General features: G+C 40.0%; 2 protein-coding genes across 11 annotated transcripts; one reads left to right on the top strand and one right to left on the bottom strand.

Moving 5' to 3' along the window:
- Positions 1 to 103511: 103511 nt before the first annotated feature.
- On the bottom strand, positions 103512 to 225143 carry PCGF5 (polycomb group ring finger 5). 10 transcript variants are annotated; one of them, XM_055093126.2, is made up of 11 exons: positions 181553 to 181738; positions 166929 to 181520; positions 164794 to 165088; positions 147147 to 147243; positions 139189 to 139244; positions 139025 to 139081; positions 136349 to 136497; positions 126345 to 126443; positions 123262 to 123351; positions 116055 to 116114; positions 103512 to 109502 (listed from the first exon to the last, which is right to left on the bottom strand). In XM_055093126.2, the coding sequence occupies exons 3-11, from the start codon at positions 164903 to 164905 to the stop codon at positions 109455 to 109457; spliced, it is 768 nt and encodes a 255-aa protein (XP_054949101.1). In that variant the 5' UTR covers positions 164906 to 165088; positions 166929 to 181520; positions 181553 to 181738; the 3' UTR covers positions 103512 to 109454. The 10 variants fall into 10 exon arrangements, with proteins under 10 accessions (XP_054949101.1, XP_003825403.1, XP_034786969.1 ...); XM_003825355.4 differs by having other exon boundaries at positions 139025 to 139084; positions 181553 to 181658; XM_034931078.3 differs by lacking the exons at positions 166929 to 181520; positions 181553 to 181738 and adding an exon at positions 224967 to 225143 and having other exon boundaries at positions 139025 to 139084.
- LOC100983028 (collagen alpha-1(III) chain-like) lies at positions 201721 to 240483 on the top strand. Its single transcript, XM_055092270.2, has 4 exons — positions 201721 to 201819; positions 224386 to 225039; positions 234523 to 239774; positions 239952 to 240483. The coding sequence occupies exons 1-3, from the start codon at positions 201721 to 201723 to the stop codon at positions 234619 to 234621; spliced, it is 852 nt and encodes a 283-aa protein (XP_054948245.1). The 3' UTR covers positions 234622 to 239774; positions 239952 to 240483.
- The last annotated feature ends 47875 nt before the right edge of the window (positions 240484 to 288358 follow it).

Genomic DNA, 288358 nt, shown 5'->3' with positions numbered 1-288358 from the left:
ATACCTTCCCAGGTGGGCTGCCACTGCCCTTGGTAGCAAGTAAAATAGTAGACTTGAAGGGACTGCTCTATTTCGGTATATTTTGCAGAGTACAAAACAACGTAAGAGCTCAGTTTAATAGTTCTATGCACTTATTTAATGAGAGTTAATCTACTAATACATACGAGTTTAAATCGGGGAAATTTCATTTCTAAATGACAGGGGAAAGTAGACTATCTCTTACAATTTGAGAATTCACACCTTTTTTCTTTGACCTCAGTTCCTGACATATACATAGTAGTAAAATAAAAATGACCCACACTCCCACAGCATGGAGATGACTATCATATGCACACATCACATGCATGACCTTGGGAGGGCTGTGGGGAGGTGGTCTCCAGGCCAAGGCTGCAAGTTTGCCCACGCACTGTGTGTTCTGGCACTTGGCTGGAGTGGAGCACCGCTGCGTGTTCTACACTTCACAGCCCACAGCTTTAAAGCAGGAGCAAAAAGAAGCAAATGGAAGTACACTGGAACTAGGAAGAATAGCCTCCACCTCTGACAGCATCCCCCAGTACCTGCATTGATAAAGCTTAACAGTGTGTTTGCTGCAAAGGAAAAATGCTTAAAGGGTCCAGTTGTGTTATCCCAGAGCAGGTAATGAGGAGTGTATTTGGAGGTGAGGGGCAATAAATTGATAACTGGTCTACCACCCAAGCAGAAGGGAGGAAGGAAGGCTGCCCAGACACTGACTTTGGATGACTTGAGGAAGGCCAGTTTCACACAAAAGCAGGCTTCCTTTCTCTGGTTTCCCAGGGCAGAGGCTCTGAGTCCCTGAGAACTCTTAGCCCCTCATTATCTAGCCTTGGAAGCCTAATTTGTCTGGAATATCTCTCTCACAATTCCCATTTGCTCAGTCACTTACCAAACTTCCAAAGAACTTCCCACAAGGTGGAAAGAAAACAAAAAGTGACTCTCCAATGCTTGTGATCTGTGGGGCCCTAGGAACCTGAGCCCTGGCAAGACTCTCTTTTCCTCCTTTGGTTAGAGCAGGTACCTTCCCAGGCACACTGGAGATCCTCAGAGCCACTTGCTGGTCCTTTGCCTCCTAGGCCTCTCCCATATCAAATTCTCCAGAGCTGCTCTTCTCCACCTTCCCTATATCTGCAGTTTCCTAAGCTTTACTCCAAGGCCCCTCTCTTGGTAGATGACCTGGCCATCTATTTTATCAAGATTTCAGGCCAAATGGTTTCACCTTCTTAGACTTCTCTTTCCTTTGTCTCAAATGTTCTTCTTCTTCTTCTTTTTTTCATCCTTGAAGAAGAAATACTCCTCCCTGTGGTGCCCACCACAGCCCTGCCGAGTGGACAGTGGGCAGGATCTTGCCTTTGAGCCACAGATGATTACAATATGACTCAAAGCTAGACCATTTTTTTGGCCAAGACTGGACAATCTAGTTCTCCCATTGAAAAATTAAATAACTCAAAGATGATAAGTAACTCCTGTCTACAGGCTTGACCCCAAAACTGCTGTGGAGTCAGGATTGTGACTGACCATCTGGGCCACATGCTAGGGAAGCAGAGAGTAGAAGGAGGATGAAGCAGGGAAGCAGAGACCAGAAAGAGGCAGTCTGTGGCCCCAGAGTGAACAAGATGGTGGAAATGGCTTCCAAAGCACTGTCCAGGTCCTGTGAGGCTGCATCTCCAAACTTGGCTTCTGGAAAATTACTTAAATTATGTCAGTATCTTCCAATTTTCACTTGTGCTAGTTCGAATCAGTGTCTTTTTTAGGCTAACTTTCTGTTTTGTCTCTTTCTTGGCCAAGGTTCTCGACCTTGACATTATAAACATTTTGGGCAAGATAATTTGTTGTTGGGAGAGGTGTGTCCTATGATTGCAGGTTGCTTTAGCAGAATCACAGGTCTCTGCCCACTAGATGCCAGCCTCTCCCCACAACCCTACCCCACTTATGACAACCAAAAATATCTCCAGGATTCCCAAGCCTCCATCCAGGAGGATGTCAAGAATTGGGGGGCTGCCCTGCTCTGTGCAGTTTGGGGCCTTGGAGATGCAGTGGGCAGGGAAGTTAGGTGTAGGGCTTTGGCCTGGTGAACAAGTAGGGCACAGTAGGGGCTACTCAGAGTGTGGACTGAGTTTTTCTGGTATTTTGTGTGTATGCTGCCTTTCTTTTCTAACCAATAGCTGGTTTTGCCTGTGACACCATGCTCAGTGCTCTCTCTATCCCAGCTGCCCACTTGAAGCATCGCAAGGTTTGAAGTTGGCATTTTAAAACAAGGCAGAATTCAGAAGAGAGCATAGGTGCAGCTACTTCAGGAAGCTATGGGGCTGAAGTTTTGGGGCACTGTTCCAAGAAGGGCCTGAATGCAGATAAGAGTCTGAGATGAGATCAGTTCAGGTGGAGCTGGTTATTGAGATCCATTGAGATCTGGGAAGGGGAGCCTGGATCTGACTGCCCTAGTAGGACTCGGAGCCAACCAGTGAGATGATGAAAGTGTTTCATGAAGATCACTTTAGTAGGGTGAGGGAAGACCCAACACAAAAATCAGAGCCTCTCCATAGCTGGAATGTGAGATAATGAGGGTTAGAATGATGACGGTGACAAGAGAAATTGGCAGAACATGATGACAAATTTGATAGTGAGAATAAAGGAGACGATTAAATAATAGGTTACAAAAGAAAAGAAGCTGTGTGGGGCTGTCTCTAATCTATTGAGGTGAATACCTTGAAGGGCAACCTGATAGGCTCTGCCGCTGTTAAGAGCCCAAGTCTGCCTGGGAAGAAAGATGGGTCTAATCTAGTGTGCCTTTTCTTCTGTTCTTTAACTTGAATGTGATGCAGTATGAATGCTGAGGCATGTGGCTCAGGCAATTCACAGAGGTTTCGCCCGAGAAGCCAGCTGGCTGCCAACACACAGTACAGAGTGACATTCATTTGTGGTGAATTGGACACAGCGATGGGTCTGGCTTTAACCCTGTTGGCAAGATGAGTTTTTCTCTCTCCCCCATTTCCTTTCTCAGGACCATGGCACACACCCAACTGCACTCTGGGGTCAGGCGTGCACTAAGTGAGGATAACAGAAAGGGGTCTTTTTGTCATGCCAGACCAAAAGAGCTGTAAACTGTCTGTAGCTCTATCACAGGGGGCTGGTGGGGGGTGGTGGGGGAAGAAAAGAAAAGCAGATGGAGTGGCATGATTGACAACAACTTCAAGCTAAGGAGGGGAAGAGATAAGATCAGAGACTGGGAACAGAGCAGTTTAATAGGCTGAGAGGTGGTAGGGAACAAGGAGCATTTGATAAATGAGAGCGACTCCCCAGGGCACTGGGAGAGCAGGGACGGTGTGGGTGGCCCTGGAAATTGCAGACAAAGGCCAGGCAGGGGTGGACCTCTAGGGAGGGTAGACACTGTTGGGATCAGAGCAGGAAGTTACTGTTCTGAACATTCTTCTGTATGTGAGACTTATCAGCTCCGCTTTCATTTGCACCATGAGAAACTGCTTTTCAGGAGAGACCTGTAGTAACCAAAGCCACAGAAATAAAAATGTAAGCGTAATGCCAATGTATTCATTTTGTAATGAGAAAGAGCTGTCAACAGAGCAGAGTGCTCATGTCAGCAGATCTGTCAATTATCTCCCTGCAGGCAAGCCACAAGGGATGCCAAATTATGGCCAGAAGGTTGTAGATAAGCTCAGAACCAGAACAAGGGTAGCAGCTACATAATTCACGGCAGGGATGCAACCTGCACAGAGATCAACTATCTTCTGGACAGTATTTAAGTGACCCCAGCAACTTTTACAACTTTAAATTTTCCCTTTTTATTGTCTAGGCCACTGAAAACTACCTGCATCTAAATTTACTGGGGAATTTAAATATTCAGATTCCAAGGTATCATTCCAAACTTTTCAGAATCAAAATCTCAAGGGAGGAGCCCTAGAATCTACATTTTTCATAAACTCTACAGAATTTATGAAAGCTAACTGTAGTTTTAGGCTAACCATTCACTTTCTTTTCAGTCTTTTCTCAAGTGGAGTACATTTGATTCATGAGCTTTGTCCAGTTGAACTAACTCTATGAGGTCTGGGGAGATAATAGCGCATTCCTTCTTCTCTTTGGTTCTAATCCATTAAATGATAAATACTAAAAGGTAAATGAGAATCTAAGTGTCAGTTGTTTGTTTGTTTGTCCGTTTAGTGTTTTGGTTGAGATGGGGTCTTACTATGTTGCCCAGGCTGGTCTTGAACTCCTGGGCTCAAGGTCTTCTCCTGCCTCAGCCTTATCAAAGTACTGGGATTACAGGTGTGAGCCATTGTGCCTGGCCTAAGTGTCAGTTTTATTTAGTAGTCACTGGTCATGCTTAGATTGACAAATGGGCTGAGGCCTCTCGGCTCTCTGTTAGGAGTTAGATCTTGGGGCTTTTGCAGGCCTGAAGCTGGAGAATGGTAGAGAGGCCCTGCCAGGGGGATTTTTTTGCACAGAGAGTGGAGATAGGGCCAGTTACCTATGCATAGGTCCAGAGGAGGTGAGAGATAAAATGCCAAAGCTATGGTGGAATGTGGAAACACTGCCTTGTAGACAGGTGTGACCTTGCGACTTCCTCTTCCTTCTTTGCTGTCCCCAAGAGGGGCCAGTGCTGATAGAGTTCCCCTATAGAATCCCATGGAAATTCTACTTCCTGGAGCTACTCTAAATTGGATTCCACTTGACTTCTCCATTAATTTTAGACCTTACGTAGTTTGGATATTTGTCCCTGCCACAATCTCATGTTGAGCTGTAATCCCCAGTGCTGGAACTGGGGCCTAGTAGGAGATGTTTGGATCATGGGTTGTGGATCCCTCATGGTTTGGTGCTGTCTTCATGATAGCAAGTGAGTTCTCATGCGATATGGTCATTTAAAGGTTTTGGCACCTCTCCCCCTCCTCTCACTTGCCCCTGCTTTCACCATGTGAATTTCCTGCTTGTGCTTTGCCTTCTGCCGTGATAAAAAGCTCTCTGAGGCTTCACCAGAAGTTGAGCAAATGCCAGCACCATGCTTCCTGTAAAGCCTGCAGAACCATATGTCAATTAAACCTCTTTCTTTTTTTAATTGCCCAGTCTCAGGTTTTTCTTTAGCAATGCAAGAACAGCCTAATACAAGACCTCACTTCTCCAGCCCAGCTTTTGGCTTAGCTCTTTCCTCCAGCTCAGTTTCTCCCATTGTCTCGAGTGAGGACTCCTGTTTCTCTTCTGCCATCAAGGAAGTATACTCAGGCTCTGACCCTTCAGCCACCCCTCTAGGAAGACCACTAGTAATGGTTGGTGGGGGGTAGGGGGTTGGGGGGCAGTGGGGAGCTGGGCACAGGCTGGACCTTGTTCTCAGTCACCTCTTCTTGGCCTCCTTCTGAAGCTACTTTCCCGATGATGGAGAGTTGGAGAACGATTCTTCAGTCAAGGGAAGAGGGCGACTTGTACTTGCTCCCTAGACTCTTCAAAAAGCTCTGTCAGTGGTTTTGCCACAACATTCAAAGTGAGCCTCAGGAAGACAGGGCCTAAATCAGCCTGAAAGGGTCAGGATTGTTCTCCACAGATGCTCTTCATGATGGAGTAGGAGCAGAGCTGCCCAGTGTGCTTGTGCAGCTTGTGGGGCAGCCCAGTGTAGGAACTCACTGGTCAGTGGGGAGAAGGATGCAGTGTGCCTGAAATAGAAGGGCATGTTTAGGAAACTGCAAAGACTTAGATAGAGCAAAAGCCAGGAAACAAGTGGTGTGAGTCAAAGCCAAAATGTGGACAGGGGTTGCATTCTGATGGACATTCTGTTATCCCAAGCTAGAAAGTTTGGGTTTCATCCTGTGGTCAGTGGTCTCCAAAGTGGTTCTGTCCAACCCTCACTGGGGATGTGCAAGGTGAACTACTGGGGTGTGGAAAGAAAACCTAAATGCAATTACATTCATTTGAATGAAATCAATTTTACTGGGGTATCTTGTGTTATCTGTTTCATCTAAAAAAAGTAGAAATAAAAGAAACATTCCTAAACTAAAATGTATAGATTGGCCATGGCCCTCTCACTTAGTCCATCTGTCCAATATGTCACATATAGACCAAGAAGTATCATGAGTGAAGAGTGATGGTTGGAGCTCTGTAACCCAGAGCTCTCATTAGTTCCTTTGGTCTTTGTTTGCTTTCAGCATATAGCACATATTAAAATTTATATTGCCTGGTTAAATGGACTTACTGATTATATTCTGTCTAAACTAACTTTAAAAAATGGGTACATGGCTTAATATAATGTTGCAAAGAAATTACAGATTACTAAAAAGCTTTTTTTTTTTTTTTTGCAAAATGGGCTGAGATACAAATAGCTCACAGCAAATAGCTTTTAACTATGTGAAAAGATATTCAGTCTGGCTCACAGCAATAAATGCAAATTAAAACCACACAAAGATACCACTTCCCACCTATCAGATTGGCAACAATCCAGCAGTTTGACTCAGTACTCTGTTGGTAAGGTTGTGGGGGAAGCCAGCACTCATACATTGCCGGGGGAAATGAAAAAAGGTACTGTCTCTGTGGAGAGGATTTTATATTATCTAGTACAAGCAGATAAACCTGAAATATTTTGTCAAACCAGATAGAAGGGAAACTATCAAAGGCTACTGGGGCCATGTCAAAAGGGTGGAGGAGTCATCTTGAATAAGCTCCACTGATCAGAGATAGGACAAATCAAACATTAACAAGAATCATAAGTGCAATGGATTGAAATACATGAAATATGTTTAAATCCATGAGTTCATAGTGATACAAAAAAATCTTTGGTTACATTTGGAGAATGATAGGGGAAAATCACTATTTTGAAAACTGGTAAATGAAAGGGAAAAATAAGCAGTTATCCCCCTTTTCTTATAAAATTCCTATTCCTTGCGAAAAAATACTTGCAATTAAGAAGTATGTTTATAGAATATTTAGTCTACTAAGTGAAGAAGCATGATAGAATTATAATGTAACCATGAAGAGAAGGTTGTCTTTTTACATGTATTCTAGCTAAGAAATGAAGAAAAAAATGATAGAATTAAACACAGATTACAGAAATAAACATCATAATGAATCAGTGAATTTATGCAATGATCATCCAAGGCTACTAGTATCACCAACTGTGCATACTGGTAGAGTTACACACCACCCATGAAGTAATTTGATTAAAAAGAAAGAACTTGAATTTGATCAAATGTCTATATATGATTACCAATTCATGGGAAACATAGGTGACAGAGGAATCTGTTAAATGACACCTAACCCCTGAGCAAAATGCAAGTGGTGAAAAACTCAATAGGATAGTTGTTTCCTTAACACATAAATTGCAGAGAAAGAGAGAGCTAGAGGAGCCTACAAATTAAAAGATACTTAAGAAACAGATGACCAACCACAATATATGCACATTATTTGGATGCTGATTGTCTTAGTCCATTTTCTGCTGCTATAATAGAATATCACAGACTGGGTAATTTATAAAGAACAGAAGTTTATTTGGCTCATGGTTCTGGAGGCTGGGAAGTCCAAGAGCATGGCACTAGCATCTGGCCACAGTCATCTCATGGCAGAAGGTGGAAAGGCAAACAAGCATGCAAGACAGAGACAGTAAGTGAGCTGAACTCCATTCTTTTATCAGGAGCCACTCCCACGATAAGCAGCACATTTCCTCAGTAAAGGCATTAATCCATTTATGAGAGTGGAGCCTTCATGACAATTTACCTCTTAAAAGTCTCATCTCTTAATACTATCACAGTGGCAATTAAATTTTAACATGAGTTTTGAAAGGTACCATATCAGTGATTCAAATAAACACAAAAACCAAAAAGTTGGAATTAATCAAAAAAGTTTGAGGACTGATTGCATATTCATGGTATTAAGAAGTTATTGTTATGTTTTTGGGTGGGATAATGAAGCAGTAGTTTGTTTTATGGGTATACACACTGAAAGAATTATAGATGAAATAATATAATACCTGGGATTCACTTCAGGATAATCCAAGGTGAGAGAGGGCACTGTGAGAAGTAGGTGGGAGTACAGATAAGACAAAATTGGCTGTGAACTGACAATTATTGAAAATGAGTAAGGGGCACATCAGGTTGATTTTGTGATCTCTACTTCTGTGTGCAAATGAATTTTCCTATAATTAAAATGGATTTCTGCAAACAAAACACAGATTGAAGATAGTAAAATAACACAAATACCAAGAACAAGAAAATGACAGAGCTGACATATGTACTCTTATATAAGCTATTTGTCAGCCATCTAACAAGGTAAAGACTATAGCTTAATTAGAGGTGACACAAAGCTAGGGGAAATCATCTAAATTAACAAGAGCATTTGAAATATTTTTAAGGATGAACCCTGCAATTGTGTCTTAAAACATCAGCTAATAATAATACGAAAACTTACTGATTAAAAGCATATTGAAAACTAAAACTCTAAAACTATTCAAGCACTTCTATCCCTGGCCATGATGGAGGGCCAGGGATTGGACTTATTCTCCTGAGTGAAATGACCAAAAAACAGGCAAAATATATAAATCGGTGACTTTCAAACACTGAACAACAGGCAATGCAAGACAGTCATCCCTAGAAAAAGAGAAACAAATAAGGCGAGCCCTATAATTATCCCAACTTACGGCTTAGAGACAGTTTTTGGGCCACTGAACAGAAAGGACATCCCAAATAGAGCCTGCAGACACCCTGCATTCAGGAGACGTAGTTGAGATTCCAGAAAGACCAGTGTGGCTAGATTTCACAGGGCAAAGTCCTGAAGAAGAGCTTTACAGAATCAGACCTCTGAAAATCTGTAGAGGAGTCCTTCCACCTTTGACTGAGAATTTATCAGGACATGTGTGTGAGGAAACTACCAGAAGCCACCAGAAAGAAGAGAAAACAATTCTTGGACCTCCCATAGGGCTTGAAATAGTTTTCTTTCCCCCACACTGGGATAGAGAAATCTCTGAATACACAGAGCATCAGGTAGAGCACTCAGAAGGGTATTGTCTCAGTAGTGGAACCAAAATAGCTGTAGACCATGGTTTCTCATTCTTGGCACCATTGACATTTTGGGTCAATAATTATTTGTTGTGGGGTGCTGTCCTGTGCATTATAGGATGTGTAGCAGTATCTTTAGCCTCCACCCACTAGATGCCAGTAGCACTCCCCTTACCTCCCACCAGTTGTAACAACTGAAAGTGTCTCCATACACTGCAAAATATTGCCTCTGGTTGAGATTAATTACTGAGACTAAAGCCTGCTCTAGTTCTACCAAACAGACCTTAAAAGCAAGGCACAAAAGGATTAAACTGTTTCTAAGAAACTCAACAGCATCCCAGAAAAAAGTTTAGAAAAGAACACAAAACAATCTAGCATGCCAAAATATAAAATTCACCATACTTGGCATCCAATAAAAAAATTCCGTACATGCAAGAAACAGAAAAGACAATCTACAATGAGGAGGAAAATCAATTAATTAGAAACAGACTCAGAAATAACACAGATGATTAGATTAAGAGAGAAGGATGTTAAAATATACACGATTAATACATTCTATTTGTTCAAGTAAATAGTAATATGAGCAGTTTTAAGAGACACATAGATGATATGAAAATGATGCACAGTGAACTTCTAAAGATGAAAAATACAATATCTAACATGACAAGTACACTAGATGGGATTAATAGCAGATTAGGCGCTTCAGAAGAAAAAAATAGTGAACTTGAAATTTTAGAATGAAAACCATACCATTAAAACATTGAAGAGTATCGGCCAGGCACAATGGCTCATGCTTGTAATCCCAGCACCTTGGGAGGCCAAGGTGGGTGGATCATGAGGTTAGGAGATCGAGACCATCCTGGGAAACATGGTGAAACCCTGTCTCTACTAAAAATACAAAAATTAGCTGAGCATGGTGGCGCGTGCCTGTAATACCAGCTACTTGGGGGGCTGAGGCAGGAAAATCGCTTGAACTAGGGAGTCTGAGGTTGCAGTGAGCCAAGATCATGCCACTGACTCCAGCCTGGTGACAGAACGAGACTCCATCTCAAACAAACAAACAAACAAAAACATTAAAGAGTATCAGAGAGTTTTGGAACAGCTTCAACTGACTTACCATATACATGATTAGAGTTTTGAAGAAGAAGAAAGGCTGAGGGTAAACATTTTTGAAGAAATAATGACTGAAAATTTTCCAAATTTGATGAAAACTAAATATCTAGAGATCCAAGAATCTCAATGAACCATAAGAAAATGAAAGATGAAAAATACCACACCAAGGGACACTCTAATCCAGTCAATTAAAACAAGTGATAAAGAGAAAAGTCTTAAAACAAAGAGCAAGAGTAAAAACACACATTAAATAAAGAAGAACAAAAGCAAGAATGACAGCAGATTTCTTGTTGGAAATAAAGCAAGTAAAAAAAGGCAATGGAATAACATCTTTAAAGTACTGAAAGAAGAAAACTCTGTCAACTTAGAATTCTATACTCAGCAAAAAGATTTTAAAAGTGAAAGCAAAATAAAGACTTTTTACAGGCATAGAAAAAACCTGAAAAAAATTACCATCAGTAGACCAGTGCTACAAGAAATCTTAAAAGAATTCTTTCAAGGTAGAAGGAAAATAAAACCAGATGGAAATCTAGATCTACCCAAAGGAACAAAGAGCACCTAAAATGGTAATTATGTGGGTAGTGCAAAAGGCGTTTTTCTTATTTTAAAATCTCTTTTAAAAAATCAAGATATTATTTTATGAGCCAAAAGCTTCTTTTTCCAAAATCACTTTAAGATAACATTATTTTATTTCACAATTAGCTCATTCTTTAAACATTTCTGTTTTTATGTTTTATTATGTATCACTATTTCATTCTGGTTATCCATGCACATTATTTATCAACAGAAAAAACACAGGAGTTGCACGTTCATCTTTTTTTATGACAAGGATAAATAATCAGATAAATAATCAAAGTCTTGGAGATGACTGTTGTGGCCTATAAAGACAATAGGAGTGTCTTGAATAGTGACATAATATTATTTTATTATTTACTTTGGCTCTTAGAAAAAAATCACTGGGGTTAACAGTATAGACAATTACTTGAAATCGTCTATATATTGGGGAACTTGAAATGAGATTAAACTGTTGTGCTAAATGTGAGCTCTCAAAATCTGAGGTCATTCAAGAACCTTAAGCTGGCTATACAATATTAGATTTTGGTGACAAAGTAAAGTAAAAAGACATGTGTCTTATCCTGGATAATTGTTTCTGATTGTCCACAACAAAGATAAGCCTTTGAACTATTGAGGATTTTTAACCACCTTAGAAATGAACTAGTGCTCACGTTATGGATTTGGAAACTGAAGCCCACTGAGATGAAGTTACTTGCCTAAAATCACACTGTAATTTAATTGGATTGCAGTTGGCAATCATTCACCTTATGTAGTAGTCTGTGAGGATACTGACACACATGAATTTCTTTTTTTTATTATTATACTTTAAGTTTTAGGGTACATGTGCACAACGTGCAGGTTTGTTACATATGTATACATCTGCCATGTTGGTGTGCTGCACCCATTAACTCATCATTTACATTAGGTATATCTCCTGATGCGATCCCTCCCCCCTCCCCCCACCCCACAACAGGCCCCAGTGTGTGATGTTCCCCTTCCTGTGTCCAAGTGTTCTTATTGTTCAATTCCCACCTATGAGTGAGAACATGCAGTGTTTGATTTTTTTGTCCTTACCATAGTTTGCTGAGAATGATGGTTTCCAGCTCCATTCATGTCCCTACAAAGGACATGAACTCATCATTTTTTATGGCTGCATAGTATTCCATGGTGTATATGTGCCACATTTTCTTAATCCAATCTATCATTGTTGGACATTTGGGTTGGTTCCAAGTCTTTGCTATTGTGAATAGTGCCACAATAAACATACATGTGCACATGTATTTATAGCAGCATGATTTATAATCCTTTGGGTATATACCCAGTAATGGGATGGCTGGGTCAAATGGTATTTCTAGTTCTAGATCCCTGAGGAATTGCCACTCTGTCTTCCACAATGGTTGAACTAGTTTACAGTCTCACAAACAGTGTAAAACTGTTCCTTTTTCTCCACATCCTCTCCAGCACCTGTTGTTTCCTGACTTTTTAATGATTGCCATTCTAACTGGTGTGAGATGATATCTCATTGTGGTTTTGATTTGCGTTTCTCCGATGGCCAGTGATGGTGAGCATTTTTTCATGTGTTTTTTGGCTGCATAAATGTCTTCTTTTGAGAAGTGTCTGTTCATGTCCTTCGCCCACTTTTTGATGGGGTTGTTTGTTTTTTTCTTGTAAATTTGTTTGAATTCATTGTAGATTCTGGATATTAGCCCTTTGTCAGATGAGTAGGTTGCGAAAATTTTCTCCCATTTTGTAGGTTGCCTGTTCACTCTGATGGTAGTTTCTTTTGCTGTGCAGAAGCTCTTTAGTTTAATTAGATCCCATTTGTCAATTTTGTCTTTTGTTGCCATTGCTTTTGGTGTTTTAGACATAAAGTCCTTGCCCATGCCTATGTCCTGAATGGTACTGCCTAGGTTTTCTTCTAGGGTTTTTATGGTTTTAGGTCTAACGTTTAAGTCTTTAATCCATCTTGAATTGATTTTTGTATAAGGTGTAAGGAAGGGATCCAGTTTCAACTTTCTACATATGGCTAGCCAGTTTTCCCAGCACCATTTATTAAATAGGGAATCCTTTCCGCATTGCTTGTTTTTCTCAGGTTTGTCAAAGATCAGATAGTTGTAGATATGTGGCATTATTTCTGAGGGCTCTGTTCTGTTCCATTGATCTATATCTCTGTTTTGGCACCAGTACCATGCTGTTTTGGTTACTGTAGCCTTGTAGTATAGTTTGAAGTCAGGTAGCGTGATGCCTCCAGCTTTGTTCTTTTGGCTTAGGATTGACTTGGCGATGCGGGCTCTTTTTTGTTTCCATATGAACTTTAAAGTAGTTTTTTCCAATTCTGTGAAGAAAGTCATTGGTAGCTTGATGGGGATGGCATTAAATCTATAAATTACCTTGGGCAGTATGGCCATTTTCATGATATTGATTCTTCCTACCCATGAGCATAGAATGTTCTTCCATTTGTCTGTATCCTCTTTTATTTCATTGAGCAATAGTTTGTAGTTCTCTTTGAAGAGTTCCTTCACATCCCTTGTAAGTTGGATTCCTAGGTATTTTATTCTCTTTGAAGCAATTGTGAATGGGAGTTCACTCATGATTTGGCTCTCTGTTTGTCTGTTATTGGTGTATAAGAATGCTTGTGATTTTTGCACATTGATTTTGTATCCTGAGACTTTGCTGAAGTTGCTTATCAGCTTAAGAGGATTTTGGGCTGAGATGATGGGGTTTTCTAGATATAAAATCATGTCATCTGCCAACAGGGACAATTTGCCTTCCTCTTTTCCTAATTGAATACCCTTTATTTCCTTCTCCTGCCTGATTGCCCTGGCCAGAACTTCCAACACTATGTTGAATAGGAGTGGTGAGAGAGGGCATCCCTGTCTTGTGCCAGTTGTCAAAGGGAATACTTCCAGTTTTTGCCCATTCAGTATGATACTGGCTGTGGGTTTGTCATAAATAGCTCTATTATTTTGAGACACATCCCATCAATACCTAATTTATTTAGAGTTTTTAGCATGAAGGGCTGTTGAATTTTGTTAAAGGCCTTTCGAAAAATCAACGAATCGAGGAGCTGGTTTTTTGAAAAGATCAACAAAATTGATAGACCACTAGCAAGACTAATAAAGAAGAAAAGAGAGAAGAATCAAATAGATGCAATAAAAAATGATAAAGGGGATATCACCACTGATCCCACAGAAATACAAACTACCATCAGAGAATACTACAAACACCTCTACACAAATAAACTAGAAAATCTAGAAGAAATGGATAAATTCCTGGACACATACACCCTCCCAAGACTAAACCAGGAAGAAGCTGAATCTCTGAATAGACCAATAACAGGCTCTGAAATTAAGGCAATAATTAGTAGCTTACCAACCAAAAAGAGTTCTGGGCCAGACGGATTCACAGCCGATTTCTACCAAAGGTACAAGGAGGAGCTGGTACCATTCCTTCTGAAACTATTCCAATCAATAGAAAAAGAAGGAATCCTCTCTAACTCATTTTATGAGGCAAGTGTCATCCTGATACCAAAGCCCGGCAGAGACACAACAAAAAAAGAGAATTTTAGACCAATATCCCTGATGAACGTCAATGCAAGAATCCTCAATAAAATACTGGCAAACCGAATCCAGCAGCACATCAAAAAGCTTATCCACCATGATCAAATGGGCTTCATCCCTGGGATGCAAGGCTGGTTCAACATACGCAAATCAATACACGTAATCCAGCATATAACCAGAACCAACGACAAAAAACACATGATTATCTCAATAGATGCACATGAATTTCTAGTAGCCAAATGACTCTTGGTTGTGATATCCTCAGGGTACCTTGTCTGCTGTGCAAAATATTGGTCACTAGGTGGCAATCCAGATGACAGCACCACCAGATCCTATGATTTCTCCAGTTTTGAATATCCATTTAAAGCAAGCTAATACTATTCACTCTTTGTTTACATAAAATAAAGGAATTGCCTAAAAATTTACCTGGCTGTGACAGAATTAAATAAACATGATATTCAAGGATTGATAACAAACAGAAAAAATACTTGTAAACACATTTAGGAAGGAATGTTGGTTTGTTTTCTACAGTGGCATCCTTTTTGCAAAAATTAAACAGTTTAAAATTCAGATTACTCATAGACGTCACATAGAATCATCCAATTTCCCCATTTAGCACAGTTATAGGTGTTTACCTTGAACTGGCCTACTTACCACAGGAAGAGTTTTCCAGGTCCATTCTACCTTACAAACGTCTCATAAATCTGTCACCTCCTCACCATCTCTACTGCTGATTCCCAGTCCAACTCTTACTATTGCTCTCCTGGATTCATACACATCCTCCTAATTTGGCTTCCTGCTTTCATTCTTAACCCACTTCAAACTCATTTCCCACACTGTTGTCTAAGTAGTCTTTTGAAAATATGAATCTGGTCAAGTTAGTCCCCTGCTGAAAATGCTTAATAGGGATTTCTGGGTTATTCACCACCAAGAAAATTCAAAAAGTGACTCTCATAAGTTACTAACACTATCAGTTTATCAACTAATATTATTTGGAATGATGCTAAGAGGCAGAAGCATGGGGCTACTTACTTCATAGACAGGAGCATTTGACCCTGGGACAAGAGTGTTGGGGGGGAATGGGGGTGTGAGGATGGGTGGGTGACTGTGGGGAGAGAGAGAGAGGGAGACATCACCCCTATTATACAAGAACTACTTTCAGGCTACCAGACTCATGTACATTCTCCCTTCTCCCCACATAGAGCTGCAGTTTCTGATACTGTGAGATGGCTGGGAGCACTTATACTTGGCATGTGAAGTTGGTAGTTGCAAGGGACTGAATCTGAAAGAAGTGTTTCTGGAAGGGAAAGAAATATAGAGGGTTTCAAAGAATTCTGGATTATAGTCCACTTCTCATGGAAAGATAATCAGGCAAAAAGATCAAAAAACATCTCCCAAGGACTGCAAATTTATACCAAGTAAAAGGCATAAAAATTCAGAAAGTTATCTAGGACATAGCCTTCTAGGTTCTGAACAAAGAGGAGGATTTTGATGGTAACCATGTGAATGGTAAGGGAAACAAGGAGAAACTATAAGTTTCCCTGTTTGTGCACAAATGCTAGGACTCAACAGAACTTTCTTTTTTTTGACATGAGTAAATTTAAAACAAACACAACACACAAATGTTTCCTAGCTTGAAAGATGGTAACATAACACTCCAGAGGCTGAAAAGAACTAACTTTTGATAAAGACCTACTTCAAGGAACTAGTTAATTTTATAAATAATCTATTTTGTATTCTTAAAATGTGAAGAATGTGGACCTCCTTCCTTCTTTTTGAATAATTAGGGTAATAAATGAAACTGAAAAGGGAAAATGTTTTCATTTACTCTGATCTCCAGACCCTTGTAATAACACTACAGTTTGGCAGTCTGTGCAGACCAGATGCTGATAGACACTCAGTCTCTTCAGCTATATTCAGAAAATGACAGAAGAACACACAGCTGAGTGTAACAATGACATTCATATTTGAACAAAGTTTTCTGTGTGAATCTTTTCCTAACTAGAATTGGCAATTAGAAATCATATAAAAATCACATAAGTACTAGTAACAGAAGAATGGAAGGAAAGAAAGAAAATAATAACTATCATCATTTAGCATATAAGACAAAGGAAAATACCAGAAATGATTGTTGAAAGCTTCTAAATGGCAAGAAGTGGAATAAAATGTGAATCACAAATCCCACTGTAATTTTATTAATAATGCACAGTCACAGATTAATTCGTAGTTCTTTGGCTTTTTTTTTTTTTGTAACTTTACTTCCTGGGAAGGAACAAGAAAGAAATCCTCATGACACTCGTGCTTTAGCCAAAAGTAAGAATCCCAGAACTAAATTCTGTTCTTTATCCTGCCATTAACCTATATAACCTTTTGAGTCCAGATTTTTTATTATTTCACTAGGACAGGGGTAGGGTAGGGGCTGGATTTGCCTAGAGTGGTGACATGTTAGTGCTAACATCTAAAAAGATGTTAATGTCTGGTTCTTGTGAGTATTCATGACTTAGGCTTAGTGGTGAAGTTAATCTCATAGACCAGCAGGATGTCCTTTGGTACTCACAATTCTGAAAATTTCCTGTCTATAGACTTGTTTAAATTCAACACTGAATGCTTCCTTTGGCCGGTCTAACTTTACTGTTACAATACTACCATATACATTGCCATGTCCCCAGTACAGTAGTTGGATTGCCAACTTCCCAACATTCAGTCACATGGCTGAGTGTTGGAGGACTGGGTGTCCTATAGAGTGATATTAACACATAAATATAAATAGATGACAGTCTATTTAAAGCACAGGTAGATTACCAAGAAAATATCCAAACATATAAACTAAATCTGTCTATCTAATCTGTTGTTACCAATGACCTGAATAGGTTTATAGTGGGTCTAGAAAGTTTCAACAACAAACTATTGGATCCCACTTAAGTTTTCAACACCCATAATTCATGACGTGTAAACAGCATGCTGCCTTATTAGTAGTCACTAGATGAGAAGCTTTGTCTTCAAATAGGATATGGTGTTTTGATTCTCATAAGGAGGACTAAATTTCAGTAGCAGCTTGTTTCTAAAAGTACCCTGTACTTGAGTTGTGTAAATCTGTCTCTGTTATATTACAGGGAGCAAAGGGGGTGGGGGTGGGGTGACTCAGGCATACAGGAATAGGAAAGAACAGTGACTTCTTAGAAATGAAAACTTGAAATAAAATCCTTTGAGTCAACAGGGAAGATGTTACAATTGTGTGCATTTACACATATGCAAATCTATATTTAGAGATATGATTCACAGCCAGGAAGAATAGAGACTTTAAATTCATACCTTACAAGATGCCTTCTTTTCCAGTTCTTCATGTATCAATATGAGAAAATAGGTGTTTTTGTTCCTTGTGACATTATAAATTATGCCAACATTATCCTTCACAGTCTCTAGTAAGTTACAGAATCTCAAGATTTTGGTCCAAAGTACATTCATAAAGTAACTCTGGATTTACAAATTCATCACATCTTGAATGCAACAATGATGTTTTACACATTGACATCTTACAATGTAGAAGTTCCTGTCTACATTGGAAGTCTGCAATTGATTTTGTTTTCCTAAGATGACTCATCCATATCCCAAAGGTGTTAATTTCACCAGATCCTTTGTGAATGGTTCTCATTCTGAGTCTGTTTGGAATCTGTAGGGAATGAATTCAACCTAAGGAAAGCCAAAGAGGCCATACCCAGGACACTGGACTTGTTTAGGTCATAACTAAAAAGTGGAGCATATGTAGGGTCAATGAAGGAGTTCAGAACTCACTGCAGAGCTGACTAAGGCAAAAGACTGGATTGAACTTAGCCTGGACTTAAAAAAGCCCTGGATTCTGCTTTAGGCATATTGTTACCCATGCCTTCTCAGGTTCTTTTGGCCAAGAACCAATCAACCAGTGACTGGCTTACACACCCATGAAATCTCTATATCAGTGTATATCTCAGGATAGCCCTATGGTTACCACCACATTATTATTATTATTATTATTATTATTTCATTGTTATGAGTTCTTTTTTTAAACTATGCTTTAAGTTCTAGGGTACAACCTGCAGGTTTTTTACATATGTATACATGTGCCATGTTGGTGTGCTGCACCCATTAACTCGTCATTTACATTAGATATATCTCCTGATGCTATCCCTCCCCCTCCCCCCACCCCACAACAGGCCCTGGTGTGTGATGTTCCCCTTCCTGTGTCCAAGTGTTCCCATTGTTCAGTTCCCACCTGTGAGTGAGAACATGCGGTGTTTGGTTTTTTGTCTTTGCGATAGTTTGCTGAGAATGATGGCTTCCAGCTTCATCCATGCCCCTACAAAGGACATGAACTCATCATTTTTTATGGCTGCATAGTATTCCATGCTGTGTATGTGCCACATGTTCTTAATCCAGTCTATCATTGTTGGAAATTTGGGTTGGTTCCAAGTCTTTGCTATTGTGAATAGTGCCACAATAAACATCTGTGTGCATGTGTCTTTATAGCAGCATGATTTATAATCCTTTGGGTATATACCCAGTAATGGGATGGCTGGGTCAAATGGTATTTCTAGTTCTAGATCCTTGAGGAATCGCCACACTGTCTTCCACAATGGTTGAACTAGTTTACAGTCCCACCAACAGTGTAAAAGTGTTCCTATTTCTCCACATCCTCTCCAGCACCTGTTGTTCCCTGACTTTTTAATGATCGCCATTCTAACTGGGTGTGAGATGGTATCTCATTGTGGTTTTGATTTGCATTTCTCTGATGGCCAGTGATGGTGAGCACTTTATCATGTGTCTGTTGGCTGCATAAACATCTTCTTTTGAGAAGTGTCTGTTCATATCCTTCACCCACTTGTTGATGGGATTGTTTGTTTTTTTCTTGTAAATGTGTTTGCGTTCTTTGTAGATTCTGGATATGAGCCCTTTGTCAGATGAGTAGATTGCAAAAATTTTCTCCCATTCTGTAGGTTGCCTGTTCACTCTGATGGTAGTTTCTTTTGCTGGGCAGAAGCTCTTTAGTTTAATTAGATCCCATTTGTCAATTTTGGCTTTTGTTGCCATTGCTTTTTGTGTTTTAGACATGAAGTCCTTGCCCATGCCTATGTCCTGAATGGTATTGCCTAGGTTTTCTTCTAGGGTTTTTATGGTTTTAGGCCTCACATTTAAGTCTTTAATCCATCTTGAATTAATTTTTGTATAAGGTGTAAGGAAGGGATCCAGTTTCAGCTTTCTACATATGGCTAGCCAGTTTTCCCAGCACCATTTATTAAATAGGGAATCCTTTCCACATTGCTTGTTTTTCTCAGGTTTGTCAAAGATCAGATGGTTGTAGATGTGTGGTATTATTTCTGAGGGCTCTGTTCTGTTCCATTTGTCTGTATCTCTGTTTTGGTACCAGTACCATGCTGTTTTGGTTACTGTAGCCTTGTAGTGTAATTTGAAGTCAGGTAGCGTGATGCCTCCAGCTTTGTTCTTTTGGCTTAGGATTGACTTAGCAATGTGGGCTCTTTTTTGTTTCCATATGAACTTTAAAGTAGTTTTTTTCCAATTCTGTGAAGAAAGTCATTGTTAGCTTGATGGGGATGGCATCGAATCTATAAATTACCTTGGGCAGTATGGCCATTTTCACAATATTGATTCTTCCTATCCATGAGCATGGAATGTTCTTCCATTTGTTTGTATCCTCTTTTATTTCCTTGAGCAGTGGTTTGTAGTTCTCCTTGAAGAGGTCCTTCACATCCCTTGTAAGTTGGATTCCTAGGTATTTTATTCTCTTTGAAGCAATTGTGAATGGGAGTTCACTCATGATTTGGCTCTCTGTTTGTCTGTTATTGGTGTATAAGAATGCTTGTGATTTTTGCACATTGATTTTGTGTCCTGAGACTTTGCTGAAGTTTCTTATCAGCTTAAGGAGATTTTGGGCTGAGATGATGGGGTTTTCTAAATATACAATCATGTCATCTGCAAACAGGGACAATATGACTTCCTCTTTTCCTAATCGAATACCCTTTATTTCCTTCTCCTGCCTGATTGCCCTGGCCAGAACTTTCAACACTATGTTGAATAGGAGTGGTGAGAGAGGGCACCCCTGTCTTGTGCCAGTTTTCAAAGGGAATTCTTCCAGTTTTGGTCCATTCAGTATGATATTGGCTGTGGGTTTTTCATAAATAGCTCTTGTTATTTTGAGATACATCCCATCAATACCTAATTTATTGAGAGTTTTTAGCATGAAGGGCTATTGATTATTGTCAAAGGCCTTTTCTGCATCTATTGAGATAATCATGTGGTTTTTGTCTTTGGTTCTGTTTATATGATAGATTACGTTTATTGATTTGCATATGTTGAACCAGGCTTGCATCCCAGGGATGAAGCCCACTTGATCATGGTGGATAAGCTTTTTGATGTGCTGCTCAATTTGGTTTGCCAGTATTTTATTGAGGATTTTTGCATCAATGTTCATCAAGGATATTGGTCTAAAATTCTCTTTTTTTTTGGTTATGTCTCTGCTAGGCTTTGGTATCAGGATGATGCTGGCCACACAAAATGAGTTAGGGAGGATTCCCTCTTTTTCTATTGATTGGAACAGTTTCAGAAGGAATGGTACCAGCTCCTCCTTGTACCTCTGGTAGAAATCGGCTGTGAATCTGTGTGGTCCTGGAGTTTTTTTGGTTGGTAGGCTATTCATTGTTGCCTCAATTTCAGAGCCTGTTATTGGTCTATTCAGAGATTCAACTTCTTCCTGGTTTAGTCTTGGGAGGGTGTATGTGTCCAGGAATTTATCCATTTCTTCTAGATATTCTAGTTTATTTGCATAGAGGTTTTTATAGTATTCTCTGATGGTAGTTTGTATTTCTGTAGGATCAGTGGTGATATCCCCTTTACCATTTTTTTATTGCATCTATTTGATCCTTCTCTCTCTTCTTCTTTATTAGTCTTGCTAGCAGTCTATCAATTTTGTTGATCTTTTTAAAAAAAACAGCTCCTGGATTCACTGATTTTTTTTGAAGTGTTTTTTGTGTCTCCATCTCCTTCAGTTCTGCTCTGATCTTAGTTATTTCTTGCTTTCTGCTAGCTTTTGACTAAAATCCTTGAAAAAAGATTAGATGAATGGCTAACTAGAATAACCAGTGTAGAAGTCCTTAAATGATCTGATGGAGCCGAAAACTATGGCATGAGAACTACGTGATGAATGCACAAGCTTCAGTAGCCGATTCAATCAACTGGAAGAAAGGGTATCAGTGATTGAAGATCAAATTAAAGAAATGAAGCGAGAAGGGAAGTTTAGAGAAAAAAGAGTAAAAAGAAACGAAGAAAGCCTCCAAGAAATATGGGACTATGTGAAAATACAAAATCTATATCTGATTGGTGTACCTGAAAGTGACGGGGAGAATGGAACCAAGTTGGAAAACACTCTGCAGGATATTTTCCAGGAGAACTTCCCCAACCTAGCAAGGCAGGGCAACATTCAAATTCAGGAAATACAGAGAACACCACAAAGATACTCCTTGAGAAGAGCAATCCCAAGACACATAATTGTCAGGTTCACCAAGGTTGAAATGAAGCAAAAAATGTTAAGGGCAGCCAGAGAGAAAGGTCAGGTTACCCCCAGAGGGAAGCCCATCAGACTAACAGCATATCTCTCTGCAGAAACTCTACAAGCCAGAAGAGTGTGGGGGCCAATATTCAACATTCTTAAAGAAAAGAATTTTCAACCCAGAATTTCATATCCAGCCAAACTAAGCTTCCTAAGAGAAGGAGAAATAAAATCCTTTACAGAGGAGCAAATGCTGAGAGATTTTGTCACCACCAGGCTTGCCTTACTAGAGCTCCTGAAGGAAGCACTAAACATGGAAAGGAAAAACCGGCACCAGCCACTGCAAAAACATACCAAATTGTAAAGACCATTGACACTATGAAGGAACTGCATCAACTAAGGAGCAAAACAACCAGCTAACATCATAATGATAGGATCAAATTCACACATAACAATATTACCTTAAATGTAAATGGATTAAATGCCCCAATTAAAAGACACAGACTGGCAAATTGGATAAAGAGTCAAGACCCATCAGTGTGCTGTATTCAGGAGACCCATCTCATGTGCAGAGACACACATAGGCTCAAAATAACGGGATGGAGGAAGATCTACCAAGCAAATGGAAAAGAAAAAAAGGCAGGAGTTACAATCCTAGTCTCTGATAAAACAGACTTTAAACCAACAAAGATCAAAAGAGACAAAGGTGGCCATTACACAATGGTAAAGGGATCAATTCAACAAGAAGAGCTAACTATCCTAAATATATATGCACCCAATATAGGAGCACCCAGATTCATAAAGCAAGTCCTTAGAGACCTCCAAAGAGACTTAGACTCCCACACAATATTAATGGGAGACTTTAACACCCCACTGTCAACATTAGACAGATCAGTGAGACAGAAAGTTAAGAAGGATACCCAGGACTTGAACTCAGCTCTGCATCAAGCAGACCTAATAGACATCTACAGAACTCTCCACCCCAAATCAACAGAATATACATTCTTCTCAGCACCACATCACACTTATTCCAAAATTGACCACATAGTTGGAAGTAAAGCACTCCTCAGGAAATGTAAAAGAACAGAAATTATAACAAACTGTCTCTCAGACCACAGTGCAATCAAACTAGAACTCAGGATTAAGAAACTCATTCAAAACAGCTCAATTACATAGAAACTGAACAACCTGCTCCTGAATGACTACTGGGTAAATAACAAAATGAAGGCAGAAATAAAGATGTTCTTTGAAACCGATGAGAACAAAGACACAACATACCAGAATCTCTGGGACACATTTAAAGCAGTGTGTAGAGGGAAATTTATAGCACTAAATGCCCACAAGAGAAAGCAGGAAAGATCTAAAATGGACACCCTAACATCACAATTAAAAGAACCAGAGAAGCAAGAGTAAACACATTCAAAATGTTACCACCCCATTATATCAGTTACAAATACGCATCATCATGGAAATTGTGGGGTTACTTTGCAAAGGAAAAAAATCAAATAAATTAAAGACAAAAAACAAAAGGTAGGAATATGAGCAGTTAATGGAGTCTTAAATAATGGAATTTCGAGGGATTAGAGCACGACTTCTTATTCCTTATGATCAGGAACACACTGAGAAAGGACATCTGTAGTCAACCTTCTAAGTTTGTAGGAGATATTAACTTGTTTGAGGGAATGAAATGTCAACCAGTGAAGATAATCACAAGCCTCACAAGAAAATTAGCAGCAGAATGTCAGCAAGGGTGAATGTGAAGTGGAGTGTGAAGAAATATAATGATTCAAATTTTGATTATGAGCATGAACGTTAAACTATCAGATATGCTCATAGAAGTCCTAAAGTCACCCTGACCTAGTAAATAGCTTTACCATTTACTAATGAAGGCTGGCTGGTCATCTTTGGGAAGATCTCTGGAAGCAAACTGAAAAGAATATGATCTTGCCTGGTTTCAAAACCCCGATTCATCTGTATCTAGAAAAAAGGAAACATAAATGATCATTATGACAAGAAAAATCAATAGAACTAAAGCAGGTCCAAAGAAAGGCAATTGGAAAAATCCAGCAGATGGGGAAATATCTGGACAGTTTGAAAATTGTACTCTGATTTGGATATCTCAACACTAAAAAGAGATATTATCTTTGTCTATGAATCTGTTAGATAAACATTAAATATGGATAATGATTTGTTTCCAAATTCCTGGAATACCAGATACCACTTGAAATGCTACTAGTAACAACAATGACAATGATGATGATGATGATGAAAATGACAACAATGATGACAGCACATAATTTTGTGCTTGATAAAGAATTCATACTTAGTGAATGCCTGTTGAATGACATGGGTCTTTTTTTTCATATTGCCTAATATCTCAGAAGCTAAGCTTCCAGGACCTCCCTCAGGGAAAAAGGAAGACTTTTCTGGACCTGTTTAGACTCACTTTGTCATTGAATCAAGTCTCCCAGTGCAGTAGGCAGCCATGTACTGCAGCCCAAGACATCCCAGTCCTCTCGTGTATTTAATGGTGTAGGATGGAGTTTGTTCATTTGGGAAATGGGAGATTCACAGTTTGGTTATTGCAATTCAGGGTTCCCAGGAAGCAGATCCTGTGATTGAGATTGACATTCAGGAGATTTTGTAGGACCTTTTGATGTCAATGCCTATGGAAGGAAGGGAAAGTAAACAGGATTGGACCAAGGGAGAAGCTGAGCTGTAATGCAGTCTCAACAGATGACTTAGCCAACTATACAGGGAGTTATGGAGACAGAGTAAAAGTACAGAGGTGTCTCAGGAGAAACTTTATTCACCATGTTAATCAGTCATTAGATGTGAGGCCCCTTGTGAAGGAGATGTGATCTTGGTAAGGTAATTTCCTTCAGCAGAGGCAATCCCCACAAAGGGCTAAAGGTGGAGTGCCAGTAGCAGTCCCAATATCTGGGGGGTAATTGGCCCTTTGTTCTCCAAGACAGACCTTGGCAGCATATCCCACTGTCCCCCATACTGGCCTCCCTCTTGACCTCCAGTTCCCATTTCTGATTTACATGGCTGAGCAGCAAGAGGCTACTACTAAGGCTCTGTTTAGTGAAAGACAATGGTTTAGTTGCCAAGTACAAGACCAGCCCTTGGGGAAATCAAGGAGCTGACAGATCTGCCATCAGTGGTCCTGGCTTCCCTTCCCAGACTCCTTTCTCCCTTTGCAATACTTTTTCCTTTTCCTGCTCCTCCCTTCCTTGCCTGGTGCACTTCTTCTCACCTCCCCCTACCTCTACCATACACACCTTTCCAGTGGAAATAATTGGATAATTTCATTCACCCAAACTTGTCAATGACAGGACTAGATTTGCATTTCAATTTAAAACAGAGTCTTAGGCTAAAAGAGTGAAACCCTTTGCAATTTCAGGCTGTCTTGGGTGAGGAGAACACTTTCCTGAATCTTAAGAATGAAGTGGTAGAGGGAGCCATCATTCCCTTGGAAAGTTAAGTGTGGTCCTGCAGACAGCTTATAAAAATTGGTGTGGCTTTTTCTGCATCTATTGAGATAATCATGTGGTTTTGGTCTTTGGCTCTGTTTATATGCTGGATTACATTTATTGATTTGCATATATTGAACCAGCCTTGCATCTCAGGGATGAAGCCCACTTGATCATGGTGGATAAGCTTTTTGATGTGCTGCTGGATTCGGTTTGCCAGTATTTTATTGAGGATTTTTGCATCAATGTTCATCAAGGATATTGGTCTAAAATTCTCTTTTTTGGTTGTGTCTCTGCCCGGCTTTGGTATCAGAATGATGCTGGCCTCATAAAATGAGTTAGGGAGGATTCCCTCTTTTTCTATTGACTGGAATAGTTTCAGAAGGAATGGTACCAGTTCCTCCTTGTACCTCTGGTAGAATTTGGCTGTGAATCCATCTGGTCCTGGACTCTTTTTGGTTGGTAAACTATTGATTATTGCCACAATTTCAGCTCCTGTTATTGGTCTATTCAGAGATTCAACTTCTTCCTGGTTTAGTCTTGGCAGAGTGTATGTGTCGAGGAATGTATCCATTTCTTCTAGATTTTCTAGTTTATTTGCGTAGAGGTGTTTGTAGTATTCTCTGATGGTAGTTTGTATTTCTGTGGGATCGGTGGTGATATCCCCTTTATCCAAAATTCAACAACCCTTCATGCTAAAAACTCTCAATAAATTAGGTATTGATGGGACGTATTTCAAAATAATAAGAGCTATCTATGACAAACCCACAGCCAATATCATACTGAATGGGCAAAAACTGGAAGCATTCGCTTTGAAAACTGGCACAAGACAGGGATGCCCTCTCTCACCGCTCCTATTCAACATAGTGCTGGAAGTTCTGGCCAGGGCAATCGGGCAGGAGAAGGAAATAAAGGGTATTCAATTAGGAAAAGAGGAAGTCAAATTGTCCCTGTTTGCAGATGACATGATTGTTTATCTAGAAAACCCCATAGTCTCAGCCCAAAATCTCCTTAAGCTGATAAGCAACTTCAGCAAAGTCTCAGGATACAAAATCAATGTACAAAAATCACAAGCATTCCTATACACCAACAACAGACAAACAGAGAGCCAAATCATGAGTGAACTCCCATTCACAATTGCTTCAAAGAGAATAAAATACCTAGGAATCCAACTTACAAGGGATGTGAAGGACCTCTTCAAGGAGAACTACAAACCACTGCTCAAGGAAATAAAAGAGGATACAAACAAATGGAAGAACATTCCATGCTCATGGGTAGGAAGAATCAATATCGTGAAAATGGCCATACTGCCCAAGGTAATTTACAGATTCAATGCCATCCCCATCAAGCTAACAATGACTTCCTTCACAGAATTGGAAAAAACTACTTTAAAGTTCATATGGAAACAAAAAAGAGCCCGCATCGCCAAGTCAATCCTAAGCCAAAAGAACAAAGCTGGAGGCATCACACTACCTGACTTCAAACTATACTACAAGGCTACAGTAACCAAAACAGCATGGTACTGGTACCAAAACAGAGATATAGATCAATGGAACAGAACAGAGCCCTCAGAAATAACGCCACTTACCTACAACTATCTGATCTTTGACAAACCTGAGAAAAACAAGCAATGGGGAAAGGATTCCCTATTTAATAAATGGTGCTGGGAAAACTGGCTAGCCATAGGTAGAAAGCTGAAACTGGATCCCTTCCTTACACCTTATACAAAAATCAATTCAAGATGGATTAAAGATTTAAACCTTAGACCTAAAACCATAAAAACCCTAGAAGAAAACCTAGGCATTACCATTCAGGACATAGGCGTGGGCAAGGACTTCATGTCCAAAACACCAAAAGCAATGGCAACAAAAGCCAAAATTGACAAATGGGATCTAATTAAACTAAAGAGCTTCTGCACAGCAAAAGAAACTACCATCAGAGTGAACAGGCAACCTACAACATGGGAGAAAATTTTCGCAACCTACTCATCTGACAAAGGGCTAATATCCAGAATCTACAATGAACTCAAACAAATTTACAAGAAAAAAACAAACAACCCCATCAAAAAGTGGGCGAAGGACATGAACAGACACTTCTCAAAAGAAGACATTTGTGCAGCCAAAAAACACATGAAAAAATGCTCATCATCACTGGCCATCAGAGAAATGCAAATCAAAACCACAATGAGATATCATCTCACACCAGTTAGAATGGCAATCATTAAAAAGTCAGGAAACAACAGGTGCTGGAGAGGATGTGGAGAAATAGGAACACTTTTACACTGTTGGTGGGACTGTAAACTAGTTCAACCATTGTGGAAGTCAGTGTGGCGATTCCTCAGGGATCTTGAACTAGAAATACCATTTGACCCAGCCATCCCATTACTGGGTATATACCCAAATGACTACAAATCATGCTGCTATAAAGACACATGCACACGTATGTTTATTGCGGCATTATTCGCAATAGCAAAGACTTGGAACCAACCCAAATGTCCAACAATGATAGACTGGATTAAGAAAATGTGGCACATATACACCATGGAATACTATGCAGCCATAAAAAATGATGAGTTCATGTCCTTTGTAGGGACATGGATGAAACTGGAAACCATCATTCTCAGTAAACTATCACAAGAACAAAAAACCAAACACCGCATATTCTCACTCATAGTTGGGAATTGAACAATGAGATCACATGGACACAGAAAGGGGAATATCACACTCTGGGGACTGTGGTGGGGAGGGGGGAGTGGGGAGGGATAGCATTGGGAGATATACCTAATGCTAGATGACGAGTTAGTGGGTGCAGCACACCAGCATAGCACATGTATACATATGTAACTAACCTGCACAATGTGCACATGTACCCTAAAACTTAAAGTATAAAAAAAAAAATTAATTGCTATAAAAAAAAAAAGAAACAGCACACTGGGAAAGGCAAAGTATTTTGGAGCAATTAATAAACATGCAGATAATTAATTTGTATTAAAATGGGCTAATTTATCAATCTTAAAAAAAAAAACATTGGTGTGGATGGGGCCAGCAAGAGAAAGGAGAAAAATAATCTTTTTATGGAGGTTCTTGCCTGCCAGGCATGATTGACAACTGCTGACAAAAGCAAGAGCTGGATCCCTCAGAGCGGTTACTGCTGCTGTCTAGCAACTCAGGCTAAAGAATCAAAGCAGAGATTTTTCTATCCTGAACTAAGAATCTGTCCCTGGTCAACTGCAACCAACTGGTTAGAATAAATCCAAGTAGAGAGATGGAGAATCCAGACCTCTGTTAAAATGAGGATGGTGAACTAAAGATGGCATAGAACTAAAGAGAGTTTACTAGTCTTCTTTCCCATCAATGATCCCAGCTGTTCTACCTGCCAGTATTCCACTTTTTACTGGTAAGAACCTTTGATACCCTAAAAGAGGACTTTAAAAAGGAAGAATCTTAGAAGATTTTATTGATACATTGCAACCCTCTGTTGTTTCAGGCTGGGCAACTTTCTCAAAGATCTTATGTACTCAAACATGTCATAAAATTTGTGCCTTTACAGCTCCAACTAATCCTATCTTATTTGGGAAAACTCATCTGTCCCTTTAATAGTTCTTAACTTATACCATCACCAACAAATTTGGTATTGTATTTTGAAATGTTACCTACGTTTTACGTATCAGTGGGTTCTTTCCTAGAAGAAGCATGTGTAAAACAAGTGAGTTACTGAAGGAGTAGATTTGAAAAAATATTTCCAGCTGGATTCACTGTCAATTCTGCTTCACATTGTACCTCTTTATTTTCAGTATAATTCTTCTGTACCACTAGTAATTTTTTTATATTCCATTTGAATGTAAATTCCATAAAGGCAGGGATTTTTTGTTTCTTTGTTCGTAGATGTATTCCTGCACTAAGAATGGCGCCTGGAACGTAGTTAGGGAATCAGCAAATATTTGTAAAATAAAATTAATATTTCCTGTTACCATCTAAAGGCTGGAAAATTCTCAAGCTGCCTTTTGGCTTCTCAGAACATCTTATTATATCGCATCAAAATGAAACTGTCTTTGCTCCAATCTCTCTATTTGCTGATAGTGACCTAACTATTAGTTCTTTTGGTTTAGTATACTGGAAAGAGTCAACTAGGAGTTATGATTTTCAGGATTAATCAATAATTAGCTGGAGGAACATTGGGAAAGTCATGTAAATTTTCTGGGTCATTGTTTGTTCACCTGTAAAAGGTGATTTAACGATGTCTTTATGTTGTAGGATTTTGAATTGGATCAAATGGCATAGCAAACAAAAAGTTTAATGGTTAAAAGCAAGAACTCTTGATTCAGACTCAAATCCTACCTTCTCCACTTTCTAATTGTATGACCTTAGGCAAGTTATTTAATCTTTATAAGCTTTAGTTTCCACATATGTGAAATGGAGATAATTATAGTACCCCTCACATAGAATTACGGCGTAGATAAAAATAGTCAATATATGCAAAACACTTAAAACAGTGCCTGCCACATAAAAGTTCCCATAATGAATGTTAGGTATTATTACTATTAAATGTAAAACACTCTTGGAAAATTGTGAATTGCTGTACAAATGGAAGGTAATTAGATTGCCATTTTAACAGGTCATTGATGGCTCAAGCTAAAATGAATGACTAATGCTGAAATTTTAGGCCCTGTGATTAGCAAGGAATGAGCGATTTGGCATCTCTCAAATTGTACCTCATACTTGGCTATGTATTCTGCCTATTCGCAGAGCTGGCCTGTGGTGTCCATGTACAGGGAATTAACTGTTACATTTATTCACAGTGACTTTGCCTTTCTGAGTTCTGTCGTCATCTACCTGTGTTGATGTTGGATGACTCAATTAACTGAATTGATTCTGAGTTTTGTCACTTGCAAAATGGTAGCAATAACAGCTTACTGCCTTTTTCAGAGGGTTAGTGAGAGGCCCAAATAAGATACTCACTATTCAAATATGAGATAGAGTCATTTTTTGCTGATTCTCCCTGACATTTTGATAGAACTTTAACTGTCCTGCTCTACAAAAATAGTGGGCTGTTCAAACACTTTTTCTATCTAGACTCCCCTTTCATCAAAGTTGAAAACAGACCCAGTAAGTGGTCCAAGAAGCTACAGCTCAGTTCAAATAGACTGTATGGGCAGGGGTAGTAGAGAAAGGCTTACTGACTAAACATTCAGGCTGAATGACCAATCTCAGAACAGTAGAGTGTTTGCAAATAGCCAAGTGGTCTAATTGGCTTAGTTTGGAAAGTTTAGTATATTAAACTCCTTACTGAATTAATGCACTTACATTCTTATTATGGTCCATAAATATGAATTTTATAGAGTTTGGAAACTGGAGGTAGAATATGGAAGAGATTCAGGAAATGTCATTATTATTATTATTGAGATAGAGTCTCACTCTGTCACCTAGGCTGGAATGCAGTGGTGCGATCTTGGCTCACTGCAACCTATGCCTTCTGGGTTCAAGCTATTCTTGTGCTTCAGCTTCCCGAGTAGCTGGGACTATAGGAACACACCACTATGCCCAGCTAATTTTTTGTATTTTTTTTTTTTAGTAGAGATGGGGTTTCGCCATGTTGGCCAGGCTGGTCTTGAACTTCTGGCCTCAAGCAATCTGCCTGCCTCGGCCTCCCAAAGTGCTGGGATTACAGGGATGAGCCACTACGCCTGGCCTGTTTTTATTTTTGTTTCAAATCCTGGTGAACTTCTGCTTTTGGCTATGATGGAATAACTGGTATTGGATTGTTCCTCCTGTGGTAAGCAATCATAAGACTGGACAAAATGTGTGAAGGAACTATTGTCAAACATTGGAAAACAGGCAGTACAAACCATGATCCCTGAGAGAAACTCATGAGGTAAGTCCCACGCTGGTGCAGCTTTCTGCCTAGGGACATTTTCCCAGCCACGGTGCAGGGAGCTGTGATCTAAGCAAAGTATAGTAGTCCTGCTGAGCTGAGGAAACCTAGATCAGAGTTTCGGGTATCTGAAGTGCCTGGAGTCTGCAAAGTAGGGCACCAGAGTCGAGAAGCAACACAGAATAGTGGGGAGGTCTTGAAGGGACTTCTCCCTAAGTTTTTGGCTGAGGATTGCAATCATGTATTCAGGGAAAGACTGCACAAGGCTTACCACGCAACTGTGAATAAGAGCAGAGAAAGTAAAGGTTGAGAAGAACTAAGTAATGCTGGAGATCCTCCGCAGCCACAGTGGAGGGACATCATTAATATCTTGTTACCACCTCAAGAATCCAGCTTTGACACCACAAGGGCCACGCCCTAAGAGTAATGCCCCATGCCTTAGGGTAAAGCCTGCTTTCTCAATCTTCTATACAAAAGACTAATATCAATCTTTCACAAGATGCACAGTTGAGGAGCTTTCCACACATCCACCCCAACAAAATATAAAGCCAAACCTACACAAGTTCAAGGTGGTCAGCCAGAAATTGATCTGCCTGTGAGAACAAAAACAAGATTCTTTCTCAGAAGATAACAGAATGCAGAGTTTCTACCATGTATTATGAACATTACCCAATATACGAAAAGATTACTAGATATGTAAAGAAACAGGAAAATGTGATCCATAGTCAAGAACAAAAGAAATCAATGAAACTATGTCTTAATGAGTGAGTAGATAGGGAATTTCAGCAGAGAAATGGAAATATATACATATATATATATGAAGCAGCTATTATCAAACATTGGGAAAAAGGCAACACAAATCATGATCCCTAAGAGAAACTCATGAAGTATACCTCACATTGTTGTCTTTCTGCCTAGGAAAATCTCCACATTGAACTCCACACTCAGTTCACTCCAGAACTGAAAGTCTTCTCTAATATGAAACACAGAAATAAACTAATTTGAATAAAAATAAGTAGAGCTTAAGAATGGCATGTTTAAAGTGAGGAACAAAAGCAAAGAAGAAACAAATAAAAACCTTGTTAGCCCACAATTCTATATCCAGTGAAAATATATTTCAATAACTAGGGTGAAATAAAGACATTTTCAGATAAGTAAAAGCTTAAAGAATTCATCACTAACACACCTGCAACATGAGACAAGCTAAATTCTTTATGCTAATAGGAAAGGATACAGAAGGAAAGTCATATTTAAGGGAGGAAAGACAAGCTCCAGAAATGGTAAATAAGAGGTACATTTACAAGAAAATATTATTCATTTTCATAACTTTCTTAAAAGTGAGCTGATTACTAAAGCAAAATTAATAATGTTGTAATTGGATTTTACAACGTTTATGGAAATAAAAGATATGGCAATGATAGCACAAAGAAACAGAATTATACTGTTGGAAGTTGATTACGGACTGGAGACAAAAATTTATAATACATAATCTGACACAGGATTATATCCAGAATATATAAATACTTCTTATAGCTCAATAGTAAGAAGTCAAACAACCCAATAAAAAAGAGCAGATTTGGACACTACAGAAGAAGACATACAGATAAGCCAACAAGCACATGAACACATGCTCAACATCTTTCATCATTAGGGAAATGCAATTTAAAACAAGAGGGACATTCTCTGACAAACCCACTAGAATGACTATAATTAAAAAGATTGACAACAGCAAATGTTGGTGAGGATCTAGAGCAACCAGAATTGATGTAAAATGATACAATCTTTTTGGGGAACACTTTGGTAGTTTCTTATAAAGTTATGCATACACTTATCATCAATTCCTCTTCTAGGTATTTGCCCAGAGAACTAAAAGCATATGTCCTCACAGGCTTGTATACATTTGTTTTGGCAGCTTTGCTTAAAATAGTCAAAAACTGAAAATCATCCAAATGTTCATCAAAAGGGGGAATGGATAAACAAATTATGGTGCAGCCACTGAATGATTTTCAGCAATAAGAAGGAACAAGTATCAACATACACAACAAGATGGATAAATGTCAAAGGCTTATGCTGAGCTAAAGAAGCCAGGCACAAAAGAGTATTTACCATATGATTCCATTTATATCAAACTTCAGAACAGGCACAATTAATCTCTATTGATAGAAAACAGATCAATGGTTGCCTGGAGCCAGGCGTGGGTGGTTGCCTGGAGCCAGGCGTGGGTGGATGCCTGCAGAGAGACATAAGGGAACTTTTTGGGTGATGAAATGTTCTACATTTGTCTTTACTAGGGTGGAGGTTTCACAAATTATACATTTGTCAAAAATCATTGAACTGTACCCTTAAAATGGGTACAGTTTACATTATGTGAGTTATACCTCAATAAAGATGGTTTAAAAATTGACATGGTCACGATATTGTGGGTTGCTGTCACATGGCATTTATACTTTTGGACATAGCTCTAGATACTCATGTCACCCAAAAATCCAGGTGAAGATAAAGGAATAATAACAAGAAAAAGGAAAAAGAGAAAATAAAAATTACAGTTTATAGTTTCTAAATTCTTGTTAGCTTAGAAATACAACGACAGGCCAGGCGCAGTGGCTCACGCCTCTAATTCCAGCACTTTAGGAGGCTGAGGTAGGTGGATCACTTGAGGTCAGAAGTTCAACCAGTCTGACTAACATGGTGAAACCCTGTCTCTACTAAAAATACAAAAATTAGTCATGTGTGGTGGCATGTGCCTGTAATCCTGGCTATTCGGGAGGCTGAGGCAAGAGAATTGCTTGAACCTGGGAGGAGGAGGTTGTAGTGAGCCGAGATTGTGCCACTGAACTCTAGCCTGGGCAACAGAGTGAGACTCTGTCTCAAAAAAAAAAAAAAAATATATATATGGATATATATGTGTATATATATGTGTATATATATGTATATCCATATATATATATGTATACACACACACATATATATATGTATACACATTGGATATATATATATATATCCAATGACATGCTATATAATATTCGAAGGGTAGGAAACGGCTGTTGAATGGTGATGGGAAAGTGTATTAATTCATTCTCACTCTCATGGTGCTATGAAGAAATACTTGAGACTGGGTAATATATAAAGGAAAGAGGTTTAACTGACTCACAGTTAAGCATGGTTGGGGAGGCCTCAGGAAACTTACAATCATGGCAGAAGGAGAACTGCAAACACGTCCTTCTTCACATGGCAGCAGGAAAGAGAAGTCCTGAACAAAAGAGGGAAAATCCCATTATAAAATCATCAGATCTCATGAGAACTCACTCACTATCATGAGAACAGCATGAGAGTAACTGCCCCCATGATTCAATTACCTCCCGCCGGGTCCGTCCCAAGACATGTGGGGAACAATTTCAGATGAGATTGGGTGGGGACACAGCCAAACCATATCAGAAAGTTAGTTTATTCAAGTGAATGTGGGAAACACCTTCTGGAAATAGAAAAACTGGCATCCTATCCTGGTGTGTACCATCACATAAAAAGCAATAAATCCATGATTATCAACTTTATATGAATTAGAAGAGAGCTAAATGCACTCAACATTAAAACTCTGCTGAATAGAACTGGCTTTTGAATGACTCACCACGCTTGTCATCCCTTGGGCCATCATTTATAGACATTGTGCTATCAAAGAACTGAAGAGATTCATACAGAGATTAACAGATATCCTCTTAGTAGAAGGTGGGCAGCAAGGGAGTTTAATGCAGTTGTGTTTAAAAAGAGGCTATTCTGAAGTATAAAAAAGTGAATCCAATGAAAGAGATTTCAGGAACAATCGAGCCCAGTGAGGTGGGCCTAGTTTTCATCACCCTGGATCTCATATCACCATAAGCAAGCTTTTCTCCCTATTTGCAGAGGCCAGGAGGTGTTTTTCTCATCTGGTAAACATGTTTATTTTGGTAAACAAAATAAACAATTTGCATTTCCTTGGAAAAAATCCCATTATTTGAAGACGTTTTGGATTTTACCTTTTAACCACTCAAAAAAAAAAAAAAGTTACACATGAAAAAAGACAAATGAGACAATCAACCAATTAAAATGTATTAAAATGCATTAAATGTATTAAAATGTATGGCCCTAATAATTTAAAGCCTTACTAGAATAAATAAAATGTAAAAGCAAAGAAAATATGTATAGGGACATGTGAATACTACTAAGTGAACATTGAATAGTATTCAGAAATCATTGTTAAAAATGTTTAGGTGTGATGACGGATTTGGGCTTTTGTTTTTAAAAAGTCATTTTTATGTACATACTGACATATTTATAGATGAAATAATGTAATGTGTGGCATTTGCCACTATATAATACCGTATATAGTGGCAAATGGGGAGGAGAACTATAAAACTTTGACTTAATATCAGATTCTTAAGGGAAAATAGCTCATGGGATTAATTATTATGGGTAAGTGTGAAAGTTTATTCTAGTGTGATGCTCTGGGAAACAGCTTTGGTGTTTCCTCTTCAAGCATTTGAAGCATGCTCCTAACCAGAGCCATAGAACAATATCAAGAGCCCTCATAGCATTTTATTCTTTGGTTCAGAACTGCCTTATGCTCCACTGCCTTTTCCTTTTGCCCATGACACTCAGTCTCCATCTTTCTTGGCTTACAGCTGGCTACCCTGTCTTTCCCGTTGCTGATTCCAGGTTGATGGCTCTGATTAAGCCTTGGCACTTCCTTGGCACACTGTTTCCGGCATGGACTCCTTTATCTCTGCATACACCCCAACCACAGCCAAGTGGCACGATGTTCTCCAATGTTCCCAACCTCCTGGGTAAAACACTGGAAGAAGCTCCAAAGAACCTGTCTGTTTGACAGTGTAGAAAGGAAACTGATGTAAATACATAGTTTTCACATCTAACCATCAGAATCGAAAGAGAAAAGAGTGACACTATAGGTGCATTACAATTTCACTGAGGAGTTGGATAAGCAGAATTACAGATACCACAGGAACAATCCTGGAAACTGATTAAATTCACTTTCTAGTTATACTTTGAATTTCATCAGAATGCTATAAATTGTCATTTAAAAACCACAGTTCAAGTAATATAATATTTTTCAAACTGCAGGACATGTTCCTTTCATGGGTTGCAAAATTAATTTAATAGGCAGCCAAAAACATTTTTAACAGACTAGACTAGACTAGTCTGGAAGGAAATAAATGGAAAATATTAAAGTGAATCATACATAGTAAGAGTGAATATACTTTCTGTAGAACTTTTGTTTTAGTTTAGCAAGTGTGTGTGTGTGTGTGTGTGTGTGTGTGTTGTCACAGTATAAAATCAATTTCTTACTGTGGCCATTTCCAAAAATATTTGAAAATCCTTATGTAATGAATTTCTATATACGATAGCAAAAAACCAAAAGGATTCAGGGGGCAAAAAAGGTAACTCTGAAGGAAAATTTCTGTCAAAACAAAATCCTGATAATTCAATAACTAACTTGTTACCCGAATCAGAGAGCTAATCCATGCCAACCAGTCAGAAACCGTAAATAACCTGGCAGAAGGAACAGGCTACTAGATGTCATCTGATTTGTTCTTTTTGTGTGGTTTTGCTGACTATGTTTTCCTGTTGAATTTAAAAGGCCCCACTCATTTTTGTTACTTGGTAACTGCCATTTTCAGACTAGCTTTTGTCTGTTTCTAGATGCAGCCTGCAGGACACCAGCTGACAGTGGAAGGACTGAGGAAGGTTGTATAATTTTGTGCAAGGTCCACCACAAATCCAGCTGAAGAACTGCTCCAAAGTTTAGGTCATGGCAAGAACAAGGTAAGATGACATTAGTCACTCAAACACAGACTCAAGCTGCAACAACTAATGCTCCTATGAGATTGGCTATATGCCAAAGTCATATTTGGCCAAAGAATATATGCCCTTTGAAATCCCAGCAGGCATAGACCTACAAATTCTCAGCTAATGAGATGTTCATTCATTTTTACAGCTCCAGGGTGGAGAAAACAATTTCCCCCTTGCCAAATTTTTCTTTTATGTAAAACTTTAAATAAGAACTAAGAGATTTCACAGTGTCTGCAAACCTGGAAGTTTTTAATACAAATCCTCTAAAAGTTTGTGTCACTCACAGCGTCTTGCTGGGTTTTTTTTTTTTTTTTTTTTTTTAGAGCCTCCTCAAAATGGACTTGCATATTCCCCTTCTAGAAGGAGTAGATTATTCAAACCCTTTAAATCAAAGCTGGACATGGTAGCTCATGCCTGTAATCCCAGCACTTTGGGAGGCTGAGGCGGGCGGATCACTTGAGATTAGGAGTTTGAGACCAGCCTGGCCAACGTGGTGAAACCTTGTTTCTACTAAAAATACAAAAATTAGCCAGCATGGTGGCGGGCAGCTGTAATCCCACCTATTTGGGAGGCTGAGGCAGGAGAATTGCTTGAACCCAGAAGGCGGAGGCTACAGTGAGCCGAGATTGCACCCCTGTACTCCAGCCTGGGTGACAGAGCAAGAATCCATCTCATAACCAAAACCAAAACCAAAACCAAAAACAACAAACTCTTTAATTCAAGAGGTGAATCCTGAATCCCCATCTGGAAGGTTGTGGGAGGGCATAATTGTGATAGAGAATCTATCTCAAAATGACATTTGGGAAATGAAATGTTCAAATTCTGACCAAGGGGGTCAGAAGGGAATAAGTCTGAAAGTCTTAAAAGGGGAAGGTGGGGTGGGGAACACAATTGGAGTGAAATCACAAGAAATGTGAAATGTACTTATCAGTTGGCTTCACAATGTGCTCTTATTGGTTGCGTGTCCCTGGGCACCAAGGAGGCCAGGCCTACCATATTGAAAGCAGAATGGAGGGGAGCTCAGCATGGCTCCTCTGAGTAGTCACAAGTGATTCATACAGGCCCAGCTGGGACCCCAAGAAGAAGGGAGAGGTTGCAGTAGTGTGGACACTGTGGGTTTCCAGGAACCATAGCAATCCACAGCTCCAGCTCAACAATGATGCAAACCAGGACCTTGCCAAGCTGTCTTCTCCCAGAGAACAGAGTCTGCTCAGGCTTATGTTCTTGCCTCATTGCAAGTTTCAAATGAGGTGACAAGAATGGCATCTGGAACATTTCCTGGCAGAGAGGGCATTTCTCCCCTCCCCTCTCCCAGAGCTTGTTCCTTTTCTTACCTCTCTCTGTTCCTGCTTCACACTGAAAGAGGCTGGCAATGAAATGAGACCAAACCTTCGTTCAAATACAGCCTCGCTACTTGCTTGCTTAGAGCAAATCACTGGACTCCTGTAAGCCTCAGTTTCCTCAGCAATAAAAGTAAGAGATAATAACACTTACCTTATAGAGTTGTATGAGGATTGGGAGAATGTACATAATGTGCTCTACAAACATTCAACACTCAAAGTCAGGGCTTCTCAACTTTGTACTTTAATAATTCGGCCAGGTCATTCTTTGTTGTAGGGAGCTGTCTTGTGCATTGTAGGATGTGTAACAGCATCCCTGATCTCTACAAACAGGATACTAGTAGTACCTTCCCTCTCCTCGCCACAGTGTGACAACCAAGAATGCCTCTAGATATTGCCAAAGATCCCCTGAGGGCAAAATCAGGCCTGGTTGACTATGACTTCCATCTTGTTTTCCTTTCTCTCTCTCTCTGTCTGTCTCTCTCTCTGTCTCGGAGTCTTGGGAAAGCGAACTGTCATGTTATGAACAGCCCAGATCAGAAGTAACTAATGTCCTAAGCAAATAGCTAGCAAGCACCTGAGGCTTGCCTGCAGCCAAGTGAGTGACTTTGGAAAAGGACCTTTACTCGGTTGAGCCCTGAGATGACTGCAGCCCTAGATGATGCACTGATTACAGCCTTTGACAGATCCCGAGTTAGAGGCACTCAGCTAAGCCATGCCCCTGCTCCTGACCCACAGAAACTCTGAGATAATAAATGCTTATTCTTTTAAGCTGCTAAGTTTTGGGGTCATTTGTAATGCAGCCATAGGTAACTAAGACAAGGACCAACAATGATTAAGTAATATATCAGTGTTGAATGGGAAGCAGATGAGTCAGGTGGAGTCTATGCACGTAAGAGATCTCAGAGGTGACCCCACAGGCAGATTCTGAGGTTTCCATGGTATTGGGTGGGGAGGACATTTACATTCTTGCATCAGTATTGTTTGGTTGTCCCATATATATTTAGTGCTCTTTCTGTATATGACTTATTGAAACATCCCCTTTATCTTTGTAGGGCTGTGGCTTACCATTTAAAAATGTTAAACGAAATGTCTCTTATTCTAAATTAATTTTATCCTCTTATTCACTGTATATGAATACATTATTCTTGGCTATCATCAGTGCTATACTAGTTGGTGTTCTCATTTTCCTAAACATGTTTTATTATAAATGTAACGAATAATTAATATAAAGAAATTGAAACAGTGGGGGAAAGCAGAATTTTTATGAGAATTAACCATTGTTAACAATTTAGTATGTATCTTTCCAGATATTTTCCATGAAACACAATTATGCCACATAAATACATATTTTTTTTTTCAAGATTCTTTGGTTTCAAGGGATAGAAACCAAAGCAAACTGGCTTAAGCATAAAGATTTACTTGGCTTGGATAATCAAAATTCTGGAAGCATATGAGTAGAGTTACCTACCTTGGAGATGATTGAAGCCAGGACTAGAACATCCCCAGGAATCATTCTTTTTGTCTCTCATCTCTATGTCTCAAGGTGTGTTGGCTTCATTCTCCCACATTGGGTTTTCCATGAGTCAAGGATGTGGCCAGCACCTCCTGGCTCTGAGTCTCTTACAACTTTATGATGGAAGTAAAAAGGGGTGTTGGTCTCCCAGCTTGAAAAATCCCAGGGAATGTTTCTGATTGGTTTAGCCTGTTGATTAACCACTCCAGTCAAGGGTGTGAGGTATTATGAGAAGCTGAGCTGGAGTCACATGTCTAATCTATTGCTGGAGAAGGTTACTAGACAAAGTAGGGGAAGCAGAGCTTGGCAGCCAATAACAATAGGAACCTATCACAATCTTTTATCCAAGTATTATCATGATGTGCATCATTAGTCTCAATTTGTTTTAATAAGTAAATTACATATCACAGGCTTCTTTACATATGAACATATATTATGCTCAGTCTATTCAACAGTCTACACTCAATAGCACAGAAATATGAACTGTTTTAGTTTTTTTCTCCAATAATTTATTTCAACCATATTCCATGAAATCTCCCTTTCCTGCCCTTAAGAATATCTTGGGCAGATCTCATAGCTTTCTGGTTACTTTTTATTATTAAAATGCGCTTTCCTATCTAGAGTAGTTTAAAAACTAAATCTTATATCCAATATGATGTTCATTCTCTTTCTCAAACCACCAGGCCAGGGTAAGCTTCAGGAAGGGGCTTGAGGTAAAGAAGGGCATGGCTCACCTTTTCACTTCTCCTGCCTTCCCTCTTCTGTGGTTGGAGTGAGAAGGAGGGAGAATAAGAAAGACATGTGTCTTTATATTTATGTGACTGTTGTGGGAGGAACTGCATTCCCCTAAAATTTGTATATTGAAGCCCTAACTTCCTGTACCTCAGGTTGTGACTATATTTGGAAATAGGGCCTTAAATGAGGTGATTAAGTTAAAATGAGACCATCAAGGTGGACCCTAATTCAACCTGACTGGTTTCTTTGTAAGAACAGGAAATATGGTCATAAAAAGAGATACGTTGCATGCATGCCCACAAGGATGACCATCTAAAGCAAGCTAGAGAGGCCGCAGAGGAAACCAGCCCTTGATTAGTTCCAGTCTCCAGAAATGTGAGAAAATAAATTTCTGTTTTTTAAGTCATTGGTCCTCAACCTTTTTGGCACCAGGGACTGGTTTCCTGAAAGACAATTTTTCCATGGATGGGAGGCAGGGATGGTTTTGGAATGAAACTTTTCCACCTCAGATCATCAGGTATTACTTAGATTCTCATAAGGAGAGCACAACCTAGATACCTTGCATGCGCAGTTCACAATAGGGTTCGTTCTCCTATTAGAATCTCATGCTGCTGCTGATCTAACAGGAGGTGGAGCTCAGGCGGTAATACTGGCTGGCCCGCCACTCACTTCATGCTGTTTAGCCTGGTTCCTAACAGGTCATGGACTTGTACCGGTCTGTGGCCCAGGGGTTGGGGACCCCTGGTTTAAGCCAACCAGTCTGTGGCTTATACACAAGTGTTCACAAAAGTCCTTATAAGCAGGAGGCAAGAGTTAGGATCAGGGAAGGAGATGTGATGTGGAGGTAGAGGTAGAGTGATGTAAGGAAGGGGGCATGAGCCAAGAAGGGCAGATAGCCTCTAGAAGCTGAAAAAGTCATGTAAGATAATAAATTTGTGTTGTTTTAAACTAATGCGTTTGTGACAGCAGGAATAAGAAAGTATACACTCTTTATTTATGTTCTTAAAAGAGATGTATTGAATGCTGTGAGATAGGACATTTAAACATTTTTATTGTAATACAATTTCAGACTTTCAAAAAAGTCACAAGAATAATATAAGAAACACTTGTGTTCCCTTTATTCTGATTCATCAATTGTTAGTGTTTCATTCCATATGCTTTATCATTTGCTCTTACTCACTCTTTGTTTTCCTAAACCATTTGAAAGTAATTTTCGCATATCTGCTAGCCACAAATTCTTTATAGTTTGTATATCCGAAAAGCAGGGACTTATCTTATGGAACCACACTGCAATGATCAACATCATAAACCATAACTTTGATATAATACTATAACCTAAAATTCAGATTTGAATTGCTCTAAGTGTCCCAGTAATGTTTTTTTGTGGTTGTTATTTTTCCTGGCCCAGGACCCAATCCAGGAGCATCTTGTGAATTTAGTTGTCATGTCTCTTTAGTCTCTTATAGTCTGTAACAGCTTCTTTATCTCTCCTTGTCTTTCGTGTTTTTGAAAATTGTGGAGTAAAGGCTAGTTATTTCATAAGATATTTTTAAATTTTACTTTGAAGTTTCTGCATAATTAGATTCAGGTTATACATGTTTGGCAGACATACCACAGGCATGATATTGTGTCTTAGTCTGTGCACCATATCAGGAGGCACACAACATCAGCTCGTTCCATTACTGATGATGTTAATGCATTACTGATGATGTAAAATTGCTATTAATATTTCCCTTTGTAATTAGTAAGTAATTTGTAGGCAGAATACTTTGAAATTACCTTCTCAACTCCACCAACCACAGTGTTGATTCTCGCCTTTCCCTATTTCTATTTGTTAACTCCTTTGACATTGAGACACATGGCTTCCATTATGTAATATGATATTTTAACCTGTCTGAAATGATTTTTCATGCCAGTATTTTCCCATTATTTACTACTTATAGTTCCTATGAATAGAGAAAATGTATGTGCATTTAATTATAAAATCTTGTTCAAATTATTTTTAAAGGTTCTTTTTGGGACTTTCATGTTGCCAAAACATTGTTACTTTTCTACAATGTTAATTTTAGTTTTATTTTGTGATTTTTTGGGGGCGGGGAGGGGAGAGAAAATTTATTGGAAGATATATAAAAGGTTTACAACTTAGATAATAAAATAAATTACTCTTTAGTTTAAGAATTTCAACTGACCTAAGGCGTTATTACCCGGAAGGCCCCAGGGTTGGTGGCACAGCTATGGTTATTCAAGTTCCTGTTACTCGCGTCCGTATAAGAGACCACCTGAGCAGGCTTAGTGTGAGCAACAAGACTGTTTATTCACTTGGGCGCAAGTGGGCTGAATCCGAGAAAGGAGTCAGCGAAGGGTGGAGGGATTATCATTGGTTCTTATAGGTTTGGGATAGGCGGTAGAGTCAGGAGCAATTTTTTGTGGGCAGGGGATGGATGTTACAAAGTACATTCACAAGGGCAGGGAGGGTGTATTGTCACAAGGGCTGGGAGGATGTTATGAAATACATTCACAAGGATGGGGAATATCATAAAGCACATTATCACAAGGGTGGGGGAATGTCACGATGGCTTGACTGTGGTGTGGCCAGCTCAGAGGACCATACAGTTCCAATGAACATCACAGAAGGGCTTCTTCCATGGTAAGCATTTTCCTTTATTGCACATGAGGACGCTTTTGACTTCAGGGAGAAACTTATGATGGGTTCTAATGATGTCTTAGTGACTCTAAATGGTATGTTGCCTCAGGGCTGCACTTTCATCCACTTCAGGTTTCAAGCTGGGTCAGGCTTGGGCAGAACTGATTTTTCTATAGGATCATCTAAATCAGGGGTTCCCAACCCCCAGGCTGTATACTGGTACTGGTCTGTGGCCTGTTAGGAACTAGGCTGTACAGCAGGAGGTGAGGGGCGGTGGGGGGACGAGCATTACTGCCTGAGCTCCACCTCCTATCAGATCAGCAGTAGCATTAGTTTCTCATAGAAGCATGAACCCTATTGTAAACTGTGTTTGAGAGATCTAGGTTGTGTGCTCCTTATGAGAATCTAACTAATCCCTGATGATCTGAGGTGGAACAATTTTATCCCAAAACCATCCCCACATCCCCACCTCTCTGTGGAAAGATTTTCTTCCACAAAACCAATCCCTGGTGCCAAAAATTTGGAGACCACTGATCTAAACAGATTGGTGGCTTTCCATTTCCTGAGGGTGGTAAATTTAAAATCAGAATCCACTATTTGATATGGTTATCTAGCTTGACTTAAGGACAGAAGGGCCAGGAACAGAATAGTCATGATAGAATTATTCTGATGAAGAGTCTCTCGATTATGGGAAGAACTGTTTTGCTCAGAGCACACTGTGGAAGAGAGGAAAACCAGGGTGCAGTACCAACACACTATGAACCTAAACATCAGAAAAGATTCCTAAGGATATCTGACGTGCATTTCCAGGAAAGAGCAGAATGGCTGTACATGTGGACTTGACCCCAGAAAGATTTGGTTTGAGTCCTGGTACCACTATTTGTTTACTGAATGACTCTGGCCTACTTACTTAACTTTTTTAAAGGTTTGGTTTCCTGCTCTATAAAATAGGGATAATAAAGGTGCTTATATTGCATGGTTGTTGTGAATAGTTCTTAATATGTATCCCAAGCTCAGCAAATGTCAGTTCACTGTAATTTTACAGATTTTACCCAATAAAGACTTCAATTTGTCAATTCTTAGTTTTGTTGAATCTTGAGGGAAAGGGTCAAAAGTGATCATTTTTTCATTGGCAGGTTGCTCTTTAAAACAACAGGATCATGTCCTGCAATCAACCACGTGGGTGGGGAGAATGTGTGAACTCCCTATTGATGATCATGATGCAGCTGAATAAAATTTGTCACCTCAGTGTGCTACAATGTACCTACCATGATGCCAAATATCTTCTGGACACATTCCAGGACACAGAGAGTAATACTGTGGCACAATTGTGTGCATGTAAATTATGGATTTCTTTTTTTTGGTAATAGTTGGTAGAACTACCATGTTTCCAATATGAAATGTCATGGGGAACTATACATGAAATAATATTAAGAGAATAAAAAGCAGGATCCTACCAGCTGCTTTTCTCAATCACTATTGGTAATTCAAAGGCACATTGAAATAGTTTGGCTCGTGTCCCCACCCAAATCTCATCTCAAATTGTAATCCCCATGTGTGGAGGGAGGGGGGTGATTGGATCATGGAGGTGGTTTCCCCTATGCTGTTCTTCTGATGTGAGTGAGTTCTCACAAGATCTGACAATTTTATAAGTATTTGACAGTTCCTCCTTCACACACTCACACTCTTCTCCCTGCTGCCACCCTGTGAAAGAAGGTGCCTGCTTCCTCATTCCCCATGATTGTAAGTTTCCTGAGGCCTCCCCAGCCATGTGGAACTGTGAGTGAATTAAACCTTTTTCCTTTATAAATTACCTAGTCTCAGGGAAGTTCTTTATAACAGTGTGAAAATGAACTAATACACACATAAATTCAGGTCAAAGTCCTCGCCTGTCCACAAATACCACAGGTCCTGGGCACTGGAAGTGCCCAGTTCTGTAGATCTGGGGACTGTTCCTGCTTTTGGCCATGGTGGTCAGGTTTGTCCCCAGCTTAGTCTTTGAATTTAGTTTTTGCTATATGTTCTCAAACTCTCTTTCCCAGGGTCTACAAGTGGCATCCACCAATGGTCTCTAAAGCATCATGCTCCGTGTCCAGGTCTAGGACATCATAGGTGTTTAAAGGATACCTAGAATTTTTACCTCTTCCAGGAGACATCCAGGGAGGGTGGGCCTTGGTAGGAGGGGTCTTCTGAATCCACAGGACCTCCACAGGCCTTGTCTAGAGTGAGACCAGACCACCTGGTTGAGGAATAATCCCACTCCAAGACTTGATGTGGAGTCTAGGACCCAGAACTTGACTCATTATGGCTCCCTTGGCTTTGTGATACTGTTATAGAACCAAAGTGGGGTCCACTGGCCTGGCACAGTAAGGCCAGACATCCACACTGAGGTTTGAAGTGGCAAGAAAGGAAGGTATTTATTTGCAGGGCACCAAGAAAGGAGAATTGGCAGCTAATGCTTATGTCCTGACTTCCCCAACGGCTTGCAAGTAAGGGTTTTTAAAAGCAGGGGTAAATTTCAGGAAAGCAGAAGTTACAGGCAAGATCATAAATCAATACATGGAGGCTACACATGGGTTTTGGCCTGAAAGGGTGGGGTATCTTGAAGCAGGAGCTTACAGGTCATAGGCAGGTTCAAGGATTTTCTCATTTACAATTGGTTAAGGAAGAGAAGCTTTGTTTAAAAATTTAAGGTTGGCTGGGCGCGGTGGCTCACGCCTGTAATCCCAGCACTTTGGGAGGCCGAGGTGGGCGGATCACGAGGTCAGGAGATCGAGACCATCCTGGCTAACACGGTGAAACCCCATCTCTACTAAAAATACAAAAAATTAGCCGCGCGAGGTGGCGGGCACCTGTAGTCCCAGCTACTCAAAAGGCTGAGGCAGGAGAATGGCGTAAACCCAGGAGGCGGAGCCTGCAGTGAGCCGAGATCGCGCCACTGCACTCCAACCTGGGCGACAGCGAGACTCCGTCTCAAAAAAAAAAAAAAAAAAAAAAAATTTAAGGTCAGCAGAAAGAATGTTAGCTCTGGCTCATGGGTGTGACTTCCTCCAGGACACTCAGGAAGAAATTTAGAACAAAGAATGGTTATCAGAATTCAGTCCTCAGTTCTACATTATCTGAGGTCTATGTGCCAGTGTATCCATTTGTTGGAGGTCCAGGTTTCTGAAAAATAACTCGGGTACATATGTTAAGATGTTATCTTTAGTTTCTATAGGGAACCAAACATCTCGGGACTCTCAGTTCCTTGGCTATTGTTTCAGGCTACCATTACCTTCTTGTTTATCGAGCTGCTTATTCACTTTCAGGGCTAGCTAGGCATCTGGAATTTCCCTTGAAGGAGCACAAGATTTTCCTTTATTTCCATGCTTGGGGACCCAGAGACCCCTAAAAGGGGTCCCTGCTCCATCTCAGTACCTGGATTTTTACTTCCTTGCTAAGTCAGTCAGTTATAAAAAGCAGATTGAGCTCTAGCCCACATCTGAGTAACTGAGAAATTATCATCTCAACTTGGCAAAAACGGAAGCGTGAAATGTGAGTCAGTTGTTTTATTCCACTTCCTAGTGGAGAGAGACAGTTTCTCATCCAGTGTGAATCGAGTCATTCAGGAGGAAACTCAATCCCAGAGAATTATTCAGATGGCGATTGCAGCCTGCTCCTAATTAGACACAGGCTGACTCAGGGGCCAGGGCCTGATGCGGCTGGCAAGCAGCTGTCTCACAGGCTCACTTCTTACTCAGTCTCCTGGCACCTGTGCCTCCCTCTATCAAATAAACACAATTATAATTACTCCCTATTTAAGTGCAGCACAACCTGATTTCCATGTTATTTATACTCCGCACCCCCAAAACACACACACCATCTAATGAGGAGGTGGGTTCCAGCTGCTGGAGGGCCCCTGAAGTGTGCAAGGCTGGAGGTGAACTCCCAGGCAGAGATGAACTGCTCACCAGGAACGGAACAGGGTGGTGCTACAGGAAAACAAAATTTCCAGGGGGTTAAAAACAGAAGAGGGAGACACAAGACCACAAGGTCAGGAAACAGGTCCAGGGCAAAGAAGAATCCAGCTTGGAGACCAGATACTTCCAAAGAGAACTGAGGATGTCAGGCTGAGATTTTGCATAGGAGTTTCCTATAGGATTTGTATAGGAGATTTTGTAAGATTTTGTGTGGGAGTTTCCCATAGGATTTGTATGGGAGATTTTATAAGATTTTATGTAGGAAACTCCTACACAAAATCTTGGTCAACATCTATGCAGTTCATTAATACTTTTGGTGCAGAACAGATTGTCTATTTATTTACTGGAAAGGAGAGAGATGCTGTGTCCTGCATCAAGGTTAGCAAGAGATGAAAAGAGAGGCTGAGTTACTTGTGTAGTTACAGTATTTTTTAAATGTCAATTTGCCAGCCTAATCTGTGAGCTACATGAGGATAGGGATTGTGTCTCTTGTTAGCAGATCCCCAGTGCCTAGCACAATGTGAGCACATAATAGGTGTTCAAACAGTTATTGTGTGAATACGTTGAATGCCTCCACTTAATGGCTCCATACAACTTCTGATTCCCAACTGAACTGAAGTCTAAAGTAATGCTTTTTGTCCCTTTGCCTAGGGTTCACAGGGCACATTAGAAAGCTGATGATTTGGAGCATGGTAGGAGTGGCAGCAGCAGCTTTAGGGCAATGCTTTCAGAAAGATGTTCTTCAGCCCTCAGGAAGTGGTACTGCTGGCTGACAACACAGCTGGAACCCCATATAGAGGAAATAACACGGGCCATCAAGATGCCCACTCTAACAAGGGAGACCAATCTGATTTCCATAAGTATTAAAGTCAAATGTTGCTAGGGGATTTTGCATGCTGATTCATAGAGAAAAATAAAGCTTTGCTTAAAGAATGCATACATTCTTTCTGTTTACCCTCTGGGAACATCCATTATAATTAGAAATTGAACTCTAATTGTACTCAATTGTGACACTTAGAAAGAAATATAAAGTATATGTAGTTGCAACAACCTTCAGTCTTTTCTCTAGGCTAAATGGAACATACTAAATTGAGAAGGAAGTGCTATAGGCTTCATGGTATCCCTGGAATAAAATGGTATAAATAGTATTTTGAATCAGAAGATGTGGCTTAAAGGCCCAACTCAACCACTTACCAGCGATGTGAGTTCCAAGGCTTATTTTAATAACTGATTCTGATTTTGCTTAAGTTCTTAATTTCAATAAAAAGTATAACCTTAACTGTATAAAACCAGTAATCAAATTGTGGGAAGATTTTTTAAAAAGAGCAAGAAAAATATTCCTAATTAATGACATTTTAATATTTCTTTATATTTGTAGTTTTTCTATCGTGTCTAGGTATGGCTCTTGTTTTGCTTAACTTTATTTGAGACCTAATGTACTTCACCATTCTGAGGACTTATGTTCTCTTTAATTCTAAAAATTGTTCTGATTTTATCTTTTTCAGATGCCCTCTATTCTTTCTACTTTGTCGTTCTGGAACTCCTATTTGGTAATGTTGAACTTTATCTGGAATCTGTGCTTTTGGAAAGCAGGGGTGGTTCAGAAATCTCCCCATGCTTTTGTATTCTGGAAATAGCTAACCTCAAAGGGCACCCTGCCCTTGTATAGTCTGATATAAGACACATTTCTATTCTTCCTCATTACTCCGTTAGACTCTCGATGACTCTCTTGTTTACCTGCCTCTGCAAACCCAGTTTCCCTTCCTTTTCACTGAAACGTTACTCGTTAATGAACATTCATCTATTGCTATAGACTGAATAAAATAATCTCCTTAATTTCTTGGTGCACTTTGTCTTTGATATGTTAGACACGCTAGATACATATAGCAATAACCTTCTCACCCATTTATCCTCGTTGCTGCTTCTATTTCATGATGAATCTCCACCTCTTTTTCTCTGTGTTATATTGTGAGTACTTTGTTCAAATTTATCCACCAGTTTGCTAATTCTCTATTCAGTGTTGAATCTGATATGTAAACAGGTTTTCATTTCTAAAAGTTATATTTGTTCTTTCTCCCTCTCTGCCTATTCTTTACACATCCCATTGTTCTTTCATGATGATATGATTGCAGGACTTTTCCTTAGTTCAGCTAAAGACGGGGTCCTTGTCCCATGGCCACGAAAGTTCAGACTTGCAGATAGTTTGAAGGGTGAGTAAGACAGGGTTTTATTGGGTGAAAAGGAAATAAAGGGGGAAACAGGGACCCTTCACAAGGCCAGACTTCCTCTCATGTGCTTCTCGCCTCACAGCTTGAATCCTAGTTTCCACACACAGGAAGAGGAGGGGCTAGGCTCCTCCCACCTGAAAACGGGGTGAACCTCTGTGGCTCTGCCCCAGGGTGCAGGCCAGTTGGAGTTTTGCCAGGGACCCTCTCTCACCTGGCTGTCTCAGTATCTTTAATTATTTTAAACATACTTCTATTTTAATCTGATAGATTGCTATATTTTCTCCAGACCATGAAAATATTGCTTCTCCTGTTTGTTGCATCTGCCAATTCTCCCTCAAGGTAGATTGTTTCCTCGTGTAGTTCATAATTTCTTATTGTAAAGTTAACTTAGTGTTTCATTTTTTTTGGAAGGTGATGGTGATGACTCCTCTGTGCTCTGAATTGTCAAAGAATCACTACAAAATTATTTTGAGTTTGCTTCTACTTCAGTCCTAGAGTCTCACAAATTCACATTTTTTTTTTTTGAGACACTCTGACACCTAGGCTGGAGTGCAGTAGCACAATCTCGCTCACTGCAGCCTCCATCTCCTGGGCCTAAGTGATCTTCCCACCTCAGCCCCCCGAGTAGCTGGGACTACAGGGGTGCACTACCATACCTGGCTAATTTTTTGTATTATTTTTTGTAGAGACAGGGTTTCACCATTTTGCCCAGGCTGGTCTTGAACTCCTGGGCTCAAGTGATCATCTGCCTAGGCCTCCCAAAGTGCTGAGATTACAGACGTGAACTACCGTGCCCGGCCCAATTTTTTTTTTAGTTTATTTTTTATTTATTTATTTATTTATTTATTTATTTATTTATTTATTTATTTATTTTTGAGACACAGTCTCACTGTGTTGTCCAGGCTACAGTGCGGTAGTGCAATCTAGGCTCACTGCAATCTCCACCTCCTGGGTTCAAGCGATTCTTGTGCCTCAGCCTCCTGAGTAGCTGAGATTGCAGGCATGTGCTAATTTTTGTATTTTTATTAGACATAGGGTCTCACCATGTTGGCCAGGTGGTCTTGAACTCCTGGCCTCAAGTGATCCACCTGCCTTGGCCTTCCAAAGGGCTGGGATTACAGGTATGAGCCTCTGTGCCTGGCCTATTTTTATTTATTTTTTTTGAGACAGAGTCTTGCTCTGTCACCCAGGCTGGAGTGCAGTGGCGCAATCTCAGCTCACTTCAACCTCCTCCTCCTGGGTTCAAGTGATTCTCCTGCCTCAGCCTCCTGAGTAGCTGGGAATACAGGCATGCACCTCCATACCCGGCTAATTTTTGTATTTTTAGTAGAGATGGGGGTCTCACCATGTTGCACAGGTGGTCTCAAACTCCTGGCCTTAAGTGATCCATCCCCCTTGGCCTCCCAAAATTCTGGGATTACAGATGTGAGCCACTGGGACATGCCTTAATTTCTTTTTTAGAGACAGGTTCCTGCTCTGTTGCTGAGGCTGGAGTGCAGTGGCGCCATCATAGCTCACTGGAGCCTTGATCTCTTGTGCTCAAGTGATCCTCCTGCCTTAGCCTCTCTAGTAGCTGGGACTATAGGCATGGACTACTATGCCTGGCTAATCCTAGACAAATTTTTATGTTAATTTATCACTTTGGTTTCCTGCAAGAGAAAGGTAATGAAAATTTGGACCCTATAACCTTATATGGCATGGGCTTTGATTTCCTGTGAGTTACATATTTTCCACCCAGGTTCCTGGTTAACTTCAAGATCTATTGACACTTTCCCAGGCTAGTGGATGGGGGTTTTCCTAGTCCCATTTTCATAGATAGGATAGCTTTCCAAAATTCTCAGGTTTTTTTTTTTTTTTTTTTTTGCCAGAGACATAGTTCCAGTTCCCTCTTCCTGTGAGCTACTTACACACATAGGCTTTTAAAATTATCCCTCAATAAAAACAAACAAACAAAACTGATCTGTTATAGATATGTATGTCTTAATTCAACAAGAATCTCCCATGGATCTCTATACAATTTCCACACCTTTCCTGTTACCATAATATTGAATTGGATCATACAGATAGAGTATCTGTTTTCTTCCCAACATTGATCTCCATTATAAAACTCTCTTCCATTAAGAAAGTTTTGGGAGATGCTGACTCAGTTGTAGTCAGCAATGGCAAGAGCAGTCAAATTCAGATTTTCAAATGCTAAGCAGTGGAGGAAGAACACCCATATGGGGAGGAAATTTGGGACCTTATAATTAGAGTCCCAAGAGAGTCTCCTTCCCTTTGCATGTTACTGTTGCTATCACCATGCTGACTTAGAGGGTGGCTACTATTCCCTATGTGTCTCTGTGAGCCCCATGTGGATCCACTTTCTTCACTTAAAACAGGGAAGAACAAAGAAGTCAGGGACATAAAATAGAGCTAGAAATGAGGCTTTACAAGGAAATGTACTAAGAAGTTTTTACATACTTGCTATTGATATGGCATAAGTTTGTCTATACACTTTCCAAATGCCAGTTTTAAGTAGAAAACACAATTGGTTAACACATTTCATCTGTATTAGTCTCTTCTTGCACTTCCATAAAGAAGTACTGGCCAGGAGTGGTGGCTCACACCTGTAATCCCAGCACTTTGGGAGGCAGGGGTTTGCTTGAGTTCAGGAGTTTGAGACCAGTGGGGACAAGATGGTGAAACCCTGTATCTACAAAAAATACAAAAATTAACCTGTCATGGTGATGGCACATACCTGTAGTCCCAGCTACTTGGGAGGCTGAAGCGGGAGGATCAGCTGAGCCCAGGAAGCGGAGGTTGCAGTGAGCCGAGATTATGCCACTGTACTCCAGTCTGGGTAAGAGAGTGAGATCCTGTCTTGAAAAAAAAAAAAAGACAGACAGACAGAAAGAAAGAAAGAAAGAAAGACCTGAGACTGGGTAATTTATAAAGAAAGGAGGTTTAATTTGCTTGTGGTTCTTCAGGCTGTGTAGAAAGCATGGAAGCTTCTGCTTCTGGGGAGGCCTCAGGAAACTTACAATCATGGCAGAAGGTGAAGGGAAAGCAGGCATGTCTTACATGGTGGAGCAGGAGAAAAAGAGAGAGTGGGGAGGTGCTACACATTTTTAAACAGCTAGATCTCATGACAACTCACTCACTGTCACAAGAACAGCACCCAGGGGGTGATGTTAAACCATTCAGGAAGGATCCACCTCCATAATTCAGTCACCTCCCACCAGGTGACTAACACTGGGGATTACAATTTGACATGAGATTTGGGTGGGGACACAGAAACAAGCCATGTCAGTGAATAAGAGATAAAAACAAATTAGTTCCTCAACTGAAGTTTTGGGTGCTAATAAGTAAGGTGAACTAATATGAGGGGAAGGTGAAAGAAATACTTTGCTATATCACTTGGAGTGAAGAGTATTAGAACCCAGAGTTCTTGCTTGAGGAAGAATAAATACACACTAACCTGTCTTTTAAGTGGGGCAGGCCTTCACAGATACCTTGTTTGCTGGGTAGAATATGCAGGTTTGGGGCCAGAGCTTAAGGGAGACTATGAACTATCCTGGTGGTCTTTCCCCATATTTCACTCAACCTTCCTTCTAAATGAAAGTAGAGTCTGAAGTAGCATCATGTTTTCCCAGCCTGGGTAGAGAATCCACGTTTCCATCCAGGCCTGTTTGACGGTAAATTTTTCCTGGCACAGGCCCTTCCTTTTGTCTCCCAGATAATCTGTTTATTATATCCATATTTAGTTTTCTAGTTTTTATTCTCCGCTGATATTTGTTTCTGGGTCTCAGCCCTTTCAGGTTCCTATTACCCCTTTTTGTCACCCTACACATGTGGCTGACTGACCAACAACTAACAACTCTTTTCCTGAGTGGTTCAACTTCATAGTAGTTCTGTAAATCAAGGGGGTAGAATTGCCAAGGAGTGGATAATGTGCCCCTAGGAATTCTAGCCGGAGTCAGGTTTTCTCTAGCCACTGTCTGTGTAGTGGGCACTCTCTTCACTCAGCTTTTAATTTTTTGTTTTTGTTTTTTTAGGTTGGGGGTTCTTTGGGAGAGCACTGCCCTGACTGGTTTTAATTTCAGGTGGTGGAAAGAACTCTCAGACCTGAGAATCATGAGATTTGGGTTAGAAGGAGCTATATAACACTGAGCAAGTAATTCACTTTCCCACCTCATTCTTTATGTTCACATCTGGGAACAAAAGAGTTGAAATAGAATAGTAGATTTAAACGTTCTAAGATGCTATCTTCCAAGTAAGTTTTAAAAGGCAACCCAATAGATAAAAAGAGAGTTGCTGTATTTAAAGTGGAGGTTTGGGCTATGATAGTGGTGAGTGCTAGCCCCTTTCCTTTACTCCCCATGGAAGTCGCAGAGCACCCCTGTTGAACTGCTCCACTTTAAAGAATAAAGTTGTGAAAAGAGAGATCTAGATCAAGGGCAAGAAATTTTTTTTCTGTAGAAGGCCATATGGTAAATATCTTTGATTTTGGGCAACATTTTGGGGCATAATGGGTATTTTTTTATTGTAGTGATGGTTTCGCAACATACATATTTTAAAAATTATCAAATTTTACATTGTTTAAAAAATGATGGGTTCCTGCTATGTTGTCCAGGCTGGAGTGCAGTAGCTATTCACTGGTATGATCGCAGCCCACTACAGCCTCAAACTCCTGGGCTCAAGCAGTCCTCCTGCCTCAGCCTCCTGAATAGCTGGGACTACAGGCATGTATGCCACCTTTGCTTGGCCAAATTTTACATTTTAAACATGTGTGGTTTGTTGTGTGTCAGTTATACCCATTAAAAAGGTCATAGTATTTGCAGAAATACTAGACTTCTGTAGATGTAAAAAAGGGAATAATTGGGATTGATTCCTTCTATCAAGTCTCTATACTCTCAGTTATAGAATTTAATTAGGCTGTAGTGACTTTCAGTAGGACACAGACCCTTGGAATGGAATATGTAGTGAATCTCAATTGTTTTTATTTGTTCAGCTTTCCTTCTTTCTTCTGTTAACAGCATCCCTACTCCTTTCAAGAATCTTTTTCTTTATGGTTACCTATCTATGTGATTACAGTGAGACTGCCAGTCACATTGTCTTAGTAAAAGAGGTAATGGTGCCCTGTCCCCTTTCAATTGTTAGTGGTCCAATGGGTTGGCACAAGACTCAGGCAATGAAAACCCATTCCTGTCCAGAGGCTGAGGTGGGTGGATCACTTGAGGTCAGGAGTTCAAGACCAGCCTGACCAACATGGCAAAACCCCATCTCTACTAAAAATACAAAAATTAGCTGGGCATGGTGATGCACACCTGTAATCCCAGCTACTCGGGTGGCTGAGGCAGTGAGCCAGGAGGCAGAGGTTGCAATGAGCCGAGATCATGCCACTGCACTCCAGCCTGCACAACAGAGGGAGACTCTGTCTCAAACAAAACAAAACAAAACAAGAACAAAACAAAATCTCATCCTGGAAGACATATAAAAAAATATATATGAATATAATTCTGGATATGGATAAAGATATACAGAGATCTAGAGGTTTACTGAAGACAAATGAAAGAAGACTTTTCTTGCCTTTGGGGTGAATATCTGGGTTTTAAAACCCAAGATATTGATTGTGGGTACCTATATGGAAGAAACCTGAGGGCATTAAGAAAGAACTTACACATTCACTCATCTCATTGCGTATGCATTTTATTGCATCCTTACTATGTGTCAGTTACTGGTCAAGATGTTGGGAGCAGTGGCAAATAGGCAGAAAGAGAGGCATACTTGATGATGATTGAAAAGGAAGTCCAGGTGACATTGACTGGAATCTTAGATCTAGTCTCACCTGAGAACACATCCATTCTGCCTTTCACAGTTACGTAAGGCTATGTGATTTTCTCTTTGCTAAAGTTAGCTTGAATGTTGTTTCTGTCCCTTGCATGTGAAAGAATATTACCAACATAGAGGTTGAACAAGTGTCTTGGCAAGAATATAAAATGGGCCTGTGTAATTTGAAATGATATATTCAATAAATGTGCATTATTTATAATGCAAAACACAAAAAGTAGAGCTAAAAATTTTTGGCTAGTGGTGATATACATAATACAGAGTGAGAGGGTAATGTAAACTATTGTGTTTTTTTTCTGAAATAATAGTAATAGGCATCATTTTTAAGGCACCTATTATGCCAAATACTTCTCAAACATATCTTTTTCAATCTTCAAAACTGTACTTCAAGGAAGATAATAATAGTTGGTTAACATCTTGAGAGGATCAAATAAATAGCACCCTGTTTCTTTACCTAAGTTCTAAATAACCTGAGAAATAAGACAGTGGAGAAGAGAGAAGCAAAATATCACTTTTATTACTGAAAAAGATTAAGTTAGATGACTTAGATTAGCACAAGAGCCAAATGCTCCTGCATTGAACTTACCTAGTCACTTGAATGCTGTACCAATGTGGACTTCTCATTGTGGAAGCTGTCAAGGGAAGACTGAAAACACGGAAAAGTAGTTCACTCCCAAATGGATAATCTGAGCCAAGAACATTTATTTTTACCAAATGTACCAATCAGATAAGTCATTTCACCTCCCCTGCGATAGACAAATTATAGGATGGGGAAAGGCTATAAGCACATCCCTATTTGAACCTCTCCTACTAGAAAGGAAACTTCAAAAGTGGGGAACTCTTTCCTGAACATAGTTTGATTTTACACATAATGAAAATGAAGCTCAGAAATGTTAAATGATTTGGCCAAGATCAGACATTTAATAAATGGCAGAACCGGGAATCAAGGTCTAGTTGACAACCAAGTTTTTCTCTTTCCATCACACTCTGCCTCTTGTCAACTTCTAAATGTTTGTGTGTAGCCCAGCACTGCCACTGCTAGGAATTTAGCCATCTATCCTCATTAGTGCACAAAGATATATCTAGAAAGGTATCTGCTGTAGCGTATTTTTAGTGGAAAAAGTCAAAGAAACCCAAATTTCCTTCAACAGGGAATCATGAAATAAATTATGACTCATATGAAGAATAGAATGCTTTGTAGCATTTTTTTAAAAATGAGGACCAATTATCTACATATCAAATGGGAACAAAATAAGATAAAGTAAAAAAGCACGTGACAGGACACTGTGTAGACTGTGTTCCTGTTTGGGCATATTTCAAAAGTATCTATTCATATATAATTAGAACATTTCTGTAAAAATATTTTTTAAAAGTTATGGTTACCACTAGGTGTTCGAAGGAGTAGTGATCAGGGCATATTGAGTTTCTACACTTCAAACATTTCTCTAGTGTTTTTCCCTTCTTTTTCTTTTATTGAGATATAATTAATATAGCATAAAACTCATGCCCTTATGGAACACAGTGTGATTGGTCTTAGCAGGTTTAGAATGGTTGTGAAACTGTTACCACTCCACTAATTCCAGAACATTTTCATCATCAAAAAGAAACCCTCATACCTATTATCCATCACTCCCTGTTCCTTCATTTCCCCAATCCTGGCAACCACTGATCTACTTTTTAATATCTAGGGATTGCCTATTCTGGACATTTCATATAAATTGAATCATATAATATCTGGCTTCTTTCACTTAGTATAATGTTTTCAAGATTCACTCATGTAGTATTGTTAGTACTTTATTCTTTTTATGGCTCAATGTATGTGTATAGCACATTTTATTTATTCATTTATCAGTAGATGGATATTTAGGTTGTCTCTACTCCTTGTCTATTATAAAAATGCTGCTGTGGACATGCATTTACAAGTTTTTGTGTGGACATGCATTTTTAATTCTCTTGGGTATATACAGAAATGGAATTGCTGGGTCATATAATAACTCTATGTTGAACTTTTATTTATTTTTTCTTCTGATAAAAGGGATACATGTGCAGAACGTGCAAGTTTGTAATATAGGTATACATGTGCCATGGCGGTTTGGCGCACCTGTTGACCGTTCCTCTAAGTTCCCTCCCGTCATCCCACCAGCAGGCCGTGGTGTATGTTTGTATGTTGTTATCCTGTCTGTCTCCATGTGTTCTCATTGTTCAACTTCCACTTATGAGTGAGAACATGTGGTGTTTGGTTTTCTGTTCCTGTGTTGTTTTGCTGAGGATGATGGCTTCCAGCTTCATCCATGTCCCTATAAAGAACATGATCTCATTCCTTTTTATGGCTGCATAGTATTCCATGGTGTATATGTACCACATTTTCTTTATCCAGTCTATCATTGATGGGCATTTGGGTTGGTTCCATGTCTTTGCTATTGTAAATAGTGCTGCAATAAACATACGTGTGCATGTGTCTTTATAGCAGAATGATGTATATTCCTTTGGGTATATACCCAGTAACGGGATTTCTGGTTCTGGATCCTTGAGGAATCGCCATACTGTCTTCCACAATGGTTGAACCAATTTACATTCCCACCAAGAGTGTAACAGCCATCCTATTTCCCCACAGCCTTGCCAGCATCACTGCAACCTCTGCCTCCCAGGTTGAAGCGATTCTCCTGCCTCAGCCTCCTGAGTAGTTGGGACTACAGGCGCATGCCGCCATGCCTGGGTAATTTTTGTATTTTCAGTAGAGATGGGGTTTCACCATGTTCGCCAGGCTGGTCTTGAACTCCTGACCTCAGGTAATCCACCCGCCTCGGCCTCCCAAAATGCTGAGATTACATGCGTGAGCCACCGCACCTGGCCTGTCCCTGTCTTTCAATAGTTTGATTATGATGCATCCACATATTTATATCTCTTTGACTTTATCCAATTTCATTGTGTTTAGCTTCTTGGATACATAGGTTAATATTTTAAATTAAATTTGGGAGGTTTTGGCCATTTTTCCTTCAAATATTTTTTCTGCCCCTTTCTTCTCACTTCTCCTTCTGAGACTTTCATTATACATATGTTGATATGGTTGATGATGTCCCATAGGTTTCTGAGGCTGTCTGTCTCTCTGTCTTTTACATCTTTTCTTTCTGTTCCTCAGACTGGGTCATCTCAATAGTCTTCTTTTCAAGTTTGCTGGCTTATTCTTCTACAAGCTCAAATCTGTAATTAAGCCTCACTTCTGAACTTTTCATTTTAATTATTGAACTTTTCAACTCCAAAATTTCTACATATTTCTTTTTAATAGTCTTTATCCCTTCATTGATAGTCTCTATTTAGTGAGACATCATTCTCATACTTTCATTCTTTGAAAGTATTTTAAATTGCTGATTTATATTCTTTGCTTACTGATTCCAATATCTGGGCTGGTTCAGCAATAGTTTACATTGAATGCTTTTTGCTTCTGTGTATGAGCCAAACTTAATTGTTTCTTTGTATGTCTGGTGACTTTTTGTTAAGAACTGGACATTTAAAAAGTATAATGCTGTAACATTTGAAATAATAGTTGTCCCTTCCCTAAGGTTTGTAATTGTTGTTTCTGCATGCTTGTTTAGAAACTTTCTTGAACTAATTTTGTAAAGTTTGTATTCTTTTAAGTTTTGGCCAATAAAGTGTTTCCTTGGCTAGCTTAGAGGTTAGCTAATGATTGAACAAAAATTATCTTGAATGCCTGGAACCAGTAAATCTCCCAACCTTTGCTCATTGGGTCTGTGTGTGATTTGGAGAACACTCTTAAAAAGTAAGGCGGGCAGTTTTTAAACTCTGTCTTAGCCTTCACTTCCTGTTCTTCCTGTTTATAGAGAGCCTCAAGATTAGTTAGTGGTGAGAGCTTAGAGTGAGGCCTTTTCAATTCTTTCTTGGGCATACACACAGCCCTGGGCATATGTACAACTTTACATATGAACATAGCTTTCTGAATGCCCAGGAATATCTCAGAGCCTTTTAATCACTGCCTGTCCCCCAAGGAAATCTCATTCCCTATTTTTTCCTTTTAAGTTTTTCATTAGTTTCTAATTAGCCACAACTATTTTTGCTACCCTAGACAACTGTGGTGTTAAGCAACTGCCACTGATTGTTTTCAGCAAATACTCCCGGGGGAAAGACTGTTTGAAATGAAAGAGTTCTGAGTCATGTCAAATAAAGATAAGCCCCACAATTCACCATTTTTAGGTAGCTGCCATATGAGTCAAATGACGACAACTCTCCAAAAAAGGTATTTTGGGGGAACTTAAAACCCATTCTGCCACTTCCAATGGTTGCTAGGCTGCTGGTTTTTACTGAGTTTAGAGGGCCCTTTTTAAGACTGCTGTGGTGCTAAGCAGAAGGCGGAGGGAATAGGGCAAATCAAAACACCACAAATCTTGCTGTTCTTACTAAGATTCAGCCATTTATTTTAATGAACACTTCTTGGATTATTGTATTTGGTTAATTTCTAGAGTTTTGGAATTAGTGCTTTTGACAACTTTTGCCAGTGTTCTTGTTGTTTTTATAGAAGAGCAAATTTTGGAAGTCTTTACTCCATCATTCCTGCCGATGTTGTCCTTTGTAGTGTTTAATTGTTTTAAATCCATGATCATGTATAGATTTTAAAATAAAACAAATAATACATAAAATAAATGAGAAAAAAACGGGGGAGGATCCAAGATGGCTGAATAGGAACAGCTCCGGTCTACAGCTACCAGCGTGAGCGACACAGAAGGCGGGTGATTTCTGCATTTCTATCAGAGGTACTGGGTTCATCTCACTAGGGAGTGCCAGACAGTGGGTGCAGGTCAGTGGGTGCAGCGCACTGTGTGTGAGCCAAAGCAGGGTGAGGCATTGCCTCACTCGGGAAGTACAAGGGGTCAGGGAGTTCCCTTTCCTAGTCAAAGAAAAGGGTGACAGACGGCACGTGGAAAATCGGGTCACTCCCACCCGAATACTGTGCTTTTCCAATGGGCTTAAAAAACGGCACACCAGGAGATTATATCCCGCACGTGGCTCGGAGGGTCCTACACCCATGGAGTCTCGCTGATTGCTAGCACAGCAGTCTGAGATCAAACTGCAAGGCGGCAGCAAGGTTGGGGGAGGGGCGCCCGCCATTGCCCAGGCTTGCTTAGGTAAACAAAGCAGCCGGGAAGCTCGAACTGGATGGAGCCCACCACAGCTCAAGGAGGCCTGCCTGCCTCTGTAGGCTCCACCTCTGGGGGCAGGGCACAGACAAACAAAAAGACAGCAGTAACCTCTGCAGACTTAAATGTCCCTGTCTGACAGCTTTGAAGAGAGCAGTGGTTCTCCCAGCACGCAGCTGGAGATCTGAGAACGGGCAGACTGCCTCCTCAAGTGTGTCACTGACCCCTGACCCCTGAGCAGCCTAACTGGGAGGCACCCCCCAGTAGGGGCAGACTGACACTTCACACGGCCAGGTACTCCTCTGAGACAAAACTTCCAGAGGAACGATCAGACAGCAGCATTCACGGTTCATGAAAAACCACTGTTCTGCAAACACTGCTGTGGATACCCAGGCAAACAGAGTCTGGAGTGGACCTCTAGCAAACTCCAACAGACCTGCAGCTGAGGGTCCTGTGTGTTAGAAGGAAACTAACAAACAGAAAGGACATCCACACCAAAAACCCATCTGTACATCACCATCATCAAAGACCAAAAGTAGATAAAACCACAACGATGGGGAAAAAACAGAGCAGAAAAACTGGAAACTCTAAAAAGTAGAGCATCTGTCCTCCTCCAAAGGAACGCAGTTCCTCAACAGCAATGGAACAAAGCTGGATGGAGAATGACTTTGATGAGCTGAGAGAAGCAGGCTTCAGACTATCAAACTACGAGCTACAGGAGGAAATTCAAACCAAAGGCAAAGAAGTTAAAAACTTTGAACAAAGTTTAAACGAATGTATAACTAGAATAACCAATACAGAGAAGTGCTTAAAGGAGCTGATGGAGCTGAAAGCCAAGGCTCGAGAACCATGTGAAGAATGCAGAAGCCTCAGGAGCCGATGGGATCAACTGGAAGAAAGGGTATCAGTGATGGAAGATGAAATGAATGAAATGAAGCGAGAAGGGAAGTTTAGAGAAAAAAGAATAAAAAGAAACGAACAAAGCCTCCAAGAAATATGGGACTATGTGAAAAGACCAAATCTATGTCTGATTGGTGTACCTGAAAGTGACAGGGAGAATGGAACCAAGTTGGAAAACACTCTGCAGGATATTATCCAGGAGAACTTCCCCAATCTAGCAAGGCAGGCCAACATTCAGATTCAGGAAATAGAGAGAACGCCACAAAGATACTCCTTGAGAAGAGCAACTCCAAGACACATAATTGTCAGATTCACCAAAGTTGAAATGAAGGAAAAAATGTTAAGGGCAGCCAGAGAGAAAGGTAGGGTTACCCACAAAGGGAAGCCCATCAGACTAACAGCAGATCTCTCGGCAGAAACTCTACAAGCCAGAAGAGAGTGGGGGACTATATTCAACATTCTTAAAGAAAAGAATTTTCAACGCAGAATCTCATATCCAGCCAAACTAAGCTTCCTAAGTGAAGGAGAAATAAAATCCTTTACAGACAAGCAAATGCTGAGAGATTTTGTCACCACCAGGACTGCTCTAAAAGAGCTCCTGAAGGAAGCACTAAACATGGAAAGGAACAACCGGTACCAGCCACTGCAAAATCATGCCAAAATGTAAAGACCATCGAGACTAGGAAGAAACTGCATCAACTAACGAGCAAAATAACCAGCTAACATCATAATGACAGGATCAAATTCACACATAACACTATTAACTTTAAATGTAAATGGACTAAATGCTCCAATTAAAAGACACAGACTGGCAAATTGGATAAAGAGTCAAGACCCATCAGTGTGCTGTATTCAGGAAACTCACGTGCAGAGACACACATAGGCTCAAAATAAAAGGATGGAGGAAGATCTACCAAGCAAATGGAAAACAAAAAAAGGCAGGGGTTGCAATCCTAGTCTCTGATAAAACAGACTTTAAACCAACAAAGATCAAAAGAGACAAAGAAGGCCATTACATAATGGTAAAGGGATCAATTCAACAAGAAGAGCTAACTATCCTAAATATATATGCACCCAATACAGGAGCACCCAGATTCATAAAGCAAGTCCTGAGTGACCTACAAAGAGACTTAGACTCCCACAAGTTAATAATGGGAGACTTTAACACCCCACTGTCAACATTAGACAGCTCAACGAGACAGAACGTTAACAAGGATACCCAGGAATTGAACTCAGCTCTGCACCAAGCGGACCTAATAGACATCTACAGAACTCTCCACCCCAAATCAACAGAATATACATTTTTTTCAGCACCACACAACACCTATTCCAAAATTGACCACATACTTGGAAGTAAAGCTCTCCTCAGCAAATGTAAAAGAACAGAAATTATAACAAACTATCTCTCAGACCACAGTGCAATGAAACTAGAACTCAGGATTAAGAAACTCACTCAAAACCGCTCAATTACATGGAAACTGAAAAACCTGCTCCTGAATGACTACTGGGGACATAACGAAATGAAGGCAGAAATAAAGATGTTCTTTGAAACCAACAAGAACAAAGACACAACATACCAGAATCTCTGGGACACATTCAAAACAGTGTGTAGAGGGAAATTTATAGCACTAAATGTCCACAAGAGAAAGCAGGAAAGATCCAAAATTGACACCCTAACATCACAATTAAAAGAACTAGAAAAACAAGAGCAAATACATTCAAAAGCTAGCAGAAGGCAAGAAATAACTAAAATCAGAGCAGAACTGAAGGAAATAGAGACCAAAAAAACCCTTCAAAAAATTAATGAATCCAGGAGCTGGTTTTTTGAAAGGATCAACAAAATTGATAGACTGATAGCAAGACTAATAAAGAAAAAAAGAGAGAAGAATCAAACAGATGCAATAAAAAATGATAAAGGGGATATCACCACCGATCCCACAGAAATACAAACTACCATCAGAGATTACTATAAACACCTCTACACAAATAAACTAGAAAATGTAGAAGAAATGGATAAATTCCTCGACACATACACTCTGCCAAGACTAAACCAGGAAGAAGTTGAATATCTGAATAGACCAATAACAGGAGCTGAAATTGAGGCAATAATCAATAGCTTACCAACCAAAAAGAGTCCAGGACCAGATGGATTCACAGCCAAATTCTACCAGAGGTACAAGGAGGAACTGGTATCATTCCTTCTGAAACTATTCCAATGAATAGAAAAAGAGGGAATCCTCCCTAACTCATTTTATGAGGCCAGCATCATCCTGACACCAAAGCCGGGCAGAGACACAACAAAAAAGAGAATTTTACCTCCCCCTCCCCCTCCCCCCTCCCTCTCTGTCTCCCTCTCTTTCCACGGTCTCCGTCTGATGCCGAGCCGAAGCTGGAGTATACTGCCACCATCTCTGCTCACTGCAACCTCCCTGCCTGATTCTCCTGCCTCAGCCTGCTGAGTGCCTGCGATTGCAGGCGTGCGCCGCCATGCCTGACTGGTTTTCGTATTTTCTTGGTGGAGACGGGGTTTCCCTGGGTTGGCTGGGCTGGTCTCCACCTCCTAACCACGAGTGATCCGCCAGCCTCGGCCTCCCGAGGTGCCGGGATTGCAGACGGAGTCTCGTTAACTCAGTGCTCAATGGTGCCCAGGCTGGATTGCAGTGGCGTGATCTCACCTCGCTACAACCTCCACCTCCCAGCCGCCTGCCTTGGCCCCCCAAAGTGCCGAGATTGCAGCCTCTGCCCGGCTGCCACCCCGTCTGGGAAGTGAGGAGCGTCTCTGCCTGGCCGCCCATCGTCTGGGATGCGAGGAGCCCCTCTGCCCGGCTGCCCAGTCTGGAAAGTGAGGAGTGTCTCTGCCCAGCTGCCATCCCACCTAGGAAGTGAGGAGCGCCTCTTCCCAGCCGCCATCCCATCTAGGAAGTGAGGAGGGTCTCTGCCCGGCCACCCATCGTCTTTGATGTGGGGAGCGCCTCTGCCCCGCCGCCCCGTCTGGGATGTGAGGAGCGCCTCGGCCCGGCCGCGACCCCGTCTGGGAGGTGAGGAGCGTCTCTGCCCAGCCGCCCCATCTGAGAAGTGAGGAGACCCTCCGCCTGACAACCGCCCCGTCTGAGAAGTGAGGAGCCCCTCCGCCCGGCTGCCACCCCGTCTGGGAAGTGAGGAGCGTCTCCGCCCGGCAGCCACCCCGTCCGGGAGGGAGGTGGGGGTCAGCCCCCGCCAGGCCAGCTGCCCCGTCCGGGAGGGAGGTGGGGGGGTCAGCCCCCCACCTGGCCAGCCGCCCCGTCCAGGAGGGAGGTGGGGGGGTCAGCCCCCCGCCCGGCCAGCCGCCCCTTCCGGGAGGGAGGTGGGGGGGTCAGCCCCCCGCCCAGCCAGCCACCCCGTCCGGGAGGGAGGTGGGGGGGTCAGCCCCCCGCCCAGCCAGCCACCCCGTCCGGGAGGTGAGGGGCGCCTCTGCCCGGCCGCCTCTACTGGGAAGTGAGGAGCCCCTCTGCCTGGCCACCACCCCGTCTGGGAGGTGTACCCAACAGCTCATTGAGAACGGGCCATGATGACAATGGCGGTTTTGTGGAATAGAAAAGGGGGAAAGGTGGGGAAAAGATTGAGAAATCGGATGGTTGCTGTGTCTGTGTAGAAAGAAGTAGACATGGGAGACTTTTCATTTTGTTCTGTACTAAGAAAAATTCTTCTGCCTTGGGATCCTGTTGATCTATGACCTTACCCCCAACCCTGTGCTCTCTGAAACATGTGCTGTGTCCACCCAGGGTTAAATGGATTAAGGGCGGTGCAAGATGTGCTTTGTTAAACAGATGCTTGAAGGCAGCATGCTCCTTAAGAGTCATCACCACTCCCTAATCTCAAGTACCCAGGGACACAAACACTCTGCCTAGGAAAACCAGAGACCTTTGTTCACTTGTTTATCTGCTGACCTTCCCTCCACTATTGTCCTATGACCCTGCCAAATCCCCCTCTGTGAGAAACACCCAAGAATGATCAATTAAAAAAAAAAAAAAAGAGAATTTTAGACAAATATCCTTGATGAACATTGATGCAAAAATCCTCAATAAAATACTGGCTAACTGAATCCAGCAGCACATCAAAAAGCTTCTCCACCATAATCAAGTGGGCTTCATCCCTGGGATGCAAGCCTGGTTCAATATATGCAAAACAACAAATGTAATCCAGCATATAAACAGAACCAAAGACAAAACCCACATGATTATCTCAATAGATGCAAAAAGGCCTTTGACAAAATTCAACAACCCTTCATGCTAAAAACTCCAAATAAATTAGGTACTGATGGGATGTATTTCAAAATAATAAGAGCTATCTATGACAAACCCACAGCCAATATCATACTGAATGGGCAAAACCTGGAAGAATTCCCTTTGAAAACTGGCATAAGACAGGGATGCCCTCTCTCACCACTCCTATTCAACATAGTGTTGGAAGTTCTGGCTAGGGCAATTAGGCAGGAGAAGGAAATAAAGGGTATTCAATTAGGAAAAGAGGAAATCAAATTGTCCCTGTTTGCAGATGACATGATTGAATATCTAGAAAACCCCATTGTCTCAGCCCAAAATCTCCTTAAGCTGATAAGCAACTTCAGCAAAGTCTCAGGATACAAAATCAATGTACAAAAATCACAAGCATTCTTATACACCAATGACAGACAAACAGAGAGCCAAATCATGAGTGAACTCCCATTCACAATTGCTTCAAAGAGAATAAAATACCTAGCAATCCACCTTACAAGGGACGTGAAGGACCTCTTCAAGGAGAACTCCAAACCACTGCTCAATGAAATAAAAGAGGATACAAACAAAGGGAAGAACATTCCATGCTCATGGGTAGGAAGAATCAATATCGTGAAAATGGCCATACTGCCCAAGGTAATTTATAGATTCAATGCCATCACCATCAAGCTACCAATGCCTTTCTTCACAGAATTGGAAAAAACTACTTTAAAGTTCATATGGAAGCAAAAAAGAGCCCACATTGCCAAGTCAATCCTAAGCCAAAAGAACAAAGATGGAGGCATCACGCTACCTGACTTCAAACTATACTACAAGGCTACAGTAACCAAAACAGCATGGTACTGGTACCAAAACAGAGATATAGATCAATGGAACAGAACAGAGCCCTCAGAAATAACACCGTATATCTACAACTATCTGATCTTTGACAAACCTGAGAAAAACAAGCAATGGGGAAAGGATTCCCTATTTAATAAACGGTGCTGGGAAAACTGGCTAGCCATATGTAGAAAGCTGAAACTGGATCCCTTCCTTACACCTTATACAAAAATCAATTCAAGATGGATTAAAGACTTAAATGTTAGACCTAAAACCATAAAAACCCTAGAAGAAAACCTAGGCAGTACCATTCAGGACATAGGCATGGGCAAGGACTTCATGTCTAAAACACAAAAAGCAATGGCAACAAAAGCCAAAATTGACAAATGGGATCTAATTAAACTAAAGAGCTTCTGCAAAGCAAAAGAAACTACCATCAGAGTGAACAGGCAACCCACAAAATGGGAGAAAATTTTCACAACCCTACTCATCTGACAAAGGGCTAATACCCATAATCTACAATGAACTCAAACAAATTTAGAAGAAAGAAACAAACAATCCCATCAAAAAGTGGGTGAAGGATATGAACAGACACTTCTCAAAAGAAGACATTTATGCAGTCAAAAAACACATGAAAAAATGCTCACCATCACTGGCCATCAGAGAAATGCAAATCAAAACCACAATGAGATATCATCTCACACCAGTTAGGATGGCAATCATTAAAAAGTCAGGAAACAACAGGTGCTGGAGAGGATGTGGAGACATAGGAACACTTTTACACTTTTGGTGGGACTGTAAACTAGTTCAACCATTGTGGAAGTCAGTATGGCGATTCCTCAGGGATCTAGAACTAGAAATACCATTTGACCCAGCCATCCCATTACTGGGTATATACCCAAAGGAATATAAATCATGCTGCTATAAAGACACATGCACACGTATGTTTATTGTGGCACTATTCACAATAGCAAAGAGTTGGAACCAACCGAAATATCCAACAATGATAGACTGGATTAAGAAAATGTGGCACATATACACCATGGAATACTATGCAGCCATAAAAAAGGATGAGTTCATGTCCTTTGTAGGGACATGGATGAAATTGGAAATCATCATTCTCAGTAAACTATTGCAAGAACAAAAAACCAAACACCGCATGTTCTCAGTCATATGTGGGAATTGAACAATGAGAACACATGGACACAGGAAGGGGAACATCACACTCTGGGGACTGTTGTGGGGTGGGGGAGGGGAGGGATAGCATTGGGAGATATACCTAATGCTAGATGACGAGTTAGTGGGTGCAGTGCACCAGCATGGCACATGTATACATACGTAACTAACCTGCACGTTGTGCACATGTACCCTAAAACTTAAAGTATAATAATAAAAAAAAATGAGAAAAAACATAAAGCAAGTTCCAAAATTTGGTTAAGTTTTGGAACTTTGAGAACACAATTGCTCTTTCTGTATAACTTGGGGGTAGGAAGCAAACTCTAATCCCTGGAGAGGTATGTGTAGACCCAAGTATACCACATGTAGGAGTTTCAGGCAAAATACCAGTTAAAATGGAATTTCAGATAAAAGCAAATAATATTCTATTATATGTATGTCCCCCATATTTGATGGAATATGCTTATACTAAAATTTTGTTTGTTATTTATCTGTAATTCAAATTAATTGGGGCATTCTAGGTTTATGTTGTTGTTGTTGCTGTTTGTTTGTCTTTGCTAAATCTTGCGACCCTACCCACAAACAATACAAGTTCTGGCACTGCAAGAAACAGGAAGGCCTTCCCCTCCTATGTGTGGGCCTCTGGGAAGGCTTGCAGAGCACTTCTCAGCTGTCAGTGGAAGCCATGATGGAGGTAAAGAAGCTACTGATTATACATCGGCCTGAGGGCAGATGAGTTTCCCCACTGTGGGCGAGGAGAGGAACAATGCAAGCCAGCTGTGTTGTGAAGCTCTGATTCTTCAGCCTTCATGCTCCCAGCATCCATTCACACCCCAAACAGAACTCCAGCCTGGGCATCTTTCCTGGGAAAGCCCCTTGCTAGGAAAACCACATTCTCCAAGATTCCAGAGGTCCGCCTCCTCTTTGCCTTTGTTTCTCAAACTTCTGCTGTTTTCAGGTCTGCCCTTGGATTCTACATATTTTTTTGCCCTTTTTTTAACTTTTAGTTTTAATTGGCACTTAATTGTAAATATTTATGGGGTACAGTGATATTTTGATACATATCTACATGTGTAATGATCAAAACAGGGTAATTAGGATATCTATCACTTCAAACATTTATTATTTCTTTGTGTTGGGAATACTGAAAATCCTCTTCTAGCTATATAAAAATATACAATAAATTAATGTTAACTGTATTCATTCCACTGTGCTGTAGAACACTAGAACTTATTCCTGCTATCTAGCTGTAATTTTTTTTTTTTTTTTTTGAGATGGAGTCTTGCTCTGTCACCTAGGCTGGAGTGCAGTGGCATGATCTTGGCTCACTGCAACCTCTACCTCCTGGGTTCAAGCGATTCTCCTGTGTCAGCCTCCTAAGTAGCTGAGATTACAGGTGCCTGCCACCACACCTGGCTAATTTTTGTATTTTTAGTAGAGATGGGGTTTTACCATGTTGGCCAGACTGGTCTTGAACTCCTGACCACAGGTGATCCACCCACCACAGCCTCCCAATCTAGCTGTAATTTTTTAACCAACTTATTACTATCCTTCCCTCCCCCTCCTCTTCCCAGTCTCTAATAACCATAACTCCATTCTCTACTTCTATGATTTCAACTGCTTTTTAGCTCCCACATATGACATGGACTCTATATTTTATTTTTGAAGAAGATCCCATGAATGTGGGTTGGTTATGAGCCCCAGCCAAAGCCCCACGTTCATTCAGTGTTAGGAAAAGTATAATGTCCACTAAAAATAACTAGTTTTGATCTCATTTATGTAATATATACACATATCATATATTATATACACATATATTACGTGTAATACATATGATCTCTATCTTGATCTGTATCTATCTGTTTAAACTATTTTACAAATGTATATTTCTTAAAATTTTTTTAATTGAAGTTTTATTGAAGTATAACATATATGCAGAAATCATTAGTATAAAGCCCAATAAATTCTCATGAATGAATCTTGAATTATGAATGCACTTTTAACCAAATTCAAGATGGAGCATCTAGACTGTGAAAGATTTTTTTCTCTCCTCTTTCCCAGAATCCTTACATGTGCTTAGAGACCTAGTTGCTTCTCTAGTCCCAGGATTTCTCTCATCTAAAGCACTAAAGTATTTTTTGTGTACCGTTACGTATCAGCTGTCAAATGCTAGTTTGAATCATGATCTATCTTGATATGGATGTGCCCTGTATCCTCAATTGTACTGTGAGCTCCTTGATGTAGGAACCAAGTATGTTCCTCTTTATACCCCCACTCCTTAGCATTGTGCTGCACAGTTCAATGAGTTTTGAGTGATAATGGTATGACTGGCATTGATGCATAATATATAGAATTAGCTCCATAGGTAGCCCTTGGGTTGTCCAGTCTTGATTTTAGTTGAGTCAAAGAGAGAATTCTTTCTAAGTTCCTTTTAGCCCTAGGATTGTTTTTTGTCTTAATGAACAGAATTTCATTCTGTTCCAGCACATGAGGCAATACCATAGGTTGGAGTTGACCACAAAATACTTCTTATATTGTTTACAATGCCAATTTCCCATCATCCCCTAACCTCATATGGAAGATTGTTTCTGATGAAGTAATGGGCAATTTCCAAACCCTTGAGGCTTATTGAGAAAGCCTGTATCCAGGGTACCAAAAGCTGCCAATCAGTTGAACCTCTGGATAATGATGATCCCAAATCTTGTTTGATTTTTGAAAAGGTATTACTGCCTTTCAAACTGAGCCAGAAAATCAATGCAGTGCAATTTGCAATGATTCCAATAGGCTTTCTCATCACGGCATCCCAGTTTCTTTGGAAGATAAACAGCCCTAATTAAAATGTGTTAAGAAATTTTTGTCTTGAGCTTCTCAAGAGCATTCCTCATTTTTGGTTTATTTTTCATAAAAATTTACTGAAAGCCCTATTTTATTTATCTATTATTAAATTCTTCATTTATAGCAGTATGAAGACTATTAAGAATTGGATTATCACCATGACCCATGGGCATTTTAATTTTTAATGGAGACCAGGGGTTTACCCCAGTCTTGATTGTGTAAAATATCTTCCCAACTTTGAATTGTGAAAGATGCCCAGGAATGAGCCATTTTCATTACAGCAAAGCAGAGGCTCTTTTGCTGTTGTTCGTAATCCATTACATGCCCCCAGGCAGAAGCAATTTTCTTTCACAGAGCTCCTTACCTGGATACACATTTCCAATTTTTTGTTTGTTTGTTTGTTTGTTTTTGAGACTGAGTCTTGCTCTGTTGCCCAAGCTGGAGTGCAGTGGTGCAATCTCAGCTCAGCTCACTCCAACCTCTGCCTTCCAGATTCAAGTGATGAATGTGCCTCAGCCTCCCGAAGATATACATTTCTAATCTGTTTTATTTTATAAACTGGGGAGGCCTTTGTTTATAGTAATAAGAAGATAGTTTTCTGAAGAGTTCTGTTTTTGGTTAAACCCCTCAATACCAGTTGAACCCAGAATGGCTTTTCTATAGAGAACATAAACACAAGCTATATTTGTTTGAATCCTTTCAAGAGCAACAATACTTTCTTCATATTCTCACAACCTCGGGAGTCAAGATTCCTGAATCCAAGCATATCGCCGGTACTTACCAGCTGTGTGTCCTTGTGGCAGATTGCTTAATCTCTTTTGTTTCCTCCTCTACAAAATGAAGATTATAATAGTACTGATTTCACAGCGGTGTAATAAGGATTAAGTGAAAGAACAAAATTAGAGTGCTTAGCACACTTCACTCAGTAAAAGCTCGACAAATGTTAGCTATTGTTATTTCCACTGTATTGGGCTTTTTATTCAAATCCATGGAGTTTTTAGAGACAGAAATTCAGAGAAATTCCATAGTTACAGAGAACCACCATCAAATCTTTCAAACCTTTGCTCCCAGAAATACTCATATTTCTATTGAGGCCTTGATGTTTTTCCAGCTAACTTACTGTTGTTTCCTATCGCTGGTATCCCACGAATAATACCATTCCCTTCTCCATTTCTTGTAACCAAATATGGCAAAACATCTCCAACAGAAAGCTAGGAAAAGGGGGTGAAACAGAACCAGAGCAAAATTAACTAAACACTCTTTGTCCCTTTTCCAAGTATTTCTGGCAACTTGCGGTTAGTGTCAATACTAGTTAAACTGAGTGTTTTCAGAGATACAGGTAAATGCCTATCTTCACACAGAGTTGACATTTTCATCTCAGTAGGAGATATATATATATATATATATATATATATATATATATATAAAGCACTGTGACATTAGGTTGAGTTGTTGGTACTCTCCCAAGATAGTTTATGTTGAAAGAAGCTGTGGAGTTATTGAAAATGCCTCTTTTGTCTGCATAGATTCCAAGCAAGATATACCCTGGGGGTGGATAGAAATACTCTCAGTCAGGGGGCAGAGAGCAACTTCTGTATGACTACAGAAGTTAAATGCACCAACTGATATCACTAACAATAACGAATAAGCACCCTGGGAAAATTATACTAAAGATTACACAGATATGTGACAGGGCTTATGTCACATGACACAGCATGTTGTCAAGCCCTGGAGCAGCCATCCCAGTTGAAGAAACCAATGATAACCTGTAGCTTTTATATATTCATGTTTCTCAGGCAATGGATCATGTTGTCCATTTTCAGTATAATGAGATTAATTAACCCATTTGTCATTTCACATGTATCTATCTTTTTGAAAATTATTTGTAAAGGGATGGCCAAGACTCGTTGTGGTGAATATTCCTCCTGGAATCCTTTTCCAATAGATGCTTTACTTTTCCCTTGCTAGATAACAAAATTTTGAGAAAGCAATGGAATTGCTGGCTGTGACCTGTGGAAACTTCTAGATTTATTGTTAGAAGGCAAGTCAAAGCACATAATAAATGGCACTATCTATAATTGTACGGTGAACATGTGCAATTGTACATGATGGCTCATAAGTTGCCTGAGTGACTTATCTGTTAGTGAGTTTGAGTAACTGAGTAGGTGTAACTCATTCTCTTCATCCTTATTTATTTGGGATCTGCCTTTCTGCAGGGACATTTTCCATGTTGTAAATTTTACAAGGGAGTCCCCATCTCTTCTGCAGGCCTACAGATTTCCAGTTCTGCTTGCGATTGAGCTGGTGAGTTTAATTATCGGGTGCAATATTAGAAAGTCCTCTGTTGCCATATAGCTAAACCTCATTCTCCAACTAGATTGCTCCTTTAGGGCTTTATCTGTGTTATTTCTGAGTTTCTTTCTTAACCAATTCTGAACTTGGGCAGAGAAAAAGAGAGCCATATTACTGAACCTTTAAATCCCCAACTTTTATCATTTATTGAGCAACTACTATGTGCCAGGCTCTCTGATCACATCATCTCATTTAATCTTCACTATGCCTGTGAGTTTTACATTGCTATCCCCATTTTGCAGAAGATTTGGGGCCAGGGACATTCAGTGAATATCAATAAGGGGCGGAGCTGGAATTTAAGTGCACAGACTTCTGATTTCAAAATTTGCAGCAGTTTCCAAACAATTTCTACAAATAAAAGATTTCAAATCCATCATGAGAAACAGGAAACAGATAAGATGCTTTGGGTTGTTGTGTGGGTGGGGTCTCAGAGTTCCACTCATCTCATTCCTCCACCCTTCCTTCTCTGTGGCAACCCTGAGTTGTGTTCCTATGGCTTTTCTAAGCATAGTTTGCAAGACACTGCCTTTCTGGATTTCTAAGGGATCTTTCCAACAAGATCGCTCAAGCAGGGGGCTTCCAAGAATTGGTGTACAGTTCTCAGTTCTCAGTCCCAAGTAGAGCCAGAGGTATACTTAGAAGAAGTCACTCCTAATAATCAGATCCTTGCCTGTGTGTGCTTAGACATGAGCTGCCCTGGTCCTGGCCTGCCAGGCTGTGAGGAAAGATGAGATGTGATGCAGCTCAGCATTTTGAACTACCCCGAAGGCCAGCCCACTCCTTCCTACATGTGGGGAGTGCTGAGGGCTGAACAGAAAAGAGCAGGGTCTGCAAGGAAGGAGACAGCCTCTAAAAGGCTCTTCATTATGCTGAAGGACAGCCACACGTGGATGGGGCACATTTCCAATGGAAAGGAGTACAAAGCAAGGAAGAACAAATGGTCACATGTACATTATTTCCTTTTGTGCAAGTGAAAGATCTAATTTACAAATCCTGCAAACCATACTGACTGTGGAAAGATTTGGCCATATGGAAAAGTTTCCTACTGTTGCCTTGGCTGGAGAATATTTGTAGTTTAGACTGATTGTCAGAGATTAGTCACGGGGATGTACAACATGAAGTCAGCCTTGCTCCCCTACGTGGGGGCAGAGCTAGCTTCAATCACAAGATGTTTCTGTGAATGTTTACTCCCTCATTTCCTCTCAGAGGAGAATAATTTCTGAGCCTTTCTAGTAACCAAGTCTTTGTTCAGTAACTAAGAAACATCACTTTGTAGAAGCCTCTAATAATTATCCTCATGACGCTCATCTTAACAGGTGTTACACTGCTTGCCTTAATTAAGCAGAGGCTGCTTTCATTCCAGAAAGCTTTTATGATTTTAATTTACATTCTGATGGATTCTACATGTGCAGGCTCTGAAAGTTTTTTGTTCTTTTTTTTTTTTTTTTCTGAGTTGGAGTCTCGCTCTTGTCCAGGCTGGAGTTCAATGGTGCAATCTCAGTTCACTGCAACCTCCACCTCCCAGGTGCAAGTGATTCTCCTGCCTCATCCTCCCAAGTAGCTGGGATTACTGGCATGTGCCACCATGCCCAGCTAATTTTGTATTTTTAGTAGAGACAGGGTTCCCCATGTTGGCCAGGCTGGTCTTGAACTCCTGACCTCAGGTAATCCATCCACCTCGGCCTCCCAAAGTGCTAGGATTATAGGTGTGAGCCACTGCGCCCAGCCTGTTTTCATTTATGGAGTAAGACACTCACTGATGAATGGTCCTATGCTTGCATGTCTTTGTATATGCTTGGTCTGAAAATTGACAAAGGGCTCAACAGCCCCATTCAAGAGTAGAGAAGAAAAATTCAGGGTTTTTCTACAGTGGTAATACCCAGAGGCAATTGGTCCAGTTATTATTAATGTGTAGTGAATGTCCCCATTATTTAGCAGCTTAAGACAATTATTGTATTTTGAGAGTCAGGTTTAGAAACAGTTTGACAGTTCTCACTGTCTCTCATGTGGTTGCAGTCAGATATTGGCTGGGGTTGCAGTCACCTGAAGGTTTGACTGAGCTGGATGTCCAAGGTGGCTCATGCACATGGCTGATAGTTGACACTGGCTGGGTTTTTTTTTTTTTTTTTTGCTTTTTAACTTTAATTTTTTGTAGAGATGGGGTTCTGCCATGTTGACCAGGTCAGTCTTAAACTCCTGATCTCAAGTGATACCCATCATGACAGCCTCTCAGAGTGTTGGTATCACAGCATGAGCCATTGTGCCCAACACTGGCTGTTGACTGGTTCAGCTGGGACTGTTGACCAGAGGCCCACAGACACATGGCACCTCCAGCACAGCAATCCCATGGTCCCAGGATAGTCCAAGTTCTTACATGGTGGCAGAGGCAGGCTCTCCTAGATTGAGCACCCTAAGAGAATCAGGTAGAAGCAGCATGGCCTTTGCTGGCAGCCTCAGAAATTATGCCACGTCACTTCCCTTGCTTTCTATTGGCTACAGCTGAGTCACAAGATAGGCCAGAAGTCAAGGGCAAAACATATAGTTGACCTGTCTCGATGAGAAGCGTTATCAAAGAATTTCACTTACTATGTGCATTCTCCCAGATGACTGAGCCCAGAGATAAGACTTTTCCCCTTTGCTGCTTTTCTAGCTAAATAGTAGATTTTCCCTGTCTTTTCCCTTCTTTGTCCAGTACTGAAGAAAGGAACTTTATCCAGTATACATTTTTTACCTTTAAATTCTCAGTTAAAGAGAAGGAAAGATGCATCTCTGTTGTTTATTCATTGATTTGACAAATGTGTGTTTTTTATAAATGGGTGTCTCCCTCCAATAAACTCATGACGCAGCACAGCAAGACAGAAAGCCATGTGTTTTTAGTAATTCTGTGTCCATGTGTGCAACTTGCAATAATAGTTACTATATGAGTGCTAAGAACAATGTTATAGGAATTGGAAGGCAGCGGTTATTTCTGAGATTGGAGGAAGGAGAAAGGAAAGGCAGCTTTTAAGGAGCCTCATTGGAGTCAGTCATTGCAGTGTTTGGGGGCTGGATCTCACAGACACCTGGCTTAGAATCAGGTATTTGAAGTGGAGGAAGAAAAATGTAGAAAGAGATTTATTCTGGAATTTTTAACTTTCTGCCTTGTGCCTAGAGCTCTGCCTGGGAGAAAGTGGATATTAATAAATGCTATTTGACAAGCAAGACTCAAAGTCTAATGAAACTATAAACTATTTCAAAATTACAAACATCTGGCTTCCCCATGTGTTCGTTGTCAGTAAACTGCAAATAACTTAAGGTGACCAGCAAAATATTCAAAGCCAAGGCTGTCTGAGCTGCTCAGTGGCCATGTCTTTTTCATGTATTCATCTATGCAGTAAGTAGTTATTGAGCACTGGCCATGTGTTAGTAATGTACTAATAGGGATAAATTGGTGAGCATGATATATTGCATCAACCTTGGTTTTGGAACATGGTTCTGTTTTGTTCAACTATGCTGAACTTGTATAAAGGGAATTGATTAACATTCAACTCAAAACTAAACGGGAGTACTCCTTTCTGGGAGGGAAGTTGATATGGCTTAGATATCATCAAACCTACGCATGGTGAGAATTATACCATCAGAACCACATAGTGAAGCCCCAGATGCTGGTGTTAGTGCTGGTGTTTGTGCAGCATGTTGCCAGATTAGAATTTTGACTTTGAATAAGAGTGCAGAGATCAGAAGGATCAATGGTGAACCCTTCCTCATATTTTCTCCCAGTGTCATAGAGGAAAATCAATTGGCTATTAATGGAAAACTGAAGACAAGCTACTGCCTTAAACCAAACTTTAACTAGCACTGTCCCTAATGAACAGAACCTCATATTATGTTTTCTAAAAGTTAAAAATCTCAATGAACAAAGACATCCTCTCTCTCTTTTTTTTTGGAGATGGAGTCTCACTCTGTTGCCCAGGCTGGAGTGCAGTGGAATGGTTTCAGCTCACTGCAACCTCTGCCTCCCTGGTTCAAGTGATTCTCCTGCCTCAGCCTCCTGAGTAGCTGGGATTACAAGCATGTGCCACCATGCCCAGCTAATTTTTGTATTTTTAGTAGAGACGGGGTTTTGCCATGTTGGCCAGGCTGGTCTCGAACCCCTGACCTCAGGTGATGCACCTTGGCCTCCCAAAGTGCTAGGATTACAGGAATGAGCCACCATGTCTAGCCAGACAAAGACATTTTCAATGCTGTATTCCCTTTAGTTCTTCTCATCAAAATGATATGATCCTCCCCGTGTAAGCCGTATATCCTGATCTATTTTCAGATTTATATTTTATATTGTTTGCTGTGATTCATCTTGTTTTCAAAATACATATTCAAATCTCTTTTTAAAAGTATGTTTACTTATGAGGAAAAGAGCCTCCCTTCCCTGTAGATCCTAAAAGAATTTCTGGAAAGGTGATGTAGGCAGAGGGAAACTGGAGTTTACACATGTATATAATAGAGAAAATGTGAAACTGGGTGTGATAGTTCCTGACTTCAGCTGGTGGTCAACTCCTTCATTTCTCTCTAAATGTAGCTCTTATGTATTTTATAACAGTAAAAGCCATATTTCAAAATTTCTGAGTCTGTAGCTTTTGGTTATTTTGTCACAAGTTGGACTTTGGGACTCTGCTCTTGTGCCTATAGACACTGTAGGGTTAGAGGTATTGGTAGGAAAATTGGAGATATTGGCACATGCTCGTTATTGCTTGAAGCCTTTGAGAAAGGGATAGTCTAAGAGGCAAGTTTAGGTGAAAAGTGACATGCCTGGATGCAGAAAGGGAAGACAGTTGAGTTTTGCTAATACAGACTCCTCCTGCCCATAACCTAGAATCTAAATCGATTTAAAGGCCATAGTTTGGAGATTTTCAAGCTTGCAAATCCCAATTTTGTACAAAATTGATGTCCTTCTCCTACTCACCTCCCAAAAGGTAGAGAGAAAAGAAATTTCTCCGGAGATATGACTGATAAAATTGGGACAAAAGCAAATCTGATTCCCCATGCCTCTCCTTAATATCCCTCACCACACATCCTTTGTAAGACAGGAGGCACTATCTAGCTTAGGTGCACCCAGGAGGGCTGGGATCACAGGTGACATCACCCCTCCCCTGCTTCACACCCTCTTCCACCACATGGCTTTTGTTACCAGTTGCCTCAAGGTGGAAGCCATTAAACTTTGTGCTTGAAGGTGGGAAAATCATAGAGACATGAGGGGAGGAGGAGGGATTGTGGCTCTCATAGGCCTCGTTCAGACAAGATGACTGGCCATTATCAGTGCCTGGACCTGACCAGAAGTGAATTTCAAACTGATAAAAGTCTGGAACAATTCAAGCCCTATTGTCCTGAGGACATAGAATCTGTATCTACTGGAAGTGAGCTGTTAAATCTGGCAGCATCCAGGAGGGCATCTTCTTCAACGCTTACCCCAGAAATGGCCATGGAAGACAATGGGCAAGGGAGGCTCCAGTGGAGTGGAACTAGGGACGTCCATGGGGCTGACAGAGAAACTCACTCGATTCCTGGGTCATGGAACTAGTATTTGCTATTGATGTCCTTCAGGAAATAACATGTGCTATGGATCAGTGATGACAGTCACTTTTCTGAATAAAAGGTTTTATAGGGTTTATCTTGTTTTTTTCTTGATGAGACTTTAGGTTCTTTTCACCCTTGGAAGGACTATGTGCATTTTGTGGAAGTATGAGCACTTTTTGAACAATGTATGGAAGCTAGGAAGTCAAAGAGGTAGACTGTGGAAGATAATGGTTGGGTAGTTGTTAGCCCAATAATCTTTCTCCCTGTCTCCCTTGCCAGAAGAGCCATTGTTTTGTTTGAAAGTCACTCAGGCAAGGGGACTGTATTCCTCATTTTAGGGATAAACACTGTTGTTATATGCCAAGTATGGTAATCTCATTCCCTTTGCCAGTGGTTGATTTTTCCAACGGACCTGGATATAATTCTGGCTGATAAGAAGTGGTAGGTTTCTAAGAATTGGGGTTCGTGATTTGCATTCTAATTCTTACAGAGGGTAAAGAAGAAAAACTACAGGTGTTGATGGAATTTATATTCAGAATCTGTATCTCAAGGCAAGTGAAGAAAGGTCTACTAGAACAGCCCTGGGAATAAATTACTGTTTGCTTGCTTGGTAAAAATTAGAATAGTATTGTTTTCCAAAAATTATGTACAAATTGCAGTAAGGCATTATTTGCCTTTAGAGTCATTGAATGCTATTTGCTGAAATAAACAATATGCAGTCTGATTAAGTTTTTTGAAAGGGTCACTTTTAAGGACAGCTGCAGCATGCTTTTCTTTCAGAAGCTCTGTTCTGCGCAAGGGCAGGAGGTGGGTCATTTGTTTTTCCTACTTCATAAGGAGGAAGCAGCCCGTGCCCTCACTTGAGCTGAGCAGCATAAGAAGAATCTCAATGAAGCCTCCAACTTAATAAGATCAGTTTCTCTCTTCTGCGAAGTTCCAGGCAGCTTGTATGATTTAGATATTTTACCATCAGGATCAATAGATCATCAGGAGAACAAATAGCTACTTCTACTATGTTTCTATTATTGATTTCTAGCCTACTTTAAGAAAAATAACATTTAAATACAAAGCTGGGGATACTACTCAGCAATAAGGATGGACTACAGCCCCATGCAACAACATGGATGCATCTTACCAATGAGAAAGAAGCCAGACATGAAAGAGAACATCCTGTATGATTCCTTAAAGTTCAGAAACAGGCAAAATGTTCTATGATGTCAGAAGTCAGGAGCATGGCTACCTTGAGGTGAGGGGATACTGACTGGGAGGGTTGCTAGATATCTTCTGATTCTTTTATGTTTTTTTGTTTTGTTTTGAGACAGGGTCTTGCTCTGTTACTCAGGCTGAAGTGGAGTGGCATGACCATGGCTCACTGCAGCCTCAACCTCCTGAGCTCCAGTGATCCTCCTGCCTAAGCCTCCTGAGTAGCTGGGACTAATGGCAGGCATCACCATGCCCAGCTATTTTTCATTTTTATTTTTAGTAGAGACGAGGTCCTGCTATGTTGTCCAGGCTGATCTTGAACTCCTGGGTGGGCTCAAGTGATCCTCCCACCTTGGCTTCCCAAAATGCTGTGCTTACAGGTATAAGCCATCATGCCCAGCCTGTTCTGATTCTTAATCTGGGTGTTGGTTTTACAGGTATGTGTATTTTGTGAGAAGTTATGATTGTGCAGTTTTTTAAATATGTATCTTATCATTCAATTAAAAGTTTGCCAAAAAACTACAAAACTGACCCTTAAAGGGTATCTGGTAAAATTCATGTGTTTAAGAAAGACATGAGGTGACAGAAACCAGAATGTCAGAGCTATTGGTGGACTTCCCCCTTTGTATTCATTTTAGTCACCCTAAAGCTGTTCAAACACCTGTTTTGGTTAGGGCCATGGTTACAAGTGACAGAATCAAATCCCAATTAGCTTCATCTCAAAGGGGAATTGATTTGAGCCACAAAAATCTAAAAGAAAATGTTGAAAAACCAAGTATGGGAAAGAGTGGGGATGCAGATGGGCTTCAGGAATAACTAGAGCCAAGTTACTGAGGTGCATGAGGAGGCTCCCCTCATTCCTCCTGTGCTGTGTGTGTGTTGCCAGCTTCCTTCTCTTTCCTTGCAGACTGGATCACTCCATGTCAGTGGAAACATGTCCACCAACTTCATCATTGTCTGTTGTCATGGTTCACTTTAGATGTAAACTTGACTGGATTAAGGATTCCCTAAAGTGTCAGGCCTCTGAGCCCAAGCTAAGCCATCATATCCCCTGTGACCTGCATGTACACATCCAGATGGCCGGTTCCTGCCTTAACTGATGACATTCCACCACAAAAGAAGTGAAAATGGCCTGTTCCTGCCTTAACTGATGACATTATCTTGTGAAATTCCTTCTCCTGGCTCATCCTGGCTCCAAAGCTCCCCTACTGAGCACCTTGTGACCCCCACTCCTGCTCACCAGAGAACAACCCCCTTTGACTGTAATTTTCCTTTACCTACCCAAATCTTATAAAATGGCCCCACCCCATCTCCCTTTGCTGACTCTCTTTTCAGACTCAGCCCTCCTGCGCCCAGGTGATTAAAAGCTTTATTTCTCACACAAAGCCTGTTTGGTGGTCTCTTCACATGGATGCGAGTGAAATTTGGTGCCGTGACTTGGATTGGGGGACCTCCCTTGGGAGATCAGTCCCCTGTCCTCCTGCTCTCTGCTCCATGAAAAAGATCCACCTACGACCTCGGGTCCTCAGACCCACCAGCCCAAGGAACATCTTACCAATTTTAAATTGGGTAAGCAGCCTCTTCTTACTCTCTTCTCCAACCTCTCTCACTATCCCTCAGCCACTTTCTCCTTTCAATCTTGGCGCCACCCTTCAATCTCTCCCTTCTCTTAATTTCACTTCCTTTCCTTTTCTGGTAGAGACAGGAGACGCACTTTATCCATGGACCCAAAACTCTGGCGCCGGTCATGGACTTGGGAAGACAGTCTTCCCTTGGTGTTTAATCATGCAGGGACACCTGCCTGATTATTCACCCACGTTTCAGAGGTGTTTGACCACATGGGGATGCCTGCCTTGGTCCTTGACCCTTAGCAGCAAGTACCTCTTTTCTGGGGGGCAAGAACCTCCCAACCCCTTCTCCTTCACCCTTAGTGGCAAGTAGTGCTTTTCTAGGGGGCAAGAACCCCCCAACCCCTTCTCTCCATGTCTCTACCCCTTCTCTGCTTTTCTGGGGGCAAGAACCTCCTGATCCCTTATTTCCACACCCCAACCTCTTATCTCTGCACCCCGATCCCTTATTTCCATGCCCCGAACTCTTATCTCTGCACCCCGATCCCTTTTTTCTGCACCCCGACCTCTTATCTCTGTGCCCCGATTCCTTATTTCCACACCCCGACCTCTTATCTCTGTGCCCTGATCCTTTATTTCCACACCCTGACCTCTTGTCTCTGCACCCCAACCCCTTATTTCCATGCCCCAACCCCTTTCCTGCTTTTCTGGGGGGTAAGAATCCCCAAACCCCTTCTTTCCATGTCTCTACTCTCTCTTTTCTCTGGGCTTGCCTCCTTCACTATAGGCAACTTTCCACCCTCCATTCCTCCTTCTTCTCCCTTAGCCTGTGTTCTCAAGAACTTAAAACCTCAACTCACACCTGACCTAAAACCTAAATGCCTTATTTTCTTCTGCAATGCTGCTTGACCCCAGTACAAACTCGACAGTGGTTCCAAATAGCCAGAAAATGGCACTTTCAATTTTTCCATCCTACAAGATCTAAATAATTCTTGTCATAAAATAGGCAAAAGGTCTGAGGTGCCTGACATCCAGGCATTCTTTTACACATTGTTCCCTCCCTAGTCTCTGTTCCCAATGCGACTCGTCCCAAATCCTCCTTCTTTCCCTCCCGCCTGTCCCCTCAGTCCCAACCCCAAGTGTTGCTGAGTCTTTCTAATCTTCCTTTCTAAAGACCCATCTGACTTCTCCCCTCCTCACCAGGCCCAGCCAGGTCCCAATTCTTCCTCAGCTTCTGCTCCCCCATCCTATAATCCTTTTATCACCTCCCCTCCTCAGACCCTGTCTAGCTTACAGTTTCCTTCCTCGACTAGCCTTCCCCCACCTGTCCAGCAATTTCCTCTTAAAAAGGTGGCTGGAGCTAAAGGCAGAGTCAAGTTTAATGCTCCTTTTTCTTTATCTGACCTCTCCCAAAATCAGTTAGTGTTTAGGCTGTTTTTCAGCAAATATGAAAAACCCAGCCCAGTTCATGGCTCATTTGGCAGCAACCCTGAGATGCTTTACCGCCCTAGACCCTGAAAGGTCAGAAAGCCGTCTTATTCTCAATATGCATTTTATTGTATTACCCAATCTGCTCCCAACATGAAATAAAGCTCCAAAAATTAAATCCCAGCCCTCAAACCCCACAACAGGACTTAATTAACCTCACCTTCAAGGTGTACAATAATAGAGTAGAGGCAGCCAAGTAGCAATGTTATTTCTGAGTTGCAATTCCTTGCCTCCACTGTGAGACAAACCCCAGCCACATCTCCAGCACACGAGAACTCCAAATGCCTGAACTGCAGCTGCCAGGGGTTCCTCCAGAACCTCCTCCCCCAGGAGCTTGCTACAAGTGCCAGAAATCTGGCCACTGGGCCAAGGAATGCCCACAGCCTGGGATTCCTCCTAAGCCATGTCCCATCTATGCGGGACCCCACTGAAAATCGGACTGTTCAACTCACCTGGCAGCCACTTCCAGAGCCCCTGGAACTCTGGCCCAAGGCTCTCTGACTGACTCTTTCCCAGATCTTCTTGGCTTAGCAGCTGAAGACTGACACTGCCTGATTGCCTCAGAAGCCTACAGGACCATCACAGATGCTCTAGGTAATTCTCACAGTGGAGGGTAAGTCTGTCCCCTTCTTAATCAATACAGAGGCTACCCACTCCACATTACCTCCTTTTCAAGGGCCTGTTTCCCTTGCCTCCATAACTGTTGTGGGTATTGACAGCCAGGCTCCTAAACCTCTTAAAACTCCCCAACTCTGGTGCCAACTTAGACAATACTCTTTTAAGAACTCCTTTTTAGTTATCCCCACCTGCCCAGTTCCCTTATTAGGCCGAGATACTTTAACTAAATTATCTGCTTCCCTGACTATTCCTGGACTACAGCTGCATCTCATTGCCACCCTTCTCCCAACCCAAAGCCTCAGTTGCGTACAAGCCTTACAAGTTAGTTCAGGATCTGCGCCTTATCAACCAAATTGTTTTGCCTATCCACCCCGTGGTGCCAAACCCATATACTCTCCTATCCTCAATACCTGCCTCTACAACCCATTATTCTGTTCTAGATCTCAAACATGCTTTCTTTACTATTCCTTTGCACACTTCATACCCAGCCTCTCTTCGCTTTCACTTGGACTGACCCTGACACCCATTAGGCTCAGCAAATTACCTGGGCTGTACTGCCACGAGGCTTCACAGACAGCCCCCATTACTTCAGTCAAGCCCAAATTTCATCTTCATCTGTTACCTATCTCGGCATAATTCTCATAAAAACACACGTGCTCTCCCTGCTGATTGTGTTCGACTAATCTCCCAAACCTCAATCCCTTCTACAAAACAACTCCTTTCCTTCCTAGGCATGGTTAGTGCAGTCAGAATTCTTACACAAGAGCCGAGACCACACCCTGTAGCCTTTCTGTCCAAACAACTTGACCTTACTGTTTTAGCCTAGCCCTCACGTCTGCACGCAGCAGCTGCTGCTGCTTTAATACTTTTAGAGGCCCTAAAAATCACAAACTATGCTCAGCTCACTCTCTACAGTTCTCAAACCTTCCAAAATCTATTTTCTTCCTCATACCTGATGCATATACTTTCTGCTTCCCGGCTCCTTCAGCTATACTCTTTGTTGAGTCTCCCACAATTACCATTGTTCCTGGCACGGACTTCAATCTGGCCTCCCACATTATTCTGGATACCACACCTGACCCTCATGACTGTATCTCTCTGATCCACCTGACATTCACCCCATTTCCCCATATTTCCTTATTTCCTGTTCCTCACCCTGATCACATTTAGTTTATTGATGGCAGTTCCGCCAGGCCTAATCGTCACTCACCAGCAAAGGCAGGCTATGCTACAGTATCTTCCACATCTATCATTGAGGTTACTGCTCTGACCCCCTCCACTACCTCTCAGCAAGCTGAACTCATTGCCTTAAGTCAAGCCCTCACTCTTGCAAAAGGACTAAATGTCAATATTTATACTGACTCTAAATATGCCTTCCATATCCTGCACCACCGTGCAAGAGATTTCCTCACTACACAAAGGTCCTCTATCATTAATGCCTCTTTAATAAAAACGCTTCTCAAAGCTGCTTTACTTCCAGAGGAAGCTGGAGTCATTCACTGCAAAGGTCATCAAAGGGCATCAGATCCCATCGCTCAGGACAATGCTTATGCTGATAAGATAGCTAAAAAAGCAGCTAGCATTCCAACTTACATCCCTCACTTTCAGTTTTTCTCCTTCTCATCTGGCCACTCCCACCTACTTCCCCACTGAAACTTCCACCTATCAATCTCTTCCCACACAAGGCAAATGGTTCTTAGATCAAGGAAAATATTTCCTTCCAGCCTCACAGGCCCATCCTATTCTGTCGTCATTTCATAACCTCTTCCATGTAGGTTACAAGCCACTAGCCCGTCTCTTAGAACCTCTCATTTCTTTTCCATCATGGAAATCTATCCTCAAGGAAATCACTTCTCAGTGTTCCATCTGCTATTCTACTACCCCTCAGGGATTGTTCAGGCCTCCTCCCTTTCCCACACATCAAGCTCAGGGATTTGTCCCTGCCCAGGACTGGCAAATTGGCTTTATTCAACATGCCCTGAGTCAGGAAACTAAAATACCTCTTGGTCTGGGTAGACACTTTCACTGGATGGCCTTTCCTACAGGGTCTGAGAAGGCCACCGCGGTCATTTCTTCCCGTCTGTCAGACATAATCAGTTTGGCCTTCCCACCTCTACGGTCCAATAGTGGACCGGCCTTTATTAGTCAAATCAGCCAAGCAGTTTTTCAGGCTGTTGGTATTCAGTGAAACCTTTATATCCCTTACAGTCCTCAGTCTTCAGGCAGCCACCCACTTAAAAAGGACTGGACAATACTTTTACCTCTTTCTTTTCTCAGAATTCAGGTCTGTCCTTGGAATGCTACAGGTATAGCCCATTTGAGCTCCTGTATGGATGCTCCGTTTTATTAGGCCCCAGTCTCATTCCAGACACCAGACCAACTTGGACTGTGCCCCAAAAAACTTGTCATCCCTACTATCTTCTGTCTAGTCATACTCCTATTCACCGTTCTCAACTACTCATACATGCCCTGCTCTTGTTTACACTGCCAGTTTACACTGTTTCTCCAAGTCATCACAGCTGATATCTCCTGGTGCTATCCCCAAACTGCCACTCTTAACTCTTAAAGTAAATAAATAATCTTTGCTGGCAGGACTATGCTGAATCTCCTTAGGCACTCTCTAATCAGATGTCCTGGGTCCTCCCAATTCTTAGACCTTTTATACCTGTTTTCTCCTTCTCTTTTTCCGTTTAGTTTTTCAATTCATACAAAACCATATTCAGGCCATCACCAAGAATTCTAAATGACAAATGTTTCTTCTAACAGTCCCACAATATCACCCCTTACCACAAAATCTTCCTTCAGCTTAATCTCTCCTGCTGTAGGTTCCCACACCGCCCCTAATCCCACTCAAAGCAGCCCTGAGAAATATCTGTCCATACCATCCCCCCAAATTTTTGCCATCCCAACACTTTACCACTATTTCATTTTATTTTTCTTATTAATATAACAAGACAGGAATGTCAGGCCTCTGAGCCCAAGCTAAGCCATCATATCCCCTGTGACCTGCACGTACACATCCAGATGGCCTATTCTTGCCTTAACTGATGACATTATCTTGTGAAATTCCTTCTCCTGGCTCATCCTGGCTCAAAAGCTCCCCTACTGAGCACCTTGTGACCCCCACACCTGCCTGCCAGAGAACAACCCCCTTTGTAATTTTCCTTTACCTACCCAACTTATAAAATGGCCCCACCCCATCTCCCTTTGCTGACTCTCTTTTCGGACTCAGCCCGCCTGCACCCAGCTGATTAAAAGCTTTATTGCTCACACAAAGCCTGTTTGGTGGTCTCTTCACATGGACACGAGTGAAATAAAGAACAGGTAAATAAATGATTATTTCTGAGTATGTCATGGAGGCTGTTTCCAGAGGAGATTGCCATGTGAGTCAACGGACTGAGTGGGGAAGATCTGCCCTCAATGTGGGCAGGCACCATCCAATCAGCTGGGTACCCGACTAGAACAAAAAGGTGAGTTTCCTCTCTCTCTCTCCTGGATTTGGGGTATACTTTTCTTCTGTCCCTTGGACATCAGAACTCCAAGCTCCAACTTTTAGGCTCTAAAACTTACCACACTCCTCCACCCCACCCCAAGTTCTCAGGCCTTCAGCTTCGGACTGAGAATTATACCACCTGCTTCCCTAGTTCCAAGGCCTTTGAACTTAGACTGAGCCATGCTACCAGCATCCCAGGGTCTCCAGCTCGCAGACAACCTGTCTTAGCCAATTCCCCTAATAAATTCCTTTTTATCTATCTATCTATCTATCTATCTATCTATCTATCTATCTATCTATCTTCTATCTATCTTCCCTCTCTCTCTCTCTGTAGACACACACACACACACACACACACACACTATTGGTCCCATATCTATCGAGAACCCTAATACTGAACCTTCCAGCTTCAGTCACCATAGGGAGATTGCTCAGTGTCAAGTCCAAAAAATTCTAACCAAAGGAGTCAAGAGTCAGTAGCCCACTTTGGATTGAGTGCCAGTTAGGTTGGTGGGTCATGTACTATATACAGAGAGAGAGAGAAAAAGAGAGAGAAAGAGAGAGAGAAAGAGGGAGAGAGCTCCTATGAGAAATACAGATGGGAAAGGTGGCAGTTTCTAGAAAAACAAGTATGTGAGTGTGGAGGAGACAATCCTATAGATCTCCATCCACTCTAACAATTAGCCTATTGTTTCCATAGTAAAATGGAATTTTATAAACATTCATATCATAGAACCCATGATTCAACATTCAACCATTTGCAAATATTTTCCATTCTTTGCAAAAGCAATATCATTGGCAAGGCTAGCACAGGCTAGGTGTGGTTGTGATTTTCTTTTTGGTTGCTGTGCCAGAGGGACCCTTGCTTTTCAGGATTCCCAAGGATTAGAGCTTCCATGTGTCGAAGGTAAGGACAGAGTAAACAGGATGCATAATTCTTAGGCAGCATGCATGGCTGCAAAAAGGCCTTGAGGTTTCATCAGCCAGCATTTCTGAAGCATCTTCTATGCAGCAAGCATTCTGTAAGGTGATGCCCTCAGCAGTAGGCTGGTACCTCAATAAATATTTATGCAATAAATATTTGCTGAATGGAATATGTGTGTGGCATTTAGTGACCTTTGGTTCATTCTCACTGAAGAGCCCAGCAGCTTCTCACATGCAAATGATGCCACAGTCACCCAAGCCCCTGTCACCACTGCAAACACAGACAGCTGCACCTTGGAAGATGGGAACCTGAAACATTTTCATGGGCTTACTTAGTTGATGGAGGTGATGGTGAAGGTGGGAGTGGAAGCTGTGGAGGTGTGGCAATTGAGAACACTGGGTCTCAAACTGTAGCATGTATTCAAATCACCTGGAAGGCTTGTTAAAACAGATTCCTGGGCTCCGCCCTAGTAGGTCCTTGGCAGGCCTGAGAATTTGCATTTCTAACAAGTTCCCAGGTAATACTGATTCTGCCGGCTGACTTTGAGAACCACAGAGCTATCAGAGTGGCCCTTCTCAAGCCTGGCTACACATTAAAAATCACCTGGTAGCCCCCTCCCCACTACCCTAGCAGAGACCAACTAGATGAGAATCTCTGGGAATTGGTCTGAGGTTATGTCTCAGCTCTACAGGTGATTCCAATGTGCATCCAGAGGCCATAATCAGTGCCTTACATCAACCAAGACAAATGTAAACATGATAGGGCAGAGAGAAGGCCCTTGGAGAGAGCCTTAGACACATGAAGTATAAGCTAAAATTCTTCTATGTCAGTTAGTTTGATTAGTACTGACTGCCAAATAGCAAAAGAAGCCCCCACAGATCCATGGGGTGGGGGGAGGCTCAGTACTTTTAAGATTTGTGAAGGGGTCCCAAGAACAAAACAATTGAGAACTAGCATTATTAGCTCTATGGTGAACAATAGGACCCTCAGGAAGTGCCAGACCTGGGAGGGAACTTGGGTACCCTACAACCAGGCTCTCATTTTACAGATGAGAAAACTGAGGCTCGGCTCTCTAGCGGTTTGCCGGCAGGTCACCCAAGGGGCAATGACAGAGCCAGCCCTGGGCTCTGATGGCAGCTTCTGTGCTTCCTGATTCCCATCCCTGGGATTGAGACCGGGGCAACGCTTTTCCACAGGTGTTCCTAGATTAGCAGAGGATGCTGGGAACAGCTTTCTGTGGCTCATTCTTGCATAGAAAGAAAACCCTCCTAAAGGTTTTGGAATCTCGCCCTTCATGTTCACTGTGCTCACACAAAGCTCTTCTTTTCAGAAGCAGTTCTTTTCTCAGAACACTTCAAATGTAACAAATATACATCCATCAGCGTAGAGCGGCAATCAGCTCACTCACTATTCATTCGAGTCGGTGACCCAGGGCCTCCGCGCCCTGGAAACGCTCCACGGGGACACCGCGCCGTGGCAGAGAAGCTGGCCTCCACACAACCCGCTGTAAACAGCTTTGCAGAGATCTTCCTCTGGAGGGCACAGATCCCTGGGATTGCTAGGATGAGGTTTCTCATTCTTTCCGAAGTAAAGGGAACTGGCAAAGTTAAAGCAGGAATGAAAGAGCTTTGATCTTATGAGGCGGAGGTGCTTATCCCAGCTGGGGTTAACAAGGAGGACATTCAAGCACTGCGAGTGGTCCACTCCTCGTTCTTGCATGCCCCAGCCCTGAAGGCAGTGGGTTGCAGCTCTCGTTACCCACCCTCCAGGTGGATCCGCTTCCTTCTGCCCGCCCTCAAAAGGCAAAGAACCACTGCGGGCTGATGGCGCCCTCTGGAGGCCGTGATGGGAAACTGTGTGCCTCAATTTTGCAGCCACGGCTGCCTTCCCCTCCCCCACTTTCCAGGGGCTCCTGCCCAGGTCGGGCTTCCCAAGGTCTCTTCCCCAGTACATAACACACACTCCTTCCTATGTGTGAGCACATAGATAGCAAAGCACCCAGAGGCACGCATACCCTTCTTTAACCCCCCGGTTCATCTCAAGTCTTACCAGTCAGTTATCTCACGTTAAAAAAAAAAAAAAATTCCACCTCCCTCTTTTCATTCCATTTGTGTTGCCCAGAGTTTAATCACATCTGACAAGACTCACAGGGGTGTTAGTGAAAGAACTCTACCAAGGGAAAGAAACACCACCTGCAATGAAGGAAAACTGAGTGCAGTCAACAGATGTAATCCTGTAGGGCCTGGCGGGGGTGCCAGGCTCCCAGGTAGAGGAAACCACCATCGCAGTTTGCAGAAGACTAATGGAGCTCCCGGGTCATGAGATTATTAAGTGCTAAAACTGGGACACTCCCATTAAAACTGTGGCAGTGGGTCGCCCTACTTCAAGGACTTGGTGGTCCAGAGGTTTCGCCTTCCTGGGAGATTTCTCCTTGATTCATTCGGGAGAAATGAAAGAACTGAGTGGGGAAGGAAAAATGAAAGTAAGTATTAAATAGCTCTTATAAATTACAGGCATTTGGGGCGCACCCATGCTCACGCAGACACGTAGGCAGATGTATAGAGTACACCGATTTGGATTTAACGTAGGATGACTATTGATTCCGTTTTTGAAGCATTCATATTAACAATGTCCCTTAAATAAAAGCAATCTCACATTTTTGTCAAAGAAACATTAATAATTTCCACTTATGCACGTTTGCGTAATTTCTTATTACTCTAGTTAAAAAGCTTATGCATCTCATAAAAGCTAAAAAGTAATAGCTGCTTTTAAATTTTATTTTTTATTTTTATGAGTACATAGTCGGAGTATGTATTTATGGGGTATATGAGATGTTTTGATACAGGCATACAATGCATTATAATCACATCAGGGTAAATGGAGTATCTATCACCTCAAGCATTTATCATTTCTTTGTGTCACAAACATTCCAATTATACTTTTAGTTATTTTTAAATGTACAATAAATTACTGTTGACTGTAGTCACCCTGTTGTGCTATCACATTATTTATTCTATCTAACTATATTTTTGTACCCATTAACCATCCCCAATGTCTTCCACTCCCTACTGCCCCTCCCAGCCCATGGTAATCATCATTGTGTTCTCTATCTCCATGAATTCAATTGTTTTAATTTTTAGTTCCCACAAATGAGTGAGAATATGTAAAGTTTGTCTTCTGTGAATGGCTACTTTTTATTGAGCACTTGACTACTGAGAACTGCACTGTCTTTTTATCATACACAAATGATGGATGAGGAAACTGAGCCTTAGAGAGGCAGGTGACCTGCCCAAAGTAAATGGCAGAGAAATATTTGCATTCAGGTCCCTGACCACAAAGCCTGTGCTCTCAACCACACATATTAGATTTGTTTTGTATATGGTCTATTACCTCATAAAAATAACAATTGCTTAACATTTTATAAGCATCTCCCTCCACTGTCATCCCAATAGTCTTTCAGCCTGCAATTAATCCTCCTCCAGTTTGTTTCCTGTGGCTTAGAATTTTGTTCCCTGGTAAAGGGCAAGTATCCCCTGTAAATTTCCCAGTTGACCAGGAGAGATCAGACTTGAGCTGCAGTCACACCTTGAGCTGATTTTTTATGGGGGAACATTGGCGAGAAGTCACAAGCCCTAGCTGGCAGTCATGGGACAGGGAATTGACTTCCTGAGAAAGAAACCCAAGGGACTTATACAGCATTTGGAGTACACCATAGATTTTGCCCTTTCTGAGATCATTTTTTATCTCTTTATGTTTGTTGCTTCCTGATACGGGGAACAAATTTGATGATATGGAACAGAATGAAGCTAAAAGTGAAAGGGTCTCATTACTTTCTCCTCACCTCAAACCAACTTTCTCCTCACCTCAAACCACATGCTTCATTTTATTTTTCTGTAAATATTACCTTGAAAATAAAATTCAATCACAATATTTTCTACTTATTAAGCTTACTCTTATACATTTATTTTAAAAAATCATTTAACTTTCACCCACATTGCATGAGATCACATTATGCTGGCATCACGACTTAAGGGAAAAACAGTAGGTTTCTCTTTTACAAGTAAAGATTACAGATAAAAAAGAATCATTGATTAAGCTGGAAATTCTTTAGGCTGTTTGCATTTTATTTCCATTAGCCTCTAGCAGTTAAATTCACAAATAACATTTTTCTGTGGCTCTATGCAGGGATCAAGTGTACCTGCTATCTTTCGTTGAGCATTCCTTGAGTATCTTTCTGGTTGGCCATGTCCAGGCTATGACCCCTGCAGTAGCCTGTTGATACAGTAAAAAGAAAACCAAAAGCACAGAAGTAATAGATTAAGTAACTGTAAGATGCAAGAAATGAGGATTCCCAAACCCAGAACCATCTGGTCCAGGCGATATGACTGACATATTCCCTCTTTTCTCTTCCTTGTTTGTCCACAACATGAAACCCCTAAGTTCTGAGATCTTTGGACCTGACCAGTTTCTCTCTCTGCATCATAGTCCCCAAACTCTAGAATTCCACTCACAAAGAAAAGGCAAGATAGCCCACGGGTCTTTGAGATTATGTGCATTCCTGAGCGGCTGTATGTTGGTTCTGCAGTAAAGCAAAGGGAAAGTTAAAGAGAAGCAGTAACCACAGAATACAATTTAGTGCATATTTTTGCAGATCTTTTCCTAAGCTATAATCTATTATATTCTTGAGGTTTTGTTGGACTCTTCTAAATAGGTCGAATTATCTGGTGGTTAGACAGTTGTGACCTTTCAATGACTGGATAGACAGCACATGCTTTTGTTCCTTGTCTCTAACTTAATATGTTCTTTTTAGCTCTTACTTTTGAAGGGATTAACTTTAAACCATTATCAAGATTTCTCTTTTAAAACAACCCATTCTTTGTCACTTGAAACTCTATCACTTAAGAACTTTGAGTCTTTTTCACATTTGTATGTAGGAGGCCTTATGGGTTTTCAACCCATTTATAATGGGAACCAATGATACAGGGAAGAGGTCAACCTTAATTCAAGGCCCACCATATGGAGGCAGAGAATTTCAGATTCCTCAGCACCCAGTCACTTCACCAATAAAAACTTGGAGGGGTTGGGGAGGGGGATATGAAAGATAGGTTTTGTCAAAATGGAATTTTCTTTTTAAAAAATTGATCTGTCACTCAAAAAATATGCATTGAGCACTTCCTGTATTCCAGGCACTGTTGTAAGTACAGTGGAGATGATGGTGAGAAAAGGTGGACAAAGTCTCTGCTTATATGGAATTTACATCCTAGAGAGAGAGAAAGATCATAAACAAGCAAATTAATCACTTACATTACTGGAGATTTTAAGCTAGAAATATAACATATTTTTGTCATAAATTTGGATAATACAGAGGAGTATAAAGCAAGAAGTAACAGTGACCTTCCCAAGCTCCCTCCAAGTCCTTCCTGAAAGGTAACCATTGTTGTAATTTAATGTGTAATTTCTACCACGTGTATGCAAACATATACGTTGATTGTGGGGGAGGGATCACAATGTACATATTACACGGCAACTTGCCTTTTTCCTCCTTGGCCAGGTATTAGATGCAGCTTTCCTCATCAGAACATAGATCTACCACATTCTTTGCAAGGTCATAGTGTGAATGTATGAATCCATTCCTCTATTGGCAGGCATCTTGTTTCCATTTCCTTGTCATTACAAACACTGCTGCTGTGAACACTCTTTGTATTATGTCATTTGTAATGATAGCAGTATTTCTAGGAGCTAGAATCCTTCAGCTGAAAGATCTGGGTCAAAGGGCATGCATATTAGATTGATTTTGCTGATGACGAATGCATTTGAAAAACACATAGGAGGGAAAAAGAGAAGAAGAGATGAGGACTCATAAAAAGTATCAGGAAAAGCAGTGCTTAGTAAAGAGTGCAAGCAGAGCAGGATGGGAGCAGAACTGACCACAGAATGTAATTATACCATCTCTTCATTGGCCTCCCATGAATTCCCCATAAATTCCATAGCTGGACAGTTATTTCATTTAAGCTCCACAAAAATACATGTCAATGGTTCTCATTTGGTACTATTTGCCTTAACTCATAGTATGTTTTAGGGAAACCCAGTAAGTGTTGGTCAAATTCAAGCCATGAAATATGTATTGAATTTATCCATACATTACACTGTATTTATTTAATTCAATGAGTAAATATTCCTGGAGTGCCTGCTATGTGTCAGACACTGTGCTGAACCCTAGAGATTCAGCCGTGAATCCAGTAGAGCCCATCAAACTCAACAGCCTAGTGTGGGAGAGAGTTATCAATCCAATCCCGGAGCATAAAGTTGCCAGTGTGACATGCTAAGAAGATATCTGATATTTACAAGAGCCTCTGATGGGAGGCTTGATCCAATTGTGAAGGCCAGGAAAGTTTTCTCTGAAGAAAGTTCTCCTGAGTTGAGTTGGGAAAGGTTTGCTTATTAGGTAATAATGTGTAGGCTAAGACAGGAAGGGCTGCTTGGATTTACTTAGCTACGTAGATCAAGAGGGAGGTAGGAGGGGACCTGATCCAAGCCTCAGTACGGCGATAAAATTGGCAAGGATGGGGTGAAAGAAAGCCAGGTGGGTCTGGATGGAACTTATAGTTCATGACTAAGCATGAGACTTTGTGGAACAATGTCAGCTTCACTGGAGAAGCTGATGAGGACAATGAGATCCTTAAAGAACCTGACACTAGCACAATATCCAGCACATAGTAGGAACTTTAAAAAGATTGATTAAAAGCACAAAGGAATGATAGCTCATGACTAATTAAGCCTGAGCATTGAGCAACCATGCAGATACACCCCTGAATTTGCAGGGCTTGAAGCAAGTGTACAAATGAAGCCCACACAGCATGTGCCTAAATATTTTAAAGTTGTATATAATGCCACATCCACAGCCATCCTCTGTTCTTACCCAGTGCCCTGCAGTGTGATCCCCAGAGAATGATGCTGGTGTTCTTCCCCTGGGCACTCCTGCTGCCTGTGAACTTGAGTGATTTCATGGCCCTATCAAGGCAGGTGGGGCAGAAGGTGGCCCAGGCTCCCAGGTTACCTGGACCCACCTGGACCCACTGGACCTGGGATGGAGGCTGACTTATCAAGCTGCCCAGGAAGCCAAGGTTTCCTGAAACTGTCATCCAAGCAAAGGTGAAGTAGAAGGCACAGTGATCTGTCTGCCTGGACATCCACTTGGGGTGATTTGGGGTGTGTGACTTGAACCAAATGGCAGCCCTTGTACACTTCCCAGGGCAAAAACCATAATCCTTCACTTCCCCTCCCTACAACCTCCTGTGGCCTGAGAGGCCCAATTGGATGGCATGTTCTCTTGCCCCAGTCTAGGGGTGGTGTTGACACTGAAACTGTTTCTGGATTAATAATAGCATCATTGAGTTTATAGTGTAGGAGAGTTACTGCTCATATTATTCACTCAGGTGCTTCTTTTTTCTGGAGACCTCCCATGGGCCAGGCCCAGCTGGGACAATAGGGTTGAACACCAAGGCCTGGTCTGTGTGCTCAGGGAGCTTGCACTGTGGCTGGGATGACAGATTCTACACAAGCAGTTGCAATTGAGATGAGTGTCACGAGAAGGGAAGTCCAGGGTGAAGAAGAGGGGAAGCGACCTACCCATGGTCACAGGGCTAGTCCAGTGAGTGGCTGAACTATGAATAAATCCCACCTTGGTTGGACTCTTGGATCCTTTCTCACCTCCCCATCACTGCACCGTTCAACCCGGAGCTATGGGGCCGCCTTGGAGGGGAACTCTAGTGGCAGCTCCCGGACGCCCCTCAGTGAGCACATCTTGAAGAATCACAGACACCGTCCTCGGGCTCTTTCCATCTCACTTCTGGGTCAGCCCAAAGGGGAAAACTTCCCCAAACACATCCTGCCCCTTCAGCAAGTGCTCTCCAACTGCTTCCATGTGGGGAGCTTGAGAAAGGTAGGGCGTTTGATGCCGGTAGGCAGTACTGACCAGCCCAGAACAGCTGGCACTGACTCCGTGGTCAGGGCAGAGCCCTCTGCATTTAGATCAGCAGCAGATTTGGCCCATGGTGCGTCGGACAGAGCTTCACTCTCCCTCTCTACAGGCCAGCCCTCGGCTCTCAGCGGTGGCTGTTCTGAAAGACCCTGGACTGGACACTGCAAAGCAGAGCATGGGTGGCTCTCTCTTCATCTGCTTTTGCCATCAGGAGCTGGATTATGCTTGAAGGGCTGTATGTCCTCTTGCATCTGGACGAGGTAACCATAGAGAGAGCCATGTTTTCCTGGGAGCCTGGACAACCTCTGTTCCTCTGGCCATGAAGGTGGAAGAAATGCAGAGGGAGAGTCTGCTCAGATCTAGTGATGATAAAGTGTCCAGGGGCTCTGGTTGCCTGGATGGCTGGGACTCTCTTTCCAGTTTTCAAAGATATAGTCCAGGAAATAAGGAGAGAAATCTTAGGCAGAGGCTTTGTGTGGTGTGAGCTGTGCTGTGAACACCGTTCCTCCAGGCAGAGGGGTGGAGGGTGCTGTTCCCTTCTCCCAAACGAGTGGGAGTGGGGCTTCAGCAGCACCTTAGGAAGGCTTGACATGTGTGACTGCAGTTAAGGGAGGCCTTGCCCAGAGCCAACGGACCCAGAGGGATCTGAAGACTAGAGGCTGTGCCCTCGGCCAGAGGCATGGGGCAGAAGAAGGGAGAGAGAGCATGGCTGCTGCGTGGATAAACACAGACTCTTCTTTGAGAATGGGTCAGTGTTGCTTGACTCTTGGGAATGGTGTGAGGACTTGCAGTTGGAATATCAGTCAGGAGCCACTTAAGAGGAATCCTGCCCAAGATGGTGGCCTATGGGAAGAGCACATCCCTGTAGAAAGAGGCTGTGGGCTCTAACCCTGGAATAGGTGAGGGTTATGGGAAACTGCCCACTGAGATGGAGGCATGGCCCCTGGCAAGGTGAGTGGCAGCTGAGAGTCAGGGAGAGGACCCTCCAGAAAACCAAGAAAGATTTCTGAGAGCTTTAAATATCAGGCAGGCCCAGATGGCCTGGAGCTGGTTTACAACCTCCTCTGCTTTCCATTCACATTCCTCCCCAACCATGTACCACAACTAGGAAGGAGAGGAGAGGGAGGGCAGCAGAAAACGTCCAGGGACTGCTGAAGTTTTATCAGTGGAGAGGGTCTGTGAGAGGCACAGATAAAATAGGCAAATGTTTTAATTACGTCTTTTGGGTTCCGTTAGTTCAGTGTTGCAATTACATTTGTGGCACATTGGCTACTTGGGAGAGATTATGGGATTTACCCATACTGCAGCAGGTCAGTGGTGGAACCCAAACTGGAATCATGGCTATGCCACTCCAGTGCCGGTGACAGGGCAGGATGTGCAAAGGGCTCTGGAGGGGAGCAGGCAAGAACCACCTCTGGGGAGGGCGGAGAGTGGGTGGCACTGAAGAAGGCATGGCAAGGCAGGTGCTGGGGCTGGGCCTCGCTGGAGGGGTGAGGGGCTGAGCTGGGGTGCTTGGCAGGGCAGCTGGTTCTGTGGGGAGCCCCTGGATAGGGCTAGTGGAAAAGGCTTTTCAAAATCCTTTCTCTCCTTCTCTCCACTCTCATCTAGAGCTTCACCCATGACCTAAAAACTCAGGTTACATTGAACTGAGGTCCCGTGCACCGAGGCACAGAGGACCCCACTCTTCTCCATCAGCATCTATTTTCATCTTGAGCACCACTGGCACCGCCCTGGGCTCCTTGCATTGTTCGCTTTTCACCTGGACTACTGCACTAGGCTTTTTATCTGTTTCCATTTCTATCCTACCCCTACTCCCTGACAGTCTATTTTCCACCAAGCTCCCAGCGTGATCATTTAAAAATATAAATAAGATGATGTCAGTTCCCTGTTTAAAAAATCCTCTTACTGTGCTCGGAATAAAATACCAGCTTTTAAATATGGCCTGAAAGTGTCTCTGCGACCCGGCCCTGCCTCTTTCTGCAGAGTCCTCTCCCAGCCCTCCTCCTGCTTCCCACTCTGGCCACTCTGGCCCCACTGGCCTTCTGCAGGTCGCTGGGCTGCTGGAGCAGTCATCACAATGATAACTTTTTCTCAGGAATATTCTTCCCCCTGCCCTTTGCCTGGCTAGCTCCAGCTTATCTTTCGGGTCTCAGCTTCAGTGCCATTTTCTTAGAAAGGTCCTCTCATTCTCATCAGGCTTATTGTCTTCAGAACATTCACCACCAGTCTTTTTATTATGTGTTTATTGTATGTGTTTACCATACAATACTACAAGCTCCGCTTTTGTAAACGTGGAACCTGCTCAGCTTACCACCAAGTCCCAGAGCCTAGCACAATGCCTGGTATGTTGTGGGTACTCAACACAGTGTGACCACGTGAATGATGTACATGTTGTCTTTGACACACGCTGGCCTCCAAGTGTCTGTCTTCCACACTGTCCCTCTTCCAGTGGCCAGGAGGGCCTAAGTACAGTCTTCTCTAGATCTCTCAGCTTTCAAACCCAAAGAGCCAGTGCCCCTGAGGACAGGGCTACCCTTGGAAAAAGACAGACCCATGGTGGAGACACAAATACATCCCTGGTGATTGTTTGCTAGTTACTTAGATTCAGATTCACATCAATGAGATTAAGAATACCTGCCTTGTAAGTCTGTTCTGATGACTAAATGAGTGTGAGAGAAAGGGAGGACATTTCCAAAGTGCTTACTATGCAGTAGACCCTGTGCTATTAATAGGTCCTTTATGTATCAGGACATTCAGTGGGAATGACTTTTATGAACCATCCTGTGAATGGAAAAGCTCTAGGCAAGCAGGATTTTGCTTACTTGGCAGAATTTTAGGTCTTAAAGCAAATCAAATACAGAACATTGATATAACTAAGGGTAGCAATCTGCAGATGATCAGATAGAAAGAGATTGAAAACAACAGTGCTGTCTTTTAGTGTGTCCTCTGGCATTGCTCTGTATGCTTTATAACACATTTCATTCCTCCACAAACCTATGGGATACATTATAATGATTTCTGCTTCATAAATGAGGAAACTGAAGCTCAGTGAGGTTAGCTAAATTGCCCAGTTATACAACAGAATGACCCTGCATTTGGAGCCGGTCTGTAGGGCACTGCATAGCTCTGTTTTGGACTGAATTTGTGTCCTCCACAAATTTGTATGTTAAAGCTCTAAGCCCTAGAGCCTTAGAATGTGACTATATTTGGACACAAGGCCTTTAAAAATGTGGTTTAGGTTGAATGAGGTTATAAGGGTGGGCCTCAGTGCAATATGACTTGTGGCCTTAAAAGAAGAAGAGATATTGGGGTGCCTGTGAACAGAGGCAGGGCCATGTGGGGACACAGGGAGAAAGCAGCCATCTGCAAGCCCAGGGTAGAGGCCTTAGGAAGAACTGAACCTGACAACACCTTGACTTTGGACTTCCAGCCTTTAGAACTCTGAGAAAAATAATTTTCTGTTGTTTAAGCTACCTAGCCTGTGGTATTTTTTTATGTCAGTCCTAACAAACTGATCTTACCTTCTGAGAAAGGCTGTTATCTTGCTGGCCCTTGGGCCTTATTAGAGAGGTCTGGCTGGAGGTTGGAAGCATTTACTGAAGGATCCAAGCTCAACTGCTCCTCCAAGATGCTCTCTGCTGTTTCCATTTCCCACTGTATGTGTGTGTGAAGTGAGTGGAAATCTGGTTTACAAAGGAGAGTGACTCCTGGAGTGGGGCAGAAGACCAAAAGGAAAGAAGAATTGGATCTGGAAGAGGAGGGAGAAGAGAAAGAAAAAGGATAAAGAGAATGAAATGAAGCTATAAACAGGAGTACATGAAATGACAGAAACAAACTGGAAAAGGGAGAGGCAAGGAAGAAACCCGTGGGAAAAGGAAGGGAGATTGTTGGAAGTGGCTGAGGACAGAGAAGAGACCAATAAAGGAGGGAAAGAGGTAAAACAAAAGTGCAAGGTAAAGAGGGAAGAAGAGGGAAAACAGAAAACGAGAGGTAGGAGATGATAGTGAGGATGAAAAAATGCAGAAAGGAGGGGAGAGAAAAGAAGACAGAAATAACAGGCTCTGCTTTCCCTGAGAGCCGGCTGGCGTGTGCTGCTGTATCTCCTCTGCTCAGCCTCTCCCTCCTCCCACTGAAGTCGGTGCCATGCAGTTGCGGGCCAGTTGCCTGGAGTCAAGAACACAGAGCTGGACCTGGGGAAGGGGAGGAAGCCACAGGCTACTGGGCAGCAGCCCTTGCCTGGGCCCCTGCTCTTCAGGCCTCTGTGGTCTAGCACGAATGCCTAACTTGGCTCCCAGTAGGTCCCACGTGCTAAGAACTTCAGTAAGCTAATTTCAGTGAAGAGGAAAAGGAAGGGAGAGAAAAAGACAGGGAAAAGGAGAGGCTGGCTGGGGACTGGCTGACACCATGATGTGAGCAATGACCAGTAAGAGATCCCCGGGGACCACAGCTCCATGCCAGAGCCCAAGGGATGGGAATTTGTTTCTTCACCCATTCATTCCAGTATTGTCTGGCATATGAATCTGGGAATATGGTGAGAAAAGGAGGACAGTTCCTGCCTTCCTAGTACTTAATAAGCCAGTGGTGAAGAGGGAAGCATGTTTGCAAGGGGAGGAGGTACACAGTATATCTAAAAGCTCATGATCTAACAGGTGACTGCTGAGATCCTGTTTTCCTTGGCAGATAACGCTTCACGGAATTGGCTTCCTTTCTATGTCGCTACTTCCTGCTTGCCCAGGGGTTCCACTTGGGCCATTGGTTTCATGCCTGTCTACTGACTAATGATCACTAAGCCAACTTTAGCTTGTCACCTCATTTGAGGCTCACCAAAGCAGGTGGGACAAATGATCTGATGCTACACAGCCTTTCTCTAGAAACTTTTATTGTAAGAGGAGACGTTGTCCACCCAAAGGAACAAATCTTAATACTGGGATCTTACACAAGAGGATCAGGGTGTCTATTTTTAAAGTGAAGAGATGGCCACCTGGAACCTTGCCATCTTTCACATACTTACTATACCAAAGTTCTGAAGTTGGAGATGGAGCCAGTCGGGGGACAGAAGACTGTCTGGGAAAGTCCTGAAGTCTATGTCAGCAATGCTTGTCTTTCTGAAATTCAGTTTCTTTCCCCACTGTATACTGGTGCCAGTAACTATGCAAGTGTGTGTGTCTGTGAGGGTGGGGATATACCACAATAACTAAGTCAGCATTTCTTCCAAAGCTCACAATCTAATGAGAGGGCAAACAAACATCAATGACTGTGGTTGTGGTAAGAGAACTAAGTGTTATAGAAGGGGGAGAAGTCTGGATAAGCTTGAGATGATGGACTATAAATTGGTCTATGTAGCATGAACAGGGCTTTGTAAAGAGAAACAGGCATTGGTAGGAAGAACAAGCTTTTGGAAGGTGGAGCAGGCTTGGTAGGAGGAGCACAATTTCTAATGAGAAGGGGTGTTATGGTGCTGAGATTTGTAAGAGGAGTTGCACTTTGTAACGAGGCATGCGGGCTTTGTAGGAGGCACAGGGATTTAGGAGGAGCAGGGCTTTTCTAGAAGGAATAGAGCTTTGTAAAGAGGAGTGGGCTTTGTAGGAAGAGTAGGGCTTTTAAATAAGAAACAGGGTTTGTATGATGGGTGGGGCTTTGCAAGGAGAGGCTGGGCTTTGTAGGAGAGCAGGGCTGTGTAAGTAGGAGCAGGTCTTTGTGAAGAGGAGCACATATTTATAAGGAGAAACAGTGCTTGTAACAGCATCAGGACTTTGTAAGGAGGAGCAGGGATCTGTAGGAAGGGCAAGGCTCTATAGGGAGAAGTAGGGCTCTGTAAAGGAGCAGGGTTTGTAGGGGGATTGGGGCTTTGAAGGAAGAGCAGGACTTTGTAAAGACGAGTTGGACTTTGAAGAAGTGGGGATTTCTAGGAGCAACAGGGCATTGGAAAAAGAAGCTCTCTTTAAAAAGGAGGACTTTGTAAGTAAGAGCAGGGTCTGCAGGAGGAGCAGGGCTTTGTAAGGATAAAGTGGAATTTGTAGGAGTGGTGCTTTGTGAGGAGGAACAGTGCTTTGTAGGAGAAACAGGACATTGTTAGGAGGAGCAGGGCTTCCTAAGGATAAGTTGGGATTATTGAAGAAGTAGGACTTTGTAAGGATGAGCAGGGCTCTGTCTGAGGAAAAGTGATTTGTAGTAGGAGGAATGCTTTGTATGAAGAACATTGCTTTGCAGGAGAAGCAGGGCTTTGTAGGTAGAGTGGGGCTTTGTAGGGGAAGCAAAGCTTTTTAAGGAAGATCAGGGCTTATAGGAGGAGCAGAACTTCACAGGAAGAGTAGGGTTTGCTGAAGGAGCAGGACTTTGTAGGACAGCAAAGTCGTGAAGGAGGAAAAGGCCTTTGTAAGGAGAAAGAGGCCTTTGTGAGGAAGAAGAGGTATCTGTAGAAACAAGTTTTGTAAAATGGAGCAGGGCTTTGTAGGAGCAGCAGGCTCTGTAGAGAGGAGCAGGGCACTGTAAGAAGGAATAGGACTTTGTAGGAGGAGCAAGACTTCCAAGGTTTCCTTGGGAGGACTAGAGATTCTTTGGAGGAGCTGGGATTCCTAAGAAGAGCAGGGTTTGTAGGAGGAGCAGGATAAGGATAAGCAGAGCTTTTGAGGAGGAGCAAGGCACTATATGCAGAAACAGGGCTTGTAGAAGGAGCAGGGCTTCCTAAGAGGATCAAAAGTTCTTTGCAGGAACAGGTCTTTTTAGGGAGGAGAGGCTTTTGTAGTGGAGGTGCTTCCTGAGGAGCAGTTGGGCTTTGAAGAGGGAGCAGGTTCTATAGGGACGAGTGGGGCTTTGTAAGAAGGAGCAGGGCTTCTTAGAAGGAGGACTGTGTAAGGAAGGCTGGGCTTTGTAAGGAGGAACAGGGCTTTGCTGGTTTCTACTGGTAGTGATCGCTGCATATTTGTCCTCTCCAGGCATTATTCTCTATTTGATTGCTAGTGGCAAATCCTGGCACTGCAAAGTCCATGGCAAGGGTTGGGGTGCCAAGTGGGGTTGTACATGGCTTCCAGCAAAATACTACCTGCATGTTCCCCAGCCACACGAAGAGCAGAGTGACTCCCAAGCTTCTCACGCCTGGCCTGAGTGCAAGACCCCTCTTTCCCTTTCCAAACCAGTGAAAAAATAAGTGCTGAGCCTGTGTGGACAACACACTTCTAAGACCTAAGGCAACTGTGACCTCTTTTTGCAAATGTAGGGTGTGGCAGACATTAGCAGGTCACAAAACTTTCCTCTTCCTCCTTGGGATGTGGCTTCACTAGGTCCTCCAGCCTTGCTTGCTGTTAGGTGAGGCCATGTTCTGGCCAGTGACATGTGATGAAAGCAATGTGTGCTACATGTTCCAGCACTTCCCATGCGCAGTCCTCCACATTCTTTCCCATTCTGCAGCAGCCTTGAAGAGAGTGGAGCTCAAATACAGAAGGAAGCCAAATTCTGCTCAGAGGAAAGCTGCTTTCCCTATCTCACCGAAGGACTAGGGTTTCTAGCTACCTCCAACGTTTCACTAACATTAAGACAAAGCTTCAGGCATCAAAATCACAATGGGGCCAAGCTAGAAACCATCACAGTGTTCCTGACATAAATGTCTTGCTTTGGCCTAATGAATTTCTGAGGCAAGGGCACATGGAAAGTATTAATAAACAAAGCTTAGCTATCTAACTGGCTGAAGGAAACAGTCTTTCTTTCAATTCACTTGGGCCTGCCTTTGATTCCTAATTACTTTCAAAACGTTCTTTTGGGTTTGATTAATCTAACAAAACAAAAAATCCTTCAAGGGTGTGTGTGTATACACCTTAACTAGTATTTGAGGGACAGTGTGCCATTTAAAAATAAACAGCTGAAGAATCCTTAGAAAATATTTATGATCTCAAATACTCAATAAATTTCAATAAAATTTGCTACAGGACTAGTACTTAAAGGAGATATTTTTAATGAAGGCTGCAATCTACAGTGACTAATATTAAAGATGACAAACAATAATAAATTATGCAATTTAATTTTTAATAACAAAGATACTGTATTTTAACATGGTGAAATATACTTGGCTAAGTCCAGATTAAAAAAAAAAAAGTATCTAGCCCAACAGTACAATTATACAGCTTTGTACAGAACATTCCATAGATCAACAGAAAATACATTTGAGCACAAAAATAAAAAATATTTAAAGAGAATCTCTAAGCAGCATTTTATTTCTGCAAAAGACATATCTTGTACTGATTAAATATCTACAAGTGCTTTTCCTTTACAAAAATACATATATTCTTAATAGACTAAGTCATTAACAATGACCTGGTAATTCTTTCACTTCAATTTGAATGATTTATAAGCTAAATCTTACAACCACAAAAAGGTTTTTATTTGTATTAAGATGTTACCACTTTTGACAAAAAGCTTAAAATATTTTATATTTCAAAGGAAAATTAGCAACATAACTTTACAATATATTCTATGATATTTTGATTGTGAGGGCTACTCTATTTAAAACTGATGATCTCTGTTGTGTTGCTCAGATGCAGGAAAGCAGCAGAACCCTGGTACTCCCCCAACAAGCTCCTGTCGTGGACCACAGCTTCATAAGGACACTTAGGCCCCCACCCCCATTCTAAAAAATACAACAAAAGAAAACCAAACAATGCTAGGCTGATCCCATTACATTTTTAATGTGTAGAACTCCTGCTCCAGTGGACTGATGTGCAGAGGATGGATAAATAAATTTGTTGACTATCTCTCCATCACCCAGAAATATTTAATCTTCATTTGCACTAGATTAGTTTCTTATTCCATGAAGCTCCATAAGATGGAAGAAAACTAGACTCAGTATTTAACATATGTTTCACTTGATTCTAGATTTAAAATTATTAAAATTAAAAATCTCTGAAAAATCAGTCTCAGTTTGGAATTATAGAAAAAGGGGCATAGCAAGTATACAGACACATTTGAATGAGCATTTAAAATAATTATTTTTAATTTTATAACTTTCTGAAAGGAAGTGCTCAAGCATTTTAATTTTATTTGAAAATATAAAGAAAGCAAGTAAACATTATTTATGAAAACTGTATTATACTAGGAAGATAATTACTTAAATTATTGGAAAAACATCACTGCAATAAAAACTATTGAACACTGTATTGTACATTTAAGTACATTTGAATGAACTTTCAGTCTGATATTTTCCGTCAAAATGCTACTCAACTAGGTTTGTCAGGTAAATCCAGAAACAGTTGTTGTGTGCCTTGAAAGGGTTTGAGTCTCTGGTGTATTTAATATTTTTCACTTTTTCATAAACCAGATCTAGCAGACATGTTCCTTACTTCTACCCAAACTGTAGGAAAATATATTACAAAATATTGATAATTGCATTTCAAGTTTTGTGTTTCTAATCCAGAAAATTAAAGTTATGGCAAACTCATTCATTTTTGAAGTTCCTACTACCAACCAATATCTTATTAGTATAAAGCTTAGCTTTCTGGAAAATTCCTTATGATAAACCAGAGTATGTAATAGAATGTGCATCCATTTTCACCCTATCCAAGGAGTTTTACCTAGTGACCTATCAGAAAGACTCCATAAGATGAGTTTTACCTTTAAGGTAGCCCATAGCATGAGTTCCCAAGGAGAAACGGTACAATGGGGATATGGAACTTCCTCTTGATGTACATGCTTGTTCTGTGACCCATTTTGTCAAAGTTGGCTGTATGGCTAAATTCTAATAACAGTAAACTAAGTGCTGAGAAACAAGACCAAGAGTTGCATTTTTTTTGGAGATGGAGACTCGCTGTGTCACCCAGGCTGGAGTGCAGTGGTGTAATTGCGGCTCACTGCAACCTCCACCTCCTGGGTTCAAGAGATTCTCCTGCCTCAGCCTCCCATGTAGCTGGGATTACAGGCATGTGCCACCACACCTGGCTAATTTTTGTATTTTTAGTAGAGACGGGGTTTCACCATGTTAACCAGCTGGTCTCGAACTCCTGACCTCAAGTGATCCACCTGCCTTGGCCTCCCAAAGTGCTGGGATTACAGGCATGAGCCACTGTGCCCGGCCTAGAGTTGCTTTTTAAGGGGAAAAAAACCACAGGCCCTTATGAAATATTTTGAATATAGAGAAAGCACTTACTTATATAAATCCCATAGAATGAAGTCTTTTCTATACAAGTAAGTGTGTTGGCACTTTTACCAAAGTCTGCCTTTAATAAAATTTCTCATATTATGAAGAATACAGGAGCTAAATCTAAGCTTAATTTTAGTTAACACTGCCTCCATGAAATAAAAAGCCTCTCAAATTAAAAATCTGAACTTTCTTTTCAAAGTATGTATTTCTCTCACTTTTCATGCAGAGGAAGGCTATTTGTTGTGTTTACCTCTTTCTCATCTTTGAGGATTTACTAAGATCTGTTAGATGATGCTGAAAAACAATGAACATATTTGAAAGGAAGTGTGTTCTGATTATTGCAAGAAAAGCCTGCATTTGACTGATCTCACCAAGAAAATTCAGTTTAAAGCCTTTCTTTGGTGATATTTTAGCAATTAATCAAGGTTATTGCCTAACTATATAAAATTAAATTGCAATCTAAAAATTTCCAACCTCCAAACTGTTAAAACCGTCTCTCCAACATGGTTATTAATTTACTGTAAAATGTCTTTGGTGATATCTATATTCTTATGAAAATCTTCCAAAAAAATTAACTTACAAGAGCCTATTTAGATATGAAACCATTCATAAGAGACAGGTACAGATAACTCAAACTTTATGCAGTAAATTTAAAACAGAAATGCACTTTAGTAATGAGGCACTTTCTCTTAAATATTTCAGTAAAGCTAAACAGTTCACAATATTATATAACACACTTTTTTTCCTTAAAGAATCAGTTTAAATTTAGATTACATTTGAGTGTGTAATGTAGTTGAGCAAAGTCATCACGTTTATAAAATGTGGCACATTACTATGGGATAGATGTTTAATGTATAAAGAAATAATATACTCCTCTAAGAGTAGTTAAAAGGCATTACCCAAGTTACCTGTACTCCAGACTGAGTATTACCTCACAATGAGCATTTTAGTTTATTTTTTCATACTTTGTAAAGCTGTTTTGCTAATCTAGAGAAAAGGCCATATATATTTTGATTTCTCTATTAACTGATGTGATTACTTCAATTAAAGTAATGTTTATAAACCACAGTCATTCTTTATATCTAAGTTCCCTTGACCCTTTTATACTTATAATTTCTAAGGCAGATAAAAGAGATAACAAAATCTTTTATGGAAGTAAAGGTCTTTCAGTTTATTGCTTAAGAAACAACAGATTAAAGAAAACTTTTAGTTTTAGTCTCTGATGTTACAGATTCAGATGTTTCCTATAGGTTATTTATATAAAGAATTCATTTTATCATTTTATAAGCACCCTAAATTTATAAAGCTAACCACAAAAGTTGCCTGTACATTTTTTCTATACCTAGTTTCTTGCAAATTCTACAATCTGACTTAAGGGATAATTAACGGGGAATACAGTGTATTACTAGACATGAAAGTAGTCCTATCCTTAGAAAGCTGTAGTTGAATATACCAAAATAAGTCAGTTGAAGAAATCTGTGATTCTAGTAGTAATACCATATCACTTAGGACCATCAAAAAAATGTGTACCTTTCTCCAAACGACAACTGATGCCTTTCTTTATGTAAGCGTTTCACGTGTTTTGGCACATATTCCATTGCATTTCAATAAAAATGTTAATGCATTATCAGTAAATAAAAGAATTCTATATAAAACTATTCTCAGTTTCATAATTGCTTCCTATATATTTCCTTGGAAAATAGTGAAATTACATATGACAAGGCAACCAGCCAAATTTAAAGAGATTTTGTAGATAAAATTCATTTATGACCATTAAGTTTTGGCTGGGGGGCCAAAACATGAAAGTCTCACTTGTGATTTTTAAAATGCACTCTTAATTCATTTTGAGTTAATTAAAATTCTATTTGCAAAACACTATTTTAATCGCTGACCTAGGTGTGACAAATTTATAATAATTTGTAAAAGTTCTTAGGGATGTCTGGGAACAGTTTCACAGCATAGAAAAATAATTTCTGTAGCTAGACAGTAAATTCAGTTTTTTCAGCCATTTACAGTTAATGAAAATCTGCCTTTTAAATTCTGCTTGTGAGCCATTCCAAGAACAAAAACAATGTAACAAAACAAAGTTAAAGTATTGCCATAACCTTTTTCACCAAAGTTGGAACAACAACAGAAAAATTTAATAGACTTTTTGACTCAAAAAAAGATAGAAGGAACAGATAATTATGAAGTTTCAGCCTTTTACATAGTGAAATATATTAAGATTTAGCTGTACTTTGTATGTTTGCTAGAGTTGTACAATATCTTATTTCTAAGAATCATTTTGAAATTCAGAAGGCATTGATTTCTGATACATTTTACTGGAAAATGTGACACATTTACCACATATGCAGTATAAAAACTAAATGTGTGTAACACACAGATTGTGCTCGTCATATTTCTCAAATATTTTTCCTAACTTTCAAGATTTTTTCCTAAGTTTCAAAGGTTAGCTTGTTTGTTTCAAAGCAATTTCCAAGTAAGGTTTTTGAAAACTGTAAATACTAAAAGATTTAAAATGACAGTTTTCATATAATTTAAGGTAACAAGACTTTCTTTGACTTGTAGACTAATCCTAAAACGAATGGAAGACTTAACAAAACTGCAAAATACAAGACATTTTGTACTTCTGATCTTAATGAACTCACGTATAAAATAATAATCTTCTCATTTCCCCAATTACTACAGGATTTAAAATAAAATACCCTTAACCTATTAATTTTGGTTAGCATAGTTCTATACTGCATTTATTCTATTTTATGCACATAGTTTGGAAATGTGAAAGGTAACTAACAGTTTTAATCTACAACTGTTTTGAGACTTTTGAAATCCATAAAATAGCTAATGTTATGTGCTCTAAAAATCCTAATATTTAAAATCGTCATAACCCTCTGCATGCCACAATGACATATACCTAAGGCCAACTTAAAAAGAGAAATAATGCACTCATTAAATAACAGAAACAATGTAATGATACATGAAATGGGCTATACAATGACGTTTCATGAAGCAGCACCTGCTTGTCATAAGGCATTATGAAAGAAGATTAACCTTACTTACACATTAATTTTATCAGAAGTAAATGTGATCAGCTGCCAACATTTTGAATGGTTGGGAATCTAACTTCAGTTCAAGAGGTCACATACATTTTCAATCTGGAGGGCTAACATGCCTTCCTTGTGCAATTGGTAGACTACACGGACAGATGCTTAGAATGTCTACAATTATGTTGTGCTCTAATGTTACAGAATAATTGGAATTCTTGGCAAAAGGACTTGCACACTCAAGAATGAACTTTTTTTCACACAAAAAGCTTACCAAGAACAAGACAGTGGCTCAAAAACCACTTTTCTAAATATATTTCCATACAAAATAATTTCAAGATATAATTATTAGTTTCTTGTACAGTACGCTATTTAAACAAGAATAAAAGAGTAAGTATGTGAAAACTGCAACACCACAAAAATTGAGCCGTTTTACTAGTGTAATTAAACATTAGAACAATCTTGGAACAGGCAAGCAAAATATTCAGAAGGGTGAATCATGGCGGCACAGCTAACTGATTTTTACCATGACTTGCACACTTTGAGACAACACAAATACCTTATGCAGATGGTTCAGTAGCAGAATGGCACTTGGTTTGCTCCTAATAGAAACAACATGAATGCAACTGACAATTTAGAGATAGACAATGGCCTTATTTGCATGCTGAAAATCTGGTTGTGTTCCTCTAGTCCACACACCGTTAACTGTGCAATCTGTTGACGAGTAAACAAATAGTGCAGGATTCATCTCAGTGAGGTCTGGGCCCCTTGGTCTAACCGAAATCAATTCTTGGTCGATACTGCAATACCATAGGGTATGACTACAAAATAAAGACAGATAATAAATAAGACTGTATTTGGATAAAAACAATACAGTTTATATACGAAAGATTTTAAGAATTCGGAGTTATAATTTACAGTATTTCCTGGAACTAGTGATTACAACAGTTAAAATTCGAGTTACCATTAAAACTCTATTTCTTTTGATTGCCATTATTTTTCTAGAATCAGCCAAGTTTTCAATAATATGCAGCAGAGGTCAAGTTCAAAGGCCTACAGACATCATACAGGTTGTATATATGACTAGTGCTAGCACAACACTTAGGAGAGGCAAGAACTGGGAAGGACTGAAAGTTACACACCCTGCTTATAGGCATTCAGTTAGTAACCCTAGGAGGCGAACAAGACAAATCAGCAGCCTGGATTCCACTAAAGCTTAGGCTGGTGAGAGCCCACTAAATCACAAATCAACAAAGAGACCCCCTCTGCTAGGAACCTGTAAAACTGGAGTAGTGTTCACAAATCATATTTCTTACAAGTTTGAAACATTTTTTTAATTTAAAATTTATTTTAATGATCCTTTAAAAATATTGAAAAAGATTGTTACATGAAACATTTAGGTCACTACCTCCTTTCAACAGTTGATACTAATAAACATTTGGATTTGACTATTACATAAAATAACTGAATGGTTCATATTGTTTTTCATGTCACTATGTAGAAAAGGTATCATATATCTGGCTATCATACAGAACTAGAGAGGAAACAGCTTCTTTGGAATAAAGGCATATGGCATATGCAGAGGTAGCTCTGTGTTTGTTTTTACCCTGTACCATATCTTATAGAACCAAAACATCAGTGGTTTTCCTTTTCTTAAAGCTGCAGATACCCCCTCTTAAAATGAAATTTGAGGAGCTACTTTTATGGAATCAAGAAGGGGCTTAGATGGTCACTGACTAATGTTTCTCCATCTTGGTATACATGAATGTAAAAATACGGTATAGAGAACTTTGTATTCTTTCATATAGATAAAAGGGCTAGACTGAGATTTAACAATCCTGAAAATGACCATTTCAGTGCTTACTATAGCTATGCTACACACTGGGAAGACTCAATGTTGGAATCTGTAACCATTCAGCTCAGGATGGAACTAGAGGGCAGGAATACAAATGCCCTAGGTCTTGCTCTCCCAGGTGAAGTACAGCAGATGCTACTACAGCTGTCTAAGGGCTGGAGTAAAAGTCTCAGATAGTCTCTCAGGGTTTCCAAGGTCTAAAACTTCTAAAACTGTTCTGGTTTTACTTGTTTTTATTTTAAACTTTATTTAGTTCCCCCTGAATCAGAATACCTGGGAGGGAGCAAGACACAGATTATCTCCATTTTACTAAACTCTGGATGTTTCTGAAGCCCAGCGAGATTCTGAGACGACCAATATCCTTTCCATTCTACCTCACCCAACCCACAGCTTGCCCTTCACTATACTAACTGCTCTAGTTTTGCATTTGATTCCTGACTCTATTGAATCTGCACATTTTCTGCAAATACATAAGCCACTCATTTTAGAATGCATTCATCATATATGGAAGTATCCATTAATTCTACTAGGGATAAAGGTACAGAGGGAAGTAAAATGGCTTGACTGGCAATGCTTGGGATTTTCTCAGTTTCGGGCTGAAAATGATTTTGTTTTCTCCTCCAAGTAGCCATTTGTTGTGTGTTCTATAAGAACATATGAAGTTTAATAATTTTATTGAAATGTGTCACAACACTGAAAATTGTAAAGATATATTTTAAGTTCTATTTGTGTTTTGGTTTGTTTTCTGAAATAAAATGGCACCACACTAACAATAATCAAATATGGCTTATAATTACCTCTTAGTGTTAAGTGACTGCACTAAATAGACCTGCGTTTCAGTTTCTAGTCCTCAAGGCTCATTATGTAATAAAAATAAAGAACAGATACTTTCAGAGAATACATTTCAAATAATTTTAGAAAATGATAAAACTGTCTTTGATGTACTTTTTTCCTTAAAGAATGAATTATTTTTGTCAAAACTTGTTTTTAGTGTAGATTTGGAAAATACAGAATGGTATCAAGAAAAAAAGGAAAAATATTTAAATCCTACCATCCAAAGATAATTACCATAATAATTTTAGTGTATATTCCTCTACTCATTTTATTTACATTCATTTTTTTCTCAAAACTGGAATCATGCTAAACATATTATTTAGTATCATTTAAATTTTTTATCTATTTAGCAATTCCACAAACCTATTTCCATACCATTTGGTACGGTGCTACATAATTTTTAACAGCTGTATATTATGCTGTTATAGAAATGAACTGTGAGTTATCAGTAAGTCTCCTTTTGCTGTACATTTGAGTTTAGTCCTTTTTTCCTTTGCTATTATAACTTAATCTTAACCCACTGATCTATTTCTTTTGCCCCAGGATAGATTCCTAAAAGTGGAACTGCTAGTTCAAACAGCATACATATTTTAAAGAGCTTTTTGATAAACACTTTTACACTGGTCTTCAAGAAGGTAGTTCTGGCTGGGCGCAGTGGCTCACGCCTGTAATCCCAGCACTTTGGGAGGCCGAGGCGGGCAGATCACGAGGTCAAGAGATCAAGAACATCCTGGCCAACATGGTGAAACCCCGCCTCTACTAAAAATACAAAAAAAAAAAAAAAAAAAAATTAGCCGGGCATGGTGGCGCATGCCTGTAATCCCAGCTACTAAGGAGGCTGAGGCAGGAGAATCACTTGAACCTGGGAGACGGAGGCTGCAGTGAGCCAAGATCGCACCACTGCATTCCAGCCTGGCAACAGAGCAAGATTCCATCTCAAAAAAAAAAAATAAAATGTAGTTTTATTTTTCTACATTTTTAAAAGAAATTTGAATGCCCATTCCTCTATAGCCTCATCAATAATGAGTACTATCTTTCCCCACCTCTTAATTTGGCAATTTAATAAGCATAAGATAGTATTTTTTTTCATTTCTTGACTAAGAAAATCATTTTAATATGTTTATTAGCCCATTGTGTCTCCTTCTTGTGTATCTTGCCTGATCATGTCCTTTGCTCATTTTTATGAAAAGCTGAGCTTTTTCTTACATATTTGTATGAACTCTTTATGTATTAATAACATTAAACCTTTTTCTATCATACATTGCAAATATATTTTATGATATTTTTGCCATGTGCTTTTAATATTAATAGTCAATTCAATTTTTTTAGGTACAATGTGAAAGGCCATCCCCACTCTGAGATCAGTTCTTCAAGTATATTTTCTTCTTGATCTTTTATAGTATCATTTAAAATATTTACCATTTTAAGCCATCATAAACCTATACTGATATAAAATGTGAGGTAGAATTGAATTCCCCACCCAGTCTCAGTATAATTAATTAAAAATAAGCCTTACTAGATCTGCACTGTCGTGCTCCAGCCCCACTGGCCTCCTTGCAATTCTCAAATAACCAGACATAATCAATTCTCAGGGCCTTTGCAGTGTGTTGCCTCAGGCTTCAGTGCTCTACCTCTGATATTCACATAGCAACGTCTCTCAATTTCTTTTGATCAACAATCCACCACCTCAAAGAGGGCTTCTCTTGGCTATCTTATCAAAACTATTCTATTTATCTATTTTACTTTTTCTTCTAACACTATAAATTTTAACCTGTTTATTTTTTGTCTGTTACCATCATTAGTGTAAGTTCCATGAAAGAAAAGATTTGTGTTCATTTTTACTTCTGTAACTTGAAAGGCCTAGAAGACTGCCCAATGCATAATACTCAATAGATATTTGTTAAATTAATCATTTTACTGCATTAATTTGAAATACCCTCTTTACAGACTCATACATACTAGGGGTCTGTTGCTGAGCTATTCTTTTTATTCATATGTCTATGTTTAAGGCAAGACCTTATTTTAATTACTTCAGCTTTAAAATATGTTTTAGTATGTGGTAGTACACATTCCCTCTCATTACTCTTTGTAAACACATGACTGATCGAAGCACCTGCTGATATTTCCTTATGAGCTTTAGAATGACTGACTTTGTCAAGTTAAACAAAGATCTGGTAAAAGTGTGTTTGGAATTACATTTAACTTTATAATTTAATTGTGGGGTGAACTGGCATCTCTATAAAATGTAATGTACTATTACATATATATATACATACACAGATTGATTAATAAGGAGATGAGAAGAGAAAGAGAGGGGAAGAGGAGGCAAAAAATGTGGCAAAATGTTAACTGATGAATCTAGGTAATCATAAAGAATATTCCTTTGTATAATTATTTCAATTTTCTGTTGTTTTGAAAAATTTTTCAATAGGAAAACATCAGGACTTCACATTGAATTTTATCAAACACCTTTTCAGTATCTACTGATGATTTTTAACCTAGAGTATATATGTATAAAATATATAAAATGTATAAAATATTTTATATTATACACTATATAATATACACTATATTATACACTATTATAATACACTATATTAGTGTATTATTTATCATCTACTTATATTCAAAATCAGATTTGGTACCAGTTTTCTAATTGTGGGTTCTCTGTCAGTTTTTGCTATTAAGAATGGCAAAGTGGAAGGATTCCACCTTTTCTAATGATTAACAATAGATACAGCATAGGAATGATATATTCCTTGAAAATTAGAGAGAATTCAGAACATAAAACCATTTAGTTATCCTTTCAGGAAGTTAAGGGTGCATCCTATTAGGTACAAGTTCAATTTCCTTACAGGACTATTAATGAAGACTATTAATGAGCCATTAATGAGGTGTTGAAGGAAGAAGAGGAAATTTGTATGGATTTAGAAATTTGGTCTCACTCCAGTTTTTCTCTAATACTTTGGATCATGGTTTAAGGACATCTTCATTTCTAAGGAAATACATAGGCATCAACACCAAGAGTAAAAGCAGAAAGCCACATATTGCACAGGTTATAGCTACAGGCAGTGTTATCGTTACAATTCAGCATTCCCAAATCAGCCATGAGGCTAAAGCAGCTGAAACATCTATACACCTCGGATATACACAAATCTCACCAGCTCAGTTAAATTATTTACCCCAGACCCTTATCTGCATAAAGAGAAGAATGATCTTTCTCCCTCAGACTTGGCCTTCAGAGATGTTAAATTTACTTACTAGATTGCTGAAAAGCTAGGACTTAAAGAGTATGTATCAAAAAGCACACATTTTAATGAAGGCATGAGAATTCCCATATCATAGCACTGACAAAAGGCTGAAGAAAATTCTAGATAAACTGCTAATTAAACATTTTCAATTAGCAATTTCAAGTGATTCTTTTAATGCTTAACATACATTCATTTGTCCCAACTCCAAAACTGTAACACTGGAGGTAAGTATGCCAGTTAAGTTTGTTATGTAATTACAATTATCCTTTCTCCCTGGCTCCAAGGAAATAAAGATGAAGACTCATTTAATTATTGAAATAAAAGAACGATGGATTTTATTATTTTATTATTTATTTGTTTGTCTGAGACAGAGTCTTGCTCTGTCACCCAGGCTGGAGTGCAGTGGCACAATCTCAGTTCACTGCAACCTCCATTTCCTGGGCTCAAGCGACCCTCCCGCCTCAACCTCCTTAGTAGCTGGGACTACAGGGGTGCGCCACCACACCCAGCTAATTTTTGTATTTTTTGTAGAGATAGGGTTTCACCATGTTGTCAAGGCTGGTCTCAAACTCCTGGACTCAAGAGATCTGCCCGCCTCAGCCTCCCAAAATGCTGAGATTACAGAGGTGAGCCACTGTGTCTGGCCTAAAAAAAAATTTTTTTTTGTCTTGCTATATTGCCCAGACTGGTCTCAAACTCCTGGCCTCAAGCAATCCTACATCCTCAGCCTCCCAAAGCACTGGGATTACAGGCATGAGCCACCATGCCTGGCCCAACAATGGATATTTTAAAGAAATGGTATGATTAATTCACAGGGTTAAGGCTGATCATCAATCACATCTGTACCCAACAATAATCTTTACTATACCCTTGTCTGTTTCCCAAATTTTTAAAATGTATCTTTATCAGATAAACTTTCCTCAGACACATGTTCAACTTTTCTTAGTGCATTACTAAATTAGCTCACTATCATTTTTAAAGAGGTAACTCAAGTACTAGGGAAGGGCTAATAAGCAAGCTCATAATTAGAATCAGCTGTTGCTGTTATTTAGCTTCACCTAATTTGGCATTTTATATTTCACTTGTGGTTGAATGATTCACTGAAAAATAACATTCATACAAAGAAAGTAATGTCTCAAAATCCAATATGGAGTAGAGATTTCTCAAGGACTGAAAGTAGTAATTATTAAAAATTCCTGATTCATAAGTAATAGCCTTAACATTTCTAATTTTTTAGTTCAGTAAAATTAAATAGATAATTCAGGAGAACTAAAATAATGGGAAATCTTGGGTATATAAGTTGAAAAGATAAGTTTTTGTAGCTCCAGTAACAGTTTTACAAAGTTAAATGTCTTAGGAATTGAGTTTGGGATGAATGTGCTCACCGCCATGGTGTCATGATGGTCATATGTACAGTCGTGAGTGCCTCTTACCTGATACAAAGGGCCATCCTGAGAGCAGACTTGCGAAGCTGAGCAGTTCAGACACCGAAACTGCGGAGGAGATGAACTCATCAGATAAGAGGCATCCACAACTGGACACATATTTAAAATTGATTATTTAAAATAGTTTAACGTCAAACACAAGAGTCAACATGATTAATGGTAAATAAACACTTTCCAAAAAAATGGTGGTTGTTTTTGAAAAAAAGATTTTAATAACTTAGTAACTGGTAAAATTTAGCTTGAAGTAATTTTAGCATCTAGATGAGTTTTGTTTAATATTCTGCAAATGCAAAAATGGTGGCCTCTCCTTTCCATATCCTTTACAAATACTATTTCCTGGGAAAATCTCACTTCTTGCATACACGAGGGACATCCTCTTTCTTCCATCCCTTCCTCTGATCACTGTCTCCTAGATCTCTTCTTCAACTTCCCCCGAAAGTAATATTGTTCAAGGAAATCAGAACTCTGGGAGGGACGTGGAACTCCGCTCAACCTGTCAGGCATCTATTTTCTGTTTTATAGTAGGTTCTTTATGTTGCTTTACATTGCTGATTATATTAGCATTAGATTATATATATATATATTAGATTATATATATATATAGCATTAGATCTATATTTTAGTCACATTTGTGGTCTTAATAGCTAAGGCCCAGAACTGGCATATATCAGCCATCAGATGTTTTATGAGTAAAGCAATGAGTGAACACACTTTAAAACTATTGAGTAGATTCATTTGTAAACCTACTATTTTAAAACAGTTTATTCACATTTAAAAAAATCATTCCCAAATCCTAATTCTTAAATACTATGCTAAACTCTTATTAAATGTAATTTTAATTGTAATTGGACTACAAAACATAAAATGTATACTTTAAAATTATGCATATATGAATTCAACATTGCATACTTTTCAAAATGGAAAAAATTAAATACATAAAAAATATAAGGCACAAATTAACCAGGATATTTCTAACATAGCAAAGTAGGTTTTTAAAAGATATACTTTGAAAGATTTAAATAAGCATTGATTAAAACAAATATATTTGTAGCCTTTTAAATAAAATTTAAGGAATTTTCTATTTTCCCGAAATACTTTAGTAATTTTTTTCTCTAGCAGTCAGTCCTTGATTTTAGGTACAGTGTGCATCAACATGCTGTAAGGCGGGCTCAGCTCAGCTCTCTTTTAGCAACCTTCTCCTTTCTCTCCAAAGAGTCCCCAAGCTCTGGTCCATCAGACTTTGCATAACATTGAAAATTCTAAACAGGGTCAACAAGAGTAAGCTGGAAAGTGGCAATTTCACTAAGTGATTCTTTTTTTTCTTTTTCTATTGATCTCTTTGGTATCGGTCAAGATGTATATACTTGCTTTTCTTACAATTGCCTACTAATGCAAATAAAGCAAAGGAAGACAAGCATGGTGTAGTAACTTTAGGTGCTGGACTGGCAGAGGTTGCTGGAAGAGATAAAACTAAATCAGGATGAGCTGGGAAAAGGGGGCTGTACTGAGAACTACCCAAGAAAAGGTGAGCAGGAAGAACGTGAGTACACGATGAAAGCTAAGGCTGGATAGAGATATTGACAATAAGCTCTCAGGGATGAAACTAAGTGAAGGAGGAGAGAATTATAATCATAATAAACGTTAATATGCATAAGCTATTAATAAAATAACATTTATCATGTCAGACACTCTGCTAAACACTTCAGTATATAATATTTCATTAATTCTTAGTTTTACTCAAATTTGAAAGAATCAAAAAACTGAGGCAAAACTAGGAAGCAGGACACAATTAGAAGAAAATAGCTGTAACACATAACAGCAAAAGATTCATATTCAGAACACATAAAGAGATCCTAGAAGTCATTAACAAAAAGACAAACATGATGAAAAAGAACCAAGGGAATGAATATGATAGGTAAGTTCACAGAAGAAATATAAAATAGATGATATGCAGTGTTGGGGAGGATGTCAGAAAATGGGCACTCTCATTCATTATTGGTATGATTATAAATTTCAAATAATATCCACTAAAACCTTTTCAGAGGACAATTTGTATCTATAAAAATTTAAAACATATATACTCTGCTGAAAATCTACTTCTAAGAATCTAGCCAATGGATATGCTTGCATATGTGTAGTAGGTACTGGAACACCTTGCTTGTAATGTCAAAAAATTTGAAAAAAATCTAAATGTCCATCAAAGGGGTGTGTTAATCAAATTATACTACAGCCACAAAAGGAGTTATTATTAATGTATTAAAAATTGTTTCAAAGTTTACTGATTCTGCACAAGACACATTATCAAATTTTAAATAAGTTGTAAAACAATACATATGATTCCATTTATGTTTCAAAAAATGTGATGACCCCTGGGTATGAATATTGTGAAGAAAGTCCAAGTATTAGATGGATGACAGATCAGATGATATGACATAAGTCCCTTCCAAACTGAGATCTGATTCTGTAATTCTGCATCCTCAATTTATAGATGTGGAAACTACAGGGAAAGTCAGTAGTCACAGATCACATCTCCTGAAACACTATTACTCAAAGGATGGTCCAAAGATCAGATGCATTAGCATCTCCTGGGAGTTTGCTGGAAATACAGTATCTTGAGTCTTATTCCCAGACCTACTGAGTCAGAATCTGTATTTTACCAAGATCCTGAGATGATCTGAATTTGCATTAAAGATCAAGAAGCATGTTTTTTTTTCCTTTTTTCTCCCACTAATAAGAAAAAGATTAATGCCAAGCTTGAGTATAGAAACTTGAGGTGGCAATACTGATATGAACTGAAAAAATTTTAAGAGCTAAGTCTGACCAGCTGTTTGTTTTGATTCCTAAAGATAAAAATCTTTCAAAAATGCATCACAATGGAGACAAGGGTCTAGAGAGGGCAGGGACCATAGAAAACAGGCTTAGCCTGAAGTGGAACTACCCCAAGACAAAGGAGAGCAGTGGCACAGAATATGTATGGTGCAGGTGAAATACTCCACTATACTTGAGAAATTGAGGCAAAATCAATTATCCTGAGATTCTTCCTAAGAGGCTAGAAGCAGAGCAAGATAAAGGGGTAATATGAATATGGAGTACCCTTGTCAGAGATGAAAGACTCCACGGGGCAGAGAGTGGTATCCAATATGAGGAGGAAAGAAAATGACAGATCTACTCACAATGTCTAAGAATAGATGAGGAGACATCCCATAGTGCCAAATAGAATAAAAAACCCGCAAAGATGCCAATTCCAGCCAAATCAATCTAGAAATATAACGCAATGCCAGTCGCAATCCTATTCTAAAGCTCATTTGGAAGAATAAATGGGTAAAACTAGTCAACACAATTTTCAAAAGAATAATTGGGGATTTTTCCCTAATAGGTACTAATACACATGATAAAGCAACCTAGAAGGCCCAACTATTTGCCTTATAAAACATGTTTAAACTTCATCCAAATTTATCCCAAAGAAAGTAGACAACTGGAGGGTTTTAGATAGGGGTGTTATGTGGCCAGATCTTTATAAAAGGTAGATGATGTGTAATGCTCGTACAGAGTAAGACCTGCTCACAAGAACAAAACAATGTCTAGGAACACACACACACACATATGCACACACACACATATACACACATACGCACAGACATGGTGACATCTCAAAACAATAAGGTTAAATATGGATTATTCAATATTCAATACATTGTATTTCTGATTTAAAAACAATTTGAAATAAATTAGAATCTTAACCTTGTGTTTTTGTATAAATAAATTAATCTTGGGTAGCTTAAAATGTTTAATACAAAAAAGCAATAGAAACAAGAAAAAGAACCACATAGTGGTCATTAGTTTAGGAAATAAGCTGACTCCAGCCCAAGGCAGAGCTAGTTAGCCAATAGGTAGACTAATAAGAGCTCTTCAGACATGCTGGCATCTTGCTGGCAGTGGATGATTAAATAAGAAGGGATGTGATCACAACAATATGCTATAGGAGCTTAATCAAGAAATGATTGTTTTAGTGATACTGCTGCATTCATCCATGTCACTCAACTGTCAGAATTCATCTATTAATATTATAATAATTTGTAATTGGAAGTTGAACAAAAATTGAAAATTTAACAGAAAAAAAGGAAGCTGAGATTCAGATAAATAAAAATTATCTGTAGGATATATTTTGCATAACCATTACCTTGTAAAAGATAACATTTTCATTCAATTTATTCTTTGAACAAGTATTGATTGAGTATATATGCTGGGCACTGCCCAAGGTGCTGGAGATTTAGCAGTGAACAAACAAAAATCCCTGTCCTCAGATTATATTTTACTTGGAGGACAAACAATAAACATAAATAAGAGGCATAATATGCTGGAGGTGGTATGAAATACTATGGAAAACAATAAGGCATGAAAAGGGAGTAAGAATGCCATCGGGAGAGGGGGTTGTAGTTTTAGAGGAGGTCAGAGGCCTCACTGAGAAGGTGAGGTAGAAGCAAAATTATTTAAGTGAAGGGGGTAAAGGAAACGAGGTAGGTGGATACCAGGGGAGGTGAGGGCAAGTGGGGTGTGGTTGAGAAAACAGGCCAGTGTGGCTGGAGTGCTGTGAGGCCAGGGAGACAGAATAAACGAGGAGACAGAGTATCTGGGGAAGACTGTATGGGGGCCACATATGTAGGTCTCTAGAAAGATTCTGAATTTTACCTAAATTAAACATTATTGGAGGAATCAGAGAACGGAGTGGGCATGTTCTAACCTGTCTTAAGAGGATCACGCTGGCTGCTGTGTGAGGTGAAGATAGAGGTGGGACAAGGGTGGTGGCACAGAGCCTTGCTAGGAGAATGGCGATGGTGGGTTGGACTAGTAGTGAAGTGGATGTAGTGAGACATAGCTGGATTCTGAATGTATATTTTGATGGTGAAGGTTACAGAATTTGCTAAGAAAGGATGGATGAAAGAAAAAGGCAGCAATCAGTGCTGACATCAGGGATTCTGGTCTGAGCAACTGGAAAAATGGAGCTACCAATCTTAGAACTATTGAGGTTGTGATGACTGAGGGTGAAACAGGTTTGGAGAAGGAAAGCAACTAAAAAACAGGTTTGTCACACCAAGAAATGAAATGGGCTAATATATTACTTTACTGTTGCACTAAATGTAAAAGGTAGTAATTTTTCTGTTTATTGGTTTAGTTTCCACCTGAATGATGAACCATAGCTACTGAACCACTTTTTGAACTTTTATTAAAATATGCCTTAAACAACCAAAAAATTTAAACTATTCACAAATATGTAATCAGAAATGTAATTACAGTAAGGACTGATTTAAATCATAGTCTCTTACTAAAAATGTCTATAAATTAGCTCTTTCATACTTTGACATTAAAATAATGGCAGCTGGGGCAACTTTGGGAGGAGTTCTTGTAAAGAACAAGTGAGCCACTTGTAGAGGTCGTGCAGTGGATGACCACTTACATCTCTTTAACCTTAAGGCAAGTCTATTCATCACGATGATTTCAGTCACTAAAACACACTGCAATGCCTGCTAAACTATCAAAGAAAGCTGAAGTTACATTCAACACAATATTATGTGTAATATCATAATATCCATTCCTCAACAGTATTGGGTAAGAAAGAATTTACTACCTGTGCAATCTGTACCTGGTACCTGGAACATTTTGGTTGTAAGGATTAACTGAGGGTGATTGATGTATGTACAATCATTTAAAACATTATAAAATGTTACAGAAAGGCAGGTTGTTAATTTACCAAATACAAAGGTAGTTAGATCTTTAAAAATATGAGCCACAAACATGTATGATGAGTTCTTCAAGGCCACACACTATTTGGTGGCTGGTGTTAGAATGTAATTTTTTCCTCCTGCTGCTAGCGAAAGCGTTCAGTCTCACAAAGAAGGCTTTAAGCAGGGCTTTTACTACATCTCAAGCAGGAAAAAAACTTCTGATTTACAAATGTAGGTGCTTCATTTATTATTATATGATATCAAGACATTTCTTCTGCAAAAGAGCCAAATATCTTACCCATAAGACAATGAGTTTTTGAGGCTTGTTTTATAATAATTCCACAAATGTTTACATTCAATATAAATATGTTTTGGAAATATGGTAACATGGCAACCCTCATTATATCTGGATTCTTATTTCTTATTCTTGTGTGAGGTCAAATTTCTTAATTTTGTGTTTTTTTATGATTTACATTTTCATGAGAAAATATAATAAATCTAGTTTACAGAATAAATTACACAGAGTATGGCATATTGTATCATAAACACAGAATCTTAATGTCCAAAAGATAATCTTAGATGTTATCTACTCCAACCTTATAGCCAATCTTAATTCATATTTATTTATGCACTCAGATTATGAAGATAATTTCTGATAGCATTACTGCTATATTCCTTAATGTCATATATGAGTCCTACAATCTCTAGTACCTCAAATTTGCCTAATATCCCATGCTTGAACCTAAGTTATAGTTACTACTATAGAACTTAGTAGAACCTAAGTTACTACTGTATTCCTTAGTCTCATATCTCAGTCTCATATATTAGTCCTACAGAATTAACCAGAATCAAAGACATAGTTCAAAATACAAAATTCACCTTTTGGGTTTTTTGGGTTTTCTTTGGTTTTCTCCTTTGAATCATTTCTCCCATATGCTTAGGGCCTAAGGCACAATAATCTAATTCTGGCATCAGAAAGCACTGCAAACTCACTTACCCTTAAGTCCGAGTTTATATTTTCAACGAAAAGGAGGTAGCTGAAAGAAGATTATTTAGATTCTACCCTATGTGTCCCCTCTACCACAACCAAAAACAAACACCCTTATCAACCATTAATCATATTAGGGGAGAACTTAAGTTTCCCCCACTCCCATTCCATATACATAAATGTTCCAACAACTTATTGGGTTTAAACAATATGTCATTTTCTCTGTCTTGGTTAGTAGAGTCCTGAACATATTTAGATAGGGTTTTAATCTCACTTTAAATCTAATACAATCACATTTACCACAGACCTTGATTTTATACATAGGACCAATTATCAGAGTGCTAGGAGAAACAGTAGCAAGAAAAACCAGTTTCTTCTCCTTCCCAAGCTAGTTTGTCTTTTTTAGTTTCTAATATTGTTAAATTTGAGTAACATAATGGTATATAACTAAATAAACACATAGGTAAATATAAAAGCAATTTACGTTTTCGCCTCTTAGTCGCCATCTTGTCATGTAGATGAATTCCATAGTATGATCCTTCCCCATAATTTCACCATTGCACAGCACATCCAACTTTAAAAAGAATCATTATAGATCTATTAACATAATGTTGAATTCAAAAGTATTTTGCATATTTTTTGAAATTTCAAAAAATATTCAAAGAGTTGGAACAAAAGTATTATCCATTATTTTAAATAGGAGGCATTTATTCTCCTAAAGCACTAACAATTTGGATATGTTACTCATATACTGTTACTATGCTGTATACTATATACAAGATACTGTTTATCTTGTCACATATACCTGTATCTCAAGTTCATACACATAATTTACAAATGCAATGTAACCTTTCTTAGTCCAAATCTCTGTCATGTCTCTTAGAGGTTTAAGGCATAGTTCTGTGACTGCCCCTTTCTGAACAAGAACCTGCAGAAACCTCACAGTTCCTCTCAGCTCCTTTGGCTTCTCAATTCCTCTCTCAGAATTCTTTCACCTTCCTGAGATTTGAAGGGGTTACTATCTTCTTATTAGTTTGGGGTTGAAGAGGGAAATTAATGAATGTGGATACAGTGATTTATGGGGCCTTAAAGGTATATGAGAATTTTCAGTAATTACCAATAGCTAATTTGATACAAAAGTTACGACTATGCCACAGGTCTGTGTCTCTTAGGGCTGTCTGGCTTCTCTGGTTTGCCTGGTCGGTGATTTGCACAATACTTACAGGATCCTCTTCCCACTTTGCACAAAGCTTCAAAAAAGCGTACTTATCAGCGTTAAGTTTTGCTCCAAGTTGCAAGAACCGAACAACCCCTAAATCTTTAAGAAGGCTACAGGAACGGTGGCTATAATTCACTAATTCAAGAAAGCATAATTAAGCAAATGTTTATCATCGATCCCTATAAATAATATAACATTTTAGTTCTCCAGCTATTAAAAACAAACTGGAAAGATTTCATTTGAAGTGTGGGAGGGGAAGAAGAATGAGTTTTAAATAATTCTGCATCTGGCTAGACAGAGACTACAGTTTTGAACTTTAAGATGAGTATAGTTTCAGTTAATTGTATTAGACATGTGAAGCAAAATTATTGATTTTTTGATGATTTATGATGACTTATATGGACCTCAAAATGTTTTTCAGGCATCATTTTATTAACTTTTGAAAGAATAAAGGAGATAATTTCATTTTTCTTTATCTTTTTTGTAAATTAATTCATAAGCAAAGTAAAGGGTCTCACTTAGGATGCATTTTGCTAATCAGGTATACTGCATCTGTTAATGTCGTTTAACAACTAAACTATCTTGCCCCAGTTAGCAATGCTGTTACAAAAGCTTCAGCTGTCAGGTATTTCATTAAATAATCCCCCTGCATGCTAGGCAGCAAAATAAGGGGGGAACAGAAAAAGATTCCCAAAAGTCACAGGAAAAGTCCTTTGCATTGGGATACATAAGGAGGTGTCAGCGTACTGAATCTCTCCCCCTTCCATCTTTGTTTATAGCAAAATATATACATGCCAGAAGTAAGACTCTCTTAGTAATAACAGCTTTCTAAAAATTAGAAAATGCTAACTCAATGAATCAGCCTTAAAAGGAAATAAAACCGTACATGGTATTTTGCGTGAAGAAAATAAAGTGCAAACCAAATCATAAAAACAATTTATTATCTATTTTTCACTGTAGTTGTATCCATACATTGTTACTATCATTTATTTTTACCAAGTACATTGGGCTTTATAGTTAACTTCCATAATTTTTTCCTAATACAAACGTTGATGTCTCTAGAATTTTAAAAAATATTTGTAGAACCATACCATAATAACAATTTTCAACCCATAGACTAGTCATCTGAGAGAAATTTTCAAATAAGCTCAGGATCAGCGGCTTCCTCAAAACATGGACATAATACCTATCAATGTCTATCACATTTTATTTCTCCTGTGACGACTCTTCATGATATTCATATTACTGCAGATAAGCCAGAAAAACTATGCTGCCTTTTCTTTGATGTCTTTGTTTATATAGGAAACTAGTCCTGGTCTTTAATTTTCTTTTCTTTTCTTTTTTTGAGATGGAGTCTCACTCTGTCGCCCAGGCTGGAGTGCAGTGGCGTGATCTCGGGTCACTGCAACCTCCGCCTCCCAGGTTCACGTAAGTGATTCTTGCCTTGTCCTCCTGAGTAGCTGAGATTACAGGCACCCGCCACCACACCCAGCTAATTTTTATATTTTTAGAACACACAGGGTTTTACCATGTTGGCCAGGTTGGTCTCAAACTCCTGACCTTGAGTGACCCCACTAGTCTCAGCCTCCCCAAGTGCTGGGATTACAGGCACAAGCCACCACGCCTGGCCTAGTCTTTAATTTTCTAGATGCTACTATCAGAACTCGAAAGGGAAGAAGGGGAAATTAATGAGTTGTAAGATTATCATTTAGGCAGGTGAGAGATGATATTTCCTTACTATGTTTTAGTCATAACTCTAGGATTAAAAACATTCTCTAAACATGGAACACATGAAAAGCTATGCTGTGATCAATATTAGGGCAGTTTACCTCTTCTGTAAATAAACTGGTAAATTACATTTATGCAGCTATAATATGTTGGTTATATCTACTGCTAAACAAAACCACTTCTGCATTTCACGGAAATGTGATTACTTATGAAATTCCTTGTGATAAAAAGACAATGTTTTACATTCTGAAGAAGTCTATAAAGAATTGGTAATAATGGATCTCAAAGATCTCAGGTAAAAAATGACATGCCCTAAGGCATGAATACATTTAGCTGGTATATTTATTTTGGGAGTACTTAATGTTAAGTTCTTTAAATATCTCCTCTAATTATAAAACACTAAATGTATTAGTATCATAGTTTATTCAGGATATGTTCAATTAGAGTATACATATCACCTAAGTAGATTAATACATTCTGAAAATTAAATTTTTAACACAAAAATAATCAAAGTTTCCACAAAAATTAATTTGAATATATTCTCAGTTTTCACTTTTGTTAGAATTTTACTTCAAATCAGAATTATCAAAATGATCAAGCTTAGATATTATTTAACTTACCTCATAAGAACTTGGAAGTTTTAGTTTTAAACTTAGAAATTTTTTAATAGTTCCCACAGTTACACGTGTAGAACATCGAATGAATTTCTTCATTAAACCCTAAAGGAAATAAAGATTACCAGTTAAAATGTTCTATCTTGCTTCTGGTGAAACCATAGCTACCAGTTTCACTATCATTTTGAGTATTTTTAAAATGTATTGTGAAGACATTTCAATTTATAGCTTTTTAGTATTTGCGAGTAAAAATATTCCTAATTATTGGATACTTACATGACATTCTTCAAGAATATATTATCATGTGTACTAGGAAAATCCTGGCAAATAGGCAATCTGCTTACCTCTAGACATTTTAGTAAAGAAAACATGAGCTTAAATTAAAAAGAAAAAAAGGTCACAAAAAGCATAAAAATATATATATTTTTTATTATTTAAGCTTTTATTATTATTATTATTATGCTTTAAGTTTTAGGGTACATGTGCACAATGTGCAGGTTTGTTACATATGTATACATGTGACATGTTGGTGTGCCGCACCCATTAACCCGTCATTTAGCATTAGGTATATCTCCTAATGCTATCCCTCCCCCCTCCCCCCACCCCACAACAGTCCCCAAAGTGCGATGTTCCCCTTCCTGTGTCCATGTGTTTTCACTGTTCAATTCCTACCTATGAGTGAGAACATGCGGTGTTTGGTTTTTTGTCCTTGTGATAGTTTGCTGAGAATGATGGTTTCCAGCTTCATCCATGTCCCTACAAAGGACATGAACTCATCATTTTTTATGGCTGCATAGTATTCCATGGTGTATATGTGCCACATTTTCTTAATCCAGTCTATCGTTGTTGGACATTTGGGTTGGTTCCAAGTCTTTGCTATTGTGAATAGTGCCACATTAAACATATGTGTGCATGTGTCTTTATAGCAGCATGATTTATAATCCTTTGGGTATATACCCAGTAATGGGATGGCTGGGTCAAATGGTATTTCTAGTTCTAGATCCTTGAGGAATCGCCACACTGTCTTCCACAATGGTTGAACTAGTTTACAGTCCCACCAACAGTGTAAAAGTGTTCCTATTTCTCCACATCCTCTCCAGCACCTGTTGTTTCCTGACTTTTTAATGATGGCCATTCTAACTGGTGTGAGATGGTATCTCATTGTGGCTTGATTTGCATTTCTCTGATGGCCAGTGATGATGAGCATTTTTTCACGTGTCTGTTGGCTGCATATATGTCTTCTTTTGAGAAGTGTCTGTTCATACCCTTTGCCCACTTTTTGATGGGGTTGTTTTTTTCTTGTAAATTTGTTGGAGTTCATTGCAGATTCTGGATATTAGCCCTTTGTCAGATGAGTAGGTTGCAAAAATTTTCTCCCATTCTGTAGGTTGCCTGTTCACTCTGATGGTAGTTTCTTTTGCTGTGCAGAAGCTCTTTAGTTTAATTAGATCCCATTTGTCAATTTTGGCTTTTGTTGCCACTGCTTTTGGTGTTTTAGACATGAAGTCCTTGCCCATGCCTATGTCCTGAATGGTATTGCCTAGGTTTTCTTCTAGGGTTTTTATGGTTTTAGGTCTAACATGTAAGTCTTTAATCCATCTTGAATTAATTTTTGTATAAGGTGTAAGGAAGGGATCCAGTTTCAGCTTTCTACCTACGGCTAGCCAGTTTTCCCAGCACCATTTATTAAATAGGGAATCCTTTCTCCATTTCTTGTTTTTGTCAGGTTTGTCAAAGATCAGATAGTTGTAGATATGCGGCATTATTTCTGAGGGTTCTGTTCTGTTCCATTGGTCTATATCCCTGTTTTGGTACCAGTACCATGCTGTTTTGGTTACTGTAGCCTTGTAGAATAGTTTGAAGTCAGGTAGCGTGATGCCTCCAGCTTTGTTCTTTTGGCTTAGGATTGACTTGGCAATGTGGGCTCTTTTTTGGTTCCATATGAACTTTAGTTTTTTCCAATTCTGTGAAGATTATAAAGTATAAATTCTGAAACATGAGGGACATTTTCTAAAACATGGTATCACAGCTTTTAAATAATTTTAGAAAGAGCAGTGATGTCAAATGGGACTCTGAGGAGCCATAGGGTTCAACAGAGAGAGGCTGGTTAGGCCACAGCATGCCTCAGAAATTAGAAGTTGCATAGTGTGGACCTTGTGTTGGGGAGAATAGTGTCTGATAGGCTGTGCCAGTACTTTACTGGAAAAACAAACTTCTCTGTGCCCGATGTGTCTCATTTGTAAAATGTGCAGAGCAGTACTAATTCACTCTTTAAGCTTGACTATCACTAAAATATAAGAACCAATCCAGAAGGGACACCCAAGCTGAAAATGAAGTAAAATGAGGTTGCAGACATAATAAACATGAACCAATATGTGAAACAAAATTACATTCCACAACCTCAAAAGTTATCAGAATACTAAAACACACAAAACAACAATAGAATCTTTTAAAGATATTACTCCTATTTGTATGTATAGGAAATGAGGTCAGCATCACTAAGTCACAACTGTTCAGTCAATGTTTATTTCCTAGCAAATGTTTTCCTAGCAAAACATATTTCCTGGCAAAGACCAACAGAAATAAATTAACAAATAACAACCTGGTCACAATACAGATGATAAAATATCCATTAAAAGAAAACAGAAGTTAAAAGTTACATCTAAATCAACACATATTCTACCCATTTCAAATGTGAAGATGGATATTCTAGACAGCATGAAAACAAAGGGATAAATGTACAAGTCTATCTTCTCTGTTATCTGTTCACCTTCTCAACTATCCCAAGGTTTCCTGTCAATTTTCTTCTTGCCCCAAACAGCTTACAAAGAATCATTAGCACATTTTTACAAGCCCCAGTTAAGTCAGAGAAGAATATAAGGGTGTAGGTTGATCATCCCCAGTCTGAAATCTGAAATGTCCCAAAATCTGAAACTGAGGGCTGAAATGAATGACAGTCATTTCAGATTTGGGAGGTTCAACTGTAAGTATATACAATGCCAATATTCCAAAACCCAAAAAACTTCTGGTCCCAACCATTTTGGATAAGGGATACTCAACCTGTACTGGAAGACTCTTAATTTGTGTATTTTTCATCTGTCAAGAAATCAGGAAGAATCTCCAGAAATGATGTTGGTATCACTACTTACAATCTTTCACAGATTAATTATAGTTTTTATACTATTCGCAAAGTTGTACAACCATTACTATGATATAATTCCAAAACATTTTCATCATCCTCAAAAGTAACCCAAATCTATTCACGGTCACTCCGCAACCTTCCCTCCTCCCATCCCCTGACAACCCTAATCTACTTTGTCTTTATCCTTGTCTGGACATTTCGTATAAATGGAATCACATAATATGTGACCTTTTGTGTCTGGCTTCTTGCACTTAGCATAAAGTTTTCAAGATTCATCTATTTTGTAGCATGTATCAGTACTTCATTGCAGTTTATGACTGAATAGTATCACATTTCCTTTCATTCTGCTTTTCCATTCATCAGCTGATAGACATTTGGGTTGTTTTCACTTTCTGGCTATTACGAATAATGCTATTATGAATATACATATACAAGATTTTGTGTGAACATGTTTTCAATTCTTTTATACAGTAGTCCCTCCTTATCTGCAGTTTCATTTTCCTTGATTTCAGTTACCCAGTCAATATATCACTGTCCAAAAATACAAAATGGAAAATTCTAGAAATAAACAATTCATAAGTTTTAAGCTGCATACAATTCTGTGTAGCATGTTAAAATCTTGCACCATCCTACTCCGTCCTGCCCAGGTTGTGAATCCTCCCTTTGTCCAGCATATTCATGCTGTATAGGCCACCTGTCCATTAGTGACTTAGCTATCTCAGTTATCAAATTAAAAAAACCAGTATATACAGGATTATTTGGTACTATCTGTGGTTGCAACATCCCCTGGGGGTCTTGGAACATATGCTCCACAGATAAGGGGGGGACTACTGGATATGACCACATACTTAGAAGTGGAATTACCACGTCAACTCTTTGAGGAACTGCTAAAGTGTTTTCCACAGTACCTGCACTTTCACCTTCCCACTAGCAACGTATAAGGTTTCAAATTGTCCACATTCTCTAACATTTATTATTGTCCTTAAAAAAAATTTCTGGCCATCCTAGTAGGTATAAAATGATATCTCATTGTGGTTTTGATTTGCAGAGCCCCAGTGACTAGTGATATTTAGCAACTTTTCCTGTGCTTATTGGTCATTTTTATAACTTCTTTAGAGGAATGTTTATTCAAGCCTTTCGCCTTTTTCCAAATTGGGCCATCTTTTTATTGTTGATTTATAAGAGTTCTTCATATACCTGTACATTAAAGGCTTATCAGACATGATTTGCAAATATTTTTCCCGTTCTGTAACTTTTTTCACTTTAAGTGTCCTTTGATACACAAGAGTTTTACATTTTAATGAAGTTTTACATTTACAATTTATCTATTTCTTTTCTTTTGTTGCTTGTGCTTTTGGTGTCATTTCTAAGAATCCACTGCCAAATCCAAGGTCATGGGAATATCTTAATTTCTCCTTCCTTTTGGAAGGCTATAGATTTTTGATGAATATAGACTTAACTAGTTGACAGTTTTCTTTCTTTGAGCACTCTGCATATATTATCCTATTGCCTTCTATCCTCCACAGCTTTTGGTGAGAAATCAGCCACTAACCCTACTGGGGGTCCTTTGTGCATGAGTCACTTTTATATTGTTGCTTTCAAGATTCTCTCTTTGTCTTTGAATAGTTTGATTATGATGTGCCTAGGTATGAATTTCTTTGAATTTATCATACCTGAAGATTGTTAAGCTTCTCAAATATTTAATATTCTTCATCAAATTTAGTTGGTTTTTAGGGGCCATTATTTCTTCAAATATACTTTCTGTCCTTTTTTCTCCATTTCCTCTCCTTCTGGAACTTCCATTATGAGTATGCTGGTAAGCTTGATGGTGTCTACAGGTCTCTGAGGACCTGTTCATTCTATTCTGAGGACCTGTTTCTTCATTCTATTTTTCTGTTTCTCAGACTGAATAATCTCAATTCATTTAACTTCAATTTTACAGGTTATTTTTCTTTGGCTCAAGTCTGCTGTTGAGCCTCACCAGTAAAATTTTCATTTCTGTTGCTATACTTTTCAACTCCAGAATATTAAAAGACATTTAATATTCTGTATTTGGTGAGATCATTTTTGTATTTTCATATAGTGCCCAGACCATGGTTTTAGTTCTTTGTACATATTTAAATAGATAATTTCAAATCTATGCCTAATAAGTACAATGTCTGGGCTTCCTCAGCGACAGTTTCTATTGACTGCTTCTTTTCCTCTGTATGGGTCAAACAATCAGCTCTCTGTAACTGCAGTCCTGCATTTGAGAATTCAAGCAATCACAGATCAAAAATATTTTTAAAAACAATAAAAATAACAATAATAAAAATAATATAGTATTAACAACTATTTACATAGCATTTGCATTGTATTAGGTATTACAAGTAATCTAGAGATGATTTAAAGTATATAGCAGGTTGTGCATACGTTACGTGCAAATACTACACCATTTTATATAAGGGACATGGGATCCACAGATTTTGTTATCCATGAAGGGTCCTGGAATTAATCCCCAACATATACTGAGGGACCACTGTATTTGTTAGTATCTCTCATATTTTGTTGTTGTTGTTGTTGAAACTAGACATTTTAAATAATATAATGTTGCAATACTGGAAATCAGATTCCTGCCTGCTCTTCAGTCCTAAACTAATTCCATAAAGTCTGTATTCTTTACCATATGTAGTGATGAAAGTTTCTGCCTAGAGGTCAGTTAATAATGGAACAGAGATTTCTTTACACATCTGGAGCCATTAAGTTGCTCAGTCTTTCCCAAGAATCTGGGTATGTGTTTGGGGGCATACCACCAATATTCAACTAAGGTGTTGACAACTCTGCCTTGGTCTTCACTTCCTACTCGTGCAGACCACCTCAAGGTGAGGCAGAGGTGAGGGCTTAGGGCCTTCTCAGGTCCTTCCCGAACATGCATACAACTCTACATATGCCCGTGGCCCTCTAGATTTCAAGGAATATGTCACAGCCTTTTGAAGCTCCTAGGGACATCTCACTCTCCAGCTTTTCCATTTAAGCTTTTTGGTTAGTCTCTTGTTTGCTCCAAATGTTATCTATACCTCAGGCAGTTGTAAAGTTGAAACATTTGCCTGTAATTGTTTTTGACAAATGCCCCTTTCCCCCACCCACAGAGAAGGCTTTTTCCATGGGGGCAAGCTCCAAGTCAAGTCGAATACTGACAATCTTGTAAGTGGGGTCTCCGAGGAAACAACCAGACAAGTCAAATAATGACCATTCTTTGGCAATGAGGCTTTGAAAGAGCTCTACCTCTGTTCTTTCCCTTTGGTCCCTGAGAGGCTGCAATGGGAAAGCAGGCTGTTATTTTCAAGGCTACTGCAGAATTTGAGCAGGGGCTGGAACTAAAGCAAGTTAAAATGCCACAAAGCTCACCCTTTATACTGACAGTTAGTCATCTTCTTGATAAAATGCTCTATATGCATCTATAAGCCTTTGTTTAATATCAGATCTCTGAAAAAGCTGACACTGAACATTTTTGCCAGTATTTTTATATTTTTATGGAAAAGTGAATTTTCAGAGATACTTACTCTACTCTTTTTATTGACATCCCACTCTTGACTTTGACTTCTGTATTATAAAAGCAGTAGATATTCTGTATAAACTATACATGCAACTACTGCCCCACCACATTTGTGAATCACATCCTACTGCAGAGGAATGAGATGGCTGAGAAGGCTATAAAGCAATACAGACATTGTGTCTCTGCCACTAAGGGATTTACAGTCTAGTATCAAGGACAACACACATATAAAAAAAAGATAGTATCAGTGCCTAGAACTCTTAGGCGCATCCTTAATAGATAACAAACTAATCCCTAATTGACAGATAAATATAAGTACTACAGAATTTCAGAAAAGGGATTCACTAGGTTGGGAAAAGCGTCACAAAAAATAAAAATCTCTGGGTCTTGACAGAAGCATAGGATGGTGGAAGAGGAAAGAACACGCCAAAAAGGAAGGGTTGTTCAAAGTTTTAGAGGTCTTAAATATTCGTAACACAAGCTTTTATAAAATCTAGATACAGATCTTTTGTCAGATATACGGTTTCCAACACACACACACACACACACACACACACACACACACACACACACACGAGGTGGAGGGGAAGAGACAGAGAGAGAGAACGAACACATACATAAAGGAATAATCACTTGTTTTGAAAGGACGATTTACTAATGGGTTTAATGGGAGATAAACTTATTAAAAGAGGTGCTTGTTAGTGAAGGGCCTTGAATACTAATGTAAGGAGTTATGACTTAATTGTAGAGGCCAAAAGGTGGCAAACTTTTGGCCTGTACAATGGCCATGTCCTCAGGCCAAATCTGGCTGGCCATCAATTTCTGTAAGTAATGTTTTATTGAAACACAACCATGCCCATTCATTTACTATTGTCTGTGCTGCTTTAGTGCTATAATGAATAAGTTGAGTAAATTGCAACAGAGACCATATGGCCTACAGAGCCTAAAATACTTACCATCTGACCCTGAGATTGGTCATGGCCCTCACTCTGGGCCTTACACACACTCAGGCAAGTGGCCCTAGCCCTGGATAACAAAAGAAAAATTAAGGGTACAGAAAACACTTAATAACTACTTAAAAAATGTAGATATAAGGGTGAGCAGCACTAAACTGGGGGAATTTTGCAGGACTTAGTGACTGGTTGAAAGAAAAGAGTAACAGGTCAAAGATGACGCGAAGCTTTTGAACTTATTTGATTGGCTGAAAGACAGCAGTCATAACTAAAACTGCATGTTTGGACCAAAGTTAGATGAAAGTATAATGAATTAGACAACTTAGACAAGTCAAGTTTCCGGTGTTAGTGAAACTCTCAACTGGTCTATTTAAAAATAGAGACATAACACTTCAGCTTGGGAAAAAAAGCAGGGCTGGAAATGAGGACTTAAAAGTCCTTTGCATAAAGAAGAGCACAACAGACACGAGGCCCTACTTGAAGGTGGAATGGTAGGGGGAGAGACAGGATTGAAAAACTACCTATTGACTATTATGCTTATTACCTGGGTGACAAAATAACCTTATGCCAAACCTGTGACACACAATTTACTTATGTAAGAAACCTGCACATGTACTCCTGAACCTAAAAGTTAAAAAATCCTTTGCGTAGTTGAAGCCACACAGAAAATGGAGAAGATCTCCTCAAATAGATACAGAGAAAGTATTAGGACATACTTACATATATCAAGTAGAAGGCAAGAAGTAGAGGCAGTGGAGACAAAGCAGGAATGGCCCAGGAAAAAAAGGAGGAATCAGGGTAGCTTAGTAAAAGTCATTTATAAACTAAGAATGAAGGTACAAGGATGAAGAAAAGTCCATAAAGGAAAGAGTGAATGGATAAAAGGTCAACTAGAATAGCAAAGTGTCAAAGATGTCAAAAAGGAGAACAACAAGCAGGGGTGGTTAATTTTTCAAATAAATTTCTAAAATTCAATCTTTTATACTTTCATATGAGAAATCATGCAGAGAAGTGGACTTTACGTTTGTTTATGAGAAGATATTCAGCCTTTCCATTGATTTAACTTTCAGTATGAGCTAACTCATGTATTGGAGAGCTAAAGGATGACCATGAACTCTATGAAAAAGAACTTCCCAAAAAGGGGGATGACTTTTGGGAAAGACCATAAGAAACAACTGAAAATACTGTAAGGATTAATAGGTACAGTGGTCATTTCTCTAAAGATAGATGCACTTTATTACATGCCCTGTCCAATAAATTCCCCTTAACAAAATCAATTACCTTAACTATTTGTATGTATAAGACCTAACCAAGTTCCTTGAGTGAAAGATGTTTTTTCTTACTACTTACATCTTCACTGTCTACTATTCACATAGTGGATAAATATTCACTGAATTACTGTGCTCATATATGTTGTTATAAGATGCTAGGAAAACTTAATCTGAAGTGAAAAATTGTTTTTCACTTCCTAATAGGAAAATGCCATTAAACGTATTAGTAAAAAATTCAACCCACTAGCCTATAGATTTACACAGAGGAAGTAAAAGAAAATTAGAGACAATGAATATAGGCATTTGAATAAAACACAGAATACAGAGAGATAAACAATATTCTCAGTGGCTGACATTTGCTAGGATAAAGTGACAAAAATCTAACAGCTGAAGTAGTGAAGATTTGTAATAAAAATAAAAGCTGCTTGTAATAAAAAGGTAGAAAACATTATTAAAGTAACACCATTTAAAGACCAAAGAAAATCTATAAAAGCAGAGTGTTTTAAACTTCCTATAAAGATCCTCTAAGGAAAGATTCAATTAGCAGAGGCAGAGGAAAACAGTACCAGAAATGGAGATTCTATAGGAAATAACTGACAGCCTTCAAGGAATTTAAAAGTTCAGAGGCATTTTACAACATCTAATTTTACTTCAAAACTAATTGATTAAATTATTCACAAAATATGTTAGCTCTGACCTGGAAATCTTGTTGAGTTGCAAATAAAAATAGAGAAATAAAGGATAAAATTAGAAGAGAATGAATAAAAGGGCTAGAACTACCAGTGACATGAAATTCTGTAAGTCTAAGTTGGTCACCACTCTAAAAAACAGAAACCATGCATATGAATTCCCAGCAAAGGTATAAAAGGAGAAACAGAGGTGTGATTCTGGGCATTAGCCACTAGATGGTGGCATTGGCCCAAGACGGTTCAGTTGTGGGAATTGTAACCATTTGTAAGCATAGGATTGTCAAAGAATGGCATTTTATTCAATTATGTTAATTAAAACTTTGAAAGCAAACATTTTGAAGCATTAGAAAATTTGTCAACAAATTATCAAGGGTTTACTATAAACTGATCATAAAAATACCACAGTACTTGTTCACTCACCTTTACTACATTGTCCCCTGATTGCCCATTATTTCGTAAACAATCTAGACAGATAGCAATTTGTGGGTCACTTCTGTGATAATCTTTATCATCTTCATTTTCATCACCTTCTTCATCTACTTTCGGTTTGTCAGCTTTTGCAGTATCATCTGTATAATTTAAACAAAACTAAGTTAGCTATAAATCAAAGTTGATTTTAAAGTTAAGCAATCATACATTGATAATCAAAACAAAAATCAACTTTAAAAAATTTCCTAACAGTTTTTGAAGAAGAACTTAGTATCTTTAAAATGTTCCAACCAACTCAGCAATGGAAATATTTTGTAAAAAAAAAAAAAAATTGGAAACTTATTAACATAGCTTAAGATTTCTAGGCTCATTGGGACATCCAAATGAAAGATTCAGGACTAGCTGTATTTAGCCAAAAAAATGATTACAATTACTAGTTAGACTATATTAGAAAGTGGACAGGATATATAAAAATACTTCCAAATTATTTATAGGTGTATATATAAATTATACTCAAGTTTATAAATAAGTATACAAATTAAAACCAAATACTTTTCAAATGATAAAATTAAGTTCTCAAAATTTCAAATTACTATTCATAAAATCAGCCAGTGAAAAAAACGAGTATAATGAATTAGCTTTTTAACATGTATATAGCTATTAATACATAACATGTTACAACTCCATTAAAGAAATCTCAATGGCATACTTTATATTATATACAAATGTATTTCACCTATTACAAACCTGTAGCCTATAAATAATGCAGCTATATTTATCATTCATCTGTTGAGTAGTTTTAACTATATGTTGGATACACATCATACAAGGCCTGAGGGAACAATACTGAAACTAGAGCTATCATCCTCTCTCTCACAGTGGTCAGGGTATGGAATCAAATAAAGGCAAGTAAAAAAAAAAAAAAGAAAAAAACCAGACAAATACAGGATGTGAGAGGTAAAATGGACTATGCATGCACATATAAAAGAGACAATAAACCCAAACTTTGGGAGTGAAGCAGGGACGATTTCCAGATGAGATACCTCTAAGCTAACACTTGAAAAAATCAGCCAGCTAAACATTACATTGTAGAAAAGCTTCCCTGCAAAGTGACTGGCCAGATCCTTTTTGATGACTGTAGTAAAAGCACTACAGGTATACCATAGAGCGGGGAAGTGGGTTCTCTTTTTTCTACATGTTTTCTTCTCCTTATTTATAGAGAATATACATAGATAGGAGTTGCCTTCTATGAACCAAACTCCTAGCTCCAACAAAAAATCCGAATTCTCCACCCAAGCTAAAGACCAAATACCAGAAATACTTTAAAATGGGAGAAACAATAGGAAAAGGGAGATAAAATTCACAAAGTAGGCTACAGCCCTTCACAAGTTAAACTGTGATACGTAGAACCATAGAGTAAACCTACCACGTAACTTCTGATGACAATCCCTCAGGCTCCTGTCCTCTTGAATAGGCAGTCAAAAACTGGAATATTTAATTAGCCTTATCTTATCTGTATTTTTACTAGAGCACTACTACTATAATTGGTTGTTATTGTTTAATTGCAGTGTACACGTGGGTAAAACAAGCCCTAGTTATTTTTTTGGCCAGGCTTAGCTTCTTTGCCATTTTTTTGTTGTTGTTGTTACAGATAAAAAATAGTCTCTTGCTACCTTATTCTAGTCATCAAAACTATTCTCAAACTTCCCCTGCTCTAACAGCCTTGCACAGTTAAGTTGAACGAATAAAATGATAATCTCCATTTTACAGATTAAAAAAGAGAGATCTCATCCACCTTAATCATGTATAATTGACAATCCTATGATCTTATGGGAAAACCAAGATTGGGAGGCTGAACTTACAAGTGACCCTATAAGAACACACACACATTCTTGAATAACTTTAAATGATATTTAGGACATCCTAAATTAAATCTCATATTTAAAAAAATGGGAGCGATACTAGTTTCTTATAATTTTAATATCCCTTTGTGTAGATTTTATACATATATATATACACTAAAAGCCTTTTATCTGCTCAGTAATGTTTGCCCCTTTGCTGAAATTATTACTAAAAATTACTAATTGCTGAGTCTTTTGGGACCCAGAGGAGAAATCTGGGTGATGGAGAAAATTCCCATAAGCACCCAGAAATACTTTCTAAATTTCCATGATGTATAAGTTTGTATCACCTGAGCTCTACTTATAAAAACTTCATTCCAGAATATCAGAGCATAGTAAAATCTCCTGATCTGGCTCTCAGCCACATCTCAGCTCCCTCTCCTTTAGAGGCAAACATACAAAATAAACAAAACAAAAAACTCTTCACTGTTTAGTTGCAAGCTGTGGCTATTTCTTACTTCAGCTTCCTTTAGCTCCCTAGAAATTACCACTATAAACATCTAGCCAATCTTTTCTTTTATCTCCCTTTTCTCTTCCCAAAGTCCAATTTCCTCTATTTCCAATTACCCTCACTAAAGTGACTTCAGATTTACACTCATTTATATAAAATCTCATATAGAGAAAAAGGTTCGTAATGTAAATAAAAGGGTGCATGAATTTTGTGCAGGAAAAATGTGAGCCTGAAGAGACATATTAGTTCACCTAAACTACGAAAAGCTGACCAGTTTAAGAGGTGCTGTCAGAAACAGACATAAGAAAAAGTCACCTTGTCCATTTTCTTGAGGCTTATTTTTCTTCCAAAATTCAGATTCACGCTCAAGTTCTTCTAATTTAAAAGAAAGAGTATAAAAGTAAAAGTCATGAAATCTTTAATAGAAGTGTTGATTTCATAAAACACAAAAGTCTGCAAGAACCTAAAGAGCCACTTACGTTCTCGTAGTCCAGGGACCAGCTTAAATATAATTTCCTCTAATGTATTGTCCAACCTTCGAAAGGGGGGAGAAAGAAAATACTAACAATGAAGACACCAAGATCTGACATGTAAATAGTCTCAGATGTATAATCTCATATATGTTACAAAATACATACACAATTTTAGCACATCTACTATACCACACTCTTCTGTCCATGGAACACACTTATTTACAGCCTTCCCCAGTAGTAGACTGATAACAAAAATGGTCCCAGTCCCCAGCTCTCTCTATATCCAGACTCTTGAGCAAGACTTTGAAATTCCTCCCTTGACTAAGGATGGAGTTTATTCCCCTGCCTTGGAAATACGGTCTGGCTTTAAAACTTGTTGAGGCCAGCAGAATGTGGCACAAGTGACTGCTTGGTTCTAAGCCTAAGCCTTAAGAGGCATCAAATGCTTTTGTCTCTATTTCTCTCTCTCAGAATCCTGCTACCATGAGAACAAGGCTGGAGGATGAGAGACCATGTAGAAGAGAGCCAAGCTGCCCTGCTGAGGCCATTTTAGACTAGTCCACAGACAGCCCATCCCCCAAGATCAGCACAGCAGATTACCCAATGCACAGCTAACTGCAGTTGCATGAGTGAGCCCAGCCAAGACCAGATGAACCACCCAGCTAACTCAGGGAACCAGGAGGAATAATAAATGCTTGCTTTTTCAAGCATCAATTTAGGGGTTGTCTGTTATGCAGCAACAGCAGATACGCCCATTCTCAAAATCTCTACCACAGCTCTGGCTCTTTCCTCTAAAGGAAATAATCTCCATTCCTCTCTTCTGAGAAATTTAGACCACTTTATTGTTCTACCTTCTGAAATGAAAACTTAAAATGTTTATCTTGACATTTTTCTCATTTTCTTTCCTGCCATATAACTAACTCATCTTTTTCATGGCTTTTTGTCTTCAATCCCATTCTCTTGCCCCCACAACACCCCCTTCCTGCCTCATCTCCTTCATCCTGCTCAACAACATTACTCTTCTACAAGACTACAAACACATAGAGGTTTCTCACATCTTAAAAAAAAACCCAAAACCTTTCTCAACTCATTAACTCTTTTCAAACTATTATTCTGTTTCTCAATCTTTCCTTCTAACTGGAAAAAAATGTGAAAATAAAACCTACATTATTTCTGTCACATACTCTGTTTTGCTTCTTTTACTCTACTGAATTCTCAAAATCATCTATAACTTCCATACTGAATAGGTTTAAAATTTTTAGAATTAAAATTTAAACTTAAAAATTATTTTTTAAGTTTATATTTCTTCCATATTGCTCTGCAGCAGTTTGACAGTGTTGTCTAACACTGCCTGCCTCCCTGAAAATTTCCTTTGTTTTTTTTTTTAATGTTCAAGTCTGTTCTTTCTTTATTACTAAGCATTTTTCTTTTTCCCAGCTACTTTTAAATCTGATATTCTCCCTTGCTTTGTACTCTGAACTCTTTGACCTTTTCTGTCTTCCTTGTGGATTTCATCTGCTTTTGTGGCTTCAAAACTAACATATAGGCAGATTATCTATCTATCTATCTATCTATCTATCTATCTATCTATCCATCTGCCTGCCTATATATCACATCTCTCTATTGATTTCAAGTTCCATATTTCCAACAGATGCTAAACATTTCAAGTACCTCCTTTTATTAATCTATGTCAAGATTGTCTCATCTATCCTCCTCCAATAAAATACTAAGTACCCCAGTCATTGTCTTGCTTTTTTTAAACTAAATTTTTAAGTGATACCATAATTCTTCCAAATCAGCTCAAAATATGAGAATGATCTTAACTTCTCTCTTTCCCTTCATTTACACATTTACTCACCAAGCCACATTCAGAGCTCCCTCTCAATATCTGTCCCACCTATTCTCCCAACAATTCTTCCATTCCTTCAATTAATTACCATTCTGCTTTGAGCAGAGCAGAGACATGTTCATAATAAATCTTCCTAAAGTGCTAATCTGATTGTGTTAGTTCCCTGCTCAAGGACTAATTTCTCTCTACTACCTGACTTCATGTGTTTATATAACTTGAGTCCAACCTACAAACCATAACTGGTACTGTTTGCTCACTGTCTCCCTTCTCTAGCCAACTGGCTTATTCAATTATCCCAAGAATTCCTTGTCTTTTCCAATTCATTTTTCTCCCTCATGTTTTACATCCTGGCTCAAATACTCTCTGTACTCTCCGACCAAACCAATGCTACCTTATTCTTCAAGACAAGGTCATTCGTAAAGTTTTCCCAGACTATTTAATAGTAGGAGTGCATAAAAAACAGCACTTCTCACTACATACAAACAGATCAGGAACCAACTTAGTTTCATTTCGGTTTCCTCTGAAACATTACTTACTACTTTGATGCCCTTTCTGTCCTTCCAGCCCAATTTAGGACTAATCTGTTCTATGGTCAGTCATTAAATCACTTCCTCATATGTACCCTTGATTTGTCTCTCTCTTACTTGCTCAAAATTATTTAGTACAACTCAGGTTAAATCCAACTTTCCATCAACTCTGCACTGGCACCCATGGCTGGATAAAAACACAACCATACTCCTTCAAATTCCTAACTACAACCCAAACATGCCTTTAAGTTTGCCAGGAATCATACTACACTCACAAGTGCACTGATCTTCTCACTCCCCTGGACAACACGCTTTTTTCTCGCCCTAACTCTCCAAATCCCTTTCCTCTATCCTTAATTTTGACAGACAAACACTTTCTTCTCAATGAAAAATGTCAAAGCAATGAAAAACAAACTTTCACAGGCCCCGGCCACCATACCTACCTATAGCATCTGCACCATGTACTCGCTGTCTGCCTGCCTGTTACTACAATTTTTTTTGTCAATGCTCCCACTGAAAACCAGTGTCTCCTCTTAGGCTGTGAGATTGCATTCCCTACTCTCCCACATGATTAACTTTCTGCTTTCTACTGGATCATTCCCTTCAAATATGCCATTATTTCTCCTATATCAAAACAAAATAAAGAACCTTCTTGGCTGCACTTGACAGCAACCCCCCACCCCATTTCTTTGCTCCCATTTGTAGCAAAACTCCTTGAAAGAGTTGTCAATACTATACTCACTGTTGCTAATTCCTCTCCCTCCTTTCCTCTCTTAAAACAACCCAGTTAGGTTTTTGGCCTCACAGCTCTAAAGAAAGTGCTCTTTTCAAAGTTGATGACCTCCATGTTGCTAAATCCAACCAAGAATTCTCAGTTTTCACCTTACTTGTACCCATGAACAACAAATGACACAGGTGGATCACTCCGTCTCCTTTGACATACATACTATCTTCACTTGACTTCTAGAGCACCACACACTCATGGATTTTCCTCTACCTCACTGGTTGTGCCTTCTCAGTTTCCTGTGCTGGCTCCTCCTCTTCTCTCTGAACACTTAATGCTGGAGTTCTCCAGGGCTCAATCCTTGGTCCTTTACTCATGCCTCTCTGTACTCACTCCCTGAAGTGATCTCATCCTGCCTTACAGTTTGAAAGACCTTCTATATGTTGAAGACTACCAAATGTTTTTCTCCAGCCCAGACCTCTCCCTTTGAGTTCTAGACACATATATCCACTTACCAACTTCCTCTCTTCTCTGAAATGAATAACTCAGCATGTCCACAATTGAAGTCCTGATCTACCCCTTCCTTGCTCTATTATTAATCTTCCCAACTCAGTTAATGGCAACTCCATTCTTCCAGTTGCTCAGGTCAGAAATCTTAAAGTCATGTTCAACTCTTTTCTTTATCCCATATCCTATATCCAATCCATCAGCAAACCTTGCTGGATCTACTTTCGAAATATATTCAGAATATGAGCATTTCTTGTCCCCTCTACTGCTACCACTGCTCACCAGGGTCATTGCAATTACTTTCTAACTGTTCTCCCTGCTTCTACCCTTGCCTTGTTATATGCACGGTGTTCTCAACACAGTCATCAACATGTTCATATCGGATCAATCCTCCAACCAAAATCCTGCAGAGGCTCCCCATTTCATTCAGAGTAAAAGATAAAATGTTTACAGTGGCCTACATGGCCCTTCATAATCTGGAATCTCATGATCTCTCTGCTCTTGTTGCCCAGTATTCTGTCCCTCACTCACTGTTCCCCAGCCGCCCAGGTCTCCTTGCTGGTCGTCCAACAAGGTGTAGATACACTCCTGACTTAGGCACTCTGCACTGGCTGCTCCCTTTACCTGGAATAGGCATGCTTTCCTAGACCTATCCATGGTTAACCTCTCACAGTCTCCAAGTCTTCGCTTAAGTCTCACTTTCCCACAGAAGCCTATCATCACCATCTTATTTAAAATTGCAATCTGCCCCCACTTCACACTCTTGACCTCCTCACCCCACAACACTTTCCTCTTTCTTGCCTTTGCAATTTTCACTTTCTAACATACCATGTAAATTACTTATTATATGGTTTATTGACTGTCTCTCACTACAAAAATATTAAATCTACAAGGGCAAAGATCTTTATTTTGTCTGCGAATGGACCTCAAGCACCTAGAATAGTGCCCAGACATAGCAGGCATCCAGTAAATATTTGCTGAATGAATGATTCCCCTCATGGAGCTCTCCATCTTCCTTCTATTGTCTATATAAGTGATGTCCAATAGAAATATAATGTGAGTCAAATATGTAATTTTAAATTTTTAGTAGGAACATTAACACCAGTACTTTATACCTTTTATATAAAACTAACTTTAATGTTTTGCTATATATTAAAATATCTTTAATAATACATTTAGTAATTTTTATTTATTGAACAATAAAGTTATATTTAGTGGAAAAATATTTACACTGCTTCAGGTTTTAATTGAAATTAAATTAGAAATCCCATTCCTCAGTTGCACTAGCAACATCCAAAGTGCTTAAGAGCCACATGTGGCTAATTGCTACCGTACTGGAGAGTACAAATACAGACTGCTCGTTCCCCAGGCCTGCTGCACAACTGTCATATCCCTTCACCTCTCTGCTATGCTAGAGTCATTTATTCTTTCTTGGTTTATGCTCCAGCACATCTCCCAATAGCTTACTGAGAAAAAGTACATAGAAGGTAAATTTTTTGCTACATGTGTCACAGGCAATTTAGGCTTCTAATGAAGGAGCCTAAATTCCCCTTATTTCTGGCTAACAAAATCCAATTATGTTCTGGCTGCAATGTGGCCACCTGCAGGGATAATTCATGATTTGTTAAAGCATTTCAAAACCCACCACATCACTTTACCTAGTGGCTGTCATGTGACCTAGTTTTGGCTAAAAAGAAGCCTGCTGTAGGAAACTTTGGTAAAGATCTTCCCCTCCCCACAACCTCCTTAGTCTCCTGGTATACTCAGGCCTCTGAGCTCAACTATCACCATCACCAGTTTGCTTTCTAGCTTTCAGTTTCTGCTGACATCTCTTCTGCTACCATTTCTTCTTATCCTTTAAAAAGTGTTTACTGAGAACCTATCATGTTTCAGGAGCTATCCTAGCTGTCAAAGATACAGGATATCTTGTTTTTATTATCTCTGAGTTTATGTCTTTAAAAAAATTCCTTTGTGGTAATTTCGGTGGAATTTTAGGAGGAAAAGATCTCTATAAAGGACATCATTAAATTAAGAAAACTGGAATATGGAAGTTAGGTTAAAGTATTATACCAACGCAATCATACTGTGGTTATGTAATATAATATCCTTATTCTTAGGAAATATACACTAAAGCATTTAAGAGTAAGGGGCCATGACACATGTAACTTACCCTCAAATAGTTCAGAAAAAAATAAAGCATCCAATACACATATGCACATGATAAAGCAAACGAGATAAAATGTTAATAAGAAGCTAATCTGGGTGAAGAGAATGCAAGTGGCTCTTGTACTACTTTTATTTGGGGGATTCTAAGTTTGAAGTTATTTCCAAATAAAAAGTTAAAAAATATATGATGTTATACTTTAGCCAAGGCAGCGGGTTTGATTAAACAGTGACTGGATTCCTTCAGGTATCTAATGGTCAGAATCAAAAGATTAAGATAAATTGCCTTATGATGTGGCCCTTTAAGAACAGAGAAGGTAATAATTATTAACTGTCTGTTTTTATTAACAGTTTATTTTAATAAAAATAAGTTATTATAGATTTTAACAGTTGGTAATAATCTTTCATTACAACTGGATATTAACAGTTTTTTATTTTAAAATTAAGAAAAGAATTACTTGAGAGAAAATGTTTGCTTTATTCAGTTTCCTTACTGCAGTACTACTGACATTTGAGGCTGGATAAATTTTGCTGTGTGGGGCCTATCCTGTGCATTGTAGGATGCTTAGTAGCATCCCTGTGCCCTGTCTACTAGATGCCAGGAGCACCCACCCAGATCTGACAACCAAAAATGTCTCCAGATATTGCTAAATGTATCCCGGGGGCAAAATCACCCCCGGTTGAGAGGCACTGATATAGATCTAACCAGAACAAGGCTTACTCAGAATTACAGACCAGAGTTGACCAGTGGTTCCCAAATGTTAGCATATATTAGCATCATCTAGAGAGCTTGCTAAACGAAGTGATCTCCAATCCCAAAGTTTCTGAGTTAGCAGGTCTGATGTGTGGTCTGAGACCTGTCACTTCTAACATGATACTAATGGTTTGGGAACCACACTTTGAAAACCACAGGGCTAGACATTTACCTGTAGACAAATTATCCCAAACAGGCATTAAACTTGAAAAACAAGAGGCTGAAATGTAAGATTTGCAAATCCAGATTTATAGAATGATGGCAAATATCACACAGATAAGAGAGTTATGAAAGGTTCCAGAGACTATCTAGCTCTATCTTTAGATGAGTAGCTTCTTTTTTTTTTTTTTTAAGTTCAAAAGTACTAAAAAGCTAACTACGGAATTGACCCCTTTTGTGCTTTTCACTGGATTCTAGACGAGTAGTTTCTTAAAGATCACACAGGTGATCTGCCTTAGAGCTATGGTGGGAACAATGAAATGAAAATGGGTCTAGTGGTGAGGACATACGGCCTGTAGCTGGGAAGTGGCATTTGAGGTATTCTGTGAAACCTTAAGTCAAGTCATATCACTTCTCTAGATTTCCTAATTGGGAATAAAGGGATTTGGATTAGAATCTCATAGACCACTTCCAGTTTTAAAAATATATGATTAGGCCAGGTGTGGTGGCTCACACCTTTATCCCAGCACTTTGGGAGGCCGAGGCGGGCAGATCACCTGAGGTCGGGAGTTTGAGACCAGCCTGACCAACATGGAGAAACCCTGTCTCTACTAAAAATACAAAATTAACATGGTGGCGCATGCCTGTAATCCCAGCTACTCAGGAGGCTGAGGCAGGAGAATCACCTGAACCTGGGAGGTGGAGGTTGCGGTGAGCTGAGATTGCACCATTGCACTCCAGCCTGGGCAACAAGAGTAAAACTCCACCTCAAAATAAATAAATAAATAAATAAATAAAATATATATTATATATATATATGATTATACTGCTAAAGTTGAGGGGTAAATAAATGGTAGTCTTAAAAAAATCTTTTAGGTTTTACATAAATGTTTATATACTTTTTGAATATATGGTAAATTAAAAAATTAACAGTCCTAATATTAGTCTTTCTATGAGTTCTTCCTCTTTCTACTACCACGTAGCTCAACATAACATAGACTATTAAAATACTGAAAATACCTGTAACCTAAATTCACTCTTACAGCCTAAGAGAAAGTTGTACTTTTAGTTTGGAAATGTATTTCTTAAATATTTAAGATGTAAAACCTTATTTTTAATACTCCTTAATAAAATACTTTAAAATAAAATGCTTTAAAATGAAAATCATAAGTCCTATATTAACTGAGTCAAGACAACATGAAATATTATGACATACAATAAAAATTAAGAGCCTATTCAATTTATGTAAATTAGATGAACTGTAAAATATAACATCCTTACCTCAACATTTCTAATGGATTTGTCTCATGAACTTGGTTGCCACACCTTGGGCAATCATTGCTATCTTCAAAGTGCTGAACAATACAAGTCTTACAGACTAAGAAGAAAGAAGATGTTAGGTTAAAATGCATCATATGAACGCTCATTTAATGTTAAACTAAGTGTAATTAGAAACAGACCTTAAAACTACCTACTACAAGTAGAACATCATTATTTAATTAAGCTTCAAAAACCTTACAATTGTAACACTGTAATAAAACCCAACTGCAATAAAAGTCTACTGCCACAAACAAAAAGCATACGCTATTTTGCTTATTGTTTTCTTAAATGCATTCACACACCAAATACTACTCTACTTATCATCATATTAAACTAAAAAAGCCGGTGTATTTACATAAAATAGGTTTTTCTCATTTAAAGAAGTAGGACAGAAAAAGATAAAAACTAAGTCTGCATTTATTTCCTTTGCTAAACATTTATTTAAATGCAACATAAATAACTCAATACAACTTGAGAGTTTTCAACCTGTTTGCATTACTTTTATTGGCAGGGTGCTCCAGGGACAAACTGGGAGTTACAATGGACTTTGCTGGCTTTGGCAGGGTGTAATGAGTTTCTGCTCATAGGTACTATAATTCCATGGAGCACAAAGTATGAATAATGGTATCAAGTTGGGACAAAGACATGAGAGGTAAATTGGAAGAATGACTGAAAAACTGACAGGGATAAATAAAATTTCAAATAAAGATTCTAAACAAAGACAATGGAAACATGACTTGTGGATTTGGGGCCACAAGCCTATATAGCCCACATTTCCTACAAACACTACTAATCTCTCTGGCTATAAATCTCTCTTATCTTTCACCTAAGCTTCTACTATATACTATGCCAAGTTTTGCCCCAAAACCTTAGACAATATTTACAGTACCTGAACTATAAAATATTAATTCAATTCCTCATCCCAATACTCCTCCTCCATTCTATTACCCCGTATAACCTGAAATTTTCACATGGTATAGATTGGCTCTCCTACTCCCCTTTCACAGCTGCATTTCAAGCTACTTCTTTCTCCTCAAGATCAACACTATCTAAAAGTTTACTTAAATGATTGGTCAAAACTAAACACTAGGATTCTTACAAATGAGATTAGGTTTGAAAATGTGACATATCACATATACTGACCAAAGCAACAATGGTCATGGAAGAACTCTACCAGGTATCTAATTTTAAAATCATTTAGTACATACAGAGATTAGCAGCATTTCCTCTTGTTTGTTTATTCATTGATTCAATAGGAATTTACTGAATGCTAGACATTATATTAGGAGTCGGGGATGCAGGGGCCAACAAAACAAAGCCCAAATTCTTATGGAGCTTATACTTTATTTAGGAAGGCAAACAAACAATTTTAGTTAGTGATAAGTGGTATTTTTACCTGCCTCCCCCTCTGCCCCCCAAAAATAAGATAGAGACAGGGTGCTGGGAGCCGGCAGCTATTTTAAATAAAGTGATCAGGATAGGACCCCTTAGCGACCCCTAAGTTGGTGACATTTGAGCAGTTTTGTTGGATGAATGTACCTGAATCCCATACTCTCTCTTTTCACCATTACACACAGCTATTAGGATAACATTGCCTTCATGACAATTCTCACAAAATGTGGGTAAAAGACAGTATCAGAAAACCTTAAAAAAAGAAAAAGCTTAGATATAAAAGCTTGGCCTAGAGCTATTATGTACAATTGAATACTTTGCCTTCTTCCCAAATTTCTTGTCCCCAAAAGGGTTTCTAAATGTCTTCTCAAGTCAAAATAATCTTTGGGAAGAGACAACTGCCTTATTATGCCAAGCTGAAGTAGAAGACAGAGAAGCTGAATTCCTTCAGAACATTGCTGGTATTTGCTCTTTTCCCAGGGATGATAGATAAGTCTCTGAAATTTGGGAAAGAGGCAAAAAAAAAAAAAAAAAAAAAAAAAAGAAAGAAATGAGAGTGGAGGGATTTTAAAAGCCTGATCCTGACATGGAGCTCTGATCTTTGTAGTTCAAAAGGTTTATTGTACTCAACGGGTTGGCAATCCTTGGTTGTCTACCAGGCTTGACCAAATAGAGAGGTATGTGACATGCCCAGAACAAGTCCTCACCTGGATCAGCCAAAAGGCTAAGGGTAGGACCCTATCCTCCCAGAAGCTATACTAAGCTAGGCTGCTCATGAAAGAGTTGTAGGGCTCAAGCATCCAAAGGTGCACACATTAAAGAGTAAAGTTATGCTAATTGCTTAAAGTCAAAGCAGCACCAGTACCCAAGAACAGTGATGAGGAATATTAATCTATATTCTAGATCTGGACTAACCAATAGAGAAGTCACCAGCCACATGTGGCTACTAAGCATTTGAAATGTGGCTAGTTTAAGTTCAGATGTAATGTAAGTATAAAATACACACTAGACTTCAGACATAACCTGAACAGGTAATCTCAATAATTTTATATTAATTACATTTTGAAATGAAAATATTTTAGAGATATTGTGTTAAATATATTATTAAAATTAATTTTACTTGTTTCTTTTTTAGTGTGGCTACTAGAAAAATTTAAATTATACACATGGCTCACATTTTATCTCTACCGAAGGGTGCTATTCTAGATGGAGACAGAATCCCTCCTATCAAGAGGTGAATTTATTTTCACACCAACAACTGAGATGCAGTATCTTATTCCACTTTTGCTGGTAAAAAAGAGGTTTCAATAGGCCCAGTCACCTGCCTATTCTGGTGAATGGCAGCAAAAAGACCTAAATTCAGGTTTTCTGATGCAATTTTTTTTTTTTTTTTTTCAGATGGATTCTCACTCTGTCGCCTAGGCTAGAGTGCAGTGGCGCTATCTCGGCTCACTGCAACCTCTGCCTCCCAGGTTCAAGTGATTCTCCTGCCTCAGCCTCCCTAGTAGCTGGGATTACAGGTGCCCATCACCATGCCTGGCTAATTATTTGTATTTTTAGTAGAGACGGGGTTTCGCCATGTTAGCCAGGCTGGTCTCCAACTCCTGGCCTCAAGTAATCTGCCCACCTCGGCCTCCCAAAGTGCTGGAATTACAGGCGTGAGCCACTGCGCCCAGCGTTGATGTGAATTTTTGAAAGCATTTTTTCAGAGGCTAATACCAAAAACTGTCTTTCCTGACAATTTTTTTTCAGATAGTTTTAGTAAAAGACAACTTTAAGATGCTGAACAATGTAATATTCTGACTTGCTTTGTTTTTCGTTTGGATGATTTGGTAGTAGTTGTCATTACTGTTATTATCATAGTTAACACTTAATGGGTTTACGTACCAGGCATTATCTTAAATATGCACATGTATCCAACATATTATGTCCATGTATGTCCTAATCAACATATATTTAATTCAATACAATTTAATAATCTAATCTTTACTACATTCCTATTAATTAGATAGCATTTGGCCTCTTATAGATAAAAAAATGAGTAGAGAATTTGAGCAAGTTGTCTAAAATTATGAAGCTAGTAAGTGGTTAAAACCAATATTTGAATCCATTTTCTTAACCAATGTATGTGTGATACATTTTCTTCACACTTTATTTACATAGGTCTACAATATATAGAAAAAGAATGTCTTATTCCTTATTTTAGGAGCCTTAAATATGTCTACTTGTACAATTAGATCTCCTTTTAAACTGTATAGAGCCCTCTTCAGTAGCTTATTTGTTCCTTTAAAAAAATCTCTAGAAGATACATCTCCCACATGGCTTTTAAAAACTGTTAAAGCACAACCTTACATAAATTAGAACCTGAGGAAATCCAGGCTTGAAGCTCGGTGAAACTGGAAAAAGTAAAATGAGGATTTGGTTTCCCTTAGATGCTTAAAAAACTTCTCATTACTACAAAACTCACTTCTAATTCTTAGTTTATAATTTGAAGTCCATACTAGCAGTACAGCACATTTTAAAAATATCTTAAAGATTTCATGCCAAACTCTCTAACTGCTCAACTACTGTAGTGGTTAATCCAATTGGTCCAAGAATGATGTTAAAAAGGTCCTGGTCTAAGGTTAAGACTATGTATACAGACCAAGTAGAGTCTTCATTCTCAACAGCTACTCCACACAGATTCTATAGCCCTAAGAAGCACCTGGGTCAGAAAGGGAGTTAGGCTCACCAAAGATGTCCTCAGGTGGGAAAACACTTAAGTAACAACTTAGCTAATATTTAATGAGCACTAACCAAATATCAGGCTTGGCCTCAGGACTCCGTATGGATTATAGTATGGACAGTTACTATCCTCCCTGGGCAAGTGAGGAATGTAGTGCTGGAGAGCCTGAGTAGGCTGCTCACAGCTGCACAGCTGTGCAGCAAAGATGGTATCCATCCCTGGACTGCGCAGCTCCAGGCCTAAAATCCAAACCACTATGCAATGCATCTTAGAATTAATAACATTTGGTCCCTGGCATCAAAATCAAAAATTCATATCATATATTTTTTAAATTTATTATTATTTCTTTGTTTAAGACAGGGTCTTACTCTGGTCATCCAGGCTGGAGTGCAGTGGCATGATCATGGTTCACTGCAACCTCAAACTCCTGGGCTCAAGTGATCCTCCTGCCACAGCCTCCTGAGTAGTTCGGACTACAGGCATGGGCCACTGTATTAGTCTGTTTTCACGCTGCTGATAAAGACATACCTGAGACTGTGCAATTCACAAAAGAAAGAGGTTTATTGGACTTACAGTTCCAAATGGCTGGGGAGGCCTCACAATCAAGGCAGAAGGCAAGGAGGAGCAAGTCACATCTTACGTGAATGACAGCAGGCAAAAAGAGAGAGTTTGTGCAAGGGAACTCCTCTTTTTAAAACCACCAGATCTCGTGAGACTTATTCACTATTGAGAAAACAGCGTGAGAAAGACCCGCCCCCATGATTCAATTACCTCCCACTGGGTTCCTCTCACAACACATGGAAATTGTGGGAGTTACAATTCAATTTGAGATTTGGGTGGGGACCCAGCCAAACCATATCGGCCACCATGCCCAGCTAATTTTTAAAATTTTTGTAGAGACAGGATCTTGCCATATTGCCCAGGCTGGTCTCAAACTCCCATATTAAAGCGATCCTCCTGCCTCAGCCTCTCAAAGTACTGGGATTAACCAGCACACCTGGCCCTTTATACTTACCTCATCACAAACATCATTAAACTTTTGCCTAATGTTTACTAAGTGAATTCCCTACTTTTACCATTTGTTAGATTTGAACCAGGTTGTTGGACAAATTAATAGAAAAATGGCCACTGCATCATCTAAAGCAGTGGTTCTAAAATTTAAATGGGCATCATGATCACTAATTAGAATTTTTAAAGAATTGACTCACAGGCTCCATCCCAGACCAATTAATTCAGAATATCTAGGAGATTAGCACCAGGACTATAACTCTACAAAACCCTCTCACTGATGCAGCCAAAAGATGACTGGGAAACATTGGCCAAGGGAGACTAGGAGGTAGTCACAAAAATCTTACTGACTAGTACCATTGTTAGGGTGCCCATTCCAGGATTTGGCTCTCTGCTAAACCATCATCAGAAGTCACTTTATTATCACCATTAAGAAACCATTATGACAGGACAAAAAATAATTAAAGAATTTGTGATCAATGTACTCTCCCTATAATGCAGATATACATGAAAAACCAAGGTAGTATAGCATAGTTGTTCCAGATAATCTTGAGGCAGACTGCCTAGATCTGAATCCCAGTACTGCCATTAGGCAAACTACTTTGTGTTTCTGTGTACAAGGGAGATAACAAAGGTACCTATCTCACAGGGTTCTTGTGAGGCTTAAAGGAGATAACATATGTAAAGTTTACTGGTTTACAGTGTCCGGTAACTTGTAAGTATTCAATAAATGTGAGCTTTACCATAAATTAGATCACTGGATGAGCATAAAATGATAAGGAGAATCAGCATCACAATACTGAATAATATCAGACTATGATTAGTTTGATGCACTAATCATAAATAACAGATATCATGCTGATGGAACTTGAAATGTGTATCATTCACTGGTATTAATTCCCTGCCGCCATTTCTACCCTAGCCATTTCTACCCTAGTGATAGTCTTGCAACTCAAGTATGAAATTTAAGACACATTGCTTCACCTGAATAGGAAGAGCCTATCTTTGAATGCAGTACACTTCTTTTACTGGGGTAGGGTGAGGTGTGTGTCCAAGATTGACCAATGCTTTTCTATTATGCATTCTTTCCTTCACTTTATGTTTAATTTATGTTAAAAATAAACATATGTTTAAATTCCAGTACAGTCCCACTGGTCTAGAAGCTATTTTGTTTTGCCTCTTCCCAATTCCTTTGCATATACCCTCTCTGATGCACTATTACATGTTGATTTCATAGTTTATTATAGAGCTATCCTATTTCCTATTTTCAAGTTCTTGAGGGTGTCTATACAAAAGGTACAAGGTCATTTGTTGTTGCTATCTTAGATGTATGTGTGGTCCACCCAGGTCTCTTATGTATCACAGAGAGTGAGCTTCCCAGCTTTGATGTCAAAATATACAAATTTCTGCTCTTGAGTGCTAATTCTGCTATCATTGATGATAAAACAATAATAATCTTTTCTCTCATGTCTTTAAGTGTCTTCATTCATTAGTAATGCTCTGTTTATTAAAACTGACCAAAGGCTGACTTCCTTTGTTAAAATCTTTTAGATGTGTTGGTTTTATCTGTCAACTTAGATGCATATTTTTTCTTCCTTCCTTAAGCAGTTCACAATCTTCATACACATTTCTTGATAATGCTCATTTTATATACATTTTTGTCTTGAAAACTCTTATCTGTTAACAGTTTATAAGTAAACTGTGGTCATGTTCAAAGAGAAGAGGCATCAGTTTCCTGCTTTTGATACCTATTCTTACACGTGAAACTGACACTAATTTAAAAAATCCAGAATAGCTGTAATTCGCTTCCATGCATCTTCTTGTTTTATTTGTATAATGAACTAATTATTCTCTTATGTATGTATATGTGTATATATATTACATAATGTGCCATATATTGGCACGTTTCTTTCTTTCAAAGGCCTACACGAGTTGCAATTTCACAGAGAACCCTAAGGACAGCATTTTCTTCTACTGAGTACAACACTTTATTTATTTTTTATTTTTATTTTTTGCTAAGACAAAGCAACAGGCAGCGAAGCACACCTTGCTTGAACAGGGTTAGGAAAGAGTCTGGGGGTTTAAGCATGGTCTGGGGATCTTAGACTGAGCAGGCCAGCAGACCTTGAAAGGTCTAGGAAGGCAGAAAAGGTTACCCTACTTCTGTAGGCTGGCTTGTAGAGTCGAGTGGGACCCCAAGGTCATAGAGGCTGGTAGCTCAGTGGTAAGACTGGGATGGCCCCATTCCCTGTCTTACCAATATAAATTCCATGATCAATCAAAATAATCAATTCCTCACACATACCCTTGATAGTGTCACTCTTTTGTACTTCGACTCCCCTTCCCCTCTCTTCTTTGGTCATACTTGCTCAACTAAACTCTAATCCTGGCTAACTCTATCTAACTCTCTATGTACTCTGCCTCTACAAGATTACAGTGGAACTTTGTGGAAGAAAAACATGCAACCATGCTGACTGGTCTCTCACCTTAAACTCATGACCATGAACCTCAAGTGAATCCTTCATCTGCCAGGCTGTCATACTCAATGCCCCAAGTCCATTATGCTTCTTGCTAGTATTTCACACCTTCTCCTCTCTCTTCAAACCCCCAACATATCCTCCTCCATCCTCACTCTCCACTGAGGACCTCACTTTCTATTTTACTGAAAACAAAAGGAAATAAAATAACTGAAACAAAGAGAACTTTTACCACCACACCTATTCACCTACTAGCATCTATACTTTGTGTTCTTGCCTATTTCCAGAACTTCATGTACCTATCTAAAGCCATCCTCTGCCCTATATGCCAGATCCTGTCACCATGACCTAAGAACACTGATCAAGTAATTGTCCCCTTTCACTTACATCTTTTGCCATCTACTGAAGATTCTTAATGACATTTAAACATATTTCCCCAGCTCAAAAAGAACCCCCTAAAAACACTTCTGTTGACCCTACTTCCCTTATTAGCTATTTATTTGCCTTCTTTTGCAGTAAAACTCCTTGACATAGTGGCACTTATTCTCTTTAACTCCTCTCTTCCCATTCTTTTTTCACCTTTTCTTTACTTTATTAAGATTAAATACTTACGTATTCATAGTACAATATTCAAAACCAGAAAATAAAAAAATTTCCAACTGCTGACATTATCCAGACTTTTGCTCCTACCACTTCATTGAAACTGCTCTTGAAAAGACCACCATGACCTATGCATTGCTAAATCTAGGAATCTATTCTCAACCCCATCTTACTCAACCCACTTAACACAGTTGATCCCACCTCCTCAACACTGTGTTTACTTTGCCTTCCAGGACCTACTATTCCCATTGTCCTCCTATCTCACTGATTTCTCCTTTTAGTGGTACCTCAGGGCTCAGTCCTTGGTCCTCCCTTCAAACTTTCATTGTTTAAATAATGATGCATATGCTGATCATTCCAGGAGTCATAAGTCCAACTCCCAAATGGACATCTCCATTTGAATATGTTATAGCTTACATTCCTTTTTCTTTTCATGACCCACATATAATTCATTAGCAAATATGAATTTACCTTCAAAACCTATTAAGATTCTGATCACTTTTTACCACCACCTTGATGCAAGCCATTACCATCTCCTGCCTGGATTACTGCAATGGCCTCCTAACAGGTCTGCTTTCAACATAGTAGTCTGAGTGATTCCTTTAAACATAAATCAGATCATATAATTCTTCTACTCAAAACCCTGCCTGAAACGGATCTTCATTTCTCTCAGAGTAAAAGCAAAATCCTTAAGATGGCTCTACAAGAACTGCACCATGTGCCTGCGGCCATGCCCAACCCCACCACCTCTAACACTCCTTCACTCACTGCTGTCTAGTCATATGGGCCTCAGGTCATTTCTCAACAACTCAGTCACACTCCTGCTTTAGAGTCTTTAATTTTGCCATTCCCTCTACCTGAAACACCTCTCCCCTCAGATATCTGGCTAACTCCTTTACCTGGTCTTTGTTCAAAAGTCACTCTTAATGAGGCCTACCCTCAACACAAGTTTACTTAAAATTGTAACACCTCACTGGCCAATTTCCTTTACTCAGCTTGACTTTCCCCTTTTCTACAGTATTTATCACCTAATATAATACACACTATCATTTGTTTATTGCCTACTAGGTTGTTTGATGAGTCTCAAGTGCCCAGAATTATATCTGGAAGACAAAGTGCTTAGTAATGATTTATAATATAAATGAGAACACAATGGTTAGGAATACTAAAGGGAACCAAAATTGTAGACCCTACCCGTGTTACTATTGCAGTCAAGTCAGAAAGAAGCTTACATTTTCAACTAAAGCAAGGGAGACGACTGAGTTTACTAGTAATTTTTTTGACAATTAAAGTAAGTTAGGCCAGGCACTGGTGGCTCATGCCTGTAATTCCAGCACTATGGGAGGCTGAGGTGGGAGGATTGCTTGAGTCCAGGAGTTCAAGAGCAGCCTGGGCAACATGGTAAGATCCCGTCTCTAAAATAAATAGGCTGGGCACGGTGGCTGACACCTATAATCCCAGCACTTTGGGAGGTCAAGGCAGATTGATCACTTGAGCCCAGGAGTTCAAGACCAGGCTGGGCAACATGGCCAAACCCCGTCTCTACACAAAATACAAAAAAAACTAGCTGGGCATGGTGGTGCACACCTGTAACACAGCTACTCAGAAAGCTGAGATAGGAAGATCGCTTGAGACTGTGGGGGATGGAAGTGGGGTAGGGAGGTTGCAGTGAGCCGAGATCTTGCCACTGCACTCCAGCCTGGGCGACAGAGTGAGATCCTGTCTCTAAATAAATAAATGTTAGTTCAATATAAACTAAAATATAACATTGATCATTTGCTATTAATTGAATGTCAGTGGTTCTGACATTATATATTCATATATGTATATATGAATACATATATATTCTGAGAAAATATAGCTTTGTGCACTGGCTTTAAATTTTTGACATAATACTGGTAAAAATCAGTACATATAAAACACCAGAAGTCTTCAGAGTACCCAAATGAAAATTATCTTTTGTCTTTTTTAAAGTTAGACTAATTGTTTATAATGCTTATATTGAACCCTTGTGCTAGACTCTTAAACATACCTGTATACTGATCATGATTTCTAACCATGAATATTTTTGTAGTTTAGGTTACACACTTTTTCTCAACCCAACCCTGATATCAGTTCCAACTCATTCTGACCAAGATATATTCTCATAAGTCAATATAGAAGATTTCACTTTTTTACGTCTGTTGTCCTTTGGTTTTGTGCTTTAGTGTCCACTATGACGTTTTGCTCAACTATTTAAACATTCCTTGCTATCTAATACATAGTTTCAAAAGCTAAAAGAACTATACACATAACTTTAACATTATTACTAATAATAGATGACACCGAGATTAAGACCTATAATTATTCTTTCTTATTTAAAAAAAGTCATCAAAATGAACATTATAATCATTTTCATGAATGAATGACTAGTTTCTGCCAAAATACTGTTTGAAATATGTAACATCAGTATACCAATGACATCATTTCTAGTATATCTTAAAACATTATATTTGCACCTAGTGAGACGATAAATATAATTTCTATTTTGGCCTTTTTTATTCCAAAACATGTTTTTTATTCTTATTAAGAATACATTATTGTAAAGTTCAATTTATATCTTTTTTTCATTAAAATGGCTATTCATTCAGAATCATAAATTCAGATCAGTATTGGGTACATAACAGTTACATAGTCATGAAAACAGGTTTATTTTATAAATATTAGCTATAATTTTAATTAACATGTTGCTTAAAAATTTTTAGAAAATAAAGCTAAGCAGAAAAAAGAAAAATAAAATTAGGAAAATGTCATAACATATATTATGTAGATGTACCTGAGTCACATATCCAGGATTCAGAACTCAGCTCTAGCACTTACTGGCTGTTACTTAACCTCTCTCAGTCTTACCTCTGGAATAAGAATCTGAAATACTCTTCCCTTAAACCTTTTCATAGATTGATCCTTCCTATTATTTTAGTCCCTGCTCAGATGGCCACTTCCAAGAAAGACATTTCTGTTTTTAACTCATAGCATTTGTCATGTATAGCACCTGAAATTCCACTTTACTTACTTATTGTCTGTCTGTCCTATTAGAATGTTAAGTTCTAGGAAGGCACAGACTATGCCTGTTCTATTTATTGCTGTGTTGCAGTGGCTAGAATGATGACTGGCACATGTAAAAGTTAATGAACATCTGTTGATGCTTAAATAATACCACCTAACTAGAAAGGTTCTTGGTTGGGTAAAATAAAACAATGAATGTAAAGCTCATGATGCCCCATATAACAAACATTCAATAAAACAATAGCTAATATTTCATTCCTTTATTAGCATTTGTTTTAACAATTCTATGATTAAAAATACAAACTGCCTACTTTAAAGGATGCTAGTATTATAAATGTCTGATCCAAAGCAGTGCTTCTTAAACTTTAGTGTACCAGAGAATCACCTGCAGGGCTTGTTATTACAGATTTCTGGCCTTCTCTCCAGAGATTCTGATTCAGTAAGTCTACAGTGAAGCCCCAAAATGTGCACTTCTATCTAATAAGTTCCCAGGTGATGTTGCTGATGGTGGATGCAGCTAATTCAGAGGTTTCCTTTGAGTAGCATGTGTATGTAGTGTAAGATTTTCAAATATTGAATATCAAAGCATCATGAGTTTTCTGTACCTTAAGTACTTGTATATTTATGGTATTTGTTCAAAAACAATAAATGGTTGGTAATACTTAAATTCTGTCATCTTAGGGTTAAGTTATTCCTTCCTACATATTACCACATAAAATCGCCGAGTCTCTCATCACGTCAACTATATTATCAATTAATCCTTCTTTGTAGAAGTTAAAAAATTAGTATAACAATGTGTTTTTGCAAATAATTTATTCTTAGGTTAGGGATTACTGCCATAATCTCTGAAGAGCAGAAAGAGGAAAGAAAGCTTTCCTTTTCTGTACCACAGAATTCTATGTCTATAAACATCCTTTTTTTTCTGAGGAAAGAATCACTAGATTCTTAGAGGGGCCTCTGACCACAAAAGGGTTAAGAACCAATACACTGTATTGGTCACATTTCAGCTGCTGGAACATAGCCCCTTTGTCCTTAGTTTAAGTAAAAAGTCTTTTGTTTTAAATCAACAACCTATACCACACCCAGCAGATACATTCTAAGCAGCTTTAAAGTTTCTCTTTTCACCAGGGTCACCTGGTGAAAGAGACAGAACATCCCTTAATCTAGGGCCATCAATTTCTAGTCCCCAGTCCAGAGTCTCTCCCTCTCCCTAAGACCCCAAAGATGCCTATGTAGATCCTAGGAGACAGTTTTCCTAAATTTGTAATTCCTAACCAACACTGCCTGTATGTTTCAAGTTACTTATCACTGCATTTGAATCTTTGAAAGGAAAAATACACAATAAAATAACTTATTAGCCATGCATTTATTCATTTAAGATTTTATTGAGACACTTAACCCAAATCTGCACGTGGTAGGGCACATCTTAGAGGGGATGAGTTTTAAAGGATGGGTAACTGCTAGCTGGGCACAGAGGAGGCATTCATTTCAAGGAGAGCAAACAGCTGAACCAAGTATTTGTATGTGTGAGTGTTAGGTGGTAGGGGAGGAAGTGGTAGGCAGAAACCAGTCACCACTAAGTAGCTTTAATGTATCCTGAGGTCAACGGGATACCTTTAGGAAATTTTAGGGTGGGTTAAGAGTGATAATGATAAAGACAGTAAGCTGTTTCTAATTATTACCACTTGGACACAGTTAAGAATGTGCTGCAGTGGCTTTGGTGAGATGTAATAAGAATCTGAATGAGAACAGTAACAGAGGGATGAAACTAAAGGGACAGATTTGAGAAGTATTAAAGAGAGAGACCAGCAGGACTTTGCCCAGTTTTGTTAGTGAGGGTAAAGAGTCAAGCATGGAGCGTATTTCTTGCTTGGATAACTGAGTGCTGGCATCCCATTTGATCATTCGTAGATATGCTGAGTTTCAGGTGGCTTCAGGACATCCAAGTGGACATCCAGTAGGATTCTGCAGCTAAGAAGAAAAGCGTAAGCCAAAAATAAAGATTTGAGAGGCCTCAGCATAGGTAGCTGAAGTCTCAGAATACATGAGTTCACACAGGAAAAAAAAAAGAACATACATCTAAATACATGTGTTAGAAATTTCTTCTTGGCATATAAGTTTGCTCAATAGTGTATACATTTCACATTTATCTTATTTACCACTCTACCCCCAGTGGCTAGCAAAGTGCCTGATATGTAATTACTTAGTTTAAATAATAAAATAATTATTTGTGCAGACGTGTTTATTTCCTTTGGTTTGTTAGGCTATTAAAATTATCTCACAGCCATGTAAACCATGGTTAATGCGGATTTAGTTCATCTAGTATTAAGTGATCATTTAAAGCTAAAACTCATTTGTGTTTGAAAATTTTAACTCATTTAAAAATTTTATCTATTTATCAAATGTCCCTGGCCTACTGAAGGGAAGAGGTATTAGTAGGTAAAAAGAGTCTAAATATGTGGTTTTTATGATGCTGATTTGATCATGTCATCAAATGTGATCATGTGATATGATGATGTGATTTTTTGCATCTCCTGCCAGGACCCTGGGCTGCCCCACCATCTCTACCTCCTATTTCCTTTTGATGAGCTCACCTTTTGGGCCCTTCTTTCTATATCTACCTACATCTACAGGGCAGCCCAGCAGTGCTGGATCCAGAATTTCTCTCTGAGAGAATGGGGAAGCACCAACCTATCTGGTTTGAGGTGAGAAAGAGTTGAAATGCACTTGCATAGTCATCTGAAAGAAGACTGAAGTAACTTCATTTACCCATATCAAAGCAGAGAGAGCTACTAATAATCCCTGCCTCCTGCCCATAAGTAGTCCTCTGCACCACTACTCAAGGGCTACTATCTGCCTGAGATGGCATATGGTCTGTAGCTTCAGGAATTTCACAAAACACGAGTTTCTTCTGCATATCATTCTGCTCCAGTATCCTGATACACATCTGCTAATCTGCTATTATATCACAGTCTGTCCTTCCTCATTGCACTTAACAGCATTTTTTATTTTTATTTATTTATTTATTTTTTTACATTTCTTAACTTGATTACTCTTTCTTCACTTGACCAGAGAGTCCAGAAGGACAGGTTCTATGTCTGGTTTTGCACACCAATTATAAAGCTTCATTTATGCATTTCAAACTTGAACAGTAAGATGAAAATCTTTATATTTTCTTATGAGTCTCCATAAAACCTAGCGTTTACTCATTCTTAACTCATTCTTTGTAGCATCATAACATTGTAGACTTTGTATAAAATAAGTAAGATACTCTTTGTATATGCCTAAGTCAAGATCTAAAATATTATATGGTACTACAATGTCACTTAACATTTCTCACTTTCTGCCTTTCCATTTGGTTATTTAATTTTATAACCATCCCAAATCACAGAACAACTGTATCTATCCTACATTATATATAAGAAAACCTTGTAGAAGAGTTGAAACCCAGGATATCACCACATATCAAAGACCCAACCAAAGGCTGAGGAATACTGCTTTGCAGTACAATTTATGTTATCAATATTTGTTTGTATTTATATTGAGGCTTAGAGGCAAAAACTATCCCACTTGCAAAGTATTCTTTTATTTGTATAAATATATATTTGTATTTATTTGTATATAAATATTTCTAACAAGGGAATATCTTGCAAGTCGGATAGTTTTCACCTATAAGCTTCAATATAAATACAAACAAACAATACAGAAATCAAAGGACCTGCGAGCACATAAAGATTAGTGCTACTGGAATCCTCAGATCTCCTCAGAGATGCGATGGAGTACCTGACTCTATTATTTACTCTACTTTCTGTGTTCTCTGTTGACGATAAAGGCCACATTTGGGACTTACCATTGTATTTAAATCACATTTCTACAATGTTCATTCTCTCTCAGTAAAGGGGCTTGATGGCCACCAAGGGATCTTTCAGGCCAGGATGACATGTGCAGTTAAACTGTCATTTAATTTACCCCTTTAGGCTTTAAATTGCTGTTGAGAACATATATATGTTATATATATATGTTATATATATGTTGTATATATGATATATATCATATATATCATATATACATGATATATATGATATATACATATATACATATATGTATATATCATATATATCATGTATATATGATATATATAAAAAATATATCCCTTTGCTTATAAGCTAATTGTTTATACTTCTATAATCTTTTGTTTTCCTTTTTTTAAAAGTTACATTTAAATTGGGATTTCACTATGACCCAAAGAAAATTTTCTTCCAAAGGACATATATAAAATTTGTAGCATATAGATAGAAATGCGAGAGTTTGTGCTTTCTTCTCATCATCCAGAGTTGACAGTTTTTGCTGGATGAATCCAAAAATTAAAAACAATGAACAAATGTTCAAAGAAGCAAAACAAAACACACTGTGGACTGGGTCCAGGTTCCATTCTTGGTGCAACGGGAAACAGGGAAGTAGAATATAACTCTAGGGTAGCCAATTGGTTCTTCCTTCAAAGTATGTCCACAATACAACCACCCTTCTCCACCTCCATTTCATATCTTATAGCCTTGGTTGGAGGCCCTATAATCTTTTAGCTTTCCTACAGTAAGAGGCTTCTAACTGATTTGCTATTCCTTAAACTGGCCAAGTGTATTTCCATCTCAAGGCCTCTGTACTTAATTTTCCCTTTATACAGACTGCTTTCCCATATATCCACAGAGTCCTTCAGTCCCTTCAGGTTTCTGTTCAAATGTCATCATATCAAAGAGGCTGACCCACTATAAATTACCTCCATGTCTCCTATCTACAATTGTGCTTTGTTCTTTTTCATACTACTTATCACTAATATGGCATTTTTTAAAATTACTTTTCCTACTAGAATTATACTTCTTGAGCAGAGACTTCTTTATTATCTTGTGCCCTTCTTTATTATCTCGTGCCCCAGCACAGTGCCTGACACACATAAAGTACTCAATAAATGTCTGTTCGATGATAGTTAATTAACTGTTCAAGTTAAATAACAATACAGGGCAACAGCAAACTAGTAATACAAGATAGTACATAGTTAATTGCTAATTGAATAAGATGTGCCAGTAATACCCCAAAGGAGTATACATCAGCATCACTTGGGGAGCTCTTCCAAAATATGCATGCCCAGGCCTTACCACAAGACCCACTTTATCTCCCCAGGCAGGGTCCTGAGCATGTGTATGCTTAAATAGCTTCCCAGATGATTCTATTTTTTATTGTGGTAAAATAAATGTAACATAAATGTAACATAAAATTTGCCATTTCAACCATTTCCAGATTATTCCATCTAGCATTCATTTAAAACTACTGGTATAACATTAAGTCAATTCAGCAGAGCAAGAATAGCTGAAAAACGAGGCTTACTAACAAAAATAAAAATAAAAATAAAAGTACCATGGTATATTAAAGAGCATGGGTTTTGGAGTTGAATGTAGGTCCACCACTCATTAGCTATGAGACTAGACAAGTTACTTATCCATTAGTTTCCACATCCATAAAATGAAGTTAAATCTCTATACCTTCTCTCTCCCCCTACATCTACTCCAAACTGCTCCCAGGTCATTGTAAAGCTAAGATGAAATCACATATATCTCTATTTTGATGCACATACTAGGCATTAAACTATAACTTACTGGAATTACTTTTACTGAAATAAAAATGAAATCATGCTGGCAGAAACACAAAGAGTATGTGTAATCTTGGCATAAGTGGCAGTAAAAAACGCCTCTTCCTCTTCCAATGGGACAGTTGAGAATGAAATCTGCTAGGAGCTCCACAGGTATACTACTACTAGAACAGTGATTCTCAAACTTAAGCATGCTTCAGAATCACCTGGAGGGCTTGTTAAAACAGATTGCTGGGCCCACTCTCGGAGTCTCCGGTTCATTAAATCTAGGGTAGGGCCTGATAATCTGCATTTCTAACAAGTTCCTAGAACTTGTAATGACACTAGTGCTGCTAGTCTAGGAATCACACTTTGAGAACCAGCGAATTAGAGTCTGCATATCCTAAAAGAATCTCTGAGATTAATTCCTTGAGTATAAATTTTTAAAATAAAAAAACCTGAAATAGTTCACTTAAAAAAACCATAACTGATAATATGCTTATGATTTTTAGAATATTTTACAATGTGATAAGAGTCAACTACTGAGATTCAAATAAAAGCAAAATTTCATGCCACTGGCAACCCAATGACAAATATTCTGAAAATTCAAAGTTAAAATAATTATTAGAATACTCATTTCTTAAAAGTTACAACATAGATAAAAACAAAACATGGCAATTTTAAAAGAACAAAATGTACATATAAACTTTGATAGGTATAATAACCTAAAAGAATACTTACATGTATGGAGGCATTCCGTCACTGTTGTTGGCTTGATCAGATACCCTTTACAGATATAGCAGGTAATGTAAGGATTAAAATCTTTCACCAAGTGTTTCCTTTGGGTAGCCATTCGTGGCTAGTGAAGACTGGCTTTAGTAGTTTGGGCAAAGAGGGGTCCTAAGTAGATGAAAGTCTGATCCCAGGAGCTGGTGTGTCGTTCCCAGTAGGATGTCCTGAGGCATGAGAACTAGCATCCAGATTTATCATGAGATCGCTGATCATCACTCCTTTTGGTGGTTCCGCTTTCCCATGTCTGTTTCCAAAATCATTTCAAAAAGATGAGAGAAAAAAGCGTCAAATTCCTCATAATGTATTAATATCATTCTATTAACAGCAAGTGTTACATGTTCCCAATTGGGTGAATAGGTGAATAGAACATATCCTTCATTGTATCATTAACTTGCAAATCTGCTACAATTCAGAATAATGACAAATTCATCCAGTCCTGGAACCTCAACTATCACCTCTATACTAATGACACCCAAAGCTATTAACTACAGTTTGATATCTTTACCTCTTCACTAATGCATTTTAACTATCTGCTTGACTGCTCTATTAGGAGTCCCTGCCAATACAAGTTAAAAGATTAAAAACTGAAGTAATTATCCTCCCTATCAAAATGTTCCCCATTTCCATTTTTAACCCTTCATCCAGTTACGAGTCAAACCAAGTTGATATCCTCTGCTATTCCATGCCCGGCTGCCCTACTTGTATATCGCCTCTCCACCTGCAGTCCATCTTATATTCTGCTACGAGGCACATTTTATTTTGTGACACTTGGGTCTTCTTATCAACGAATGTCAGTGTCTTCTCTTTACAAACAGAAAAATGTTTCTCATTCTGTCACATAAGACCTTCTACAGGTTAACCTTAATATACCCTTCAACAACTTTCTTCAACCTGAAGGGATCACTCCTCTCCCACCGTCTCCTCTGCAGGTTCTAAGCACTCTATCCAACACGCCCTTTCTCTCCTCTGTCTGCATGCCACCTATCCTTCAAGCCCTTCTCCAATGCTATTCTCAGTGCAATCTTTCCCTAGTTTTTAATGCGTACTTCTTTCCTATTACATTTGCCTTTTGATTTATAGTTACAATTCATTCTTTACCTTCTTTATTAGACCAAAAACTCTTCAATAGAAACTGGTCATATTTAGTAGATATATAACCTGGATAATGCTACTTTCCTGTCTCAGGTTTTTTTTTTTAACTGTAAAATATGTATCCTCTTAGAAAACACAACATGAAAGGTGTTGATTTTCCTAAGTGCATTCTATAAACAGGAACTTTCCCCCATCTTAGCTGTTAACTCATTGGTAAATATAAAGCAACCGGAAAGGTAAAAGGCATTCCATCAACACATACCCACTGCGAATGTGCAGGGAATAGGCTCTGCGTGTAATCATCCTATCCTCTTGGGAAACCGTATTCGCGCGTGTAACAGAAAGCAAGCATAATCAAAAGACAGGGAATCAGGGTTCTGGCCCTTAGCCCTGTATGACCTTCAGCAAAGCGTTTCATATCTGTGCCTGGGTCTCGGCTTCCTCCTCTATAAGTTGGGATTAACTGCCTTGCCTTTCCCACAGGTTTGCCATGAAGCTCCAAAGTAAGAGAAAGTCCTCTGGAAGAGGAAATGCACGGTCCCGACCTGGGGTGGTGCTAAGATCCTAAGGCACAGAGCCCTGTGACCAAGACAGTTAAGGGAAGCAAGAACTTGCAATGACGGGGCGGGGGCAAGGGGGAACTTTTCTGCGTTCTCCGGCAGGACCCAGCGGTACAGCCCTGTGGGGTCCCAGCACAGCCGCGCCCGCCCGGCAGGTGCGCGGGCCCAGGCCCCGCGGGCGCGCTGCTCAGGCCGGGGAGAGCGAGCAGCCTTTGCCGGGGCCGGCGTCCGCAGCCGGCCGCTCTCCCCGCCGAGGTAGGCACAGATCCGAAGCCCCCGCCCGGGTTGGTAGCCCCCTGCACCCGAAGGGCCCTCCCGGCTCCAGGCTGGGCCGGCCAGGGCAGGTGTCTGGAGGTGTCGCTCTCGCCTGAGGCGCAAACTTGGGTGAGGAGTCTGGCGTCCCTGCAGCTCCCCAGCCCGCCCGGTACCTACCCAGCGGCCGCCACCGCCGCCGCTCCTCGCCCGCCAGCGCGCCGGCCTCAGAGCGAAGGAAAGTGAAACAGAAACAGCACCCGCCGCGGCCTGGCCGGTCCCCGCGCCCCGTCTGCTCTCCCCCTGCAGGCGGGAGCGCGCCGGCTCTGTGGGGCCACTCGGCTCAGGCCCGACAGGGCGCGGCGGGCCTCGGGGCCCAGGTCCGGTGCCGCCTCCAAGGGCAACTCCACCCACTTCCAACCGGCGGCGCCGCCCGCCCCTTCGCCCGGCCACGCCCCCGCCGCCCGGCCACGCCCACCACCACGCCCGGAGGCCGCGCCTGCTGCCTGCGCTGCTCGCAGGTGCAGCTGCCGCCCTGGCTCCCTGTGCTACACGTAGCTCTGGCCAAATATTATCTCGGTTCTTCTTATCCTCACCGTCCACCCCTTCGGTTGTTTACATCATAACAATGACTGGCATATTTTCCCTGGAGGGTTTAAAAGCAACGGTCAGTGATGAGACTGACGCACCCTGAGAATTTGTCTCTTCAGCTGCGTCTTCCCCAAGTCTGTCCGACCTGCGCCGAAGTGGGGACAAAGCCATCCCTTGATTTGCACCTTATTTGAAAATGACTGACAAACTTGTTACTGTAGCGTGGGTCCAGAGATCATGGTCGTTGACAACTATAAGCAAACGGGAACGTTGTGGAGGTTGAGGGTGGGGGGAGGGTGAGTGGTAAAGAAGCATTACTGTTTGCAAGGTTCAAAACAAACAAAAACCCAGTACTCTTTCTAGTGGACTTTGAGATCTACAAGAGACCATTCACTGCAAAAACCTTCATTCAAAAACGTGTATTTTAGAAGCCAGAGCAGTGATGGCTTAAGAAAATGACAATAGTAGAGGGTAGGGGAGACTGTCAATGCAAGATATTTGCTTTTTCTCCAACTGATAGGCGTTAACTTCTTACTAAAGTGATAGATGACTCTAAGTGGCAAACCAATAAACTTAACAACCGCTAGTCCAGCAGCCATACAAGTGTTCAAAGATCCATTTCAAATTTAAAATGCATCAAGCAGTAGACCAAGGCAGCTTTTTAAACTATCCATTTTATAATCAAACTTTGACATGTTTAAAAATTGCCATTTCTAATATCACAGCAGGAGCAATACATTTTCTGAAACAGCTTTAAATGACCACATTCGTATAGTCCTTTAAAGAACCATTTTCCAAAATCATACATGCCAATGTCCAAGCTGGGATCAACTTCATAAATCGCAGCAATCACAATGAGTAAGAGAAAACAAGTGAGGTCAAATGACTTCATGGCAGTAGGATTACTCTTTATGCTTCATATCTTTCATTTCAGAGACTAAACAGAACAGTATGTGAAAAATCACACTATTTCTAGTGTGTTTAAAATATGCATTGGAGGATATTACTGTATATATACCACAATATATAAAAAAGACTTGGTATTTTCCTATTTTGTGTCTGAAACTATTTTAAATATGTTTTAAAAGAATAACAGTGGAGTCCAGGGGGCTTAAATGTGATTGGTGACCAATCACAAGTGCGGTTAATCAGTATTCCTGAAGGAAACGAGCTTGAAGGCGGGTTTTAGGATGACATATGTTAGCAATGAAGGAAGGGGTCACAAACATGTGATATAGCAGTACCTGAGGATGAATGTGGAGGTGGGGTTGCCAGAATGGACTTGGGATGAGGGAGAACTACAACTTTTGTAAGGCAATCTGTGCTTTGTGTCTGGAGAGGCAGCAATAGTTTGCAGTTAAGTGTTCTGTGGTTTCGCCTCTGCCTTCCTCAGCAACCATTCCATCTCTCCCACCCCAATTTAAAAAAATGCACACATACACAAAATAAAAACAAGTTTAAAAACTCAAACATTTGTCTGGTTAAAAAAATAATAATAGGCCTGGCACGGTGGCTCATGCCTGTAATCCCAGCACTTCTGGAGGCCGAGGTGGGCGGATCATGAGGTCAGGAGTTTGAGACCAGCCTGGCCAATATGGCGAAACCCCGTCTCTACTAAAACAAAAATCAGCCGGGCATGGTGACATGCGCCTGTAGTCCCAGCTACTCAGGAGGCAGAGGCAGGAGAATCGCTTGAACCTAGGAGGTGGAAGTTGCAGTGAGCCGAGATCGCACCACTGCATTCTAGCCTGGGAGACAGAGCAAGGCTCTGTCTCAATAATAATAATAAAATAAGAATAATAACAAAAGTAATGGTAAGAGGGAGTGTTGTGAAATGGCAACTTTCCTGTGTGATGTGTATGCAGATTGTTAAGTATTAAAACATGGGACTTTCAGCTGCTGTGCTGCCTCTCCTTCTCCCCTGGGGCTCCTTACCAGTTACTTATCCTAGTCTAGTCCCTTGGTACTGCCAGTGGGGGCAGAGGACAAATGACGGAAGCTACAACATGAGGGGGTAGCTCTGATAACAAATCTCAAGTACCAGTGGGACCCTCAAGTAAACAAAGGCCTGGAAGCAACTGGATATAGGACCAGGGGGAAAAAAAAAGGCAGGATAAAGGAATAATAGCTGGGAGTCCCCTTATCAATAATGTACTTCAGCTTTCTCATTTTATAGATGTAGAAACTAAGATCCTGAGACGTGGTGAATTCATAATTACAGAGCTGATTCTGGTAGAGCCAAGACCAAAACAAAGGTGTCAGCTTCAGTTTTCTTTAATACCTCTTGAGAGTACTTCTCAAGTCCCAGAACTTAAGGGAGGTCTGGTAAGAAACAGATTAGGGCTGCGCACGGTGGCTCACGCCTGTAGTCCCAGCACTTTGGGAGGCCAAGGCGGGCAGATCAACTGAGGTCAGGAGTTCAAGACCAGCCTGGCCAACATGGTGAAACCCTGTCTCTACTAAAAATACCACAATTAGCCAGGCTTGGTGGCAGGTGCCTGTAATCCCAGCTACTAGGGAGGCTGAGGCAGGAGAATCACTTGAACTTGGGAGGTGGAGGTTGCAGTGAGCCAAGATCGCGCCATTGCACTCTAGTCTGGGGCACAAGAGCGAGACTACGTCTAAAGAAAAAACACACAGATTAACTTTTTTTGTTGTTGTTAAACAAGGAAGAAAGAAAGGGAAGAATGGATGAGGAGAGGGAGGGAAATAACTGTCTAGATGGCACTTAGGAGCGAAGTGGCCACTGGAGATTCCCTATCAAAGAAGCATAATCCCAAAGTGATAACTGCTGCATTTGAGTATTGGCCCAGACTCTTCCAGAGAACCACAAATGGCTCTTAATAACTCCTGGAACTACTTGGAGCTATCTGTATACCTAACAAATGTTTTCATTACTTTATATTTTATATCTAGATTTTTATTTCATTTATGGCTGGGCAATGGGTGGGTAGGTAGTTCTATACTAAAAGTTCACATTCCTTTCCTGCCTAATAAATACATCATTAATTAACTGACTTTTAATGGCATAAAGTGATTGAAAAATGTGGTTATATATTTACATCTCCCTGAAATATTAAATAAGGTGAATTTTTCAGCTGGGTGCGGTGGCTCATGCCTGTAATCCCAGCACTTCGGGAGGCCGAGGCGGGTGGTCACGAGGTCAGGAGATCGAGACCATCCTGGCTAACACGGTGAAACTCCTTTTCTACTAAAAAGATTAGCAGGGCGTGGTGGCAGGTGCCTGTAGTCCCAGCTACTCAGGAGGCTGAGGCAGGAGAATGGCGTGAACCCAGGAGGTGGAACTTGCAGTGAGCCAAGATCGTGCCACTGCACTCCATCCTGGGCGACAGAGAGAGAGACTCTGTCTCAAAAAAAAAAAAAGGTGAAATTTTCATTATTATAAATTATGTACCTAAGAATGCTGTTTAATATTTTAACATAGAGTGCCTTTAACATATAAACTACTCTCTGTAATATAAAGGTCTTCCTATAGAGATTACAGAAAATATTACAATTGAACATAAATATCCTATAAGGCCCACATATATTTATTTTATGACCATGAATATTATAACTCTAAATCTATGTTTGCCTAAAATCAATGATGGATGAATGGTAGGGGGAACAGAGAATTGAAGAGAACTTCCAATCACCCTTGACCATGTCATTCTCTTACTGCACCCCTCTCCCACAATCCAATAATTTTCAAGGACTTCCCTTGCTAAATGTCTCTTAAATCCCTCTGTTTAGCCACCCTGTTCAGATCCACTATCATCTCTACTCTCTATCACTCAATGAACTCTTAAGTAGTCTTCCTACAGCTCTTTTCTGCCAAAGCATCTTCCACAGCACAGCCAGAAGACTCTTTCTAACTATATAAATGAGGGTCATGCTGCTCTCTGGCTTTAAAAAACCTCATTTCTAGAATAATGCCCAAACACTTAATAAGGCCATTTCAGATCCTTGTCACTTCTACAGCCTCCCCACCCCCACTTGAACTCTGTGCTCCAGCCATAATGTACCTCTTTACTCTCTAGCTAGATAGATATGTCTTCTTCCAAATGACCACCCTGTCTTTATCCCCTCACCCTTCCCCACCTCTGCTAAGTCTGACCAACCCTTATATATCCTTTCACGTATTAGCTGATTTCAAAGGTCACCTTCTCAGGCACCTCAAAGCTGCCAAAGAGCCTCCTGTATACACACAGACCATATTCATACATTAACAACTCACATTTATCCTCTCAAATCAAATATCACACTCTTAGATTATCTGATTTACTCATCTGGATCTCCCACTAGAGTGTAAGCCCAGTGGATCCACTGCTTGGCTATGCATATCCCCAGCAGAGTGGACGGCAAAAAGCAAGTGTTCAAACAAATATTTATTGAAAAACTGAATAATTTGCAGCATACATTCTAAGAACTGATCCTATGTATTCTTTCTTGGGTTTCTTCTTGAAGCGATCCTTACAAAGGATGTGTTAAGGCATAATCCCTGCCTTCTTGGATTATTAATTAAAATCACACCAGGGAGTACAGACTTATCCACAAGAAACAATTATGGAGCAATATATCAAAATTTATTAATAAAGTGTTACATGGAACATGATCAAGTGACAAAAACTCTAGTTGAAAGCAGCAGCACTATGGGTGGACAAGAAATTAGTCCTAAATGCCTTCTCTGCCAGTTACAAATGAATGGTAATGGCATATGAATGATAAATGAGAAGGCCAGAAGAAAAGTGTGTTAGCTGTCAACACCAGCCTCACCATGGCCAGTATCAGCAGCTCTGAGAAGAGGCCCTGAAGGGCTGGGTGGTGAGATTTCCCCATCCCATCTCTTTTCAAAGACAGCAGACTCAGCAAAAGAGGGCACATTTGAAAATAAGAATATTGCAGCTATGGGAACTAGATCAGACCTGACAGCCTCCTAAGGAGAAGGACGTATGTTTTTATTTCTATGACGTTAAACAAGGGAATTTAAGCTGCTGATGGGTATTCTCCTTTTCTAGCTTTTTGGATGACTATTATATGCATATTAAGAAGAATCTGTGAACAGGGAGTTTCACACAAGTCACCAAGGCCGAGGTCTGTTCACAAACTATATTACTGAATTATAAAAGACGAGGCTTTGATACCAGATCATTTCAATATCACCATTTTAATTTATTAAATTAAGAAAACTGAAGAAAAATCCAAGGAAGAGAAGTAATTACATGTATTCATTTATGCTTTTAAAAAGCAAATTTTGTCAAGAACTGTTGTTCCTGATTTGAACAACTTACAATGATATTTCACTTCCCAAAAATGTTAGGAGGGTGATGCTTATTACAAGTACTGATGAGGAAGTTAATTAGAACTTCATGATTATAAATTCATAGATCACCATTTCCTTTACAATATTTCCATAACTATTGATTCTTTAATCCTTTTTACCAGTGAAGTCTGAAATTTTAAGTAGAACACTCATTTCTACTAGAAAAGGAAAGACTTTCTGTAATGAGAACCTGAACTTATAAGCATAAATTGATTTTAAAATAACTGTATTCTGGCTTATATCCCCATTTGGGGATTCTCTGCTCCTTCCTTTCAATTTAGTTTAATCAACCTTTCTCTGGATCCATTTCCTTCCTTGTCTTCCTCAGACCCAATGCAATCATCATTAACTTTCTCCCTGTTCTGGTTATCATATTTTATCTGCAGTTCTTTAGCCTTTTGGCCGTTCATCTGTTTGTCGTGCTCCTCTACCAGTGTGCTTGTCTGCAAATCAGTACTACTAAAAACATGTTATCCCGGTCAACTGGGTTCTTAATGCTGCGTTTTGTTTTGCTTTGTTCTTATAATTACTCCTGTATATGCCTGGACAAATTGTCTCCTATTTCTCATAGCCATGATTTTGAATTTGATCAGTTCCCTTAAATTCTCTAACCCAGAGGTAGCTAAGTATAGTCCCTTCTTCTGGTAGCAACCTCCCTGGAGGAAATTTCCCCTCCCCTACAACATGCAATTGTGCTGCTGCTCCAGCAGTCCCATGGCCGTCTTCTCTCTGTGCATCTATCTTTGCATGACATTCTCCTTGTCTGTCTGTCTCTCCTTTTTTTTTTTTTAACATATATTTTTTAAGACAAAGTCTGTCTCCCAGGCCAGAATGCAGTGGTACAATCACGCCTCATTGCAGCCTCAATCTCCCAGGCTCAAGTGATCCTCCCACCTCAACCTCCAGAGTATCTGGGACCATGGGTACATACCACCATGCTCAGATAATTTTTGTATTTTTTGTAGTGACAAGATTTCACCATATTTCTCAGGCTGGTCTTGAACTTCTGGGCTCAAGCAATCCACCCACCTTGGCCTCCCGAAGTGCTGGGATTACAGGCATGAGCCACCATGCCTGGCCTTTTCCTCTTCTTATAAGGACATGAGTCTTACTGAATTAAGAGCCCAAACTGATTATACCTTCAAAGAATATGACCTTTCCAAATAAGGTCATATTCACAGGTAGCAGAGGCTAAGACTTCACCAGTTCTTTTTGAGAGACTCAATTCAACCCATAGCAGGCATTTAGAATAAATCTGTTTAATGTTTAACATGTAGCACATAACACTTAATGTGGCACATTAAAATAATGAAGTGGCTGGGCATGGTGGCTCACGCCTGTAATCCCAGTACTTTGGGAGGCCGAGGTGGGGACCTCTCTGAGGTCGGGAGTTTGAGACCAGCCTGACCAACATGGAGAAACCCCATCTCTACTAAAAATACAAAGAAAAAAAAGAAAAAAAAAAAGCCTGGTGTGGTGGCGCATGCCTATAATCCCAGCTACTCGGGAGGCTGAGGCAGGAGAATCGCTTGAACCTGGGAGGTGGAGGTTGCAGTGAGCCAAGATCACACCATTGCACTCCAGCCTGGGCAACAAGAGCAAAACTTCATCTTAAAAAAAAATTTTTTTTAATAAAATAAAATAATGAAGTTAATGAACAAAGTACAGAAACGTACTTATAATATCTGACGTAGAACTAATTTGTGCTACTTGTAGCCAAATAGAGGTTACTTATGCATACGTATATACAAATACATACATATATATCCACACATATGTAGAGTATATTTTAAGGACTGCACGGACTAAGAAATAGATGTGTTCCTTCAAATATTAGTCATACTTTTGATTCATCTCTCTTACATTTTCTAAAACACAAATAGAATTAATACTAATTAATAACTATTCATGCCAGTAAATGCATGGCATTATATTTGGAGTGCTAAACAAGAAACTATTAGCATTTACAAGCTTTGACCCTTGGAAACACTTAAATTGCACATAAGAACACTCTCTATATCAGATATGGAAACATCTATAATATTCAGAATAAGATACAGACGAGCAGTGCTTAGGAAGTATAACTTATTGTGATTAAAATGTGAGTGTAATATTATCCTTTGAAGATGCTATTTCTTCATGTAGTGTAACACATATGCTGTACAATTTTTCATAGTTTCTACCATGAAGATGAGTCTGAAGCACAACTTATTCAGATCTTTACAAAGAGAGAAGACATCAAGCTTAATAAAAATCCAAACGTCCCAATAGATGAATTAAACTTACTTCCAGCTAAGAAAAAAATCTTAAGATTAAAGAAAAACTTTAAGCAAGGGTATTAAAACAGAACTCTTGTTTTTATAGAGAGCTGCCTTCCATTTTCTTACCTACCCAAAGTGTGAACACAACAAACAGAATTAGCGGGCATGCGTTATAGAAGTTAGGCTGTACAATTCTTCTAGGGATATTCATAGTTATTTTCCACTTTGATTTATTCAGATTCAATTCTCTATCTCATTCCTGTCAGTACAGTAGCCTCTGAGTATACAATATAAAATATTAATCAAGAAAAAAAAGCAAACCAAACTTCCAGCTGCTTCTGGTCAAATAATTCATTTCCTCTAACTGACCAGAATAAGAGTTCTCTGTGACTATTAAGAGACACTCCAAATTACTGTGATCTAATTATTTCTCAATGGCTTTTAAGCATGTTCATCAAATCTGTGAAATGGGGACGTAGTGAAAACAGAATGGCCTCATGCAACACATTACTTCATGTCTCTTCCCGTGCCTTCTTGAACAGTGTGGAAATTATGGTGACACCTCTAACACCTCATTTTCAACTGCATGAAGGCAAAAAGCAACTCTACAAAGCTTTCTCAAGCTTCAATTAACCTATTTCTGAGTATCAGCTTTATGTCTCTCCCTTGCCTAATAACTAACAATGGAATGAGCTCTTCCAAGTACACAGTATTTTGCTAAGCATTTTATATCATTATTGTTTCATTTATTATTTATAGCAATCCTGTAAGATAAATAAAATCATTGTCCTCATCTTATAAATGAGGAAACCATGGCACAGAGAGTTTGTGCAACAACCAGTATCACACCGCTCCTGACAATGGAGGCAGGAGTGGAACCTTGTGGTGCAGCTCCTGAACCATTCTAGTGCTGCTCAACCACCTTCCAGACCACTTTGCTCTGCAGCACTGCAACACCTCTGGGGCCTGGTTCCAGATAAGCTCTATAACCTTGTCTCCACTCTTTCCAAGACAAAGCCTCTACTTTAACAACTCGACCAGGCTTCTCACTATCCCTTGAACACAGTGTGAATGCCAACCTCTAGCTTCTGCTTACACTGAGCCCTACTAACTGGAATGCTCTCCCTCCTCCTCCTCTTCCTCTTCTTCACTATTCAGTTGCAATTCTACATCTTCCTAAACTGTTCATTCTTCCAGCCTTTCTACCTCATAGGAATCTCTCTTCCTAGGAAGATAGAAGAACTGCTGGAGACCCATGAACCTGATACCTAAGTTGGTTTTGTGTCAGTACTGACGTTTCACATTTATGCAGATCAGGTCCGATAGTAAATGACCTGAAGGCAGGGACAAGTATCGCCCCTGCAAAGGTCTGGGAACCTGGCAGGAGTTCAACAAATGCTGGATAAATGTACAATAACCTCTATAGCAATACAGTAAGAGTAACACAGCACACTGTCATGGAGAAACACTCTAAGAAATCATTTCAAGACTTTCAGACATTAAAGGCACCACCTAACTTTCCAGAATATTCTTTAACTTAACAACTAATCCCCCCAGCTAATCACATCAACAAAGTATGCATTTCTGTGTCTGGATATAGCCAAGTCAGTATTGTATACATGTGCATAAACAGCCAGGGACTGACATTCAAGCAATGTTCAAACATAGCATTGGAAATCTAATGAGGAATTTAAGTTTGCTGTAATCAAAACAATGCTTGCAAAAAGCTGATAAGATGGGAAATAAAAATAAAATGCACTCCATTACCATTCCTTTTTGCTTTGGACCACTTATTTAACAAATGCCTCCTGGTACCTAATGCATGGTAAACACTGCTTTAGGCACTGTAAAGGATGCTACTATAGTCCTTCTGGGTTTTTGTGTGAAGCAGCTCACCTGTCTGATAATTCTTCGTGTCAGAAAAAATGAGATATTCTTCTACATTTAAATAAGAGAATAGGTGAAACTTGCTCTCCTACTTACTACTATCTCCAGAATACATACACATTTTTGAGATGTTACAGTGATTTGAGTTAGAACTGGAAACATTTCTGATTTTCAGTGATTATTTTTAAATGTAGCTCACAGGACAGAGAAAGGGAGAGACCAAACAACAGAAAGCAGGTGTGGTCTTAATTGGTACCAGGTGTCTAGCACTAGAGGCACTGAAACAGCCTTTCTGCTTTCCACCAGGTGTTGGCACCCAGCCATGACAAAGCCCTTGAATACTGTGCTAGTGGCCTCCACAGACCACAGGTTCTGCTGGCCCTGTGCTTCTATAGCAACCACTGAACCTCTGTGGGCCAATGATCTCTTACCAAGCTAAGCCAGTTACCCAGTTTGACATTAGAGATCTTCAGGTGGCATCCTCTAACAAAGATGACTTAAAAGGTACCACCTTGTGTATCTTACTAGATTTGCAGGTTAGCATTTAGAAGTAATGAGTAATGTTTTCACAGTGTGGCTACGTTAAACACCCTTCTATAACATATACATAATTGAGAGATGGGGAATAAAATTCATACTAACTCCACATCGTTCAATGAACACAAGTGTGTGCTGTGACCAGGAAGCACAAGAGCTGTAGCACTCTCTGGCAGAAAAAGGATCTCAAGCAGCAGGTGGACTGTTTGCTATAAGGGGAAGGGCATCCAAATCTCCCAGCAGACAGGTGGGGGCCCATCCCTCTAGGAAGAAGGAAGCGTTAAGGGAGAGCAGTGGGGCATATGAAGTTGCAAATCACTTATATGTTAGAAATTGCCCAAGCTTTATAGATTGTCTAATGCTATGATCTGCAATCCATCTAAATGCCAGAAGTGGCAAAAGACACAAATGGTAGAGATTAAAAGGAACAAATAAACAACAAACAAAAACACCCATTTGGGAATCTCAATTTCCACATGTCAATCTCATTGAGTTGACACGTGCATATTGGTTCCACATTCATTCATTCATTCCCCAATGCCCATTGATAGCTACTAAACTGGGAGACTCTACTCCTATCAGCAGATATCCTCCAATTCCTTTTTCTTTTTAATCTAATTTTTTTGTAAAGACAAAGCCTCACTATGCTGTCCAGGCTGGTCTCAAACTCCTGGTCTCAAATGATCCTCCTACCTTAGCCTCCCAAAAGTTCTGGGATTACAGGTGTGTGCCACTGTGCCCAGCCCCATCCTCTGACTTCTGACAGATGTCTAAAGAGGAAGTCCCTCGCTTGTAAAGTTCTCTTCTTCTACAAGGAAGATTCCATCAATTAACATAATTAATAGACTAAGGGAAAATATTAGTCAGGTAACAGATGAGTAAATGAAATTATGTCAGAAAAAAGGATTAATGATAAAATGTAAACACATTAAACAAAGTTACTAAGCAACACAAAATACTATGTATATTTGGAATTCTGAATAAATGAATTGAATGTAACAGTAACAAACTACAAATGGCCAGAGTGCCAACAACAATCTGCCTATAAATTACTTCTAAAGGGAAAAAAAGTATTTGACCAAAAGCCACTGAAACCTACCAATGGCAGAAAGCTCACACTCCTGTAGAGCAAGAAAAATGAGAATTTTCTTTTTGATTAGTAGAGCTTAAACTGCCTAACTTCCCTTGGTACCAATAAAGTTTGGTTTGACTAACAGAAAACCAGTAGAGACACATCCAACTCTGAAGGTGTCACTATTTCCCATGGTCCCAGAAACCAGGAACTGAAGCCAGCTCCCTGAAAGTTCAGGATTTCAGGAGAAATGCAAAATAAGCATGAGTGTGAGGCCAGCATTCCTCATTATCATGATTTCTGGGACTCAAGCAGGTGGGGTACGCATCCTCTCTCCCCTATGCCTACCAGAGTTCATATATTTTCCAAGAGATCATTCTCTTCCATGATAATGAGGTGAATTTTTCATACTAATACAGGGAGAGCAATGTGTTTTGGCTCTTTCCAATGAGCCCATAGATGCCTACAGCTTTGTTACTTCAGCCAGGGTCCACAGATCAGCCAGCATCAGCAGGGAGCTTGTTAGGAATGCAGAATCTGGGCCCTCAGGTGATTCATACACAATTAAAATTGAAGTGGCACTGTGAATGGACTAAAAATGTTTCTTACTCCCGGATTAGGTATTTCTCTCCCCAGATGCCAAGGATCAGTGCAGTTAGGCCAACTCTAGGACAATCTGAGCATCAAAATGAGCAAGAGGAATGGATCATACACACTGAATTTAAAGAAAATAATCCATGAGTCCATATTTACAACAAGCAAGCAAATAAACAAATGGGAGGAAAAGAAGAATCCTTCTTTTCAAGAGAATGTCAACTTATGTAAGGAATGAAAGAATTATAAAATCACTATTTTATAACCATGTTATTAATTGATTCAGGCAAGAATCTCCAGGGATCCTAAAACTATTAAGAAAAAATTGCTGGGTAGAGGATATTTACATAGTTGTACAGTGTCTCTTGACAGAGATAGTCTAATTTCATGTAATTAAAATTGATACTATAAATTTATGAATTACAAAGGGGAAAAGGTACCCCTACAATGGAGCAATCCATTGGATGCTACCTAAACAGTGATTGCATTTAACAGCACTAATAATGGGATAATCTGACATTATGTACCTGCTGAGATGATGCTCTTAGGAGGATACATTATCACCTATGTAATGTTTCTGCCCAAAATGTCTATCCTGACTATAATCATTTGGAAACATAAAATAAGTCCACATTGAGGGCCATTTTACAAAACAAATGGCCTACACTTTTTGAAAATATTAATGTCATGAAAGGCAAAGAAAAATTGAGAAAGATTAAAGAAACTTGATAACTAAATACAGTGTGTGATTCAGTCCCACTGAATTGGGACTTCATTATTGTTACGGTTATAAAGGATATCATTGGGACAGGTCTGCACATTAGATACGATTATAACAATGCCATATTTCCTGAATATAGTAACTGTATGTCCTTTCTTAGGTGATACAAACTGAAGTATTTAGAGGTAAAGGGTCATGTCTGCAACTATTCTTAAATGGTTCACTGAAAATTGTAGTAACATGTATATACAGAGATAAAGCAAATGGGGCAAAATGTTAAACAGTGAATCTAAGTGAGAGATATACGGATGTTCATTGAAAGATTTTGGCAACTTTTCTGTAGATTTTGAATTTCTCAAGAAGCTGAAAGTAGAAAAAATGTGTAAGATCAAAAGTAATGCAATGACAAATGGCTCATCTCACAACTCTCTAGTAGAAGAATACTACCACCAGCTGCACATCCCTCACCAAAGTGGTCTTAAACTTAAATACAAGTAAATGATAGGCTGAAAAAATTCCTCTTTAAAAGGTTTTTAGGAAAAGGGTCTTTCTATGCTAAAAGCCCCTTCTTAGAAAATGCACCTCCTAATTCCTTCTACAGTGGGCCAGGCTATGTTCTCAGCACAGGAAATATTGCACTGAACCAGACAAAGCCCCTGTTCTCACGGACCTTGCATCCTAGAAGGAAATAGGCAATAAACAAATAAATAAGGTCATGTAGTGATCAGTGCTGTAAAGAAAAATAAAACCAAGAGGGACTCTGGGGCAGTGCTATTTAAAATAGGGAGGTGAGAGGACTTAGTTAGGTGACATTTAGCACAGATCTGAATGAGGTAAGGGACTAAACTGTGCAGGTAACTGGGGGAAGAGTGTACCAGGCAGAGAATACAGAATGTAAGGCAAAGGCATGGAGGCAGGATAATGCTCAGGTGCAGATAGCAACAGAGAAAGCACAGGAAAGGAAGTCAGAGACCATGCAGTCCCCCACAGGCTGTTACTGAGACTTCACCCTTTACTCTAAGCTGATTGCTGCCTCCTACCATTTCTACCTACCCAATGTTCTTGCTCCAGACTGGCAACTATGCAGTTGCATAATGAAGGGACCACTGTGGGGAAATGCAGCCAAGTGTACTCTCCTAAGTGCACTGAGGCTCCATGCAGGCTTTCCCTATCTGCTAGTTTCATCCCAGGTGATATCTTCCTCATACTCTGCCTAATTCCTTTCTCCCTCCCACTCTCTTTTAATCCTCATTCAAAGGCATCAGAAATTGTCTCTTTGGTTTTTGAGATTAAAAAAAAAAAAGTGGCTTATCATGGCTGACATGTTGAAGAGTCTTATTTATAACATCTAGTGCTTGTTTTCACAGAAGTCACCATCCTTTCCAAATGTTACATCTGTACCTACCTTTCCATTCTCCTTTAATCAAACCTGCTTTTTCTCCGAGTTCTGCTGTTCAGCTCCTTGACGGCAGGAGCTACCCTGTTCATTCTTTCATTCCTAGTGGCAAGCACAGACTTTGGCACATAGTAGTTCTCCGATAAATATTTGTGGCACTATTTTATAAATAAAAGATTAAAAAGCCAATTTATTGTTAGGCTGTTGCCAAAATTTGCCAAAATGTTGGTATACCATGTCTTTTAGTTTTTTTGTTTGTTTTTTGACAGAGTCGCAGTCCGTCACCTGGGTCGGAGTGCAGTGGTGTGATCTCAGCTCACTGAAACCTGTGCCTCCCGGGTTCAAGCAATTCTCCCACCTCAGCCTCCCGCGTTCAAGCAATTCTCCCACCTCAGCCTCCCGCGTTCAAGCAATTCTCCCACCTCAGCCTCCCAAGTAGCTGGGATTACAAGCATCCACCACCGTGCCTGGCTACTTTTTGTATTTTTAGTAGAGATAGGGTTTTGCCATGTTGGCCAGGCTGGTCTCAAACTCCTGACCAACAAATGACCACAAGTGATCCACCTGCCTCGGCCTCCCAAAGTGCTGGAATTACAGGGGTGAGCCACCACGCCCAGCCTCAGTTTTATTAACTGTAAATATACTGTCAATGATTCTGATGTGGTCCGATGCAGGGCAAGGAATCTGGCATAAAGTAGAAACTCTCTAGGTGTTTGATGGATAGAGGAATAGTTCAATGGACAAACACAGATTAGATAGGACTTGTGTGGCCTGGCCTGAGAAACTCATCATTTATAATGTTTACAACATTGCTTCTTCAGGAAAAATGTACTTTGAGCTTGGCTCAGTTTATGAATGAACACTGGAATATACCCTTGTCACTTAAAATACTAATATCTAGGTCTGTGGGTGTGTTTTTATTCACAGATTATCTGTGAAGGATTTAGAGTGCCAGGTCTGACTTGGGGAAGGGTGGCAGATAATTTGCTCCATGTTAGCTGGGCCGTGTGTGTGTGTATATGTGTGTGTGTGTGTGTGTGTGTGTATTTAAAATGTCTAGTCATTTAGAAACCCAGAAAAAAGAAAAATCGTTCCATAATAGCCTTTCAAAATATTTGGGAACAATTGCGCTCAAGGCTGGATGACAGGGAAAATCAAAGAAATGAAGATTTTGCCCAACTTAGTGACTCTAGTGAGAGAGACAAATATATTTTATGCATTTAAAATAACTGTATTTACATATCTAATCTCACTGGACCATAAGAATTAGCATCCTAAACTGTGTTACATATAACTTAGTTTACTCATAAAATTTTAAAAGATTGTTTATGTAGATAAAAATTACAAATTTGCTATATAGTTTACAGATATATTTCAATTTAAATATAGCTATGTATTCCAAATTTTAAGAAACATTATTTCTGGTATTTTATGAGAAAGAAGTTAAAACTTGAACATCAAGGAAATCTTTCACCATTGTGCCCAGATAAAGGCATTTATTACATTTCTTGATCTTGGTGACCTACACAGAATCAAAACAATACCCAAAGTACTCATTTTCACAAAAGACAGTGAGGCAGTGAATGGAGGAAGGAATCTGAAGAAGAGAGAGAAAAAGGGCAGGATGTGGCAATAATGAGTTGGCAGTGGGGAACTTTTGCTATGTACAACTATTTTTATCCTCGGAGCTCTCCTTCTTTGCATTTTCTGGGTTCTCATGTTTATCATCTTCCAAGACTTGAGAACCAAACATTTGTCTGGAAAGGAATGGCTCTACCATTTCATATCCACTTATTCTGTGTTTTAGTAACTTCCAAACAGGCTGTTTGTAAAAATGTGCCTGGAACACAATAGTAAATAAAATAGACCTGGCCTGGTCATCATAGGGTCTGCATTCTAGAAGAATTAAATTAATATCTATGAAGTAAATATTAGTTAAAAGTATTTAAGACAGTTACTTGAGTGCAATCATCTAACAAAAGGAGGAAAGACTAATGTAAGGTTTTTTTTTAAATGAAAACCTTAATTCAGATTAAGGTTTAATTAAAACCTAATCCAATAAGTTCAATTTATTATCCAATGCTGGAATCCCATCTAAGACATCCCTAACAGCCCTCTTCCCTATTGCAAAGCTTGTCAGAATATTTTATGAGGAGTAAAGAGTAGACATAAACTTATGCAAATTAAACATTATATTCATAATTCTAAAAGTTTAATCTTTGTAAAACCAAATCACTATTCAAAAACATGTTCTCTAAATGTTATCACTACCTTATCTGTAGTTCTGGTTACAGATATTAGAACATTTTTATGATTTTGTGGTGTCATGCTTCACAAACTCAACAATAAACATCAAATAGTTGTACAATCACTTATGAAAACTGCATAAAAGTGTTAAATTAGCTTACACTGACATAACGCTCATTTCAGAAATGTGGGCCTGACTGAAATCATTAGGTTCACAAAAATTAAACAGCCTAAAACAATCAGGTTTAAAACTTTTAAATATATACACTTGTTTTTGTTGTTGACAGATTTCCTATATTAAAAGAATAAAGGATCTATAAAATTTATTTCAATTTCAAAATTACAATGGAAATGAAAAATGTTAAGAGAACGGAGAAAACAATAGGAAAGAAAATTTCCATTAATACAGGTAATTGGTTTATCAGGATGTAGTTTTCAAGAAATTAAAAACATGAGTCTTGTACAAATATATATTAAGCATATGTCAAAAATTTATTTTAACTCAGCAGGATGGCACATCTGGTTCAATGTAATACAGGAAAGACTGAAGTGTATACAGTCAATGAAATACAGAATACTGAAATAAGATTGCTAATTTAGATATAAAACTAGTTACTATCCTATAGGGCAATAAAACTATAACCTTTGGGGTTATTTTCTTTATCAGACAGAAATCATTTTCAGGGGATCAATCTACAAATTAACATCTAACTTCATAGAATCTGGATCCTAATAAAAAGTAAGTTAAACAAAGGAACACTTTCCTAGAGAATTACATGATCCTTGGCTGGCGTCTCAAGTGCTCCAAGAAAACGCTAAAAAGACATGCAATCATCCTGTGCCTTATTCCCAAATGTTGGATAATTTTTCTGAACATTTTAATATGCAACAAAACCTTGGCTATACGAAGCCCTCATGAATGGGTTAGTCTTGATAGTGGCATGCCCTAGAGACCTAAATTAGCCCTTAAAATGCTTAGTACCAAGGGGTTTGCTGGTAGATTGTGGCTGAACACTTCCCCTGCCCCTACCTCCATCAAGGCTGCAAAGTCACCATTTTTGTTTGTTTGCTTTCTTGCTTTTTTAAATCATGTTTGGCCTGTATTCTGCATCAGAAAATTTGCTGCTTACCTTGTATTGTTTCTAGTCATTTTCACCAACACATTTCTTTACTGTTTTTCTTCCTTTGAAAATATCCCCTCATCTGAACATTAATCATGTCAACCTTTTAAGCAAAGAATGATCTAACTCCTTCAACATAAATACATCTAAAAGTTGAGTCACAGTTTGATAGTAAGCATATTATATAGCATAAATGGCCAATCTTTTCGCCTAACTACCCCTTGCCCCAACATTAAGAAGCACATTGAAAATAACTTACTATTTAAGATCAATAATTAGTTAATAACCTCTATTTACTGAAACCAATTAAGTACAAGAAGGAAGTTTTCAAGGCTTCTAAGGAGTCAAATATAGTAAAAACTTCTGGCTGTATATTATATTACAGTATCCCTCATTTAGACTCTTAATAATTAACAGTAACGATGACTACTATGCAATGACTACTCACTATGTGCCAAATACTGTGCTAAGAGCTTACAAATTTATCCTATTTAATCCTCACAACAATCCTGTTAACGACTTTGTATTATTTGCCTCATTTTTCAGAAGAATAAACTGAATCACAGGGAATTAAATTAACTCTCAAGGTCACAATGGTGGCTTTTACTGAAATCATTAGGTTCACAAAAATTAATCAGCTTAAAACAATCAGATCACATGGTGGTGGATTCAAATCCAGGTTATTTTGCTTCAGAGTCTATAGGCTTAACCACCATACTACATCAAAAAAGACAGAAGAACCATAAAAACAGATATATCGACCATCATCATCATAGCACTTATACAGCACATTTTATACGAAGGCATGGTTCTAAGCAATGAACATATAAAAACTTATTTATTTCTCACAATAATCCTAGGGGGTGAGTACAATTATTCTTCTCAATTTGGGAAAGAAGAAATTGAGGCAAACAGTGGTTACCCCTGGTCACAATGCTAATAAAATGCAAGGCTTGGATATAATCCTGGACAGTGTAGCTCCCAAGTCCAGGACCCTCCCTTGATGCCACCCTGCTTCTTCTAACAATTTCAAAAGCATAGTGCCAGTAAACAGTCCTAACGCTTCAGAAACTCTGAGGTTGGAAATCACCACATTAAAGCACAGAACCTTAACTAAATGTTCATCACTATGATCAAAAGTCATCAAGAACAGATTAAAAGGTTTTCATTCAGCCTTGTTAAGAAGGCAAAAAAGTAACACACTTAAACAAAATTTCATCCAAGATGGGTTTCTTAAAAAAAAAAAAAAGGTTTTCTGGAAAATGAACTCAATACAGAACAAATGAGGTGTTACAGTAGTGTTAAAAAATCTTTCTGCAGACATTGTTTTTGTTCTTGCTGCCTTGGGGTTTCTCAGAATTCCCTCAGGGGCTGTGGGTGGAGGGAGGAGGGGAGAAGATAGTTCTCCACTCCACCTTCAAACACATAACTCTGTTTACGTATTTTTTTTACACATTGGGCTTCCTGGTAAGCTTTCACTTTGATGGGACCTAAGCTCCTGTTTATGATTTGAATGAGTTCCCCAAATTTCATGTGCTGATAACTTAATCTTCAAATTCATACGTTGATGGCATTTAGAGGTGGGGCTTTGGGAGGTAATTAAGATTAGTAATGTCACTGGGGGGACCATGATAGGACTGGTGGCTTTACATGAAGAGAGACCTGAGCTGACACACTCAGCCCCTCACCATGTGATGCCCAGCTCAGAACGTTGCAGAGGGTCTCCACCGGCAAGAAGGCCCTCACCAGATACCTCACCCTTGGATGTCCCAGCCTCCAGATATGTAAGCAATACATTTCTTTCCTTTATAAATTGCCCAGTCTCAGGTATTCAGCTGTAGCAACAGAAAACAAACTAAGACAGCTCCCATGAAAATGTGGTCTAAGTGGGCAGCTCTTCTCACTTTTATAAAACTTTCCCCATCACCTCCCTGGTGTCTCAGGAGTTCCACTTCGCACTATTTTTCCATTTGCCTCTTGAATCTTGTGCTTGCCCAAGCTCTGACCATTCTCCCACCTGACCCTCCCTTTCCACTTCCCTCTGTCAACAGTAATCACGAACACAGCTAATGTTATCAACCTCCTACACAGCAAGCTCTAGGTTAATATTTTTACATCAATTACTTCATTGAATGCTCTCAACACCCTTATGAATTGGGTTCTATAATTGGCCCCACCGTATACAGAAAGAAACCAAAGCTTAATTTGCCCACTGTCCAATGACCACAAAGTGATGAATATAGGATAAACTAGATTGCCCACTAGAAAGGCCCCCAACTCTTCACCAGTACACAATCCTGCCTCTCAGCCTCTGCCAATTATGTTCAAATTTCCCACTGAGACTGTGTTCAAGACTCAATATCTTAAAAACAAAACAAAACAAACAGCACCTTCCCTTCTGGCACAGCCCCTTATAGCAGCACCTCAACAATGACAAATGCAATGCACAGCTTTCAATGCAATCTCATCCATACCTGTTGATATTAATGCTTATAAAATCTTCTCTTCTTCTTTCAAACATATATGTGCACTTCCCAGAAAGGGGCTACATCCCCTGTTCTTTCTATACCCTCACTCTCTCTTAACTAGATTAGTTGAACAATTTTGGGCACTGAGTAGGAAGATATTAATAATCAGCATAAAGAACCCTGGTCAGTAGTCAGGATACCAGAGTTCTGGTTCAGTTTCAGGCAATCCCCTATAGCAGACACTGTCACTGTCTCCTCCTCCCTCTTATCTCCTCCATGCTCATCTCTACATGCTGAAGGCAGCCTTCTTGAACAACTGTGGCTTTTATTCTGGCTCTGGGAGCAGGCTGGGCCCTCTCCCAGAGTGAGGCAAAAATGCAGGGAAGTTAGCATCTCCAGGAAACAGCCCTCAGTCAAGGAGGATGGATAGTTGATGGGCAAGTAACCCAATTTCCCTGTCCTTTGGGTAGGATAGCCTGAAGCGTGTAGACTAGTTCCTAGAGTTCCTTAAACGGATTGAGCTCCAGTTGCCCACAGCAGTAATTCTCTTGAAACTATACCCTTTATTGCTTTCTTTTTCCTCCCTGTCCCACTTCTCTACTTTCCTGTTGATATTTCTTGGGAGAACCTCTCAACTAAACCACTTACTCTCAAATTCTTGTCTTGGGGTCTGTTTCTGGGGAAACCACACTAAAATTTATTCTCCTTTGTTTATTTACTCCACTTCCCTATCTGTCAAACAAGAGAGTTGCATAAAGGATTTTTATGGCCTCTTTGGACTCTAACATCCTAGGATTTCAATGAACTCAATCAAATTTCAGTATTAAACTAAAACTAGCCTTGAATGTTACTTCTTAACTAAAATACTGCATCATATTTTGGAGCCGTGGCTGAATTTCACGTACATTAATGTGGAAGATGCTGGGAAGCAGAGATCAGATCCCTCTTCAGAGAAGCCTTTGGGCTGCACTTGATGGGGATGTTGTTGGCCTCTTGCAGGCATGTCCTCAGCTGCAAAGATCCTCCTTGCCCAAGGTCACTTTCCCAAGGATGCAAGGACTGAGGGATGCTGGAATATAAAGGCCTGGCCATCTTGGCCCAAGTCAAGACAACTCTGAGGAGTCATTCTAGTTCCAGAGCTCCTGCCATGCTGGCTCTACAGCTCAACTCCTTTTCTGCCCCCCTTGCTGCCTTCCCACCCTTCAAAGGGCATTCCCTAATAAACATCCTGGATACAAAACTACACCTGAGAGTCAGCTTCCCAGGGAACCCAACCTGTGACAAGTACATTTTCTACTTGTTTATTATGTCATAAAATTCACAGACTCTGGAACTTTGCTTGTGGAAGCAGGGATGATCCCTTGAATGCTGTAAGACCCAGAAAGTGGTAGAGACACAGAAGAAAAAACTAGGCTTTTAATAAAATGGGAGAGACAGATACAAACCAGCATGTATGTGATGCAGTTTCAGTTTCTGAACAAAAACAATAAATACATAAAAGGTCAGCATGGCCAGTGAAACTGAAAGCTAAGAACTCAGATGAGGCAATCACAGAGGGTGATGAAAGAGAAGAACATCTGAGAGAGGAGAAGAACAAGAATGGCCTGGCAAGAAAAGGAAGAAGACTAATACGAAACACACTCAGCCAAAGACCATGGGGTAGAAATAACCCATCTGAAGAAGGGCTCTTCATTGCACAAAACTACATCCAATCCTTAAGAGGTACTGCCCCGTGGTATGACAAGGCCAAAATGTCATCCTGGCAATTGCTGCTAATTAAACTCAGGATTGAATCAATGCTACTGAATAGGCCAGGGAGATTCCCGTGGTGCTGCCACTAATCAGGGCCTTTACAGAAAACTCCCAAGAAGATGGAAGGACAGAGACAAGCTTCAACTCTGCAGCCCGTAGGCAGGTCTGCCTTCTAGAGAGAAAGCCAGTGATGCTGCTTTGCCAATGGTCATGCTGAAATAGTGGTTTGGGGTGACCTCCAGGAGAGTAGGGGTCCTAGGGGTAGGTAAGGAGGGTGACTGAAATTTAAAACAAGGTGTCAGCAAAGGCATTACTGAGAAGATGGCATCTGGGTAAAGACCACAAAACAGGTAAGGAAGTTGGTCTTATAGTTATCAAAAGGATGAGTGACTACACAGAGAGAAAGGAAAGTGTCCTAAGCAGGAACGATGCTGATGTCCAAGGTTCCCCCAGCAAGGGGGCCAGTGTGGTTGAGAATGAGCAGATGGGACTGAGGTCAGGGAGACAGGATGGGTCTCGCAGGTTCTTCTGGGCCACTGTAAGGACTGTGCGTTCAATTTAGAGAAGACGGAAATCCAAGGAAACACAATTACATAAAATGACGTGATCTGACACTTCTCTTCCCCTTCTCTGGGTTTACTTTTCTCCACAGTATTTCTCATTGCCTGAAAAGTAAAAATGTTATATATTTATCTCTACCCATTAGAATGTAAGCTCTGTGAGGGCATGTATTTTTTGTCTGTTTTGTTCACTGATGTGGATTCACTTCCCCAATGTCTGGCACTTAGTAGATAATCAATATTTATTGAATGAATGAAACATCTTGAGAACCAGGAGAACTCTTTCCTAAATGGCAAAATGAATCCAGACAAAGAAAATCTTGTTTCTATTTCCTTGGAACGTCTGTTTTTAAATAAGTGTTATGAGGCTGAAACAAAAAAAAAAAAGTACTATCTCTTGTAGGTACTTGGGAGGGGCCCTAAAACTAAATATGTTTCTAATTTCTAATAACTGGATGCCACGGTTCAGGGGGAAACCACAGAAGCATGAGCAGTTTGGGAGATGTTACATTTATGGGATTCATTCATTAAACGCATATTAAGTAACAGAATCTAAGAGATCCTCAATACTGAGATTTAAAATGCACTGGATTCCAGGGCTACTGCCTTTCTGGGTGGGGCAGGCAGGTCATTCTCAAGGCAGGAAGAAAGATGTGGTGGGGAGGGGAACATTTACAAAGTACACTTGTTCCCTCCCTATCAGGATGAGGACTCTCCTTTGAAAATCACTGACCCAAGTGATTCTCAGAGTACTCCGAATGCAAAAAGTTTGGGATTCACTGGTAAAAGAAAATGTGTCATTTTTTTCATATAAAAGTTTCCAACATACCTATAGTTTAGGATCCAGAAAGTTTTTTGTAACCAGTTTAGATATCTTTTCATGATACTTATGTTTCTAGATCAATCTGGACTCAATACATGACAAAAATGATTTCTGTTCACAATGGAAAAGGGCACAGGTAAAATATAATTGAAATTTAATATAACAAAATGAAAATGTACTGAAAATAGGAAGGAAAAAGGGGAATATGGTGGGAGAGGATGATGTCCAGTACCGGTTGACAGAGGAGTCAGTAAAGAAACCCATTTTCCCACTGGAAGCAAGGCTCCCACGCACTCTCTACCACCATTAGCCCTTTCCCCAGTAAATTCAAAAGTTCTTTGTGAGCTCACACCAGTCATTTAACTTCGGTGAGTCCCCATTGCTTCACTGTACAAAAGGCTACCTTACAAATCCCACTCATCAGGGGTTAGATAATATAATACACGGAGAACACTTAGCACAATGCCTGGACCACAGGAAGCCCTCATCCTCAATAAACATCAGCAGTTGTGATAATACTGCCCGTGGAGATTTTATTTTCCAAAGATATACGTCTGTGCAGCCATCCTCAGAAAATAATACATCACGGAGCAGTCACATAGAGAGAGGGACATGCCCGAGGAGCCCAGGAGTCTCAGACCAGACCCAGGACATGACAGTCAGCTCGCGAGCCTTCAGACGATTTCCCCATACTTCGAGCCTCCCCTGCTGATGCCAAGCGGAATGGAGACAGGCTACGCTGCTGACCAGACTCCAAATTCCTGACTCACAGAAACTGTGAGAGATAAATGATTACTGTTGTTTGAAATCGTTAAGTTTTGGAGTAGTTTGTCACTCAGCTTTAGACAACCAGGACATGCCATTAACTGGCTCACTTGTCCACGTCTAATATAAAAACCACATCATGTTTTTTTTGTTGTTGTTGTTTAAAAAGAGATTTGAATGGTTCCACATCATGCACAGGATAAAAAGAATCTGGAGGCTCCTTGACAGACTGTGAGACTTGAGGTGGGGATTATATCTCGTCCACCAGTGAATTCCCAGTACTTCATCAGTTCCTCATCTAGTAAGTGATTTCACTGGCTGGGATGAAACCAGATGACAGGGAAAGAGTAAACAAAGAAGATGAATTATGATAACCAGGTATTCAACAAGTATAGACAAGGCTCCTTCCATGCAGTGCTGGGGATACTATTGTCAAGCTGCCCTCATAGAGTCTGTGAGGGGGACCAACAAGAAATACACAAATAGCATTTGTCACCCTCTGAAATATGGAAAAACACATCAGTGTAATGGAAAGGAGCTGGGCAAGTGTGGGTCAGAGGTGGGGGATGGGGTGGGATATTTTGTCAAGGTAGTAAGGAAACTTTCTCTGAAGATACAACATTTCTGCTGAAACCTGCATGACTGTGAAGCCATGGAAAGATCTGGGAGAATAAAGGAACAAGAAGGCTTAGCAAGTGCAAAAGCCCTGGGGTGAGAAGGGACATAAAGCTCTGCTTTGTGCTTCAATGATACTGTGGGGCTTGGGTGTTTCAATGTGCATGCACAGGTTTCTTGCTTAGAAAGTCTAATATATAAACATTTGAACTTTGTAAACTGAAATTAGGGTCTGATTATGGTTTATTGGCCAAAATTTTAGGAGATACTTTTGTAATTAGCACATTTCTGCATTGGACATCTTTGCCTCACATCACTTCTCTTGGCACTGACATTCTAGCCCTTGCTGACAGAATGTCACTTCAGCTGCACCGTCACATGTGCTTTCCACTCTGGGCCTTCTCTGCCACCATGTGGAATATCTGTAGGAAACCAGTGAGCCATTCTGACAAATGTGCAGTCCCATGATAGACTTAACACGCCATGGGGCAACACTTGACCAGCAGGGGATGCGAGAAAGTGGACAAATAATGAATATCACCCACCCCAATTTTATCTAGTAGCCAATTTTAAGGCACATTCTTGGAGGGTGTCCTGTGGGAACAGGTCCCAGTTGCCCACAATAGTGACCAAGTTGATGAACAAACCTTGGATTGGGTTTCCTTTGTTCCCTATTAACTCTTACCAGTCTCAAATGCTGTTCTTTGGGATTATTCCTCAAAATAAACTAATTGCCCCTAAGCCCCTGTCTAGGCTCTGCTACTTTAAAGAACCAGTCTAAGATAGCATTTAAATTTCATTAAAAAAATATGATTTAGGCCAGGCATGGTGGCTCATGCCTGTAATCCCAACACTTTGGGAGGCCAAAGCAGGAGGATTGCTTGAGCCCAGGAGTTCGAGACTAGCCTGGGTAACACAGTGAGAACCTCATCTCTACAAAAAAATTAAAAAATGAGGTGGAGGATTACTTGAGGCCAGGAGGCCAAGGCTGCAGTGAGCCGTGACTGCACCACTGCACTCCCGTCTGAGTGACAAAGACCCTGCGTCTCTCTCTCTCTCTCTCTCTCTCTATATATATATACGCATGCATATATATATGCATATATATACATATGATTTATATTCAATTATTTAAGGATATTATTAACCCTCTAAGGCAAGCGATCTTCTAGGAGTCTAGACAATGGATAGAAAGGATAACAATACTGGGCTTTTCCTTTCTAATTCCACCCTAAATTTTCTTTTCATATTTGACTTTTTTTTTTTGAAGGAGGTGATAGCTAATGTTCAGAGGCACTTTTTTCAACGGTGTATGGTGGCATTTACTCCTTTAAATTCATAACCACAAACTTTAAGTGGGCCTTTAATGCTGCAGGCAATCTATGTGACCCTCTTCTACTAATCTCCCAATTTCCCGATGGACTATTTCTCATCTTTTCTCTCTCTTAAACCCTCAAACCACCTTCCCCATCCTCACTCTCAGCTGCTTCCTATTCCACTGAGAAAACTGAGTCATCAGAAGAGAACTCACACACACTCTCACCACATCTACTCCCCCTATACTCTCTGCTTTCACCATAGTGAATCACAAATGCCCCCACACATGGTCTGCATCTCATCTTTATTGCCCTACTTGAGGATAACACCCCAGACACTCTTTTCTTTCCCTTATATCATCAACTTTTGGTCTCTGAGGGACAGCTCTCATTAGCACACAAACACATCCTTAATACTATCTTTTTTAAAAATGAAGACAATACAAGTTCTCTTGACCCCCACCTTGATCCTCTTGTCTTCTCTATCTCTACTTATGCTCTTGGTGATCTCATTCAGTCTGTGGCTTTAAACCATCTCTATGCTTTTGAATTCGAGACCTTTTTCTCCTCACCTCCAGACTCATATCCACTGCTTACTCTGTGTATTCATTTTATATTGCTGTGATAACAAATTATGACAAACTTAGTGGCTGAAAACAACACAAATGTATTATCTTATAGCTCTGCAGGTCAGATATCCATCTCCCTGGGCAAAAATCCAGGGTTTGCAGGGTTGTGTTCCCTTCTTGAGGTTATAGGGGAGAATTTGTTTCCTTGCCATTTCCACCTTCTAGCAGCCACCCACATTCCTTGGCCAGTGGCCCCCTTCCTCCATCTTCAAATCAAGCAACGTCGCATCTCTCTGGCCATTCTCCCGTAGTCACCTCAGCCTCTGACCACCATGGGAAAGATACTCTACTTCTAAGGACTTCTGTGACTAGGTTGGGCCCACCAGATAATCTAGGATCATCTCTCCATCTCAAAGTTGTTATCTTAACCATCACATGTGCAATGTCCCTCTGGCTCCCTAAAGTGACATATTCACGTTTTCTGGGGATTAGGATGAACATCTTTAGAGGCCATTATTCTGCCTACCACACTCTGCATCTTTAACTGGATGTTTAACAGATATGTCACACTCAGTATGTCCAAGCTGACCTCCAATTCTCCCTCCACCACAGATCTCTCCACCCAAAGTTTTCTGCATCTTGGTTGATAACAACTCCATTTTTCTAGCTATTCAGGCCTGAACCCAAGGAATCATCCTAAACTCCTCTCTCTCTTACTTCCCAAATCTAAGTCACAAAGAAATGGACTTTGTCTTTAACACATATCTAGAATCTGATCACTTATCACCATCTCCACTACTGCTGGTCTAAGCCATCACCCTCTCATATTAGGATTCCTGCTATCACTTCCTAATTGGTCTCCCTGCTTCTCCCCTTCCTCTTTACAGTCTACTAGAGTCTATTTTCTGAGCAGCCTTCAGCCAGTTTAAGCATGATCCTTTAAAAAATTACATCAAATTATATTGCTTCTGTGATCAAAATGCTGCAATGACTCCCTAGCTCACTTGGAACAAAAGCCAAAGCCCTTCATGGTCTCCACCCTCCATCCAGGGTGGAGGGCCTTTCTGACCCTATCTCCTACTCATCCCCCTGCTCTCTCCCCTCCAACTACCCCTCGCCACCCCTCAAACACGCAGGTGTACCTCCCCTTAGGACTTGGCTGTCACTGTTCTCTCTGTCTAGAACACATTCTTACTCCACTATCAGCTTAATGTCCCACCCGCCATCCCTTTTAGTTTTCTATTGCTGCCATGACAAATTACCACTAATGAAGTAGCTTAAAAACAATACCCACTTAGCATCTCACAGTTGTGTAGGTTAGAAGTCTAAGTACAATTTGGCTGAGCTGGGTCCTCTACTTAGTCTCACAAGGCCAGAATCAAAGTGACAGCAGGGATGTATTCCTTTTGGAGGCTCTAGGGATGGATCTCCTTCCAAGCTCCTTTGGGTCTTTGGCTGGATTCAGTTTCTTGCAGCTGCAGGACTGATGCCCCATTTCATTGGAGGCCGTTCTTTGCTCTTCAAGGCTACATGCCTTCCTTCTTGCGTTTGCCATGCACTCTCAGCATGGGTGGATGGAGTCTGTCTCACATTTTGGATCATTCCAACTGTTGCCACAACTCTCCAACTCTAGCCAGTATAATTTCTCGACTTTCAAGGGCTTATTGATTAGATTGGGCCACACAGATAATCCAGGTTAACCTCTATATTTTAATATTTGTAACCATAATTAGGGCTGGAAAGTCCCTTTTGCCATGTCATTTAACCTAAATATTTACAGGTCCCAAGGATTAGGGTATGGACTTTTAGGGGTCACTCTGCCTGCCACATCTCCTTTCCTGACCATGGTATTTATACTACAACCCAGCTCCCTTCTTCCTACCCACTTTTGATTTCTCCTTTCTCTGCTCTATTTTAAAATTTTTCCACCACTGCTCTTACCACCTTATAACAAACCATATAATAAATGTTTACTATGCCTGTTTTATTGTATGCCGTTTCCTGATAGAAAACAGACTCCATTAGATCAAGAATCATTGTTTTGTTTATTGATATTCCAAAGACTATCTGGTTGGTACTCAGTAGGTATTTCTTGAATAAATAAATGAACTTATCTTTCCATGGGGTTATTTTTACTTTCAACAGTTTGAAAATGCTAATTAGAGTAAAGATTCTTAATTGATGATGAGCAAGATGGATAAATACCAAAGAATTACTTTCTTAATATTTTCCCATGGCTGTGGTCAATAGCATCTGACTAGCTTAGTTCTTATTAATGAAGACTCACAGCAATGTATTTAATTATTGTTTTTATGAAAATAAGTGCTTCATTTTTAGACTATTATCCAGGTATACGAGCAAAACACCTTGAGTTGTTGAGTTAATCTTGTCTCAAATGTATAGAAAAATAAACTAAAATAGTCATAAATGCTTTTTTAAAAAAATTCCACAAATGCCTCTGGGGTGGAAAACTGAACCATTTTTGTTTAAGGAAGTACTATCAGAAATGAGTGAGACTTGCTTAAGTTTAAGACTACTAATTGCCTTCAGCCAGTTTAAGGCTGGAAAAAGGATGACAAAACTATAAAGAAAAAAAATAATTTTGGAGCCAAAATCACATTAGAAATAAAATCCAAACTTTATAGAGGAGGAACCTGAGGCTCAGAGAGGGTAAATAACTTGTCTAATCTCACAGCTCACCAGTGATGTGATACTTTGGATAAAGATTACTACAGGAGAGAGAGTGAAAATTAAATTTCTGTTATTCCTTTAAGCATTTAAAATATTCACTTAATGAGCTGATTCTCTACTTCAAAGGGCTGGATCCAACATGAATGCTCACAGACAGTGAGACTTTGCCTACCAGCCTTGTACTTGTCCCAACTAGGTCAAAATGTCTCATTTTGGGTGGAGTGTTCTGGACAGGGGACAATCCCAAACAAGCATGGCCAAAGATCTTGCAATCAGAGTGATTCTCAGAGGGCTACATAGGACATCACTGTACTGAGGACAAGCTTATGATAACACACACCAAGAAACCAAAAAGCTTATGGGGTAAAACACAATTGTGTCTGACTAGATTACCTACGTGTTAGTAGGAAAAAGTGCAGTACTCCTTATCTGGGTTTTGCTTTCTGTGGTTTCAGTTACTCATGGTCAACTTCAGTCCAAAAATATTAAATGGAAAGTTCCAGAAATAAACAATTCATAAGTTTTAAATTGTGTGCCATCTGAGTAGTGTGATGATATCTCATGTGGTCCCTCTCTGTGGTGAATCATCCCTTTGTCCAGTGTACCCATGCTGTCTGTGCCACCATTCTTAGTCACTTAGTAGCTGTCTCAGTTATCAGATTGACTGTCGCAGCATCACAGTGCTTGTGTTCAACTAACCCTTATTTTACTTAATGGCCCCAAAGCACAAGAGTAGTGATGCTTGCATATTGTTATACCAGTTCTATTTTATTAGTTGTTGTTGTTGTTAATCTTTTACTGTGCCTAATTTGTAAATTAAACTTTATCATATGTATGTATACACAGGAACAAAATATAGCATACATAGGGTTCAGTATTATCCATGGTATCAGGCACCCACTAGGGGCCTTGGAATATGTTGCCTGTGGATTAGGGAGAACTACTGTAACTGTCAGCGTAAGGATTTTGACAAAACCTGTAAGTATTTATAGATCTGGACTCGTTGCCAGCAGAAAGGCAAAAATGAAGTGAAGCATATTTTAAGGGAAGAATAAATAAGATATATTTTGAATAGGGTTCTCACACAAACACAAAAGACAGCAGGAACTGATGTGAAATAGTTTCTAAATTTACCACATCACAACCTTCTGCTTTTTGAATACCTATAACAGGAATGAAAACCAGCACAATAATCCAGATCTACATTTAAAGCAACAGCTCATTTGTTTGGTATTTAAGACAATCTTTCATTCACTTTTGAGCACTTAGCATTAAGGGGAAAAAAATCAAGAAATTGGTTTATTTAGGCAACATCCAGAGAATGATTCAATGGGAGAGCATCAATGTTACACAGAAGGAGAAAATAAGTCTATTTCTGGAGCCACCAATCAACTTTCCTCACCATGGTTACAGGCTGTGTTTCATAACTTTCCAGAATCACAGATGATTCAAAATGACCTTGGTAATAATTTAGACCAAATCTCATGTTTTATACATGGGGAAACTAAAGCTTAGAGAGGTGGGGCAGATTATCTGACACCACAGACCTTTAGCGACACATCACAACCAGAACTCAAGTCTCCTCACTCCTAAGGAAAAATGTGAAATCACTTACTGCTGTGGTCTGAATGTTTGAATTCCCCCAAAATTCATATGTTGAAATCTTAACCCCCAAGGTGATGGGATTAAGAGGTCAGACCTTTGGAAGGTGACTGGATCATGAGAACATGATTGGGGTTAGTGCCCTTATAAAAGAGATGTCAGAAAGCCAGCGAGTCCCTTCCACTATGTGAGGTCACAGGGATCAGGTGCCACCTGGAAACCAGGAAGTGGGTCCTCACCAGAGACCAATCTGCCCATGCCTTGATGTTGGTTTTTCCAACCTTAAAAACAGTGAGAAATAAATTTCTATTGTATATAAACCACACAGTTTGTGGTGCTTTGTTGTAGCAGCACAAACAAACTAAGATCTTAACCTCAGGAAAAAAGGTACACTTTAATTTCTGTCTGGCTTTTATTGATTTGTAAACTATTTGAAATTGTTTCAGCAGTTAAAATCTCCATATGTTTCCACATGGTTGAGGAAAACCTCTCAAAACTACATTTTTATACTCATAACTTCAGTGCAACTTGAAAATATAGACGTGTTCAATATGAAAATATTAATGTGCTCAATACTGGCTCAGATGCTTCTTAGGATTTTAACTGTTTCCTACCAGGCAAGAAGGCCTAAGTGAAAAAGAACAGATAAACCCCATGCATTATGCAGGGCTCTATGAAGTGTGTTATCCTAGATTTTAATATTTATGTATATTCTTTGGTCTTTTTAACTTTCTTCCATTTTCATGTAGATATGTATGTATATATGGAAAGATCTTATCAGCTTGGATATTTGGTAAGGGTATATCAGAATAGAAATTAAAGCAATACAATTTTTATGTCATATATTACTAAGAAGAATTCATCTTGAACCTCAAACAGCAAGTGTAGATTCTCAATACTTTACAGAGAAATCTTATATTCATTTATCTAGCATATATTATTATGGGTGTCTACTATGTACCAGGCACCATGTTGTAAACTGGGATTTCAAAACATCACCTCCCTGCCTTTGCTGAGTGCACTGTCTAGTGGAGATAGGTATGAACAGATACCTTTCATGGCATGGAAAAATGGGGACAGAACACAGGGAGATGACCAAGAATCATGAGGGTCAAGAGAAGATGTCTGGAAAAAGGAGAAAATTATCAATCAGGGTTGTAAAAGAAGATTTTGCCAGGCAAAGAAGAGAAGGAATGTGTTTCAGATGGAGGCCATGGCCATTATGCAAAAGCACAGATGAGAAGTGGAATGTCTTAGTCAGCCCTGGCAGAATGCAAGACTCCACCTTCTCCACACCTGTATTCCTGCAGCCACATGCTAGCTAATCTTACTTTAAATCCATAATCACCTATCTCAGTAGACCTTAGATGCTGCCCAGCAATCACACTTCATTTCCCTGGTGCTATCTACTCTCCCTTTCTCCCAAACCACTCTGTATGCCTCTTTACCTTTCTCTTCAAGCCTCCAATATTTCTTTCCTGATGCTCCATCTCAGCTAAGGAATGAATAAACTGCTATCTAGGGAAATAACAAGTGACAAGGGTGGAAAAAAGGTTGGGGAGGTCAGCAGGCTCCAAATGACACTCTGTAGATCTGGACTTTTTTCTCAGACAAGGAGCCAAAGACCTACTACCTCCATAACAGAGGACTCTGGCAGAAGATTCCTAAGGGGCAAGAGGGGAGGCAGCGAGGGTCAGTGAGGAAATTAACGTGAATGAGAATCCAAATGAAGGCGGTGGCCATGAAGTAGACAAGATAACATTAAGGAAATAAAATCAAAGTCTACTTTATAATGAAATAGTGGGTACATAAGGGAGAAGATTCCAATTTCTTAGCAGCAAAATTATATTTAATTTTAATCCACTGGTTTTAAAGTTTATTGTTCCTAAGAAATTTCAATTAGCATAATTTTAATATACATAAAATTGTATTTTCTGCTTCTAGGGTCTTCCTTGTAATAATAATAAAACAACATTTGAACTGAACTAAAGCCTATGATTTTAGAGCCAATAGAATCATCCATCTGCTTTTCCAGGTGCCGTCTGTCACCCCTTTCCTTGACCAGGAAAGGGAACTCCCTGACCCCTCGCGCTTCCCGAGTGAGGCAATGCCTAGCCCTGCTTCGGCTCGCGTATGGTGCGCTGCACCCACTGTCCTGCGCCCACTGTCTGGCACTCCCTAGTGAGATGAACCCAGTACCTCAGATGGAAATGCAGAAATCACCCGTCTTCTGCGTCACTCACGCTGGGAGCTGTAGACCGGAGCTGTTCCTATTCGGGGGAGTTAATGGGTGCAGCACACCAGCATGGCACATGTATACATATGTAACTAACCTGCACATCGTGCACATGTACCCTAAAACTTAAAGTATAATAATAATTTTAAAAAATTAAAAGTTTAAAATAAAAAAAAAAGAATCATCCATCTGCCATTAGCATTGAAAGAACTTAGGAATAACAACAGTTCTTTCATCAAGATGTTAAGTCACTTAGTTTTTAGGACAAGTAACTGTATAGAAAATACTCTAAGTTTTTTCTAAATAATTAGCAAAGGAAAAATAAATACTAGAATTCTGGCTACACAGACATTTTTCAGGTACATATATTTATAGGTAAACATATACACACAGATAGTAAGAAGTAAATATATAGACTTCTTTGAAGAAAACATGAAGCATTGAAGTTGTGTATATAATACACTTTCCCCATGATCTCTTACTGAAAGGATGTAGAAAACAGAAGGACCCCATGAATCAAGAGATACCAACTTTGCATTCATTTATCACTTCAAACCTCTTTCCTATATCAAGCGATAGCTGGGTTTTTGTTTTTGTTTAATGAAAAGACTATTTGTTTTTCCTTAGGTGTGCTTCTCTGATAGCGACCTCTACCTCATCTCTGGGAATCTAGTAGTGAAGAGGAATCCCTTCTCTATGGACTGTATCCACAAAGCAGGTGCATTCACATCATAAAAGCTCAGTAAGGTGCCTGCAGATCACTACAAAATCTGCACATGAAGATCTTTATCTATCACAGCAAAAGTGTGTAGAGCTTGTAACAGTGGTTCCCAAACCAATTTGCACATTAGTGTCAAATCTTATATATCTATCTTATATATCTATATACCATGCTGAGGCCCCATCCTAGAACAATTAAATCCGAATCACTACAGATAGGTCCCAGATACCAGTATTTTTTAAAAGTCCCCAGATAATTCTAATATGAAACCAGGGTTGAGAACCACTAGCCTGAAGCTTCTCTAATGTGGTCTGCAGACCAGTTGCATCTCCTGGGAAACTTAGAAATGCAGAATCTCAGACCCCACCTGAGACTAACTAAACCAGAATCTGCAATGTAATACCATTCCCAGTATTTCTGTGCACATTCAAGTATGAGAATCACTGGCCTAGTGATTTTCACTGGTCTTGCATTGTGTGGGCAAGTTCTAAATGTCACTCATAAGATGAAGCAAACCCTCACCTTGAAGATCACACTTTGATCCAGCAGTATAAATGTATATAAATGTAAAGCAATCCCCCAGAAACCAGCTGGGACAGCTCCCTATGCATGGAAAGAATGTTAGAGGCAAGTCCTATCAATATATGGAGCAGGGCATTGGCTTGAAGTGAAACAGTTACTAGTACATCCCTAGTTGAATCTAGGGAGGCAGGGGATGGAACTGGTGAAAGGTACAAAAGAAACTTTGTAACTTAACATTTTAAACATTTTAATTTGTTACATATATATGTGTGTATATATACACACATATATATATACACACACATATATACACACACACATATATATATACACACACACATATATATACACACACACATATATATATACACACACACATATATATATATGAAGTTTTTCCCTGAGGTCTAAAATATTTATTTCATCTACACAATAAACATACTTTCAAGTATACAAAATTTCTTTCATTGAAAGTTCAATGCAACAAGACTTCCAACCTTGTGAAATCATGCAGCTTTTATATTCCTTCATCTCTTGCTTGCTAATCACCTAAGAATTCTTGCCATAGACAACTAGTGAGCTATGAAAACTGCTGGTGATCCCAGTTGCAACCTGGCAATACTGCTACTGGTGAATGAACGCCTGGTAGACCACAGCTGCGAGAGTCGGGGCAAAATCCAGGTGAGATCAAATAACTTGAGGGCAACCTGAGGGTACAGCTGATTTAGCCCAAGAGGTAACGTTAAAAGTAAAGAAATACCAAAATGATTTTAAGTTAAAATTTACTTGAACTTGAGCTCTAAAATTACTGCACAGGAAATTCAAGATGTCATCAATTTAACTACTGTCTGCAAAACATAAAGAAATAAATATTGAAGCAGGGAGCGGCCAAGATGGCTGACTAGAAGCAGCTAGGGTGCGTGGCTCTCAAAGACAGGAATGAAAGGGGCGAGTAAATACAGCACTTTGAATAGAAACGTCCAGGTACCTGCATTGGGACTAATCAAGGAAACAACCTGACCCACAGAGAACAGAGAAAAGCAAGGCAAAATGATGGCCCACCAGGGAGCCCCACGGAGTCAAGGGAATCTCCCCTGCCCAGGGAAGCAGGGAGTGAATGTGTGACCCAAGGAAACCACACTTGCCCCACCAATCTTTGCAACTCCCGGGTCAGGAGAACCCCTCATGAAACCACTCCACTAGGGCCTTCAGTCCGACACACAGAACTATGTGGAGTCTTGGCAGAGCAGCCGCTCAGGCATACACAGAAACCCAGGAGCTTTACATAATCCAGCTCTGGGCTTCCTGGCAAAAGTAACTACAACTCAGGCAAAGAGGGAGGTTAGACCTCCATACATACCCCTAGGAAAGAGGTTGAATCCAGGGGGTTCAGCAGTGATGGTCAGCGGGCCTCACTTCCACGGCACCTCACAGGATGACACACTGGCTTGGAATTCCAGCCAGGCACGGACAACAGTGTTGCATGGAGCTGTGACACAGTTCCTGGGGGAAGGGGTGGCTGCCATCTTTCCTGTTCCAGCCTGTGGGCTTTGGAGAGTCCAAACCCACGGGGGCGGAAGGAATCCCCCAGCACAGCACAGCTGCTCTACCGAAACATGGCCAGACTGCTTCTTTAAGTGAATCCCGGATCCATTCCTCCTCACTGGGCGGGACCTCCCAACCCAGGCCTCCAGCCACCCCCCACTGGTGTTTTCTGGCTGACAGAGATTTGAAAACCTCCTGGGAGAGAGTTCCCAGAAGGAGGGGTGGGCCACCATCTTTGCTGTCTGGGTGATTTAGCTGTTCCAGCTTCATGCTTGGAGAGCCCAAGCCAACTGGCGGCAGAGGGGGTACCCCTAGCATAGTACAGCTGTTCTAAAAAATGTGGCCAAACTGCTTCTGTAAGCAGGTCCCCTATCTTGTTCCTTCTGACTGGGTGAGACCTCACAACTCGGGTCTCCAGCTACCTCCTACCGCTGCATTCAGGCTGGCAACAGGTCCATAACTCCCTGGGATGGGACTCCCACAGGAAGGGGTACACTGCCATCTTTGTTGCTTTGTAGCCTTCACTGGTGATACCTCCAGATACTGAAAAATCCAAGGCCACTAGGGACTGGAGCAGACCCCTAGCAAACCACAGCAGCACTACAGAAAAGTAGCCAGATTTTAAAAATAGGAAAAAAAAAAAAAAAAGCAACCTCAAATACTGAAGGTAGATAAGCCCACAAAGATGAGAAAGAATCAACACAAGAACACTGAAAACTCAAAAAGCCAGAGTGCCCTCTTTCCTCCAAATGACTGTATCACCTCTCCAGCAAGCGTTCAGAACTGGGCTGAGGACAACATGGCTGAAATGACAGAAGTAGAATTCAGAATATGGATAAAACCAAACTTTCTGAGCTAAAGGAGTACATTATAACCCAAGCAAGGAAGCTAAAAATCACGCTAAAACATTGCAGGAGCTGACAGACAAAACAGCCAGTAGAGAGTACTGTAACCAACCTGACAGAGACAAAAAACACACTACAAGGATTTCATAATGGAATAAAAAGTATTAATATCAGAATAGACCAAGTAGAGGAATCTCAGAGCTTAAAGACTGTGTTTCTGAAATAAGACAGGCAGAGAAGAATAGAGAAAAAAAGAATGAAAAGAAATGAACAAAACCTCCAAGAAATACGGGATTATGTAGAGACTGAATCTACCACTGACTGGTATACCTGAAAGAGATGGGCAGAATGGAACCAATTTGGAAAACATATTTTAGGATATCATCCATGAGAATGTACCCAACCTAGCTAGACAGGCCAACCTTCAAATTCAGGAAATGCAGAGAACCCCAGTAAGATACTCCATGAGAAGAACATCCCCAAGACACATAATCATCAGATTCTCCAAGGTCGAAACGAAAGAAAAAATATTAAAGGCAGCGAGAAAGAAAGGCCAGGTCACTTTCAAAGGGAAGACAATCAGACTAATAATGGACCTCTCAGCAGAAACCCTACAAGCCAGAAGAGATTGGGGGCCAATATTCAACATTCTTAAAGAAAAGAAATTCCAACCCAGAATTTCATATCCAGCCAAACTAAGCTTCAAGCAAAGGAGAAATAGATTCTTTCAGACAAGCGAATGCTAAGGGAATTCATTACCACCAGACCTGCCTTACAAGACTCCTGAAGGACACACTACATATGGCAAAGAAGGACTATTACCAGCCACTACAGAAACACACTGAAGTACACAGACCAGTGACACTATACAGGAACTACATAAACATGTGTGCAAAATAATCAGCTAACATCATGATGACAGGATCAGATCCTCACATATCAATACTAACCTTAAATGCAAATGGGCGAAATGCCCCAATTAAAAGACACAGAATGGCAAGCTGGAGAAAGAGTCAAAATTCATCGATGTGCTATATTCAAGAGACCTACCTCACATGGAGAGACACACATAGACTCAAAATAAAAGGATGGAGGAAAAAAAAAAAAAAGCAGAGGTTGCAATCCTAATTTCTGCCAAAACAGACTTTAAAACAACAAAGATTAAAAAAGACAAAGGGCATTACATAATGGTAAAGGGTTCAATTCAACAAGATCTAACTATTCTAAATATATATATACCCAACACAGGAACACCCAGATTCATAAAGCAAGTTCTTAGAGACCCTAATAGAAACTTAAGACTCCCACACAATAATAGTGGGAGACTTTAACACCCCACTGACAATATTAGATCATTGAGACAGAAAATTAACAAAGATATTCAGGACCTGAACTCAGCACTGGATCAAATATATACACAACACTGGATCACAGAATATACATTCTTCTCATTGCCACAAAACATGTACTCTTAAAATTGATCATATAATCAGAAGTAAAACACTCTTCAGCAAAAGCAAAAGAACTGAAATAATAACAGTCTCTTGGACCACAGCACAATCAAATTAGAACTCAAGACTAAGAAATTCACTCAAAACCATACAATTGCATGGAAATTGAATAACCTGCTCCTGAATTACTTTGGAGTAAATAGTGAAATTAAGGCAGAAATCAAGAAGTTACTTGAAACTAATGACAGCAAAGATACAATGTACCAGAACCTCAAATAATGAAATTAAGGCAGAAATCAAATTCTTTGAAACTAATGAAAGCAAAGATACAATGTAACAGAGTCTCCAGGCCACTGCTAAGGCAGTGTTAAGAGGGAAATTTATAGCACTAAATGTCCATATCAAAAAGTTAGAAAGATCTCAGGTTAACAACTTAACATCACAACTAAAAGAACTGGAGAACCAAGAGGGAACAAATCCCAAAGCTAGAAGACAAGAAATAACAAAAATCAGAGCTGAACTAAAGGAGATCGTGACATGAAAAACCATTGAAAAGATCAATGAATCCAGGAGCTTGCTTTTGAAAAAAATAATATATAGACAACTAGCTAAACTAATAAAGAAGATTCAAACAAACACAATCAGAAATGATAAGGAGGGCATTACCACTGACCTCACAGAAATACAAACAACCATCAGAGAATATTATAAACACCTCTATGCTTATAAACTAAAAAATCTAGAAGAAATTGATACATTCCTGGACCCATACACCCTCCGAAGACTGAACTAGGAAGAAACTGAATCCCTGAACAAACCAATAACGAGTTCTGAAATTGTACAAAGAAGAGCTGCGACCATTCCTATGGGAACTATTCCAAAAAATTGAAAAGGTCAAACAAACACAATCAGAAATGATAAGGGGGACATTACTGCTGACCTCACAGAAATACAAACAACCATCAGCGAATATTATAAACACCTCTGTGCTTATAAACTAGAAAATCTAGAAGAAATTGATAAATTTCTGGACACATACACCCTCCAAAGACTGAACTAGGAAGAAACTGAATTCCTGAACAGACCAATAATGAGTTCTGAAATTGTACAAAGAAGAGCTGCTACCATTCCTACTGGAAATATTCCAAAAAACTGAAAAGGAGAGACTCCTCCCTAATTCATTCTATGAGGCCAGCATCATTCTGCTACCAAAACCCAGCAGAAATACAACAGAAAAGGAATTCAGGCCAATATCCCTGATGAACATTGATGCAAAAATCCTCAACAAAATATTGGCAAACCAAATCCAGCAGCACATCAGAAAGCTTATCTGCCACCATCAAGTGGGCTTCATCCCTGGGATGCAAGGTTGGTTCAACATACACAAATCAGTAAGTGTAATTTATCACATAAACAGAACTAAACACAAACTAAAGACAAAAACCACAATTAACTCAATAGATGCAGAAAAGGCTTTCAATAAAATTCAACATCCATTCATGTTTAAAACTCTCCATAAACTAGGTATTGGAGGAATATACCTAAAAATAATAATAAAAGCGATATATGACAAACCCACAGCCAACATCATACTGAATGAGCAAAAGATGGAAGCATTCCCCTTGAAAACCGGCACAAGACAAGGATGCCCTGTCTGGCTACTCCTACTCAACATAGTATTCAAAGTTCCTGCCAGGGCAATTAGACAAGCGAAAGAAATAAAGTGCATTCAAATAGGAAAAGAGGAAGTCAAACTATCCCTGTTTTTAGATGACAGGATCCTATATCTAGAAAACCCCATTGTTTCAGCCCCAAAGCTTCTCAAGCTGACAAATAACTTCAGCAAACCTCAGAATACAAAATCAATATGCAAAAATCACTAGCCTAAAATCAAATTCCTATATACCAACAAGGGTCAGGCCAAGAGCCAAATCACAAATGAACTCCCATGCACAATTGCCATAAAAATAATAAAATAGCTAAAAATACAGCTAACTAGGGAGGTGAAAGATCTCTACAAGGAGAACTACAAACCACTGCTTAAAAAAACCAGAGATGACACAAATTGAAAAACATTCCATGCTCATAGATAGGAAGAATCAATATTGTGAAAATGGCCATACTGCCCAAAGCAATTTATAGATTCAATGCTATTTCTATTAAACTACCATTGACATTCTTCACAGAACTAGAAGAAACTATTTTAAAATTCACATGGAACCAAAAAAGAGCCTGAATAGCCAAGGCAATCCTAAGCAAAAAGAACAAAGCTGGAGGCATCATGCTACCCAACTTCAAACTATACTACAGGGCTACAGTAACCAAAACAGCATGGTACTGGTATAAGAACAGACATATAGACCAATGGAACATAATAGAGAACCCAGAAATAAGACCACAAACCTACAACTATCCAATCTTTGACAAACCCGACAAAAATAAGCAATGGGGAAAGGATTCCCTATTCATAAATAGCATAAATAAATGGTGCTGTGATAACTGGCTAACCATATGCAGAAGATTGAAACTGGACCCCTTCCTTACACAATATACAAAAATTAACTCAAGATGGATTAAAGGCTTAAATGTAAAACAAAAAAATATAAAAACCCTGGAAGACAGCCTATCATTCAGGGCATAGGCATGGGCAAATATTTCATAATGAAGACACCAAAATAACTGCAACAAAAGCAAAAGTTGACAAGTGGGATCTAATTAAACTAAAGAGCTTCTGTACAGCAAAAGAAACTACCAGCAGAATAAACAGACAACCTACAGAATGGGAGAAAATTTTTGCAACCTATGCATCTGACAAATGTGTAATATCCAGCCTCTATAAGGAACTTAAATTTACATGAAAAGAAACCAACCACTCCATTAAAAAGTGGGCAAAGAACATGAACAGACAAATTTCAAAAGAAGACATACATGCCGCCAATAATGTAATGAAAAAAAGCTCAACATCACTGATCATTAGAGAAATGCAAATCAAAACCACAATGAGATACCATCTCACACCAGTCAGAATGGCTATTATTAAAAAGTAAAAAAAAATAGGTGCTGGTGAGTTTGTGGAAAAAAAGAAATGTTATATAGTGTTGGTAGGCGTGTGAATTAGTTCAGCCACCATGGAAAACAGTGTGGCGATTCCTCAAATACCTAAAGATAGAAATACCATTCGACCCAGCAATCCCATTACTGGGTATATACCCAAAGGAATATAAATAATTCTACAAAAAAGACACATGCATGCATATGTTTATCACAGCACTATTCACAGTAGCAAAGACATGGAATCAAACTAAATGCCCATCAATGATAGACTGGATAAACAAAATGTGGTACATACACACCATGGAATACTATGCAGCCATAAAAAAGAACAAGATCGTGTCCTTTGTGGGGACATGGTTGGAGCTGGAGGCCATTATCCTTAGCAAACTAACACAGGAACAGAATACCAAATGCCACATGTTGTCACTTTTAAGTGGGAGCTAAATGATGAGAACATATGGACACACAGAGGGAAACAACACACACTGGGTCCTTTTGGAGGGTGGAGGGTAGAAGTAGAGAGAGGATCAGGAAAAACAACTAATGGGTACTAGGCTTAATTCCTGGATGGTGAAATAATCTGTACAACAAACCCCACGACACAAGTTTACTGATGTAACAAACTTGCACTTGTACCCCTAAAGTTAAAATAAATTTTTAAAAGATTAATTTTTTTTTTAAAAAAAGAAACAAATATTGGCTCCCTGACAGCCACTCTGATTATTCATGGGTAATCTAACTCACCTCTCCCATGTCTCTCCCTTGCTTTCCTCCTATTCCTCTGACTTAAAAGAGACCACACTAGTTCAGATCTGAGGATAGAGAGGACCTGACTTGAAACCAAAGTAATGAGAGAGGACAGGATGGGAAGAATACAAAAGATGTTTAGGAAGCAAGCAAAGATGTTTAATCTACCTGGGCTAGAGGAATTAGCCCTAGCTCCTTATCAGAAGCAGCTAGCAAGCTTTTAAAAATTACTAATTCCCTAGGGCTTACCCAAAGCCAAGTAAGTCAGAATCTTGAGATAGGAGAGTCATTTGAATTTTCTAAAAGCTCCCCCAAAAGATGTTGAGATAGAGTGAGTGCTGAAATCAGTTGTAGAGGATGAATCTAACTTCCAAATAATAATGCTTCATGTATTACATTGGTGCAAAAGTAATTGCAGTTTTTGCCATTAAAAGGAATGGCTCTGGACACAAGTAAATCATTTTCCAAACTATTCATCATCATTACATTTTTTTTTTTACTATTTTTAATCAAAGTAACCCATGAAAATTATTTTTAAACTCAAAGTGTACTACTATGTTTAAAATGAGAAACAGCAGGCCAGGTGCAGGGGCTCACACCTGTAATCCCAGCACTTTGGGAGGCCGAGGTGGGAGGACTGGCTGGCCCAGGGGTTTGAGACCAGCCTGGACAACATGGTGAAACCCTGTCTCTACAAAAATTTTAAAAATTAGACGGGTGTGGTGAATTGCACTTGTGGTTCCAGCTACTTTGGAGGCTGTGATGGGGGTATTGCTTGAGCCTGGGAAGTCAAGGCTGCTGTGAGCTGTAATCACACCACTGCACTCCAGCCTGGGCAACAGAGCAAGACCCTATCTCAAAAAAATTAAAAAAAAAGAAAAGAAAAGAAAGAGAAACAGCAATACCCTGCCTCACCTCTCCAGTCACTCCCAAAGGCAAACTACTTAAAATTTTAGCAATTTCTTCTGACATTTAATTGCATATTCTTAAATGTTTAAACTGCTGTCTTGATTTATTAATTTTAGACATTATTGATATAATTATGGCTGTCCTATTGTACACTAACTTATTTTTTTCCATCTCATAATACTGTATATTTATGTAAATGTTTTTTCCCAGCCTACCTTGCAGTCAGGTATGGCCAGGGTCAACATTTTGTCTGTGTCTTGGTACAGCTATACCAATTGCTATTAAAATACTTCCAGGGACAGTTCCAAGATGACTGAATAGGAACAGCTCCAGTCTACAGCTCCCAGTGTGAGCGACGCAGAATATGGATGATTTCTGCATTTCCAACTGAGGTACCGGGTTCATCTCACTGGGGATTGTCAGACAGTGGGTGCAGGACAGTGGGTGCAGTGCACCGTGCACCAAGTGTGAGCCGAAGCAGGGAGAGGCATCGCCTCACCCAGGAAGCACAAGGGGTCAGGGAATTCCCTTCCCTAGCCAAGGAAAGGGGTGACAGATGGCACCTGGAAAATTGGGTCACTCCCACCCTAATACTGCGCTTTTCCGATGGTCTTAGCAAACCGCGCACCAGGAGATTATATCCCGCGCATGGCTTGGAGGGTCCTACGCCTACGGAGCCTCGCTCATTGCTAGCACAGCAGTCTGAGGTTAAACTGCAAGGCAGCAGCGAGGCTGGGGGATGGGCACCCGCCATTGCTGAGGCTTGAGTAGGTAAACAAAGCGGCCAGGAAGCTCGAACTGGGTGGAGCCCACCGCAGCTCAAGGAGGCCTGCCTGCCTCTGTAGACTCCACCTCCGGGGGCAGGGCATAGCCAAACAAAAGGCAGCAGAAACCTCTGCAGACTTAAACGTCTCTGTCAGACAGCTTGGAAGACAGTAGTGGTTCTCCCAGCATGCAGCTTCAGATCTGAGAATGGACAGACTGCCTCCTCAAGTGGGTCCCTGACCCCCAAGTAGCCTAACTGGAAGGCATCCCCCAGTAGGGGCAGAGTGACACCTCACACAGCCAGGTACCCCTCTGAGACAAAACTTCCAGAGGAACGATCAGGCAGCAACATTTGCTGTTCACCAATATTCGCTGTTCTGCAGCCTCCGCTGCTGATACCCAGGCAAACAGGGTCTGGAGTGGACCTCCAGCAAACTCCAACAGACCTGCAGCTGAGGGTCCTGACTGTTAGAAGGAAAACTAACAAACAGAAAGGACATCCACACCAAAACCCCATCTGTACGTCACCATCATCAAAGACCAAAGGTAGATAAAACCACAAAGATGGGGAAAAAACAGAGCAGAAAAACTGAAAATTCTAAAAATCAGGGCCCCTCTCCTCCTCCAAAGGAACGCAGCTCCTCACCAGCAACGGAACAAAGCTGGACTGAGAAAGACTTTGACGAGTTGAGAGAAGAAGGCTTCAGATGATCAAACTTCTCCAAGCTAAAGGAGGAAGTTCAAACCTGCGGCAAAGAAGTTAAAAACCTTGAGAAAAGATTAGATGAATGGCTAACTAGAATAACCAATGCAGAGAAGTCCTTAAAGGACCTGGTGGAGCTGAAAACCATGGCACAAGAACTACGTGACGAATGCACAAGCTTCCGTAGCCGATTTGATCAACTGGAAGAAAGGGTATCAGTGATGGAAGATCAAATGAATGAAATGAAGCGAGAAGTTTAGAGAAAAAAGAATGAAAAGAAATGAACAAGGCCTCCAAGAAATATGGGACTATGTGAAAATACCAAATCTATGTCTGATTGGTGTACCTGAAAGTGACAGGGAGAATGGAACCAAGTTGGAAAACACTCTGCAGGATATTATCCAGGAGAACTTCCCCAATCTAGCAAGGCAGGCCAACATTCAAATTCAGGAAATAGAGAGAATGCCACAAAGATACTCCTTGAGAAGAGCAACTCCAAGACACATAATTGTCAGATTCACCAAAGTTGAAATGAAGGAAAAAATGTTAAGGGAAGCCAGAGAGAAAGGTTGGGTTACCCACAAAGGGAAGCCCATCAGACTAACAGCTGATCTCTCGGCAGAAACTCTACAAGCCAGAAGAGAGTGGGGGCCAATATTCAACATTCTTAAAGAAAAGAATTTTCAACCCAGAATTTCATATCCAGCCAAACTAAGCTTCCTAAGTGAAGGAGAAATAACACTTTACAGACAAGCAAATGCTGAGAGATTTTTTTCACCACCAGGCCTGCCCTAAAAGAGCTCCTGAAGGAAGCACTAAACATGGAAAGGAACAACTGGTACCAGCCACTGCAAAAACATGCCAAATTGTAAAGACCATAGAGGCTAGGAAGAAATTGCATCAACTAACGAGCAAAATAACCAGCTAACATCATAATGACAGGATCAAATTCACACATAACAATATTAACCTTAAATGTAAATGGGCTAAATGCTCCAATTAAAAGACACAGACTGGCAAACTGGATAAAGAGTCAAGACCCATCAGTGTGCTGTATTCAGGAAACCCATCTCACGTGCAGAGACACACATAGGCTCAGAATAAACGGATGGAGGAGGATCTACCAAGCAAATGGAAAACAAAAACAGGCAGGGGTTGAAATCCTAGTCTCTGATATTTTTATTTTCTTTTCCTTGCATTTCTGCTTTCTGTGTTTTTTTTATTGTTGTTCATTTGTTTTGGGTTTTGCCTTTTTTATTGAAGGCCTTCTTCAAATGTCTCCTATTCATTTACATTTAAGAACAAAACATCAAAAAGCTGACTGCAAGTTCCATGTTCACAGGGGTAGGGGGAGGAGGGAGGAAGGTTATAGGGTTGTTGAATGATGGGCTCACTGTAGAAAGAATGGGTGGTAAGTCATTTTTTTCATTGTCGGACCTCAAATGTCAATTTCTGTAAGTCCTTCTAAGGCTGCTCATTTTACCCAGAGAAGAGTCCTCCAGTCCTAACTGAATTACCTATCCTAGGTTTGGGCTTGGGGAGGAGTATGGAGTCTCACTGTTTAGTGAGCTGAATTTCATTAAATTCCTTTTTCAGTTGATCATTGTACCTTTCTCTTCTGTTTTGTCTGGCATCCCTACATCCAGAACCTCTATTTTACTTTAATTTCTTCAGAAAAACATGCCCAGTCTCTGTTAAAGACTTCATCTTGCTATATGGCATAGGAGAAGTGAAGTGAGGATCTAGTTCCCTTACAGATTTTCCACCTATCCCTCATTTTCAGGCTTATGCCCCACTCCAAAGCCTCTAATTCCAGAAACTTTCTGGAATTCTTAGGGATACAGTGACTGTTTCTTTCCAGCATCTCCTCTCAACCTCAGTTAAAGGCACTTAGGTATCAACTTCCTCTGTTATACTAAGGCAGTTGCCACAGGTCTATTTGCTTTTCATCTTCCAAAAATTTGCTGATGCCTCTTCTCTACTGTTGCCTCTTCTCATATTTACCATGACTGTAATGGTGTTGCAGGAGAGACTGACAGTAAACACATGCATTCCATCCACCAAATTCTAATCTGAAGTCCCATGAACTAAATCTCAAAACCACAGAGATTGCCACCAAAGATGAATCCTCATCAATTTCTTTTAACAGCCATAATTTTTCTGTATTTTACAGACATGCCTGATTAGATAAGATACTTTCCTAATTAATGTTTATTATCCTTTATTTTTTTATCATAAAAAAAAATTCAAGAGAATCCTTCTAGATGCCACAAGACTTTTAATCTATTTTTAATCTATTAATTCATTAACTTAGTCTTAAAGCATGATAGGATTTATTACAGTAGATTATAATCAAACAAATAAAAATACAGTTTTTTGTTTTTTGAGACACGGTCTCATTCTGTTGCCCACGGTGGAGTACAATGGTGTGATCTCAGCTCACTACAATCTCCACCTCCTGGGTTCAAGTGATTCTCGTGCCTCAGCCTCCCCAGTGGCTGGGATTACAGGCATGCACCGCCACACCTGTCTAATTTATGTATTTTTAGTAAAGACGGGGTTTCACCATGTTGGCCAGGCTGGTCTCCAACTCCTGGCCTCAAGTGATCCACCCACCTCAGCTTCCCAAAGTGATGGGATTACAGGCATGAGCCACCGTGCCCAGCCTAAAAATACAGACTTTTTAAAAATGCAATGAAGCTTTTTCACTGAATCCTTCATGCCACTTCATATCCAACCTACAGTGGCCCAAGTTGTAGCCCAATTACAATTAAGTAGTAACTTGGGCCACTGTAGGTTAGATATGAAGTGGCATGAAGGATTCAGCGAAAAATCTTCATTGCATTAAAAAAATGCAGTGGCCCAAAGGTATTTACCTTGATAACTATCAAGCATTTTCCAAGAAGATCTTTGCTGCCCAAAATCATCATCAATACTGGAGTCTTAGCTGTTTTACTTCTAAAGACAGGCAAAGGAAGGAAATCAGAACTTTTAACAAATAATCAAGCATGAGGACTTTTCTCACATATGAGTATCACAATTTTTTTTACTTCCATGCAAAGGACACCAATCTGAAGATCCTTAGCCTGAAGAATTTAATCTTTAAGGCTGAAAACCTAGCACTTGTCCTAAATACTAAATTCACAGTTTAAGAAATAAGAAATAAATTACCAGAATAACACTAATATTAAACTAATAAAACACTAATATTACACTTTTGATCTTGCTCCACTTGAAAGAAGTCCATATTTTGGACTTGCCAAAACTTATAATTGCCTCTTGCTACTACTCATGGCTTCTGTGGAAAAAAAAAAAAAAGCCAACTCCCTCTAGCAGAAGAATAAAAGATTCCCATGGAAGGAAAAAAAATTAAATTGGTCTATTTCTTGAGCTGGGTGGTAGTTACATGGATGTTCACTGTTTAAAATTCATTTAACTGTGTATTTACATTTCAAAACTTTTCTGTATATGTGTTATATTTTACAATACAAAAACTTTTTTTAAGGTTAAAAGAGAAATAAAAAGGCAGAAATTTCATTTGTCATGAAACACATTGCCTTAATCTCACTTGGCCAGAATTATTACACACTATCACAGGGATAACAAGAGAAAAGTTGTCATAATTTACTTCAAGGGCCTAAACCAATCCCCCACCAAATTTCCATAGTCATCTTTGTTGTTTTATTCAAAACACTTTAAAAATTAAGCTCTTAAACATCACAGTGTGTGTTGCATCCCATATGGTAATAGTGATAACTTACCTTTGCATAACACTATTTACTTGCAAAGAGTTTTCACACTGAATACCTAGGAGATAGACCAGATGTAATTTTTTTCCTACACTACAGATGAGGAAACTTAGGCACTTATTATTGATTAGTAAGATCACAAATAGTGACAGAATCAGGACTAATTCCAACTTCCATACATCTAATTAAGGGTTCCTTTAACATTTTTTGAGGACAAAGAACTTTCTACTTTTCAAAGTTCTGAGTTCAAAAACAGGATCTCAAAGCTAGTAGTCCCTGTCATGGCATTTGTGAGTTTCCTGACATTCCCAGTGAGGAAGGAGAGATCCACTAAATATAGCTGTGAAAGCAATAAACTAAGGACCTATGCGCAAACCTTTTTCAGTCATTTAATTCACTTCTAGTTGACATAACAATGTGTCTGCGGCCACAAAGGTTAGTTTAACTTGGGTGCAAACACAAAAGTTATGAGTACTCAATAACCTATGTTCAAGGGTAACCAACACCTTTTTGCCATTGAGGAAGTGTTTAAAGGAGAGATATGACCCATCCATTCCTGGCTTCTTATATGACACCATACTATTCCACACAGATGTGGAGTAATTTATTTGGTTGTTGTATGACAGTCATGGGTCTACTTCACAGTATGGTGAGGAAGTGTTCTAAGATTTTTTTGAGTGGATACTTTAATTACTTCTTCTGCCCTAGAGGGCATTTTTTTTTTCTCTGAAGGGGAGTTTCATTCTGTGGCACAGGCTGGAGTGCAGTGGCACCATCCCAGCTTACTACAACCTCCGCCTCCCGGGTTCAAATGATTCTTCTGCTTCACCCTCCGGTGTAGCTGAGACTACAGGCACATGCCACCACGCCCAGCTAATTTCTGTATTTTTAATAGGGTTTCATCACGTTGGCCAGGCTGGTTTCAAACTCCTGACCTCAAGTGATCTGCCCACCTCCTCCTCCCAAAGTGCTGGGATTACAGGCATGAGCCGCCACGCCTGGCCCTAGAGGGCAATATTAACTGAGATTCAGAGATCCCAGTTATTTCGAGAGCTAGCTCTGCCACACGTCTGTAATCCTGGGAAAATCAAATATATCTAAAAATGTTTAAAGGATTTTAAAGCTTCCTCATCTTTAAAATAAAGGAACAACTTCCTTATCTTTAAGGTACTTTCCATCTCTATGGAATAAATGCTCAGAAAGGCTTTAGGAGGTGTATTCCATAGTTTTAAAGACAGACACTGACACTGATACAAAATTATTTTCATATTTTGGCCTCATAGTTCCCAAAGACCAATGATCTTCTACCTCCATTGGCCTGTGTCACTCAACATCCCCAAGCTCAGCCACACTTTGAATTTTTGTCATTGCTCAGAACTGATCCCTCCACAATAACCCTGAAAGTTCCTCATGCCCTTCACCACTACCCTCAGAACCTCCCTCCACATTCGTTTTTCCCTTTCCTTCACTCTTGCTGAATCAGCCATTACACACTCTAATCTCATATCCCCTGCTATTCTCCCAGCCCATCGACACTCTAGTGTCACTTGCCTTCCTACTCAACCAAGGGCCCATATGGAGTTGGCAGTTTCAGTGATACTCACAGCATCTCTACTTCCAATTTTCTGAGCATTGCTGGAGAAAGTCATGAAATACAGGAGTGATTCATCCTATCACTAGGCTAAGGCCTTCTAGCAACTTGTCAAGCCCTCATCACCTTTGGCTCCCCACTGCGCAAACCCAAAGTTTACCAAACCTTTTCAACTCTCCTCCACTTCAGCTTTACACTTCACTCCCCACTTACTTTTGGCAAATCAATATAAAAAAACCAACCCATTTCAAATGCAGCCACCTCCCAGCCATCAACTTTCCTCTTCAGAACTCAAAATTTCCTTTTGTTTTCATCTAACTTCTTTCTTCCTCCATGCCACATCTGTATTTTGTATTCTTCTACATTCTAGGCATTTGGACAAATGTATAATACCATGTATGCACTGTTATATCACAGAGTAGTTTCACTGCCCTAAAAATCGTCTGTGCTATACCTGTTCATCCCTCCTCCATCCTAACCCTTGGCAACCACTGATCTTTTTACTCTATGGTTTTGCTTGCCCAGAATGTTGTGTTGTTGGAATCACACAGTATGAAGCTTTTTCAGATTGGCTTCTTTGACTTAGGAATATGCATTTAAGCTTCCTCCATGTCTTTTCATGGCTTGATAGCTATTTATTTTTAGCACTAATATTCCATTACCTGGATGTACCACAGTTTATCCTGAATGACATCTTGGTTGCTTCCAAGTTTTGGCAATTATGAAGAAAGCTACTATAAACATCAGTGTGCAGGTTTCTGTGTGGCCACAAGTTTTCAACTCCTTTGGGTAAATACCAAAGGACACAACTGCTGGATTGTGCAGTAAGAGTATGTTTCGTTTTGTAAGAAACCACCAAGCTGTCTTCCAAAGTAGCTGTACTGTTTGACATTCCCACTAGTAATAAATGAGAGTTCCTGTTGCTCCACCTCCTTGTCAGCATTTGCTGTTGTCAGTGTTCTGAATTTTGGCCATTTCAATTGTGTATAGTGGTATATCATGGTTGTTTTGATTTGCATTTTCCTGATGACATATGATGTGCAGTATCTTTTCATATGCTTATTTGCCATCTGTGTATCTTCTCTGGTGAGGTGTCTGTTAAGGTCTTTGGCCCATTTTGTAAATGGGTTGCATATTCAGTTTTAAGAGTTCCTTGTATATTTTAGATAACAGACTATTATTTGATATGTCTTTTGCAAATATTTTCTCCCAGTCTGTGGCTCATCTTTTTATTCTCTTGACAATGTCTTCTGCAGAGCAGAAATTTTTAAATTTTTATGAAGTCCAGCTTATCAATTCTTTCATGGCTGTGCCTATGATGTCATATCTAAAAAGTCATCACCAAACCCAAGGTCATCCAGATTTTCTCCTATGTTATCTTCTAGGAGTTTTACAGTTTTACATTCAGGTCTGTGATCCATTTTGAATTAATTTTTGGGACAAGGGTGAAGTCTGTGTCTAGATTAACTTTTTTCTTTTTTTGCATATGGATGTCCAGTTGTTTCAGCCTCACCCATTTGCTGAAAAGACTATCCTTTCTCCACTGTATTACCTTTGCTTCTTTGTCAAAGATCACTTGACTGTATTTATTGGGGTCTATTTATGGGCTCTCTATTCTGTCCCATGATCCATTTGTTTAATTTTTTGCCAATACCACTGTCTTGATTACTATAGGTTTATAGCAAGCCTTGAAGGTAGGTAGTGTCAGTCCTCCAACTTTGTTCTTCTCCTTCAGTATTGCGCTATTTTAGGTCTTTTGCCTCTGCATATAAACTTTAGAGTCAGTTTGTCAATATCTACAAAATAACTTGCTGGGATTTTGATTGACATTACATTAAATATATGAATATAGTTGGGAAGTCCTGACAATATTGAGTCTTCCTACCTATGAAGATGGACTATATCTCCATTTACTTAATTCTTCTTTGATTTCTTTTGTCAAAATTTGATAGTTTTCCTCACATAGATTTTATACATATTTTGTTAGATGTATATCTAAGTATTTTGTTTTGTCTGAGGTGCTAATGTAAATGAGATTGTTTTTAATTTCAAATTCCACTTGTTAATTCCTGGTATACAGAAAAGTGATGAACTTTCATATACTAGCCTTGTCTCTTACAACCCTGCTGTAATTGCTTATTAGTTCCAGGAGGTTTTTTTGTTGTTGTTGAGTCTTTCAGTTTTCTACATAAACAATCATGTCATCTTCAAACAAAGGTTTATTTCTTCCTTTCCAACCAGCCTATCTTTCATTTCTTTATATTTTGCCATATTTTCCCACAAGTAACTTCTTTATTTGCATCATGATTAGGGTAATCAATTCAATTATTCAAAAATAGGCTCTCTTTTAAGATTAAAAGTGGGCATTATTATCCACTTTTATCCTGTATCCTGTATCCAGATATTATACCGTAAATAAACTGGTGTGAACTAGCACTGCCCTGGGCAATTGCATGTATGGTTACCCTATCCTATCTCTCCTGCTTGAGGAGAGCCTAGTGTATTAATTGCCCTCCTACGTCCTCCCTCGATCTTCATTCCTTTCCTCTGCACTTGCAACCACTCTACGCACAATGCACAAATGTTATCAAGCCTTCTTTTTTTTTTTTTTTTTTTTTCTGAGACGGAGTCTCACACTGTCGCCCAGGCTGGAGTCCAATGGTGCAATCTCGGCTCACTGCAACCTCCGCCTCCCAGATTCATGTGATTCTCCTGCCTCAGCAGCCCTAGTAGCTGAGATTACAGGCACACACCACCACACTCGGCTAATTTTTTGTATTTTTAGTAGAGACGGGGTTTCACTATGTTGGCCAGACTGGTCTGGAACTCTTGACCTCATGATCTGCCCACCTCGGCTTCCCAAAGTGCTGGGATTACAGGTGTGAGCCACCATGCCCTGCCGGTTTTGTTTTTAAGAAAGCTTCATTGACACTTTTCTTGCCTCAAGTCATTGCCTTCTCCCTATCCCTAGTCTCTGATTTTCACAGTCCAGTCACAATTTACATTTGCTTTCTCCATTTCCTTCCCAAGCCAGCATTCTTCAAGTAACTAGCGGACTTGTCCCCACTAATCCCCACTGCCCAACTGACTCTGTTCCTCGAAGGCTATTGACGATGGTCTCACTGACAAATCTAATGTCCTTTTCCCAGTCTTCAACTCAGCCCATCCTCTACCCTATCAGGATCCTTCGAAATCTCCTTCCTCATCTTTCTTTGCCCAATCTTTTCCTCATCCCCCTCCTGCTTCTTTCTTCTCAGCATCCTGTCTACCTCCTCCTATCTCCCTCAAGTCCACAAATACTGGCTTTTACAAGGCTCTATCCTAGCCTTTTATTCTGCTCACCACACTCTGAACTTTCTGACAGGTTCACCATCCCCCTCCATAAGGATGCCCCAAATCTTTCTCTATTTTTAATGGCTCTCATCCATCTAGATGGTCCATAGCCACATACAAGTTAACACATCCAAATCCAAACCAATAATCACCTCCATTAATTAGACAAATATTTATTGATTGCAGACTACTTGCAGGTGCTTTACTAGTGTCCCTTCCTATTTCAGTCCTTGCCAACATCAACTTAAGTGACTCAGCTTCTGTCTTTGATTTCTTCCTCAACTCCTACATCCAATTGCCAACAAGTTCTGTTTCATTCACTTCTATAGTATCTTGCCCAACTCATCTGCCTCCACCCTAATTTAGGTTCTCATCATTTCTCTTCTGGAGAATATTTCAACAGCTTAAATGGACTACCTGCGGCTCCTGTGATGAAGATTAATCTCTTAAAGCATAGTCTTGATCACATCATTCCCCCATTTAAAATATTTCTGATACTTATCTACTGCCAACTAAACAGTCTCCTTAGCCCAGCATTCAAGATGCTTCACAATATAGTCCTAATTTCCCCTCCCCATGCAGCATTCTCTCCCATTATACTGCCTCCGGGCTCCTCAACCTCCAGTTTAACCACATTCTTCTCAAATCCTGGACATGCTCATATATCCTTACCTTCAAGTCTTAGCACAGACTGGTCCCTACATCTTTGCCGATTGAAGTCGTCTCAATTTTTTAAGCCTTGCTCAAAATTCCCTAATTAAGTCTTACCTTTTTTCTGGCTAGAAATAGTCTTTTCCTCCTCTGAATTCACAAAGTATTTTCTTTATGCCTCTCTAACAGTTCTCCCATGTAAAACAGCCTTTAGTTATCTGTCTTATGTGCTCTACATGACTCTTAAGCCTCTTAAAGAAAGAGTATCTATGTCTAATTAAACAGTATTCTTCTTATATTGCTTTATATATATAGTAAGCTGGATGAGAGGTTGAAATATTCAAGTTAACTTCATATCCATCATATAGCATGTAAAATAATGAAAATGTACTTATCATAAAAGTTAATTTAGACAAATTCTTAAGAAGGTCTAGAAACTAACCATTTTTGTAGTTTTTGTTGGATCAAGGATATATGAATTACCTTTAACTAAAATTGCAGGAGAACTGTGTATTTCTTTATTGGTTTCTGAAACCATAGAGCTGGACAAGATCTTAGAGATCGGTCATTCCCGTCCCCCATCCTGACCACCTATTCTCCGATTGAAAAAACTGAAACTTCTGAGAGATTAAGCTGCCCCCATGGTCACACAAGTCTGTAGTCATAACTATAGCAGTTACCATTTATTAAGAGCCTTTTATACACCACACACGTTATATATATACATTATCTCAGTCTCACACAATCCTTCAAGGTAGATGGCATTATCCCCACTTTAGAGATGACAGAATGCTCCAAAAAGTTAAGTAACTTTCTGTGGAAAGCTCTACTTATTAGGGGCAGAGCTGTGTTTTAGCCCCAAATCTGACTGGCTGCAAAGTCTAGGCTTTTCTATTGGATGCTGTGACAGAGGCAACACCCGTCAGATGTCCTGACTCCTGTCTCCTGTTTCTCCAGTAAATAATTATACCAAGTAAGCAAACGTGCACACTTACAAGTTTTAAGCCTTTAAAAAAAACTGGAGGCATAAAAATTAAACAGTAGTTTCATTATTGTAAAAGTTCTAAGGTTAATTCTAGGTTATTTACTGCCAATATCTAATTCTGTTGTCAGAAAACTTCTTCAATGTGGAAAGGAGATATGTTTTCCTGCTTTTTCACTTCCTAAATATATTTTCAACTTAAAACCCATTTATCCAACTGCTTTCAATAAGCATTTGTTGAGCCCCTAGGTGTTGCAGGCACATGGGAGGATACAAAGGTGAATAAGACATTATTTTTCCCTCTGAGAGTTCACAAGCAAAAGGCAGACAATCAACTAATGATAGAAACCATTCTTCTCCACCTATAGCAGCTCTGGCTAATTCAGGAACTTCCAACCACTTATGCTCTTTATGAGAGTCAGGACTCTTGGTTCTGACTCTTGCCCTGTACCTTAGGCAAGTCATCTCACTATGCCTTAGTTTCTTTAGTGAAGGGATTGATTAAAAAGGAATGAACTGCGCCAAGTAATTTCAAGGTCTCTTTTAGCTTTAAAATTCTATTGTCTCTGAGCTTACTCTTGAGATTATGCTTCTGCAAGTGATCACAGCTACTATTATGGAAAGGGAACTGCTAGAAGCCCATTCTTCTTCAGCACTAACTTCAGAAGTACTGAGTCCTGAAAATATTGCTACAAGACTGGGGCTAATTAACATGCCTCCAAAGTTTATTTATAATATAAACTTTATCAAAGTTTATCCTCTAAAGGGATATTATTAAATATGACATACACATTCTTTTTACATTATATCACTGACTTATAGCTGTAATTCTTTAGAATCCATTTAAGATGTTTAAAATATAATTTTAAATAACTCCTTTTATGTACTCTTCTGTGGCATTACCGACATGAACAACAACAAATCAGAGTTAAGGCCTCTGCAGCATAAATCCTGTTTTCATTTGATTAAATTAATACTTCATATTGGATCACTTGAGCCTGGGAGGTTGAGGCTATGATTGCGCCACTGCACTCCAGCTTGGGCAACAGAGTGAGAGAGACCCTGTCTCAAACAAAAAAACCTTCATACTAAGTGGTATTTATTATGAACCTTCCCAAACTGCAGCTAAACTTCAGGCTCTTTTCCAGGCAGTGGGGAGGGAAGATATGGAAATATTAGTATTCCAAATGAGTGGAAACATAGGACTGTGGGATTTGACTTTGCTGATTCCATTTCAATATCCTGCACCTTTTCTTCAACTAGCACAGATAATATTTTTAATCATCCAGAAGTTACATAGTAAAATACTTTCTCTTGACAGAGCTCCACATGCTTTATCTTTTTTCATACTAAGTGTCTTAGGATATGATGCTCAAACCCTTGTTGTGCTGTAGGTTAACATCACAGAGGAGAAAATCAATCAAAAGAAAACCAGGAGGAAAAAGAAGAAAATTAGAACTGCACCAACTTGGTGACTTTCCCACAAAAAAAAAAAGCACTGAATTTCAACTGTCAAAAACAGTCCTACCAAGAAATCTGGAAAAGAGTTTATTCATTCACGATTCAACAAATACTAAGTGTTTCATATATGCCAGGCACTGTTCTAGGTGCTAGGGTTATAGCAGTGAACAAAACAGCCCAAATCCCTAGCATAGTGGAGCTTACATTCCAGTAAGAAGAGATCAGACTAAAAGAACTCCTAAACAAAGTAAGATCAGATAGCGATTAAGCGCAGTGAAGAAAATAAAATAGTATTATGGGGTGGCTCCTGGGGGAGGGGACAGGAGATAATGAAGGCGATCAAGAAGGCCTGGCTGAGTAGATGCCGTTTGAGGTGAGTCTTAAATGATGAGAAAACTTTATTCAGTCTTACTAATGTGAGGTGGGAATGAGTCAAGTTAATCTTTGAGAGTGATCACATTGGGAAAAATTCTGTATTCATGAATGGCAACTGGGGTTCCTTTTAGGATCTGGCTTTTTAAAAACCCTCAAAAAACTAGTCTTAAGGAGTCTTCTTTTAAGATCCACTTTTAAAATTTTTCTAATTACTTCAGAACTACTTAGGTAGACGCAATTACTAGGAGGATTCCTTCAGAGTCTGATACCTCCCTCACTTGACACCAAACACTGAATGAGACAGGACCCAGCCCTGCAGCTAACCGGCGCTCCTCAACCGATTAATGTAGCCAGGTGGAATTTTGTAACACTTTCGAGAACGCAAAACAAGCCTTGGGGAATGTGTGGACCCTGACCCCCCAAAAGTTAGTGTGGAAGAAGGGACCCCGCTGCCCTTTTGCACTAAGTCTCCCCCGCCCCTCCGGGCGTCCCTGACCCCCCCCCCAAGTTATTGTGGAAGGGGGGGACCCCGCTGTCCTTTTGCACTAAGTCTTCCCCGCCCCTCCGGGCGTCATCACTGCAGAGGGGCCACTCTCCCTGGGTCAGAGGTACATAGCGAGTACGCGCGCGTGTGTGTACCCCGCATGAATCATCGGGGCCCGGTCCGCGGGGCGATGATTCATTCACCGCCCTGGAGCTCACGGCCACACGTTCCGGGTGTACTATGACGGCCGCACACGCAGCTTTCTTAATATTAAACAAATGTTTCAAAGTACAAACGCCTGGGGCCAGAAACCTGTAGACCCAGGAGAGGTGGCAGCGAAAAAATAGCACGTTTCGGCCGCTGCCCGAGTGTTGGCGGGGAGGAGATGGAAGCAGCGGGCACGTCCGTCCGTGCCCCCCCACCCCACCACCCCGGCACGCGCGCGGGCAGCGCCCGCAGGGGGCGCGGAGGGCGTACAGGTGGGTCCCGCTGGGTCCTGCCTCCTGCCCCTCCCTGCCACTCGCGGAAGGCCACCGCGCCCTCCCCAACGCGCCTCTCGCTCGCCCCTTTCCTCTCCGTGACATCTTATATAATAACCTGAGCTAATCAAAACGGAAGCGACGCGCGCAGCCGGGAGCAGATGCTCGCGCCCCGAGCCAGCGGCCCCCAAACTAGGCGCCGGGGCGCGCGGCTGCCGGCGGGGGAAGGGCCCGAGCGCCGACTCAGGTCGTCCCTCCTCGGCGGAGGCGCCGCTGCTGCCGGTCCCCATCAGGAAGCCGCGAGCGTCACAAACTGCGTCAGCTTCTTCGAACACATTTCATGGTCTCCCTCCAGCCAGGGAGCCGCTGCTCCCGCGGCGGGGCCGCGGCCAGGACTGGAAGGCGCCCCTCTGGGGAAGAGAAAGTTCCTCGGGGCCCTCCCCTTGCCCGCCCGGCGCCCGGCCCCGCCGTGCCTCCAGCCCCTTTCCGCGCGCCGCCAGCCCGGCCGCGCCGCCCACCGGCCCGCACCGAGGTCAGGTTAGGCAACTTGTGACCCCGGGGCGCCAGGCGGCCCCCTCCCGCCCGCCGGGCTCGCCTGGCTCCCGGGGCCTCCCCCCCGGCCCCGCGGAAAACAGCCACGCCAGAAACTTCCCTGGGCCGCGTCGGGCGGGGAAGCCGCCTGGGTCCCCGCGCATCGCCCTTACCTTGCTCTCGAGAGGCCACGATCCGGGCGGGCCGCGCGGGGCGCGTGGTGCGCGAGCGCGCGCGCGTGGGGCGGTAGGTGAGGGAGCCCGCGCCGGCGGGGGCGGGGCGGGGCAGCGGGGGTGCGAGCGGCGCGGGGCGGGGGCTGGGCCGGCCCGGCGGGCGGGCGCGAGGAGAGCAGAGCCCGCGGCGGCGGCGGCGCTGGCGGCGGCGGGCGCGGGGCGAGCGCGCCGAGGGGGCGGAGGAGTTACCGTGGGTTTGTTTACGCATTGCTGCCCGGCTCGGGGCACAGCCCGCACTCCCTGATTGGACACAAACTGGGGCACAGCCTCTCGCCGCCGCCCGCCAGGCCTCCTCGAGCCGCCGCCGCGCAGCTCCCGGAGCGTTCTGCCGGGCACGGCCCACGGCGTTGCCCAGGCCTGGAGGGGACGAGCCGCGGCGGCTGCCCCGGGCGGGCGTGAAGCCAAGCGTTCGCTCGGGGCTCGCAGTCGCCCACCTGTAGTGGCCCGACCTTGGCAAGGAGAAATTCGAAACTTCTCAGGCTGGAGACTTCGAATCGTACAGCCTCTGAGGGGGCACCTTCTCCCCCCACAGACGGAGGAAGCGTGCCCTTGAATAGATGGAAGGCAGCTCGAATGTCAGTATGCCTCCCTGGCGATGGTCAAGTCCAGGCTTCCCGTATAAGCTGCCCTCCACCCGAGAGCTCGCAGTTTCTTTTCCTGCCTCCAGCTTCTTTGCTTCTAATCGCAAAGTCCCCCCACCCCACCCCACCCCCGCCACCCCACCAGAAGTGACCTTGCCGCCCTGATGCTGAAGATCCTCCAGTGACTCACCATGGCCTCGAGCCTTAATGCCTCATTCTCAGAGTCCTCAATAGCTGGGCCTCCATTTTTCAGTCTCCCCTCCACTTCCCTACCCTCACCCCAAAGCCTCCGTTTACAAACAACACCTGAAATGTGTCTGTCCTTTGACACTTTATTTTGATCCTGCTCTGTTCTCTGCCAGAATACCCCTTAGCCGCCTCCACCTGTCAAACTTTCTTGGACTCAGCTCCTGTAGCCGTCTCCTACCATCTCTGTGCAGTCTTCCTGCTCCCCCAAGCAGAATCCCCCCTTGTGGCTGGCATCATTCTGACTTGGGGATCAGTTGTGTGCATGTGCTGTACCCTCTCTGATCTGTGGATTCCTTAAAGAGGAGTCTGCTTTTAACAGAGCTCTGGTGATGGGAGAAATGAAAGCTGTAAGACTAATATTGCCTCCGAGTGTCTGCAGCTCTGGTGAGACTGGAAAAGTTCAGGAGTCTTTATCAAGAGGCTCTCCTGATAGGTCCGCAAACCTCATCTTGCAGGAAGCAAACACTTCCAAAAACTGAGCATGCCCTCCATTTTTCCTGCGTCTCTATATCTCCTCCCCACCACACCTAGCTATGTGCCCTCCATACTCATAATGGGCACTTAAGTAACCCTTGAGGAATAAAATTGAATTCTACAGAGATGTTCCTTAAGCCAAGGCTGGCGGTGATCAAAGAGAATAGAGTAAATCATGAAAAAGTAGACATGAACCCAGTCATTTTACAGCTAATTCCTAGGCTAAGAGCCTTCCGGCGCTGTTAGGTAGTGTGGGTTTGTCGCTGTCTGATCAAACACTGAAGTAGACCCTGACCCTTCTTGAATCCTGGGACTGCTAGATTTTTTTCTCCGATGCGCTGCTTGCAGTCCCATTAGGAAAAGTGTCTTTGAACTCTGCAAGTGAATCCAGCGAAAGTAAAGTTTTCTTTCCCAAGCGAGTCAATAGCAATAATTTAATGCAGCAAATTAGTTACAAGTGTTGAAAGAACTGGACGTTCAACTAGGGTAAGGTGAGGCAATCCTGAGATTAGCAACTGCTGGACGTGCCTTCTCCCCTGAGGCTGGAGGGGCAAAGAGAGGAGACAGCCAGAACCCTGGAGGGCTTGTCCAATAGGAGTTGGAGCCACAAAGTTAGTGCAACTACTGCGGCAGACATCTTCCAAAGTAGGGGATGAGAGTCCCCCTGGCTTCTCCCTTCCTCCCACCCTCCAAGCCCACCTAGTGGTGGAAAGCAGGAGAAGCCAGTGGACAAGATGACAGAGGGCAGGGCTCAGAATCCCTACAGAATATGTGACAGCCGCAAAAGGAGAATGGGTCTGAGAGCCCAGCGGCAAATGACTGGCACCTGGGCTTGGGTACTGCACCTGGTTGCCTCTCCCTTTAGGCCGGATTCCGCAGTGCAGCAGGAACTTTCTCTTCCCGAGGCCTAGAATTCTCTCCTTCTTACTTGTCCCTCTTTGCCCTTCTGCTTCCATTACCGTTCTATCCTCTTCTTCGCCGTCACTCCCTTACATTTCTTTTTTCTCTCTCGTCTTGTGTACTCTGGCTCTCGTTTTTTCTTTGTGTTCCCATATATCTCCGCCTGACTTCTTTTCCCCCCCAGAGTCTCTTCTCCCCTCTTCTTGTCCTACTCCTCCCTGGGCAGGATGGCAGCTTTCTTCAGCATGAAGGAGATGACCAGTTGCCTATGGAAGGAAGAGATTAGGAATTATCATGTTGCTGCCCTTCCAGACAGTGTAGTAGATATTTTACACACGTTATCTCATTTAATCTTCATCTCACTCCTACTAGCTGGGCAACATTTAATATAATCTGGTGACTTTGCTATTGCCTGTCACAAGGAAGGCTTTGTGCCCGTCACCAACAACACTGCTGACGGTTCTCTTACCTTTCCTGTACATGGTTCCCTGCAACCTTTCTTCTTCTTATCCTACATCTTTTCCTTTCATTAGCACAGATACTTCGCCCAAATCCCAATGCCCAACAGTCTAATACATCCGCACTTTAAATCCCCAAAGACTGAGAATGGCTATTTAGAGGAGGTGCATTTCAGCTGGCACTTGAAGGATGGATAGATTTTCAACAGATGGAAATGGAGGAAGGGTATTCTTGGTGGAAGAGTAAATTATGTGGTTTACCTTGACTGAAACAAGGGATAACTAAGAAATGAAGCCATATTTCAGAAACTTGTCTTCAGCTCTCAGTTCTCTGAGACTATTCCGAAACACAGATTAACCATGAGCATATTAAACATAGATATGATTTATATAATTAGAATCATAGTGTTTAAAGCCAGAAAGAATTTTCAACATTGTTTGGTGCAACGTGTCCAGTTTTAAGTGAGGGAACTGAAGCCCAAAAGACTTAATACCTGGGATATCATAATGATTAAACATGGGCATTAGAGTTTGACTACCTGTATTCAAATCACTACTTTAACAAATTTTAGTTTATCTGACCTTGAATTATCTGTGGTTAAGTTTTCTTATCTATAAAATAGAGAAAAACGATAGAATCTACTTCAGTGGGTTGTCATGAGAATGAAATATCGTCATATGTAAAACACTCTTGCCCAATTCAGACTGCCATAACAAACTACCATAAACTGGGTGGCTTAAACAACAAACATTCATTTCTCACAGTTCTGGAGGCTGGAAGTATGACATCAGAGTGCCAGCACAGTCAGGGGTTGGCTGAGGGCCTTTCTTCCTCCTCTGGAGTGCTGACTTCTCATGGTATCCTTACGTAGTGAAAAGACACTGAGCCTCGGAGCTCTCTGGGGTTCCTTTTATAAGGGCAGTCATCCCATTAATGAGGACTCCACTGTCATGACTTAATTACTTCCCAAAGGCCCCACCTCCCAATACCATCACACTGGGGGGTAGGATTTCAACATATGAATTTGAGGGGAGCCATGAACATTCAGTCAATTATAGACATGTTATAGGTGCCTGGCATATAGACAGTACTCATTAAATATAGGCAAAAAAATATTATGACTTCCTGTGGCTATCCAGCTAGTAAATACCAGAACTAGAACTGGTACCCCAAGTTTTTGTGGCCCTAATTGTATGTTCCCTGCATTATTTGAAGCTATGTCTTATGATGCTTGTTTAACACCATCTGTGAAGATATGGTGCTCCTCTAGTCTGCTGTTTAAAGAAGTGCTCAGTTATCTTTCTAGCTCCAATTTCTCTACATTTCCTGCTTCCTGCTTCCTGCTTCTGCTAGCCCTGGTTCCCCCCACCAGTCCTCAGCAATCTTAGCATACTGTGAAGTTCCAGGGGAGGAAGGGAGCAGGAAAAATTATCAGTAAACCTGTATTTTATAGTCAACTGTTTAGGTTACAAGTTCTGATATAGTAAAATTTTACTAATTTAAATTTCAAAGGGCCAAAAATATTGAGTTAAAGATATTCAAATTATCTGTTATTCTTCAGCCTACAGGGTGTCAACTCTACCAGCTTAAATTTTAGTAGTTCCTTAGGGGGATTCACTGGGACCAAGAAAAAGCATTGTTTGGGGTATCTAATTCTTCAACTAAGTTGTGATGGAAGAGAACAAATTTCTTTGTCCCTCTTCCTTTTTACCTAGTCGCTGGTCCCACTTTTCAAAACTCCTCCAGCCCCATGACCTTTATGTAGTCCACTCTCTCTTGACCATAAGCATCTTGAGGCAATGAACCACAACTTACTTGCCTTTTAATGTCTAGAACCTAGCTCAATATCTGGAGTATAATAGGCAGCCACATGTTGTTGAACTGACTGACTTGAGTAATGCTGCACCAAATACCAAAGGAATCCCTTCCTCCTCCCCCTTCAAATCTTTGTCTTCTCAGTTCACCGTAGCTAGTTGTCATCCTGTTACCCTAATGCACCGGAAAGCATGGTAACAGCTGAATGTGAAATAAATGTGCATTTTATATTATGAAGTACATTTAAAGAGGTTTATTTTAATGGTGTAAAGCCAGGCAGTATTTTAAGAAGATCAGGAAGACATTTTTGGGGCAGCTGGACTTTCCCAACACCTTCATATCACACCACACAAACTGAAGCTTATCTCTCCTATAAATAAAGGCTACTTGACTTTCATTGTTACACATTTTACTTTAGATTTCTTAGGTTAATTGTCGACAGCCTGTATTCTACATATGGGTGTATTAATTAATCCTGCCTAAGTCATTTCTTAAAAGGCACCATTTGTCTTAATCTTAAAAAGTAAGTAATTGTCCCACTTCTCTCTTTTACTGCAAGGCCAGACTAATGATCCAATACCTTGATCACTCACTGCCTCTTGAATTCCTGAAGTCTACCTTCTACTTCCTCTAATTCATTTACATGCTTCCTCTAGGAAGTTGGAAGGAATCCAAAGGATTAATTCTAGATCAACTTATCATTTTTGAAAGAGGAAATTGAGGAACAAGAATGTTAGTGGCAGAATCTCCAGTTCCCACAGCACTCATCCCATGCTCCATCCTCTTATCATGTGTCCTTAAAACACAGCTAAAAGTGAATTTTCCACTGTCAACTCCCCACCTGACTTCCCTATTTATGCCAATCACCACCATCCATTGGGCTCTTTAGGATTAAAATGGGTGATCTTTGATGACTCCTTCTCTTTAGGCCTCTACTTCCACTTTGGGATGTCTCTCTTGCTTGTCTTTTTTGTCTGAATTGCCCCATGAATCAGGGCATTTTCTCTTTACAACTGTTATTACAATAGGTTGCTAATGGTTTCACTGTCTCCAAATTCTTCCTCTTACAGAGTGAACCCAGCAGAAGAACCAACTTCAGTCAAAAATTTTATAGGCATAGTAAAATGGTGCCATTTTGCCATATAAAATCAAATTCAACATGCATTCAGACTATCAATAAAATATGAGTTTATATTGTCAAGCCTTTCTGGTTCTGAAATATATAGTAATAACTAGCTATGTGATCTTGGGCACATTTAATTCTATGAACTGCAATGTCCTCAGTCTGTTAACTGTTGATATTGTTAGTATATGTGCCTAACACAAAGGGTTGTTTGAAAATTAAATGGGATAACAAATGTAAAGTACTTAATAGTAATAGTTGCAATAACTATTTGTTGTGGTCCTACTATTGATCAAACATTAGTCTAAGCTATTTAAATGAATTATGTCACATCAACCCTATAACATGGATAACATTATTATTTCTAGATGAGAAAACTGAGGCCCAGAGAAGTTAAAAAACTTGCTTAAGGTCAACTAGCTAAGAAGTGGCTAAACCAGGATTCAAAACTGGGCAGTCTTACTTGGACAAACCTGTACACCAGTCTGTTACATGGAAATAACTTAGTATATAGTAGTTAATTTGTTATTTATTATCATTATTACTGCTTTAAAGAGAGGAAAAAACCATTTTTCTGCTTTCCTTAAAGATTTGTTTCTGAAGTTGAGCCTTAGCATCACTTTTGGAAGAGATGGATAATTCTTGATAATTAAATGTGCTGGGTACCACTTGTTTGTACTTCCCAAAGAGAGGTAGGAAGGATGGTTAGGGGTTCTTGCACTGCCTGGACCTTGTAATCACCCTGGTCCTCCCCATATCCACTTTGCCTTTCATAATATCCTTAATATTATAAAATCGAATGACACAGGCAATCTCTGACTCAGGCATAGTTCATAGTGACAGGCCAAAGATTTATTCTCTGATTGCCCCTTACAGTTCCTTTAGGGCTTTCTCGTGGATAGAACCAGAAAATTCTCTGTGTGTAGCTCTGCTTGTTCTACCTCAGACATTTCTGCCTCAGAAGACAATTTAAGAAAGGGAATCTCCCCAGTGGCTTCCCAGCAAATAATTCTTTTGGTTTCTACTATAGTTATTTTATTTCTTGCCCCTAGGGTATCTTTTGCACCACAATCATCAAATGGTCTTATCTAACCATCTTCTGCCTGCTGACGATGCTAAAAATAGAATAAAATGCCTTCTTACTGGTTTTGAAGTTCCTTTCTAGGTACCCATGAATTATTATATTTCTGCCTTGTATGTGGCACACCATACCCTCCCTGTTCCTTTCCTTTCCTCAACAGTGTGTTTTCCCCCTGAGCATCTGGCTGTTTATATTTGAACATCTAGTCTTTTGGATTCATAGCAAAAATTGACCTTGCCCTTCTAATAATGAGATTTTCATAGATCCTAGAATCATAAAATGCTAAGTCTTGAAGGAATTTTATAGGTAACAGAGGCCAACAGATTCCTTTTCTAGTGAGGAACCAAGACCCAAAGAAGCCAAGGGTCAGATGCAAGCTACAAAGCCTATGATGGGAGGAAGCCAGAACCATACCAAAGACATCTGCTCCATTTGTTTCTTATGAGTTGGAGTAGGATACCTGGAAATAATGAGGAATTCACAGTGTATTTTCCCCAAATGTTTTAAGTTTTTGTATCAGTGGTTTTCTTAATACATTTTCAGGAGACCTGGAGGAATAGAATTCCATGATTTAAAAAATTGAGGCATAGAAAGACAAGAATTATAGAGCTGGGATTGTGTCCCTTAAGGATCATCTTTCTTTCCCAGTGGTACTTTGTACAGTGCTTTGCGCACAGCCAACCCTCAACAATGTTGATGACAATGGTGGTTAAGGATGACTATGTCTCATATTTCTCTGTTCTCAGTCCTTTTCTACCATTTTGTTCCCCATAGCCCCAGCTATTTCTGTGTTTCAAGCCTTCTAGAAACCTGCCTCATCTTGTTTGGAGTTTAATGAGGGCATTGGGTATGTATTCTGTAGCTGCCTTCCATAGTTATGATGATAGTAATAACTTCAAATGATTAGGGATCTACCCTCAATCACACATATACATTTTGAAACCTTTCTAAATTTGAGGAAGTATGTTCCTAATATGTTACCAGTTATTGCAAAAAAGAAACATTCTCTGGGTTAGAATGTTTCTAACCAGAGAATGGAAATACCAGATGAAACAAAATTAAACAATTTAATGTTGATTTGTGTTTATAGAAATTTTCAGGATCTTTAGAACATTAATGTGAACCCTGAATTTCTAAGGGGACAGGGTGATAAAATATGTAGAATTCCCCAAACATATTTGACCATAAAATCATTTACTCATTGAACATCTTTCTAATGGGACTGTTTCAAATGATCAGATACCTTTCCCTGGGGCTTGTTTCCTTCTGAGTAATGTCTAAGACCGTGCCTCTTCTCATTATTTATCATTTCAGGACAGATGCTGTTATTTCTCAGCCTGGATTTCTGTTATTTCTCATCCTGATTTTCTCTAACCATAAGCTGTTTAATTCTGACCTCATATGTGAGCTGCTCAGTTCCCATAATCATCTCAGCTGTCCTGTTCTAATCTACAGTTTTCAAGGTGCAGAATCAAAAAAGTTAACGATAATTACAGTGATGACAACTAATATTTATTGAGTGTATGCTGTGGACCAGACGTTGAGCTAACGTGTTATAACATCCTACTTAATTGTCACCACAGCCCTATGAGGTCGTTATTAATATTTTCATTCTACACATGAGGAACCTGAAGAGAGCTTATGTAACTTCCCCCAAGAAAGTGGCATGTGGAGGAATTGGAGCTGGGTTTTTAACCTGTGTTCGACTTTTACCTGATACCTGGCATTGCCCTTTCAGTGCTAATTCTCTCTCTCTCTCTCTCTCTCTCTCTATACATATATATACACACACACATATATATGTGTGTATATATATGTGTATATGTATATATATGTGTGTGTGTATATATATATTTTTTTTCATAAAAATGTGCTGCCTCTCCGAGCAGAATCATTTTAAAAGCAAAGGGCCCGTGGTCCAGCCTTCAGTTCACTCTTTTGTGCTTGGCACAGTACTTGGCATTCTGTAGCAAATACTCCTATGAAAGGAGAGATTAAGGAACTTGCCAAAACCATTCAGGTAGTAAATGATAGACCCACGTTTTGAACACATACTCCGCTCATCACACCCTCTCATGGAGTTCTCATCAGCACCATGCTCAGTGTACCAGGTGAGTTCCCCTTGTTTTCTGAGGCCACCCCCACTCGGCTTCTGAGCATCCCAAACAGGGAGTTTTGTCCACTCCTAACCCCACGTTCATTCTGCCCTCTCCCTAACAGAAAGCATCCTAAACCTTGTGAACTAAATTTACTGGTAAATGGCTAGTGGGCTAATGGCACTTTGGTGGTTGTCCTTTGCTAATTTTATTGTTGTTAGGAAGATGTCCTCAACCCCAGCACTTTCCATTTGGGAGCTTTTCCAGAGGTCAAAATCTCTCAATTTACAACCAAAACGCCAGGGCGGCAGCGAGAGTGCGCGGCCCGGTTGTGGTACGCCCCTGGCAACCCCGCGGCACCGTTACCTCCACGCACGAGCCATTGGCGCACCCCGTTGTAGCCATTGGAGATGCCACACGGCCTTTTAGGAAGGCGGGCCATCAACTGGTGTCGAGGAGAGAAACGTGGCCACCTCCCCGCGGGCGGGTGCTGATCTGCGGTGGAGACTGCGCCCCCACGCAGAGAGCAACCGAAATCCCCTCGGGCCGCTGGGTCTTGCTTGCATGGCTGGACGCCGCCTGTCCAAGGCTTTAGCGACCGTGTCTCCCTTCATGACCTTGGCCTCTGTGACAGGCAGGCCCGGCAGCTGCCCCAACATCCTGGCCAGCTGGAGCCTGTTTTCCTCACATAGGTTTTCTCTAAACTTCATCACGTCAGGTTCGAAGCGCACTGCTGAGAAGCCCCACGAGAAGGCCCGGACATCTCCGTACCCTGGCTCCAAGGTGGAGCGAAGCCTGGTTCCCCATGAGAAAATGAGCTGGCTGGTCGAGTGGCGAGAGTAACGCCCGTGGAGTACATTGCCAGCTCTGTCTTGCCTGGGCCCGTGTGGGCAGACCCTCAAGTGGGTGAAAGGAACTTCTCTCCTAAGTTTAACGAAAAGGGTGGGCATGTGGAGAGAAGGAACCAGCATGGCTTGTATGAGATTGAGAAGGGTAGACTTAGAAATCCTGCACCTCGGACAGGACTGGTTGGCCAAGGGCCTTTGGGGTGTTGGGGCCCCAATCATGCTGTAGATCCCATCTTACCCAGATGGAAAAGGGATAGCAAGGGAAACGAAATTACCCACCCTATTTCTGGAAAAAATATCCTGCAATTTGTAGCCATCAAAAGGAAGGACTGTGGAGAATAGGCAATCCCAGGGGGTATGGTGGATCCAGGAGAGAAAATTAGTGCTACATTGAAGAGAGAATTTGGCGAGGAAGCCATGAACTCTTTACAGAAATCTAGGAACGAAATGCAGGAGTTGGAGAGACAATTGCACAAACTCCTCAGTCAGGAACATTTTGTGGTCTCTAAAGGCTACGTGGATGATTCTAGAAACACAGATAACTGCTGGATAGAGACAGAGGCTGTGAACTACCGTGATGAAATAATGGACCATCTTCCTCTGGAAGCTGGCGATGATGCCAAGAAAGTGAAATGGGTGGACATTAATGATAAACTTGAGCTTTATGCCAGCCTCTCCCAATTTATTCAACTTGTGGCTGAGAAACGAGGTGCCCACTGATGTGAGGATATGTATCCTGATTGCCAGGGATAGTAGCTTGGAGTCTCATGTGAGCCAAAGGCCTTCAAATGATCAAGAGTGGATAAGAGGCAAACAGCACATAACTCCCACTAAACAGGACAGGGAGGGTCACCTCTTTGGTGATTACTTCCAAAACTGTGCTGTGTGAAGGCTTTGTATTAGGGAATAATAATAGACAAATATGGGGAAATGGGATCACAGAATTTTTGGCTTTCCTGTTAGAAGAAGAATATACTCATATGCTGTATATATTGTATACATGGTTTAAACTAACTTACACAGCTACTGCTCTTTGGAGAATTGTAAGAAAAACAATGACATCTTCCTTAACAACCATAGCCTCTACTTTTCAGCCAGTTTGCATTTGTCAATTCTTCTTTCTCCTGATGTTTTAATGTGGCATAATCTAATGTATAATCTGACTTTTGAGTTAACATTTATTTTTTAAATTTAGCTTTATGTGGTCTTGTATTCCTTGCTTTTGAGTATGGGAGCTCTCTGGCTTTTCTTTTTTGTTTTTTTAGAGCTTCAGTTTTATGGGAAAAGTTCAATCTCTATTTTGGTCCACAAGGATCAAGTGCTTATGAACCAGACCAAAAAAAAAAAAATGCAGTGACAAAATGAGCTTAGATCCAGCCCTCTGGTTATCAGAACTCTTTCTGTCTGAACAGAATAAACTAAGCTGAAGATACTGATTTCTTCTCATCTCAGCAGAAGACCCTACAAATGCAGATTCTTGTCATGCAGGTGCCTTTATTGGGACATGTATGTAATCCAAGCCTAATGAAAATACAATAATTCACACCTACCTTTTCTCAATTAAAAGAAAAACACAATATGCCAACAGAGAAGATGCTTATAGTCAGGTTGCAAACACAGAGACAGTCTCTCTGACAAGAATGTGATTCCAATAGCAACAAATAGGTCAGAAACCTGTTTTCTTCTTCCGTTTCTCATCACCTAAAGCCAGTTAAATTTATTTGCAACATATGGAAAATTAACTCAAACCACTATAACAAGCCTTTTATGACTGAGGGAAAAATAAAGACAATTGCAGGAGTTGATAGCTTCATAAGAGGATTGCTTCAATAATAATAGCTGGCACATTCCACTTACTATGTGCAAGCACCCTTTCACATGCTTTATGTATGGTGACTTATTGATTCCTAAGGATCACCCTATAAGGAAGGTACTCTTATGTTGCAGGTCAGGCTCCCTGGGAAGCAGACTCCAAAAGGGAGATTAGATTACAAGATGTTTACTAGGGAGTGGTCTTGGGATCAACACCTGGGGAAAGAAGGAGAAGAAAGCAGGATTGAGCAAAGTGAGCAGTTGAGCTGGAATGCAGGCCCAATGGAAGCCTCAGCCAACTCCATCTGGAACTCTGGAGCTGGGAAGTCCCTTCTAGCTTCCCTGAATTGGAGTGATGGGGCCAAGCCTTTATACCCCATGTTGATCAATCATTAGATATGGCTGTCCCTGGAAGGAGGTGTGACCTTGAGGGAGAGAATTTCTTCAGCCAAGACAATCCCCAAAAAAGACTGACAGTTAAGGGCCATCTTCTGGTAATATTCCCAGCCACTGTGAAGTAGAATCTGGGAGGAGGGGGTGTGGGGTGCATTGCAGGGTCTACTACATATTATTATCTCGGTTTACGGATGATATAACTGAGGCACAGAGAGAGGTTACAGAACTTGAACAAAGTTATACAACCAGTAAGTGGTGGAGATAAGAGTAGAGCATAGATCACTGGGCTCCACAGTCCACACCCTTGACCACAATACCATAATCTCTCAATAATTACCCTCCTATAGTTTCCAGATTCCCTGTGCACTGTTCCTTTAAAGAAAAAGAAAGAGAAGTTGTCATACCATTATATCTCTTCCTACATGCACATTTGAGCAGAGTTCTCTTTCTAAACTTGAAGGACAGTTGGATGATTTTGTTTTTCTTTTGAAAAATGTTGTGTTTATGTGGGTGATGACAGTTGTAAAAAGTTCACTTATGGATGCTCATCATTGTTCACGCCCAGGAATAAATTTAATACATCACTTGTGCATTCTAAAACTGCTTCTATTTAGGATGGAGCCTTTCGTCCTATATATTAGTCTTCTCTCATTCACTTTTCCAGGTGAGATATACCCCCTATCTTTATTTAAATAATGTAAGCACCCAGTTTGCCTAACATTTTTGAATGTTCCCAAAACCAACTTCATTTTTTTCCCAAAATGTAAAGCTCCTAAAAAATACATTTACATATATTTATTACTCAATCATTGCAAAAACATAAAATAATGGTCTTTAAAAAGTCTCAAATTTAATATATTCAGAACAGAATTCTTGATTTTCCCCCCAGAAAACTGTTCCTCCATCACTCTTCCCTGGTAATTGGCACCAAAATCCACCCAAATTGGAAAAGAAAACAAGGAATTATCCTAGATTCCTTTATTTCCCTGTACCAGCACATTCAGTCCATCTGTAAAATTTACTCAGCTCTACCTACCACAAAATACATCCAGGGCCAGTAGCTGTTCTGCCACTTCACTGACCACCCTAGTCAAGCCACCAACTCTCCTTCTTTAGACTCCTGCAATGGCCTCCCAACAGGCCTCACTTCTGCTGCCCTCCTCCTCTTGCAGGTCATTTCCCACAAAAAATGAAATGACATTTTAAAAAATCCCAGTCACATCATGTCCCACCCTCTTAAAACCACCCGATCACTTCCTTTTGTACATAAAATGCAAACTCCTGATGCTAGCTACCTGTTCTGGAAGATGCATAATCCTCCAGTCTGATTTGGAAAGCTAGTAACATTCCACTTTTGACTAGGCTGGCCTTCCTCTTCTTAACACGCTTCATACTTGCTTCTGCCCCAGGGCCTTTGCTTTGCTTTTAACCTGCCCAAAATGTCCTTTCCATACAAAGTCAGTTCCTTAGGTCATTCAGGTCTCATTCAATTAACAGCCCCTCAAAGAGAGATGTCCTGACCACTTCAGCTAAAGTGACCCATACCGTCTGTTCCTACTCCCTTACCCTGATTTACTTTCTACACAGCATTTAACACTAGCTCAAATGATCTTACACATATTCTGTTTACCTTATGAAGAAGAGAGCCTTGCATAAGAGCAGGGATTTTTCTGTCTCATTGATTGCTTTAGCCCTAGTACCAAAATAATGTCTGGCATGTCAACAAATTATTTGTGGAAAATAGCTGCTGTAAACATTTTTCTATATACTCTTTCCCCCTTTTTAAAAAATTATAATTGTGGTCTAACTTTAAAAAAAAATTTAGATTTCCAAAAACATTGCAGAACGGTGCACATGATTCTTGTATAACTCTGAGCCCAGCTTCCCCAAATGTTGACAACTTATTTATTCATAGTAGTATTATTGAAACCAGAAAATGAACATTGATTTAATACTTTTTACTATTAATTAATCTACAGATCTTATTCAAAATTTTCCAATTATTCCACTAATGTCCCTTTTCTATTCCAAAATCCAATGATTCCACATTTCATTTAATTGTATCTCTTTTATTTTCTCCAATCTTGGAAAGTTCCTCAATCTTTTTTGCCTTTCAGGAACTTGATACTTTTGAGAGTACTGGTCAGTTTTTTAGTAGACTGTCCCACTACTGACATTTTCTCACGAATAAATTGAAGTTATATATTTTTCGCAGATGTGATTTTCTTGGGTAAAGTTGTATATTTAAAAAATTGGCCAGGTGTGGTGGCGCGAGCCTATAATCCCAGCACTTTGGGAGGCCAAGGTGGGTGGATCCCAAGGTCAGGAGATTGAGACCATCCTGGCCAACATGGTGAAACCCTGTCTCTACTAAAAATACAAAAATTTAGCCAGGTGTTGTGGTGCGTGGCTGTAGTCCCAGCTACTTGGGAGGCTGAGGCAGGAGAATAGCTTGAACCTGGGAGGTGGAGGTTGCAGTAAGCCGAGATCATGCCACTGACTCCAGCCTGGCGACAGAGCAAGACTCCATCTCAAAAAAAAAAAAAAAAAAAATTAAGCTTTTTTTTTTTTTTTTTTTTTTTTAGCGTAATCACTATGAGGCAGTAAATAGAATATGCTATATATTTTTAAATGTCACTGTGGAATTTCCAGTCACCTTGTATTACTTTTGACTCACATTTTTATATTTTTATGCATGCACACACAATATTTAACTTTCCAAGTCCCTTCTCTGTAAAGGACTTGAGGTCTAGGAAGTGCTAAATTTCATTACCTATCCTCTCTATTCTCTTCCTTCAAGTTCCTGAGATGACAGTGAATGCTGTGTTATCCTGCTGTATCAGTTACCTATTTTCATACAAATACTTCAATCCCAAAACACACTGGCTGGAAACAACAAACATGTAATTAGTCTGTAAGTTTAAAATTTGACAATTACGGTTTGACTGGGTGGTTTTTCTGGTCACTGCTGGGCTCATTCACATGCTTGGGAACTGGGTGGCTATTGGCTGATCTAGGATGACCTTAGATGGGATGATTGAAGAGAAACTTCTTTGTGTCTTGTCTCTCATTCTCTATCAAACTAATCCAGGGATGTTCTCATGGCAATGGCAGAGGAGCAAAGGCCAAATGGAAACATGCAAGAGTTCTTAAGTCCCAGGCCTGGAAGTGACAGCAAATCATTTCCCTGCACTCTACTGGACAAAGCTACAACATCAACCTAGATTCAGTGAATAGGGAAATTACTCCATGATATCGTTTGGATATCTGTGTCTCCATCACATCTCATGTTGAAATGTAATCCCTAGTGATGAAGGTGGGGAGGTGTTTCGATCATGGGGGTGTATCCCTCATGAATGGCTTAGCGTCATCCCCTTGGTGATAAGTGAGTTCTCATGAGATCTGATTGTTTAAAAGTGTGTGGCACCTCCCCCAACTCTCTCTCTCTCTCTCTCTCTCTCTCTCTCTCACTTGCTCGCTCTGGCCATGTGACATGCCTGCTCCCGCTTCACCTTCTGCCATGAGTAAAATCTCCCTGAAGCCTCCCCAGAAGCCAAACAAATGTCAACAACATGCTTGTACAACGCAGAACCATGAGCCAATTAAACCTCTTTTCTTATAAATTACTCAGTCTCAGGTATTTCTTTATGCAATGCAAGAATAGCCTAACCCACCCCATGAGAGAAAGTAGAAAGTCACGTGGCAAAGGGCATGGATACAGAGGGAGTGAAGAATTGGGGCCATTTGCACAGTCAATAACCCCACATCCATTGTGCCTTTTTTTCTAACAGCTTTGAGATATAATTCACATACTATACAATTCCCCCAATTAAATTGTCCAATTCAGGCTAGGTCTGGTGGCTTATGCCTGTAATCCCAGCACTTTGGGAAGTTGAGGTGAGAGGATCACTTGAGGAGTTCAAGACCAGCTTGGGCAACATAGCAAAACCCTGTCTCCACAAAAAAACAACAACAGCAAAAAACAACATTAGCCAAGCATGGTGGCATGCACCTGTAGTCCTAGCTACTAGGGAGGCTGAGTTGGGATGATCACTTGAGTCCAGGAGTTTGAGGCTGTAGTGAACTATGATGTGTACTGTACTCCAACCTGGGTGACAGAGTGAGAACTTGTCTCTAGAAAAAAAAAATTAAAAATGCAGTGTTCAGTTCAGTAGTTTTTACTATACTCACAGGTTGTGCCACAAAGACCACAGTCTCTTTTGTAGAATATTGTCAAACCCCAGAAAGAAACCCCACACCTATTATTAGTCACCCCCATTTTTCTCCCTCCATACCCTCCAGTCCTGGCAATCACCAATCTACTTTTTGTCTCCATGGATTTGCCTTTTCTGGACATTTAAAATAAATTGAATCATACAACAAATTATCTTTTGTGACTGGCTTCTTTTGCTTAGCATGTTTTCAAGGGTTTTTCCATGTTGTCACATATATCAGTACTTCATTGCTTTTTATTGCTAAATAATATTTATCTGTACTGCTATATCACATATTTATGCATTCATTAATTGGTGGACATTTGGATTGTTTCCACTTTTGGTTATTATTAATAATGCTGTTATGAATATTTACATACATGTTTTTGTGTAGACATATGTTTTCTTTTCTCTTGGGTATACACTTATATCTAGGAGTGGAATTGCTAGATCATATGGTAACTCTTATGTTTAACCTTGAGGAACTGCCAAATTGTTATTCCAAAGTGATTGCACCATTTTACATTTTCACAGTCATGTATTAGGGTTGTAATTTCTCCACATTCTTGTCAACACTTGTTATTGTCTGTCTTTTTTATTAGAGTTATGCTAGTGGGCAAGAAGTGGTGTCTCACTGTGGTTTTGTTTTACATTCCCTTATAGCTAACGATGTTGAGCATCTTTTCAAGTGCTTATTGACCATTTATATATCTTCTTTGGAGAAATGTCTATCCTGATTTTTTGTGCATATTTAATTTGTTAATTATCTTTTAACTATTGAGTTGTAAGAGTTTTTGTTAGTATATTCTGGATACAAGCCTGTTATTAAATATATGATTTGCAAATATTTTCTCCCATTCTGTAGGCTGTCTTTTTACTTGCCTAATGGTGTGTCTGAGAAAGCACAACAGTTTTTAATTTTGGTGAAATACAATTTTTAAAAATATTTTTGGTCAATTGTGCTTTCAGTTTCATATCTAAGAAAGTGTTGCATAATCTAAAATCACAAAGATTTACCCCCATATTTTCATCCAAGAGTTGTAAAGTTTTAACTCTTACATTTTAGGTCTTTGGTCCATTTTGAGTTGACTTTTGTATATGGTGTTAAGCAGGGGTCCAATTCATTTTTTTTTCATGTGGCTATCTGGTTGTCCCGGAACCATTTGTTGAAAGATTGTTCTTTCCCCCATTGAATTGTCTTGGCACTCTTGTCAAAAATCAGTTCTCTAAATGTGAGGGTTTATTTCTGGACTCTCAATTCGATTCCATTGATCTGTTATGTTTATCCTTATGCCTATACCACACTGTATTAATTACTGTGGTAAGTTTTCAAATTGGGAAGAATCTGTCGTGCTTTTGCACTTGGTTGTTCCTTATTTTTCTTCTGATAATTTTCGGATTCATCCCATAAAACTCAACTCAGACGTCTCCTTCTCTAAGAAGCTTTCTCTAACTCCCATTGGTAGAGTTAATCTTTTATTCCTTTGTGTGTCCTTATATATTTCTCTATTGTTGAATTCCATTATAATTTATTTTTATTGAAGTCAAAGGCTGTGTCTTACTCATTTTTACATTCCCACTGTCTAGTGCAGTGTCTGATCTACAGTAAGTGCTCAATAAATGTCTACCAAAAAGCATAGAAGAGATAGAGGTTTTGTCTGCTCAACACTGCAGTTTTATCTGTTAACATTGCTGGGGCTTTTTAGCATAAGTCCAAGAGTATTTGTTCATGTTGGTGCAACTTTCTGCCACTTTTCTCATCTAGCAATGGTTGGGCAATTGTTCACTTTGATGAATCATTCCAGTTATTCTCAGCATGCTGCTGAACATTCTCTTCTTTTTATCAGGGCCTTTATCTAATAGGATGACAAACTGATGAAAGTAAAATTATGGGAATTACAAAGTAACAGGGTGGTGTGGTTTGCTTCATCACTTGCTTAAAGTTTGGTACACACTGTCCCTGTGCACCTCCCTTTTCATTGCTGCACAATAGTAACAATAACATACATTTACTGCATGCCAGGTACCATGCAGGCATTATCATGAATGCTTCTTATCCCGATCAAAGGAAAGTTTTTAAGATTGCTTTTTGTTTAGCAAAGAAAAATCTATGTGTGCCACTTCAAACTCGCAGCTTTTTGAGTCCAGCAGCAATTTTTCTTCTTTCTTGGCATCTACTATGGCTGCATATATATGTAGTAAGAACCAGAATGAAATAGAAAAACCAAGAAACATTTTTTCCTTTATCATTAAATAATTTAGAGTGAATAAAGGAGTCAAATACAAATAAAAGCCATTTGATTCAGCTCTGATGAGTTTTATAATGCTAACATTTACATATGGCAGTATACTTTCTAGGTGAGAAAATTGTTGCCTTTTAGGAGTTCTTGAAAGGTTTTGATAGTATACACTTTAAGAAATGGAAGATTGTCAAGACTTTCTCCATGGTTATATGTCACTTGAATGCTAAAAACCACATTTCAGTGTGGTAAGTTTTGTTCCTGGATTTGTCACTAGCTATAGGAACTTGAGCAAGTTGCTTCACCTATCCAAGTTTCCTTAGAACTTATAATTCTATAAGTGTTATATTGACAGATATACACAACAATTTTATGCATTCATAATTGGAGACAGTATATAGACTTACACTTTTATAAATATTATACATTTATAAAAATCAACCTTTTCAAAACAGGAATAAGGATTTATATATGTCAGAAACCTGAATCGTATTATAGCTATAGTTTCTTTTAAGAAGGTATTTTAAGAAAATTGGTATATTAGTTATCTATTGCTGCTTAGCACTATTATCAAAAATGTATGGCTTAAAACAACGCACATTGATTATCTCACAGGTCCTGTGGATCAGGAGTTCAGGGGTAGCTTAGCTGCTTCAGGGTAGCAAAAGGATGCAATCAAGGTGTTGCCTGGGGCTGCTGTCTGACCTGAGGCTTGACTGGGGAGGGATCTGCTTCCAAGCTCATGTGGTTGTTGACCACATTCAGTTCCTGGCAGGCTGTTGCACTAAGGGCCTCAGTTTCTTGCTGGCTACTAATCAAAGGCTGTCCTCAGTTGTGTGCCACTTGGCCCTCTTTGTAGGCCAGCTCACAACATAGCAGCTTGTTCCATTTGTCAGAAGCAAGTCACAAGTCCCATACCTACTCAAGGGAGAGGAACCACAAGGCATGAGCACCAGTAAGTTAGGATCATGGGGGCCACCAGAGCATCTGTCTACTGCAATCCGAAAACTACAAAAGGTACAAGAGCAGTGGAGTAGGATAACATTCTAGAAGGCACACCATCTCCAACACACACACACACAGAAAAAGACAGAGAAAGAAAGAGAAAGAAACTTTTGCAACAGGGGGAGCATTAGGTTTTTCCCTTATTCTCTATTTCAGGAAATGCTGCCATCCATTGCTCAGTCCTCAAACCCAGGAGATACCTCTGACTCTGTTCTCTAGCCAGCCAACCCCCTAATCCAATCCACCAATAAGATATTAAAAATGACCGTTCTCTTTATTTTCACCGTTCCTTACCACTCCCAGTCACCACTGTCTTTCCCTAAGATATTGTTCCACCACATCTCTCAACTGGCCTCATGGGTAACACTCTTGCCCTCTCCTTTTTAATCCACCCTTCATATAGCAGCCAGGGTGCTTTTCTTAAAACATAAACCAGAGGATGTTATTCTCCTGCTTAAAATCTTCCATTGGCTTCCCAATGAATATAAATCCAAGCATTTAAATCTGACCTATAGGACCCTATATAAACTGACACCTGCCTATTTCTCTAACCTCATCTGTTCTATTAAATTTTTCTTTACACCCAATTACATTTTTTGATTTGTTATAATTACATAAATTTATTTCATAGTCTAAAAATAATTTTAAATAAATAAAATTAGTATTATTAAGTAATCTAACAAATAATATGGTGTTACCAATATCACTTGAACAGGGTAAAGTAAATTTTAATAAAGCCAAGCGTTTGAGGCAAAGTTGTTGTTGTTGTTGTTGTTGTTGTTGTTGTTGTTTGAGATGGAGTCTTGCTGTGTCACCCAGGTGGAGTGCAGTTGTGCCATCTCGGCTCACTGCAAACTCTGCCTCCTGGGTTCAAGCAGTTCTCCCATCTCAGCCTCCCGAGTAGCTGGGATTACAGGCATGCACCAATGCACCACCATGCCTAGCTAATTTTTGTATTTTTAGTAGAGACAGGGTTTCACCACGTTGGCCAGTCTGGTCTTGAACTCCTGACCTCTGATGATCCACCAGCCTCAGCCTACCAAAGTGCTGAGATTACAGGCGTGAGCCACTGCACCCAGCTAAAAGTGTTTTGTTTGTTTGTTTTGTTTTGTTTGTTTTGAGACAGAGTCTCATTCTGTTGCCCAGGCTGGAGTGCAGTGGTATGATCTTGGCTCACTGCAACTTCTGCCTCCCAGGTTCAAGCGATTTTCCTGCCTCAGCCTCCCAAGTAACTGGGATTACAGGCGCACACCACCATGCCTGGCTAATTTTTGTATTTTTAGTAGAGACGGGGTTTTGCCATGTTGGCCAGGCTGCTCTTGAACTCCTGACCTCAGGTGCTCCAACTGCCTCTGCTCCCAAAGTGCTAGGATTACAGGCATGAGCCACCATGCATGGCCAAAAGTTGTTTTTTTTTTTAAATGTAAGAAACATTTAGCAGTTGTGGCTTTGTGATTCATGCATTGCATCATCTGTCACATAATTTGATGCAAAATGAGATAACCTAAGTTAGATAAAGTTTTGAAATAAGATAAAATCCCAACTGAAGCTACTAATATACATTGAAGCTGCAATAAGAGAACAGGTTTATCTACAAAGTAGTGAGTTTAATTCTTTTGAAGGGGACAGGCAAAGTTTGTATTATATATAACGTTATCCGAGGTTAATAAAAATTTGAAGTTAAAAACCATGTCTGACATAAAATCTAAAATTGATTACACATTTACACAAGTTAATTTTCTTATATGGCATATTTGTTAAAGCCAGAAACGTTCACTTTTCAATGATCTGGGTCCACATCATTTATTTATCATAGTCTACCCAAACCAACTTGGAGTATTCACTGGCATGAGCTATAGCAGGAGAGCACATCCTCTGGAGGTAGACTGAAGTTGAATCTGAACTCTGTAGCTCAGTAGCTGAATGAACTTGCTCAATATGTTCGAACTTACTGCACCTCAGTTTCCTCGTAAGTAAACAGAGACATTAATACCTACCTCTCAGAGTTACTTTAAAGATTAAACAAGACAACTTGTTTAGTAGCACACTGTGGAGACTTAGTATGTGTTTTTGTTTTCTTTTTCCATCACTGCTTGGCTAATCCATCCAAAGTACCCTAAATTTATCTGCTTTCTGTTTCCATTCCCATTATAACAGACAGAGAATCAACATAGGCAGAAGAAAAGAATTATAAAAGTATTATAAAGGTAGAGTCATCAAGACATGTGTAACATAGAGGAAGAATGAGACAGAAGCCACATATGAAATAAAGATTTCAGCTGGAATTGATAAGTCCCATGGGGATGCTGTAAAGATACAGGAAAAACTAATGTGCTTTTTCTACTCATAAACCACTCACCACTTCTGACACCAAAATGGGTGTGGGAATGTTTCTCTATACACAAAGCAATCAGTGACAGGAAAAACTGAACTGTTTTTTCCTACTCTGTTACATAGTTACATATGTAATACTCAAGAAAGAACACTTGTGTGACCAGATGTGTGGGGATTTTCCCCTACACATGAAGCAATTCTGCAGCAGACATCAGCTGGGTGTCCTACAATTCGATTCAATTCTGACACTATGTACGACGTGGAGATAGAATGAGATCCCACGAGTTGAGGACTCAGTCCCACAAGACTGCCCCCTACTTTAGATGCCAATTTCAAGCCACAGTTGTGGCCTATGCATCTGACTGACCAGCTCTCTAAGTTGGAGTTCCCATGACCGCCTTGGGCTCAATTAATTTGCTAGAGTGGCTCACGAAAACTCAGGGAAACAGTTTACTTATGTTTACCATTTATTATAAAAGATACTACAGAGGATATAGGTGAACAGCCAGATGGAAAAGATGCATAGGCAAAGTATATGCGGATGCATTTGGAGTTTCCACGCGCTTTCCAGGTGAGCTGCCCTCACAAACCTCCATGTGTTCAGCCTGTTCTTTTGGGTTTTTATGGAAGCTTCATTACAGTCATGGTTGATTAAATCACTGGCCATTGATGATCAACTTAACCTTCATCCCCTCTCTTCTCCCTGGAGTTTGGGGGTTGGGGATGAAAGTCCCAGCACTGTAATACTGCCTTGATCTTTCTAATGGCTAGTCTCCATCCTGAAGCTGTCTAGGGATACCAATCACCAGTCATATCATTAGCATACAAAAGACACTCTTACCACTCCAGAGATTCCAAGTGTTTTTAAAAGCTGTATGTCAGGAAACAGGGATGATAACCAAATATATGTTTCACAATATCACAGATGCTGAAGAAATTTGTGTTTATTTGTGAATAGGTAAGTCATGGAAAATGACAGGACAATTTTCTGGTAAGCGATATTGTCTTAGTCTGCTCCTGATGCTATAACAAAATACTTTAGACTGGGTACTTTGTAGACAACAGAATTTTATTTTGCAGGCTAGGCACAGTGGCACCCACTAGTAATCCTGGCACTTTGGGAGGCCAAGGTGGGAGTATTACTTGAGCCCAGGAGTTTGAGATCAACCTGGGCAACATAGTGAGACCCTGTCTTTAAAAATATTTATTTTCCACAATTCCGGAGGCTGGGAAGTCCAAGATAAGGCACTGATAGGTTCAATTGGTGGTGAAGGCTCATTCTGTGCTTCCAAGATGGTGCTTTGTTGCTGTGTCCTCAGATAGCAGAAGCGACAGAAGGGCGAGGAAGCTCTCTGAGGCCCCTTTTGTTAGGGCATTAATCCCATTAATAAGGGTGGGATTAGTCTCTGATGGCCTAATCACCTCCCATAGCGCCACCTCTTCATATCATCATCTTGGGGTTTAAGTTCCAATATATAAATTTTGGTGGGACACATACATTCAAACCATAGCAATATTATTTATTTATTGAATAGTCTATGTCACTGTTTCCCTTCTCTGCACTTTGAATGTAATGAATATTAATTTGAAATAGAAAATCTGTACGGTTCTTGAAGGTGTTTTAGAAAAAATAATTTTCAGGTATTAAATGTAATGGAAATTAATTACTTATCTTTCTCATCAGAGTAGTTGTTTGATCAGACAAATACTCTTTCACTGTTATTTTCAGAGTAGCAGAGCCTTTTGATTTTTTCAGGTTCTTTTGGGAGAAAAGATACTGCAGTTACTTGCAATTTAATGAAGACAATTCTTTTATGGCTTCTCACTTTGGAATGCTGTTAGATTGTGTTAGGATGGTGTAGGAAGAATCATATTTATAAGCTCTACATGATCTTGGTGGTTTTAATGGTGTCATAGATTCCAAAATATCACTATACAAGTTTTATTATAGGGAGGCACTGTTTCATACCCCACTCATTCACTTTAGTTTTATTTGGTTAATAACCCGTTAACCCAAAATTCATTCACTTTCTTGCTTTGTTAACCCCGAAAGCAACAACTTATTCCTTGGTTAACCACAGACACTCAGATTTTCCCTTCCATTTGGATTTTATTGACAGGTAGGGTGACCAACTGTCCCAGTTTGCTCAGGACTGTCCTGGTTTTAGCACTGAAATTTCCATGTCCTGGGAAGCCCTCCATCCAGGGAAATCCAGGACAGTGGTCACCCTATCAGCTTTGTTGGTCAAAAATATGTATTGAATATCCTCTACGTGCCAGGCGTTAGAGTCACAGTGGTGAACAACACAGTTATCATTCCCGCCTTCATTGAACTTAGAAATATGCAGCTAGTCCATCTGGATCACACGGGAAGGGTGCTGAGGTAGACCGGGCTTTGTGATAATTAATATTCAAAAAACCTTTTTTTTTTTTCTAATTAGTTACTGTTGTTATTCAAGAAGATCCCATTGATTTCTATATGCTGGTTTTGTATCCTGCCAACACATTTACATCTTTTAAGCTTTTAATGATTTTAGATGCTCTGGGATTTTTCTATATTATGTAATCATATTGTCTGTGAATGACAAGTTTTCTTTCTGTCAAATTTTTTATATCTTTTTTTGATCTTATTGCTCTGACTAGGACTTCCAGAATACTATTGAATAGAAGCAGTGATAACAAATATCCTAATCTTATTACTCAAAGGGAAAGTTCTAAGTTTTACCATTAACTCTGATATTTGATGTGAGTTTTTGGGAAGATAATCATTATAACATTAAAGTTTCCTTCTGTTCCTATTTGCTAATAGTTGTATTAGAAATTGCTTTTGAATTTCATTGAATAATTTTTCTGTATCTATTAAGAGAATTAGAAACATTTTCCCATTTTGCTGTTAATAGAATGATTTATGTGACAAATCTGTATTCCTCCTCCTGCCTCAGCCTCCTGAGTAGTTGGGACCATATGCTACTGGCCCAATTTTTTAATTTTTTGTAAAAAGGGGGTTTAGCCATGTTGTCCAGGCTGGTCTCAAATCATGTGTTTGTAAGATAACCCAAGTTGTTCATGATGCCGTGTGTGTGTGTGTGTGTATGCATGTGTGTATTTTTGGATTCAGTTTGCTAATGTTTATGTATGTTTGTGTTTTTGCATTTTTGTCAACATATAAAGTTAATCTAAAATTATTGTGTCTCATGCCATTTTTTCCAGAAAATTCTTGTGTACAGTTAGCTTTCGCTGCATAAAAAAACACTTCAAAACTTAGTGACTTGAAACATAAACATATATTATTTCATATAATTTTCTGCCAGCTGTGGGTGGTTTACCTGGTCTGAGCTCAGTCAAGTGGCAGCTTGGCTGGGGTCCAGATGACCTCACGTAATGGCACTAATATGTCTGGTGCTTGGCTGGATGATTGATTTAGGAGGCCTTGGTTGAGAAGCTTATCTCTATTCCATTTGGTCTCTAACTCTCCAATAGGCTAGCCCAAAGTTTAGCTTTTTCACATGGTGGTCCAGGGTTCCCAAGATCAGCTAGAAAAATCAAGCCAAAATATGTAAACTTCTCAAGACTCTGCTTGTGTCACATTTGCTAGTGTCCCATTGGCCGAAGCAAGTTACATGTCCAAGCCCAAAGACACCTGAGAAGGTAACACAAAGAATGGGAATTATGGTGGTCCTTTTTGCAAATAACTTACCACATCTTGACTCTTCCTTGATCCTGAGATAGTTCTAGGCCTTCTAAGGACAAGGACAAAAATTTCTTACAATACTTTCCATCCCTTCATAGCCTGGCTCCTAGACCAAACTAAGATCCCTTTAAGCAGCCTACATTCATGGAGAGTGGTAGAAAAGTCACATTAAAGACATACAAATCGCAGTTAATAAAACAAAGACTGCGTGGAAGAACCTGCTTCCCTCCCTCTCTCCCATTCTCTTCCCTTCCCTTCCCTTCCCTTCCCTTCCCTTCCCTTCCCTTCCCTTCCCTCTCCTCCCCTCCCCTCCCCTCCCCTTCCTTCCTTCCTTCCTTCCTTCCTTCCTTCCTTCCTTCCTTCCTTCCTTCCTTCCTTCCTTCGTTCCTTCCTTCCTTCCTTCTTCCCTTCCTTTATGCTTATTGGGTTCCTATTAAGTGCCAGGCATTGTGCTAGGAATTAGGGATAAAATGATGACGCGTAGTTCAGATTTTGGGCAAACAAAGGAACAGAGAACTACCAGGCTATGAAAAACTCTTGATGAAGCATGGGAGCAGACATATAGAAGGGGTTGACATATTGTATGTGAGGAGCAGCATGATTGGTAAGAATCTTAAAATCTTGTGATTTTGGAATTATCTATTTTAAATAGATATTTTAAATAAACATATGTATATACATAATTGGTCATACAAGATATTCATTGTAGGCCGGGCACGGTGGCTCACGCCTGTAATCCCAGCACTTTGGGAGGCCGAGGCAGGCGGATGACGAGGTCAGGAGATCCAGACCATCCTGGCTAACACGGTGAAACCCCGTCTCTACTAAAAATACAAAAAATTAGCCGGGCGCCGTGGCGGGCACCTGTAGTCCCAGCTACTTGGGAGGCTGAGGCAGGAGAATGGCGTGAACCCAGGAGGCGGAGCTTGCAGTGAGCCGAGATAGCGCCACTGCACTCCGGCCTGTGTGAAAGAGCGAGACTCCATCTCAAAAAAAAAAAAAAAAAAGATATTCATTGTAGTATTGTTTGAAAAAAATGGAAACAATATAAATATATTTGAGTGGAAGAAGAATTATATAAGTTATGGTACTTCCATACTATGAAATTCCATAAATCGGGCACGGACTTGGTGGCTCACACCTGTGTTCCTAGCACTTTGAGAGGCCGAGGTGGGTGGATCACCTGAGGTCAGGATTTTGAGACCAGCCTGGCCAACATGGTGAAATCCTGTCTTCACTAAAAATAGAAAAATTAGCCAGGCAAGGTAGCAGTGAGCCGAGATCCTGCCACTGCACTCCAGCCTGGGCGACAGAGCCAGACTTCGTCTCAAAAAAAAAAAAAAAAGAAGTAGAATGATATGAATTGACATGGTAAGAGAGTAACATATTGTTATTGGAAAATGAGAAGTTTTAAAACAATATGCATATATCATTTTGTTAAAAAAATATGTAAATATATATGTTCATGTGTGTGTGCATGCGTGTGAAAATAGAAAAAAAAAAAAGACACCAAATTTGAAATAGTAGCTATCTCTAAAACTCCGAGGAGTAAGATTAGTGGGAGGATGTGATGGGACCTTTTTTTTCGCTTTTACTTTATATATAATTTGAGTACAATTTGAATTTTGAAAAATAACATGTATTACTTTTTTGGTAATTTTAAAAATAAACTCTGTTTTAGATTTACAGAAAAATTGAGAAGCTGGTACACAGAATTCTCATACACCCCATACCTAGTAGTCCCGATTAACATCTTTCATCCATATGGCAAATTTGCCGCAATTGATGAACCGGGATTGACACATTATTACTAACTAAAGTCCTGATAATTGAAAAATCTTACTAGAAAAGTACAGAGAGGATGGGGTGCGGACCTAATCGGAATGCCTGCCTCAGAAACGCTGGGATAGTCAGGCATCCCTCAAGTCACCTATTAGCATGGGGACCTGGGATACATGGTGAAGGCCTCTGAAGCTGATGATCAGATCCTGGGACCCCTGCGTCACACAGCTCAACCGAGAGGACATAAAAAGGTTCACAACCTCGGATCAGTATGGCTCCAGGAAGGCAGATAATTTACCGTGAGAAAAAATATATTTCTGAGTGCTCAACACATGGATGTGGTTGGCGACTCTTAAGCTGGCTCTCCCACTCCATCCCCACACTCCAGAGCTCGTTTCAAGTTCTTCTACAAAGTAGGCTAAGCAAGAGAGGCAGGGCATCCTAAGAGCATAAAAATAACTGTAATCAACGGCTGTCCCAGACCTCAAAAACTGGATGAAAATATTGTCCCAGCTTCTGGAACTTCTTCAGTGATGGCAGCAAGGGCAGCAGAGCCCAGCACCACAGGCTCTGGCAGGCATGGCCACAGTGAGAGTGTGCAGTGGGATCCAGCCACGGGTAGAGGAGGCAGGGCAGACAACAACAATCAAAGTGCTCACAGGAAGAGGATACGCTGGGAAGTTTAGGGCGCCAATATAACCTTTTGAGATGGATAGATGCAAGTGTCTTTGCACTTTTTACCCACACCTCATGGATGCCAAGACTGGTGTAGCTCAGGGAAACAAGGACTAGACGGAGAGTGATAGAGAACCTTAGGGCACAAGCAGTCACCTTCAGTAATGCAGCCACGGTAAGAGGAGCTCCTGCACCCTCCCCTGTGCTCCCCAAAGCACTGGGTATGTGCCAATTGGAGTTGCTCATATCGGCCTCTATTTCTCCCATTATACTGAACGCCTGAAGGTTAAAGGCCAAGGCATGTTCAGTCTTTTATATTGTCTTCTATATTTGTATTTCCTATAGCATTTATTCCAGTATGTGCTTGACACAGGTTTATTGAATTCAGCAGTGAGCCTGCACTGATATGTTACAATAAGGAGGGAAGCTACAAAATTAGACCAAGTGATAAGAGCCAGGAACTTACCCCCAAAGAAGGATTTAAACAAATTGTAGCAATTCCTGAATCAGGACCACATACAGAAATAAAAAGTTTGGGATAATACTAATTTTTTCTTAGAAAAGCTAGCCTTTAAATCCGCAAGGAAAGAAATATATTGCATTTTATCCTGAGTGGTGATCAGGAATAGCTACAGAAAGTGGCTGTGGGTGAACTGTTACATAACAATGACAAAATGATTGAATTCAGAATCTGGCAAGGGAGGGGGGAGTTTTTTTTTTAAAATCCCATTAAGATGCTTAAGTTTTAAAAGGAAATGAAGCTAAAGTGCTAGATTGAAATAAATACCTGTAGTTACATTTTTAAAATAATACAAAGAGAATCTGAAGACTTTAAAAATACTTTTGTGAGAAATGAATGTCACCAATTTTACAAATTAGATGTTGGAGGAAAAAAATCACATTTTGTTCACTAAAGGAAATCACTGGAGGTAAAATAAAAGGGTTTCATGGGAGAAGGGGAAGATTCTACAAATGAAAGAACAGAAAAGCATATAACTTCCGTCAGATCAAGTTCATATTAGCAATTAGGCAGAAATTAAAGAATCACATAGAACAAAGAATACCATTTTTAATATGAACCAGCTGTGAGTGACTAGGACCCTATGGAATAAGTCACTTGAGCTGTGAGATCAAGGACTACTAAATTAAGCATAAACTACTTGGGGGAAGTTTTTCTGTAAGGAGAAATCATGTTTGAAAAATCCCTTAGGAATCCTCAAGGGGTTACATCTACTTATATTGAAGGGAAACTGTGGATGTGGTAGATTTGGTCTATTATCAGCCTTTGTCTAGATTCACACACTATAGACATGTTGAGATTTTGTGAAACTGAGGACAATGTTTAGTCAAGGGCAGATAGTTGTCTTTGAGACAGGAAACATGTAAAGCTAAATAAATGGATGCCTTTTAGGGGTGATAAATACAGATGGCAATCCTACTCAATTTCTTTATGAATGACCTGGAAAGGCAAAACCTCCAAGTTTTCAAATAACAGTTACTCTGTGAAAATGAAACCTAGGATGTTCTTCAGTTGAGCCCTTGTAACCTGGTGTAAGCACACCACAGGAGCCTCAGGGTAAGCAAGGGTTAGATATGCACTTGGGCCAAATAATCTGGTTTATTCTTTAAGGATGTTGGGCTTGTGCTTTAAAGATGTTACTCCCTGCCTGTTAGTCTGATCAAAGAAGGAGACCTACAAATTAAAGTCCCCTGGATAAGTAGTTCTCAAACTTTTTGGTCCCAGAACCAAAACATTAACATTTATTGAGGACTCCAAAGAGTTATTTATTAGTTTATTTAAGAATCACAATAAACCCATTACCTGTTAATGTAAATAAAACAATTTTAATTAACTATATTTTTCAAATGAAAAAATAGTGAGAAGAATGGTATTGTTTTTCATTTTTATCTTGTGAGATAGGGTTTCACTCTGTCACCCAGCTTAGAATTTAGTGACGCAGTTTTGCCTCACTGCAGCCTCGACCTCCTGGGTTCAAGCAATCCTGTCAGCTCAGCCTCCCAAGTAGCTGGGATAGCTGGGACTATAGGAGTGCACCACTCCCTGCTAATTTTTTATTCTTTATGGAGACGGAGTCTTGCCATGTTGCCCAGGCTGGTCTTGAATGCCTGAGCTCAAGCGATCTGCCCACCTCAGCCTCCCAAAGTGCTGGGATTACAGGCATGAGCCACTGCGCCAGGCCCTGTATTGTTTATTTTTGTAAGTCTCTTTAGTGTATGACATGAGTTGTATTTTTGTAGATTTCTTTAATGTATGTAAGAATTGGATGAATACATTTGCTTCTACATTCAAGCTGTTGCTATGCTGTTTTAAATGAAGTATATGAAGAAAATCTGTCCTCATAGAAATGTGTAGTTGGAAAAGGAGTTTATTTTCATAGCCTTTTGAGATAATTGTGGATATTCTTCTTTGATATACACCAAAACTCAACAAGTGGTAGTTTTTTAGTTGCAGTGTAGAATCTGTAATCATATCAATTAACTTTTCATGTTCTGTTATACTAAAATTTATTGGTTTATCTTTCATTTTGAATGTTTTAAAAATATTTAAATGTGTACATAATTTTTGTAACATAGTGAATTATTCATTTGGAAATTATTGATTACTGAGTTCTATAGGTGTTGCAGATGTTAATATGTTTCATTCTACAATATCAAAAAAATGCATTTGTTACTACCGTGGATCTCATCAGGAAAGTCTTTAGATATTCAGAAGCTGTTCAGTTGTCAGTGAAGAATACAAGTTTTCCAAAACTCTAATTTTTGCTTGAAAACTAGAATTTTGTCATTGCCAACAAATTCCTTCAGTTTTATTTTTTTCAAAGTGATAGGCTCACTTCCTTCATTCTGGAAAAAATGTGTGCCAGCTCCTATAGTCATATTTTGTTTTTCTTTCAAGTAAAACTTGTGTTCCATAAAGAAAAACAACCAGTGTAGCTCACAATTCAATTGCACGAGTGCGTTTTCTCAAGACAACATTCATATTTCTAATGATGCAGAAGTGATTTATGAGTCGTTCTCATTTTGTCACCCAGGATATTGAAAAGACATGTTCTCAGGGTCAAAACTTAATAAAATTAATTATTTGTACTGCTTAATCAAGGACATCTTAAATGAAATTAGATTTTTTTGAAGAAACTCTGAGTGTATGGTGGTAAATACAATGAGGACTAGTGCTAAGGCACCAGCAGTTTTATCCACCATTGCTTTTGCACCATCTGTATTAATCCAGCACAGCACCAAATACAAGTGATTTCTTAGTATCATTATGAAAATACTTTGTACTTTAGTGATCATCTGAGAGGGTCTCAGGGACCTGAAGTGTTGTGTACCACACTTTAAACACTGTGTACATTGCTTCACTTAAGATAGCCAAGAAAATGTTCAGTCTCATCAGACTAGTATTAGAAACTAAATACAAGGAATTTCATAAAAAAAAAAATCTGCTCCTCTAAAAACGTCTCTTCTATAGTTGACATGTCTGTCTTTACACATAGGACAATGATTTGGAGAAAAGTAACTATAATTATTCAGGGTTGGAGGAACCACCTATAAGAGAAGAAAGACTAAAATAATTAGAATGTTACTTCAGAAAGAGAGGGGGTTTGTCTATAGTTTAAAAGGTCATGATTTCATTTGTTTGGTATTTTTCAAGCACTTGTAGAGTTCTATGTATTATATAAAGAGGCATATCCCTAGGGCCCTGCTCTTATAAGAGAACTTGAGTGTAGTTGGTAAGGCAGGATATGTAACTGTAGTAAGGGAAATGAGAATCCAAGAACTAAATAGAGACATAAGACAACAATATCAGAATTTGCCGCAAGCCAACATGTGATTCAAAGTTTAATGAATGGTACAGACGATCAGGGCTCTGCAGTCCCAGGTGAATCTCACCAGTCCTAGCCTCAAGATAGAGCTGCTGTCTTACTGCCAACAGCCTGCCCTTGCCTTCAACCTCCCTTCCACCCAATTCTGCCACCAGTGAGATTTCAGACTAGCAAGGCAAAAGCTTTCTCCTGACTGGTGTGGCAGGGTAATTAGGGAGCTCTGAACATGTGTTTGTTCCTGCTAGGCCTTCCTTGATGGTCCCAGCCTCTAGTGTGTTTGCAGGGCTACACCTCAGAAGCTTCTTGAGGTCACACGCTTTTCCTTACTTTTGTGAAAGCCTAAATGTTTAAATTGAGAGGATGATGCCAAGTGGCGTACGTAGGGAAGCATGAAGCCAAAGCAGGTGAGAGGAAGCAATTCCTGAATATGGAACAGGGCTTTAGTTGGTGAGGCAGAGCTCCAGGCAGAGGGTGGGACCCCAGAGGGGCTGGCTGTGCAGGCACCGAGGGAGGCTGCCTTGTGTCTGTTACTGAACCAACATTCATGGAGCGACCACTATGAGTCAGGCGCTGTGTGAACAGAACCCTGGTGATGAGGGTCTAGTGGCTGCCCTGAGAACCTGCTTAAACTGTTTCTAAACTTGGTTATTTAACTTTCTCACTCCAGATGTCTTTATGTACTGACAAGCTAGAAAGCTCTTTTAATCCTCTGCATACTCTGCAGTGGCTATACTGCCTCTCCCACCTAGATGGCACTCCCCATATTGTTTTCTAAAAAATATTGTGGGTTCATGGAGAGTTGGTGAGCTTTTAGAGGTAGAGGAGAAAAACCTAAGAAAACTCCAAGGTGACCCTGAAGGTCTGCTTGGGAAGGTTCAGAAGGAGATAGAGTATAATGTTCCTTCTGTTGAACATGAAGGAGAAAATAAACAAAACAAGATTACAGACAGGTACTTTCCTAAAAGCAATGCTTTGAAAAGGTCTAAGTGAAGGCAGACCTTCAGGCTGTGTAACAGCAGGCATGTCAAAACCTGCTCAATAGTTCCCACCAAGATTTTGGTTGGACGCTTGGTTATTTGTCAATGTGATGGAAAAATGCCTTATGCCAGGCTGCTGGGGGTTTGCCATGAAGAAGAAACAGGACTACCCTAAAAAAGAGACAGAGAAAAGCAACAAAAACAATGGAGACTGAAGAGTGGGAGAGAGAGGTGGTTTTCCAGTGTATGTACCAAACCCATACTTCATCCTTCCAGCTCTCTGCAGGTTGTTGGTCTCCTCATCACTCCAACTGTGGCACTGGAAGGCCTTTTCCATTCACTCACTCCATTCGTGGCTTGTTTGGCCCATTCATGGTGGCACAACTTGGAGAACTAAGGGCCTTTTCCAAGAAACAAGGATTCATAACTTTCTGGGCATGTTGCAGAATGAGTGAACTTACTGGGAGTCTATTTGAATAAGTGTCTCTAGCCTGATGGAGAGGAATTTTTCCCAAGAAAGGGAGTTGAGGTGTACAAACTTGGTTCCAAGACAAGAGATTGGGTTTGGAGAAGTGGGGTCATTCTCAATGTAATTAGAGGTATAGCAGGGTGATTTAGGGAAAGAATTTAACAAGTCTAAAAAGATGAGCCATTAACTGGGAGAGAAGCTATTTTCAATACATATAACTAACAAAGGACAGATTCCTGATTATGTAAAGAATTGTTAAAAATAAAAACTCAGCAGAGTTGAGCAAAATATATTCACAGACATTTCACATAAGAATAAACAGAAAGGATTAATAAGCTTAAGAAAATATTAGCAACTCCATTAATGAGTAAAATGCCCATTAAAGCCATAATGAGATAATAATTAATGATCACCAAATTGGAAAAAATTAGCTCAATGATGTCACATGTTGGCCCAGATATGGAGCAATGAGACTTTTCATACAATACTAGAAAGAGGGTAAATTGGAAAATAGTTTGGTATTATCTAGTAAAGCTGAACATTGTGTACACTGTGACCCAGGAATTATTTTAGGAGTAGGAATATACCCTAGATGAACTCTTGTGTATGCATACCCGAGAAGATGTTAAAAAATAGTCCATGGCAGCATTGCTCATAATATTTTTTAATAAATTGGAAAAACTTAAAATCCAATAGCAGTAAAATGTATAAATAAATGTATATTCACACAATGGAAAACTCTATAAAAATGAAAATGAAAAAGCTACAGCTATACACATTAATATGAATGAATCTAAAAAGCAATACTGAGTGATGAAATCAAACCACTGAATGATTTATTTTATGTGAAGTTCAACAAACAGGCAAAACTAAGTAATACATAGTTAGGCATACCAACTCCTGTGGTAAAACCCTGGAGAACACAAGCGCTGGGCACGGTGGCTCGTTCCTGTAGTCCCAGCACTTTGGAAGGCCAAGGTGGACGGATCCCTCGAGCTCAGGAGTTTGGAAGCAGCCTGAGCAACATGGTGAAACCCCGTCTCTACAAAAAATACAAAAATTATCCAGGTGTGGTGGTGCATACCTGTAGTCCCACCTACCTGAGAGGCTGAGGTGGGAGGATTGCTTGAGGCCAGGAGACTGAGGTTTTATGACCACAGCAGTGAGCTGTGGTCATAAAAACAAGAACACAAGGGAATAACAAGCATGAAATATAGGGTCGTGGTTACAACTAGAGAGGACTGGAAAGAGGGGCATTGATTGTGAAGCATCTAGGTAACTTTAAAGGTATTGGGAATGTTATATTTCTTAAGGTAGGTTAGTTTAATTTTAAAATTATTATTCTTTTTAAATTATACATTATGTATACTCTTACATAATACAGCTTATGATAAAATTATAACTTGGAAAATAATTTGATTAAGAAATTAACAGCACCTTTCTTTGTTGGCTAGAAGTTTATCATGAAAAATTAAGAGATATTTTATATCCCCCCTCCTCTCTAGTAGATTGTTTCCAAACATGGGACAATGCTTTCTATTTTGCATGTCATTTTGCAATATGACTTTGCCATGTTACCCATCAAAAGGTGGAGTCTAGGCCAGGCGCGGTGGCTCACGCCTGTAATCCCAGCACTTTGGGAGGCTGAGGCGGGTGGATCATGAGGTCAGGAGATCGAGACCATCCTGGCTAACACGGTGAAACCCTGTCTCTACTAAAAATACAAAAAATTAGCCAGGCATGGTGGCGGGCGCCTGTAGTCCCAGCTACTCGGGAGGCTGAGGCAGGAGAATGGCATGAACCCGGGAGGCGGAGGTTGCAGTGAGCCGAGATCACACCACTGCACTCCAGCTGGGCAACACAGTGAGACTCTGTCTCAAAAAAAAAAAAAAGTGGAGTATATTTTCTTGCCCCTGGAATATGGGTTGACCCTGTGACTTGGTTTTCTCATCAGGATGTGGTGAAAATAACATTGTGCAAATTCTGAGGCTAAGCCTTAAGAGAACACACAGCTTCTGTTCTCACCCTCTTAGAATCCTGAGACCACCATGCCATGAATACAGCCAGAGGGAAGATCATGTGGGAAAAGAGGCCCAGTCATCCCAGCTCTCTCATCTGAGCCAGCCCCTAGCCAATGCACCTGCTGAATATAGCCACATGAGTCAGCCCAGGCAAGACCAGCAGAAGAATAATTCAGCCAACCTCCAAAATCATGAGATATAAGAAAATCATTGTTGTTTTCAGCTATTAAGTTTTGGGGATGTTTATTAAACAACAATAGATAACGAGTACAGTCCCCCATAGTAGAACCTGCGATTGGTGAAGTTCCCCATAAAAGAACATGAAGCCAGCCCACCCAGAGGAGTGCCTTGTGCCAGACAGACATTGGAGAATCAGCACTGGACAGAGGCATCGCACTGTAGAAAGACCAATGATAATAATAGCAACTACCTGGAATTAGATCCAAGTACTGCCACCGTTTTCCAGGTGCTTTATGAGCTTAAGGGTTGTTATATGAGCCTGCTAAATGGGAGCTACCACCACTCACTTATAACAGACACCTCTAGCCTCAGGATATGTAGACTTAGAGTCAGATTTCATTCATTTAGAAAAAGTGAGCAAAAGTGCTATTTCTTTCAGTGAGTTTCATGAACAATTCACGTGTCATATACCAGCATACATGGCTGGGATTATCCCTGATTCCTCTCCTACTTCCTGCCACATCCCAACCCCTTTAGGATTTAGGCCAGAACCTTCACAGAGACGATGACAAGAAGAGGTATCACAACCTCTGAACTAAATGGAGAAACTAGGAACACAAGATGAAACTGCTTATGAGCTGGACACATTAGTTGGGGTTGAGGGAATTTTCTTCAATCCGGGAGTTGACTGTTGCCAAAGCTTGGATTTGGGGATTAAGAACAAAAGTGAACAATGTCTTATACAATGGAAAGGAAAAAGGAACAGTGGTGGAATATCTGGGGTATCACTGCAGTCTGGGCAGTGGGCCTATATTGGGACAGCACTTGGAAAGAGACAATATGGAACCTGTGAGAGCTCTCATTCTGATCCCAAGGATAGATGTCTAGGGGGAAATTAAGTCTGATGAGGCCTGAGGAATCGCAGGAGTCAGCTATGCTTGTGGTAAGGACATTATTGTGGGAGAGCCCTGCAGAGTCAGTAGGATTAATGTAAGCAGGTAGTGAGTACTAAGGGCCAAGATGTGTACAGCAATGTGAGTATCTATCTGTCCGTGACTCAGCAGGAAAGAGATGGCCCCCTCAAGCTGGGTAATTAAAGAGAGTTTAATAAAAGGTTGATTTCAGTGGTGTGGACAGGGCTTAGGGAATGTGACAAGGGATGGTGCAGAATCCTGAAGCAATGAGAGAATAGGGAGCCTTTACCAGCCTAAAGGGGAAAGGGGAAAAACCAGTTACAAGGGCTTAAGGAAAGAGAAGTACAGAGAAAGCTGCCTGACAGGAGCTGTGAAGCTATGGCTTTCCAGAGACCCTACTGAAACACACCACACCTTGGCCAAATCCAACTAATGCCAGAAGGCTGAGGAGCCTGGTTAACGCAGACCTCTACAGATCAGTCTACAGGGCCACAGAGTGGAGTGGAGGGGAGAGTGGAACTGGGGAATCAAGTAGAAGATATCAGCACAGAGTACATAGCAGGGCCAGACAGTATGGCTTTGCATCTTCCTCCAACAATGAGGCTCTACCTTCCAAAGATAAAAGCAGAGAAAAGGCAGGGTGGAGATGTGGGGATGGGTGGTGGCTTGGGGCCTGGTATGGTCAAGATTATTACTTATTTTTTTGTAAAAAAATACTAATACTTGTATCTTTTTTAAAAGTTTACTGTTTATTATTATAAAAAATGCATGCTCATTTGTAGATGCAACCAATCAACAAAATACAGAAAAATCGGAAGAAGGAAACAAAATACAATGGTAATCTTTAATCTCATCACCCAGGGATAATAACCATTTGCATTTTGGTGTTCCTCCTTCTAGTGTTTTTGTCCATGTGTATGTATATGTGTGTGTGTGCAAAGGTGTATATGTACCTTTGTGTTATATATCTACAGGTTACTTAAAAAATAATTGAACACATTACAAAATTCATTGTACTGTACAACTTCTACTTGTAGATATACATCAAAAACTTTATGTTTGTACTGCCTTTTCTTTGTAGACTTAAGGAAACAAAGAACAAATCCTGGCTGTCACTGGTGGTGGCAATATGCTGGGATGAATAGACCACAGAACTGATGAGTGACCTGTGGCAGAAGGGGCACGTATGAAACATTCGTAAGAGGAGAGAAATAACTCTGAGAGTTTCTTTACAAATAGATTTTGATTACATGTTCACATACAACTTAGTTACTGAATAAGTCATTTTGGTAAATATCCATTTCTTTATGAATAACTGTATTTTCAAAGTTAAGATCTATCATATGTACAGTTTATAGCTTGCTCTTCACATCTGCCATTATACTGTGACTGTTTTCCTGTGCCATTAAGTAATATTGTGTGAAAAGTGTTATCACTCTACTCACAGTCCCCGAAAGGGACCACCCTGATTACCACAAGATGCTTCTCCTCTCCTAACCCTTTCAGTCATAGCTGTTTGGACCAGAGATAGGCCAAGGGAGAAAAACCATGGGCCCAACTATGCCAATCAGTTAATTTCAAGATGTTAGCCTGAGGGACACAGGCTATGGTGAACATCTTGTTCATAAATTTTTGTGTTATATGTATGATTATTTCCTTAGGGCACATTCTTGGAAGGTCAATTACCTGGTCAAAAAAAAGGGTGAGGTTAAAAATCTTGATATATATTGCCAAGTAACTGTCCAGGAAAAATGTAGAATGCATATCTTTATGTGTCATAAAATGCCTTGCTGATATCCCTTTTTAAATTTGCATTAGGATAGAAATGTTAATTTATTTCAGAACTCATCCATTAACACGGTTCTGATAAAAAAAGCCATAATAAAAATCTCACAAAAGGGGCTTTATCAGGCTGTGTTTCCCTCTATTGATCAATTTATACTTTTCTAACTTTAATGGAGCCCGTTGCTTGAAAGGTTAGCTTCAAGCAGTTGCCATGGGATCTAGATTGGGGAGAGAATCTTGTAGCACTGGGAAGAAAACAACAGAGTGTGCAGATGCCCCAGTGAGGAGGCAGCCAGGTTCTGATGGATGTGTGTGGAGGGTGGGAGCCAGCGTGATTCTGCAGGCTCTGGCCATCAACTTTCCATCGGTTTGTTCTTTGCCCCTTACCAGGGTTGAAAATGCCAAAGGGGTAGTCTATTTTCCTTGCAAGATTCAGCACAGTAGGGACACTTAGCAAAGATTTTTTTTTTTCATTTTGTAGCTGAAGAGAGAAAATGAGATATTAGAGAGGAAAGGGTATTCTTCTGGGGACAATGTCTATGGCCTGAGAAGCCTGCCTTGTGGCTATTGTGGAATGGAGGCAAAGGTTTTCTGAATGCTAGCATGGGGTCAGCAAACTATGGCTCTCAGACTGTGAGCTAAGAATGTTTTTTGTATTTTTATACAGTTAAAAAAAAGAAGAATCTTTTGTGATATGTGAAACTTTTATTACATTCATATTTCATTGTCTATAAATGAAGTACTTGGGCAGTTGAGTAGTTGTGACAGAGACTGTGTGGCTCACAAAGCCTCAAATATTTACTATCTGGCACTTCAAAGAAAACATTTGTCTACCCCTGTGATAGAAGAGTAGCTCCCACGCCTTGAGCACTTACTGCATGCCAGGTATTGTAGTAATCACTTTATATGCGTTTCCTCATTTAGTTTTCCCAACTTTTCCTACAAAATAGTGGGTATGTAATTTATTTATGTTTTACATCTTGAAAATGAAAAGTTTGAGAAGTTAAATTTTTGATACCTGGTAAAATGGTGAAGCTGAGTTTCAAAGCCAGGTTTCTGACCAGAGAACCTGAAGGTTCTGATGAATAGTGTGATCTGATGAATAGTCAATAGACATGTTTCTACAATGTTCTTTAGGCCTTCCTGTCTTCTCAGATTCCTAAACTGTAGTGAATCTGTAGCTGGTGTAGAACAGGATAGAGCACAGAAAATGCCTGGTGTCAGGGATTAATAGATGTTAGCTAAGATTATTATAAAAATATAATGATTTATAATAATGAAGTGTCCAAATAATTTACTTTGTCCTTGATATCCTTAGGTCAAATTATCGTTGTTTGTTTCTCTCTCTCTCTCTTTCTACACACACACACACACACACACACACACACACAGATACACATGCCTACGTCTTCAAAGGCAACAGTCTTGAGATAAAACTTTGTTCACCATTTCCCCTTCTTAAAGTGCAGCTTAGTACTGTTTTCTTTCTCTGCTCAGCATATCCATTCTTTTTGATTTCTATTGTGGCTCTAATCTCTTCCAGCTGTTGCTGCAAATCTTTCCCTTCCTTCTCCCTCCACCTCACTTCCCTAATCCATATCCATTTCTGATCTCTCTGTAAAACTCAAAGGGCTTTCTGTCCCAGGAAAAAAGAAGGCTTTACAGCATAGGAGGTTTGCCATGCCCATGCTCCAGTAAGTGGGGCAATATAACGACACAATTACGTTTTTGACATTTAGATGCCTTTTATGAGCCATCTAGCTTTGTGAACTCTGTTTTCTGAAATCAGAGGTTTTCAAAGGTGGAAGAGATTTTATACATTCTTTAAGTCAATCTCATGACTATTATTAGAAACTCTTCTAGCACCTCCTTGACCCATGGGTACCCAGGTTCATTTGGATGCTTCCAGTGTCCAGGGGCTCACTTTTCTCCCAAGGTAATCTATTCCTTTGTGAGAAAGCCAATTATTAGAAAAATCTCTTCCTTAAGAGTTTGCCACTCTGTTACATCTATCCAGCGGTCTCAGGAGTCAAATAAAAAACCCTACTCCTTCTTCCACAGGATAGTCATTCATACATTTGCAGGTTGTCACTATGTCTTCCTAAACCCTCCCTTCCGCCCTTCCACATAGACATTTGTGTCCAGTCCTCATGACAGTTCTGATAGCTATCATTGGAAGGAGTTCAGTTCATTGTCATGATCTCTTTTAAAGCACCTGGAGCAGTGCTGGACAGAAAATACTTTACATGGTCTGCCCAGCACCAAATTACATAGATTTGGACTATCGGCAGTGTGACCTTGCAGATTGGGATGAAAAGCAAGGCAAAACCTGGAGAGATACCAAGAATTTAGTTGTAAATCCAAATTGCAAAAGTTGTGTGATCCTAAAGCAATCACCAGTATATGAAAAAAATTAGGATGTTCCACCAAGTACAAGGACTTTTAGAGTTAGATGAAAAAGCACTTAATTATCTTAAGAACCAAAGAAATGCAAAATCCAGTCAAATGATCAGTTTGGGTAGGAACTGCAGATATCTAGGCGAATAATAAAAACTAGGGATAGTATAGAACTTGGATTCAGGGAAATGGGTTTCTTGTCTTCCCTTCTCCCTCTTCTCTCATCCCATAAACATTCTGACATTATGTAGTATTACAATAAAAACTAATTGGGTACAAAGCATTTCATCGAGTTTTCCAAAAAAGAAAATACAAATGGCTCCCCACTAAAATCTCTGATCATTTTGTAATTTCATTCTGAGAAGGTAATTTTCCACATTATACACATATGAGGGGGTAATCCCAAAATTTGTACAGGATAATAAAATAATTAACTTAAAGGCTAAACACTTTCCTATCTTGGAAGATTTAGAAGTGTGTAGATATGTTTTAAGAAGAATCAAATGTAGTATATTAATATTTTTATATCATGAAATTGGTGTATAGTTAGCAATTTGCATATTTGAAATAATTAGAAAAATTTTTGAGGGTCATTCTTGTTAACCCAATTTAAAATGTGTAATTGAGAACTTGACTTAGACTTACAATTTTAACTGAAAATCTTACTAAATTTATATACAGTATTAGAACATTTAAGAAAATTTGAGACATCATATTTATAAATATATTATTTTAATATTAATTGCCTAGGAAGTTTTGTCTTCTAAATCAGTGGATAAAGATATTTGCCAAAAAATAAGAGCTATATTAAATTTATAAATACAGTTCAAATGTTTTAAGGCCTTTAAGTTTATAAGTAGGGCCAAGTATTATTTCAAAGTCCTTTTTAAAAATGATTGTTAAGGCCGGGCGCAGTGGCTCACACCTGTAATCCCAGTACTTTGGGAGGGCGAGGCAGGCAGATCACGAGGTCAGGAGTTTGAGACCAGTCTGGCCAGCATGGTGAAACCCCATCTCTACTAAAAATACAAAAAATAAAAAAAAAAGATTGTTACACGAGTTTACCTGTATAACAAACCTGCACATGTACCCCGACCCTAAAATAAAAGTTTAAACAAGATTGTTTAAATTTACTAGAATTGAGTGGTAGACTTTGTCACTTTAACTTAAAAGCTTAAGAAATAGATTTTTAAAATACATATCTTAAAGTATCATATATTAAAATTTAGAACCAAAATTAATACCTCGAATAGTCTTTTCAAAAGTCACTTCAAGGGTACTGAAAAACCTCACAGTGAACAATGATCTCCCTGATGGTCAGCAGCCTCCTAGGTTGGGTTGCTAATTTCAGCCCAGGCTGAAAAATTATTATTCATACTGAGCTTGCAATCAATTGATCCCTAACTTACCCTTTCCTGAATTTTTGTCATGTGAACTACTATCATGTTAGGGTTACCCAGTTCTGAGCTTGTGCAGTTCACATTTCGGACATGAGAACAGGACTTTGCATTTATCCTTATCAATTGTCATCTTACTGGCTTGGGACCATTATTCCTTTCTTGCTAAAATTAAATGCGGGCTGACTGAACTAGTTTTGTTTCTCTCATCAACCTAGCTTTCTATACTAGCTCTTCTTCCCCAGATGCTATGGCTGTGGGTGAAATATGAAAGCTTCCCTGTGTTTAGCTCCTCCCACATTTATCCAAATCAAATTTTCCTTTACAGCATAGCTCAGTTTCCTAGGCCTCAGTCCCTACTGCTTTCCCCTTTTCTAACTTCCTGTAACTTCCTTTCTAATCCATCATTTTGTCCCTTAATTGTATGATAGCGTGCGCTGACTTAACTTTCCCTTTCAGGGCGGTAGCTCCTGGAGTGTAAGAGCTTTGACTTATTTGTTCTTCAACAGCTAGCACAGAGCCAGTGGTTGGTTGATCTATAGGCATTTGTTCAATGAAAGAATTTCCACAGAAGCATCATTACATACAGTCTCATTACCACCTGTGTGCAGACACCTTTTCAACCATACAGATATGACTGACTTCTCAGACTCTTGCCAGGGCATCTCTCTAGTTATGTTAGTCATATTAGTAACAGCAGCAGCATCAATCATAGCAAATCATTCCTAAACACTTAACGTATGTGACAGACATTGTTCTAAGTGCTTTATCTGCATTAACTCATTTATTCCTCACGATATGCTTGTAAGACAGGTACTATTATTATTTCCACTTAGCCAAGGAATGGATGAGTAACATACCCAAGCTCATACCCTAGTAATTGGTAGAATACACTGGTATCTGCATGCAGATTGGTTCCAGAACTTGCACTTTACAGGGTGCCCAGATAGTGCCTTAAATGTGAATTATATGGAATATGAATTATATGGAATTTTATATTGAAAAGAACTTCAATTATCTTCTAGTCCAGTGATCTTCAAACTGGAGCATTTGTATCTCTAGAGGAGTAGAAGTATTTTTCAAAGGGTACTTGAGCACAGATATTTGAAGAGGATCCATTTCTAGATCCTGAACTTCCATATTATTATTATTAAACTTTATGTTTTATTAAATTAGGTCTGCGTAAGGAGTGGTTCCTGTTCACAGTAGTCATTTTCCCACTTTACAAAAGAAAGACATGTTCCTCACCCACCTAAGATCTTACTTTGGTGCCTTATTACAAGTTGTGAAGCTCTCTGGGCACTAAGCAAAAGGAAGGCCTTAATTAACAAAATAGCACCACGAATCCCAGGACATTTGATCTTTGGGGAGCATTTCTATGTAAGCATTTTCAGTAAATTGCCTAAACAGATGGAAATTGAGGGCTTATCCGTGATTCCAAACTAGCTAATGATAGAGCTGAGAGAAAAGCTACATCTCAAATCATGAAAAATGAATTTCAAAGTAGGGGTTTATAGGGAAAGGATAAGTTTGGACGGAAAGAATTGGAGAAGGGATTTCAGTTGGGAGGACAGTAGTATAAAAGAAAGTTTGGGGGAGAAATGAGTAAGCCCTATATCAGGGACCTATGGATTTTTCTAGTTTAGGTCTGGTTTTGAAAAGAATGAGAAAATGGGCTATTTCAATGACAGTGAAGGGATTTCAAAACTATCCTTAAAGAAACATAAAGCTGCTGTAAATTCCTAAACAAAAGAATCCTGAATGCTTTTGTAGGAGAACTGGGTGGGATAGAGATCTTAAAGAGAATGTATTCAAGAGGCTCTTGCAATAATTTAGGGGTCACATAAAAGTGTCTAGACTCAATAGAGGCTACACAACTGGAAAAGAAAGAGCTGGTCTGAAATACGTTGCAGATAAAATAATCAACAGGACTTTGGAGTAAGTACTGTAGAAAAATCAAAGATGGCACCTGAGTTGTGAGCCTGGTGACTGAAGATAACGGTGGCGCATTATACTGACTTTAGTAAGGAATGAGTGGGGAGGCAAGAAGAATCATTCACTCACTTTTAAAATCCATTCAACAAGTATTTATTGGGCAAATACTATGCACCAGTCACTACTAGATGGTGAGGTGAATATACAGCGGGGGAATAAAATATATGTTGTTACTATCCTCTTGGAGCTTGGTCCAGGAAGGAAGAAAGATAATAAGCAAGACAAATACCCAAATTCCAGGTGATTGCTATCAAGGAAAGAAATTGTGTGTGGATGATAGGGAATAACAAGGGAGGGGTTTCTACTTAGAGCGAGTGGTCAGATAAAACCTATTTAGGTGATATTTAAGATGACATATCTAAAGCATAAACCTAATCTCTTTTTTGCTGTCCAAAGAGGAATAAAATAGGGAAGTAACATTTCTTAAGCACTGAAGACTACAAGGAGTTTGATACCATATGACCACGTTCTTATTTTACGGATGAGGAAAACTGAAGCTCAGTAACAACCTGATCAATGTTACACAGAATTCAACATCATGAGCCCAAACGATGTCAATACCTGTAAGTGATTGACATCACTTACAGGTATTAATCATCTCTAAGGAGATGATTAATAATCATTAATAATCTCTAAGGAGAATTAATCATCAAAGAAAATAATCTTTAGCAAAGAAGTTAGACTTGATCCTGGAAGGACTATAGCAGACATTATAAAGAAAGAGGACATGTAGCTACTTCAGATGAATTCAGTTCTCTGGATTGAGACAAGTCCTAGACACTGAAGGAGATTTGGACTGTAATAGACAACCACTGTCAGAACTCTCTGAAAACATGGGGAAAACATTAGTGATGAACAAATGTACTCCCTTTTAACATAGAGATGGGAGTGGTAGCTTATGAAAAGAACAGGTCAATAGAACTGATATTGATCTCCCTGCCAATTTCTGGACTAGTGTGCCAACAGACAGGTTAGGAGCCCAAGCTTAGTGCCAGACATACTGCAAAGGAGCAAATTGGGTTCCTCCACTTCCTAGCTGTGAGCTCTGACCCTGAGCACATCACTTAACCTCTCTGGGCTCAGGTTCTTCATCTGCAAACAGATGAAAATGACCATTTTATAGGGATGTGAAGGTGCAGTGAACTCATGTATATACAGCACTTAGTACAGTGCACAGTAGATGGAGAGCATTCAATAAACAGTAACAATTATAGTTACAATTTCTCAAATTGCTTATTAAGCACATGACTGGCAAGTACTTAGAAAAGGAAGCGGTAATAGCCAATCAGTCCTTCATTCTACAAATAATTCTTGAGTGCCTACCAGGGGTCTTTCCTAGGGGTCTTTCCTAGGGAGAAAAGAAAAGATGCAAAAAGGAATTATGATTTATTTTCTGCCTGAAAAGGAAAGATTTGGCTTATTCATTAACTATCCTGTTTCCATCACTGGTTATACCGTACACAGTTATTTCTGCCTGATCTGGCAGGGAGGTTGTAATTCTGCATTTTTGTGTGTGGCATTGCAATCTATCTGTTGCCATGGAGAGATAAAGTGAAAAGAAGGCAAACCCTGGCTTCAATACAAACAGTGTCAAAGAACAAATATAGAAAAAAAGTAATGAAAACAAATGGAAAAAGCGAAATGGCTTTCTGCTTGAATGTGTATATGACAGCATGAAATCTGTTCTGGCATGAGGGAAAACAGGAAATAGAACCAATACCTTATGTTTTAAATATTTGTTTAAATTCATATTTTTAAATGTGGAAGTCGCCATGAAGCTATCATAAGAAGAATGCAGAAAATATTAATTGCAAATCATTTTCGTACTTTATTTTCTTTGTGGTTAGAGCTAATTTTATAGCGATTTTTTACTCTGAGGAACCGACACCTAGGTTGTTTGAATTGCAAAGATGATATAAGGATATGTGGCTCCTTTTCATTTAGACTTGCAAAAAAATTTAAGAAATTTTAGTTTTATCATTTAATTTCACATTCTCTTTCCCTAAACACATACTCTCCTGGTAGAAAGGCATACTTCTTGGGATGGCATTGGAGACAATGAGGCAATTGATATTTATTAAACACCTACTACATTGTATACATTTTCATATATATTATTTCACTTAATGTACACAACAACAAGGGGCCGAGGATACTCTATTTTTAATAAGGAGCTAAGGTTCAGAGGACCTGTGGGACTTGCCCAAGATCTCACTGCTAACAAGGCAGGTTAGGGATTTTTGACTCTAAGCTTGGAGCTCTGACCACTTTCTGATACTACCTCCTATCAAACTCAGTGGTTTAGAGGCCAGAACACAGGCTGGGAAGAGGAGACCTGGGTTCTCGTTCCCAGTGTTAAAGCTGTGGGATAGTGGGAGAAACTACTCTTCTGGCGTCATTTTCTTATTTGTAAAGGAAGAAACGGAGGGCTACAAAACCTGGGGTCAACCTCCAACTCCATCCCACAGGCCTACAATCTGTGGTCAGAGGTGGATTCACTGTGAAGCTAATAAAGTTTCACCTCCAGAAATCCTTACTTGCACAGCTTCTGTGAATGATAGCTGCTGCAAGGAGCTGTAGAATGTTCTAGATGGAGAGAAAAGCTACATCGCCATCAGGAAACATTCCTATGTACTCATTTCTGGAAAACCACCTAAAAACCATTCTCAGAGGAGTGGTTCTGAATTTCTAAGATTCCAGGAATTTGAAAGTCTAAATAAATATTCACTTTTGTACCTGATTTGTTTTCACATTTTTTTAATCCTTTTTTTCGAATGAAGGCCTTACAAATTGTATAAGCATCAAGGTCTGTCTCCCTCTGTCTTGATTCTGTGGAGCAGGTGGAAAAGGGAGCAGAAAAAGAAGGGAAACTGAGGCAGGAGACTTCAGAAGCTTCCTTAAGCTGCCCAAGTGCCCTCAAAGCTGCCGGCCTGCTTTGTACCCCATAGTTCTTCCCTGGAGAGGAAAGTCACATTCTACAGAGATTTTGGGGCCTACGCACCCTCCTGGCCCTTCCTCACACACGTGACTAGTTCGAACAGCTGCTGTCCTGACTTGTGAGCACCCTGAGATGCCACTCATGCCCATCAAGCATGAGCTCAGATCCTCCCCAAGTAAAAGCTTTTATTGGATAAGCATCAGGGTCTGTCTCTTTCTGTCTTGGTTCTGTGGAGCAGTAGGAAAGGGTGCACAAAAAGGAGGGAAAGTGAGGCAAGAGAGTTCAGAAGCTTCTGCCTCAGTTTGTTTTATTTAAAAATTTTTTAAAACAATAATTTAAAAATGCCATACAAAGAAAAGGATAGAAGTCCCCACTCATCAGCTCTGTGTGTGGAAACTTCTGAGGGACAGTGGCAGAGAAAGGCCTCCAGGCAGGAGGCCCTGCGGAGGAAAGAATGCCTTTGACAGTCAGTGTTGCAGCAGTCTTGGGAATCTCTCAAGAACCAACTGATACTGAGATCTTCCACCATATTCTGCCACCCGCCTGGCCCATGTCTGCTAGCCCATCTTCCCTGCTGTCTTTGCCACTCCCACCGTTTATGGTTCTCAGTTCACAGTGTGAAGAAATCACAAGCAAGGGTGGGCAGCAAGTTCTCAGTCTGTGTCTACATGGGAATCAAAGCAGCAGTCCGGATAATTCAGGGCAGAAAACTTTCTTTTGCATCAATCTTGTTCACTTATTTCAGGCATTTTTCTTTTTGAAATGTCCGGATGATTACTTCCAATTTCCACTTCAATTTAAAAGGCAATAAATAACCTCTGAGCTCCTTTCCCAAGCAGCTTAGTTAGAAGAGGCAGAATGGTTGAGGACAGAATGAATCTTTTTGAGGCCTATTGCCTTGTTTCTTGGGAGACCCATTTTGATCTTAAGTAGACTAGAGCTTGCAGAATGTACATGCAGGGCCTGTGTTTGTCCCCATACTCCTTCCTACCATCCTGACTGCCATCCTCACCTTCACCCTAACTTCCAGTTCCAATGATCCTGAACCTCTGGGGGCTCAGCCTTTTTTGTAGGCATGGCCTAGAGGCCTAGGAAGGCCTGAAATGAGGTTCTGTGAATACCCAAGTCAAGCTCTGTTGATCTCTCTGGAGACTGGCACTGCCCAATACAACAACCTGCTGTATCGGGAATATTCCATGTCTGTGCTATCCAATGGAGTGACAATGGACTGGAGTGTATCAGTCGCATGTAGCTATTGAGCACTTAACATGTGTAGCTAAGAACATGAAGTTGTAATATTATTTGATTTTAATTAATTTAAATTTAAATAGGCTCATGTGGCTGGTGGCTATCATGTTGGACAGCACAACTCTAGGTCTCAGATGACATGTGCCCCACTCCCGTGGATCAACTTATGTTCCTGGTTTCAGACCAGAGTCGTTGGGCAGGCGAATTAATACACTGTTAATGAGGAGGAATTGGTGGTATCAGACTCTCCATAAATATCTGAAATGGGTCTCTTTGCCCTTGTTCAGTAATTGACATTAAAGTGAGAAGCAGACTCATATTACAGAGTCCCCACTAGGTGAAAGCATCATAATTATATTATGTATATATGTATGTGTCTGAGACAAAAACATTCCACAATCTTCTGCCTCCCCAACCCCTTGATAACTTCTGTTAGGCTGATAGGAGAAAAGGTTGCTTACTAAAGAAACAAGAGAAGTAGAGACCAGGTAAACTATGTTATATATGAAAGAGCTTGAGCTTACAGGGATGGGAAATGTGAAGAAGATACCTGAAGGGCAAGTAGAGGGTATCAGCAAAGGAGTCAGGAGTGTTAGGGAGAGAAAGAGATGAGAGGTTGGGGCACCTGCCACCCAATGTGGGACTTTAGGGACTTGGTTGTGTCAAGAGTTTTAAGGAGATTTTGCTCTGTATTAGGTACTTCAATAATAATTTTCATAGCAAACACTTTTTAGTACTATGTCCCAGCACTGTTCTTTATATCTATTAATATATTTAATCTTGAGCTTCTAGGCCTCGGCTTTAAGAGAAGCTGAGTCCTCACAGGTTCAGGACCATTGAGACTGAATGTTAGGGCAGAAGTGAGGGTGGTGGTCAGGGTGGTAGGAAGAAGAATGGGCACAAACACAGGTCTTGCATCTAAATTCTGAAGCTCTAGCCTACCTAAAATCAAGATAGGTCTCCAAGAAACAATGCAGCAGGCCTCAAGAACATTTGTCCTAACTTAGCCATTCCATCTCTTGTCATTTCCAGACCTACAGGGTAAATACTATCATTGCCTCCATTTTACAGATGAAGAAACAGAAGCACAGAGATGACCTTGGTAACCTGCTCAAGGGAACACACACAGTAAGTGGGAAAAGCAGGATTTGAACTTAGGCAATCTGGCTCTTAAGTCCATGGCTTAATCACACATGTGTTGCCCCTTCTAAGTCCCGTTTGCCACTTAAAGAGACTTCTTAATATATACGTATTACTTTTCAAAGTATTTTGGAATTGATTTCTGTTTCCTCTGAGTGTGACGCCCTGGCCATACAGGATGGGAGGAAGCTGGCCCAGATTTATTTGAGACCCACACACGATCTCCTAACAGCTCAAAGAGGTTTCTATGATCATCTTTACTTTACAGGTTTGAGAGGATAAACCAAAATTATGGTTTTGGCTTAATCAAGTCATGTCACAAGGATTTGAATAAAAGTCTGGCAAGGCAGCCAGATCACCTGAGGTCAGGAGTTCGAGACCAGTTTGGCCAACATGGTGAAATCCAGTCTCTACTAAAATTAGCTGGGCATGGTGGCACATGCCTGTAATCACAGCCACTTGGGAGGCTGAGGCAGGAGAATTGCTTCAACCTGGGAGGCAGAGGTTGCAGTGAGTGGAGATTGTGCCACTGCACTCTAGCCTGGGCAACAGAGTGAGACTCTGTCTCAAAAAAAAAAAAAAAAGTCTTTGGGACTTTTCTTCATGTTCTTTCAATTACCAATATTTTTTTACTCCACAGTTACACTTACTGCCTCCTCTTAGCTTTAGGAAAAATGTCACTGGCTTTTTCACATAAACTTCAAATAAGTGAGAAGATATTGAGGAAGTCTGACAGAAAGGAAGCAAGCCACAATTCTATCATTCTGTCTCCTGGAGCTGGTAGTTTCTTACAGGGCTACTCCACACTAAGTATGAGAAATGGATCCCAAAGGAAATAACAGCAAAATGAAGATGGTTTGTAGAAAATGAGATTTATGAGCAGAGGCCAAAGGAATTGGATTCATAGATTTGTAAGTATGTTTTTCAACTCTTTCTACATGAAAATGACTTGAAAAGCTTTTAAAATACACATGCCCAGGGTGCAAGGCAAGGATTCTGCTATGATTTGAATGGTTGTCCCCTCCCAACTCATGTGAAATTTAATTGCCACTGTAACTGTACAGTCTTAAGAGGTGGGACCTTTAAGAGGTGATTAGGCCATGAGTATTTGGCCCTCATGTATGGATTAATGATGTTATGGTGGGAGTGGGTTCATTATCATGGGAGTGGATTCCTTATAAAAGGACAAATTCAGCCTCCTTTGTCTCTCTCTTACCTTCTCACTTTCTCACCTTCTGCCATGGGATCACACAGCAAGAAGGCCCTCGCCAGATGCTGGTGTCTTGATCTTGGACTTTCCAGGCTCTAGAACTCCGAGAAACAAATTTCTATTCATCATAAATTACCCTGTCTCAGGTATTCTGTTACAGCAGCACAGAAGGGACTTGGATTCCAATCAGTAGGTCTGGGAACTTTCCTCTAAGCCCTGGCATAGAGATGAGGCAAAAAGAAGGGATGGGCATGTATGTGGCTGTGCAGCTGGTCACATTTTCACAGCAGCCCCTTAACAAAGTGGGCGTATATTTGGACACTACAGGCTGAAGGTCTGGGTTCAAATTCTGGTTCTGATCCTTATTAGCTGAATGACTTTAGCCATGTAAATTAATTTTCCCAAAGTATAATCTTATCATCTGGAAAATAAGGATGTTTTTCTACTTTCCTACTACCTGTTATGTGGCATTGGGTTTGAGGATTATTTAAAACAATGATGGGCAAATTAACCTGGCAAACAGCAGGTGCTCAAGGATTTTGATAGATCTGATTTAAGAATGAATGGAGAACATTTGGAATAAAAATATCTGTCAAACATAGGGATATACTACCAAGAGCAAATGAATTTCACTCTGGGGATTTAAAATAATTTGTGATTTTCTGGGCACTGATTACTGAGTACTGCTGTATACTTTAAAGTCTCCTTATAATTAAACAAATTGGCCATGGAATTATTTTCTGATGAATTATAAGACATACCTTTCATTTTTAAAGGAATTTTTTAAATTAATAGTACACTTTTATCAGTGAGTAATTATATTTTTAATTGCACAAATGTCCATCAAACATGTTCCTTTTCAAATGCTACAAAGCACTGGGCATTTCCAGAAAAGTCTGTTAACTGTTAAATGGCTGCCATGGAAATTCTTTTAAAGGCTGAGTACAAACCAGACCTGCATTAAAGCACTTTAGAAGTATCAACACAAGAGCTAATTAATTTTCTTCAAAGGCATTAAACTAGTTTAGAATTATGACTATAGCATTGAAGGAAATGAATAACTGAAGTTCTAGCAAATAACTGTGTATCTTTCAAGGAAAGGGTAAAGTTGTAGAGTGCTAATCCTCCAACTATTATAGCAGAAATACCAAAATCTGCAAGTGGGCACATACACTCACTCTCTGGTTTCATTCTCAGAAGAAAAAAGAATTCCTAATGTGGAATCATTGTTTGTCCTGCTCTTTCAGAATGTGATCAGCCAATGTCCATAGCGACCATAGGGAAATTCACTTATTTTACCCTGAATTTTTATAGAAAATAGAAGAGACCCTTTTGCGAAGAAGAATATAAATTTAATAGGCCCTGAGTGTATTTGCTTGGCATTCCCTGAAGTCCACTTTAGGGCTGGCATTGTTGCCAATCATCTTCAGTCAGCAGAGCCCCAGTTAAAAATATCTGCCTGCTGTACCAAGAAGGCAAAGATAGTACTGCCTTTTAACGAATCTTCTTGGCTGCCTGTTTCCCCAGTTTCCTCCTTGCTCCAACAAGCATACTATTGCAGGTTGGGTTGCTTGAGTAGGCTCAGCTCTCAGCCTTATTACCGTCTTCTTAGACACCTTTGCTCCTTGAGAGCCATGTGGAGGAAGAAGCGAATACGCAGATTGAAGCGTGAAAGAAGAAAGATGAGGCAAAGGTCCAGGTAAACTGCTAGCATGTGCACCGTGGAGGCCACAGGAGCAGAAACATGGAATGCTGGAGGCTGGGGATTCTGGTAGAAGTTGTTGGACTGCATGCCACTGTCTGGAACTTGTCTCTCAATGGATCTAGAACTTCCATCACCAACTGATCACCAAGACCACTTCTGTAAGACCCACCCTGCTCACACCAAAACAACTCCTGTTGGTCCTTTGCCCTGGACCTGTGATATTCTAGACTAGTTCTGCTCTCAGTTGTGGCTGAGTGTAACATCTATATAAGTCATCTCTTCTGCTATCTTCGCTGAAGAATTTTTTAAAAAAGTAGGCTAATCAGTAGAGACTTAAATCCTAGGATTGACCTTCTGTACGAGCCTTCATTCACGACATTCACACCAAATGCTACAGATGGGCCTCATGATAATGGTGGACATGTTCTTTTACTATCTAAATCACATTATCATGGCCGGGCGCGGTGGCTCATGCCTGTAATCCCAACGCTTTGGGAGGTCAAGGCAGATGGATCACCTGAGGTCAGGAGTTCATGACCAGCCTGGCCAACATGGTGAATCTTGGTCTCTACTAAAATTACAAAAATTAGCCGGGTGTGGTGGTGTGCGCCTGTAATCCCAGCTATTTGGGGGGCTGAGGAAGGAGAATCGCTTGAACCTGGGTGGCAGAGGTTGCAGTGAGCCAAGCTGGCGCCACTGCACTCCAGCCTGGGCATCAGAGTGAGACTCTGTCTCAAAAAATAAAAAATAAAAATAAATGTAAAAAATCACATTATCAGTATTGTTACCCCTTTTTCCTGCTCACCCCAAGTAAAATTCTAATTCACTGATAGATAGGCAAGTTGGAAAGAGCTAGATTTTGATGTCAGAGAGACCTGAGTGGATCTGCTGCTTTTCAGCTACATGACCTTGGGTGGGTTATTTAACCTCTTAAGCCTGGGTTTCCTTATCTATATGATGAAAGTAATGAAATCAACCTAATGTAAGGATTAGAGGAAATGATGCATGTACAGCTGCCAGTACATAATAGGCTGACCTTCAGTCAGAAACATAATTTTAAAAAATTGATTCTTCTTGCTCCTGACCCACCCACAGTAACTTGTTTGGTAAACAATGCATTAAATTATTATATAAAAAGTTAAGGAAGCATAATATAGAGAAACTTCCATTTCTGTAAAATTATTGAAGTATACCAAGCCATAATAATCAATCCCTTAGAAAAGCAGATTATAAAACTGTATATGCTTGTTATAAAAACACATGCATACACACACGAACGTTCGCTTTAATGGAAAAAGCTTTGGGACTATGCAATAAGAGGTTATCAACGGTTCCCTGTATGGTTGGTGAGATTTCATCTTTTTGCACAAATGGATTTTCTAATTTTCTTCAATGAATATGCATTACTTATGAAATTAAAAATCCATTTCTAAAACCATTTTGTAGCACTTAAATGGCACTGTTAATTTAAAATATAACTTTATCCCAGTTCCATCTTTTGCATCAGGACATTGGCAGCCTGGTGCCCTGGAAGGCTTCCTATTTGCACAGTGGCACAGGAACAGCAGGTGCTGAGGCCTGTGTCTTAAGGTCCAGAGTCTGAGAGATAAGGGAGAGAGGACCTAGTGAAGAATCAATGAAGAGTGCCTCTTTATTCTGCAAATGGGGGAAATTGCATTGCTAGATTAAGCACTGACTGGATGTTCAAGATGCAAAACACAGGAACTGTTCCTGAAGAGCATCAGGCAGGAAAAGGAAATGCTAACCTGGGGAATGGTCTTCCAGGCAGGAAATCTATCTGGAAGAAATATAAAGTGTACAAGGGCATCCAGTCAGCATCTGTCACTCCTAGATTTTCTCCCATATCTCTCTTAATTACTCTGTCCCAATAGGACTGCCCCATTCCATGCACCTCCATGCCATTTCACACTTCTAGATCTCCACTTATACTTCTGCAAATACACACATGCACACACAGGCACACATGTGAGTCCATATAAACACATACTTGTATTTTCCTGTTGTTCAGATCCTGTTCACAGAAAAAGGGCAAAAGATGAGATACCATCTCACACCAGTTAGAATGGCAATCATTAAAAAGTCAGGAAACAACAGGTGCTGGAGAGGATGTGGAGAAATAGGAATACTTTTACACTGTTGGTGGGACTGTAAACTAGTTCAACCATTGTGGAAGTCAGTGTGGCAATTCCTCAGGGATCTAGTACTAGAAATACCATTTGACCCAGCCATCCCATTACTGGGTATATACCCAAAGGACTATAAATCATGCTGCTATAAAGACACATGCACACATATGTTTATTGCGGCTCTATTCACAATAGCAAAGACTTGGAACCAACCCAAATGTCCAACAACGATAGACTGGATTAAGAAAATGTGGCACATATACACCATGGAATACTATGCAGCCATAAAAAATGATGAGTTCATGTCCTTTGTAGGGACATGGATGAAATTGGAAATCATCATTCTCAGTAAACTATCGCAAGAAAAAAAACCCAAACATCGCATATTCTCACTCATAGGTGGGAATTGAACAATGAGAACACATGGACACAGGAAGGGGAACATCACACTCTGGGGACTGTTGTGGGGTGGGGGGAGGGGGGAGGGATAGCATTAGGAGATATACCTTATGCTAAATGACGAGTTAATGGGTGCAGCACACCAGCATGGCACATGTATACATATGTAACTAACCTACACATTGTGCACATGTACCCTAAAACTTAAAGTATAATAATAATAAAATAAAAGAAAAAAAAAGAAAAAGGGCAAACCTTCCAAGATCCAAGGACCTCCTACAGGCTAGGTTCGATTAGGTGGGGGATCTTCCTTGGGAAAGCTAAGGGCAGCATGGAAAGAGGGAGATTCCTAAATATGGTTGATCAGAAAATCAAAGGTCCGAGTCAGGGAAGGGATACCCCAGTATCCCAGCCTAGGGAATGAGCCAAGGCCAAAACAGAAACTATAGATCCCAGGCCAGAAGCTAAGAAAATTGGGAAACTGACCAGAAAGAAACAAAGTGGGTGTGCAGATCAGTAAAGGACAAGTGCTTGAAGTCAGGCAAACCTGGACTTATCTGTGCTTCACCACTCCCTAGTGTGATCTTGGGAAAGTCTCCTCACCTCCCTAAGCCTTGGCTCCTCATCTGAAAAATGAGCTTGATTACACAACCTTACAGTGTTGTTGGGAAGATTCAATCAGGGGCAGACATGCATGTTAGTGTAGGCCTGGCTTAATAACAGGCTCAGCTGTGTGGCTCTAGCCTGACCATCTAGCTTCAATGCAATGGAGACTGCAATGGAAGTGGGGAACCCCAAGGGCATATCAAGTGGTGATGGGCCATGGCATTGCTACCCTGGGTGCCCTTTATGTAGAGAATTTAAAAGTAGTAATAAAATGAAATAAAAACTGTTGCTGCACAGGCAAGCTGAGAGCCAAATCATGAATGAACTCCCATTCCCAATCGCCACAAAAAGAATAAAATACCTAAAAATACAGCTAACAATGGAAGTGAAGGACCTCTTCAAGGAGAACTACAAACCACTGCTCAGAGAAATCAGAGATGACACAAACAAATGGAAAAACAGTCCATGCTCATGGATGGGAGAATCAATATCATGAAAATGGCCATACTGCCCAAAGCATTTTATAGATTCAATGCTATTCCCATTAAACCACCATTGACATTCTTCACAGAATCAGAAAAAAAAAACATTTTAAAACTCACATGAAACCAAAAAAGAGCCTGAATAGCCAAGGCAATCCTAAGCAAAAAGAACAAAGCTGGAGGCATCACGCTACCCAACTTCAAACTACACTACAAAACTACAGTAACCCAAACAGCATGGTACTGGTACAAGGACAGACACATAGACCAATGGAACAGAATAGAGAACCAGAAACAAGATTGCACACCTACAATCATCTGATCTTTGACAAACCTGACAAAAACAAGCAATGGAGAAAGGATTCCCTGTTTAATAAATGGTGCTGGGAGAACTGGCTAGCCATACACAGAAAATTGAAACTGGACCCCTTCCTTACACCATATACAAAAATCAACTCAAGATGGATTAAAGACTTAAATGCAAAACCCAAAACTATAAAAATCCTAGAAGAAATCTAGGCAGTACCATTCAGGACATAGACACAGGCAAGGAATTCATAACAAAGATGCCAAAAGCAACTGAAACAAAAGCAAAAATTGACAAATGGGGATCTAATTAAACTAAAGAGCTTCTGCACACCAAAAGAAACTATCATTGGAATGAACAGACAACCTACAGAAGGTCTAATATCCAACATCTACAAGGAACTTAAATTTACAAGAAAAACCCAAACAACACTATTAAAAAAAAAAAAGTGGGCAAAGGACGTAACAGATACTTCTCAAAAGAAGACATACATGCGGCCAACAAACCTCAATATCATTGATCATTAGAGAAATGCAAATCAAAACCACAATGAGATACCATCTCACACCAGTCAGAAAGGCTATTATTAAAAAGTCAAAAAACAACAGATGGCTGGTGAGGTTGTGAAAAAGCAACACTTTTACACAATTGGGAGTGTAAATTAGTTCAACTATTGTGGAAGATAGTGTGGCGATTCCTCAAAGACCTAGAGGAAGAAATACCATTTGACCCAGCAATACCATTACTGGGTATATACCCAGAAGAATATAAATCATTTCATTATAAAGACATATGCACATGTATTCACAATAGCAAAGACATGGAATCAACCTAAGTGCCCATCAATAATAGACTGGATAAAGAAAATGTGGTACATATACACCATGGACTACTATGCAGCTGTAAAAAGGAACAAGACAGTGTCAGTTGCAGGGACATGGTTGGAGCTGGAAGCCATTATCCTTAGCAAACTAATGCAGGAATGGAAAACCAAACACTACATGTTCTCACTTATAAGTGGGAGCTGAACAATGAGAACACATGGACAAATGGGAGGAACAACACACTCTGGACACTGGGGCCTGTCAAAGGGTTGGTGAGGAGAGCGAGCACCAGGAAGAATAGCTAATGAATGCTGGGCCTAATACCTAGATAATCTGTGCAGCAAACCACCATGGCACACATTTACCTATGTAACATACCTGCACATCCTGCACATTTACCCCTGAACTTAAAATAAAAATTGGAAATCAAAAAGAAGAAGAAGAAGAAGGAGAAGGAGAAGGGAGAAGAAGAAAAGTGTTGTTGCAACCAGCAATTCTAAACAATGTCAGTGCTAACGCTCCTCCCTGCTAGGGAGCTGCTCCACTCCCACACCCCCTCTCACTCCTACCCCAGCCTATAGAATACTCTGGCCTGAAGAATTAGCAAAGGAAACGGCCACCACCAGATTCTCATCTCTTTCCCAAATGGGCTGCTGCTCCTCTGAGTGGAGGGAGGAAACTACACCTTCTCCCTCCCTGCACAGGGCCAGCACTGCAGAGGTGCCCCCTGACTTCAGAGTTTTCAGGGTCTCAGTTCCTCTTCCCTCTTGGCCAAGTTCATCTGTTCTGCCTGTAGCACCTCGTCATTCTTCCACACTGGGCGGGCAGGCCTTGGTCCACACTCACAGGTACCACATGGGAGACCATTTCTGGGAAACTGGGGGCTCTAAATTTCTCCAGAGAAGAAGCCTCAGACAAAATCGTGGGGGAAGGGCAGGGAGAACTTCAGCAGAAAGGCTCTGATCTCAAAGATGTTATTATTTTGTTTCAGGTGCCCCTCTCTCTTCCTCTCCTCTGTTAACACACCCACACACCTGGTCTACCATGCCTCACTATTAAAGATACCAAGAATTAGAGTCGGCTTGTGAATTATTCTTCCTTCTCATTCGAAAGCATTGGGAGGGAAACAAATAGTGCCGGCCCTGTGCAGGGAGGGAGAAGGTGTAGTTTCCTCTCTCCACTCAGAGGAGCGGCAGCCCATTTGGGAAAGAGATGAGAATCTGGTGGTGGCCGTTTCCTCTGCTAATTCTTCAGGCCAGAGTATGCTATAGGCTGGGGCAGGAGTGAGAGGGGGTGTGGGAGTGGAGCAGCTCCCTAGCAGGGAGGAGTGTTAGCACAAAGAATACTTCACAAGCCGACTTTAATTCTTGGTATCTTTAATAGTGAGGCATGGTCTAGACTGGGTGTGTGGGTGTGTCAACAGAGGAGAGGAAGAGAGAGGGGCACCTGAAACAAAATAGTAACATCTCCTTTGAGATCAGAGCCTTTCTGCTGAAGTTCTCCCTGCCCTTCCCCCACGATTTTGTCTGAGGCTTCTTCTCTGGAGAAATTTGGAGCCCCCAGTTTCCTAGAAATGGTCTCCCATGTGGTACCTGCGAGTGTGGACCAAGGCCTGCCCGCCCAGTGTGGAAGAATGACGAGGTGCTACAGGCAGAACAGATGAACTTGGCCAAGAGGGAAGAGGAACTGAGACCCTGAAAACATTGAAGTCAGGGGTCACAAGCTCAGACACGTAAACTAAATAAAGCTGGCTGGTGTCAGAGGGAAAATACTATAGAATCTTTCCTATTTGTTTAGAAATTCTGGCTCTTTCAATGTAGCATTGCATTTTCCCACTTACGGTGGGAATATGGGTACAGATAAATATTTCTATGCCCATGTTAGGAAAACAAAACTCTTGGCTTCTGTACTGCGGATCCAAATCCCCAGGGTGGGGAGGCACTGTGTAGCTCAGAGCAGGCTTGTCCCGAGCGAAGTGTGGGTGGCTGCTGCTGGGCTCTGATCCCTGCAGGAATGGGGGTGAACTGAAGCCAGCACTCCTGATTTGATGAGGGAACCTAGCAGTCTGGATTGTCATGGGAACTCTTCTAATATTTGAATGTTGGTTCAATTAAAAACAAGAGCACAGCATTGGAGACCAAAGAAAATACACCAGATGTGGCCCTTAGGCCACTCTTTTTTGAAGTCTGCATCAAACAAAGTTTCTCCTTTGTTCCCCAAGGGAGGTAAGATAACAATTTCCTGTGTAGGCTGAGCCGTCCTAGAGTGCAGTGGTGCGGACACCTCTCCCTCACCAGGGCTGGTCATACCCCACAGCTGCTCTTGTGAGATAATAAACACATACAGTCCCCTGGGCAGTTCCTAAGGAGAAGTCCAAGGCTGCAAATGGTTCTGCCATTTCATGCATCCCTTCCACTTCTCCCTAGTTGAAAATTCTTGTTGTCCTAAAGGTACTCATGGCCAAAGGCAGCTCCAGCATTTCTATTTAGAAAGGATTTAGGGCTGACAATCTGGTTGCATGGAAGATGGAACTTGAAGCTGCCTTTACACAGTGCTTTATAATACTGATTGAGAAAAGGCTGTAAATTGTCCTTATCACACTATGAAGAGAAAGCTGCCTGAGGCCCTCATAATATCTCCATCTCCCCGGTGGAAATATTCTTAGCATGCGATCAGAGACACAGCTGTTCCCACAAGGGCATCAGTAAATGAGCAGGTTTTATTGTGGTATCTTTTTCTCAAGAATAGTTGTATCCTTGCAATTCTTTTAAGCCAAACGAATTCATCTTTATTAGTGAAATGCTGCTCAGGGCACTCTGTTTAAATCCTTTTAGGATTAAATACAAAGACCGGAGATCACTCACCAAGCCAGTTGGATCCAGCCTCTGCTTGCCTTGCCGCTCCGACCTCACACAGCTCATCCTTCCCTTTCACTGAGTGGTTTTTAGTTTCTTGAAGGTGTGACACTTTCTCCTTTTAGTGTCCCTTGATTTAGCTGGCTACTGCCATCGTTCAGGCCACTTGAGATGTCACTTGCTGTAGATTGTCCTCCCTGCCCCTCCACCCTCTGCCTTGGGGCTAGATGCCCTTCCTCCATGCCCTTTCAATCATACCCTCTGATTGTGTTACTGATTGTGATCCTACTGCTCTGATTGTGATCTTACTGCACTGTTCAGCCTGCTGCAAGACAGGTTGCTCCAAGAAGCAGAAGCAGAGTCATAGTCAGGAGCAGAAAAGATTGAGGAGAGATTCTGAAAAGAAAAGAGGAGCGCATCCATGTTCTAGGGCTGCCACAACAGATCACTATCACCTTGGTGGCTGAAAACAATAAAATTGATTATCTTGAAGTTCTAGAGGCATTCAGGTTCAGATGTCCATTATCAAGGTATCAGTAGGGCTGCATTTCCTCCAAAGGCTGGGGGTGGGGTGGAGAATCTCTTCCTTTCACTTCTGGCCGCTCCAGGCACTCTTTAGCTTGTGGCTGCATCACTCCAGTCTCTGCTTAGGTGGTCACATGGCTTTTTCCTCTTCTCTGTGTCTTTTTCCTCTGTGTGTTTATCTTATTAGAATACACGTGATTACATTTAGGGCTCACCTGGGTAATCCAGGATGGTTTCCTCATCTCAAAATCCTCAACTTAATCACATCTGTAAAGAATACCCTTTTCTGAAATAAGGTTATATTCACAGGTTCCAGAAATTAGGATGCAGACATATCTTTTTAGGGGGAGCATTGTTCAGTCTGGTGGAGGGAGGCAACTAGAAACAGCTGCCAGACCATGCGGCAGATCGCTGCCGACAAACAGGGATCTCCGGAGTAGACTACACACTAGAGCTTTGGATGGAATTGGCCAGGCCTTGCTCTGCCTTTGGCTAGGGGCTACCGTGAAAACAGAATCAACTCTGAAGAAGCTAAAAGCTACCAGCCAATGACAGTCCTTAAAACCCAGCTTTTTTTTTTTGAAGGGGGATCTGAGCAGCACATCTCTGCCACATTTCTGCCACAGTCCATCCCTTAAACTGTGCAAGGGGCAGTTTTCCAAGGCTCTGGTGGGCCCTTCTTCCTAAGGGAAAATCTATAAGAAGGAGGAACAAACTGCAGCCCCTCATTGCTGCAGTTGGCCTTGGGGCTACAACCATGCTCACTGTCCCCTCTTTCACCAACCATTCTAAATTCTCTTTGCCCTCAGCTACTACCTTTTCTGGTCTGGGTAGCCTACCCAATGGTGAGTCCCAGACTCTGAGCCCCTGGTAACTATACCTATTTTAGACCAGCATTGCTGCTTTTGTCCATTCATAGTCACAACTGGTCGAGGGAGTACTAAGAGGTCCCCTGGTCCATCAGGAATATGGGTTCCACACATATTGCCCATTCTAGTTGAATGTGAACTGTTTCTGATGGCCTTTTCTATTGGGGATTGAAAAGCATGCATTTGCCAAATTGGTGGTTGGGTACCATAAACCCAAGGCCATATTTATCTCCTCCCACAATGGCACTATGTTGGACACAGCAGATATGATCAAGGTCATTGCTTGGTTGTACTTGTGGTAGTCTTCAGTCATTTTCTAGGATCCACTCAGTTTCTGAAAGGACCAGACTAGGGAATTCAATGGAGATATGACAGGGACCACCATCCCTGCATCCTTGCCTCTTTAATCTCTACTATTCCCCCAGGGTGCAATACTGTTTTTGATTTACTTATCGTAGCCAGCGATTTCTGAGCCCTCCACTTGGCCTTCTCCGTTATGACAACTCTGGTCTAAAAGCCAAGGACCTAGTGAGGGAGTTACATCAACTGTCAAGTATAATAATACCAATAATACATTTTTGGACAGGAAAAATGACCCCTATATGGGCCCATGGATCAGTGGACTCACTATAAACCATACTTTGGCCAGGAATCTATTTATTGCCTGACATCCATGTCCTCCGCTTCTCACAGGAGCCCATGATCATGCTCCGGATCTTTACGTACCAATGATGATTCAGACCCTGCCTCCAACAGCTGTTGGAAGGTTTGGCTATTTTTCTTTTCTCAGTGTAAAGTCAGTCAAGTCAATGGCAATAGGTTCCTTTGGAGAAGGACACTGGGAATCATCACAGTGTGCACTTGCCAAGGTATTGTAGGGTCCTTCCCCTTGCAGACCTAGTCACCTGGTCACCTAGTCTCCTTGCAGACCTAGCCAACAGGTTTTGAATCTGAAAATCAGCTCAGGCCTGGAAATTTGGCAAAGTTATTATTACTTTTTATTGAGGCAATTGCCCTCAGCCTCCTGCTCACCCATTCTTCCTCTCTTCTGATTACATATATAACATATATGTAATATATGTCAAACATATGACAAACAGCACTCTTTCTGGCTGTCTAGTTTGTCCCTAAGAATGCTAAGTTCTATTCACCGTCTCCCTCTATAGGTTAGGCCCTCTTGACTGCCACTCTGTTCTTATTGTTTTTTATGGTAATTACAATCTCCTGGCTTCTGGCAGTTAAGTACCACCACCTGGCGTCAAATTGCTTTGGCAGCACCCAAGAGCCCCACTGTCATCAGAAAGCCAAGTTCTGTGACAGACTCTTCTATTGTCAGCCCTGGCCCCACATTCCTGATGGCCTTGGTAAATGGTGTGTCCTCTGATTGGCTTTCTGGCCTCTGCTAATACACCCATTCCTGCAATCTTACCTCCCCGAGCCTTTTAACCACTTCCCCTATGTCTTCCATGGCAAGCAGGCATTTCAATCTCTCAGTGGGGGCCACCACTTTCTCTAGGCTTCTAGGAGGTACCCTAGCAGCAAGTTCGCAGAAGCAAGTTTGCATCATTTCCTGGGGTGTTAAATCCTGTATCTCAATAAAGTGACCCCAAGTAAAAAAAAACAAAAACAAAAAGCAACTCTCCTTTATCCAGACTTATGTTGCAGCCATCTTGATCAAGCACCCTGATCCCTGATGGCTCACTCTGATGCCAGCTTGCAGCTCATTTGTGCCATGGTCACTTTACTCCTTATCAGGCCCAGCATATTCCTGGCTCAGATGTGTTGTGATGTGTGCTGATGTCCAGGAGTGGAGGAGGGAGCCACCTATTGCCTTTTAGGGGAAAGCCCCTTGTATCATCTTTTTACACAAGGAATGTGCTAGCTCTTAAATTGAGAAGGGTGAGCCACCCCTACAGGTTCAGAAGGTTCAGAGGAATCTAGAAATGTTTCAGTCCCATGTGTTAGAGTCCCAGCTGTTGCCAAGTGGGGCCCTGACTTTGGTCTAACAACCCTGCTTTTGTTGAGCATTCAAATGTCTTTGAAATTCAGTAGCTCTATTAAATCCTGTGCTTCATCTTCAGCTTTTTCTGCTCACTCACAGTCTTGGATTCTTTGTAGAAACTCTTTGCACACTTAGTTTCAGTGGTTTCTTAAGTATTCTCAGCTTTTCTTTATCCTCCAGTAGGGCATCAATGTAACTTAGTAATAATCAGCAAATTCTATTATTGTCGTACATAGAGATTCCCCTACATTCTAATGCTCGAAACAATGCATTCCTCTTTTCCTACATGCCATCCTGGTCTACCATTGGTGAACCTTTTA

This window comes from Pan paniscus, chromosome 8, assembly GCF_029289425.2.
Source record: "Pan paniscus chromosome 8, NHGRI_mPanPan1-v2.0_pri, whole genome shotgun sequence".
In the NCBI taxonomy this organism is placed as follows: Eukaryota; Metazoa; Chordata; class Mammalia; order Primates; family Hominidae; genus Pan; species Pan paniscus.
The sequence above is the reverse complement of the archived record's forward strand: the minus strand, read 5'-3'. Positions and strand labels throughout refer to the sequence as shown.

Coding starts and splice junctions, on each gene's coding strand:
- LOC100983028 (XM_055092270.2), top strand. CDS start 201,721: ATGAAAACTGCTGGTGATCCCAGTTGCAACCTGGCAATACTGCTACTG. Junction 201,820..224,385: donor AGAGTCGGGGCAAAATCCAG/GTGAGATCAAAT, acceptor TAATAACCTGAG/CTAATCAAAACGGAAGCGAC. Junction 225,040..234,522: donor GAGCGCGCGCGCGTGGGGCG/GTAGGTGAGGGA, acceptor TCATCACGTCAG/GTTCGAAGCGCACTGCTGAG.
- PCGF5 (XM_034931078.3), bottom strand. CDS start 164,905: ATGGCTACCCAAAGGAAACACTTGGTGAAAGATTTTAATCCTTACATT. Junction 123,352..126,344: donor AACTTCCAAGTTCTTATGAG/GTAAGTTAAATA, acceptor TTCTTTTTAAAG/TTGGATGTGCTGTGCAATGG. Junction 116,115..123,261: donor GGCGACTAAGAGGCGAAAAC/GTAAATTGCTTT, acceptor TCTCCTCCGCAG/TTTCGGTGTCTGAACTGCTC.